General features: G+C 43.0%; 1 protein-coding gene across 16 annotated transcripts; it reads right to left on the reverse strand.

Moving 5' to 3' along the window:
• Positions 1–1415: 1415 nt before the first annotated feature.
• ERG (ETS transcription factor ERG) lies at positions 1416–190517 on the reverse strand. 16 transcript variants are annotated; one of them, XM_053309170.1, is made up of 12 exons: positions 164712–164740; positions 143228–143283; positions 128438–128524; positions 39232–39449; positions 23841–23992; positions 16871–17074; positions 15767–15847; positions 12732–12803; positions 7554–7622; positions 5352–5408; positions 3928–3975; positions 1416–3356 (listed from the first exon to the last, which is right to left on the reverse strand). In XM_053309170.1, exons 3-12 carry the CDS (start codon positions 128474–128476, stop codon positions 2836–2838), a joined length of 1461 nt encoding a protein of 486 aa, XP_053165145.1. In that variant the 5' UTR covers positions 128477–128524; positions 143228–143283; positions 164712–164740; the 3' UTR covers positions 1416–2835. The 16 variants fall into 16 exon arrangements, with proteins under 16 accessions (XP_053165145.1, XP_053165143.1, XP_053165144.1 ...); XM_053309168.1 differs by lacking the exons at positions 143228–143283; positions 164712–164740 and adding an exon at positions 190390–190517; XM_053309169.1 differs by lacking the exons at positions 143228–143283; positions 164712–164740 and adding an exon at positions 189206–189840.
• Between the last annotated feature and the right edge of the window lie 97841 nt (positions 190518–288358).

The following is a 288358-nucleotide window of genomic DNA, read 5'->3' on the forward strand; positions in this document are numbered from 1 at the left end:
AGCAGAATAATTGGATTTCTTCACTGCTAATTATTAACAATACTACATTATAATTTTATGGAAGGGAATTTTGGTAGTTCAGGAGCGACAAATATTTGCTCAATATTGTTGATATCCAAGGTCATAGCTCATTATTATAATGATTAATAGTATACTTTGGGCCCTTTTTCTGTGTTTTGCTTTTAAAATCTTTGTACTATACTCTCACTCAGATTCTTTCTAGCAACAGAAGGTTTAGACATGTACATTTAAAAAAAAGATAGAGGTCATAGTGTGGAGTAGAAATGTCAAAGCAGCTGTGTGCTATTGGTAAGAGGCATGGAAGATCGGCTAATGAGGCAAGGGAGCAGGAAGACTAGGAAGTAGCTGGCCGTGGGAAGTGGTACAGAATGATGATTTAAAACCATCTTAGTTGCAGGCATTTAGAGTGTAAATAGACAAATGCAGTGTGCATGGCTGCTTGTTTCAGAAATCTTGCTTTTGTCTTCTCAGGTAATGTCTAGTAAAACAAAATGCAAATGACATCATTGCATCAAGAGTTTTCCTGCCCTTCCAAATAGCACGGAATGACACATCACACATTTTGTTTTACTAGATGTGACCAAGAAAGGAGGAGAAGTGGGGCTGCTGCTTTGGAAGGAAGCAATGTGTTCTCTGTATCTTCTAGCTCCATCCTTAGAACTGAATGTTCAGTGCCTTCAAAGAATGCATCCATACTTACTAAAGCAAGAGATGTAAATGCTGTGCCTGTTCCCATACAAATTCCATCTGCCACAATTCCTTGCAGTAGTTGGTCCTACTTGCCTTCTAATTTCTCTCTTTATCTATATTGAATATTCAGCCCAATATCTGTTTAAAAATCAGGGGGATACAAAAGCAGCACACAATGTAGCTTGGAAGAGAGGAGACACAAGTGGTGCTTTATCCACAAATTGCTGTTTTGGCTGACAGAACAGATGAACTCTACCATGCAAACATCAGCTCCGCAATTTGGAACCAGTTACTAGCACTAGCTTTTCTTTAGAATGCTCACAGCACTCATTTAGTTCTGGACATAAACTTCTAGAATTAGAAGCATGTACAAATCTAAGCTCAGCAATAAGCAAAGACTAGAAGCTTAACATGAATAGTGTGGCATACTAACAAAATTATGCCCTTGTACAGCACCAGTCAAAACCGCAGAGTTGGTAGTCACTCTCATCTAGCCTGTTGAATTGTATTCAACTAAGCTATAGCTGAGTTTTGTGAGAAATGGAGCAAAAATCAATTTGTACTCTCTAGTATGTGCAAGATGTTTAGCTTTTGCAGCCCAAATTCACAAACCAACCTTTTGAAGACAATTAAAAGGAAAATTACACTCCTGGAACAAAATGTAGTTGGCATCAGGGCCAAAAAAGAGGAAAATGCAGACAGTGTCATTCTGAATTGCCATGCTAGGCCAAGCTTATTTTATTACATACATTCTGCTTTCTAAGTACTAGTTAAGTTCATAATGTAAACATGAAGCATACAGAGTTAAAATTCAAGGCCACAATATTTCTGATTGTCCCTTACTGCGTCTTTGGTTGGCCGAGATCAACTCGTAGTGTATAAATGCATAAGTTATATAATTATTATATAAAAAGAAAAAATAACGTTGACTTGTATATTTCATTCTGACAAACGCACAGCGTTCGCGACTCGGAAAAGAAAAACTGGCGCTGCCTAACAAAAATATCTATATGATTTCAGACTTTGGCAACTGGGGATTGTTTCTTACTTTCAACCGTCAGAAAACAAATTCCCCTAAGAAGAATGAGGTCCTAAATGTTCTTTTTAAATATCAGACAATTCCAGTTTAACATTTGTATAAAGAGATGCATACTCTGATACTACTGTTCCCCCCTTTTTGGACTTAAAAAAAATCAAGTCTTTTCTTTGATAATACTGGAAATGGCATAATACTCAACACAATAATTCTCAAGTCCAAACAAATAATTCTTCATAGTTCAAATACTGTCCAGTTTTCAGGTTCCCCCATCTCTAGAGGAAATGTCTTCTGCTTCATTCTTATCGCCTTTGTCCTCCTCCTACCCCTTTCCACTTCATGTATCAGACACAAGGTTACAGTAGTGCTCTTGCGCAGCTCCCATTCATTTCAATAGGGTTTGCACAGGAGAACTTCCTGAAGTGTTATGCCCTTAGTCTACAATCATACACTTGCCCTTCAGCACATTCTCAGTCCCAATGTTTGGCTCAGAGCTCTTTTAACACTGTCAAGGAATCCTAAAGCTTGCATTGTCTTCACAGTTTGAAATAGCTGATCCCTCCCTCTTAAAAATGGAATGCATTTAACTTCATCCCAGATACAATTGTTGTACTCAAAATCAGGTTCTGCTCTAGTCAAATATTACGACATTGTTCTGTATTTCTGTTTTTAAAATACAGGTAGTATTTTATGATTTTTATGTACTGTATCCTATATTGTAAGAGAATTATTCTTATATTGCTGGAGTAGAGTCCCAGTTTGCATTAGAATGATATCAAACAGGACATAAAAGCTTATAAACCTTTTCTGACCAACCTCCCCTTTTGTGGTATATCATTACAAACTTTTTCCTAGAACAACATTTCATTGTTTGAGCTGTAGGTTCGATGTCAACATACTCTACATAGTAGCATCTTTAAACATAATACTCTCTTGTAATCCTTATTAAAAAAATCATTTTTATATGACATCTTTTGTTCCCAGTCAACCTTATCATGTCTTTTAGGCACTTTTTGTTCATGTTCTCCAATAAAATCCATTATGATTCCTTGCATGGAGAAGTGTCCTTTTAAAATATGTTTCTTCATTTAGTAGTAAGTGCCAAGGTGAGAAGGCATATGGGTAGCTGGAAGCCTAGTGTTAGGGTAGATACTTCCAGTTGGTGAATTCCAATATGGAGTGGGTCCCGCAAAAAAGTTGGAGGAAGTGACAGGCAAAGCAGGAGCATGGGGAGTAACAAAGTTCATTTTCTGTGGGTGTGCATGATAGGAACTCATGTAGGGCAGGTCTGATGGATATTTATACATGGATGATTCTGGAGGATGTGGTTGCAAGGCTTGAGCAATTCCATGGAAATCAAACTTGTAGGCATAACGCTTACCATGGACTTTAGTCATAATATTTTTGTCATAGTAGTAACGGAGAGCACGACTCAGCTTGTCATAGTTCATATTGGGTTTGCTCTTCCTTTCCCCCCAGCGCCGGGCTACTTCATCAGGGTCGGTCATCTTGAACTCTCCATTGGTGCCCTCCCAAGTTATGCAATTGGAGTTAGAGCTATCTGAAAGGAGCTCCAGCAGGAACTGCCATAACTGTATCTGACCACTTCCTGTGGGCCAAGAGAAAAAGAACAGAAAAGAAACATGACCAGAGCAATAGCTAAAAACATTAGGTTTGCATTTTCAGCAATGCCAGAGTCTTACTAGGAAATGGACAGTTTGTCTAGCCCAATCAAACTGGACCACATCCATGAAAGGTCATACTGTAATATACTGTTTTCCCTATTTGCAAGGCCAAATTCTACTTAGTTTTAGTAAGAATTTGAATAATGTTTTTGGGATTTGAAGTTGATAGTAAGATTTAGTCTGATCGAATACTAGTTCTGTGAGTTCTTGACTTGTGTTTTCACACAGCAGCTCCCACACCATGTGTCAAACGTCTTTTGAAACTGATCAAAGTTTCAAAAATTACTGGTGAAATGGTAAGGTAGTGGTGATCACTTTCATAGATACCTCTGCTTCCTAGTTTGCTCCTGTTTGCTTTCGATTTATTAAATTAAAACATGATTCTGACAACCAACTGATTTCAGTAGAATACAAGAACATCCATGGTCTTATGTCTGCAATAAACGGTTCATCAGAATTACAATGTGATTAGACACAAATCCTATTTCTTCATACCTGGATTTGCAAGACGGCTGCTGGTTGGTCCCAGAATTTGGTAGGGGTCTGGACAAAGATAAAGAGGCACAAACCAAAATGATGTAAGAACATTACGGACATTTTAAAAATATAGATGAGACAATAATATATATTAAAAGAATCATATAAATCAGTTTTGGCATTCTACGTAATTGTACTCTTTGCATGATGGTACAGTGATTTGTTACCCTAAGTCAGTATTAATGCTAAGAAGACATGATTAGGAAGGCTTGGGTGGGGGTGGGGGGGGGGAGAAATGGGAAGAACTGCAGTTGCAGATGTAGAGATGCGGCAAGATTTAAGGATGGGATCCCTGGCAGGCAGTCTTTGCCACCCGACCACTTTTGCCATCATTGCACTTACCTGTTTTGCGGTGGTGTGGTCTGATGATGTCACTAAGATGGCACAGTTATTCTGGCTCAATGGGGCCAGGCTGCACAGATGCTAGTGAGAACAGGCCTGCCTTAAAAGGGGTGCCCATTGTCACTGGGATTGGGGCAGCTTGGCCTCAGACTCGCTGCAGCTGCATGGCTCGGTGGCATTGGAGAGCGGCTGGCAGAGTACCCAGTGTGTATGTGAGGGAGAGTGCAGGGCTGCAGGGGTGGTAGCTGATGGTTCCCAGAGATGTGGGCATGTGCCCCCCCCTGCTGTAGCTATGTGTCTGCCTCAATTGCTTTTTCCCTCAGGAGAGAAGTTCCCACTTATGCCAAAGGTCCAGGGGAGAGAGTTGGCTTAAACTGGATCAGGACCACTGAGGGAAAGTGTAAATGCCTCTGATACATGTCACAATCCTGATCCCCTTGCACTACTTAAGTTTGACAAAACAAGTCTGCAGGACCAAACCCTCTTTAATATAATGTATAATTTGGTCCTTAGCATGTTCCTCATTTGTATGACATTAAAGCAACAAAAAGGCTTTCCAAGCTAAATGTGCTGGACAACAAGTGCATTGAAACGTGGGTGGTTCTGAACCACCAGTGCTGCTGCTAGGATCTAAAAGCCCTAGCTGATGCTCTTGTGCAAGAGCGCTTTTGCACAAATATTGAAATAAAATTATCAATTTTTAAGCCAATCAAAAGCATATGAACGAGATCTGAGTAACTGAACAGAGACAAACTCTCATAATTCACTGGTTTTGTATATTATATGTGGTTATCTTATAATTTATGTATAATGGCCACCCACATCTGTCTTATTTTTAAGCATTTTGTCTGAAAAGCAGAGGTTTACAAACTATATAAACATGACAGTGCCCATGTAGAACAGAATCTAGGAATCACAGATATTTGTAGTTTACTCTGCTAATACCCAAATATACTCAAACTATCGACATAATAAGCAGTCCTAGTTGTTCTTAACATATTTAATATATGTAATGTTACATCAGTTAATTGTAGACACACCTAACTGAGGACGCTGGTCTTCTGTTTTAGGCACTGTTGAAGATGATGCTTGGGCAGCTAGAAAAATAAACAAAATGAACACATTTATTTTTTGTTGCAGTCATTCGAATGAACTGTGTTAGGGAGCGGCAGATTCACTCATCTAAGAAGTAGAAATACATTTAACCTTATTGTTGTGCTATCTGTAGTTTACAGAGTATTTAAATATATTTTTAGGTTTGATAATTATTTCAGAAAGGATTGTCTGGTTCTCATCATCGCAGGGAGGGCAGAAGTGGGAGGCAAAGCAGACAATCACCATCTCTGCTGAAGCCTTCCGCCATTCCACAGACAAAATCACTTCCCTCGTCCCTGCCTGCCTGGTCCTTCAAGGGCCCAAATGCCTTCCCAGTGGCCACCACCCTGCCCTCCTTCATGATATCACCAGCCCAATCCCATTTGCCCTGAAGGCATAATGGGTGGCTGCGGCAGCTCTGAGTTCTCTCGGATGCTCATGGGATCTTCAGGAACACTTTGGAACTGCTGGGCCTGCACAGAGAGGCAGAGGAGATGTCTGATTGAGGGGCCCTCACTCAGGGACCTTTCCTGTCTCTTAACCCCTTCCCTGCCTCCTGCTGTTCAACTGGATTGCAAGCTGGCTGACCTTAGGATCACTCCAGCAGGCAAGGGGGAAAGGAGCCGAGCAGAAACAGGCTGTCCAGAACTGCACAGGCAGATGAGCTGTGCAATCAGTAAGCCCTGTCTGAACCCCAGGATTGGATTAGTAAAATCCAAAGACCACAGGGCATCCTGGACAGCACATTGCCCAGTGTCTGGCATCCTACTGGGAGCAAGGATAGTGGGCAGGATGGGTAGGGGTGCTGCGTGGGAGGAGAGGTCATGGAGCGACCCTCCATGACCCAAGCTACTGGCCACTGTGTTCAGGACAGCTGCCAGAGGCAAGGAGAGGGCGTCTTCTCCAGGGACATAGCACTCTTTGGCTGGCACGGCAGGAAGGAGTATCCCCACCCATTAGCCTTTCCCTCCTCATCAACTTGACATCTGCTCCCAGCACCACATGAATTAATTGTTCTCAGCCTGATTTGCACCATCCCTGGTGCCTTTATTTAAGAAGGGGTTTTTGGCCCCCGATTTCACTTGTGGGCCAAAGGATAGAGCTCAGTGATCCATGGGAATCCCCTCTGACCAAGGGCATCCTCGGAGGAGGAGGGACCAGGAGTCACCTGTCCAACACATCCCAACCCTGCCCCTCCCCAGTCACTTTTTGAAAAATCACACACACATCCCACATGTCCCACTAAGTGGATAAGCAGCATCCCACAACTGGTAGAGCTGGTCACTGTTGCAAGGGCAGCCAGGTATCCCTTTTGGCATCTATCAGTGGAATGTGAGGCTGCTGGGCATATTGCTGCTGGGCACGGCAGCTGTGCTGTGGCTTGAAGGGGTGGGAGTGTGGGCGGTGGGATAGTTGTGGTTGGGTATTGCAGGTGAGTGTGACATGGCGTGTTACCAGGCAGAGTGTAGCTGAAGGTGTTGGGGTTTAGGAGCCATGGAAAAGGGCCAGGATGCTAGAGCGTCTGTGTATGGTGTCCACTCTAGGTGGAAATGTTTACAATGGATGTGCAGGTAAGGGTGTGTGGCATATAAGTAACCAGGATAGGTGGGAGGCAGTGTTCTCCCTAATTTTTTTCATCTCTGTGTGAAATGAGTTTTGTTCTGGGTGGCAGTAACAAGGCAGTGTGTGTGCATGTGCATTCAGAGTGGGGCATTCCTGATTCAACTTGAGCGGGATCTAAAATTAACTGAGTGGACATCAAAAAAATTGTGAGGACACACGTGTGTGCACGCCTTAAAGGGAACACTGGTGAGAGGAATGGCTTCGCACCATCTGTGGATCTTGATCTGGAGTGTCCCAAACTCCATCACCCTACTTCAGATCTTAGATGATGGATACTGATTTTCGCCCTGGGACAGAACCAAGATTCCTTGTGCAGTGTGGGTGCACATGATCACACAAATGTGGGTAACCAGCATTCAACCATGAATCCTGTGACTGTGAGAACCCACCCAGTGTGAAGTGGATTATTTGCACTTGGAATAGCGGGGATCTACAACTAGATGAATGTAGCTGTTCATCACAGTTACATATACTCTATACTCCACAAAGAAAATTCAAATAATTTATTTATAGATCTTTTTAACCTTTTGACTGGGGAGCTGGATGACTGTGGCTTGTCCATGCTGACCTCCTGGCTGGTTCATAAGGTATATCTGTGTAGAAAAGAAATCACCAGTTATATATAAAAGAATGTAGGAAAAAACTCCTAAAGGCAAAATTGTCTGATGTGCAATGATTTCTAAAATAAAAAGTGCTTCTGATGGCAATTCACACACCATGGCGCTTTCCAGATTGGACCCTACAACGGGGTCACATCGTATATCGGAAGTGTGCTTCCATACTTCCTGCGTCGTGACACCGCTGTCCCTATAGGGACAGCATGGTGCCATTCACATTTCCAATGCCTTGTTTTCAATTTAATCACTCTGATATAGAGCTAGAACATCATACATCTCGTGTAAAAAAGTTGCTAGTTTTTTCAGGTTGTTATTTTCCGCGAGAGTGCTCCCCCTGCTGTTTACATTTCAAATGCGACTTGGCTGAACGGAGGCATTTTGCTAGTCTGGAAAGCGCCCATGATAGCTACACTGTAGCAAATCTTAGTTATATGTCATTCTCGCAATAGTCCCTCCAATTGTCACTCTGCAAAATAATGGCTGATAACCTATCTAATGGTATGGAAGTGCGCCTCTGCAGCATTTAGTAATGTAGAGTTGCCCTGTACACTGGTAAAAAACAATTTTCACCAATCCCCCCTCTCCCCAGAAGGGAGGGATCTACAGCAGAAGGACCCATTTCCAAGCTGCAGGAAGTAGTTCTGGGAGCAGGAGGAATCGGTGAAAGTCTTCTCTGCTTGCAGCAGAACTCTGCATTACCAAACACCAAGGAGGAGCTTTGCATGCTGCACTTCTGTACCATTAGTGAGGATTGTCAGCCAATCTCTTCCTATAGCTCTATTTAAGTATGTCTACCTAAGCTTAAATCCTCTTATTCTCATTCCTAAAGTTTCCAAATTCTAAATACCTTGCTCACTATCATAGATGGAAACATATACCATATTACTGTTTTTCTCCTTTCCTACATTGCAAACTTGTATAGATCTGTATGTAAGAGTCAAATGTTTAGACACTTTGGCTATTCTACAGCCTCTTCTTATACAGCTGAAATGCCATTCAGTGTAATTTGACATTGTGGAAATCTTTTGATACAAGACATCCTGATTGATTCATTGATTGATTGCAGCTTATAACAGAAAGTTCTAGTGCTCAGCCTTGCCAGAAATTGTGCTAAAATCTCTTGCAGACTCTGGTCCTAATCAAGAATATGTCGCAGCTGATTTCATCTGAAGCAAGCTTCACCTGAAACAATGTCATTGTTTCAGGAGAAGTTAAAATTAACTTCACCCTCATAAAGCATGTTATACTCTTAAAAACAAAACAAAAAAATCAGAGTGGCAAGGCATTTTTATATGCCACTCACAAAACGTATGTGCTGTATACACTGTCTATACTGTGTTGTAGCCCCATGTCTCAATGGCAGTAATGCAATTGCAAGCCAACATCCAGACTGAATTACTCATGAATAACCCTACTGAAATTAATAGGGCAAGCTAGTCATAACTAATTTATCCTATTAATTTCAATGGGATTATTTATGAGTAATTTAGTCTGGATGTCAGCCCATGTATTCATACATGTACAATTTGCTATTTCGGTTGCAATTCTCCAAAGGTGTGCTTATGAGTAAGCAATGGGCATTGCTCAGTCCCAAATTCTATGCCCAGAGCTCCATGTAAAAGGGGGTTTGTCCATCTTTTTATTGCCAGGGAATGCTCCCTAAATGCATTGGTGCTTTTTGGCTAAGTATCTAGAGCCAAGACCTAAATATAGAGCCAGTGTGGTGTAGTGGTTAGAGTGCTGGACTAGAACCGGGGAGACCTGAGTTCAAATCCCCATTCAGCCATAAAACTAGCTGGGTGACTCTGGGCCAGTCACATCTCTCTCAGCCTAACCTACTTCACAGGGTTGTTGTGAAAGAGAAACTCAAGTATGTAGTACACTGCTCTGGGCTCCTTGGAGGAAGAGCGGGATAGAAATGTAATAATAATAATAATTTATGACATATTACCAGAATCTATAAATAAAACTATCTGTTTTAATTGGTTAATTGCTTTGCTATTATTACTGATTTTGTTGTAAACTGCTATGATTTTTTATAAATTAGTGGTACAAACATAATAACAAAACAATAAAAGACTTTATTTTGTAATGAAATAACATTTAGATCTACAACAGATTTGTTCCTAGTATGAAAATCAATCAAAAGAAATGTATCCTGCCTCCTGCCACTTATATACTTCTTTCTATCCAGCTGCTCATTAAACCTGCCAATCCTGTGTAAGCTCTTTGCTCCCGATATAATTCATGTATTATTTATTTTACTAATTTAGAATCCAGCTTCCATACAGGCCTCAAGGTCATTACAACAGAACAAAATATATCAAAATATATTTTCCTGTTTGTCATCATCAGATTGCTTCTTCCTACCATCCCACATCATAATATAAGCTACTTGCTCTCAGTTACAGAGAAATAATCCAGGGTTATATCTGGGTTGCATTGGGAATAAGCACAGATGTGCATGTGAATTGCATATACTGTATATTTTTTGCATATAATGTGAATTAGCCAGGGGGGCACTAGACCACTGGCAATGGATACAATCTGTCTTAACCTTTTGACATTGTTCGAGTGCGCAAAACCAACAGTGTTGCTAAATCCATATGCTCAGATTATTATTTATCCCCTTATAATAACAAACTAGGCCACACATCATGATATTTCAAGATACCACAGATATGAGCCTTATTATTTCTCTTATGATTAAGCAGTTTTTACAGTAAACTTGAAAAGCACAAGACAATATGGGATTGTTCTCACAATCAAAGTGCCACCGGAAGTTGGGCCGAGGAGGGAGAAGGCGGCACACCCATTCCCAAAACGTGATTCTATGTGGGGTGAAAATGTTGGGAGGAGGACTAGGAAGTGATTGTGTGTGAGGAGTCAGTTGTAATTGGTTGGAGTGGGCAGCCAACAATGGTGATCTTAGATTTGATCTCGGGTGGAGGAGGTTGGCTGCCTGTGCTGATCAACTATGATTGTGCCTCGCACATGATAACTTCCTATCCTCCACTTGACATTGTCACCACTCAGGTGATAAGAGTATTGGGAACACACGTGCCTCATCTTCCCTCCTCTGCCTGACTTCCAGCGGCACTTTCATCATGGGAACCAGCCTTCTATGTCCATAATCATGAAGGTGAGGCACATTTAATTTTTAATAGAAAATCAAGGCCAGACTACATATGTATTTTAACATCGCATGCTTAGAAATGGCTGTCTGTCTCTAAACAAAATGTAGCTGTGGGGGACATGATCAGGTCTGGGACTGTAGTGTACAAGTTTAACCCTTCCTTTCCCCTTTGCACAACCTCCCCACTGAAAACAGTCTTATAAAGTTACGATCTGCAGCTGATATTGGGTGAGGCTGAAAAAGTGCAAGGGGAAAGGATTAACTTCCCCTTCTTCAAGAACCATGGTCCCAGCCCAGACTGAAGCCTCTGTTGCTGCATTTTGTTTTTAAGGAGTCAACCAGTCCTATGCACGCTATATTTGGATATATTTATTGTAATGTGTAGTTTGGCCCTTCAACGTTCCAAATTTCAATAGGAGCCACAAGCAATACAATAATGGAACATGGTTCACTGCTGGGAATTTGTTGCTCACTCCTGAGATGCATCCATGGATGTTACTGCTGTGGGTATGTAGAAGCCCCTATCCTGAATATTAGAATCAGATTAATGTTCACTCCAGTGCCTAATCTTCTATTTTTTTCTAGTATGAACTGCTATTGTAATGAAAAGTTGAAATAGCTAAAATTTATGCAGAGGAAGACATTTGTACACATTTCATTCTTATAGTGTCATCAAAATCTAAAGATGCTGTGAGGCATATTTTCAGACAAGTTGTGTCTCAAATACTAATTGTGAGGTGGCAAAAGTATGTATGTTATGTCACATGTACGTACATATGTGTCTATAGGATCCCCAGAGGGGCAAGTCAATGTCAAAGAAGTTGGTGAGATTCATCTTCTAAAAAGACAATGACACAAAGAGCCATTCACATGATGATCACAATGTCAGGTAAATGAAAACAGGAGATCCTGGCAGTATGCGTACTGCTGCAGAGGATGTAACATGAACTTAAGGAGTTTTTGCTGATCCCAGATTCATGCAGCAAAAACCTGACGTTTAAACTGAGATCATTAATCTGAGATTTAAACTCAGTTTTCAGTGTTGGTTTTTGTGGCACCAATCTGGGATTGGTGAAAAAAAAATTGAGTTCACACAACATGCTCAATGGGAGTGTGCACACTGCTGGGTTCTCCAGTTTTCGTTTACTTGACATCACAACCATCATGTGAACTGGCTCTTAGAGACTGCTGTTGCTTGTTTTTATTCGAATGTACAGGCAGGCCAGATAACAGGTTGGGGGTTCCCACATTTGCCACCATGATAACAGAAGCTGGAAGTAGATTAGTCACTAGGTTCTCCCTCTTTCTGCCTTGGACACATGGCCTATGCTGCCACTCATCTGCCTAGAAAGTAGTGGCATCCCAAACCCTGGAGTGTGGGCTACCTCTGCTTGGATGCACCAGGCTCATGCCCTCTTGTCCTCACTCCTCCACTGTGCATATGAACCCTGCTCCTGATGATTCCCCTCCAGGCTTCCCTCTGCTGAGATGCTCCCTCCATGCTTCAGTCCTACAGGTGAGGTCTGCTGGGTAGCTCCTCCTTCAGCTGATGAGTGATATCTGGACCCTGTTCCTCCTGTGCTGGGCCATTTTATTAACCCTTCCTCTGCAAGGATGGGTGAGCCCACAATAGTATTTTTCCCACCTGACAAAACAAATATTTGTGAGAGTTTTACACAATGGCAGATATTTTCATAATCTGCCTTTGGGTAATGGATTCTGACAAAATCTCCTTTTCAGGTGGAAAATATTTGGTCAGAACCATTTGATCAACCCAGTCTCAGCAATATGTGAGAAGCATTGCTAACATAGTTTATGCAGGTTCTGTGTGCTGGAGGGTATGCTATATATGCAGTACTAATATTCTGTGCAAGAAGGCAGAGCAGGATGGGAACAAGATTAGGAAACTAATCTAGATAACAGAATATTAAAAACTGCACCCTGCATACCTGGCCGGGTGGTAATTCTTTGTGTTGCTTCAGGATAAACTGAAGTATTTGGGAAAATAAAAGCTGCACCTCCTGGAGATAAGAAGACGACAATAGAAATAAGGATATTTTTGCATTAGCTATGTTTATTGGCACAACAAAGCTTACGAATAAGTGTATTAGAGCTGGACTAAGATAGTCTGATCTCCCTTCAGATGTTCAATTCAAATCAAATTCAGTTCAAGGCTAATACATGGGCAGACAATCAAGCAAGGGAGAAGGAAATTACACCCATATCTTCCAGTTAGGAGAAGCTATACTAACATTTCAACAGATTTCATATTTGCTTTTAAAAATGTATTTTATAGATTTTAAATTTGGTTTGTTTTTATATTTTAGCTTAATATTCTTATTGTCATTTTATTGTATGTTTTTTAACTTTTTAAAGTCGCCTTGAGATTGTTTTTAATGAAAGTTGGTATATAAATCCAACAATCAATCAATCAATCAATCAATAAGTAAGTAAGTTCTGTAGCACTAACTGCTGCTCTGTGGTGACTTCCCAAGGGCTGGTTGTTCGGTGGGGTGGGGGAGAGTTTAGTGAGTCATATACTGTTCCAGGCCTCAGGTTATCTACCCCTTACCTAATGCATACTGCTCCTATTGCTGTAGGATTTGAAATCAGTCTTAAGTGTCTTCTTTTTATTGGATTGCATGAGCTTTTGATAACATGCACTTGGAAAAACAAATGTCCTCTCCAATTTGTGAAAAGAGAGAAAGCGGAATTGGAAACAAGGGACCCTTATTACTCTTCCATTCATTGAAAAATTTAAGTGTAACACAGTGAAAATTAACAGACCGTGAAGTCCATCTCCTTGAAGCAATAGAGCTAAAGTCATGACCTATGAAGTTCCTTTAGATTCAGGTCAGTGCTTGTTTTCTATATTACTTTTTAAAAACATGGGTATGTGAAGCTGAGTCTTTAGGATGCATAAAAATATAGTGGAAAGGATGACACATGGATGCTTCTGAAAGGATATTTGTATACGGTAAAAATATAAAAATTTTGATTTCACATTATTAAACATAAAAGAAGCACATTTAGATAAAATGAACTGCTGAACTTTCAGAGTGAAAATCTGAGTTCTGAAAAGGTGCGCCCAGATTTTTCTGTTTCTCATAGATCTGTTCTTTCTGGTCACTATAAGTCATTGAAAGTCAGGCATGATCATGAGATTAAAGATAGAGTGTTTTCATATATCTATGTTGTCTTTTGATACACAGTTAAAAAGGGAGGTAAAACAAGAACTTCATCTTAGTTTCCTTGTCTATAACTCAAATTGGATCAACATTATTTCTTAACACTGAGAACCAATGTAAACTTTCAATGATTGATCCTAGGAGCTGCTGAATAGTCTATCAGCTCATAGAAATGGAGGACTAGAGTCTGCCCTGGTTGTGGCTTTGTACCAGTAGCTAACCCCAACCCCAAGAGTGACAGATGATGCCTCTGTATGAGGCTTGGAAAAGGAGGAAGCATGAGGGCCTCATGATTCTTCTCTCCATGTTTCTGAGTCTTATGCAAGGAAGCGAGTTCACATATAACTCTCAAGGTAAGATGCATATTTTCCCTTGCAAGAGCAGAATATGTATCTTGCTAAGGAGAACACACATCTCCCATCCTTCTCCTAAGGCCTGGAAGCATGGGCAGAAGATGCATTAGTCATTCATGCTTCTTCCTTTCAGTGCTTGTGCTTCTCCTGTGCATGCACCCATAGTAGCAGCCTCTTAGGGCTCATTTTGAAGGAAGTAATGGTGCTTGTTCCTTGTTGCTACCACAATGTAAAACTATTATCTGAGAGCACTAGCATGGCATTGGACAGGGTGTGGGAAGAATTCCCTGTAGCCTTCTTCAGGATACAACAAGGTTTGTCCGATATGGAGGCAGAACTGATTAGTTGTTATTATTATTTATTTAAAATATTTATACCCTGCCCCTCCAGTGCACTACTGCTCGGGGTGGCTGACAACAATAAGATAGAAACAGAAAGAATAAAAGTAATAAAATTAACTATTTTTAAAAAATAAGTCAGATTAAAAACCACAATTATTAGGTTCAAATTAAAACTGAAAATTATAAAAAGCTGAAGAAGCCATATATAAAAGTTGCAATAGTTTTGGTGGCTCAAAGAAACTGCTGCTGCTATGGAAGATCCACAAGGTTAGAGAGCACTGACCAATTAGAAAAAAATTCAGGAAAACCCCTATATTTACATAAATGCTCTGTTTGGATAAAGGCTGAGCTTGAAAAAGGGCAGGGGAGATTTCCCATGAGACAGCCTTCTCAGAGGACCCATTTACCTCTCCAAGTGAGTCTCTCTTAGTGAGCTGATGAGATTTTTATGGAGTTTTATTGTATTTTAACTTTTGTAAACCACCTTGTTTCATAAATAGTTTTATAAAGGGCGGTATAAAAATTGAACAATAAATACAGTTACTTGAGGGATTTATTTTTGAAAAACAAATAAAAAATATGTACAGAGATGATTAGCATATGAGGGAAAACATCAGCAAGAACCCCTTTCCTTGACCTGTTCCTTTTATTTGTAAAGGGATATTTTTATTTTTAATACACATTCGAACATATGATTCCCCACCTGCAATCTAAAATGATGCAGCCCAGCAAAAGCTCTCCTCCTTTGTTTCATCTTATTCACAGGAAGGGCAAAAGAACGAGAGGCAGTGGTGGGGGTGTTCTGTGTCTGCAGGTATGTGGGGAAGGTGAATATGCTCTTCCACAGGGGCCAATATTTATATCAAGGGAACTGATACAGAGCACTGCCCATATGGATTTAATTGCAGCTTCTGCCCTAAATGGTCGTGTGTGTGTGTGTGTGTGAGAGAGAGAGAGAGATTCCCATGAATCTAACTAGAAAGAGTGTTACACCCTTAAGACCTAGCTTCTTTCTAAATCTACAGTTAGCATGCATCTACTAAATAGAAATCCTGCACTTTAGAAATATGGCCAATAGGAAGGGGAGCAGTGACAGCATTACCTGTATTTCTAGCATGCATTAACCGTGGAGAGTTTTGTAAGGCCTTATCAACATCATCTGAAGTCAAATGTGGAAGAGGAGCTACAAAACAAAAAGCAACACCAAAATTTTAAAAAAAGATATTCAGAATTATCTTAATAACCATTTTCTTTTATCCTGATAGGTTTATTTATAGGTGTGTCTAGCATCCATTCATTCTGCTCTTTGTGGGGCTGGTTTATTATACTGTTGGAAACAAGGAATTAATTTAATTCAGAATATTAGTATAAAATATCCTGGCGACTACTAAGTCTATGAAAAAGACATGTTGGTGTTGCACTGCCTGATTTTTAAAAATAGAATTAGTTATTTTATGTTTTATTATTCAACATTTTTCTATATGTATTCCATCTTTATCCTCTCTTTAAAAAGTGCCTTCAAGTTTCAGTTTATTTCTGTTTAAGGGACTCTTTTATTCACTATCCTGAATGTGTATAGTTACTGTTTCTATGGGGGTCCTCCTTTTTCCAGAGTCCTCCTTTGTGAAGTATAGAACACAATACTTGGGGCCAATATGGATTATATGACTATTGTGTGATGGGAACCTGCATGATTTTTTTTAAAAAATGTAAATAGCAGCCATGTAAAGCTTCAATCTGGATCAGGACCACGGTGGGCGAAAAGAGTTAAGGTGCCCCTCCTTCCCCAGTCCTAATCAAAACTGGGGCCCTGCATGGCTGCTCCTTGCATTAAAAAACAAACAAAAATGCCGGCTCAAAGTACTCAATAGGCATATTGTCCAGCTTGGTCCTGAATCATGCCTGGAGTCACTTTACAAAACAATACATCAACCATCTCATTTAGATGTATCTTGTCAGTAATGGAAAGATGGAAAAATCATGTGACCAGAAAAAACAGTACAACAAATTCTCATGCAGTTGGTGTTAATACTGATTATTTGCCTTTGTGGATAGAATAATTTTATAATGATAGTTTACATTTTCCTGATTACAAATCCACTCACATAATGCTGTCAGCATAACATTTGAAACAGAAATTTGAAATAAAAATTACAATGAAAAATGAGGTAGACACAACCTTTCCCTTTTTTAAAAGAGTACTTACTCTCTCTGAGGTAGTGTAAGTGTGAGAGGAGAATGTCTGCGTTATAGCTTGGTGTGAGCCTCTGGAAGTCATCTTTGGTCATCTTACACAATTCTTTCCCATCAATATTCTGAAACAGCAAGATGTCTACATCTGGAAGACCATATTCCTTGATAGCCCATTCCAGCCACTGGCGTACATGGTCTGTGCTCCATAACGTGGGGTCTGTTTTGAAAAGCAGAAAGGCGAATTAGTACTTAATGGAGAGTTAATACTTGAATTGGTTGAGCTTTTCCTTATGACAAATGTGCTACCATGACACTGAGTAATAATTAGGGATGTGCCCGAAACATTTCAGAGGCCATTATGAAGGCCTCCGAAACGTTTCGGCACTGGGGGCGTTTCGGCGCCAGCGGGGGTAGCGCTTTAAGGGCGGGGGAGGGTGTACTCACCCCTCCCGCCGCAATTGCCCTGCCGGAGCGTTGTTGTTTTTTAAGCCCCTCGGGGCGGCAGCGTTCCTCCCTGCTGCCCTGTCTTCCCCGTCGGCCGGAAGTGACGAGTGTGCATGCACCCATCGTGTGTGTGCGCACACGGCAGAAGGGCGCGTGCGCACGCAACAGGCGCATGCACACTTGCCACTTCCGGCTGACGGGGAAGACGGGGTGGCAGGGAGGAACGCTGCTGCCCCGAGGGGCTTAAAAAACAACAACGCGCCGGCGGGGGAATTGCAGCGGGAGGGGTGAGTACACCCTCCCCTGCCCTTAAAGCACTACCCCCGCCGGCACCGAAGGTTTCCATGCACATCCCTAGTAATAATTATTGTGCTTCAGGGAATTAATCTAAGAAGTGCTTTTTCTCATTAATAGAAACTGTAAGTGAGGGGGGAAATGAATGGGTGCCATCCATTCCCATTAAAAATCAATGAGAATTGTGCCAGTGAGTTTAACTGGATATGAATTGTACCAGAATGTGAAACAGAGTGGTGAGGACAGGCTATGATAAGTATTCAGAAACATGCCAGAGCACTCATTTTTCCTGTCGTGTACTTACATTAGAATTGGAAGTAATTATGTGACACATTGCTTGCTGTAGTTCTGTCTACTGTTTAAATGTTCACAAGGCTCTTATAGGGATGTGCGAACCAGTTCGATGGTTCCGGGGTTCAACGGTTCGGTTTGGGGGTTCAATGATTTGGGGTTGAACCGAACCCCCCCCCAGTTCCTTGCGGACCGGGACCAACACCCCCCAGGCAAGTTCGCGATTCCCCCCCTGTACCTCTAGCTCCTTTGGGGGGCTTCCTAAAGGCCACAGTGGAGTTCTCCACAAAGGTTCCCCCTCTGGCCTTGGTAATCACCACTGCGGCTTGTTTGGCCGCACTTTCTGGCTTGTTCCAGCCTCCGTATACTGGCGTGGTGGCCATTTTACCTGTGACCGCGCATGTGCAAATGGCCTCTGCAAGGCCCTGGGCCATGCCAGGCCTCACAGAGGCCATTTGCGCATGTGCAGCGGCAGGCAAAATGGCCACCGCACCGGTATACGGAGGTCTGGACGGGCCAGAAAGTGCAGATGGATGGGCCAGAAAGTGCGGCTGAACGAGGCCAGCGGGGGGGGGGGGGGGACTTTCACGGACACCCCCCCCCAGCCTTTAGGAAGCCCCCCAAAGGGGCTAGAGGTAAAGAATTTTTAGTAATTTATTTATAAAAAATATTCATGAACCCTCCCCAGACCGAACAGGTGGGGGGGGGGGTTTGAAGGGAGCGCCAGACTGAACTGGTCCGGTCAGGTTTGAGTGCAGCTCACAATCAAACCAAACTGGGCCAGCTGGTTCTGTGCACACCCCTAGGCTCTTACAGATCAGAAACAGGTGGCCCTCATGATTTGCAGGGGTTCTGTTCTGGCTTACCGCTGCAGATAACGAAACTGTGAATAATGAAACCTTAATACAATGGGAATTGGGGGGTTAGGTTCAGGAAAATGACCCCAAAATAACTGAAAAGGTAGGGTAAAGGCAGAAATAAGGATGGAGCATAGGACTGTGCTCCATCCTTATTTCTGCTTTTACCCTGTCATTTTTTTTTGCCACTTCAGATTTTCCGCTCTCCCACCCTCTAGCTCCTCCAGTAATGCACTCCCAGCTCCTCCAGTAATGCATAATCATTACGTTTTCTCAGCCCACAGTTGAAGTCCAGCACTTAGCAGCACAAGCCCCTGGCCTGTTGGGTTGGTAGGTTGGCCAAAGAGGCAGCACAAAATTAAATCCATTTCAAGTAAGCACACACAGAGGAGTGTGTGAGAATTAAGTAGTGAGAGAATAAATTTTCAATGGATAATTTAAATCAAATTTTAATTGTAAATTTAGATTGAATTTTTAATTGCAATTTAAATTAAATACAGTACTGTAATTATAAAAAATAATTTTTATTTGAATTTTTATTGTTTCCATCAAAATTAAAACCAAATCTATAAAAGTGATAATTAGCATCTTACGAGGTCAGCACAATGCTGCAAGAGGCTCCAGAAAATGGCTCCAAGAAGCTCCACAGGAATGCTCAGAAAGGCTCCGAAAGGATACCAAATGCTGCTAAATACTTCCCAAAATTGCTTTTGGGATGAGCATGACCATGTAAGGGGAGAACTGTGCTGCCCCAAACCACAGGTATGTGCAACCATGTATCGTGGATAACAAGGTCGGGTATATATTGGACGGCTGCAGATACACAAAACTGTGAGTGCCAAAACCGTGGATAATGAGGGCCATATGTGTACCAGTTCTGTGCATATAACATTCTCTGGAATACACACACAGGGTGCTTCAGCTCATGCTGGCCCATCACTAGTCTACTTTGTAGATGGCAAACATCTACGAGGCAATGGTAATCACCTTTGCAAGCAGTATGACAGACTTCCTGGAGTCAAATAAACGTGTGTATGGATGTTCATTAGCATCTGTGTAACAACCGTTGTTTGAGTCAACCCTTGCCAGATTACTTCCAAAACAATTAAAAGCCATTGCCTTGTGCTGTGGCATGTTGTGCATGCCCTGTTGGGTATAGCTAGTACAGCTAGATGTGTCCTTAGATATCAGTTCCCCTGACCTCTGCCTGTAAAGGGAAAAGCTTTGTTTTGTTTTGTTTTGATCTTTGTGTTTATGCTTTCCTATTGTGTGCCTTTAAAAAAAATTGAGGTAAAATAATATAAAAACTAGGTCCTGTCCAGCTTAGCTGTAAATTTTTAATTGTGCTTTTTTCTTTGCCACATCATCCTGCATGCTCTAATGGCTGTATATAAGCAAAAACATCTGGCAACCAGAAAACAGACGTTTACTCAGCCATTTCTTGTGCAGCTCTGCAAACAGCTGATTATGCCTGCAGACCTCTTGCATCCTGCAGAACATTTGCATCCATGTTCAAATACTTCTCTTAATAAAGGTGTGGATGTAAGGAAGCTATTTATGTTCAAAGAGCGGAAAAAGTATCAGTGGTCAGTTTTCTCCTCAAATCAATTGCTCCTCAAATTGCTAAACATTTTATCATTCAGTAAATCAGTCTGTTGCAGCTCAGAAAAGCACAGCAACTATCTGAATATGTGTGGAAGATTGTGCAACAAGCGTGTAGCTTGACAAATAACTGACAGAATTACAGCTTGCAATTTTAGCCACAGCTAGTGCTCTTGCAGATCCTTGCCACTACATAACTGTAGGAACATTAAGCAATACAGCAGAAGCAGAAATGTTTTATATAAATTATTTTTTGTGGTAATGTGAATTAAAGCAAATGCTTCCTTTCTGTTAAAAATCAACCTTCTACACATTACCACCAGTGGTAAGGAATATTGGCATTCTTATTTTTTTCATCAAGGGTCGTACGAAGCTGTCTCATACCAAGTCAGAGCACTGGTTCATCTAGCTCAGCTCCCTCTGACTAGCAACACATCTCCAGGGTTTCAGTGGAGATCTTTCCCAGTTCTATCTGGAGATGTAGGAATGGAGCCCTGAGCCAGAGGCGTAACTAGGGAAAACGGCGCCCAGGGCAAACACTGAAATTGCGCCCCACCCCACCCCCCAGAGCCTTTGGATGGATAAAAATAAATAATAAATACCAAAATTTTCTTTAGTCTCTCTCCTAGCAAGAGAGAGCCTGGCCCTGCAGGAGGCAGCCGCCTGCTGCCGTGTGTCCTCCGAGGCGAGGGGATGGCTGTGGGCGGCAGGGGAGCAAGCGGAGTCCGGACTCGAGTTGTCCCCATAGTGGCGGCCGCCACCAGAGCAACGCCGAGGCCTGCCGTGTGGCCTGGCGTCGCTAATCAACTGCGATGGGGCAGGAGCAGGGGTGAGCAAGCGGCAAGCAAGGTCCTTGACTTGCTACACCGCGGTGGCTGAGCTCACCTTCTACATTGAGAAGGTGCACTTGCTGGAGCAGCAGAACAAGGAACTGGAGGGCGAGATCGCGGTGCTGCTGTTCGGCCCGGCGTCGCTTCTGAACTGCAAGGCGCGCCGCGATCTCGCCCTCCAGCTCCTTGTTCTGCTGCTCCAGCGAGTGCACCTTCTCAATGTAGCCGGCGAAGCGGTCGTTCAGGCCCTGCAGCTGCTCCTTCTCGTTGGAGCGGCTCAGCTTGTCCCCTGTGCCGCCGCCGCCATTGAAGAGCGACGACTGGCTCAGCTCCAGGCTCTCCGAGGAGCTCAGCACCGTCGAGCTCAGCCGCCGCGGTGTAGCAAGTCAAGGACCTTGCTTGCAGATTGCTCACCCCCGCTCCTGCCCCATCGCAGTTGGTTAGCGACGCCGGGCCACACGGCAGGCCTTGGCGTTGCTCTGGTGGCAGCCACCGCTATGTGGACGGCTCGAGTCCGGACTCCGCTTGCTCCCCCGCTGCCCACAGCCATCCCCTCGCCTCGGAGGACACAAACTGCCATTAAATAAATTTTTATTTAAAAAATAATTTTTTTCGGCGGGGGGGTCATGGCACTTTTTGGTGCCCCCTACTGAAGTGGCGCCCAGGGCACGTGCCCTGCCTGCCCTACCATTAGTTACGCCCCTGCCCTGAGCTATAACTTGTCCCTAGTCACTGATATACAATTCCAGAAGTATGCATAAATCAGAGGAATTCAATTTCTTCTGCTAGCTAGTGAGGCTGTTCACATAACTGAAAACTAAATTCTAAATTTTCAGTTGTGTGGGAGCAAACTAGGTAGGAGGAAGGAGAAGTGATTGTGTGGAAGCAAGTTAGGAGAAAAAACTGGGTAGGATAGCTTTTCCTCCTGCCTTGGTCAAATGCTGGGTATGAAAGCTGGGTAGGACAGTGCTATCCTACCCTGCTTTTCCTCCAACCTTGATTCCACACAATCACTTCTCCCACCTCCTAATTGTTTGCACCCACACAACCAAAAATTTGGAGCACTCACAGCTCCCAAACCTGGCAGAACACTTGTCCTACCATTTTTGGTTAAGTAAATGACCCCAATATATGCACCCTGAATAGTAGTATCTTTTAAACAAATGTCTCAGACACACAATGCAAGCTTAAGAATGCCTATGCTTTCCCCCTACACATTCAGTACAGTTACACTCAATTTTATTTTATATATTTATTAATTTTTATACCACCTAACCTAAATGGCTCTTATTCCACAGGAATAAATGCCAGTTCAGTTGAATTTAACTTGGCTTTTGCCACTGTTTGTTCTGGAGTTCAGCATATTTCTCTATGATTTTCAGTGTCTTGTGGACTATGTGAAATACAATGTGGACACTGGAGCATAAGAACATAGGAGCTGCTTTTTGTTCAGTCCATCTAGCTTAGCATTGGTCCATCTAGCTCAGCATTGTCTACACTGACTGGCAGCAGCTCTCCAAGGTTCCAGGTAGGAGTCTTTCCCAAACTCTACCTGGAGATTCCAGGGTTTGAACCTGGGACCTTCTGCATGCAACACAGATGCTCTACCACAGAGCTACAGCCCCATCTCCCTGACCCCTATGGATTGGTGGTCCATGGATCACAGTTTAAGATCACTGAGTTAAACACTGGGCTAAATACTGCTTTATATATTTATATATTACTTCAAAGACACTAGGCCACCTGCATTTACATGTAAGATCTTCTATTTAAGACCACGAGTAGTATCAAGGGACCTGGTTTCCTCTTTAGCCTCTGACTGCAGAACAGTTAAAATTTGCTGTCCTGCAGATTGGGAAACAGATGATGAGGTCATTCACACAACTGGAAACTGAGTAGGATAAATATCCTATCTAAGTTTGGGAACTATGTGTGCTTTGAATTTTGTTTGTGTGGGAGAAAACAACTAGGTAGGAGGAAGGAGAAGTGATTGCGTGGTATCAAGGCTGGAGGAAAAGCTGGGTAGGACAACACTGTCCTACCCAGATTTCATACCCAGTATTTGACCAAGGTTGGAGGAAAAGCTGTCCAAGCCAGATTGTCCTCCAAGCCAGATTGTCCTCCTACTTTGATTCCACACAATCACTTTTCCTACCAAGTTGTTTGCTCTCATTGCTCCCATACAGCTCCCAAACCTGGGTAGGACACTGTCCTACCCAATTTTTGGTTGTGTGATTGACTTTGAGATGTATCTGGATAGGATGCTGATACTCTGAAGAGCTCCATGAAAGGATGATTCTCCTGTCCCAACTGGCAGTTCCTGCCTTCTCCACTTTGCCACAATGCTTCTGTAGTCTGACTGTTCTCACAAAATCCCACAAAACACTATAAATGGTTGCCTATGGGCTAGTTCATACAGTCATTTACATTACTTGATTACTGTTCATTTGATAACCCGCTGCTGAACATGTGAAAAAATTAATTTGGAAGGGAATTAGCATGATCCAACCAAAATTAACACCTTTAAGTCCCCATTATGTCAATGGAAGGAAGTGAATTGTGTGTACGAGGCTCCTATTGAAATCCAAATGAGCTTTGCTTATCTTGACTGGATAACGAGGGGGCAGAGCCTATTTTAAAGGGCTGTTTTTTAAAAAAACTTTACCTGCTGGAACAATTACTCTCCGTTCATTGGTGGTCATGTTTGGTGGTGGGATGTGCTTTTCTTCCATATAGCTTCCATAGTTCATGCCAACATTTTCTGTGTTGCTGGCCATCTTTCCTCCTTTAGTCACACTGCAGTTGTCAGGGGAATTCCTGAATAACAGAGAAACATAACTTAAAATACTTTTCAGTAAGCGAAGTTCATGAGAAAAAAAGATGCTGTAAGTAGTTTGGTTTTGCTTTTGTTTTTTGCATCATGGCTACTCAAAATCTAGTATCTTTCATACAATCCTGTTTCCCAGCTCAAATGTATACATCAGGTCCTCAGCTGATGCAAACTGACTTCATGAAAATCTGAAGCACACAATGAGCCGGGTCTCATGATCCGTGAGACCTGGTTCTGTAGGGTGAGCGGGGAGGGAGCCCTGGGCGGCCAGATCGGCCACCCACACAATTGCCAGCTCTGTAATGGAGCCGGCGGGGGCTGTGGAGCTCGGGGGCCACATGGCCCCCGCAAGCCCCAGTATGCCCTGCGTGAGTGCGCAGAGCATACTTGGGAGACCCCCGATGCTTTTAAGCCTCCCGGCCGGGGGTCTGCTCATGAGTAGGCGTGGCGCGAAGCCGCGCCTACTCACGATTCTATAAATCAGGTTTGCGGAGTGCTTGCTCTGCAAACCTGGTTTTTTTACCAGGGGTTCCAGAGTGGGTTACCCGCTCTGGAACCACTGGGCTCGTAGCTGAGCCCGGTGGTTCTCACGTATAGCAAAAATCAGGCTAGGCTCTCCTAGCCCAATTTTTGCTAATCGTGTGAATGGCCCCAATGGGTGATGATTTGTTTTTGTGTGTGTGTTTTAAAATAGAGCCCGGACTTGCAGATGAATACTTCACGCCTGATGGATACAAAGAGTTGCTGCTTTTAAGGTTAGGCAGGCCAAGGAGAAGGGGCTGGGTTTGAGCCAGGAGGGGGGTGCTGGAGTGCCTACTTCTAGTGCGCACTCCACCCCCGGCAGCAACAGCATCACCACTGCTTCCCAGACCAGCAGTGTGGTGTCCCTGGCAGTGCCAATGTAGCCAGCAGTTCCATCTAGGCATTTCACCAGTGGTTCAAATGGGGGTGCCTTGGCACCTTGCCAGGGGCACAGGAGTTGCTCACTGAGCCACGCAGAAGTGCTGAGCAGTCTGTTTTGCACCTGCAGGAGCCGGTGGCAGATCTGGAGCTTGAACTGATCCAGTTCTGGACAACGTTTGGCCAGGTCTGGTCTGATTAGGCAATGGTTGATGGATGGTTCCTCTCATGCCCACCAGTCAGCATCCAGAATGGGGGAGGGCGTCCTCCATGAGTGGGGACATGGTGATACCCTATTGCTTGTGCTAGGATGCTGGACTGGTGGAGCAGCTAGTCTTCCTGAAGGTCAGCAACCCCGTGCTGGGCTTTCCTGAGCTGGACATGGAGGGTGAGTGACTCATGGTCACCCCCACCTGAAGCAACACCACTGGCAGCTCACCCCACCCTGGCCAACCTCCAAACCAGATGTGTCACAGTCTGCCTGTTAGTGCTGCTGACACAGGCAGACACGCCTGCACCCCTTCACCTTGTCTAGGATCAGGCATCTTGATTCTTCAAGTATGTGATCCTTAATATGCCTTAAGGGAATATGCATTTCCCCATAGTATTAATGCATATTATGCCTTAGTTCTCACTGGGTGGTAAATCTGTGCTTGGGCTATGTCATTTTGAGACTGCAGAGTGGCACTCTCATGACAACACTCCCTCACACAATAATTTCCCTCCACATATAAAACCAGATTACAAGAGAGAAGGATCATAGCCTGACCTTCATCCTGAAATCAAGTTTTTTATGTGAAGCGATGTTTTTCTTTTTATACAGAGCATTTACTCATGTGAGCCCCTACATGCAGTCTGAAGAGTATAGCTCTGGCACGGTTTAGTACCTTAGTGAAGACAGGTCTATGTTTTATCTGGATTCTGTTTTATTACTGGCAGCCAGCCCATTAGTACATCCGGGCACTTATTCAAGAACCGCACTGTCATTCCTGGATTATGTGAAAAATGGAGCTGGGACTCATCAGTGTAATAAGGAGCCCACACACACACATCAAATGGATGAAGTATTTAAAGATGGCTCTCTTCTGCCTGGCAAAATCACACATTTAGACATGCAGAAACAGCAAAAGAATGGCTCAAAAGCAACCATTAATTTCCATCACGTATGAAAACAACAATGGCTAATTCACACATTATTTGTCATACATTAATTTGACAGAGGCTAATCACAGAATAGAACGTGCCAATTAATCAGGTCAGAATAACTATATACCAATGATAGTTTATTTTTTGAACCAGGTTCTGATGGGAAGCCATCAGATTCACTCTTGCACCATTATACTTCACATGATAGATGGTTCTTCTAGCTCAGATTAACAGCACAATAAAGGTATTGATATACATACAGATTAACCTCTGTATTGTTAAAAAAAAGTGTTTGTGAGTCAGCTCTTAACTGTGATGGATGCATACACTTATGACCATGATTACTTCTGAAGAGTACCACTTAGTTGCTGTTCGTTATACAAAGTAATACTGTGTGTGTGATGTAACTAAAGCTGTGTGCAGAAATGTCATATGCACAGCTCTGCAAACTTCTGTCATGCTTTGCCTGTTCTGCAGCCCTGCATCTTGATGCCCTTGTGGGGCACATTGCAAGCAGACTCCTTGGCTTCTGAAGACCTGAACAAGCTCCACCCTAAGGAATCACTCATTGGCCTTTTCCTGTAGCAGTATGTATAAAAGACTTCCTGGCTGAGTGAGGCAGGTCTTGCCTCTGTATCAAGGTTTCTTGTATTGTCTTGCTTCTTCTGCTGATACTCTGTTTGGTGTGATCCTTGGCTTCTTCCTGACCCTCTGGCTCTTGACTGCTACTCAGTTTTACCTCCAGCACATTTCTGGTTCTTTATTCCTGACTTGTCCTCCTGGCCCAGTACCTGCTACTCAATGGATAACCTGGCATCTTCCTGATTCGCTCAGTCCCAGTCCAGGGCTCGCATCACTGCTCACAGCTCAGCTCATGACATCTTGAAAAATCTGCTTGGTACTGTAAGTCAAGCCATGGAAATCTGCAGAGGTGCAGCAGCCTGACAACTTTTATATAGAATAGAGTTTTCAAAGTTTAACATTCCACAGGGAATCCCTTAAAGGCATTACAATGTTTTCCCTGCCAGGCACAGGCATATTATATTAATTTTTTACATTTTATATCCCGCTCTTCCTCCAAGGGGCCCAGAGTGGTGTACTACATACTTAAGTTTCTCCTCACAACAACCCTGTGAAGTAGGTTAGGCTGACATCCTTAATCTAGTGTCTATATATGTGCTGTTTATCATACAGACAAAAATTGATTAAAAACTCAGTAGCGTAAAGGCTTTTGAAATGAAATGAAAGCAGTTTTAATCAAACAAAAGAAATTGTGTGATCTTCCAGAGCTTTGCAGACAAAATATTACACCTGATATTGGAGGCTCGGGGTGCTCTGATGATCCATAGGATGCAACACATAATTTCACCCATAGTGCTGCCTCTTTCTCTGTTCTTTACTTGTCCCCAACCCAAAGCCTCTTGCATAGCTCTCTTGCGACTTCACTGAGCACTGGAACAACAGACTTGATAGATACTCAGGATTGCAGAGATGTAGCCCAGGGCAGATCATAGTCTTGAGGCCTTTCCCTGCACTGCCCCGCCAGTAGATCCCTCAGCCTTGTAGGGTTCTAAGGAAATTTACCCTCTTTGTTCCCCTACACCCCTGTAGATGCTTCTGTTCCACCACAGGAGAGGTTAGCAGTTCATAGTACCAAAGCAATGAGACAAGGTTTCCTTTGGATCAATACTGGTTTCCTGAAACTGGATCTTTCTGTGCTAAACAGCATTGAATATGCCTGACAGACTTTATGATGTTGAATTTCTCTCCAATCACATGCCCATAAATAAACTGACTTAAACACTACAACTTGTTGAAGCTATTTGTATTTACCAGCTTGCAAGTAAACTGTTGGCAAAGCTACATTACAGGCAACATATTGCAGTAATTTTTTAAATTTTTTTCAAATAAAGAAAATATACTGGTCCTTTCCATTCAAGAGGCCTTTAGTACTGTTGAGGTGCAACTCTTCCATACTTAGTTGGAAGTGGAATTAAAATGTGTGGCTTCATATGGCATTTAATATAGTGTTATTTCCCTTCTAACAATTCCACACTGCTGATCACTATGGGCAAGTACCTAAATAGGTTTACTCAGAAGTCAGTCCCATTCAGTTCTTAAAAGCATGCTTAGGAATGCAAGCTTTAGCTAGAAAAGACCTCCACATAAGGTTTAAAAGTTGATTCTCCTGATCACTGGCATTCTTGAAATTATCTCTTTAATTAGTACATTTCTACCATTTGCTCATTCACTTTTAAAATTGTATTTGTAATAATGCAATTTTGCTTTAGGTGAAAACATGAAAAATACATTTTTAAATATTTTATTAATTTTATTTGGTACCTTTTGTTTAACATAAGAAAATCAGGCCCAAGGCCTATCTAGTCCAGCATCCTGTTTCACATAGTGGCCCACCCAGTTGCCTCTGGGAAGTCCACAGACAAAAGCTGAAGGCATGCCCTCTTTCCTGCTGTTGCTCCTGTGCAACTGGTATTTAGAGGCATCTCAGCTCTTAGGCTGGAGGTGGCCTTTACCCCTCAGACTAGTAGTAGTCATTGATAGACTTGTCCTTCATGAATTTATCCAAGCCCCTTTTAAAGCCATTCAGGCTGGTGGCTGTCACCACATCTTGTAGCAGAGAATTCCATAGGTTATTTATTTATTTATTTATTTATATTTATCATATTTTGACACCACCCAAAACTTACATCTCTGGGCGGTTTACAACAAGATTAAAAAGTAAAACATTAGTTAAAAACAAAACAAAAAACCCACAAAAATTTAAAAGCAAGAAATGTAAAACACAATTTAAAATTTTTAAAACAATATTCTAAAAATAACATTCAAAACAATCAAAACAATATCAGTTAAAAGCCTGGATGAAGAAATGCGTCTTTAAGGACTTTTTAAAGGATGTCAGAGAGGGGGAGGCTCTTATTGCACTAAGGAGCACATTCAAAACCGTTGGGGCAGCAATGGAGAAGGCCCGTCCCTGAGTAGCCACCAGACGAGCCGGTGGCAAATGCAGACAGACCTCTCCTGATCATCTCAGTGGGCAGCGGGGTTCATTACGAAGAAGCCGTTCTCTTAAAAACCCAGGGCCCAAGCTGTTTAGGGCTTTATAGGTTATAACCAGCACCTTGTATTTTGCCCGGAAACATATTGGCAGCCAGTGTAACTCCTTCAATACGGGAGTAATATGGTCTCTCCTAGATGACCCAGAGACCAGCCTGGCTGCCGCATTCTGGACCAACTGTAGTTTCCGGACTACGTACAAGGGCAGCCCCACATAGAACGCATTGCAGTAATCCAGTCTGGAGGTTACCAGCAGATGTACCACTGTTTTGAGGTCATCTATCTCAAGAAATAGACACAGCTGGTGTATCAGCTGAAGCTGATAGAAGGCACTTCTGGCCACTGTCTCAACCTGGGACACCAAGTAGAGACTTGGATCCAGAAGCACTCCTAGACTGCGTACCTGTTCCTTCTGGGGAAGTGTGACCCCATCCAGAACAGGCAGATCAAACTCGTCTCTCCGAGTTCCGACCCCACACAATGAGTACCTCCATCTTATCTGGATTCAGTCTCAGTTTGTTATCTCTCATCCAGCCCATTACCGACTCCAGGCAGGCATTTAGGGAGGTTATGCCCTCTCCCGATGATGCTGACATTGAGAAACAGATTTGGGTGTCATCAGCATACTGATAGCACCCTGCACCAAATCTCCTGATGATCTCTCCCAGCAGTTTCATGTTAAACAACATTGGAGACAATACGGAGCCCTGAGGGACACCATACAAATGTTCAGATTTTGAAGAACAGCAGTCTCCAAGGGACACCATCTGGAACCTGCCTGAGAGGTAGGAGCGGAACCACCGCAAAGCAGTGCCTCCCACCCCCAACCCCCTAAGACGCTCCAGAAGGATACTATGGTCGATAGTATCGAAAGCTGCTGAGAGGTCCAAAAGGACCAACAGAGTCACACTTCCTCTGTCAATTGCCAGTTGGAGATCATCCATCAGGCTGACCAAGGCAGTCTCTACCCCATAGCCAGCCCGGAAGCCAGTTTGAAATGGGTCTAGATAATCCGTTTCTTCTAAGACTGTCTGGAGCTGGGAGGCCACCACCCTCACAATTACCTTGCCCAGCCACGGAAGGTTGGAGACAGGCCTGTAGTTACTCAGTTCCGAGGGATCCAAGGTAGGCTTCTTTAGAAGCGGTCTAATAATTGCCTCCTTGAGACTAGGAGGCATCCTACCTTCCCTCAGAGATGCATTTATGATCTCTACCAGGCCTTCTACAACAACCTCCCTGCTAGATCAAACAAGCCATGTCGGGCAAGGGTCAAGAGGACAGATGGTGGGCTGCACCGTTCCAATCAGCTTGTCCACATCCTCAGAAGTCACAAACTGGAACTGATCCAGCCTAACCACATAAGAGGAGTCACTGGATATCTCTGCATCAGATACTGAAGTAAGCGCAGAGACAAAATCCAAGTCAGCCCGAATACAAGAGATTTCCCCCACAAAGAATTCATTAAACACATCACAGCGGGTAACTGATGGTTCCAAATTCTGATTCAAGGGAGGAGGGGCACATACTAGCCCTCTCACAACCCTGAACAACTCTGCCAGACGTGAACTTGCGGATGCAATACGGGCAGAAAAGAATCGCTTCTTTGCTGCACGTATCGCCTAAGCATAGGTCTTCAAATGAGCTCTATGTTGCAATCTGTCAGATTAAAGCAGAGTCTTTCTCCACCTGCGCTCTAGTCGTCTACCTCGCCGCTTCAGCCCCCGTAGTTCTTCCGCATACCAAGGGGCCAGTTTTGAAGCGGGTTGGAGAGGACGCTTAGGAGCGATCATGTCTTACCGCTCCGGTGAGTTTGTTGTTCCAATTCTCCACCAGGACATCAACAGGATCGCCGGCAGAGCCAACACTGAATCCCTCCAAGGCTTCTTGAAATCCTATGGGATCCAATAACCTTCTTGGGCGGACTATCCTAATAGGTCCCTCGCCCCTGCGAAGGTAGGGTGTGACTGTGAGTCCAACCTTAACCAGATGGTGGTCCATCCATGACAAAGGGGAAATCACAGGATTCCCCACCCACGGAACACCACCCTGATCAGAGTGAAAGACCAAATCAAGCGTATGACCTGCAATGTGCGTCAGTCCCGAGACCACCTGAGATAGGCCCATAGTCGTCATGGCCGCTATGAACTCCTGAGCCGCCCCGGACAAATTGGTCCCGAAATGAACATTGAAGTCACCCAGCACCACAAGCATGGGCGACTCCAACATCAAGTCCGAGACCAAGTCTGTCAGCTCAGTTAGGGACTCTGTTGAACAGCGGGGCAATCGGTACACCAACAGAAGTCCCAGTCTATCCCTGGTCCCCAAACGTAAGTACACACATTTGATATGGTCTGATACTCTAACAGGGATCCTGGTAAGGGGGATATTATTCTTGTAGACCACAGCCACTCCACCTCCCTGCCCCTGGTCCCTCACCCACTCCTCAACAGAGTACCATGGAGGGAGAAGCCGGGACCACACTGGGCCCTCAACCTCCCCCAACCAGGTCTCTGTAATACATACCAGGTCGGCACCTTCATCCAGAATCAAATCATGGATGGTTTCTGATTTGTTCTGGACTGATCTGGCATTACAGAGGAGCAAGGTGAGGTTCCATGGGTGGTCGGCACTGCTCCCCAAGGTCAAAGAGCTGGCAGGACAGCCGGAAGGGGAAACAGTTATTAGATTTCTATGTTCCCTTCCCCTGTAACGACCTGCTGACCTGCCAGCGTTACTTCTTCTGTTCCCCACCACCACTGGAATGGCCGCCCCACAGCCAGTGGACCCACCCCCTGTCTCTCCATCTCCAGATAAGCCCAGACACATTATACAAGTTCCTCACCCAGGACAAATTAAAATAGAAGCCCCTTTATTAAATGCCTCCCACATACAAATACCTGGGCCAAGAGACCTGGCCCTGGCCCTCCCCTGAAGTGGTTGCCCCTTTGGTGGCGACCCCGCCACAGGCAGCATTCTTATATAGGGCCAGAGAGAGCCTCCTGGTCAGCTGACAGGCTGGAACTGCTGACACACTCCTGGCCCTGATCCTGCAAAGCAGCCAGAGGCCACAGTTCAACTGCCACAGTTCTACAGGTCAGGCAGGGGACCGGCAGGTGGACTCGCCTTCCCCTCTCCCTCTCCTGCAGGCAGATGTTCAAGGCGGCAGCAGCAGCAGCAACAGACAGCCCACACCAGTCTCTCACCCTAGGGAGTTGTCTGGGAAGCAGGTGGTCTCTCCCAAGGCTTCAGAGCTTCTGAGGCAGAAGGCAGCGTTCTTATATAGGGCCAGAGAGAGCCCCCTGGTCAGCTGACAGGCTGGAACTGCTTTACACACATTATGCATTGTGTAAAAAAGTTCTTCCTTTTTTCTGTCCTAAATTTCTTGGCAATTAGTTTCATGAGATGACTGCTGGTTCTAGTATTATGTGAAAGGAAGAAAATGTTCTCTTTCTCCACACCATGTATAATTTTATAGACCTCTATCATGTCTCCCCCAGTCGTCTTTTCTCTAAACTCAAAAGCCCCAGGTATTGTAACCTTGCCTCACAAGGAAGGTGCTCTAGGCCCCATATCATCCTGGCTGCCCTCTTCTGCACCTTCTCCAGTTCTATAATGTCCGTTTTGAGGTATGGTGTCCAGGTATGGTGCTATATAAAAGTGGTATATAAATATCCATAGAAGTAGTAACAGGAGTTGTAGTGCTTTTGCACAGAAATGGAAAAAGGGTTTTTGTGTGTGATAACCTCAGAACTCCAGCCTAAGGGTAAAGGGACTATGTCGCAGCATAAGGTAATGGCAGTGCAATGGAAAATAGCATTAAGTAATGCAAAAGGGCCGGGCATCACGAACCATGGCATCATTGCCACCCCTCCCATGAGGGGCATCAATTGTACTTTATTAGTCCACGACAGCCCTATTCAAACACCATGTTGTGTGTGCATACAGGTGTCTTTACACAAGTGCAAGTATTTTGTGTGAACTCATTTTTTTAAATGAACCTGGGTACAAGACCCCTCATTTGAAGGTTAAAAGTGGCAAGTGTACTACTGTCTATGTTGAACATAATGACAGAATATGGCTGGTGGTACTATAATTTGCCTTTAAAGTAACAGAATTTGCAACAAACCAAGTCTCCAAAAAGATAAGAGAACACAATGCAATAGTTTGGCAGTGCCATTGTCTGGATTCTCCATAAGGCAACTATAGGTAGAAACAGCTATATGCAGAATATTGATTTATTTTCAATTTTTTATTCACATCCTCATAACTTGCCATGAAATAAAGTAAAGTTTAAATAACTGTGTACTACCTTCTGGTAATGCTGGTCGGAACTAAATCAAGGCAACGTGGTCTGCTTCCTCTGTTTTTGTAAATGAAACTTATTTTGAATGATACAAAAAGGAAAGGACTGCTAGTGATATTCTTTAGATCATTTTGCAAATTTACATTATTCCCTTTCTTTGAAAATCCTTTGGAATGTAAAGGACATAAACCACTTGTTTCAGCAATAAAGTATATCATCAGTTTTAGACTGTTCTATTGCCATGGGCAATCGTGCATTAAAAGTACAATAAACACTTTTCACTGTGCTCTTTAAAAGATCAAGTGGTAGCAATCAGTGTTTGGCAGACTTCTTAAAGCTGTTAGTGTGGGTTTCTGAGCTAGATATAAACAGAGCAAGAGGAGAAAAGACTAGCTTTGCATTTCTCACTGGAATCTAGAAGCATTTGCTCTAGAAGTTTGCCATTATAATCAACTGAGAAGAATTGCTGACAACAGAGACCCCAAGGCTCTCAGTCCCAAAGGCCACAGGCTGATCTCTACATCTGCAGTGGGCTTTCTGCCCCAAGCAGGGTCTTGGACAAGTCACCCTTTGAGAATCAGGGGGATATGGGGAAAAACCAAGAAGCTGCAATTCAAGAAGCTGCTGGTAGGGTGGGTACCCAAATGAATATACTCTATTCTATTTGTAGAGGCCTTTTTGCATACATAATACAACTCTGGATTGCAGCCAAAGCACTTAAACCTACTTAATTTTAAGCAGGTATTATTGTACTAGCTTCACTGGAGTTTATTCAAAATTAAATGGCCAGGTCCCCCCAAACAAACATGAAAAAGCCATTTGGAACAGCTTGGGTCCCCACTTCCATGTTTAGTGCAGAGAAGTCTAGTCCTTTAAATGAACGTGTGCCATTCATAATGGAAGGCATGGTGAGTATATTTTGCCATTTGCCACCAGGTGCTATTTGTGCCAGAGTTTAAGCAGTAAAGTGTGTATGGGCTCTAATTTCAAGGGGTCTACATACCCACTGAAAATTCATCACATGTTCTAAGTGATTTGCTGAATAAAAACTGGCACCCACCATATAAAGGAGAAAGCATAAAGCACAAGCAAGTATTAGTTTGCGGAATACAGTATTAGCAAAGGGGCTGTCTACAGTGAAGTTTTATTTAAGGATAATCTGCTTTACTTCCAAAGAACCGGGAACAGAGGATAGTAACATTAAAAAAAACCAAACTACACACAAGAAAGTCTACTCTATAAAGAATGCAGACTAGCTATGATTCATTCAGACCTCTGTGCCTGAACTATAGTTTGGGATGTTTTACTTCACAATGACCTGTCATTTTGGTTCCCTCTGTAAATCTTCTGTATGATCGCCATTGCACATTGAGGTCATTTGGAGTGGTCTGTCTCCAGTTACCACCTGCATGTCTGGTGGCAACTTGGAGCCGGGCCTTCTCTGGAGCTGCTCCTGGTCTATGGAGTGTTTTCCAGGCAGATATCTATAGTCTGGGCTCATTGTTCGCCTTCAAGAGAGCCCTAAAGACTTACTTATTTGACCTGGCCTTCCAAGGTTTCTAAATTGTTTTAAAGTATTTTTAATTTGTTTTAAATGACTCTGAATTCTTTTAATTTGTTTTTATATTGTTTTAATTGCTGTTTGCTGTAGTATTTTATCTGTCGTGCCCCGCCCAGAGCCTTTGGATGTGGTGATAGAAGTGTAAGTAAGTAAGAAATTAATAATCACACCTGAAAAATACACAAGAACTGTCCTGACACATACACACAAACTACATAGCCTCTTAAAGCTTATAAAAAATATGAACAGAGGCTGACATGTTCTGCAGTAAAATGCAGGTGGCACGGACCTGCCCGAACCATTGCAGGGCTCTAACAAACACAGAAACATTGCTGTGCAAGAAGTCTGTTCCGGTACACCTCACCCTTACATAATTGCAGGCCAGATGGTACTTCCATTGGGAATAAAGCAAATAGCATCCGACCTGTGATTGCACAAGGGTAAGTAGTAGTACTAGAACATCCCTTACACAGCAATGTCACTGTGTATGAGAGAGCCCTTCAACAGCCTGAGCAGGTCTGTCCTACCTGTGTTTAGCTGCAGAACATGTCAGCCAGAGTGATTTATTGCAAAAGGAACAGAGCAACATTAAGAGATCTTAACAAGGATCAGTTTAGCAGATGCAGAAGGCCCAGCACTGCAAAACATGCGATGGGAGGAGGTGCAACTTCAGAATCTCAGCCTGCCTCAAAACGAAAGTTTTGTTCGCTTGGAAATAAGATATACATATAAAAGGTAAACTTGTATACTGTACATATTTTGATATAATCTGAACTCTAATGAAAACAATTGCCTCTTCTGCATAAAACAACATTTTAGCCACCAAAGCAGACAGAAGTAACTTTCTGCCACCAGGGTGAACTATTTTGTTGCTCAGGTTTACACAATAACTTGGCTGTGTGCCAGCTTTGCTTCCTTTCATATGCTTGTAGAAAACAGTATTCATCCTTTTCTGCCCAACAATGATGTTTCATCTAAGTTCCCATGAAAGAACAGAAAAAGAGCCCTGCTGGATCAGCCCAAAGGTCCATCTAGTCCAGCATCTTGTTTCTCACAGTGGCCCACTAGATACCTCTGGGAAGCCCAGAAGTCAGATGTGTAGGCAAAAGCCCTCTCTGGAAGTTGCTTCCTTGCAACTGGTATTCAGATATATTCTGCCTCTGAACCTGGAGGCAATACATAACTCTCAGGAATTCTGGCTATTGACAGACTTCTCCTCCATACAAATTGAGGAGTATGTTCTGTACATCCAGTGTGAGTTGGGGTACTAACTTAATATGTTGTCTAGGGAAGCAGAATGCCTAAAGATCAGCCAAACGCCGGGAATCCATTCTTCCTTGTATGCTGATCTTTGGTCAAAAATTGTATCGAGGATTTAGATAATAGTAAACATTTGAATGACAAGCAACTGCTATAGACCAGTAACAGCTAAAACAAAGAAGTGTAAGTTTATCAAGATGCATATGTATAAGGCTATGCATTTTCAATAATACAATAAAGTTTAGGGGAGACAATTCACTTATTGCCCTGGCCATTGGTTTCTTTGCATTCCACAGCTGTTTTGAGCCTTAAGGCTATCAGAGCAAATTAAGGCAGTCAGTGTCTGGCTTGCTAGAGGCCAAGCAAGCTATAAATACTACCAGTTCTGCTCTTTGCTTTTGCAATGCAGGGAAACAGCTGGTTTAAGTTTTACTACACATGATCCTTTCTCCATTAGAGCAGACATTCCAATATTTCTTGTGTGTGAGGTTAGAGTGAAGAAAGGGCTAAGGGGGTGAGAGATATAACTGCCAGTTATGAAATGATGTTGCTTATATTCTTAATTTACAATTAGATTAGTGCTTGGAGAATTCTGAAATCTGATACACACTGGTACAAAGAACAAAACCAAGAACAAAACCACCAGTTGGCCTACACCTTTCTAAATCTATCTTCTCTTGTTTTGCTTTTATTATGTTATATAGAAACTCTTTTATAATGGCAATGGATTACATCTCCCAGGCTGTAATTCATTCCAAGAACTTGTAAGCACATTGTGCTTGCGGTCCCATAAGAGTGCATTGGAAGCCACAGTCCTCCTGTGCCTGCTTTTGTGGGTAGGGATTATATGCTGTTGGAGGTTGCCAGAACAGAGCATGCTGGCCATACATAGAAATGAATTCTTCAGTGTGAATCATAATCCCACACTTCCTGTGGAGTTTCTTTAAACTTTTCTCACTAGCATTATCTGTGCTGGGCTAATGATGTGAGCCAAAACACCAGTTAAGCAAAGTTACCTCTGGGATTTTAAAGTAATTTTTGTTGAAGGAGCTTGCTCAGATAAAGATCTAATGATAGCTGGCTAAACAATCCCGCTTCCTTGGGTAAGTGGCAACACAAACACTGACATGAATAGGTCCAAATTGTACTTTGTGCCTAGTAGCTTTATCAAGTTTAGGGAAACTATTCAGTGCTTGGACCAACAGGTCTGCTTAAACTTTTAACCGCCTTCTGAATTTCCAGCTTCTGTCGTCACACTAGGACAAAAATGTTGACTGGATTGTATCTCACACAACTCCTACATGATTAGATGCCATCCCAGTCAAGACTCTGGACATCAACTTCTTCATAGATATGAAGAAGACATCATTTGAAATCACCTCAGACACAGAGGGAGAAGGACCAAGGAACACCTTATGCCTCCTGCTGTCCCTTCACCTCCCTCAACTTCAGATACTTAACGGGAGCACCACACTACTGCATGCGTATACAATCTGATTTCACATTTTTGTAGCAACAAGGATTCATCAATTCCTGAAGTAGCCTACTAAAGAACATAGCATTCCTTTCTACACATTTCATATGTGCATATATATAGTAGTGCGTTTTTCATATTCTCAGAGTTCGAGGGGCACTCAGGCAAAGGCATAATGAACTGCTCTATATTTCTCAAGTATTCTTGGTAATCTAGAGCATGCATTCATGGGTATAACTTCATGATAACTGCTTCACAAGATTCCAATAACAAACTCATCTTTAAACAACTGTACCACGGTTTCCCTCTTCATATTTATTAGAAGAGCTGGATATAGATCTGGAAATATTATCAACACAACGAACATTGTGCAGCTATGAGTGCCAAAATCCAATCCACAATCATGGTTATTTACAATGGTTGACATGATGGGTGGCATTCTGTTGAGGTGAAGGACTTGTCGGGGCTGCTGTGTAGCAATGAGGCTGCTATGGAAATACTTAAAATGCACTTCAAGGAAAACAGAAGGAGCACTGCACTGCTGTCCAGGGGCACTTTCCCCCCACAGCAGCCTCATTGCTACACTGTTGGGGCTGTTTCTGGTGTTATGCCACTTGTTATGTTTGCCAGTGATTCCAGTTGCACTTAGATAATGGCAATGTATGTAAACTGATGGGAACATGAGCTTTTAAAAGTATGTTTGTAACATATGTGATTATAAGAATGTGTTTTAAGCTGTGTAGATGTATATGCTTCTGCACAAAAGGGAAATCAGTGTATAGTGGCATTTTATCCACAGGCATTTTATCAACAGATAACTGGCATTTTATCCACAGCACCCTTTTGCTGAAAAAGGGAACAACAGTACACATATATTGTCTCATAGCCTGATTTTGAAATTGTTCTGCTAATGCAAGCCCTCTTCACAGCAAAGCATTTTCAAAATCAGGTTGCCTTGCCTGGGAAGTGTGCAACCTATGGCTCCACTGTACAAAACCAAATGGCTAGATATGTGTTGCTACGTTAATTATCATTTGAACTGTATAAGTGCACCTTCGTAAGAAGATACAAAAGCCTGCTGGAGCCATTACTGCCCTACATGCTTCCTGAGATTCCCTCTAGGGAGGAAATTGTTAGTCCCTTTGAGGTTTAATTTTCCGAAGTCAGAAGAGATGCCACATTTAAATAAACCACTGGACGTCCAGGTTTGGTTGTTAGCCATTCCCCTTGGTGAGGGAAGTAGTGGTGGCAGCGTGCAAGCTTTGGGCCTGCTCTCAATCCAGAAGAAGCCTCAGGGGGAAAGTCTTGTCAAAACAGGACCAAAGGGAGTTTAATGTCCAGTTCTTAAAATGTGGCTTTAGAAGAACATAAGAAAATCCTTGCTAGATCAGCAGAAAGGCCCATCCATTCCAGCACTCTGTATCATGTAGTGGTTAACCAAAATGCATCTGGGAAACCTACAAGTGGGGAAATAGGAAAACCACCACCTCCTTCTTTGCCACTTTACCTTGAGCCATTAACTTGATTTGGATTGCATTCCATCTTGATGGTGACTCTGGCTGGAGGTTGTGATAACCAGTCCTGCTGGGGGACACGTGGACTCATCTTGGATGTCTGCCCATATTCACTGGAGGAGGAGGCTGTCATCTCTGTCTTAGTAAGGTGGGGAGTTCCGTAGGCACACTCAAACAAAGACTGATCTTCACTCACAACTGATAATGCTTCCTAAAGGTCAGAGAGGAGAAAGTAACAAAATGACAATGAGGGGAAGTCATGTAAACTGTGAAGAGTGTAGGCTTTCCAGAAAGAACAAACTTTCAAAATGGAATAGACCCTGGTCTGTTTGGCAGCAGCAACATCAGCTACAGTTCTAGGTATACATGTGGTTCTTCCACATGTGTGTACCACCACTTTGTAGTACAATCTTGAACACGTATGTTATCTTAGTAGCATTTCGTAAACCATAATTAAGAAATTACTTTGCTGAATCATGGGAAGTGTGCTTTCCTTTCTGCCTAGAAATTAAGGTCATGTCCTTTCCTTCCTGGACAGTAGAGTGAGAGAGGAAGAGACTGAAGCTTTTATAACTGCTGCTTCAGGGATGCTACTGTTTTTATGAATGGAAGCAAAATGCAAGCCAGGCTAGCATCCGTTACTGACTGCAAAATGGGTGCTACAGCTGCCAATTTCCCCTCAGTCATGTCTTTCGGGCTTGTTGACTTGCCTACTGGTCTCCTCATAATACTCCTTTGAGAAATGTAAAAGTTCCTGCTCCATTGTTTGTCAGACTTGACTTTTGTAATGCGCTTTATATGGGGCTGCCTTTGTACGTATTCCGGAAACTACAGCTGCTTCAGAACGCAGCAGCCAGGTTTCTCTCTGGGTCATATCGGAGAGACCATGTTACTCCTTTACTGATGGAGTTACACTGGTACCAATAGGTTCCCAGACAATATACAAAGTGCTAGTTATAACTTACAAAGCCCTAAACGGCGTAGGCATTGGGTATCTAAGAGAGCGTCTTCTTCATTACAAGCCCCACCGCCCATTGAGGTCATCTGAGGAGGTCCATCTCTAGTCACCGCCAACTCGTTTGGTGGCTACACAGAGACGGGACTTCTCGGTCACTGCCCCAAGATTGTGGAATGTGCTCCCTGCTGAGACACGATCCTCCTCATCTCTGGCAATTTTCAAAAAACACCTGAAAACCCATCTTTTCACCCAAGCTTTCTCAGCTTCCTAAATTTGGAGGGTTTTAATATCTGTTTTTTTAAAAATTAAAAACCTGATTTCAGGGGTTTTAATCACTGTAATTGTTTAATTGTTGTTTTAGAATGTTTTAAAATTGTTAATTGTTATATTGTTTTTAATTTGTTTTAGCTCTTTACTGTTTTAGTGGTTTGTTTTAATTGTAAACCGCCCTGAGCCATTTTGGAAGGGCGGTATACAAATAAAATAAATAAATAAAATAAAATAAAATAAAATAATAAATAAAGAGTTTCTATATTCTGACCTTCACTAGTTTACTTACTACTAAACACATGTCAAGGTAGAAAAGAAGAAAGGCAAAGATTAGCCCATGTTATGACTCAGTTATGCTGGAATTAAGTTTATGGGCAGCCAGAGCCTGTTCTTATCCATGGAGTAAGTGGAGGTTTGGCATTTTTTGTAAGACACATTTATTTGTTTGTTTGCTTGTTTGTTTGACGCACCTTTATGCCATCTATATCCAAGTTTCAAGGCGGTTCACAAAGGATTAAAAGATTCGTTTTAAAGGCTGCAAATGTGGGCAGAAATGCCTGTGTATTGCTCGTCTGCAGCTACCCCTTTGATACATTTGCTTTAAATCATCTTGCAATTTGTTCTAAGTCTATGAATTGCAGCAGTTTTGGAAACATCTCATAGGACTGAGCCAAAACACCCACTTTTCTGTCTCTTAGTTACCTCCTGTCTGAAAGGGAATCAATTATCAATTTTGCTTCATTGTTCTAGGCTGCATGGGAATTCCACACATTAGGAGGTGTTCACTTAACACAAATCATATTTCCTCTGTAACAGGGATGTACAACTTTTGCCCTCCTGCAAATGTTTGACTACAGATCCCATCATCACTGTTGTGAATGTGTGCTCACAAGTTATTTTTATGTCTGCTCAGTTAATTTTATATCCTGCTCAGTTGAATCAGGAAGGACCCACTCTGAATGCACGTGCGCCCACTGTGCCTTGATACTGCCGCCCAGAACAAAACACACAGAGATGAAAAAAATTAGAGGGACCACTGCCCATCATTCCTGCCTATTGGTCACTATTACTGGGAATCATGGGAATTGTAGTCCAGTAACAGCTGGAAGGCCAGAGATGTGAAGCCCTGCTCTACATCTAGGCACATTTATTTATTTATTACATTTTCCTATCACCTCATCCAAAGGGTCCACATCCTACTGGCTTTCCATGTTTTATAAACCCTAACTTTCAATCTCTAATCCATAACAACAAAAACCCTACAAAATATCCTAATGGTGAAAACATCCTCCCAAACAAACAAAACAAAAACAAAACACCTGGTTGGGGATCCAAAAGGTGTATAAATTAAATACTTCTTGCAAATTGTTTGAAGAAGTTGGGTTCCATTGTTCCAGCTTTTGGAATGTGTATAAAGAAAAAAGTTTCAAACTCTTTGACTGAAGGTGTTAAAAAATGAGCAAATTAAACAGCTGCAGATGCTGGAGGTATACTTCTCCAGTACGAAAAATGTATCATTTCAGTTCTCTTTCTGTGACTCACTCACAAAATGAATTACTGCTTTTTGCTCTTTTTTGCTGCCTTCAAGGTACATTTTTTAAGCACAAAGTCATGCCATGGCTTCTGAAAGCCCTTTGCAGACGAGTAATGCCAAACTTCAGTCAAACTCAGTCAAATCCATTTCAGCAGGTACAAATGTGGGCAATCTGAATTATTTAAGTACTAATACTTACATAGTGTACATATTTACAAATTCCAATATTTACTTACATAGAAATCTGAATATTATTTTCCTTCCATGGCTCCTGATGCCTGAACTAAGATTATAGACTTATATAGTGAATTAATTGTCTCAGATCACTAGCAAGTGAGACAATCTAAAACAAAACATTGGAGTCTATTCTTCCAATGACTCCCTTCAAAATAGCAACAATAAAGTAATATGCAATACTTCCATGAGTGACACAAAGAATACCTCTGAATACATCATTTGTGAAAGTTGAAGATGGAGATTTTTAAATCAAAGGTATACTTTAGAGTAGACAATGGAGATTTTATATCTGAATTACAGATGTGGGGAATGGGAAAAAAATATTTAGGCACTACTTGTGAAATAGCCAGTATATGTACAGATGATACAGCTTAGAACACAAGCACCTATGTCAAGAGTTGCAGCACACATCTGGAATGTGTTCTACCTCTGTGAAACTGATCCATCAAATCAGACAAAGTGCCACGTACTATATTCATGATGGAGCAGATGAACAACAAATATTTTTGGCATGAAAATCAAGAAAGACAGATGTTGTCTTCACCTCCCCACATAAGGATGTTATTGCCTGTTTGGAAAATATAACTCACCTACTTAAAAGTGTCATTTACAAGTAATTGATTTTCTCAGTAAAGACACTGACAAGAGACACCTAACGGGAGCGGAAAGGAGTATTTGAAAGCCAATTTTCCATTAGCAAATATGACAGCTTGGGCATGTATCAAAATTAAGCTAAAACCTATAAAGACAACATAGGAAATACCAAAACATGCCCAGGAAATCGAGACACAGGCCTTTCCCAGAGTTCCAATGAAGACGAATTGCCAATAGTCAGGAACATCTTTGACTCTGTGGAGCTTGGGCAGAGAATGGAATTTAATCACCCCTCATTTTTACTTAGCTGGTATTGTTTTGCTTTCAGCTTTAGGTAAGAGTCTACTCCCCACCTCCATGATTCTTATGAACAGATCTGATCACATGAAATAGGACTACATTCTCTCTACAAGATTTTCCAATATTGGACAGTACTGGCCTGAAAGTACAGCCAGTTCTCTGCCTCCCATTTCTTTTCTTGTTCTTTTCTAAAGAAGCATAAACATCTGTTTACCAGAATTCTTTCAAGAAAGAATTCATTTGGCAAAACAGGTGGCAAGTGGACCGGAGCCCAACAGGATGTGATTTGAAACAACATGCTCCATTGACTGAAAAGCCATTCTTGCTATTTAGATCAGATTGGAAAATGTCCATCTGAAGACCAAAAAAGCGACACATACCCTAGTCAGCCAATATAGTCCTTGGGGTGGCAGACAGCAACCTGAGAAATCTACATGCCATCATTTCAGAACCAGTGTGCACTTTGCTTTGAACATGGAACTTCTCTTCCCACAAGATCACCCCTGTGCATTTCACTGCAGAGAGAGGCTCTGTGCATGAAAATCTGTGCACGGAGCAAACTGGCCCTTCATTAAAGTGATTGGGAAGTCCCTGGCAGGCATGAGAGCATATTGGTGTGAAATGGTTTTATGACCATTCATTACAATCTGTAACTACACACTTTACTTGGTTGTTATATTAGTTTGTTTTTAAAATTCCCTCTGGTATTTATTTATTAAAAATATTTGTATCTTGCCTTTCCAACAACACTCAAAGTGGTGTTTAACAATTAATTAATAAACATTAACATACAATAAACAGTAAAACCATGACCAATGCTAGACAGACACAGAATAAAAAGTTGCAAAACAGAGAGGCCACTTCTAAGCTATCATTGCAGGTGAAAAGTTGCTTTAAACAAATGAGTTTTTAAGTGGCCCCGAAACCAACAAAGGGCCAAAGGAGCGAGACCAATCTCCTGGGGCAAGGATTGTTATAACTGGGGGCTGCCGTTGAGAGGGGCCCTCTCCCTATGCTCACTAACTGTGTCTTCAAAAGAGGGGAGACGTAAATAATCAAAAGTAGCAAAAATATTCATATAGGGGAGGCAGTCCTTCATCTACTTTGCATCCAAACTGTTTGGGGCTTTAAAGTTAAGAATCTGTACCTGAACAGAGTCTGGAACCAAACTGGCAGCCAGTGCAAGTGGAGTAATACTGGTGATATATAGTGCAATAGAACAGTCCTACTAATTAGCCTGGCTATCCCATTCTGTGCTAAGTAAAGTTCCTAAACACTCTTCAAGGACAGCCCCATGTAAAATACATTATAATAGTCAAATCTTGAGGTGACCAAGCATGTGTTGACACAGCCAAGTTTGGTCTCTCAAGGTGTGGATGCAGCTGGCACATTAGTCTAAGCTGAGCAAAGGTACTCCTTGCCATGCCTGTCACCTGAGCATTCAGGGTCAAATCTGAATAAAAGAGCATCCCCAGGCTGCTTCTTAAAAACCATTACAGAGATGTGTGTGTGCACACACACATGCGCATGGGTCCCTCCCCTCCCATCTCTCTCTGTACCAAAATAGTATTTCACAATAAAATTTATCAGTTCTTCTTCCCCTCATCCTTTTCTTGTTTTGCATACATCCCTAAGAATGATCAGACTTGGATGCTGTTCTCACAAGCAGCCAAGACAGGGCTAAGGCAGTCAAGCCCGATCTTGCAGTGCTGCTCCCGGCAGCAGACAGGGCTATGAAGCCGGGCTGTTAAACAAGGTTAAGGGAGTGAGCACTGTTAACCCTGTATAACTGACCTTGTGTCCACACTGGCTGCTTTCAGCTGGCACTGAGACACTGAGGGGTACCCACCCATCACCGGGGTGGATTCCCACAATGCACCACACACTCACACGGTGCATTGTGGGGTTCCCAGGGGCTGGGGTGACATGTCCTTGCTCCTGCAACTCCACGCTGCCTGGGCAGCAGTGGATTGTCTGGGCGTGCAATCTATGTGCCCAGCAACACAGCTGGGACCTGGTCATCTGAGGGGAGGTAAGCTTCTGTAGCCTTCCTCCATGCACGCCCTCCTGTCCATGTCTCTGATTATGAAAAGGGGCCCTTGGTTGTAATTGTCTGAATATAGACAAACCACTGTCTATGTATACGTATACACTCAATGAGAACATACACATTATACTTTAATGTAAAAGGAATGCCTTTTTTTAAAAAAAGTGAGGTGGTAGCCTTTTTAACATTTGTGACATTATCTGAAACACAACTGAATATATTGCCATTATATGTATGGATTACACACAGACATCCTCTCTGTAATTTTTCATGTTTAACCAAATCCAAATTTAGACAAGCACTCATCTTTTTCCTTTTGCACTGGAATCTTAAATAGTCCATAGTCACACAAAAACTTCCTTTTACTAAAGGTTAGTGAGACTACAGGTACAATTCATTCAAACCTACTCCAATAAGAACCAATGGACAAAATACTCCAATAAGAACCAATGGACAGCTCAGGGGTGTGGTGTGGATTGTAGCCTGATCAATTCCACCAAGGGTGCAGGATCCACATATGAAACAATTTCCACAGGGCTAATTAGTCCTGTTTGCTCCTCCCTGATCAGTGTGTTCACAATGGATCAGGCCAGTACAAGGACTGAGAAGGCTATGTACATCTACCATGTCTCCATCCATCGCTCTCAGCCTGGTGCAAGAAATTTAAGCACTTTGTACCCTGTTAAGAGGGAAAGCTGGACTGGGATGCAGAAATCTCCTGATGTCCATAATGTTGTACACATACATGCTGAAGGGGGAGGAAAAAACAGGGTTCTATTGAGTTTAATGGTGATCACTCAGTGCACTGGTCCTATGCCTGCACTAGGATGGATTGTAACAGATCTCTGTTACAGTTAATTATCTTACTGGCCTGCTGTGACTCCCCAAATCAATAGAGAAATGAATATGGGGATGGGGTACCTCCCCCTGGATGTACCACTTAATATGATGATTCAACACCTGACTGTATAATTCCGCAGGTGTGGAATTACATGACTAAATGGTTCTCCCATTCCTTTCCACAGACTGGGTGCTTTTGATACTATGCGAGGGAGAAGACTTCTAACCTAGCTCCCTTCCTGGCAGGAAGGTTTGAGGATTTTTAACATGAGGGAACATTCATACATATGATTCTCCCATCTGCATTCTGATGTGGGATTGTCTCTGGAAAGCTGCACCATGTATCCCTCACTGCCACCCCCCCCAACTTGTATTATTGATGGACACTAGTTACAGCATTACTGTATTTCTATCAGAGTAGCAAAATGAAACACTAAGTTGCTCCCTTACCTCCCAGATTAGCGTAGTGTTTCCCAACCTTTTTATATCAAGGCACACTTATATGGGGGGGGGGGAAATTGGGGACATAGTGCTCCCCTCAACCAAGAAAATGTTTGGGTTTTTGAGGAGGCAAAGCTGCTGTATGTATGTACATACAATGCAACTTATATAAGGAGGAAGACATCCTTCCTAGTGCATTATGGGGCAAGTGAACTCCAAAAGCAGGGAGTTTAAACTCCCTGCTTTTGAAACTGACCAAATGTCAGAGCAAAGAGCAAGTCAGCATGGCACACGGCTTGGGAAACAACGACCTAGAGCACTGTAGTAATGTAGTAAGAATTCATGGCTAATCATAATTATTCCTTAAAAGGGCAGTTTTCTACAACTTGTAGAGACAATCTAAATACAGTCAGTCTATTTTCCATTCTTGAAAATAATAAGAGGAAAACAAGGAAAGACAGCTAAAGAAAACTAAAATTTAAAAAAGTGACTGTGGTCTGGCAGCTGAAGGTTTTTCTGCAGGTTACTGTGTTAAACAGTGCTGTGTGTTAAAACATACATTTGGGAGGTGAGCAAAGAGTTGCACGTTTATTGCTTCCCCAAACAAACCTGCTTCCTACAAACTATTCCCATATCTTTGCACCACAGCCAGCTTCCAAGAAAAACAGCAGGAAAACAAAGTGTGAACTCCGAGCAACCCACTTCCACAGAACAATGTACCATATCAAGAAGAAAGAACTGCAGTTTTGGTTTTGCTGAGGGACTTGAAGAAAAAAGGAAGGAGGAACTTTAAAAGTAAAATGGGAAGAGTTGTGTAACTGTGAATAAGCAGCAGGCATGTTGCCAAGGATTTCAAAGGCTCTGAGGTTTCAAAATTATTCAGATGTCCAACTGAAGTGAAGTGCACAAGGGGTTTTGAGCTTCCAAGAACACCTTCACACTAGAAACCAGGACATAACCTGGGTGAAAGCATCTCATGCTCAATAACATGAATGCTGTTAATTACATTTACAATTTATGTCCAGCCATATGTGCTACTGGATATGATTTAAGAAGAATTAAATTTCAGGATGACATCAAGAGAGACAGTAGAGAGATCAAGGCTATTATAAAAATTAGGCAAGAATTATTAATAAAAACTGTAATATCAAATTAAATTATCATGCCAATCACATTGTACCTGAATGGTTGCGTGGTTTCAAAATTGTCAGATCAGATATATCTTCATTAATGACTTTTATTTTATTTGTAACCTTTTTAAAATTTTAATATTTCTTATGATGTGAGAAACATATCTGGTCTGTCCTCTATGAATGGAAATGTGTGGGAGAAGAACTTCGGGTGGAGGGGGTCAGCAGCAGAAATGAATTCTGCATGCATAGCAATGCATGTAAGGGGAGAAGGAATGATACGGTAGAGAACTAGCTCCTCCTAAGCAGGAAGTTTAATAAATTAATATAAATATTTATAGAAATAAATTATCAGGTACTTAAAGATAGGCATTGCAGAGAAACAAGCTTCTGTGCTGAGTGCTATGAATTATATATTTTGAAGTGTGTGTGTGTGTGAATTAAAGTCATACTTCCCAATTATCTACAGAAACCAAATGTTGCATAACCAATACTGCTCCTGAAATTTGCTGGATGCACTACCTTTTACACCAGAATATGGTAGGGAAAGAGTTAAAAAAAGAACTGATTATGAATATAATCATATTTTAGCTGTTATTGTTCTCAACCAATTTTTAAGATTCAATAATCAGATCAATAGTTCTAAAATAACATCATACCCAAGAGAACCAGAAGATATTTCTCAGATTCAAATTCCTATTATTTAAATTTACCATGTATGGAAATTATTCAATAAAATGACTATTTAAAGTTGACATTCTACAAATTTCAAACTATCCTTTTACTTCCCCTTTGCAAGCACATGAATAAAAATTCTATTACTATTCTATTAATTTAATTCTATTAAGTTCTATTTAATTTCTTGAACTTTCCTATAAGACTAATCTATGCAAAATGACTTTACCTGGTCAATTATGGGCCTCACCAACTAGTCTGTATATAAAAAAGATGAAGTAGTATTTATATGTGTTTAATAAAAAGAACTGAGGAGTAAACAGCAAATCTCATTCTACCAGAATTTCATTTTAAAAAATGAAACCCATAGAATTGAAAATGCAAAGTTACTTATGAAAATAGTTTGTCTCATTGTTTTTAATTATTAGAGAGATGAGAAAATGATTATAAATTAGTTCCACTAAGAAAAGACCTTGAAAATATGTTTTAACCTGTGACTTGAAAAACATTAACCCACAGACTGAGCCAAGAAAAACGTTTGAAGCATCCATTCCCTCCTACCCAGAACATAGGTTTTATACAATAAATTGGATATGAGCCAGCTTTGCTTCCTTTCAGATGTTCATTGAAAATAATACTCCTGTGCCTGATAGCAATGTTTTGGTCTGAATCTCCAATTAAGAACATAAAAAGAGCCCTGATGGATCAGACCAGCAGTCCATTAGTCCAGCATCCTGTTGCCAACAGTGGGCAGATGCCGCTGTAAAGCCCATAACAGAACATGAAGATAACAGCCCTCCCTTGTAGCGTCTAGCCCAGCAACTAGTATTCAAAGGCATACTGCTTCTGAACATGGAGATTAAAAATAGATGTATCTCCTCCATGAATCTGTCTAATCTCCTTTTAAAGCCATTTCTTGTACACTGCCCAGAGCCTCTGGATGGGGTGGTTTATAAATGTAATAATAAATAAGTAAATTTAAGCTTTCCTTTTAATTTCAATGGAACTACTGCGAGTAATTTCCTCATCATGTCAGCTATAGTGTGGAATGAACTGAAATACTTAAAAGAACTGCAAGAGGTGACTGACTGGTAACCATTTTGGCACAAAGAACAGACCAACCTGCTCCATCTCAAGAGAGAAAACATTCACACCAGCAACTAACAGGCTTTGGGGCTTCTCTTTCCCTTGCCACTGTAACTGGAGGGATCTGTGTGGAAATATGACTTATCTAAGTGTTGAACCATGGCTAAAATGAAGTCTGGACAGCTTATCATGTCTATCTCCACCTCCCTACTCACTAGTGGGGAAATGAGTTCTAACTGAAATAAATAAATATATGACTATTAGGAACATAGGAAACTGCCATATACAGAGTCAGACCATTGGTCTATCTAGCTCAGTATTATCTTCACAGACAGGCAGCGGCTTCTCCAAGGTTGCAGGCAGGAATCTCTCTCAGCCCTATCTTGGAGAAGCCAGGGAGGGAACTTGAAACCTTCTGCTCTTCCCAGAGCGGCTTCATCCCCTGAGGGGAAGATCTTGCAGTGCTCACACATCAAGTCTCCCATTCATATGCAACCAGGGCAGACCCTGCTTAGCTATGGAGACAAGTCATGTTTGCTACCACAAGACCAGTTCTCCTCTCCTTAGTCTCACTATTCAGAGCTCAATCATATCTCTGGCATTTGTTTCTCTACTAAGTAATGTACACCCAAATGTGATCTGACTGCAATCTGACTGGCTTGTCCACAGATAGAAACAGCAATTCTCATAAGCACGGTGACTTGAAAAAGTGCTGCTGTGATTGCATAAATTGTTGAGTCGGGTCACATGCTACACCCTCAGCACAATAATGAGCCCATCTAGGCCATATTATGTGGATTTTCAACAAAATGAATTGCCTTGAAATCTCACTACTATGCACAGACAGTGGCTGGCATCTTAATAAAGTGCTTCTGGAACAAGCAAAGTTGGACTATTGCAGGAAGATTGCAGAGTTGCGCTAAAAAAGTCCCAAGGATCTGAACAATTGGGCAAAAGTTCCATTTAGAATATATGTGCCACAGTTGCACACTATTGCATGAAGGTAAGCATGCTTATTGAAGCGCAACACTAGTCTGGAACAAAGTCCAGACTGGTGCAAGTAGATAGTGCAACAGCTTTACATTAATGCAATGTCCTTCTGCAAGCCTTAGTTAATCAGGATGTCAACCAGAAAAATAGTATTTTTCTATACTATTCTTCTACAGTTATTTAAGATTTGTTTTTGCCACCTTTTGACCATATAGTTCGCAAGGTGGCTTTGCAACAATTACTGAACACAATATAAAACAATCAAAACGTCTTAGCACATGAGACTAATCACAGCTAATAGAATAATAGCCAAAGCAGAGTCAGTAAAATTTGTAAATTAAATACTGCCCAAAGCTTGGGTAAACAAAAGATTTTTAACTGGCATCTAAATGACACTAAAGTGGATGCCTGATACATGTCCTTAGAATGGGATTCTGAAAGTGCAGTACAATAACTGAAAAGGTCCTGTTCTGGCTGGCCATCTACTTAGCCTTTGAAGATGAAGGCACTCAATTCAGGACCTCAGCAGAGATCTTAGCAGCCAAGCAGGTTCATGTGGAAGCAGTTGTTCTTTCACATATAATTTAGAAATGCCTGACTGGGCTACAATTCACATGCTAGCTTACCATGATGTAAAAATTATGTGTTTGGCTGCCTGTGTGTGTGTGTGTGAGAGAGAGAGAGGGAGGGAGCGAGCGGGCGGAGAGAGCGAGCTGGCAGGTAAGGTAAATGCTTCAAGAGAAGCACCGGGATCGCTCCCAATCTTGCTGCTTCTCCTCGGAGTAGCCCTGCTTTTCTACCCAGGCAGAAAGTGAAGCAGGAGGACAAGCATGCACCTACTTCACTTTCAGGCCGTGTGGGTGCTCCGGCTGCCAGCAGCTGCTATCGGGCTGCCAGCAGCCATCTTTGCTGTAAAGCTGGGGTGAAGGAGCAGCCCGCTGCCCAAACTTTCCCAATGCACTGTGCTGCTTATGCAGTGCATTGTGGGATTCCTGGTGGCCTGACTTCCTTCTCCCCCGCTCCTGCTTGCCGTGTTGCTTATCTGGACATGCAGGCAGCAGAGCCCAGAAAAGGCTCAGATCATCTGGGGGAAGGCAGGTGGGATCCTGCCTTCCCCCCAGCCCTCTCCATTTTGGCTGTGTGAATGGCGTGTTTGTGTGTGTGTGTGTTTTGTGGGATAGGAAGGTGGATTAGGGCTTCACAATCAGCCCAGAGGTAAGATTCCTTTTCTTTTCTGGGGAAGGAATACAAGCAAGGAGTACCCAGCAGTATGGGTAACAGAGGCTTAATTTGAGAAGTTTTTTTTTTTTTAAATGTCCATTCCATCTGCCCTGGAGATGTGAAACAATCCTAAAAGAGAGGTCCTCTGAACTTGTGCAAAGTGCCTTTTATCCACAGCTACATAATCCCTGCAAACTGACCCCTAGTAACTGGGCAAAGAGACATCATTTGAAGCAATGGTTCTGTGATGTTTAGCAAGGGAATAGCAACTGTCTCTGTTCAATCCAGCATAGCATCCTTCCAGTGGCATTCCATTTTAAGACTGTAATCCTTTTTAGGATAGGATAGTATCTTATAATTCCTTTTGTATGTATAAACTGCTTTGTGGAATTATTTGATGAAAAGCAGCCCGCCCTTTCACATTTGTAACCAACTTGCAGGGCTTCCAGGTGAGAAGGCAACATTCCAGATGTGAACATTTCACAACATTTCACAACATTTCCAGGTGTGAACTTTCAACACCTTTGTAGAAATGAATCACTGTGACAATCTGACTGCATGCCCTGAAATGAGTCTGGGTATTTTTGACTTGTACTCAGTAAAAGCTGCAGTCTGTTCAGTGAATTGCTATGGGCTGGTATCCGTATTTCTCTTGTGCTCACAGTTGTCAGTTGAGGTGCCATGGACACAGCTTGGAGCTTTCTTCTTATTTTTCTTTTTCTCCTACAGTACCTTTGTCCTTGTGAGATCCGGAGCCTTTTAAAGTCCATGGAAAGACTTCTTGTAGGAGAAAAGATAGCTGCTGACTAGAGGCCAGCACAGGAAGTTCTGTGGAAACACAATAGCTAGCCTGTTGATTGGTTTTAATATTTGTTTTCTGTTTTGGAATTTACTGAAGTTGCATGGAAGGAACAGCACACCCAGGGTCTTTGCCAAGCTGTGTTATTCTGGTTGTACAGGCTTCTCAAAATAAATCTAGAGTTCCAGAGAAGGAGAAGAGTCTGCTGTTATCTCAGGTGCTATAGTAGATTAGACTGACCTCACTTTCTTTCTTTTTTTTGCATATACTTTTTATTCAATTTTCACAACATCAAAAGACAAACACAAATAGTACAAACACTCACAAACACACACAATAAGGACTTCCATCTCATCCTTGGAACAAGTGTTGTTAACAATAACCAAGATCTTGCCTATAGGTTAAACATTCTCTCCCCAGTAGTTCATGTAACGATATCTTTAATTGTTATCAACATGTCTGCATTGGCCCAAATCATATCTATTCTCATATGTGTTTTATATCTATCTAAAAAGAAAGTATACTCCCTCTCATCTAAGTTTTGATTCTCCATATGTCATGTCAACCATATTGAAGAAAAACTCTTGGTGATTTCCCATCATTTTTCCTCAAATCTGTTTTCTCTCTATCAGCCTGCGTTGAGACAATTTCATTAAAGTCTCCCGTTAATATAATCTATTGCCTATCTATCTCTTAGTTGTTTTTCAATTTTCTATAGAATTCTACTTTTGCCTCATTGGGGGCATATATGCCCACTACTATGTACTTTGGATCTTCAGCATTTATTTCTACCACCAATACTCTTCCATAATCATCTTTATATAACAATTTTGTCTCCAAAAGGTCTTTTGTATAAGAGACTACGCCCCCCTTTTTTCTTAATGTCTAGGGTTTCAAATTGCTAACCTAGTGCTTTATTTTGTAAATACTTTCTATCTCTCCATTCTTATATACACTTCCTGCAGGCAAATCAAATCCAGTTTTCTTTTTCTCAAATCGTGAAATATTTTTTGGTGTTTTGTTTTTATGTTTAAGCCATTTACATTTTTTTAAAAGAGTTTTAATTCCATACTGACTATTTGTTTATATTGCTAATTCCTCCCTTATTTAGCGCCTTATGTCTTTTGGACGTCGTCTGAGATCTGAAGATCATTCCTATACCTACGAAGAAATTGTTTTACTTTTAGATCTTCGGTTAGTCTATGTTTCTTATCTTTAAAAGTAAAGGTAAACCCTTGAGGGAACTCCCATCTAAAAGGGATTTTGTTTTGTTTTAAAATATGAGTCAAATCTTTGTAATCTTTTCGTTTCATAAGAAATCTCTTTGGGATTTCTTTCATTACCATTATAATTTGACCGTTAATTTTCCATTTATCTTGAAAATGGGCTTGTATAATACGATCTCGAGTAGATTTGGAATTGAGTTGGATTATGCAATCTCTGGACACTTTATGGGAGACTACAAAAGTGTTGTTTACTCTGTAGGCATCTTCAACCAGTCCTTCTATGTTAGATATATCCACCTGCAAGAGTTTAGCTAATTCATTTGTCAGAACATCTAGTAAATTTTGAGTAGTACTTTCTGGAATTCCCCTTATTCTAAGCATTCTTTCCCTCTGCACCATTTGCAACATTGCAAATTGGTCGGCTAACTCTTCCTTTTCCTTTTCCAATTCTTTTATCTCCTGGCTTACAGCTTCTACATTTTTAGAAGTTAACTTAGTATCCTCCATCGTTCTCTTGCTTATTTCTTAAGTTGTTACATTTGTTTAAATTGTCTGTGATCCCGTGTTTCATCTCTTGTACCTCCTTATTCAACTGCAACATATCTTGCTTTAAAACCTGTGAATCTGCTTTTATCTGTTGTATATCCTCTTTAAGAGTTTGCATATCATTAACCATAGACTGTACTACTTCATTATTTGTATCTAGTTTACTATTAATAGCTTGAAGCAACTCCCAAATTTCACCAGTGGACCTTTCCACTTGGGGAATCGTTCCCACTGAGAGTTTACTAGGCATATGGGTTTGGGTTCCAGTTGGAGTATTCTTGTTCTTAGACATTCTAATATACAAGACTACAGTAACAGATTGGATGTTTACAACAAGGTTAACTCTTTAGCCAATATACCCCTCCTGTAACTTCAAAGGGGGAGGAATAGTTTCCACTTTGAATCCAATTCACCCTTTAACTTTTTCGAGTTCTTCTTTACTCAAAGTGTATCTGTTTGTTCACTCTGTTATATAGTCACAGGTTTCCTCAAGTTCGTATTTGTAGACTCATACTAAAAAATCAGCTGTACCAAAAAGAAGGTAGAAGCTATACTTCACGCTCTTCAAAGCATCACAAGATGCCCGGATGTTCGCTGTAATCACCTCCGTGTTGTCCAGCGTCAAATCTTTACACTTAGAATAAAATTGTAGACTGACAATTTAATGTCTTTGGGAACTTTGACTAGCTTTGGCTAAATTAGCTCACTTCAAATTACTTCAACAGAATTGGTAGCCGTTTGAAAACATAAAGGTTAGAGTGGGCATTAAACATCCCTCTTTTCCAAAGATACTGCAGAGGTATAGCTCTTTTGCTCTGTAGATATACTTATAAAGTTTTAGTCACTCTCTATATAGAGTTATAGTATCTCGACCACACCTTGGCATCCGGAAGCAGCCAGGAAACATTGTTGGATAGGGCTCTCTCACAAGTTGTTATTTTCCTTGTTCTTTTAGATGAGATTCTTAATAAATTCCTTTGTTACCTCATTGGCATTTAGTAGAAATTGCAACGTTTCCGAGCTTGGTTTTCAGGCAGCCTGAACTCCACACTGCAGAACTCTCCTTGACTCTAGCCCTGTCGTTCGACTGGTGCGAAGAGACTGCAGCTTCCCCGCGCCCCTTCGCAACAGGAGCTGACTTCTCCGGGCTGGTGAGTCTTTTACACCTCCCACTTTAATCCGGTGGGGTGAGGGGTAGTTATAGAGTCCCCCCGCAGTTACTTTCTGCAGGTCTTCTCTCGGAGACTTGGAGACTCAAAGAGAAGCGTCTTGCTCGGTCAGCGTCGGAACCGGAAGTGGACTGACCTCACTTTCCAAGTTGTTTCTCACATGGGTAGATGATCCACTGACCACTTTTACAGATGCATAAAAATTCAGCCAGTTCAGTGAAATTGCGCCAGGCCAAGGCTTCCCATCACCATTGCTCAAATTACTACTACAAATATTTATATACTACTCTTCAACCAAAGTTCTCAAAGTAGTTCACATAGAAAAATAAATAATACATAAATAAGATGGCCCCCTGTCCCCAAAGGGCTCACAATCTAAAAAGTATCATACCCTAGACACCAGCAACAGCCACTGGAGGGATGCCATCCTGGGGATGGATATGGACAGTTGCTCTCCCTATGCTAAATATAAGAGTATTGCCATTTTAAAAAGTGTCTTTTTGCTCAGCAAGGGAAATTTTTTTAATTGGTATGATCAGAGTCTGATCTTTTGACTTCTTTAGGACTGAGAAATTCCTGAAGGTGTTGCTTAACCTTTGTTTAAGCCTGGATATATATATTAGTAAGCCTGGCAGAGGCGCTGGGTGCAAAGTGCCTCAACATCTCTATATATAATTCTCCTGGGTGTGCCCAGGAAAAATGCGTCCCGGCAGCCCAGTGATTGGCTGAGCTGCGGGGGCGCCTGATTGGCTGGCGCACCCAGGAGAACAGCGGCGGCCATGGCCGCTGGCGGGCCCGGCCTGGCAGCGATGGGGACAGGCCGAGGAGCCGAGCCTGGCTGGGTGAGGCGAGGAGGCGGCGGGGGAAGCCGGGCAAGGCGGCGGGCCCAGGCCCGGCCGGAGTAGGCGGCGGGCCTGGCCGGAAGGAAGTGGTGGGCCCGAGGGAAGCCGGAGCCCAGTGGAAGCCAGAGGAGGTGGCAGGCCCGGCTGGAGGCGGCGGCAGGGGAAGCCGGGCAAGGCGGCGGCGGGCCCGGCCGGAGCCGCGGGTGGCGGTGGTGGGCCCGGACAGAGCCCAACTAGAGGCACAGATGCTCTGTGCCCGGGCCCACTAGTAATTCAGTAATCCAGAATCTACTGTTCAGGGTGTGTGTGTGTGTGTGTGTGTGTGTGTGTGTGTGTGTGTGTGTGATAGAGAGAGGGAGGGAGAAAGAGTGTGTGTGTGTTTTACCAATCTCTTCTTCCCCCAGAAGTACTCTTTAAAACTCATAAATATGTCTCTGAGGGCCGTGTGACTATCAGTGACATATTTATAGATGTTAGAGTGTGCTTCTAGGGAAGGAGAGATTGTCATAAGCATCCCCCAGCCTGTGCAGCAGGATCCTGAATTATTAAATGCTGCAGAGGCACATTGCACACAACACTTCTGCATGGTTAGTGAGGATGTAAACTATTACGTTTTATTAGAAGTGTGAGAAGTCAGATTAGTATACTTCTATGTACAATTTCAAGGTCTGAAATGTAAAACAGGAGTCCAGAGTGCATTTCAACAGTAAAGTTTTGGAGTTGTGTTTTCAATTTGGGCAGATATTTTCTTTTTTCTGCACAGACTGATTGCACAAGTCAAAAGCAAGAATTATAAGAGGAAAACTATAAAGGTACTAGATTTTGGAGTATATCTGCTTCACTTTCAGGAACTGTACCAGTTTCCAAAAATCTATGACAATGCATATATCTATATGGAAGAAATTATGCCTGTACCACTGGAAGCTGCTGTGGAATTTGTATATCTTCTATCTGAGACTGTTTCTGCACTGCAAGCTGGCCTGCACTGTTTAATAGAGCTTCCATTCATCTGAAGAAAACAAGGTGCAGTAAATGGATTGCATCCTGACCATGCACAGAACCATGCCCTCATGCACAGGGTGATATCTGTTTCAGACACATGCACCCTTATGTTTTTAGATATTGGGGACATTAAGGCTATGTACATGACTGTGCAGGCGGGCAGGCAGTGGGGAAGGCAGAGTCAAACTCACCTTCCCCACAGACAATCAAAAGTGTTCTGCTGGGAGCATGGCTCATGCTCCCAAATGACCCACATTGCTCCAAGCAGCGTGGATCTCTGCAGGCTGGGATGAAGCATCCCGGCTTCCAGATATCCCATAATTAAATATTGAACATGGTGCATTGGGGGATACCCCCATGAGTTGGGCGCTCTAGGCACCCAACTGTGTGTGCTCAGGCTGCAAAGAGCCCGAGCATAAACACAACCCCAGCACTGTGTTTAAAGGCGTACTTACACCCTTAACCTCAGCTAAAGGCCGAAGTAAAAAGTAGGGTTGGGTGGGCTTAACCAGCACGTGGATCCCGGTGCTGCACATAAGCAGCCTAACCCAGGGTGGTCTGCCCTAGCCTGGGTTAGGCTGCTCGTGTGAATGGGTTCATTTCCATATGCAGTCATTGTTGCTTCTGACTTGTAAACAGCCTATGTAGAAAAGTGTGCCCCAAGTGAAAACAAAGCTCCAGCAGCATTTGCAAATGCAGAAGTCCTCATTAGTTCTTAACTTTGGCATCATTATGCCCCAAGAGCTGCTCCTGCACAAATCACATTCCTATTAATGGTGCTTGTATAGGAGCAGCACTTGTCGCATTGCACTCTTTAATCTCTTTCACAGTTTATGTCCCAATCAAATGTTAGCCGAATTTGTCAACTTTTTGATTTTAAAATGGTGTGATTCAATGGTTTTTATGAGCTAATCATTGAAACAAAATTTTGAAAATCCCACAAATTGCACATTAACATGACAAGAAAAATGTAGCCTTGATATTTAATCCATAATCCCTTTCAAACAGTGCTGACATCTGAAAGGAGATCTCAAAATGAACCTGCTTAAGTTGTGTTCATTAAGAAGGCTAATTCAGAGCATTGCAATTGTTTCAGTTGTTTATGAATCTCGACCTTCATAATGCAATGAAAATGTGCTGTCTCCTAAAGATGTTCTTTGCCGATATGACACACATTTTGTATTGTTTCATGGCACACCAGCATTAAATATCCCAGAGGTAATCCACCCTTCTTCTAACGGCTGATGACAGGTCGAATGCCTGAGCAAAATCAGTTGAAGGAAAGGGAAGTCTTGTCGGAAATGAGATTAATCTTGTAATGAGTGTTCAGCCCTGATAACCCATCTGTGCAGAGAACTGCTTTAACTGGAGTGCAATTAACCTTCACCTGACAAGTTTTGTCCAACTGTTATGAACAACATTACAGTCACCCCCCTGCTTCTGTGCAGACTACGCAGTCACACAGAGCACCAAGACTATTATGTGTACCAAGGTGCTAATAAGTACCAGAAAGAAATATTAAATGATAGTGGGCATGTTCTCTGAATTCCATCACTTACTTTATGTGAAAATAATGGGTTAATACAGGTCAGTATATTTTAGCGATAGAAAAGTCTACCCATTGAGTTAGTTGGTAGAGGGCTGTCAAGCTAGATCAGCTGATTTTTTAATGAGTTCCAGCACAATACATCCAAAGACCAAACGTTTACAGAGAATTTATGACCACTTTGATGCAGCTCACATCTGTATTTTTTGCAATCTAAATGTCTCTTCATTATTTGATTTCACAAAGGGGGTTGTTGGGGTGGTGGTGGTTGGATTTAGTTTGTTTCTTATCTTGCATTATTTCTTACCTGAAGACAAAAAATAATTTGTTTGTTTTTTAAAAAAAGGAAAAATAAGTTGAAATCATTTATTTTCCATATTTTTATCTTGTCCTTCCCCCAAGGAGCTTAGGGCAGCATGCATGGGCATTATCCTATTTCTTCTTCACAACAACCCTGAGAGTTGGGTTAGGTTGAGAGTGACTGGCCCAAGGACTAGGGACGTGCAAAAAACCGGTTTGCCTGGTTCAGTTCAAATCTGAACTGGACTTGAACAGGACATGTTCGATTTTGGCACCCCCGAATGAGGGACCCAGCTTGGTTCAAAATTTGGACTGGCTCAGTTCTGGTTCGGGGGTGCAATCAACGTGTTGTTGTTTTTTTAAAGAAGGTGGACTTTGGTGGCCTCGGGTGGTGCTGCTGTGGCCACAGGAGGGTCTCTGGTGCTTCCCCCTCCCCCAGTTTCCCACAGGCTGGATCAGCCCATTTCGGCCCTCTGTGATCACACGTGAGTGCATGGTGGCCATTTTTGAGGCTGCACTCATGCACACAGGGTATTTGCATGGCCAGGTCATGACCCAGCCAAGCATATGCCCCAAGCGTATACACAGTGGCCTCAAAAATGGCCACTATGCACTCACAGAGGACTGAAGGCCTATGGGAGACTGTGGGGAGGCTGGCAGTGGCAGGGGGATGGGGAACCACCAGAGACCCCCTGGAGATACAGCAGCACTCCCTGAGGCCACTGAAGCCCTCGGCGGCAGTAAGTATGCTTTTTAAAAAACCAAAATTTAACGTTGATAAGAACATAAGAACAGCCCTGCTCGATCAGGCCCAAGGCCCATCTAGTCCAGCATCCTGTTTTGCACAGTGGCCCACCAGATGCTGCTGGAAGCCGCAGGCAGGAGTTAAGGGCAAGCCCTCTCTCCTGCTGTTACTCCCCTGCAAATGGTAATGTTGATGACACCCCCAAAGCGGGTCTGAACCTGCCCAGGGGGTTCAGCGGGCCCAGTCCAGCTCAAGCTTAAGCCCTCGAACTGAGCTGGTTCAAGCTCAAGCTGGTTTGAGGTCAAGCCGGTTCGCACACCCCTACCAAGGCCACTCTGTTAATGTTAGAGCTGACCAGAAACTGAAGTCCAGGTTTCCTGCAATCACATTAATTCAGTATACCACACTGGTTCTTAGCAGTGTGCCTCCTCACCAGTTATACCAAATTATTTATGTCAAGGAGGAGTAGCCTGAAAACTAATAAAGAATGGCCTTCTAAAATCATACTTCGACAATAGTTTTATCCTTCTCAAGAACCAAGTTTAGACACAATTTAGCTGCATTTTTGTGCTATGGCATGAAGCAGACATGCTGCAGATTAGTGGCAAAGATTCCATTTTTAAAAAAATTTACATTTTATATCCCGCTCTTCCTCCAAGAAGTCCAGAGCGGTGTACTACATACTTAAGTTTCTCCTCACAACAACCCTGTGACGTAGGTTAGGCTGAGAGAGAAGTGACTGGCCCAGAGTCACCCAGCTAGTATCATGGCTGAATGGGGATTTGAACTCGGATCTCCCCAGTCCTAGTCCAGCGTCCTAGTCCAGCACTCTAACCACTACACCACGCTGACTCTGAATGGCTCCATTCAGTTTTACAAAACAAAGATTTCACCTTTTCTTCATAACTTAAAAAACAAAAAAATCACATTCCTAATTCCTGAGGTAATAAAATATAATTCAGCTTCTCTAATTGTTACCTGTGATTCTAGGCATTCTATATTAATCTGTATTAATCTATAATCTGTTTCTAGAAGATAGAACCAAACGAACGCCTTCTTGAACTCTCATAATCACGTTGCCACTGAACTACAGCACCAAAATGAGTTTCATAAACATATGACAACATATCAATTAGACACTAGTCATTGTACATTATTCTAGAAATGAATCCCTATGAATAAACAAATTCATAACTGTGGTGCACCAAACCTTAAAAAGTGGCAAATAAGAGAGCTTTTCATTTAAGAGTAAGAGGGTCGGGTGGGTTCTTCTTTTTTTTAATGAATTAGGTATTTGTGGACAGGAAGTTCCAATTGAAAGCACTTCCTGTATTGGTAGTCTCTGATCTGGTGAGTTATCAGAATAGGAAATGGAGGCAGGAAGTATCTGTCTACGGACTCATTATCATTACCATAAGTGCAGTGGCAGCATATTTACTATTTCCTGGAGTTATAAACACATTTGTAAAAATATCCACAGTTTTAAAGCTTTCAAAATCAAACTATACATCCCTGTCTTATTTACTAATAATCTTTGTCATGTCATTGTTTGCTTTCTGCGCAAGAATAAAAGACCAGGAAGAGATGTTTTCATTCAGCATTCCAGTAACTGTATTGTTCAGACAGAGAGGACTCAAAAGTCATTTTTGTTCACCTCCCTCCTTCCCTTCCTCAATGAAGGCTTTTCAATCCAGCGTGGTGTAGTGGTTAGAGTGCTGGACTAGGACCAGGGAGACCCGAGTTCAAATCCCCATTCAGCCATGATACTAGCTGGGTGACTCTGGGCCAGTCACTTCTCTCTCAGCCTAACCTACTTCACAGGGTTGTTGTGAAAGAGAAACTCAAGTATGTAGTACACCGCTCTGGGCTCCTTGGAGGAAGAGCGGGATATAAATGTAGTAATAATAATAATGATAATAATAATAAATGATAATGTTACCTTTCTGTGCCATTATAAGAACCGGCCTACACATGATGTTAAATCCATAAATATGAGCTGGGCATAATGCGGAGGAAGCAGATGGGAAGTGGTTCTTTTATTTTTTTTAAATAACCATGGGAGTCCCTGTTCCAGACTGCGAATGTGTAAATGGTAAGCAGGGGGTTAACACTTTCCCCTATATCATTCTCACCCTAGTATCAGCCCCAAAGTAGCAATCTGCCACTCAAGCAGTGACCTTCAGCAAATTGCTGCTTGGAGGGATTTTCAGGATGGAAACAGCACTGGTAGAAAGTGTCCACCTCCTCCTTGCCATGTACCACATTCTTGCACTGGCATAGGGGTCAACATGGTTAATTTTGGAAGATAAAAGGAGCACTTCCAATCCACTGCTGCATGAAAACCAGCTTGTAATTATGGGTTTAAAACCACATGTAGTTTAGCCCTAACAACGTGACCAGAAATTTTGTGATCCTCTATATTCTGAAATCTGGCTATGTGTTACACTCAGCACATGAAAAGGAGCCATGTGTAGTAGCCAGTCTTTACCTATTATTCTGCAGCTCTCCAAGAGACAGGCAGGAAAAACTGAGGGGGGTCAGTTAGGACTCACATGCCAGTTTTCTCTTTAGAATCTTGTTCATTCATGTAGAAGAGAACACAGGGGGGGACTGGGATCATGTCCACTGCCCCTGCCCTGAACCCCATATATTCATCCAAACCCATGAAAAAAGCCTATGAGCATGCAAGTGGTGCTTAAGAAAAACCACACCGGAGGCCTTGAACTTAAGGGGCCAATGCACACACATAGATACAGCCCAAGTATTCTCATGTCCTCGTGCTCAGGGTCCACTTTCTCTTTTTTAGTTCTCTAAAAAGCCTGGGATGGACAATGTTAAAATTACTCAGGGTACTCTAGAATACTGGCAAGAATGTGGGCATTCAGCAGAAAAACTGAAATAGAAATTTGTGCTGGTTTCTCTGCTTATGATGCCGTAATATTGTCCCCAAGATTCTAATACAATACTTACATTATGTCACCTTGTGATATTGCACTAGATATAGCAGTACCTATGCCACATCTTGAGCATTTATTTTCTGGTACAACTATTACTGAGCCTTCTATAACTGTCTTTTCTTTTGAGGGGCATTTTTCCTCTCCCAAATACATATGTTAGGCTATGTTTTCATCCACTCATGATCAAATTGCTGTTAAGCTACATAAGCGTAGTATTTAGTTAACTAGACCCAGATTCACAGCTGGTCTACATTACAGAAGTAGGAAGTTTTGGCCTCCATCCTACCCTATCTATGCCATTTTTCAGAAACAAATTTGACCCTTTAAAACGATTACATTTCCCTAAGGGGATAATTTTCAAATTCCATTTTTTGCATATGTTTACATTTTAAAATTGAGTCAAGATGCCCTTTTCATAAAACTAGGTTCATTGGTCATGTTTCTTTTAACATTGTTTCTTCAGGTGAATAGCTATTTATTTGAACAGCATCTATAGATTGTACAGAAGGATCTGGCAGAGAAGACAACTGCTCCTTTGAGATCTCCATTCACTTCAGTGAGAAAGAGCCTAATGTGGGCAAGTATTTTACAAATTTTACAGAGGAATTTTTTGTGAGGTCTTCATTAAAAAGCGAAGAGAACAATCTTTCAAATTTAGAAAACAAACAAACAATTCAGTTGAACACAGGATTGAAGCATCCTCTAAAAACTTTGGAATCTAGTGGTTTCAGAGAGAAATTTTGCTAGCTCACATTTAGTGCTTCCCAGAAATGAAGACCTATATTCCTACTGACTTGTTATGCTGAGAGTGAAGACTATGACTGCATAGAGATTATGTCTGAAAAGTCTTATGTTATTCATTCTGCTTTGTATGGTAAAGAGCATAAGGGATGTACCGCATTAGGGAAAGCGTGATATACATTTGACAATCATTAGAATGCAATTCTTCTTAATGCAGTGACTTATTACTTTATCTACTTTGATATTCCTATGTTCTAAGGCCAAAATTGGAACAACCCACACTACTACCAAGGTAGACAAACAACCAGGGGTGCAGGTAGGGGAGAGGGGGCCCATGTTCACCCCTCTCTCTGGTGGCCCCTTGGAGGGAGGGGGGCTGTCAGGAGCTGAGGGGCCCGGGTTCTTTGAACCCATTCACTTAACTATAGCTACACCCCAACAACACCTTGTCCTGCTATTAATTATTGAAATCACAAAGTGAAATGAACCGTGCAGATAGGCAAGCGGGAAGTCAATATTTACTTATGTGTAGAGTTAGATAAATGAACGCAATTTGAATGTAAAAGCTTTTGTAAAATCCAATAAAAATTTAAAATGGAAAAAAAAATCACAAAGTGAAACGAAGAAAAGGCAAGCTAGTCCAGGGAAATCCATACATCAGCGCTCTCTCCTTCCTCTGCACTTCAAGATCAGTCCTGGGAAAGACAAAGCTCACTGAACAAAAAACAGTAAACAGGTTGACTATGCTCAAGTACCTGTAGAACAAACACTTTCAGATGACTAAAGAAAGCAAGTCAAGCCTTGTGCTCTTGGCTCCTGAGCCAAATCTGTTTAATGATGCAATACTGTCTGAAGTTAGGCCAGGTCAATGACTATCTTCAGGATTAAGCACACAATGGGAAGGAGGCCCTCCCACCATCACACCACGCCAGGGATGAAAGTTCGTATCTTTTCCAGAGGGTACTTACAGGAGTACCCTCAAGGGTGACGAGGCAGGCTTCAACAGCTGAGTATCCTTCTCTCACTGATTATTAATGGTGCAATAAGTCACGCGGTTCGGTTGCATGAAATGGAGAGTGCAGGAGGAGGTGGATAACAAGGTCTGGTGAGGAAATAATTAGGAAATAGTGGTAATCAACCAAAGGAACATGGGGGAGGTGTAGCAGAATAAGATGAAGAGGGATCAGCAAAATGAAAGGCTTCTTGGGGCCCAAAATAAGACAGGTGACTATGAGGCTTTTGGTGCTTAGTGCTCACATCATCTACGATGGGAGCTGTGGTCCAATGACATATTCGAACTCAAGGTTGGGGACCCCTGAAAAAAGGGGAAGCTGAGAGTCTCCCCCCCTCCTAAGTGGATGTTATCTTTGCACTTAACTATTTTGCTACAAATTATTAATTATTATCATTAATATGAATGTAACATCACCCATGTACATGGTCCTTTACAGCGAAAAAGAGGGCATGTTCCAGCCCCGAGGAACTTACAATCTAGATTATGGCTGATGTTCTTTGCAGCAAAAGGCGAGTGTTAGGGACTGCTGCACACATGGGGGGCAGCCCTGATGGTGCTGCACCACAGGGCAATTGCATACAGACTTGAAGCAATGTCTGCACATTTGCACAACACTACTTACATGTTTTAAGTCATTTTTAAGTCAGCACTGTTCTAAGTCACTGCACAACTGCTCTGTTGCACAACACAGTCAGGGCTGCCTGCCATGTGCGCAGCAGCCCTAGTGGGCCCCTAACGCCAATGTTCCACTACCCAGAATCTCAGTCACTGACACAAGGGAGATAATGGAGGAAGGGAAGGGAAATGGAGACAGGGATTAAGAATATGCACTTGTTTCAATTACATGTACTCTATGAATTACAAACAAAAGAAAATAAAACCCTGTTTGGATTTGACAATATATCAAAACATCAAGAAAGAATCCCAATTATGCTAATGTTTTAAGTTAATAGTAGTGATAAAACTGTATGGTTGAAAACTATCCGTATGGTTGAAAACTGTGAATTACATATGTACTTCAGAAGTTACAGCTAGCTGGATAATATATCGCAAATATTCATTTTTCCCCCTTGAATCATCAGAGTTTTCTTATTTATTATTCAGACCAAGATCCCTTGTATGTTTGGAAAGTTTAATCATGTGAACTGCTTCCCAAAGCCTGTTGAAATCTCAAGGACTTATCTTGTCACAAACTGTTTCCCATTATTTCAATGTAAAAATAAAATCGGGCTCTAGACATTTCTAATCTTTTACTTTGTACTTGGAAATGTAATTTACCTGAAAACCAAATTTCTGGATCAAATTCATCACTGGATTAAATCAGAAATAACCTGGGACTATATATAGTATATATATAGTGTCGTAAATACTTCATTTCTTCCTGCTATATAATCTAAATAGGGATGTGTACGAAGTTTCTTCGGCACCGGCGGGGGTAGTCCTTTAAGGGCAGGGGAGGGTGCACTTACCCCTCCCACCGCATATCCCCCGCCCGCGCTCCGTCACTGTTAAGCCCCTCGGGGCGGCAGCGTTCCTCCCTGCTGCCCCGTTTCTGTCATCGGCCGGAAGTGGCCGGAAGAAGCAAGCGCGTGTGCGCCCGTTGCGGGCGTGCACGCGCCCGTCTGCCGTGCGGGTGCGCGTGCACAATGGGCGCACGCACGCTTGCTTCTTCCGGCCACTTCCGGCTGATGACAGAAACAGGGTGGCAGGGAGGAACACTGCTGCTCCGAGGGGCTTAACAGTGACGGAGTGCCGGTGGGGGATATGCAGCGGGAGGGGCGTGCACCCTCCCCCGCCCTTAAAGGACTACCCCCGCCGGTGCCAAAGCACCAAAACGGCCCCCGGAGCTAAAACGTTTCGGAGGCCTCCATAATGGCCTCCGAAACGTTTTGGGCACAAGCCTAAATCTAAAGTGCAGTGTTGAATGTTAATGTTTGTGGTCTGTGCTAGAAATAGTCATGGCCCTGATCCTTATTTTAAAAGAGCCCAGGATCATATATCTGCATAACATCAAAGAAATGCATCATCTAAACTAAATGACACTTTTATTCCACTTATTAGTAAAGCAATCTTTCACTGATTGCAAAGCAATCTTTCACTGATTCAGGTGCAATTAATATTTTACCAAAGGGTTAAATCCAGATAAAGTTACTGAGACTAACTGTGTTACCTAAACCCAATAAAACTTATAGGCTCTTCTTAAGCACAGCCTAACCCAGGCTAGCCTGGGTTAGGATATGTATAAGAACTGCCAGGATTGGACCTGATCCCAGCAGGGCAGCGGCGCCTAGCCCAGCTTATAGCCGAGGTTAAGGGAGTGAGCGCTCTCTTAACTGAAGTTTCCTATTCGTGCGTGAGCGTGGGCTTTTTCCAGTCCAGCTGCATGGGGGAATATCCCAACGCATCGCGCATGTCGTGCAGTGTATTGTGGGATATCTGGAGGCTGGGGCCTGTCGTCCCAGTCTCTGGGGCTGCGCACTGTGCAACACAGCACTGATTGTCTGGGAGCGTGGTCCACGCTCCCAGAAACCAGCGATCTGTCATCTGGGGGGGGGGGGGAGTGAATCTAGCAAGCCTTCCCCCACCCCACCCCCCACTCAGTCGTGTGAACAACCTCTTAAGCACACTTAACTATTTCTGAGTTAGGCCCATGAACTTTAGGGGATTGCCATTTACCTGTAAATTTATGTAAAAGCAACTTAATGGACTAAACAACAAGAGTGATAACCTCTAACTTGGTTTTCATGCAAATATGTCTATAATAACCCCAGTAAAAAATAAGGGAAGAGAAACAAAGAATTGCATGCCACTTGATTCTCATTTACTGTAATCACGTTTCTACACAATCTTTTCCAAACGCACTAAATTCAATACCATCTGATTTTCCTTAACTGAATTTAGTGCAGTCTGAGAAATATAGGGCAGGTTCCTTTATATATATATATATATATATATATATATATATATATATATATATATTCTATAAAAGAATGATGAAAGTTAGTAATTTTAAATGATAATAAATTATGTAAATTGTTGCGATCAGCACAGCAATATGTGATCAGTTATATAACTCCAACTAACATCAAAACCTCAAACATTCCCATTAAAAATATATAGACATTTTATCTCAGATGGCAGAGCATTCCAACCAACCACAAAAAAGGAAACTAGCAATTAAAAGATGACTGTGTATGTGTTCCGAGGTAGATTAGGTGGTTTAGGTTGAGCCAACTATCCACAAGGGTAATCAGTAAGCTATTTGCCATATATGCAGTATTAACTAAATAATCTTTTATTACTTGTTAACTGTAATATCATTAGCACATAAGGAAAGCCAAAAAGCAGAGTCTGCTTGGAAATAAAATTTCCAACTGTAGGCATTTGTCTATATTTTATATTTATCCCCCCACTTCTGGGTGATTGGCAAAATAAAATTGAGATAATTATTCTTATTCTAGGTGTTAGTAAGATTGCCATTTGAAAAGGAAACTAGAATTTTCTGCTAATTTTATACAGATTACTAGGAGTCTAGAATCACTGAACTACACACTCACCTCCTGCAATTTGTTTTGGAGGAATTTGTGTTGGAGGAACAAAAGGACCATTTCCATTAACATTCCCAGCTATTCAAACAAAACTTCCTTTGCTTGTAGGAGCAGTTTAATTAGGTTGCAAAAATTCCATATAATTATTATTCTTATTAACAACTTTGTTATTTTATTTCTTTCTGTTTGGGGGCATTTTGCACCCACTTCAAAATTTATGAGTAGCAGATTTTTTTAAAGATATGAAATACATATTTTATCTATCTATCTAGACTGCCCCTGCTGTCACCCCAGACTCCAGGCAGTATGGCTATATCTACTGGGTCCCTAAGGCTGCTGCATGCCAACCATTTATTTCAAATAGTCCAACTGGTCCTAAGAAAATGGATCAAACTCCAAGACTAAGTGGTTCAGCAATGAAATATGCAACAAAGTCTGGCCTTAAATATTTAACACATGATATATAAATGCAAGCATGCATATACAAATCAATGCCAATATTGATTCATAAGTTCATATTTTATTATTTCTAGTTCATGTTTATCCCAGCCCCCAGAGTGCTAGGTGCTGAAGTAGGACTATATATATCCTGAAACGTAATCATCAGTGCATTATACACCAGTATTTATCAGCCTAGCCATACTTTTTTGGAACATTAGATCAGACTAAAATGTAAAGTAAAAAGTAAAGTGTGCCGTTGAGTCGGTTTCGACTCCTGGTGACCACAGAGCCCTGTGGTTGTTTTTTGTAGAATACAGGAGGGGACTAAATTGTATCTGAATGCAAATTGACAGGGATTTTTAGCTTTCTCTCAGAGAAAGCTGCCATAATGCTATTTTTAAAAAATGTGCTATGCCTATATAAACCAAGAAGATAGCCTATAAAACTTCTTACAATGTGATTCACTTTGAACCAACAGATATATGTAATGCCTTACTCTTACAGTTCAGTTTGCATGCGAATAAAGCAAAAGCTCCTTGATTTAAGCAGCTTTAGCACTCCTTTGATTTTCTGATACAACCAAGCTGACTTGAAACATGTTTTTAAGGTGTAAATACATCACTGTGCATTAAGCAATTATTCATCAATAATGTGCATTAAGCAATTATTCAAATAATGTATGGTTATTGTACCACATGGAATAAGAACATATGTAATTTGGACAGAAAAATCTTCTTACTGGAATATGTTTTAGAAGTTCCCTATTTTCACACCAATTAACATTTTATATCATTATTATTATACAAAATGTTCTACTGTAAATAAAATGTTGATCTGAATAACGAACAGCTTTCCGAGCAACAAATGCCAAATTCCTACAGTTTTCTGGCAAAACCCCTGAACGTAGCTGTACTTTCTCAGAAGTATAAGCTAATATAATACTGATATATCACATTCTTACATTAATTGCTAATGTTTTCCTGGATCATAATATGTGCTTGGAAGGATAAATAAAAGGCTAAAAGACTAGTGTACATGCAGGTTTGCCAAGTGCAAACCTGCAAAACTGGTGGGTTTTTTTAAACTTAGAGCCGCTGAGGATTATCATCAACCTATTTTAATTATTTAAATAAATAGAGTGAACAACAGCACCAGTAGCTAGGTTTTTTTGTTTTTCCTTCTGCACAAGACAAGACACCTTGATCAAACTACATTGCAGCCTAAGTACAGCAAACTATTTTCAGACCAAAGCTTGATCTACAAGTTCCTAAACACCTTTACATTGACAACAAAGTCAACACAGATCAGATGATTCAGCTTTTGCAATGCGGGTTTAACATAGTCAATTCTGTGCCATCAAGACAAAGCAAATTCAGATTTTGAACTCTGTAGAGAGAGCAATAAAAACATCCCTGACTATAAAAGAGAAAGAAATCATCTTTCAAACCATACAAGTTAAGTTCTCTTCAGACAAAATTTTCCAATATTTGGGAATACAAAAAACTAATAAATAATATCAAATGATCTTACAAAATTAAGTAAAGCATTCATTATTTCATTAATGCGAAATCAGACTCCAGCTTAAACTGAGTTCTAGTTTTGTTGCTATGATTATATATAATCCTCCAGTCTGAAGGAAGTATAAAAGCAGTTAATGCTTATGAACCTATGTATAACCATTGTCATGTAGAATTCTTCATTAATATAAATCCTGTTCCATTTTCATCAGGCTTTAAATTACACATGGTGTCTTTCTTCAATTATTAATCAGATCTTATTGCCATATCTGTAACTACAAACTACTGAAAATGAATATTACACAGGCATAAACCATTTATTTTTAGCTGAACAACAAAATACAGTACTTCAAACCTCAGCAAAGTGTCACCTTGCATGGTTATTTTAAGTAGCAACTAAGAATAATGCTGAGAAACTGTTTAATAAAAATCTGTCAGTTTATGAACTCTCAAATTTAAACAAAAAAAGGAAAAACCCAAAACTTCAACTGAATAATCACCAAAATTAAACAATAAGCATCACTTAAAGTTCTTGAATATTAAATAAATTACCTACAAAAACAAAACAATAATAACTATGAGAGTAAATTGATAGCTGGTGTCTCTTTGTGTATACCTATATGTTTGTATACCAATAAAGGACATACTAAATAAAAAGTTCAAATTCTCAATAAATTACTTCCCACCCCTTATAGCAGTCCAGAGCCTAGCTCAGATAAATATCCAGATTTGTTTAAAATGATGCCAACAAGAAAATTCACAAGGTCTTCCCCTCAAAGGGCTTTGCAAGTATAATCCACAGCATCGAATTTTAAAAAACACCATTTTTTTTTTAGTTTCAAGTTTTTAAGCCTTGTGGACAGGAGTAGGAAAAAGGAAATTTACTAGGCAGTACAAAGGAAATCTTCTTGTCCTCTATTGTGGCCATGGGGGTGTTGCCCAATTCTACCTTATTGCTGCTAGAAAGGAAATGAAAGAATATTACTCCCCAAAAAGTCTAACAAAAAGGCATTCCCTTTCTTACCTTAATAGTGCTCGCCATAATGTGATCTATCTTATTGATAGCTAATAATTGTCAATAATAATTATTGCTTCACTCTGACCAGAAAGAAGTTTTGATGAAGTTATTTGGAGCGGATGAGATTGTGCTAACTCTGGGAAATGAAGTCAGCCAGTGGCAGGAAGAGGTTTCTATTGGTCCTGGCTACTGCAGTTTGAAGAAACAGGATATTTGGGAGCTAAGAGATAAGAGGCCCTAAAACAATGTTGTTTTTCTTGACGATATGCAGCTACAAGATTTTTTTTTTTAAATGTCAATTGGCTATGACAGTGTCAGCAGGTGTGATATGATATGCAGTAAATATGGTCTGCCGCACTGAAGCAGGATGCAGATGTCGCATGAACTGGGCCAAATTTGATATGGGGCTCCCTAGAGAATTACAGATTTAGGGCCAAAATTAAGCTTGGGGTAAACTGCTGCAACCTAACTGACATCAGTCACAGGCAGTGTGCCTAATGGAATCTTTCCATTAGATTGTTGCCTGGTACCTGCTCCCTATATCCTTCCAAATCTATTTTAATATGCCTATTTGTGATAAAGCAAGCATCAGTGTAGGACATCCGGAAGGTGTGTGTGTTTGGGGAGCTAGGCCTCAGGGAAAACTGTATGTGCCTTCAGAGGTCAATTTATGTTCTAAATAATAAAAGAACATAATATTGACAATGTGATATTGTTCTTAAAGAATGTTGAATTAACAGTAGAGTAGCGGCATGTACTGGATCTGCTATTGCCAAAGTGCCCACACATTGACCTCCTGGAGACAGAATGAAGGGCAATGCTGGCTCCAACCTTCTCACCTCACGCTATTTGCATGTGCTGGTCTGATTCAGTATACCTTTACATCATTTTGAATGCTGCTGCTGCTACTACTACTACTACTACTACTACACCACTTTTCAATATGCTGAGCTTTTATAGTGTAGGCTGCTCTTACATCCAACACTTGTAATAATAGAATATTTTCATTATGAAAACAAGTTTTCACATTGATATATTAATTGATGCAAAAGCTGTGCACTTTAGATAGTAGAAAGTCTTGCTTCACTTAACTGTTTGACTTCTTTTATTTATTTCCCATTAAGCTGGCTAAAACCAATTTCCTTACTGGTGGCCTTCAGGTTGAGGTTCTACATGCTGCTTTGAGATAGCAGGATTCTCATGGATTCTCATGATGGTTAATTGCTAAGAATATTACTACTGATTTAATCCCTTTGACATGACTATGTCTATTGAGGTTACGTTATATTTTGCATTATGCTTTTTCAGCAAAAAGTGGTTTGTATGGAAAATACTTTGAGGAGTAAAAACAAAAAGCAAATCTTAAGACAACACAGAAAGTAGGGATGTGCCCAAAATGGATCTTGTTATTCGTTTCGAGCTCAAAATGATTTATCAAAACAGCGGTCAAGCCGGATGCTTTGACGAAACCACCTCAAAACAATTTGAGTGTTTCGGCCTTGGGAACAATGGGGAACTCGAAACACCCCACTGTTCCCCATGGGTAGCTCCTAGGGACACCAAAATGGGTTGGGTGGTGGGGCACGATGGGTGCTACCTACCACCCAACCCACAAAAGAAATGGGCAATTAGGTAGTTTTAAACAAATTTTTAGCCTCCCCCCCAAACCCTATAGGATCCATAGGCAGCCATCATGCCCTACCACACAACCCACATTGGTGTCCCTAGATGCTCCCAATGGGGAACAATGGAGTGTTTTGAGTTCCCCATTGTTCCCTATGGCCAAAACAAGCTGCACTCACAGACTACACACACAACAAGTTTTGTATTGCAGCTTGCAACATTTTGCCTTTCTGCCTTACAAAACACTGCAGATTAGAAGCACACAGTAAAATGGAATCTCTCCCTCCCAACACAGATAACCACATGTTTTTTCAAACACAGTCCAAAAATGGCCACAAAGAATCACAGGCCCAGAATCCACTGCCAGCCACAGTGCATGCATTGCAGTGACATCATTGGCACAAGTTGCTCTCTCACATACAATTATGACTCCTTACTTCAGCATTGCAATAGCTGCCACAGCAGCACCTTTATCAGCAAGTATAGCTATAAGCTCAACTAGAGCTTATCCTTTAGGGAGGAGAGCTGGTCTTGTGGTAGCAAGCATGACTTGTTCCCTTAGCTAAGCAGGGTCTGCCCTGGTTGCATATGAATGGTAGACTTGATGTGTGAGCACTGTAAGATATTCCCCTTAGGGGATGGAGCCGCTCTGAGAAGAGCAGAAATTTCCAAATACCCTCCCTGGCATTTCCAAGACAGGGCTGAGAGAGATTCCTGCCTACTACAACCTTGGAGAAGCTGCTGCCAGGCTCAGTAGACAATACTGAGCTAGATGGACCAATGGTCTTACTCAGTGTATTAGCAGCTTCCTATATCCTATGTTCCTAGAACAATGTCTTCAGCTACATCTTGACTGAATACACCTTGCAAAAGCAGAATGTAAATTGCAGAGCAGAGCAGTGACTGAAGCACAAATTAATCACAAGGCCAGATATGCTGCTGCAATATCCACCAGGAGGTACAGCTTTGGGCTGCAAAAGAAAAGAAAAATCAGCACAGCACCTCAGTTATTAAAGCTACGGGAGGATGGCTAGTGGCAAGAAGATGAAGAAATCCACGGGGGGGGGATTCAAAGCAGCACCCAGTTAAAGCCACTGGGGCTGCTGGTACAATTAAAATAAAATTAGAAAAAGAGAGGAAAAGCAATTGTTGGCACTGCAAAAGGAAAGGAATAAAAAAGAGAGACAGCCAGATAAGCTAGCAGGCACTCTCTGTGTCTGTCTCTCTCTCCACTGGGTCAGGCAGACAGCCCAGACCACCAGACTCCCACCACTCTGCTCTCAGTGCTGCTGTAGTCTTTCATCCAGCAATCCAGTCTGATGTATTAGACTGGACCTCTTCAAGACAGGCACCATAAGGGCTCTCTCTGGCCCAGAGTCCCCTTAAATACATTTGAAACTGCCTCCTTTGGCCTCCCCCCTCTGTGCTCCCTTCCCTCAGCCAATGGGGGCACAGTTGCCCATGGCAATGCTTGATTTGAAGAGTAACAAGCCAACCAAGAAGCAAGGGGTTCTCAAGCCAATTAGGAGCCAGTTCCAGAAAACCAATCAACAAGGGGAAAACAGCCCTTCAAAATGAAACAACACTCAAAATGATTCAAGCTCGACATGGGATCATTTTGTTTCAAGTTTGAAACAGGCCCTTTATTTTAAAGGCTTTTCATTTAGATTTCAAAACACTCAAAACAGCCCATTTTGAGCTCAAACTGATTTGAACTTGAATAGTTTTGCACATCTCTAGCAGACAGTACTTGGGTTTAACCCTTGCTTTAAAAAAAACATAGTTTGTGCACATAGTTGACTTGCTCCCCAACCTAGTCAGAACTGGGACTAATATAGAAGAATTATTATCTTACATATATCTTGGACCATGCAGTATGTGTAACAAGATATAGAAATGTTTCATATCTTCTGAGAGTCGCAGCTGGTACAGGCGTTGTCGGGTGGGGGGAGGCAGCAAGAGGCACCTTTAAGTGTATATTAATAGGTGCTTACTTCTGCTACCGCTGCACCTGGATGCTGCTTCAAGCAGCAGCGTGCCATCCAGCACCCCCTGTGGCAGGGGATCACCTCCGCCATTCACCTGGTTGCTGGTGGGGGATCAGCTCTGCGGAGGCCAGGAGAGTGGCGGAGGTGAGTGCTGCTGCTCAAAGCTGCATTCAGGTGTGGTGGTAGTGGAGGTAAGCACCTATTAATTTACACTTAAAGGTGCCTCTCACTGCCCCCTCCCCGGCCGTGCCTGCACCAGCCACTACTGTCTCCTGAACTTCACCAAGTCAGGCAACTCTAAGAAGTGGAAATGTATAAGTATCACAGATTTGTGATAAAAGCCAAGAGAACTTCATGCACCTTTGAGTAAGACCTTAAAGGCCTTTAAGTGAGGCCTCTTAATGTCTTTAAGAGAGCCCTAAAAACTTTCTTGTTTGGCCTGGCCTTCCAATGTTTTAAAATTGTTTTTAGTATTTTAATTAGTTTTTAAAGGTTTTTAATTGTTTTAAAATTGTTTTTATATTGTTTTAAGAAGTGTGTTTTAAATGGTGTTTGTTTTTATATCTTTTTAAACTTGTGCACTGCCCAGAGCCTTTGGATGGGGCGATCTATAAATGTAATAAATAAATAAATAATATTAGACTGTAAGGGCTATACAGTACTTGCTGAAACCTGATTTTAATAATAAGAATATGTACAAAAGCCAAAAGGTAAGATACAAAATAATCACTAGGTTTTTGAGATCATACATCCTAATTTACTGAGGTCTTCATTTTGAAATGTTACCTTATAACTGGAAAAGAAGACATATCCTCTTTTATTATTTCAAAGTAAACTGACCCTTAACAACCCTTTGGAAAATTCATTGTCAGGCAGATTCTCTAGTGCCTCCCTCAACCCATCTGGATCTGCTGAGCCCCACTTTTGTGGCACATTTTTGTCATAAGGCATTTGATCTTTGGCTCTGTAATTTACAATTACAGCAAACAAACAACTCTCTCTTACATAAAGTCCCCATAAGTACCTTTCATATAATCAATGGTTTCTACAATCACTTTCTAGTCCTTGGCTGGAATTTTTTTGTTTTCTAGAAATCATTGGTTTTCTAGTCCTTGGCTGGAGTTTTTATTTATTTATTTATTTTTGCCTGCAAAAACAATATGGGATTGGCCTCTGAGGACTGTCATTTTTATTCATCCTATCTATGATGTAACCCAACAAAACAGCTGTGCATGCTTAAGGTCCACTGAAATCAGTAGGACTTAATTATGTACCACTGGGGGTTAGATTACAGCCGACATTAAGTCTAAGAAGACACTTCATGGTGAAATTGCTCAGACCTTTCTCAATGTGAATGCCACAGCTACAACAGTATCTTTTCTGGAGGTGTCATAATCAAGTGATTGACTGGATCAATTTTAACTGGTTTCTGCCACTGATGCTGACAGGACACCAATTTCTCCGGAGAGGATACCTGGCTTCCCTTTTAAAAGTCATTGAATAGAGATAGATAGTCCCTAGTTGCAATCCCAACCTGCCATTTCTGGACAGAGTTATAGAATAATTGGCTGTGTCCCAAATCCATTGGAACAAAATTATTTGACTCTTCTAATCCAGTTTCTGGTCCAGAAGATTTGAGATACCTTTGCCTTTCTGTAGCTTTCTATGTGATTTGTTTTATAAATTAAATATGCACTAGCTTTTCATTTGAAATAGTCTAAAAAGTATGCATTGTTTAAAATAGAGAAGGTGTTAGTGTTGAAAAATTAGAAAGGTACATGTAATTTATGCCTTCAAAGTTCCCTTTATAAATGACTTCAAACAATTAGGGGCAGATTGCCAGAGACAAAAAGTGCACTGCATACATCCAAATGATTTCCAGGGTGTGTGGAGACACCTAGAGACCATTTCATTCCCAGGAATCTTCTTTAAAGTCTGTTTTGGAAATGCAGTTTGAGTGCTGCGGATAAATAAAACCACACTTCTAATACTTTGCCAGATTACAAGTGATAGTTTATGAGCAAAGTTTTTTTCCTACTTCAGAAACATGGCAAAATAAAAGCAGTGCATAGATAAGAAGTTCCACTGGTCTTCTTACATACATCTTTCAAGCTAAATACATCCCTGGGCTTGGGGATAATTATATCCTTATCAAGCTTTCTCCAGACATTTCTATAAGACTTCCTCTTTTGTACTGACTAAGCAGGTCAAAAAACTTAATTCGTTCCCTATGTAAACAACTTATATAAATGAACTTATGACAGTACAGAGCACAAGCCTCCCAAGCAAATTTTAGACAGATCCTTGACAGTTGTCAACTACTACTTTAGTTCACATTTTAAAAGGCTGCCAGTCACCTGATGATACAGTTGATCATATATTTTATATTGTATGCCCAAATGAGGGTCACTTCATAAAATGTAATAAATAATAAAAATACACTACAGTAGCTCCATGGAGGCCACTGAGTAACACTTCCACAATGTCAGGTGCCACAGATGCAATATGATGATTATGAAGAAACATATATTTGTATATTATTATTTCTTGTTTACACAGTCAGACAGGTATTATTGACTGGTTTGTTTTATCCAGACATCAAGTCCTTTCCAAGGACCTGGGATGGCTGAATTTTATTGTCAATTGTTACAGATATAGTCGCAGAATATAGGCTGTTCCCAGTAAAGCTGCTTTTTGTAACTGGCTGGTGGTGATTTCTGTGGCCCCTATGGTGTTGAGGTGCTCTTCAAGGTCTTTTGGAACTGCACCCAGGGCACCAATTACCACTGGGATTATTTTGGTCTGTTTCTGCCACAGCCTTTTAATTTCAATTTGTAGATCTTTGTATTTTGTTATTTTTTCTATTTCTTTTTCTTCTGTTCTGCTATCCCTGGTATTGCTATGTTGATTATTTTAACTTGTTTTTCTTTCTTCTCAACTACAGTTATATCTAGTGTATTATGTGGCAGATGTTTGTCTGTTTGTAGTCGTAAGTCCCATAATATTTTTACATCTTAATTTTCTACCACTTTTTCAATTGTATGGTTCCACCAATTTTTGGCTACAGGTAGCTTGTATTTTTTGCAGATGTCCCAGTGTATCATCCCGGCTACCTTGTCATGCCTTTGTTTGTAGTCAGTCTGTGCGATCTTTTTACAACAGCTGATTAGGTAGTCCACTGTTTCATCTGCTTCTTTACAAAGGCGGCACTTGCTGTTTGTTGTGGATTTTTCTACTTTTGCTCTTATTGCATTTGTTCTTAGTGCCTGTTCTTGTGCAGCCAGTATTAAACCCTCTGTTTCTTTCTTCAAGTAACCATTCTTAAGCCATTGCCAGGTCTTGGTGATGTTTGATTTTCCACTTATATTGTGCAAATATTGACCATGCAGTGGCTTCTTTTTCCATTGTTCTGCTCGGGTCTTGACTTGTTTTTTCTTGTAGGCCTGCTTTCTTTCATTGGTGTTGAATAGTTTCACGTTATTGACCATTATTATTATTATTTTTACATTTATATCCCACTCTTCCTCCAAGGAGCCCAGAGCGGTGTACTACATACTTGAGTTTCTCTTTCACAGCAACCCTGTGAAGTAGGTTAGGCTGAGAGAGAAGTGACTGGCCCAGAGTCACCCAGCTAGTTTTATGGCTGAATGAGGATCTGAACACGGGTCTCCCCGGTCCTAGTCCAGCACTCTAACCACTACACCACACTGGCTCTCCTATATCACTTTTCAACAAACATGTTTGTAAAGCACAGTACATCGCAAAATAAATTAAAAGATGGCTTCTCTGTCGGAAACATAAACTTATAGTCAAACACAAACAGACAAAACCAGAAAATAGCCACTAGAAAAGACACCATGCTGGGATAATTTGGGAAAACTGCTATCTGCCTGCAAAACTACCCCTTTTAGAATGCCTCTTTGCCTAATTAGCAGATGTACACGAAGCAAATATATGAAGCAGTTCATCATATGCATCAATCCTATTAATGAAGTATCTCAATATCACACGAATCTCTGCCAGGAATGTATGCTGCTCGTATGGTAACTCTCCTTGCAAAAAGGCCAAGCCAAGTGGCTAACCACTTCACTACTACACAGAAGTATTTCTTACTGACTTTCAAACAGATGAGGTAATGGCTGAATGGTACTAGATATACAATGAAGCATTATAGTCTCAAACAGCTGGCAGTCCAAATATAAAAGGTAAGTAAAGAGAAAAGGAGGAAATAGAAACCACGATCTGAAGATGCTTGCGAATAAACATTGTATGGCAGTAGAAGAGCAGAGAGCACAGTACACAAAGTTTGTTTGTTTGTTTGTTTGTTTCTAGAGTTGTATCCTGCCCTTTGGTACAGAGTATTCCTAGAGCACCAGTTACCACATATTGGGGCTATACTCATGACTGCGTTTGCTGACAGGGTTCAACCTACCTTTCCCCAGATGATCATGTGCAGCCCCTGTGGCATGCAAGCCATGCATCCACACGACCAAAGCTGGTGGGAGCAGCTTGGGTAAAGAGAGGCCGGGTCTTGTTATCCCAGCCTCTGAGTATCCCGCAGTGCACCATGCACCGAGCACAGTGGACTGGGGGATTCCAGGGAATGGATGCTCTTGGCGCCCGCCTCTGTGTCAGCACAAGTTACAAGCAGCTTGTACTGACACACGATCCCAGGAGCCAGGAGCATTTGTACCCTTAACCTCAGCCAACAGCTGGGCTTCAGAGCTGGGTTTGCCGCTGCAGCACCACCAGGATCCCCGTGGATCCCAGCGGTTTGCCCAGGCTTGGCTGCCTAAGCCTGGGCTCGGCTTAGTGAGAACAGCTTCATTACATTAAACGAACTTTAACAGTAAAATGGAACTGTCTGTAAAGCAACACAATAAAACATCAGTAACAATGAATTAAAAACAATATATAAGGTGTCAGAATAAAACCAACTATGTTATCATTTTTAAAAGCCTGGGAAAATAAAAAGGGCTTTGCCAGACACTGAAAATGAGAGTAGGCATCAAGAAAGTATCTCTGGGGATAACATTACAACACCAGGGCACTGCAGCTGAAAATGCCATGTCACCTAAAAGCAGAGGCTGTTGGAGAAAGGCCTCTAAATCCTTTAAATCAATAGGATTCCAGGTAAAAAGGTATAAGACTGTGCTGCACATGCCTCAGTACTGACTTAAATCCTACTTCAGAGGGAGGACATCCTTTTCCAGTGCTTATTCCAAAGAGAAATCACTTTTCTGCCACCACTGTGTGCAGGGAGCTGTCCAGTGGACAGTGTGGGGCCTGTTGTGTTTGTGGCCCGCTAGATCCTTAGAGGATATCTCTGCAGCCCGCTGTGACTGGTTTGCAAAGCACTTCGCAGATAAAATTGCTCACAACTGCCATGACTTGGAATCCACATGGACAGTTCCAGAGGGTGTACCAGTGGCATCTCCTTGCCCTGTTTGGGATTCTTTTCAGCTTGTTTTGCCTGAAGATGTGGACAGGATCCTTGGGAGTGTGAGGTTCTCCACCTGTATGCACAACCTAGATGGTAAAGGCAGCTGGTGGGAGGCACTGGATGACTGTTCAGGAGTGCTTCACTGCTGGGGGAAATTTTGCTATCAGGCCCCTGCTTAAGAAGCTATCTCTTGACCCTGTAAACTGTGACAAAAATTGGCTGCTCTCCAATTTGTCATTCTTGGGAAAGGTGCTCAAGCTGGAGGGGTTCCTAGATGAAACAAACTGTCTTGACACTTTTCAAACTGGCTTTTGTCCTGTTTCTGAGACTGAAACTGCACTGGTTGCTCTGGTGGATAACTTATGTCATGAGTAGTGATGTGCGGTTCGGTCCGGATCCGGACCGGTTCGTCCCGAACCGGTCCGGATCCGGCGGTTCGGTCCCGGACCGAATCGGGCCCTTCTGGGACCGATCCGGACCGAATCCGAGTCGGTTCGGCTCCGAACCGGCTCGGGTTTCCCGAACCGGTTCGGGAGTTCAATTGAGTCTCTGGAGTCAGTGGAGTGTCCCTTTAAAGTTTGAAGTGTGTCCTCCATTTTGTGGCTCATTCCTGAAACTTTTGCTCCTAGCATCCATTTTGTGATGCTATTTTCAGGCATTGTATTGGCTGCGCTATTGATCCTTTGATTGGCCAGAATGAGTCCTTTGGTCTGGTAGGCTGCTTGGCTGTTGCACTGTTGAGAGCTGGCACCCTGTTGGCCGTGGGGGGAGTGCAAAGGTGGGGGCTCCCAAAGGAGGGAATTTCAAACCTATATAAACCCAAGCCTCTTCTCTGGAAACTTCTCTTGGCTGCAGTTGTGGGATCATCTCTGAGACCTTGCTTGCTCTTTTGCTGCTGGTGTCTGCTGTGAGTCCCTGCTGACTGTGTGTCACATTAGTGTGTGTCTGTCTCTCTGCTCTCTCTGTGTGTTGTTGTGTGCCACCTTGTCCATCTGCCCTCTGTCTGTCTCTGTCCAAACCTCTTTAATACTTTCCCCTCAACTTTTTCCAACTTTTCCTGTTGTGTTTTCTGTTCTCTTCACCCTTTCTCTCTCAACCCTTCTCCCAAAGTTTTGGCTTTCCCTCCTCCCCACCCCCACCCCCATCTTCTGCATTGCTTTCCTGTTTTTGTGCCTTGCCTGACTTTTGTTCCACTTTTTGAGTTTCATTCAATTATTGCTTCTGTGTAAATTTATATATTTGCTGATTTTGGTTTTTAATTAATAACTTCTGCTATTGTTATTGCTGGCTGCCTGTCTGAGTTGTGTTTCTGAGGATTTAGTTTATATTATTGCTGCAATTTGATTCCTTGTGTTCTGATTTTGATTGTTAATTTGTTCCCCTCTGGCCCTGCTCCTAGCTTCCCCCCCTCCCTCCCTCCCTCCCACCCAGATAAGATTGTTTCCCTCCTGTGCTGCTGCCTGTTGAGCCTTGCATTCTTTGGATTTCTTTGTGGAATTAGGTTCTGGTTTTGGTTTTGCTCCCTGTGTGTGTCCCACCCACTCCCCCAGTCCCTCCCCCTGGTAGTTGTTACCCCCCCCCCCCCGCCCTGAGACTTTCTGGCTGCCCTTTGGTTTCCTTTTTTTTACTTTGTGTATAGATTGTTTTGATTCAAATTTGATTGTTCCCCTGTGTGGTCCTGCTCCTAGCTTACCCCCTCCCTCCCCTCCAGAAACCCACTCCCCCCACTGCCTCCTCCTCCTCCTCCACTCCTGCCCTGCCTGCCCCCTCCCACCCAGACTGAGTGTTGTTCCCCATCCTCCCTGGTGCTGCTGCTGCTGCCTGTTGAGTCCTGTCTTAGTTACTTTGGTTTTTTGTGTGAAATCAATTAGCTTCTTTTGGTTCTGGTTTTGCTGTGTGTGTGTCCCATTCCTCCCTGCTGGTTGTTGTTGGTTCCTCTCCCCCCCCCCCCCAGACTTTCTGCCCATTGTTCCCAGGTGTGTTTTTTTTTTGGACTTTTTTTCATATTGTTTGGTTTGCTTTGATTGATTCATTGATTGTTCCCCTCTCTGTGTGGCCCTCTGCTCCCAGCTTCCCCCCTCCCTCCCCTCCAGAAACCCACTCCCCCCACTGCCACCTCCTCCTCCTCCACTCCTGCCCTGCCTGCCCCCTCCCACCCAGATTCATCCCCCTTGACGCATACTAATCCCCCCAAAACACACCCTGCCCTCTGGTCTCTCCCCCTCTTGCCCCCCGACTCCCTGCTACATACCCCAGACCCCCTGAAACACACTCCACCCCCCAAACACCCTCTGTTGGTCTCTCCCCCTCTTGCCCCCGACTCCCTGCTACATACCCCAGACCCCCTGAAACACACTCCACCCCCCAAACACCCTCTGTTGGTCTCTCCCCCTCTTGCCCCCCTGACTCCCTGCTACATACCCCAGACCCCCTGAAACACACTCCACCCCCCAAACACCCTCTGTTGGTCTCTCCCCCTCTTGCCCCCCTGACTCCCCGCTACATACCCCAGACCCCCTGAAACACACTCCACCTCCCAAACACCCTCTGGTCTCTCCCCCTCTTGCCCCCCGACTCCCCGCTACATACCCCAGACCCCCTGAAACACACTCCACCTCCCAAACACCCTCTGTTGGTCTCTCCCCCTCTTGCCCCCCGACTCCCCGCTACATACCCCAGACCCCCTGAAACACACTCCACCCCCCAAACACCCTCTGTTGGTCTCTCCCCCTCTTGGGACCGTCACCGCTGCTGCTGCTGTCCTCCTCCCACACCCGAATCCCCCTCCCTGCTGCTACATTACAGCTCCTCCTCTCTTCTTCCTCTCTCTCTCTCTTTCTCTCTCCTCATCCCTTCACTTCTTCTTCCTCCCACAGCTGCAGCCACACAGTATCCTACCTCCGACCTCACCTGGAGGTCCCCGCCATCGGTTATTTTTCTTTTGAAAGTTGTTTTATTTCATTTGTCTCTGCTTGGGGGTGAGTTGAGCAACAACACATAAATAGTGTGGTCTCCTCACTTCTGCCCCTCCATCGTTGAACTACCCCGGTTGCCTGTGCCTCGTGCGGCCGCCCTGTTGTGTCCCAGCCCAGGGGGTTGGCTGTTGGCGGCGCATCCGTGACCAGCAGTGAGCGGCAGGAGAAGGACCGGAAGAAGAGGGGTTAGTGCGTGTGCAATTGTGCACCTTTTGTTGCCCCCTTTCTCTCCCTAGCTGGCGGTTTTAAATAGGGACACCCCTATCTTGAAATGCATTTGGGTGTGGGGAGGAGGGAGAGGAGATGTACCGTTGTAACTTGTGTCTTCATGCCCAATAAAGAAATTGCTGCTGCTGTGTGTTGCGTTGCATTGCATGCGTCTTGCAGGTGGTTTTTGAACAGGTGCCTTCTTCCAGAGTGTTTCCTTGCCTCTGGGGCAGTCTGAGTGGGGTCAGGGGATCGGATGCTGCCACTACATGCTGGGCCAATGCCATGCCAGAGTGCTTCCTTGCCTCTGGGGCAGTCTGAGTGGGGTCAGGGGATCGGATGCTGCCACTACATGCTGGGCCACTGCCATGCCAGAGTGCTTCCTTGCCTCTGGGGCAGTCTGAGTGGGGTCCTGGGTTCTGATGCTGCCACTACATGCTGGGCCAATACACACATATGATGATGATGTTCAATCCATGATGCTGCCATCAAGTGTTTGCTGCTGCTTGCTTGCCATGGCATTGGGCGGGCAGAGTCAAAGAGTGGGTGGGTTCAACCTCTGTTTAGGTGTGACTGGGTTCTGGTTGTGGTTGTGTGCAATTTAGAGTCACTAAATAGGCTGCATTGAGTTTGATGCTCCCCCCCACAGGAGCATTACTTGAGAACCACCCCCCAGAACCCACACTTTGTGTTCCAGTTCACTAAATAAGGGTTTCCTCCTTTGATCTGCAGGTTCCCAAGCGTTGACTGCGTCCCTCCCCCACCCCCGGTAGGTGCTGTGCCCTCCCCCCATCCACTCTCCCCCCCAAAAAAGTTAAAAACTTGCCACCCACACCACAACTACTCCACCCAACTGCCCGTGCCACCCACACCAGGGGTCCACCCTTTAACCCCCTATTTTTAAAAAAAACCCTCCCAGACCCATCTCCCCAATTGGCTTGGTTGACTCCCGAGTCCCAAATTCTAAAAGGACACCCTCCCCCTCACTTCAATTGGCTTCCCCCCATCAAAAAGTCTTCCTTTCCCCCCAATTGGCTTCCTTTTTTAAAAACAAACTTCCCCCCCCCCGCCGTCTCCAAATCAGCTGCCTTTTTTTTGGCCCCTAAGCCCCTCCAAATTATTTTTTTGACCCTGTCTCTGGCCTTCCTCCTAAAGTCTCCCTCCTTCTGACCTAGCAGCATGTCTGAGCGCCGTGTGGCGGGCAGGGCTCGCTCAAGGCTGGCAGGCAGAGGTGGGAGAGGCCAGGTGCGGGGTGCGCCTGCGGCACGGGGAGGGAGAGGACGCGGGGAGCCTGAGGACACCCCAGTTCTCCCCATTGGAGAATTCTTTGCTCCGGCCCCATCTTTGGTGCGCAGGATTCAGTTCCCCACGCCTGCTGCCGCCAATCGCGGCAGAGGCAGAGGCACCGTTAGGGCTGTGGTGAGTCCCTCCTCGCTGGCGGCACCAGGTGCTGCTGAGCTACCGCCAGTTGTTGAGGTGGAGGAGACTGTGGAGTTGGAAGAGCAGGTAGAGGGCGGTGAGGACCGTGCGGCTGGCAGCGATGCAGCCAGGTTCTCCCTCCCTCTGGGGCCCCTTCCCCCTATCCTTTCGCCGCTCAGTGGGGCCCCCCCTCGTGAAGCCCGACACTCTGGTGGGGAGCGGTCTGGCGAGGTGGTGGAGGAGAGGCCTGCCTCTCCGATGCCAGTTCAGCCGGGCCCTTCCTCCGCTGTGGAGGGTGGAAGGGGCGGGTTGGGTGGCAGCAGTGGGCAGGCAGCGGCGGCCGCCCCCCCCAGGACTGCAGCCACCCTGCGAGAAACGGCCTAGGACGGCGCCCAGGGCGCAGGAGGCCAAGGGCAGTGGTGCATGGGTGCATTTTGAGGTCCCTCAAGATGACCCATTCCACGCCCGCTGTGTCCACTGCAGGATGCTTGTCAGCCGTGGAAGGGACCCTGCGCACCTGGGTACGACGCCTATGTGGAGACACATAGAGCGTCACCACCCAGGTCTCAGGGGACAGGCTGGCAGCGCTAGTGCGCCTTGTGCATCTGCCACTAGGGCGGGCAGCGGCAGTGTGCCAGCCAGCAGGCAGGCTACACTGCCCGTCCAGCGGTGGACACAGTCCTCGGGCAGCCAGCGTATTGTTCGCGTGGACCATCATCACCTCACCCGCCTCATAGGGGAGATGATTTCCACCGATGACCAGCCGTTTCAGGTGGTCGAGAACAACGGCTTCCGCCGGATTCTCCAATACCTGGCTCCCGAATACGTCATCCCCTCAAGGACCACGTTCAGCCGGAACGTGGTCCCCTCCCTGTACCGCCGGTGCAGGGAACTCGTGTCGGCCGAGCTGCGTGCAGCTCCGGCCGGGACAAGCGTGCATTTCACGACTGACCTTTGGACCAGTGTCAGTGGGATGCACGCTTCTTTCCTGGCCCTCACTGCCCACTGGTGGGGCCCGGAGAGTGAGGGGACCTCCGCGGGCGATGCTTCCGGGTCCGGCGCGGCTCCCGCTGCACTACGGCACAGGTGGGCCATCCTGCACGTGGAGACGATGGACACGAGGCACACCGCGGAGGAGGTGGCGGCCGTACTCGACCGCCAGATAGAGGAGTGGATTGGCGGGTGTCCACACCTCTCCCGCGGCTTCATTGTCACCGACAATGGAGCCAACGTTACCGCCGCTGTCGAGACAGTCATGGACTGTGTGAACATACGGTGTATGGCACACACGCTCCATCTGACCGTCAGGGACGCCCTTGGCCTTAAGGAGCTGAAGGCGTCCCAGGAGAAGGGGGCCCGCCCCATCCCAGTTGCTGTTGCTGCCACGGCCACGCTTGTGGATAAGTCTCGCAAGCTGGCCGCCCACTTCCACCGCAGCGAGAAGTCCAGGAGACTGCTTCGCCAGAAGCAGGATGACCTTGGCCTTCCTCGCCATCTCATCCCTACGGATGTGGAGACGCGGTGGAACTCCACCTTCCTCCTGTTCCAGTGCCTGTTGGAGCAGGAGAGAGCCCTTGTCGCCCTGGCGAGGGACGAGTCCTTGGATGTCTGCGACTTCTCGAACGCAGAGTGGAAGCAGATGTCCGAGGCGGTGTCGGCACTTGAGCCCTTCCAGCTTGCCACGAAGGGCTTGTGTGGCGACACCACTCCCTTGAGCCAGGCGCTGCCCACAGCTGTTGGTCTCGAGAAGCTGATGGGTGGACTCCATATCTCTCTGACCACGCCAGAGGGTCGTGCTCTGGCTGGGAGGCTGAGGTCTGGGGTTGACAAGCGGCTCGTTGAAGTGCTGGGAGACAGGGAGGAGTATGTCCTCGCTTGTCTCTGTCACCCAGCCCTCAAGGGCAATGCCGTGAGTGCCGACGACTTGCCCAGGTGGAAGGGCATCCTGGTCGAGAAGGTTAGGGAGGAGGAGGCCGCTAGGGCCCGCAGAGACCAGGGTGTTGGTGGTGGTGCGGGGGCAGCCCTCGCGGCCCAACCCACACCCAGCAGCAGCATGGGCGGCCAGCCGGCGTCAGCTTCCCCTTCCCCTCCCTCTTCCCAGTCCAGCAGCGCGGCATCCCAGGCGGCGCCATCGCAGCAGCCATTTGCTACCGACTCGAGATCCGCCCAGTGGTTTCAGCGGTTCTGCTATGGCGCCATGCCTGGTATGCGGGAGGCTCGACCTGCCAGGCCCCCCTCCAGTGCTGAGCAATGCGTTGCGCAGTACTTGGAGGAGCCTGTGGAGGGAGACGGCGTGGACTGCGCACAGTTCTGGGCGAGCCGCCGCCAAGTCTGGCCGGACCTGGCGGTGGTGGCTGTGCGCCTCCTCTCCTGCCCCCCAACCAGTGTCCAGAGCGAGCGGGTGTTTTCACGTGCCGGGGACATGGTGACACCCTCTCGCTCCCGCTTGGACCCTGGTCTGGTGGAGCAGCTGGTCTTCCTTAAGGTGAACCTCCCCCTGTTGGGCTACCCCAAGCTGGAGTTTGAGCCGGGCGAGTGATTACCGTGGGTTGCCCCATGGTTGGTCACCTGCCTGGCTCGACCTCTGTGCTTATCCCTACCCTCCCCCCTTCCACCTCTAGCTGAGCTGACGTGACAGATGCTGAGCCGTGCCAGCCAGTCGCAGCGTGTAGTGTGCCCACACAGAGATGCAGTTGTAGTAGTAGTTGTAGTGCTGCGACTGGCCAGATGTTTACAATGCCCACGCCCACCTAAAAAGAAACCCAATGCTGACCAGCACAGGCCCTTTATCTATCCACCTGTCAGCATTTGGGGACCTGGCGTGGGCACGGCACACCCCCCCCCCCAAGTAGCACAGCCCACAGAGTACTAGACTTAGCGGCAGCGGCGGGTATACGTTCTAAAATGCAGTGTAGATATGTAAATACTGTATGTAAATAAACATGTAAATAAATTTTTCTTTTAAAACCCCATGTTAAAATCAAGCCTCAAAATTATGCAAAAGAAAGAAAAAAAGGTGACAAAGGGATAACAAAATGATGAATGCCAAATGAATTGATTTTATTGAAAATGTTACCAGAAATCATGTGTGGGGGGCTTGGTTTACATGGAGAAAATGATTGGGTGATTTTTTCAAATGAAACGAATGAATTATTATCATCTTATGTTCATCTTGATTGTGGTCACTGTTGATGTTGGCTGATGGCAAAAACCCCCAAACCATCAGAATAGCAATGAACTGGCTGCCAACACAACATATTGATTGATAACTGTGCAGGGGGGGAATTGGGTCTGTGTGTGTGTGTGTGGTGCAGGCTCAGTCTGTCTCTTCCTGTTGTGTGTCTGTCTGTCTGTCTGTGTGAATGGATGCCTAGCACTGTCTCTGTGTGTGGATGCTTTCTGTGTGTAGTGTGGTGTGTGTCTGTCTACATGTTTTTTTTTCCTCCCCCCCCCAACTCCCTCCCCCCCATGCCTCCTTCCATCCTTCCCCTCTCATCCTCTCCCCTTCCTCTTCACCACCTTCCATCCTCCCTCCCTTCCAGCCCACCACCGCCTCACCTGCCCCTAACCCCGGTCTGGCAGATGATGAGAGTCTGGTCTCTCCCACCGAAGCACACACGTGAGCATGTGTGTGCACAAATATGTGGCTGACCAACTCTGAGCCAGACCCTCCCCCCTTCAATCCCCTCTACATCCCTCTCCCCCTCCCCTTTCCTCCCCCCTGCCTCCCTGCCTCCCCCCTCCTAGCTAGCAGCGCACACATACACACACAAAACACCTGTGGTGGCAAACACCACCAGCACACATGCACTCACACTGGTGCCACCACCTCTGCCTTGGGCCTCTGTGTCCTTGAGCAGATATGTGGTGGTGGACCAGAGAAGCATTTCTTTCCAGCAAGGCAAAAGGCATGCACTCACTGCACACGCACACACACACACACACACACACACACAGAGGTGAAAAGACGAGAAGAGGCAACTTCTAGAACCAGCAGCAGCAGGTGAGTGTCGTGTAATTGTGTTGCTTCCCAAGGCCACTGCCCATGCTCAATGCTCAGTCTGCTGAAACTAAAGAACTAGCTACAATCATCCTTCCTCACACGCAGCTCAGCTGCACAGCACACTGACTAACTAGACACTACAGCTGGTGGTAGAAAAAACAGAAGTCTAGATTCTAGAAGATGTCCTGGTGGATTTTAAACTTTCAAATCTGTGCTAGGATTGCCTTGCCTCCTCCTCCTCCTGCTGCCTGTAATTGTGCCCTCTCCCCTTGCAGTTGCGCCGTCGTGATGGGTTGGTGATGTGCGTGCGCCGTCTACATAGCTCTCTCCTCCTCATGTTGGCTGGGCTTGCCAGGCACTGGCTGGCAGCAGCTGTTGGCTGTGTGCTAGGCTCAGGCTGTGGCGCGCGTGACTGGACTGGGAATGTTATTGTAGCGGCAACACTGGTTGTGGTGGTAGCAGTAGTAGCTGTTGTTGTTGCTGGGCTGGTGGCTGCTGGCCTGTGCTGACTCTGCGCACTTGGTCTGGTCTGGTCATTTGGATGCAGATGTAGGGTGTGTGTGCATCATCCATGCGGAACATCAGAGCAGAGCAGAGCAGGTTGGCTGGCTTCTGTCTGTCGGGCCTAGTCAGTGGCAGGCACTGAGTGAGGCGGTGGTTTCTTTGGGCATCACGTCACCCATCATGCAGAGCGGCAGGTCTGCTGCTCTGCTGCTCCGCCTCCTGCTTCTTCTCTGTGTGTGCTGCTCTTGTGCTTAGTGTGCTGCTCCGCTGCTGCTGCTGTGCTGGCAGGCAGCACAGCAGTGGCCTTTTTGTTAGATCAGAGAGTGGGTGTTGTCTCTCTGAGTGTCCTCCTCTTACTTGCTTGGATAGGAGTGGTGGTAGTAGGTAGGCATTAAGATGGACTGACTAGGTGTTACGTGTTAGGGCGCCCAGAGAGAGGGGCCAAAAAGATGGGGTGGCAATTGTTGGGTTGCTCCTAGTATTATTGGTGAATTTCTGAAGAAAAATTTTTTTTCCATTGGCTAGAATGGGGGTTCGGGGCTGCCCCAGACCCACCTCTGTGGGGTGGCAGCACCGCCAAAGTGGGTCCGGGGCCATGGCAAAAATGCCCTCAGTCCCTCCCAGCAATCCCCGTAGAGATAGGAGTGATGGTTCTGTTGTTTTTCTGAGGTGTTCTGAGTGAGTGTGGATTCTGTGATAGCAAATGAGAGTGGATTCATGGTGTCTCATTGGAAATCTCATAAGCTATCATAGAATCTACACTCAGAATACCTCAGAAAAACAACAGAACCATCACTCCTATCTCTACGGGGATTGCTGGGAGGGACTGAGGGCATTTTTGCCATGGCCCCGGACCCACTTTGGGGGTGCTGCCACCCCACAGAGGTGGGTCTGGGGCAGCCCCGAACCCCCATTCTAGCCAATGAAAAAAAAATTTCTTCAGAAATTCACCAATAATACTAGGAGCCACCAATTGCCTTGGGATTTTTGGGGTGGAGGACACCCATGGGTGGCTACCACCCACCCCAGCTTTTTTGCCCCTAAGGGCTCCACATTGTGAGTTATGGGCAAAAATTTATTTTTTGAAAAAAATTTGTAAAAAATCAGAGGAAGGTCCAATCGACTTGAAATTTGGGTGGCAGGTAGAACACAATGTCCCCTTCAAAACCAGCCACTTTTTGTGATCCGAACCGGTTCGGATCCGAACCGGTTCAAAACCGGACCGGACCGGGGGGGTGGTCTGGCAAAACCAAAACCGAACCACCCCGGTCCGGTCCGGACCTGGTTCGGACCCGAACCGAACCGGGAGAACCGGTTTTATGCACATCCCTAGTCATGAGCTAAACAGGGAAAGTTTGTTGGATCTGATGGACCTCTCAATGGCTTTTGATACAATCGACCATGGTATCTTATTGGACCACCTAATAAGGATGAAGTTAGGAGGCATTGCTTTGCAGTGGTTGCAATCCTTACTCCAAGTCAGATTCTAGAAGGTAGAGCGGACTCCTGCCCATTGCCATGGCCATTGGCTTATGGCATTCCATTCCTCAAGGTTCCATTCTGTCCTCTAGAATTAGAAGTCTGTTTAATATCTATATGAAACCAATGGGAGAAATCATCCAGGGGTTTCGCTTAGGTGCCACTAATATGGGGAGGATATCCAACTTTATATTTTTTTTGCCATCTCCAGCTGGAGATGTAGTGGATGTGCTGAACAGAGGCCACAAAGGATTGGATCTGGGACAACAAGCTGAAATTAGATCTGGGCAAGACAAAAGCTCTTCTGGTCAGGAGACAAATTGAATGCTTGTCATGGTTGCTTCACAAACACAGTAATATGACAGACTGCCCATAAGTAGCATTCCCTCTAATAGAGAATTCCAGATGTTGTTGACTATAATTTCCAGCATCACCAGCTGCAATGGCCTTTGGTTGGGAATTGTGGGAGTTGTAGTCAACAACATCTGGGATTCCCTGTTAAAGGGAACACTGCCCCTAAGGATAAACTCTGAGATGTTGTAGTTCATATAATCAATGGTGGAGGAAGCCAGCTGGAGGCCCGTGTTCCTCCTGCTTCTGTGGCCCCCCTGCCACCCCCCTGCATCTGATGTCAGACACTCCTGCATCAGACGTGATGCTCCTGCATCAGACATGAGGCCATGGGTTCACTAACAAATGGGGACATGTTCCCCATTTAGGAGCAAATACCGGCCAGTGCTGCATTCGCAGTGTGGCTGGGAGCTGCTCTCCCTGTCTTTAAAAGGCTGCTCTCCCTGCGTTTCTTGATGTAAAAGGCCCTGAGCCATTTTGGAAGGACGGCATATAAATCAGCATAAGAACATAAGAACAGCCCTGCTGCATCAGGCCCAAGGCCCATCTAGTCCAGCATCCTGTTTCACACAATGGCCCACCAGATGCCGCTGGAAGCCTACAGGCAGGAGTTGAGGACATGTCCTCTCTCTTGCTGTTACTCCTCTGCAACTGGTCCTCAGAGGCATCCTGCCTTTGAGGCTGGAGGTGGCCTATAGCCCTCCGACTAGAAGCCATTGATAGACCTCTCCTCCATGAAGTTATCCAAACCCCTCTTAAAGCCATCCAGGTTGTTGGCTGTCACCACATCTTGTGGCAGAGAATTCTACAAGTTGATTATACATTGTATGAAAAAGTACTTCCGTTTGTTGGTCCTAAATTTCCTGGCAGTCAATTTCATGGGATGACCCCTGGTTCTTGTGTTATGTGAGAGGGAGAAGAATTTCTCTCTATCCATTTTCTCCACACCATGCATGATTTTATAGACCTCTATCATGTTTCCCCGCAGTCGCCTTTTTTCTAAACTAAATAGCCCCAGGTGTTGTAGCCTTGCCTCATAAAAAAGGTGCTCTAGGCCCCTGATCATCTTGGTTGCTCTCTTCTGCACCTTTTCCATTTCTACGATGTCCTTTTTTAGCTGTTGTGACCAGAATTGTACACTGTACTCCAGATGTACTGTGTATGCACCATAGTTTTGTTTAAGGGCATTATAATATTAGCAGTTTTGTTTTCAATCCCCTTCCTAATGATCGCTAGCATGGAATTGGCCTTTTTCACAGCTGCCGCACATTGAGTCGACACTTTCAACGAGCTGTCCACCACGACTCCAAGATCCCTCTCCTGGTCTGTCACCGACAGCTCAAATCACATCAGCATATACTTGAAATTAGGGTTTTTCATCCCAATGTGCATCACTTTACACTTGCCAACATTGAACCACATTTCCCAATTTGTCACCCACTCACTTAGTTTGGAGAGATCCTTTTGGAGCTCCACACAATACATTTTGGATTTCACTATTATTATTTATTATTATTATTATTATTTATTAAATTTCTATACTGCCCTTCCAAAAATGGCTCAGGGCAGTTTACATAGATAATTAATTAATTAATTAATTAATTAAGATGAAATAATTAAAAAGCCCTCCCTTGATCCCTCCAACCTGGACAACTATAGACTAGTCTCTAACCTGCCCTTCTTGGGCAAGGTGATGGAGCGTGTGGTGGCGTCCCAGCTGCAGAGGGTCTTGGATGATACGGATTATCTGGACCCTTTTCAATCTGGCTTCCACCCCGGGTATGGGACTGAGACTGCCTTGGTCGCTCTAGTGGATGACCTACGCCAGGAACTAGACAGGGGAAGTGCGTCCCTGTTGGTTCTGCTGGAACTCTCTGCAGCTTTCGATACCATCAACCATGGTATCCTTCTGGGCCGCCTCTCGAGTATGGGAATCGGAGGTAATGCGTTGCAGTGGTTCCAGTCCTTTCTTGGGGGGAGGGTCCAGAGGGTGGTGCTGGGGGACTACTGCTCGGCTCCATGGCCTCTGGCCTGTGGGGTCCCGCAGGGTTCGGTCTTGTCCCCCATGCTGTTTAACATCTACATCAAACCGCTGGGAGAGGTCATCCGGGGACTTGGACTGAGTTGTCAGCAATATGCGGATGACACTCAGCTCTATCTCTCCTTGTCATCTGATTCTAGGGAGGCGGTGGATGTCCTGAATCGGGGGCTGGAGGCCGTTATGGGTTGGATGTGGGCTAATAAACTGAAATTGAATCCGGACAAGAAGGAGGTACTGTTGGTCAGCAGGAGAGCCAATCAGGATGAGGAGATTTTACTGGTTCTGGATGGGGTTGCACTCTTCTTGAAGGAGCAAGTACGCAGCTTGGGGGTACTACTGGACCCAGCTCTGCTTTTGGAAGCTCAGGTGGAGGCGGTGGCCAGAAGTGCCTTTGCACGACTTTGGCTAGTGCGCCAGCTGCGTCCCTTTCTTGAGAAGGCAGATCTGGCCACAGTTACCCATGGCTTAGTCACGTCACGGCTGGATTACTGTAACACGCTCTACGTGGGGCTGCCTTTGAAGAATATCCGGAAACTGCAGCTAGTGCAAAACGCGGCAGCTAGGGTTTTGTCCAGAGCTGCCCGGTGGGAACACATCACACCCATCCTGAAAGAGCTGCACTGGCTGCCAGTTCGTTTCCGGGACCTATTCAAGGTGCTGGTTTTGACCTTTAAAGCCCTTAATGGTTAATGGGCCCAGGGTACTTGAGGGACCGCCTGCTCCCAAGGGTTGCTGCCCGCTTGACAAGGTCATCTGAGGGGGCTCTGCTCCGGGTGCCTACAATGAAGGAGGCTCGTCTGTCATGCACTCGGGACAGGGCCTTCTCTGTTGTTGCCCCCAGACTTTGGAAAGCTCTCCCAGTGGCCATTCGCTCCTCAGACTCCATCACAGTTTTTAGAAAGCTTCTTAAATCTTGGCTTTTTACCCAGGCTTTTACATGACCATTTCAATGCTGCTTCTATGTGTTTTTATTCTTGTGTCTATGTGTTTTTATGCTTGTATTTTATAGTTTTTAAATTAGATGTATTTTATATTTTTAGCTTAATATTTTAATTGTCACTTTTATTGTATGTTTTTAACTTTTGTAAACCGCCTTGGGGTTGTTTTTAATGAAAGGCGGTACAGAAATTCAACAATAAAATAAATAAATAAATAAATGACTCCCTGTCCACAAAGGGCTCACAATCTAAAAAGAAACATGAGCTAGACACCAGCAACAGCCACTGGAGGTACTGTGCTGGGTGTGGATAGGGCCAGTTACCCCCCCGCTAAATAAAGAGAATCACCACATTAACAGATGCATCTTTGCCAAGTTAGCAGGGGATGCTACCCCAAATAATTTGGTATCATCTGCAAATTTGGCCACCTCGCTGCTTACCTCTGCTTCTAGATCATTGATGAATAAATTAAAAGGCAACGGTCCCAGTACAGATCCCTGGGGGAACCCACTACTTACTTCACTCCACTGTGAAAACTCTCCATTTATCCCTGCCATCAGTTTCCTTTCCTTCAACCAGTTAGCAATCCACATATGTATTTGTCCCCTTATCCCATGACTACTAAGTTTTCTCAGGAGTCTTTGATGAGGAATAAATTAAAAAAAGGCAGGTAAAGCCTTCTTGGCACTGTTCCCTCTAAGGTGCGTGGCTGCGCGTGCCCTCCACACACACCCTCCATGCTAACTTCCGAGCCTCCATCCACACACACCCTCCATCCTTCCGAGCCTCTCAGTTGCCCTGTCCCTCCCTCCCTCCCAGAATGTGCTGCTTCCATTGCAGCTGCTGCTCTCCCCACGCTGCCGTCCCCCTGTGCACAGTACTGGTGGGGGGAGATTCGAAGGGGGGGCATTCCTTTAAGAGTGGAGAAGGTGCCCTTACCCCTCCTGCTGTGTTTCCCTCCACTGGTGCTCCATTTAAAAATTGTCCACTGGGTCCTTTCGGGTACTTGACACTTTTCAAATGGAGCGCTGGTGGGGGAAATAGAGTGGGAGGGGTAAGGGCACCCTCCGCATCCTTAAAGGTATGCACCCCACCTTTGAACCGGCTGAACCACCAGTCATTTGAACCAGTTCGGAGGCCCATAAAGGGTCTCCAAACTAGTTCCATACACATCCTTATTCGCAGTGTGGCCAGGAATGCTCTCCCTGCCTTTAAAGGCAGGGAGGGCAGCTCCCAGCCATGCTGCTAATGCAGCGCTGCCCGGTATTTGCTCTCAAATGGGGAACGCGGCCCCGTTTGTGAGCGAAGCTGCACCCTATGCATCTGACATCAGACGCAGGTGGTGTGGCTGGGGTGCCAGGCGTGGCCCCTGATTGGTGATGGCCCAGGTTCTTTGAACCCGTTTGTTCAATGATGGCTCTGTCCTTGTACATAATCCTTTCCTAATGTTACCCAGTCTGTGACAATAGTAGGTATTTCTATTGAGAAAAACCCATTTTTGTTTCTTAAAGTTGTCCAACTCCATCCTTACATCACTGTGGAAATACTAGAGAGGGCAAAGTAAGGGAGCATTTAGAAGAACAATTTGTTTAAATGGATGTAACGAGATTGTTAAGATATTGTAAAAATCAATAAAAAATTTAAAAGCAAAAAAAAAGAACAATATTTCAGTGAAGTACATCACAACAATGTGTAATTATGTGATTTAAACAATTTAAACAAAGACTAATCATAGAATAACTACTACTACTACTACTATTGCTACTACTACCCAGAGTTAAATGAAACTAAATTACTTTGATTAAAACCATTTTGGCACCACTAGCTTGGTGGAAGGAAACCAGTTTCAATCTATATCTTCAGCTTAATTGGGTTTATTGTAGGTGAGACGATCCATATTGTCAATTTTTCCTCCTGTTCTTGTAAGTAAAATGTTATAAACATATTCTACCCCCACCTTTAAATTATCACAGGTATATTTTCTCTGCCTTGCATGATTTTTTTTTTTTTTAAATCAGTTTTTGGGTCCAAACACACACACATTTCCCACAGACAAGCAATTTAGCTTTGGTTGAAAGCATCGGGCTTTATTGTTACTAATATGAATATCTATATACTTCTTTTCAACACCAGAAAAGTTCACAAAGCAGTTTGCATAGAAAAATAAATACAATGGTTCCCTTTCTTCAAAGGGCTCACAATCTAAAAAGAAACACAAGGCACATATCAGCAATAGCCATTGGAAAAACACTGTCCTGGATATGGATAGTTGTTCTCCTGCTAAATATAAGAGAATCACCACTTTAAAATGTGCCACTTTGCTCAGTTAACAGGGTCATGCTAACTGAGCAAAGTTAGCACACCACTTAGTTGAATAATGTGATTATTTGAATAAGCACACCTCTCAGTTATACTATGTAATATCACATTATTAGCTGTGAGATTACAAAGAAAATATTCTTGTTTCTTTACCTGGTTATCATCATAACTGGATTTTAATTTCCAAAATCTGAAAAATATTAGTGCAGATTTTTATAGAGTCTGCTTAAAAGTAAATTAACTCAGTGATTCTTAATACATCAAGTACATATGTTTCGCTTCATGGTCAATACATCATATAACGGTGGAAGGCAGATAGAGTAAAATGGAAATTGTCTTGATAACAATGGGTTAGTTGAATATTTGCAGAATGAAAATATGCATTTTAGTCACTAGATGGTGCTCAATGTTCTTCTAAAGTGAAAGATTTAGTTGATGTTATTAGGTAAAGTAAAGTGTAACTTTGAGTTGATGTCCACTCCTGGCGACCACAGAGCCCTGTGGTTTTTCTTTGGTAAAATACAGGAGGAGTTTACCATTGTCATCTCTTGCGCAGTATGAGATGATGCCTTTCAGCATCTTCCTATATCGCTACTGCTTATGAGGCTACTTGAAAAGTCAGAGAATATAATTTTCTCCTTATCTCATAGCAGCACTTGACTTCATTTTGTGTTCTCTGCCTTTTAAGTCTAGAATTCTTTAAAGTACTTCACATTCTAGTTTGACTTCTAGTATAACCACACAGGCTCAAGCTTTATAGGAAGGTAGGATAAGCATTCGATGAATACATGTGATAAACATTTTTCCCAATCAGGAAGTTAAAAAAAATCAGTTATTTTTAATGACATTTTGCCTTTTCCGCATTTTTGTCATTTACTACCCAATCCTATTTTTGCGTACACAGAAATAAGTCCCATTGAATTTAATGGAGTTCGTGGAGTTCGTTAATGGAGATCACAAGCTTAATCTGCAAATTTGGAGTGCAGGGACAACTACATTTATTTAGACATAAGCTAAATTCCTTATAGGAATACATCTTTAATACTGGGGCGGTATACAGTTTGTGCTTCTTAGTGACTGTAAACATGAAACAGATGTGAAATCTTATAGATCCTGGTGAACCAGAGAGGCTGGGACTAATCCAGATCATTCTTAATAATTCAAAGCTGTCACCCTTTGGCCACCAAGACATTTTTCCCCCTCACACATTCTGTGGCTCATATACAATACACACAGAGATCCAGTTTTTCCTACAAACATGCCTAGCAGTCCCCCTTTCAAGCAAAAATAGGAACAACATATTCTCTGTCCAAAGAACCTATTCTGATGCTGAAGAAAGTGACAAGAAAGAACTTCATCTTTGCTTTCTCTTAACAGGAAATCAGTCTTAAATTTCATAACATCTGCACCTAGTAATCTTGATGGAAAAGATTCCAAAGTAATCTTTGGAAAATAGGCAACTACGGGGAGACATGATATAGGTGTATAAAATTATGCATGGAGTAGAGCAGGGGCATAAGCAAGGTTGGAGTGGGCCCAGATCCAAAATTATTTTTAAAAAAGTTTTGTAAATTGTGGATGATGCAAGTCATTTAATGGTACTAGAGAAAGACATGCTGTTCTGGTAGCTCCAGGTCTTAGCACTCACATCAATTTCAGAGGAAGAATACAACTGAAGGAAGCTCAGACGGGTGCGCAGCTGGGAGAGTCAGTCATGTGACTTGCCTCTGGGGGCCCCCCAAGGCAGTGGGCCCCCAGACAACTGTCTCCCCTTGCCCTATTATAGTTATGCCCCTGGAGTAGAGAGAGTGGACAGAGATACATTTTTCTCTCTTTCTCACAAAAGTAGAACCAGGGGTCATCCCATGAAACTGATGGGCAAGAAATCTAGGACTGACAAAAGGAAGTATTTTTTCACACAGCGCATAATTAATCTATGGAATTTTCTGCCACGGGATGTAGTGATGGCCACTAGCTTGGATGGTTTTTAAAAGTGGCTTTGACAAATTCAGGGAGGACAGGTCTATCAATGGCTACTAGTTGGTGGCTATAGGCCATCTCCAGCCTCAGAGACCAGATGCCTCTGAATACCTGTTGCAGGGGAGCAACAGCAGGAGAGAGGGTGTGCCTTCATCTCTTGCCTGTGGGCCTCTCAGAGTCATCTGCTGGGCCACTGTGGGAAACAGGATGTGGACTAGATAGGCCTCGGACCTGATCCAGCAGGGCTGTCCTTATGAAGGAAAATGAAGTCAGAGCATAATCTGCTTATTTGATTCCAATAAAAGTAGACCATTTTGATCTGAGGCTTATTTTACAAGGTTCAGTTCATGTTATTTTTGGCAATCCACTCAACACTGGCTCACCAACTATTTGTACCTTTAATAAAGCAATTCAACAACTGTTTCACTAGATGGTACATAGCAATCCTGATGATTTAAGTTGAAATCTGGAGCACATGAAAAACATTCATGTGAATTAACCGTACATTTGTGCCATCTGACGGGTCATTTAATGCTCACACTTTTGCATTCCTAAGGACTCTCCCCCCCCCACTTATTTATTTTAGTATATATATTAGTATATATCTCAGGATCAGTTGATATGGTTCCTGCGACAAAAAGAATATAACCCAAGCAATATACTTACACATTATTCACTCCACTCAAACTTGATTGGAACACTGAGCTAGCTTTGAAAAATATATTATTTTGCAGTAACATGAAACAGCGTCTTCACACACCACATTCAGGCAGTACCTTAATTATTGCACACATTGGCTGCAACCCAGCAAAGGGCTTTTGCAGCTGGTTCTCACTGGCAGCTTTGGAAGATGAAGGACCATGAATGCAAGCTGTTCTCTAGTCCAACAGCCAGAGTGTGAAAGCCTTGGCAGAGCTTGTGGTGCTTGCTCACTGGACTGAAGATTAGAAGGGTGGGGTGGGGGAGGTTCATTTTTTCTCTAACATAAAGCTTTCCCTTCTTCTCCCAAAATCAGGTTTCCAAATGTCCTTTATTCATCTTTTGTTATCTGTTTTTGATTTGCCAAATCTCCAAGTGACTTTTACAAACTGTCTCAGTCTCCCTCATAAACAGATGTTAATATACCCTAATCCTAAATACACATACTGTATAGCTACAATGGCTTGCAGAGAAATTTGCACAAGACAGCTAGAGCAATTGTGTAAGATGTCTTCTATAGAACATGCCAGAGCATCATCAGTGCAATGGCATAGTTTATGATGTATTGACACGGAAATCAGTCTGTCCCACCTTATGCACTTATTTGGCTCCTTCATTTGCAGCAAGACTTAGGATCAGGACTATGAAACGAGGCTTAAGGAAAACAGCTCATAAATTACTCATGAACTTAAATGGCTCAATCCTTCATTTGATGATGTATGTTTAGGAGTTGGCACTATGATTGCTGCATCAGCCTAATGCCACAATTGGTGGTATTACGCCTAACACTTAAAGCCAAAATACGTATACACTGACATGGAAGAGGCTATTACATACCCCTTTAGTCATTAGTCATTTAGTCACTCCGTCATTACATTCTAGGGAGAACTTTTAACACATGAGGAGTTTTGAGCTCCTTTGCAGAAGCTGGGCTGTGCTGCATTTATTAGAACATAGTATCTTTCTGGCCATCTGATAATATTCCTTTAAAAAAAGAAAGAAAGAAAGGTCTAGGATGGGGGTGGTTGGATGGCCAGAAAATGCACTGTGTTCAAATAATTACAATACAGCTCAAATCACCTGTTATCTTCTTCCCATGGTGAAGAGGAGGGGCATGCACACATCTGGGATTCGTACTGAGCTGAGAATGTAATGGCTGAACAGATCTAGAGTTAAATGAAGCTGATTTCACACAATAAAAAGTTGTGAGCATCACAACTGTGTGTAAAGTGAGAAGTGGCATAACTGATGCAAGAACAGAAACCTTTACCTTCCACTTACAAAGGACCCCCATCCTCTGTAGCAAAACCTGCATGGAGGGAAGAGATATCTGGAAGCAAGGAAGAGGTAGCACATTCCACTTTCTAGCATAACAGTTTGAACAATGTTAGTCTAAGGCACGGCTACCGAACTTTGGTTCTTCAGCTGTTGTTGGACTATCATCCCCAGCCATAGTGGCCAATAGTCAGGGATGATGCAAGTTATGGTCCAACATCTGCAGGAGAGCTGAAGATGTGCAGCCTTGGTCTAAGGCAGGGGTGGGGAACCTTGGCCCTCCAGCTGTTGTTGAACTACAACACCCATCATCCCCAGCCTTATTGTGGCTGGGGATGGTGGGAGTTGTAGTTCAAAAACAGCTGGAGGGCCAAGGTTCCCCACACCTGGTCTAAGGTCTCCTGAGGGTGAGTGAGAGGTGGGAATGGGATGCATTAAAGTCCTCCCTCCCACCCAAACTGTTAGCCAAATGGTGCAGGCAAGCATACTGGGCTTTGGCTGGTCATTTTTTGTGGGGGCTAGTAAATATTTTTCTGCTAGCCCTGATTGGCAGGTAGGCTAGTATGGGCTTTTGTTTTGTTTTTGCTTCCCCTAGAGTGTTCCTTTTGAAAGGTCAAAGTGGTGTCCTTTAGTTTAATTTTATTCCAGTTTGGCTATTGCTCACTGATTATTCCTCCTTTGTCATAACTTTGGCAGAAGGACAAGATTGGATGTAAGAAATGTCAGGAGATGAGACTGGGAAGGTGGTTCAGGAGGTTCCTCTCAGCAATAGGAGGACACTCACAAGGCTTTTTTGAAAAATAAATGCTTAAAAAAAGATTGGGGCTGATGTTTAGCATTGTGAAAATTACTGAGATGAGCTTATATGGAGCTGGTCTGGGGAAGAGATCTGGTCTTGTGGTAGCAAGCATGAATTGTCCTCTTTGCTAAGAAGGGTCCAAGTGTCCATGTCCTTTGCTAAGCTCACACATGTAATCCATGAGACTACATGTGTGAGCACTGTAAAGTATTCTCCTTAGGGGATGGGGCCACTCTGGGAAGAGCAACTGCATGCTTGTATGCAGAATGTTCCAAGTTCCCTCTCTGGCATCTCCAAGATAAGGCTGGGAGAGACTCCTGTTTGTAACCTTGGAGAAGGTGCTGCCAGTATGGGTAGACAATATTGAGCTGTTTGGACGAATGGTATGACTCTTCCTAGGTTCCTAACCTACATTATACCTGCTTCTCCTTACAATGGGAATGAGTTCCCACTCAGCAGATATAGCTCAAGTTTCACCTCAGCAATACTTGGGAAGATCATGGCTAGCTTTCCTTGCCAATCTCCCTGAGAATCTCATGTTGGGTTTGGAGAGGCCTATCCCCTCCACAGTAATCCTCCACTCAGCTGATGAATGTATGCCATGTTCCTTCAATAAAGCTATGGCCTATTTAATCCCATTTGTTAATATCCTCCACTTACTTCTTCCCCTCAGCAAACTAATATGCGAGACACTCTCATTATCATCTACTCCTTTGTGTTGCAAATCATGAATATAAAAAGAATGAATTTTTCTAGTAGCCCACTTACATCAAGACTCTTTAGCTGCAGTGACATAAGCAGGGTGAACTGCTGCAGCTAAGTATTATTCTATCCTAGGAACTGCAGCAGAGCCCCTTAAAGCAGAGTGACTTTCAAAACTCATAAGAGCAGCACTGTTGTGCTAGTGCAGGAGCTCTGCCCGCCTTGCTGTCCCCCCAATGGGCAGATATTAGGCCACACCAGCACAGTGGTAGTAATAACAGCTGATATACCAAAGATGCAGAGTGAATTGCATGCCAGCATCAGCTGGTGCTTCTGCAGGAATTTTTATATCTTCTACTATGAGCATAGCAGCAGCTCAAGATGGATGGTTAGAATGATGTTTATGCAGGCTACATGAAAGCCAGCGTTTTATTAAGCAAACATATTTCCCCCAGTATTAGAAATGTAATCCAAATAGCTAGAGCAAAGTTTGCCGGCTCTCCCAAGTCTCTCCAGGAGGGGAAAAAATGGAATGCAGTATTTGACTTAAGCCCACATAATTGCATTAAAAATTGCTAAATGGTTTTAATAAATTGCCAAGAGGTTGGATGTTGTGGTTCCTGAATTTTCAAGAGTTACAGCAAGTGCAGTGATGTCGCTGAACTCCCTTTCTAGAGCTAGAAGACTGTGAACTAATCCTATGGGAGATACTGTGCTGAAGACATACACTTTCCACTGATCTCACTCAAATCAGTGGCTGCTGGAAGTGCTCAAAATTACTTGGTATGTGGCGCACTGAGAGCTACAGCTTGAGGCCTCAATAATAGAAAAATGAAGCTTCTGCTTTATAAAAGCCAAGCAGGCCTTATAAACAAGAACATTGTGCTGGAAAACACTCAGATCCAACACAAACTTGAATATTATCCAACACTACTTAGAACAGCAGATTCACATAACTTAGAGGAAAGCATACTTTCCCAAGCTGCTACCATAACAGGTCAAGTGCTCAGTAATGCAAGCATGGAAGACATGAAAACTCAACAGACGATAAAGTTGTAGAAAATGTTCATTAAATATGTGGATTTGATGACACTTAGCTTTAGTAGAACACACTGAAATGTAAGGCTATGTACTACTAAAACATTTATTACAACAGCTGGCTCTAATGTAAGAATGTTGATAGAGAAGTCAAATGTGACTTAAAACTTAGTGCAAACAGCTTCTGGTTCATCTGGCAAGCCAAGGGGGACTGATGGTAAAGGGGACTGGATGCCTAGAAAGTTTTCAGTGTTAGGGCAGACCTTGCCTGAGAAGAAAAACTCAAATTAAAAAGCCGAAGGGGCACATTCAACTGTAATGGAATGTCATTTCAGGCTTAGGACAGAAATGTGGGATAAGAGAGCCAATATCAGGGCAATGCAAGGACTGTGTTTTAAAACATAAGAATGGCCCTACTGGATCAGGCTCAAGGTCTATCTAGTCCAGCAACCTGTTTCACACAGTGAGCTTCAGATACATCTGAAAAGCCCAGAGGCAAGAGGACATGCCCTCTCTACTGCTGTTGCTCCCCTGCATCTGGAATTTAGAGGCAACTTGCTTCCAAGGCTAGAGGTGGCCTATAGCCATCAGACTAGTAGCCATTGATAGACCTGTCCTTCATGGATGTGTCTAAAAGCCCCTTTTAAAGCCATCCAAGCTAGTGGCCATCACCACATCCCATGGTAGATAATTCCATAGAGTAATTATAAGAACACAGAATTGAACTTTGTGGAAGTTCTGGGCAATCTCATATGAACACATGAAACTTTTATATTGAGTCAGAATTCTAGCTCAGCAACACCAGCACATTAGGGATGTGCATGTTTTGATGTAGAAACATTTTGACTCAAACTGGGGCATTTCAATTGTCTCAAGCTCAAAACAAAACACCCTTTAAATAAACGGCCTGTTTTGAGATCTGAACCAAACAATCCCATTTCAATTCAAAACATTTCTATGTTTCCATTTTAGAGGCCTGTTTTTCCCTTGCTGATTGGTTTTCTGGCACTTCTGATTGGCTTGCCATATGGGGGTTTTAAGAAAAGGTTAAAAATTTGTTTAAAACCACCTGCTTGCCCATTTCTTTTTTGGTTTGGGTGGTAGGTAGCACCCATCATGCCCTACCACCAAACCACTTTGTAGTCCTTAGGAGCTACCCATGGGGATCAATGCGGTGTTTTGAGTTTCCCCATTGTTCCCTATAGCCAAAACACTCCAAACATTTCGAGTTTTGTTTTGTCGAAACAACCGGGTTGACTGCTGTTTCGACAAAATGTTTGAGCTTGAAACAAAATGAAAATCTGTTTCGTGCACACACTGTATCGGTTAGAATTTCTATGAGTAGTTCAAAGTTCTCCTAAAAGGAGGCTTCTAAGGATTAAATCTGAGTAGGGCAGGTCACAAAAAATGACCTATCAAAGAAGATGCAAAGGAACTAATTTAAATACAGACATGGAAAGCAGGGCAAGTGAAAGCATGACATGGCTGAGCTGAGAGAAAGTGTGGGAAGCAAAGCAACATTTGCCTAACACCAAGAAGTGGTGTAAGTTCCATGGTTTAAAATGTATGTTGGAACTGTGTGTCTTCCATCACAATGTTCCATGGAACATGCAAAGAAACTTGGCAACCTCACTGCTCACCCTTTACTCTAGTTCATTTATAAGAACACAAGAACGTAAGAATGGCCCTGCTTGATCAGACCCAAGGCCCTTCTAGTCCAGCATCCTATTTCCCACAGCGGTGCAGCAGTTGCTCTGGGAAGCCCACAGGCAAGAGATGAAGGGGTGCCCTCTTTCCTGCTATTGCTCCCCCTACAACTGCTATTCAGAGGCATCTTGCCTTGGAGGCTGGAGGTGGCCTGTAGCCCTCAGACTAGTATACATTGATAGACTTGGCCTCCACAAATTTGTCAAAGCCCCTCTTAAAGCCATACAAGCTGGGGCATACACTACATCCTGTGTCAGAGAACTCCATGGGTTAATTATGCATTGTGTGAAAAAAGTGTTTCCTTTTGCTAGTCATCAATTTCCTGGCAATCAGTTTCATGGGATGACCCCTGATTCTCGTCTTATGAGAGAGGGAGAAAAATTTCTCTTTATCAACTTTCTCCACACCATGCATAATTGTATAGAACTCTATCATAGTCATCTTTTTTCTAAGCTAAGAAGCCCCAGGTGTTGTAGCCTTGCCTTGTAAGGAAGGTGCTCTAGGTCCTGAGGCTAGAGGTTGCCCTCTTGGTTGCCCTCTTCTGCACCTTTTCCAGTTCTATAATGTCCTTTTTGACATATGGTGACCAAAACTGTTCACAGTACTTCAAATGTAACCGCACCATGGATTTGTATGAATAAGTGAAATAGCACTAGTCCCATTAGAGATCCTTGGAGGACCCTACTGTGAGTTCTAATTATTTAATTCTTCCCCCTGCTCTGCTTCCTGTTCTTTAACCAGTTACTGATGGATAAGAGGACTTGTTATCTTATCCTATGACTGCTAAATTTACACAAGAACTTTTGACAAGGGACTCTGCCAAAATCTTTTTAAAAGTCTAAATAATAATATTCACCAGATCATCCCTTTCCACATATTTGTTTAATCTCTCAAAGAACTCAGGAATGTTAGTGAGGCAGGATTTTACTTTGAAGAAGCTATGCTGATGGTTCCTCAGTGGAACCTGTTCTCCTATGTGTTTAATAATTCTAGTTTTAATAATGGTTACCATTAATTTCACTGGCACAGACATAAAGCTTACAGGCATGTAATTTACTGGCTTTTTCCTGATCTCAAAAGGGCTAGCCTTCCTATGGAGTGACAAACAGTGGCAAGGAAAAAATGTACTTTAGGAGGCAAGTTGTGTTCTATCCAATCCCTGATGATCCAGAACCCTAACCCTGGACCAGAAGCAAGGGTGTGGCCATTTCACTGCAGTTCCTGATCAAAGAGCATTAGGCACTCAGGGATCTTGACTACTCACACTGAAAATGAACATTTATTTAGGTGCTGCAGAAGACACATTTTCCCTGCCAAAGTTCACAATCCATATCAAACAGGCAAGACAAAGTGAGGTAGATTGAGAAATAAGGGATTCAGTAGAAAGAATGGGGGAAAGAAAAAGTAGTGAAGTTGTAGCAGAAAGCAAAGCAAAGTGAGGCTGAGGTTGTTCAGGAAATGCTTCTGTGAAGAAGCGTATCCAGTCTTTGCTTATGACAATGCTTTAAAAAACATGGGTAGTACACACATAATACATAGTGTAACTAAAATACAAAATGTTCAATACAAAGAGACACAGTGTAGTTAACCTAGCTCTTTGCAGCACATAACCCCAAGAAAGGTCACCCTAAATGATCAAAAGTTATTTCCTGTGTGGAGAGATCCCAAATATATATGCCATCAAGATCTGGTGCACAAAAAATTTATTTGAAGAGAGCCTTCCAAACAGCGGTTTTGAAGATGCTTGCCAATAAGACATTGTGCCTCACAGCTATAATATCATAAAATCCATTCAATTTAAATTAATATATTTGGGCAGACAGCTATATTAGAATTCTTGTTGTTTTTCAGTTATAATGGTAGCCTGTGGTATGACTAGTCCTCTTCAAAAATCTGTGCAGTTATTGCCTTTCTTTTGCCTAGGGCGTATCATATGTTTTTGATTTCAATGAGCTGCATTGCACTACCTCATTAAAAGAAACACTTATGCAAAGCAAAAGAATGTGCATCATGACACAAGGTATGTTTGCCAGCTTTGAAGGCTGCATTGTTCCAAGTGGAATATCAAGCAGCTATACCTGCAGTTAGTATTTGTGGAGAATATCTGAAACACACTAGACTTCCGTAGATCAGTGGACATGCATTAAAGGACTGAAAACAATACAGATTACAAATAAATTAGAAATCCTGAAGCTGGAACTGAGGGTAAGGCTGGTTAATCCATAGGTTCAGTTAATCCAGTTTCATCATTCTATAAATATCTGCAGTTACACCTCTTCCCATTCTGCTGGAGAGCCTGCCCTCTACTCCCACTGCACATCAGAATACTTTCCTATATGTCTGGCTCAGTACAGTACTTCTTCACATTTCTATCTGATTGTTTCTCTCTTTCAGGCAAAGCAAGGTTCTCTCTATGCAAATTGGGGTAGACACAGTGGGGCTACATCACCTAGGGCGACATCATGTTACATCATCTAGGAGGTTTTAATTGATACATACCATTCTGCAAATCTGATCTCCTATGTGTTAGGATTGCTTTTTGACAAATCAGTTCTGAAAGAATACCAGTTTGAAAATGTGAATTTCTGATTCTTTAAAAAGAGCTCTTCTGACAGGAAGAAATTGTAATATTCGAAACTTCTGAGTTTTAGCAGGTCATCAGTGTTACAGATGAAACTTTCAGTCAAGAAATATCCTGAATCAATCAGCCAGGAAGAATTTCATTTATGTCAAAATTAGAAATGTTAAGCATGAACTTTAGAGCTATTCTTAAAAAATAAATAAAAATTAAGTCTATTATTCAGTTAAAAACAGGAGAATGATACTTGTTTCCAAGTAAGTCTAATCCAAAGCCTCCTGAGTGTAATAATTTTGTTGAATACTGTTATTTATTTATAATTTCCATTTACAATCCAACCTGCCCAGTTTATATAAATATTAACTGGTTTCTATTAAAAAGAAAAGAGGTTGATTTTTGTCTCCAAAAGGAACACAACTAATGTATTACCAGTGTGAGAGAAAGAAAGAAAAATGTATGACCATGTCAGGAGTACAGCAGTAAGAATATTGTACTCATGATGCCACACTGCAGTCAGGGCACAAGTTAAACCAAGTAACCACAAAACTTAAAAATTCTCAGAAGATGGTGACATGAGCTTCAATCTTGATCTCTACGGATGCAAAATCTATTTGCATTTGTGCACAACTGATGATTCTCATAAAGTTTTCTGTTGGAAAGAAGGACCGTGGTTAGCACCTGTCATCCAATGGGAGTTCCCAATGTGGATTGCATGCACAAGGTAACAAATAACTTTATCTCATTTACAGTTGTTGAGGTTATGGGCATGATGAAAAACTCTCTACCCACAAACTACCAAACTTCTGCCTATTGCTCAAAGCAGCACCCTTACTTAATATGTCCACACTATATATTTCATTTCCACCGCCTTTAAAAAAAATACTACTGCAAAGAACTAGTAACAGATCTAATCACCAATGCAGTTATTGGCATTTTCAGGATTATGAGATTTGCGCCAGTTAAAGTGTTGCAAAGTGTGACGGTATGAGGCAGCAGCTTGAAACCATGAGTACAGTGTTTCTCGGTGTGTTTTTCAATGCATCATGACAGGGTTTTAGCCTTTCATGTTGCCCACCAATGCAGTGGATTTTCTGGGCAGGGGGTGTCCATATCCCCCCTGAATCACATTCACTCCCCCCCTCCATTTTGGGCCAATGGGAGTTGTGGGGGTGGGTGGGGAACAGCTGATGTGACAGACTCTTCTAAAAAAAATTCTCAGTGACTTTGTGCAAAGCCGCCAGCAGGGGAGAGCGCAGCTGGGGCTGAATGCTGCCCCTTGCGCAAGAAATAGAGTGATATTATATATTAGTGGCTTTACATATCAACAGATCCTCGATCTGCTGAATAAGCCAGAAAATCCACGGCGCACAAAAAAAGGAAGAAATATGGAAGTATCCAAAAAATTAGTCTCATGAAAAAGAAAAGCAAATACAATCAAAATCAAAAGCCGAGAGCAGATGAGAATCAGGTTGCACCTTTGCACAAGATCCCGAGTGGAATCCCCCCCCCCCCGCCCATTTCACAGAAAGATTATTTCATGAACGGGATGGAAAGAGGCTGTAAAAATCAACAAATCATTGCACCGCAATTTGAACTGCCCACACCACACCACGCTGCAATGTATAAATGATGGGGCAAGCCTCCATAGATGATGGGGCAAGCCTCCTACAACAGAAAAATACAGCTACTTTCCTGCAATGCATATACAAAGTTACAGGGCTACAATGCATCAATAAAATCTGAAACAAGGCATCAGAAATATGAATGGAACCCTGCTGACAGCGCAGTGACCATGATTTCAAACACAGACAATACGGAGGGGCACTTAGCAGACACATTGCGAAACTGTTGCAGCATGTAATCTGGAAAATGCCATTGTGAACCTTTTCATTAGCAAGGGTAAGATTATTGTAGTTTGGCACCTTCTAATCAACTCTTTGCAGGTTTTCTAAAAACCCTTAAGAAATGTTAAGGATTAGATAATGAAGATATATGTACTTTGGCGGGGGGGTGGTGGTGTGTGTGTAGCCTGTTTATAAAACAATAGTAGAAATATAGATATATTTCATTTGACTTTCTCAAGCTGTTTACTGGACAAATTACATCATTATTACAACAGGCTTAATCATATTTACATCAGCTCAATTTTGGAGAGAATCTCTATAATAATTAAATGTTGCCAGGTTTGCTGCAAATTATCTTTATATGTCAAAATAGAATAATTAATTAAGGGAATGACACTAATATTGGCATTGTTTTGTAGTTTTAACACTTGCCAAGGTTAGTCTTTAATATTTTTTGGAAATGAGGCTAAACTGGCAGCACAATATGCAATACAGGTTGAGTATCCCTTATCCGGACATCCGAAACCCGGAATGCTCCGAAATCCAGAAACCACCATGGCATGCACCATAGCAAAACAAAAAACAAAACCTATTTAGTACCTTGGTGAGCTGGGCGATCTTCTTACACATTTTCATATGCATTTCCTAATCGCCTTCCTCTGATGAACTACAATGACTAGTAGCTTTAGAAGACCCATTGCAAATCCCAGCCTGATGGACCTTGTTTATGCCAGAAGCCATCAGGCAGCGAACTATAAACGTTTATTTAAAATAAAGAAGCCTTGACGACTGCTGTAATAATCGCTCTCACACACTCACAGCTCACTAGCAAAAGGAAAACACTTCCGTTCCCAAACTGAGCTGGCTGAAGGTGCAGCTACCTGCATTCTTCTCCTCGTGTGTGCCTGATCCACAAGCAGAACATGCGGGCGAGCAAAAGCAGACCACTTTTGCAACTGCAAGCCCTCCTCCTCCCGCCTGGGTCCCTGCCCCTTCTCAGCTTCTGCCACGAGGAGACGCCACTGACTGGATGCTACACATTCCCTTGGGGTGACGCTGAGCCCATCGCCCTGGCTAAAATTGCTGAGATCACTGAAGATGATTTAAAACATTTAAAAAGCAGAAGAAGAGAGGAGAGCCCTCCTCACTCGCTTGCGGATTCCCAATTTTGCTGCTTTTAAACATGCTGTAATTTGTCTGTAATTCTCTCTAGTTGCAGCTCTGTTTTTATTATGAAGCTTTTCAATATTTTTTCAAGTTCTTGCTTTGGCGCTAGAGGGAAAAGGGAAAGCCCCCCTCTCATTATTAAAATATTCCAAAATCCAGAAAAATCTGAAATCCAGAACACTTCTGGGCCCAAGCAGTCCGGATAAGGGATACTCAACCTGTAGTTACTTGAGAAAGCCTAGCTACTTCCTTATAAAAGTCTTTAAAACATGCTACCATAAAATAAAAACCAAAAAGGAAAGTAATTTTTAAAAGAGTGATTTAGAAAAGTTAAAGGTCATTCTTATGACCATAATGAGTGGGGAGGATGGGTGGGGGGAAGGCAGTGTTGAACCTACCTTCCCCCCCAGATGAGCCAGGAGCTCCTGTTTGGTGCACTGGTGCTCCTGGCAGTGTGGATTGCTGGAGGCTGGGAAAATGAGTTCCATCCTCCAGGAATCCCATCATACACCCTGCAACGAGCACGGCACATTAGCAGATTGCCCCATGAATCAGGTGCCCTGGTTTAAGGGCCAGGGTTTTAAGTCGGGCTAGCAGGGGTACAAGCGCTGGGATTGGAAGCAGTCCCAGCACTCCTCACGAGTAGCCCCACTCAGGCTGGGCTGCCTTAGCCTGGGTTGGGCTGCTCATGTGAATAGCCTCTTAATCTTCTGGATGCTTACTGTATAGTACCATGCTCAAGTAATTTTAGTACAAAACACTTATTCTGATTTTTATGAATTATTAAATTTATTGTTGCAATAGTTCTAAAATACACGTGTCACTAGATTTTTTTGTAAAATTCATTGAATAATGACTGAAGCAAATCCAAAGGAGCCTAACCAAAGTTCAGAACTAAATTTTATTATCAATGTAGCCTTCATTCCCACCTTTCATTTTGTGGTCAAGCACCACAATAATTCAAAATAGCAAGACTCACTGGTTGCAACCATCAACATTAGAAGGTACAATGAAACTGACAAATCATGTTGTGTGAATACCAACAGAGAACCCCTTTATGTGTCTGCTGTAGTTAGGTGTTTCTGAAACAACTGCATGAGGGTGTCTTTCCTGGTTTGTAAAACATTCTTCAACTGTCAGAGTATAAATACTCAGGTACAAATGTGCTAATGTATAGCTATCTTGTCCATGCAAGTATGCAGCCCTTTTTCTGAAAAGTTTTTGCCTCTTAACTATCGTAAACTATAACCACATGCTTAAAAAAAAAAAAAAGACAGAGGAAATGCTTTGCCTAGCCAAGTCAGTCACACTTTTGGCTACAGAACAATTTTCCTGCATTTCTGAAGCCAAAAGCACTAAAATCAACAGTTCTGCTGTTATATAGCCTGATCTACAACACAACTAAGCCATAGTTCTTGAATTTAAGCTGATTTAGTATCATTTACCAAATCAGCTTAAATCCAAGTACTTGGGTTGAGGATAGAGCTTGAAGCCAGACATTGCAAGACAGAATCTGTCTGTTTATACACATTAACATCCTACTACATAGCCAAAAAGGTACTCAGGATGGAAGTAATCTACTCTTGTGTTTCATTGGCCCTCACATATTTAGTCAATCACCTAGATTCAGAGTTCCATGTACACATCTGAGTGCACATGGATCTCTTGCAGGTCTTTGTTAATTTCAACGAAATGAAATGCACCAGTGGATTAAAAACCTCAGTTGAAATGCATAAAACACTCTAGGTAGGTAGGGAGCTCTATGAATCCTGTTCAGGCCTGGAGATCTCACTGCTTTGACCAAATGGCTGGTTTAAAAGTCTCTCAGAGACGAAGTAGGTAAGAACATCGAGCTGCCACCATGTCCATCTCTCAACCCATCCTGATAATGTACAGTACTATAACACAAATCTGCTCCCCACCCCTTTTGCCATGTTAACGCGATATTGGGAGCGGGGGATTGAGTTGTGGGCTTGGCTTGAGAGACAGGCATGCAGGCCGCCATTTTTGTCCCCGTCATGTGTTGCTGGCAAACCAATCAAGTTTTAGGAGCGCCTGCATAAGCAGCCGGGTCTGTGACTTTCCCCTTCAATTGTTCTGCGGGCAGGCACCCTCCCACCCATCCCTTAACTCAGTGAGGGATATTCCAGTTGCCTCTTGGGGCCAAGTAGGAATTTTTTGAGTCTCGGCTGATTGACTATGGTTGAGGCCTGTTTTCACCTACTTCTCACTGACTTTGTTGAGGTAGTCACTGGGTTTATTTGGTCACTTTGCAGATGAATTCACTTTGTGGTTCAGGTAGGTTAACTGCATTGGTCTTGGGCTGGAGGGCCATTATGATGAGTGGGAATATTGAGGAAGGCTTGGTGATCACGCAACTCTTGGACTGAATCCACTCCCACTCGAATGCATGCCAACGAACGCCACTCAGTGCCTCACAACCTGGGTTGAGGTGGACTGGCATGAATCCCCTCATTGGGGGTAACCTCGTGATTGAAAAGAGGTTTGGACTGGGCACCAAGCCAAATTAAAGCTCAGTCTTTTGCCCTCCTGTGGGCATACCTCTTATGAGATTGACTCACACAGGGGATACCAGCACTTTAGTTCAATTCCTCATTGCAAGTTTTGTAATTATTTAATAAAGTGGCCCTAGTTTCTTCCAATTACACGTGTCTTGGCATTATTTGGGTCTGGGTTCGCAATGCATGATGCAATGTTCAACCCTTGCTCCCCACCACCTCACATTCACACATAACTAGCTGTCAACAGCAGGGAAATGTTTAGTGGGATGATGCAACCCCACTGTGAAAAACGCAAATTCCACGCTAGGGATCATTAGGAAAGGGATTGAAAATAAAAATGCTAGTTTTAAAATGCCCATATACAAATGTATGGTGCGGCCACATTCGGAGTACTGCATTCAGTTCTGACCACCATATCTTAAGAAGGACATTGTAGAACTTGAAAAGGTTCAGAAGAGGGAAACCAAGATGATCAGGGGGCGGGAGCACCTTATGAGGCAAGGCTACACCATCTGGGGCTCTTTACCTTGGAAAAGAATCAACTAAGGGGAGACATGATCGAGGTGTATGAAATTATGCATGAAGTGGAGAGAATGGACAGAGAGAAATATTTCTCCCTCTCTCACAATGCTAGAAACAGGAGTCATCCCATGAAACTGAAGGCTGGTAAATTTAGGACCAACAAAAGGAAGTACTTCTTCACACAGTGCATAATTAACTTATGGAATTCTCTGCCACAGGATGTGGTGGTGGCCACTAGCTTGGATGGGTTTAAAAGGAGCTTAGACAAAATCATGGAGCTCAGGTCTATCAATGGCTACTAGTCTGGTGGCTATAGGCCACCTCCAGCTTCAGAGGCAATATGCTGCTAGATACCAGTTACAGGGGAGCAACGGCAGGAGAGGGGGCAAGCCCTCACCCCCTGACTATAGGTTTTTTGAAGGCATCTGGTGGGAACTGTGGGAAACAGGGCGCTGGACTAGATAGGCCTTGAGCCTGATCCAGCAGGGCTGTTCTTATGTTCTTAATGTCACACACTGCTCTTATACTACATATTACTAGGACAAGGAAAGAAACAGACACTGGGCAGGGGCAGCTCCACATTTCTTGAAGTGCATAATTTGTCTTTCAGCATTAGTCTTTCAAATGAAGTCACACCATTAAACCAACCTGATATTGGAGAAGAGAAAGTGATGTGTTTGAGAACCTGTAATTTTGATAGTTTTGATTCAGCACCTGTAAAATATGATGGTTAATCAGGGCTACAATTCAGAAGCTTCTGGATGCAAACTCTATCATAATTACTCAGTGATTGAGCTTTGGCGAAACCTCATTGACTGAAAATTGGTCATTGTATTTTAGCAAATTGCCTTTCTGAAAGTATCCTTAGAATCAGGCCCTGAAGATCACTAGCTGCAGACTCCAGTTACAGTTGAATATACCATATTTTAACAAGACATTGGTTACATTTAATTAATGAAGGACAGGATTCCTGTGAACATTCTTTGTTAACATATTCAGGGATTTGGGGGGGGGGGGTACAAACCACAATCTAAATTATTCCTGATGTAAACAAGAATGTTCAGCTTATATGCCATTAAAAATTAAATCTACAGCACATTTAACATTAAGGATCCTAGTTGCTCATATTATCATAAACTTAAAGAGAAGGGCAAGAATTTTGCATCTCCCATTAGGGAATGTATTTTTCAGCTAGATTTCCCCCCTAATTTTCAGCAGCTGAAACTGGCAAGGATTTACGTTAAAAACTCAACTAATATAAAACATAGGCAGAAAATGTTTCTTAGTTTTAATGCTACATAACTATAGATACAAGTACAAATATAGAGGTACAAATTTAAAATCATCTGTAATCCTATGGATTCCTTTAACCCTCCTCAGGATTTGGGGGTGGATTTCCACCTCCAGCATCGTAAAGGTGCATAAACAAGCAAATCACTGCACTCCAGTTATGCTCTTTTCATCATCATATTCATGCTTGGACTCTGGTACACAGTATATCCACGACCTCTCACCAGTTATGATATTTATGTTATTAATAAAAATGTGAAACAGGGTAGAAAACTACCCCAAAATGAATGGGCTTTCTATGGTGGGGTAGTTTCTATCCCATGCCCAGGTTAAGCCGTTTGTGAGGGGAGAGAACAGCCTGTTTCTCTTTGGAGATTTCAATTTTGTTTCCCCTGCTGATGACAGTGTCTCAAAACCAGCTTGAGGCACTGCTCCTGAGTTAGGGCAGATGAAACCAGCCCTTCTCATAATGTCAGACCTAGTGTTTAGAACAAGTATTGTTTGGAACAAGTAAAGCATTAGGAAGCATCTGATCTCACAGAAGCAGGTATTTTAGCCAACAACAGCAATCACAACATGTCAGCTTCAGTAAGCCTGGCATCAGTGGATCAACCATCCAGAGTACATATCTGGTCTTTTCCCATTTCTCCTAGTGAGAAACAGCCCAGAAGTGGTGGGGATTGGAGGTTGGTTCCAGGTGAAGAGAGCAAGATGATGTACTGTAGAGGTGGTATGTGTGCCACAGTCTGCTGACCCTTACTCACCTGCCAGTGAAGGTACCAAGGTGGATACATGACTAGCAGAAATGGTGGTCTACAACCAGTCTATCACTCACCCACTGCACAGTGGTGGGGTGGGGTCTGGGTCCTCCAGTGAGAGATCATACCAAGAGAAGTTTACCGTAGCCTTCTAAAAGAATATTCTCCTGCATTATTTAACATAGGAGAGAGCATTTCACATATTATTTGGCATAGGAATTATTCTACCCATTCTATTAAATGTATTGGAGAATATTCTTTTACAATTCTAATTTAAACCAGCAGATCAAGAGAAGTTTAGTCCAGGAGAAGGAGGCAGTGAAAATAAGAACATAACAGCCCTGGTGGTTCAGCTCTACCCTGCCTCTCCTTGACACCTCCCTGATTTCCTCCTGCAACTCCCAGTCACTGTCAGCATTTTGATCCAGTAGGTGATAGCACATTCCCAGTAGCACATTTCCTTTCAGGCTTTGTATTGTCACCCACAGGGTTTCTCAGTGTGTGGCAGCTGTGAAAAAGGCCAATTCTATGCTAGGAATCATTAGGAAGGGGACTGAAAATAAAAATGCTAATATTATAATGCCCTTAGACAAATATATGGTGCGGCCACATCTGGAGTACTGCATACAGTTTTGGTCTCCGTATCTTAAAAAGGACTTTGTAGAATTGGAAAAGGTGCAGAAGAGAGTAACCAAGATTATCAGGGAACTGAAGCACCTCCCTTATGAGGCTAGGATACAGCATCTGGGGCTCTTTACTTTGGAAAAGAGGCGACCAAGGGAAAACATTCATGTCCACTCTCTGTCCACTTCATGCATAATTTTATACACCTAATGTAGCCACATGCAGCGGCAACACACAAGCAAAAAAACGAGGTTAACGGAGCGTTCACTCCATTAACCTCATTTAAGAGAAGGGGGAATTAGACGGCCTAGCTGCCTTGGGAGCACTGGGTTCGCCTGCAAACCTGGTGGTTCCCACAATCACTGGGAAGTGGGCTAAGCTCCCTTAGCCCGCTTCCCAGTGAACGTGGGAATAGCCTCATCTCATGATGTTGCAAGGTTTAACCCAGAGAGTTGGCCTGTTCTGCAAACCCTGTTCTCCCCCTTCCCTGTAGGTGAGTGACATAAGAGGAGAAAGGCGTCCTTAGTGCTGCTGCAACTACTGTTACTAGTTATGGCACTATTAGTAGTAGTGACAATAACTATTGTTGTTTTGAGTGTTTTGCATCTCAGTGATACTCTTTCCCCTTATGATCCTAGTCCTTGTTCATTTAAAAGTTCATAAAGGTGAGAGGTAACATCTCTCCTGCAGTCGCTGCACTGGTTACCTATTCGCTTCTGAATTCAATTCAAAGTCCTGGTTCTTACCTTCAAAGCCTTGCAGGGCTTGGCACCTGTTTACCTACAGAATTGCTTCTCCCATCCAGTTACATTCCATCCTGATAGATCATTTGAGATCTAACTTTTGTCGGTCCCTGATTTTCCAGAGGTTCGGAGTCTTAGGACCTGCGAAAGGGCTTTTTCTGTTGCTGCCCCACTTCTTTGAGATTCATTTTTGAGATTCATCTCCCCCTCTTTACCAGTCTTTAAATCCTTACTGAAGACCTTTCTTTTCCACTGGGCATCTGCCCTGTAGTTTACTTTATTTCCTTTCCATTATCTATTCTAGTTTGCTATTTTTAATGTAATTTTGATTGTGATTTTTAATGTTACCTTATTTATATGCCATTGTACACCGCCCGGAGTCTTTGGAGTGGGCGGTATATTAAATGCTTCAAATAAATAAATAAATAAATTATATGAACCAAATTGCTAACAGGGTGCCGTGCTTGCTCTTGTGTGGAGATAACCAGGTGCCTTATTTAGTTATAGCTCCAAGCAGCACCCATTGTATGGGTTGAATAGAGCCTCTTGATAATGCCTTAGCCAAACATTTTGTATAAATGCTACAATGTATTGCAAGCTGGTCACGTTCATTGCAGAAAGCAAGAAACACATGTGCAGTCTTACCAAAAAGAAAGAAAGAAAGAAAGAAAGAAAGAAAGAAAGAAAGAAAGAAAGAAAGAAAGAAAGAAAGAAAGAAAAGGGACACAGACAGGCTGAAATGCAGACAGAGACAATGTGTCTGTCCTTAGGACCAGCAACATAGCAAACGCATTCTCTTCCACATGTGCATTAATTTGAGTGGATTGTGTTAGCCAGATGTTGGAAAGGATCCTGAACTGGGAACTAAGAAGCCAAAATCTTTCTAACAGTCTCAATTTTAGAATTGGAATTTGATTTTATCATACCATATTTTTAAGAAGCACTGCTCAGCAAAACAATTATGATTGCTTTTTATTTTCTTATTAAGTTTCACACTGCATTTCTATTTTCCTGTTATATAGAGCCATCCTAACTTGAACTCCTTTCTAGGAAGACAAAAGTAGTTATTCATGCTTTAGCTTTTATTCTTTACCTGTGTTTACAATGAAGTGCCTTGGGATGAGCAATGACACACATTTGTAAAACATTAATTTAAAAATCAAATCTGATGCATGGATAAATAAGCTTTTAAACTCATGCAAAAGGGATTAGAATTGGAAAGAGGCATGCCTTAAATCTGGACAGGATTTCCTATAGTAGCAATATTAAAAAAAAATAATGTTGATTTTTGATATTGTGGCTATACTAAAAAAGCACCTTTGACATGGTGGTCAAAAGAAGTCAACATATCTGTAATATGATGCCATTTAAAGAAGCTAAAGCTGTTCATCTTAAGTGTGCATGTAGGGATGTGCACAAACTGGTTCAGAGGCCCTTTTACAGACCTCCGAACCGGTTCAAAAGTCCAGCAGTTTGGTCGGTTCGAAGGTGAGGGGATAGCTTTAAGGACTGGGGAGAGTGCTCTTACCGCTCACACCATGGTCGCATTTTCCCTGCCAGCACTATGTTAAAAAATGGTCCCGCGGGGTAGCAGTGTACCTCCTTGCCTCCTCACATACATCTACTTGCTAAGTACCCACAAGCAAATTTAAAGTATCACATTCCATTAGGACTTTTGTAGTGTACTGTAGTTAAAAGAAGGAATATTTTGTGAGAAGATATATTTGAGTGGCACATGTTTATGTGGCAAGCACACACACTGACTGCTTGTGGACAACAGTGGTAACCTTCTGATCAAAGTGTTACTTCAAACATAAGTGGGGAAGGTCAGTGAGATTGCATGGTACAGTAATCCTTTTAGGCAATTGTGAAGCATATCTGCAGTAGTTCATCATATACAGTATGCTTGATCATACAGTCAGTGAAATCTCAGGAAATACTGGAAATGGGAGGTCATATTTTGTTGTGGCTATGGGGCTGCCTGGTAGGATGTGCAGTTGACCTGAATGAAGCCCCTGCTATGGCAAGACTTTATGTTGAACTATTTTACAATTAGGAATATGGCAAAAGTTGGCAAGAGTTGACTTAGCTCCAGGGTTTTATAGAACCCCAAGGTAGTTGCATAATTCTTAACTTTATAAATGTGTGGCTTATTTCAAGCTGATAGGGTTAAGTTGCTAAGATAAATATGATTGTTTGTTCCTGAATTAAATACTCAACTCATTCTTGCATTTAAAAAAGGATTTTTCATTTTGTAGTCCACCATATTCTAAGGGCTCAGAAAGGCTATCAAACATTGAGGCGGTTCCCACAATCAGTGGGAACTGCCAGGTGGGGTTAAGCAGAGAGAGAGGGCTTAGCCTGCTCTCCCTTCAGACGAGCACCTGCTAGCCCTTAGCGTCTGGATCGGCCGCCCACTTGACTGCTGGCTCTGTCACACCGTAGGAAATCAGTGAGGCGTAAAGAAGAGGCAGGGCCGTAATAATGGGTGACTTCAATTACCCACACATAGACTGGGTAAATTCACATCAGGTCAGGACAAAGAGGTCAGATTTCCAGATAAGCTGAATGACTGTGCCCTAGAACAGTTGGTCTTGGAACCAACCATAGAGAAGGCGACCTTGGACTTAATCCTGAATGGCACCCAGGATCTGGTGCATGATCATCAACCCTTTAAGGAACAGTGACCATAGTGTGATCAAACTCAGCATATATGCGGGGAGAGAATCAGCAAGGAAGTCTAACACAGACACTTTGAATTTCTGAAGAGGAAACTTCTCCAAAATGAGGAGTATGGTGAAAAGAAAGCTGGAAGAGAAAATCAGGAGACTCAATTCGCTCCAGTATGCATGGAGTGCACTTAAAACCACAATACTAGAAGCCTAGTTAGACTGTATACCAAAAAGGAGGAAAGGTACCACTAAGTCCAGGAGGATGCCAGCATGGCTAACAGGTACTGTCAAGGAAGCCATAAAAGGGAAAAAGACTTCCTTCTGAAATTGGAAGTCCTGTCCAAATGAAGAGAACAGAAAGGAACACAAACTCTGGCAAAAGAAATGCAAAGAGAGTTTGAGGAATATTTAGCTAAAAGCATCAAGAGCAATAACAAAAACTTCTTTAAATACATCAGAAGCAGGAGACCTGCCAATGAGGCAGTTGGACCATTAGACAATGAGGGAGTGCAAGGGATTATTAAGGAGGATATGGAGGTTGCAGAGAAGCTAAATGAGTTCTTTGTGTCCGTCTTCATGGCATAGGATACTGAGCATATACCTGTTCCTGAACCAGGTTTTTTTGGGATAGAGGCTAAAGAACTGAGTCAGATAGAAGTGACAAGAGATGATGTTCTAAACTGTCTGGAAAAACAGAAAACTAGCAAATCGCCAGGGCCGGATGGCATCCATCCAAGATTCCTCAAAGAACTCAAACGCAAAATTGCCAACCTCCTTGCTAAAATATATAACTTTCCCCTGCAATCAGGCTCTGTACTGGAGGACTGGAAAGTAGCCAATGTAACACTGATTTTCAAAAAGGGATCCAGGGGCGATCCAGGAAATTACAGGCTGGTTAGCTTAATGTCTGTTCCAGGCAAAATGATGGAAAGCATCCTCAAGGATAACAAACACATAGAAGAACAGGCCCTGCTGGGAGAGAACCAGCATGGCTTCTGCAAAGGTAAATCTTGTCTCACAAAATTTTTGGTGTTCTTTGAGAGTGTCAACAAGGGTGTGGATAAAGGTGATCCATTTGAAATAGTATACCTGGACTTCCAAAAAGCTTTCAACAAAGTTCTTCATCAAACACTCCTGAGAAAACTTAGCAGTGATGGGATACAGGGACAAGTACATGTGTGAATTGCTAACTGGTTGAAGGAAAGGAATTCTGTGCCTGAATCAATTATAATATCCATGTATATGGGTTTCTTTTGTTCGTTTTGGCTCTCCCCTCTTTATATTGTTTAATTGCTGGATACTCAATTGGTTTAGAGGTCTGAAATGTTACTGATGGTTAGACTGAGGCCCATGTTAACAATTCTTACTTTATAATTATATACACATATATAAAAATATATATAATTACTATTTGTATCTGGTGGGCCACAGTGTGAAACAGGATGCTGGATTAGATGGGCCTTGGGCCTGATCCAGTAGGGCTGTCCGTATGTTCTTAAGTAATGATCTTAATCTTAAGCAATTGTTAACACCGGCTTTACTGTTAATTCATTAAAAATGTCAGCAATTTAATAACTAATCAAGGAATATTTAATAGACATTTCTGTTCCTTTTTATCTAGCTTTTCATCTGCAGGTAGGTTCTGAAATATATGTTGTTAGGTCTATGTCAGTCATGTCTTCTTAGGGGGAATTATGTTTTATCCGATTATTAGGTGCAATGCTGGGCATGTTAACTATCTTACTGGGTGGGAAAATGTAAATATATATACACTTCCTCAAGTCTGTAAAGCTGAAAATGAGTGTTTCCTGCCCAAAATTCCATTTCAGTGATTACTAGTTGACACAACTAAGCAGAAACAAATTCAGAACATTAATTACAAAGACTATCTAGGAAGATCAATGCATAAAAGTGTAAACTTTAACTGTTCAGTTCAGAGTTAGCACAATGGATCTGAACTTAGCACAATAGATCTCATTTACACCAGTTATGAGGATGATTGGAATCACATGAAAAGGCACTGCATCACTGCACCTTTCCAACCAGCATATTAATAACAGTATAAAGATGTAGCTTAGTGGCACGGCACTCTTCCAGGGAAAGGCATAAAGAGATGCTCACTGGCCTAGGATATTTAATAGAAGTCATTACAATCTATAAATGGACTCATATCAAATTCAAAGAGAAGATTAAAGTAACATGTTGCCCTTTGAATACATCATTTGCACCGTATCCCATCTGGTTATTGGCAATGATTTTTGGATTTGCCCAGAAATCCTGATAGTTATAAAACAAAGGAACCTTTCTTTCCTCCTCCTCCTTCTCCTGGTGGTGGTGGTGTTTTTAACCAAGGGATTTTGGTTGTTGTTGTTTTTTAAACTGAGAGAGAAGATATAATAGTATCCAAGAATTTCCTTTTTGAAATTTCTCTAAAAGTTCCATCAATACTTAAGACCAAAATAAGTGTAAAAGATGCATGTAGGGAAAATAAATGAGATCTCTAATTTGCATGCAATCTTTTAAAAAATTGATCTATCTTTTCTCCATAATTAGGACCAAATCCGACCACCTCCCATGTTTCTGATGTTAGGAGTATTGAGGATCAACAATGTCAGTTCCACTCAAGATCTGAAAATTTCCATTTAGCTTACAAAAATAGATATATTCAGTGCTAAAATTATCATAGTCACCAGCACTCGATAAAATATTTACATATTGTAAATGTTTTATTCTGTTACTTCTGGAAGCAGAATTTAAAAACAAAAACCAAAAAAACACCCTGAAAAGAAAAGCATACCAAGCCATTCACGTATAAAGAAAAGCAGAAGTCCATGTAAAGTGAATGAATGAACAGCTTTAGTATGATCATTGATCAGTTATATATACAAACAGATGATACTACATTCAGATAAGAAGCAGATCATACAGAATACACCAACACAGAAGCGTCATGTAACAATCTCTAAAAAGAAGGTCTGGAGGTTAGCTGTTGACAGATGCACAAAATTTGGAAACCTTGTAGGTGGTAGAAGGTTTCTTATCTTCAAGGAGGAGTTTGGTGTAATCCAGCTGGGAAAGCATGATAGCAAGGGAGAAATAAGACTGCACTGGCTATTATTATAAAAAGGACAAAACAGCAGCACATGGTGGACAGATTTGACCTCACCTGAGCCACAGGAGTATAACCGACTGGCCAGAGGGGTTTTCAAAAACATTCCAGATAAAACTGAAGGTGGTAAGGCATCATATCTTGCTCTGAGGAAAACCCTGTGATGGCTCGGTAAAGAGAGGGACAATAGATAGCTAGCAGGTTCCTGGTTAAAGTCACCAAGGCACCCACTTATCGTCTCTGGGATGGAGCTTAAATCATTCTGATATTCGATGTCCAAGACCCTCTGTTTTAGGATCTCCTTGTCCTGACCATAATCTAATAATGATAAATGTTCAGCAGAGAGCCGAGTGATGACAATTTACCCATCAGTGCTCGTGTCCAAGTGGATTGAAACCTATTGGCCAATGTAAGAGGGATCAATCCCATAGGGGAGAAATGTATCCTAAGCCAATAATTGAGGGTTAAAATCCATGCTTTTGTTTCCAACCTCTGGAGGCCCGTTTCCAATCTGGAGCTGCACTGGAGATACATCGAGGGGCCCTGAATCTCAGGATAAACTTGGATTGGATTATCTCCAGCAGTCTATAGTTAGGGTTGGGACCCAGTTGTGCACCATACAAAAGTTTGGCCAATGATTTAGCAGCAAATAACTTTAACGCTGCAGGGATAACCTCTCCACCTTTGGAGCGAAAGAATCTTAACATTGCTGAAGCTGTGCCTGTTGGGCAACGTAGTCCATGGGCCTTCCATGATCCACTGGCATGAAAAACCAATTCCAGATATTTAAATCTACTGACCTGCTCGATACGAGAACGGTCCTTCTATATGCCAGTTAAATATTTTAGACCTCTTGGCAAAGACCATCACATGTAAAGCGGGATATCTTAATGTGCTGACTTCTAATTGATTGTGTTTTGGGGGGAGAAATGAGGTAATCATGAAGCTGAACAACTGCACACACCAAGTGGAACTTTTAATTCAGTCAGTGATAGATGTCTATAGTGGAATTTGATCCATAGTTTATGACATCCCTCCAAAAGGCTCTAAAAATACATCTTCAGAAGTTCATTATTAGTAATAAAGGAAAACATACCCCTGCTAATTCGTAAACAACCCCTGCTAACTTGGCAAAGAGGCACCTTTTAACGTGGTGATTCTCTTTATTTAGCAGGGGGAGAGTAACTGGCCCTACCCACCGCCAGCATAGTACTTCCAGTGACTGTTGCTGGTGTCTATCTTATGTTTCTTTTTAGATTGTGAGCCCTTTGGGTCAGGGATCCATCTTATTTATTTGTTATTTCTCTGTGTAAACCGCCTTGAGCCATTTTTGGAAGGGCGGTATAGAAATCGAATAAATAAATAATAATAATAAATAAATAAATACCCGCATATCACAAACTCTTTGAAACAACATAAAATTGTTTTACTGTGAGTTAAATCTCTATTAAACTGAGACTATTTAGTAATCTAATTAGCAGAGTCTCAAAGAGCCTCCTCTTTTAACAAATTAGTTGTTAATGTGTAATGGGTTTTTTATTACTGCAATTGTTTAATTGTTGTTTTTAAAATGTTTTTAAATTTTTAATTGTTTTATTTATTTTTTAATTTTTGTTTTAGCTCTTTACTGTTTTAGTGGTTTGTTTTGATTATAAACCACCCTGAGCCATTTTAGAAGGGTGGTACAAAAATCAAATAAACAAATAAATAAATATATTATTATTAATAAATTAGTTCAGGTGATCAACACAGCAGACATGCTATAATATCTACTCTTATGTGATTTTTGTTCTGAAGATCTGTAATGCATGTTGTTCTAAAGTCTGGAATCAATATTGGGAAGTCAATTCATTATTGACTTGTTGGTATCAAAAATATATCTTGCTTTATGTTATCAAGCTAGCTGAAGGCAGTGTGTAGCTTCTTAGAACTGATGCAGATGTTACTTTTGTGGGGGAGATACTTTCCGCATGTGAATGTATGTATTTCAATTAATGTGTGAATTAGGGAATTGGCAAATACCCCCGTGGCTACTTACATGATTAGAAAAATGGCATATTGCCATTTTTTTTCTGATCACTGCAGTAGTCAGCAATATCTTCCATGAGTCATTAATTCAGTAGACCACTCAAGCGAGCAATTATTTACAGAATTTAGGAATGTCTGTACTGACTCTCATTTACTCAAAACATATAATTCCCAAGAATGCTTCAACAGAGCTCCATCTCTCCTTATTTTGTTAGCCACTAAACACATAGTGACCCCTTGGTTCCCTGATAGCACAGGAAATCTCAGGACTGTTACATATTGCTGCCAATGCAGTGCATCCACCTAACAACCCAATCTAAACATATTTGCCTGGAAGTAAGTCTCACTGATTTCAGTAAAAATGTGCTTTCAAGTGGGCATAGATAACTGTAGTTAATTAACAGCATTATCAACCAACCAAATTCTCCTTTTGCCCCCCCAAAACAAGAGAAAGTTCAGACGGTAAAGGCTTAAATATATATGTTGGCTCTGCTTCCATCCAGGAGAAGAGGTTGTTTTTTTAAAAGGTATTTTTCACACCAAATCACTGAAACTAGAATTGATACAACTCTCCATGTGTGTCTTCTTTTACAAAAGAACCACATTACACTGATGTATCATTTGTACAATGTGTTACTATGGTTACCACTACTTGTTCCTTGTTTTTAATGAGCAACAGAACAAAAAAGTCAAATGAAAGCCAGTGTAAATGGCAATTAGTAGTGCCCTTGCAACAGAATAAGTCAAGTTCTGACCTTTCTGAAAATGTTTTAAATCTTCTATCTCATTCTAAATACTGTAAGAAAATTCCATTTTCTAAAATATTTACTTGGCTTTACTTTATATTTGACTTTATACTTTAAATCATACAGCAAATTTACTGGTTAGATCCAATTTTGTAAAAATATACATTTTGATTAAGTACAAACAATTAAAAAATGATTATCATTCAAAATGTTGCATTGGTAAAGTTCCACATAAGTGAAGAACATTTGGACTGGTTCAGTGTTTTTATAAACAAATACATACTAGTACATTAAAAACCATGTAGACTTTCACTATACAGTGAGGCCCACTTTACAGAAGAAGCCCTTGTGCTGCTAACCAGCAGGAGCTACAACAATCCTTCCCAACATGCAGCACTAGCTGCAAGATCAAAATCATTTACAATGAATAAAGGAAAATCCAACTCAATCCATTAGTGGGCCTCATACATATAATGGAATAGATACATTACACAGAAACATAGGAAGCTTCCGTATACCCAGTCAGACCATTGGTCTATCTAGCGCACACTGACTGGCCATGGCTCTGCAAGGTTTCAAAGGCAGGTGTCTTTCCCAGACCTATCTGGAGATGCCAGAGATTGAACCTGGGACCTTCTGCATGCAAAGCAGATATTCTACCACTGATATCCCCCAAGGGGAATATCTTACAGCAGACAGTGCTCACATGTGTAGTCACCCATCCAAATGGAAACCAAGGTTAATCTTGTATAGCAAAGGGAACAAGTCATGCTTGCTACCACCAGACACCTCCCCCACGCCACATCTATTACTTCACTAACTGGTACTTCTTACACAGACACTATGTAGAGCAGTGTTCTTCACTGCATAGCCTGTGGGCTGCTGGCAGCCCCTGACTTGTCTCTTTCCCTTCCTCGCCCCCTCCCCTCCACACCGATTGGGTGCACGCCAGCTGCCACTTCTTTTGAATGGCAGCAGCTCACAGGAGCAGCAGCAGTGGTGGTGGGGAAGACTGGAAGGTGCTTGACAGCATCTATGACAGCACCTGACAGCACACACATGCCTTCAAGGCTTGGGCGTGCACCACTGGGGGAGGGGGTGGCGTTGGGACAAGCACAGGTCCACAGCAGAAGGTTGGGGGGGGCCACACTGCAGAAGTTGCAGGGGCGCACCATTGGCCCCTGCCAAATAATTCAGTGAAGTCCTCTGATGTAGAGTAAAGCGACAGGACACTAAGAAATGTGGAGAAAAAACTCAGGGCGGTTTTAACCCCAAACTTGCTAAAGTTTTGTAAACCCTCATGCAACCTAATCCACAATCCAATTAAAGCAGAATATTTTGATCCAAATGATGTAAACCTGCCTTTTAGTGGTCAAACTGTAGATCCATCTAGCTCAGTATGGTCTACACTGATAGATACAGTGGCTCTCCAGGGTGTTCAGACACAGGTCTTTCCTACCTGGAAATATGAACATTGAACCTAGTATCTCATGTGCTCTATCCCTGGTCCCTCCTCTCAAGGTCATTTAGTTCATTTATCTTTGGTTGCACGAAGGGCTCAAGCCTGTTCCTGTGATTGCTGTGCTATGTCACACAAGTGTGCAGCCTCTTCTTCCATTGCATCGCAGTTGGTGTCTTGGAGCACTCACAAGCAAGTAGCAGGATGATCCTCAGGGAGGCTCTACACATTATGATTGTTGTGGGAAACAGTGATGTTTCCCACAATAAGTAAAAGAGGGTGGATGCCATAGACACATCTACCTACATTTTTAAACACCTATCTCAATGCATCTTGGAGCCCTGACTCGGCTAGCATTCCTATACCCAAAATACAGATGTCTACTAACTGAAATGGTACCTCTTACAGAGACATATGCATGCATGTCTGACACCTCCACAATAAATGTTTGCTGTGGGAAACACTGGTGCTTCCCAGAGCATAACATGTCCAATGCTATTTTGGCAAACTGTACACTCCTCAATACAACTGTACAACACTTCTGATGTTAAATTTGGCTCAATAATATGTAGATTCCAGAGGGACATAAACTCTCAAATTGCTGTGTAAATTTCAGATAGTTTTTTATGCCTGTATTTGTATGGCATTGGCTCATATACCCGAAACAGCTTCAGGAGAAGGAAAAAATTGAAAGGTCTGTTTCACTGCTCTTTGCCTCTCTTGATGTCTTTTAGTAACAACACTCCTCAGAGTATCAGAGTATTATTGTTGGGGGAAATGTTATGAAAATGTACTCAAATTAAAAACAAAGAATTTGTTATTTATAATGAAAACCCATGAAACATTTTTTTTAAAAGAGGCCAGAAACTGAACATTAGTAGATAAAAATCTTATACTGTGCATTGATGTATATTATTTCCCTCTAAATATTCAAACAGAATGTCATTTTACAGGTTTTATATTCACAATAATAGTTTTAGGATTTCAGGGATTACAGCCCAATTAGACAAGGAGATAATCAGATGCATTAGAAAATGCATCTCCATATGAGAAAATGGTAAACTGGTTAATCTGAAGCGTGATTGAGAAATGGAACAAATCTTATCTTATGATGAAGCTTAACAGCAAACTGGACCTATAAAAACGAGCCCATTTCAAAATGTTTACATTTGGCATGCTAGAAGAGCATCGTTAAGAATTCACAGTCTGTTAAGGAAGTTCTCCCTTTTTGAAAATATCCTGATCCAAGAGCACCCCAAGGGGTTTTTCAGGGGGAGGGGGCATTATTATATTGTTTTCACTGGTTATATGAATATCCCACCCACCACCTGGAACAGGAGAAGGGGAAATAGATCTGTAGAGCGAGCGAGCACAGAGTTTCCCCACCTTCCCATCCCCCTCTGTTTTCCGCAAAGCATTTCAAGGCTAGCTTAGATGGTTGACCTGAGAAAGTGATGTAGCTCTAAATGGTGCAAAGAACCATCTGACCATCCTTGATCTCTCCCTCTTTGTCTCCTCACACATATGCATGTACACACACACACACACACACACACACACACACACACGAAGTTGCAAATTCAGGCGCTCTCTATGATAGCCCCCATGGTTATGACCACTCCAATAGCCAGAGAAACTGAGAAATACTGGCACTCTGTCCCTGCACATCCCCCCTCCACTATACCCCTGCACACACGCGCGCATGCGCGCGCGCACACACACACACACACACACACACACTGCTGTTAGGGCTGTTCTGGCAGCTGAAGAAGGAAGAGGAACACTGCAGCACACACACACCCCACACACACTGGTCTCCTTCCACCACAGCTTGTCTTTGGATGGGGCTTTCAACTTGAGTATAACAAAATCATTAGCTATCAATAGACCTATAAGTAAATATGACATTTACCTTGATATGAGCTGCTGAATCCGGGACAGTTTGAATCATGTCCTTTAACAGCCAGTGTATGTACCAGAAGGTCAGACCCCAAGGCAACTGTAAACCCAAGCAAACAGAATCATTTAAGTACAAGAATTTTGTAAATACACTTTGCAGAGAAATAGGCATTTTTGTACCTCAGCTACTTAAAACACAGGATTCTAAGAATCCATATTCTTTCTTTCTTTCTTTCTTTCTTTCTTACATTTATATACCACCCCATACCAAATATGTCCCTGTAACAATATAAAACCATTAACATAATAAAACAATTTAAAATAAAACAAATTCTAAAACTGAAACTATAAAACTATAAACTAAAAGACTGACTAAACAGGTATGTTTTTAGGTCCTTCTTAAAAACATTCAGAGAAGGGGAAAGTCTAATTTCATTAGGAAGCACGTTTCAGAGGGCCAGGGCAACTCTAGAAAAGGCCTGGTTTCGAGTGGCCACCAACTGAGCCGGTGGCAACCACAACCGGATCTCCCCAGGTGATCTTAAAAGATGGTGGGGTTGAAGAAGAAGAAGGTGTTCTCTTAAATACCTCGGACCAAAGCTGTTTAGGGCTTTAGAGGTAATAACCAGCACTTTGTATTTTGCCTAGAAACATACTGGAAGCCTGTGTAGTTAGGAACATAGGAAACTGCCATATACTGAGTCAGACCATTGGTCTATCTAGCTCAGTATCGTCTTCACAGACTGGCAGCGGCTTCTCCAAGGTTGCAGGCAGGAATCTCTCTCAGCCCTATCTTGGAGAAGCCAAGGAGGGAACTTGAAACCTTCTGCTCTTCCCAGAGCGGCTTCATCCCCTGAGGGGAATATCTTGCAGTGCTCACACATCAAGTCTCCCATTCAGATGCAACCAGGGCAGACCCTGCTTAGCTATGGGGACAAGTCATGCTTGTTACCACAAGACCAGCTCTCTTCTAATTCTAGTTCTTCTAGTTCTTTTTAAATGGTGCAATATGATCTCTTTGGGCAACCCCAGAGACCAACCCGGCTGCTGCATTCTGTACTAAAAGCAGTTTCTGAACTGCTTACAAATGCAGCCCAAGACAGAGCGCACTGCAGTAGTCACGCCTGGATGTTACCAGCATATGCACCACTGTTTTAAAGTCGTTTATCTCCAGAAGTGTACATAGCTGTTGAATCAGCAGAAGCTAATAGAATGCACTCCTGGCCACTGCCTCAACCTGAGAAATCAGGGAGAAGTTTGGGACCAGAAGTACTCTCAGAATACATACCTGCTCTTTCCAGGGGAGTGCAACCCCATCCAGAACAGGCAGATCTAAACCATTTCCTATGTCTCGACCTCCCACAATGAGAACCTCCATCTTCCTTGGATTCAGCCTCAGTTTGTTCTCCCTCATCCAGCCCATTACCATCTCCAGGAAGGCATTTAGAGAAGTTAGGTCATTTGCTGATGAAGTTGACATGGAGAAATAGATTTGGGTGTCCTCACCTCAGCATACTGATAACATCCTGCACCAAATTCCCTGATGATCTCTCCTTGCAGTTTCATGTAGATGTTAAAAAGCATTGGAGACAGTATGGAGCCTTGCGGGACTCCATACTGGAATTTGTGTTTTGAAGAACAACAGTCTCGAAGTGACGTCATCTTCAACCTACCCAAGAGGTAAGAGCGGAACCACTGCAAAGCCGTGCCTCTCACTCCCAACCCCTTCAGGTGCACCAGAAGGATACCATGGTCGATGGTACTGAAAGCTGTTGAGAGATCCAAAAGGATCAACAGAGTCACACTCCCCCTGTCAATTCCTAATTGGAGATCATCCAACAGGCCAGCCAAGGCCGTCTCAACCCCATAGCCTGCCCAAAAGCCAATTTGAAAAATTTATGGTGTCAACTTCATTTGCATAATCCTGGTATAGGAACTACAATGGTGTCAATTACATGGCATATCAAAATTCCAAAACTTTGGGATTTTTTTCTTTTCTCAATTCTTCATCAACTTTAATTGAAACCAATAATTAACTGTCTGTGCTCCTACCTTGGCAACTGACTTAATTTTGACACATCTCTAGTGTAGCATGTGAAATAGGGGTGTACACGGAACCGCCGAACTGCGGTCCGGCAGTGGGGTGGGGGGTTGCTTTAAGAGCAAGGGGGAGAGCTTACTTACCCCTCCTGCCGCTTTCCCCCTCCGTCGCCTGTAGTTTCTCTAGTAATTGGGGCGGCAGGATACCACCCTGCCGCCCCTTCCCCTTGAAAAGGCTCTCAGACCCAGAAGTCTTCTGTGTGCATGCGCACATCGCCCGTAGTTTCTCTAGTATTTGGGGCGGCAGGATACCTCCCTGCCACCCCTTCCCCCATTTTGCTTGAAAAAGCAACCAGAAGTCTTCTGCGCGCGCATGTCACAGAGACATGAAGCGCGCACACAATGTGCGCGTGCAGAAGCCTTCTGGTTGCATTTTCAAGCGAAACAGGGGAAGGGGTGGCAGGGAGGTATCCTGACACCCCAATTACTAGAGAAACTACGGGCGACGTGCACGCACAGAAGACTTCTGGGTCTGGGAGCCTTTTCAAGGGGAAGGGGTGGCAGGGAGGTATCCTGCAGCCCCAGTTACTAGAAAACCTACGGGCATCAGAGGGGGAAAGTGGCGGAAGGGGTAAGTAAGCCTTCCTCCCGCTCTTAAAGCAACCCCCCACCTGAATCGCCCGAACCCCGAACCACCCAGGTCCAGACCGTTCCTGAGGCCTTTAGAATGGCCTCCGGACCGGTCCGGGCACATCACTAATGTGAAACAATGGTACTGAGACAGAAGAACATGGAGAAATATGTTTTCGATTATTCACCAACCCTATCTTGCCCAGCCCCCACATTTCAGTTTCATTTAGTGGTGGTAGTGGTGATGTATTTATAAAACACCTAGCATTATTCTAGGAACTATAAATATAAGAAACAATTATCTATTTCTCCAAAATAGTGCCAACTTGACACAGATCTTCAGATAATCAGTGGCAAGACACATTCATAAGAGTCCCCAGAAAAAGAAAAAGAAAATCACAGAAATGTGTTTTAGAGGCTCTGCCAACCCACAGTTCTTCCATGCATCTTCCAGGCACTTCCTGTGTGAAATAACATCATTGCATTCAGAATACCTCATCCCCAGGAAGAGGCAGCCAACAAACTGAAGCTAAGTCATGTGTTTCTTTTATTAGAGACAATGTTGGAGACTATCAGGAGAAGCCAATGGTGTAGGAAGTTCAGAAGGGATCCATCGTGTTCTGTGATTGAACCTTGCCCCCCACCCTTTGCAGCACCATGGGAGCTGCTGACTTTTTAGGCTTACTTTTTTCACACACACACAACACATACTCCACTGCTCACCCGCTACAAAGCCTCCCACTGCAAAGCTTACTAGCCCTGTAAAATTCACCACCACATTTCCTATGAGGTGCCTTGCCGCTTACTTTTCCACCTCCTCCTGCCACCCGCCATTCTCTCACCTCCATTTCCATCTGGCTTGTGTGGTGGTAAGCAACTAAAAGGGCTCTTTCCTCTCTCAAGCAAACAAGAAAGGAAAGAGGCCATCCAACCATGTAGTCCCATGCAAGCCAGTTAGGAAATGGAAGTGGGCAGGCAGCAGCAAGAGGAAGAGGAGGAGGAGGAAGAGCAGCAGCAGCAGCAGCTTCAGGTGGGGGGGGGGAGCAAGAGCAGTTGCAGGAATGATTTATTCTGATGCTTTTTAATAAATCATCCCACCGTTCTTCTGGGAGTGCCCCATGTTCTCAAAACATGTCTGCCCAATTACTGTTACACCCCTGGGGGAAGCAGCCAGTGTTAACTTCCAACATTTTGAGAGACAAATTGCAAATAATGATAAAATCTTTAACATACTGCAGTTAAAATAAAGCAGCCAGAGAATTTTCTTTTTCAAATTGTGGAAATAATGGTTCATATTCAGCACAGCATTAATAGGGTGGAACAAAGTAGCATGCCTGCAGAAATGCTGTGTCAGGGCTCAGCCAGCACGTTGCTAAGTAGCCAGACATGCACAGGGTGGGAGAGGTGTATCTTTTGGCTTCACAAATGTGTCCCTGAAGATCATGAAGCCCTTTCTATACACTCCTGTATTATTTTCTGGTTTTAATTTACATTTCACCTATCCAATTTACCTTCCGCTTTTTACTTCCACATTTACATCAGGAGTCATGTCTACACCAAGAAATTAAATAGGTACAGCTTAAACAATCATTTCCTGTACAATGTAGTCTTCAGAAATTATGACTTTTAATTCTTCATTCTCACCTTAAATAGAAGGTGTTACCGTGCCTCTGTAACAGGGGTAGGTGGCTGGGGGTGATGGGAGTTGTCGTTCAACAACAGCAGGAGTACCAAAGTTGCTGACCTGTACTCTATAATATGGCTTATTTTTATAGTTTGGTTATCTTAAAGAGATTTTGCATAATAGCTCATTTTTTATGAGCTGAAGATGGAACTGTGACTGCTAAGAAGTCTACTAAAATCAGGCTGGTTTTGCTGTTGAATGCCCAGGTAGTGGTTGTGGCCTGAAATGCTTTTGCCCAGTTTTAGCTGGTGCACCAGTTGCATCCAGGGCAGATGGACATGGACATGATGATCCATGCCCTTGTCACCTCTCTTTTAGACTATTGTAATGTGCTCCACACAACCCTTCAAAATTACAGCTGGTGCAGATTGCTGCAGCAAAGGTTTTGGCAGATGCCAGTTGCTTGGATCACATCGCTCTGCTACTGCACTGGCTACGCTAGTTACAAGTATACTGCTGGGTGTTAATGAAGATGTTCACTATTATATATGTAGACATTTTGGCTTTACACCTGTATCAGCCTTTAAAAGAGCCCTTAAAATGCATTTTTAAAGCCTGGCTTTTAGTAATCTTTGAATGTTTTACATTGTTTAAAATCATTGTTTTAACAGCTTGTTCTATTGTGTCCTTATTTTATTTATTGTTGTGAACTGCCTAGAGCTTTGGAGTCAGCAGGTATATAAATAAAATAAAATAAATAATTACGTTTAAAGCCCTAAATGACTTAAGGCCAAGACACCTGAAAGACCACCTACTCCCACATAGTTTTACCTGACTCATAAGATCACGTAAAGAGGCCTTCCTGCATGTCCCACCACCCTCTGAGTCATGATTATTGGTGATGCGTGAATGAGCCTCCTTGGTGGTGGTCCCAGCTCTGTAGAACTCCTTGCCCCTTGATCTCAGGCTTTCTCCCTCCCTATTTAAATTTAAGTGGAATTCAGAGAACTTTTGATTTCAGCAGGCCTTCCTTTATATTTTTATATTTTGGTTCTTCCACTGTTGCTTTGTTTTAATGCCTGAATTTTATGACTGCATGCATGGTGATTGGTTTTATTGCTGTATTGCTGCTATTTTTAAAAAATGTGCTTTAAGTTTCTGTAAATTGCCATGAATGAGCTTGATGTAAAAAGTAGGATATAATTTTTAAAATACATAATTTTAATCATGATCCTGATATAAAACACTGTGTCACAACCCCAGCTGCCTGCTCTGGATGAGACTTCAGATGAGGAGGAAGACACTGTATAGAATCCAGAACTACTACACACCTCAGAGGATCTAGAATCTTCAAGGTCATCTGAGGACCCTATGCCATAAGACCTCACCCAGACCACCTGTGGAAGGTCAGAGGGCACCATGTTACCATCAGATTTGGATTCTTAAGGTTCACTAAATGAAACAGAACAGCCACAACAGAGCTTGAGATTAAAGCAGCAGGCAAAGTCCTTTTAAGCCATCTGCAGCCTTGCCCGGGGAGCACAGTTACATGTCTCCAAGCCAGAGCTACAAGGATAAATCCTGCAGTCTGCTCCAAGTCCTTACTGGAGCCACAGCTCATGCAGAGCTCTCCTGGTTATGCATTCTTAAGCCTGTCCTCCGGGTCCTGGCCCCAACTGGTTGAACTCATCCTTCTTGACTTTGCTTCCATCTTCCCCTCATTATCTGCTGATCTTCTGTTTGATATCAGCCTGACTTTGCTTTTGCCTTGCCCCAGTACCTGCTGCCTTCTGGTGTAACTTCAGCCTGTCTGACTCTGTCCTTGCTCTCTACCATTCAGTTGATCTCAACCCACCTTTGCCTCATCTGTGTATTTGCTACCCTCTGTGGGGGATTTTAGAGTGACCACCAGAAACGGTTTCTAAAAACCAATCAAAAATCTGATTTTTAAAATTTAAATTGGATTTTTAAAAAAATTAAACAGATTTTTAAATTTTAAATTGGATTTTATTCTTTTTAAAATAATGTATGAAAAAAGAACCTAGGTCAAAGATATCATCATTAATGTTAATCATAATTTCTAATTATATTATATGAACATGTTAAGAGCAGTATATGGGGATGAGAGATAACAGACCTGATCAATCCTACTCTGCAGTTGTTTACATGAAGCACACACACAGACAAGCCATAGCTTCCCCCCTCTCTAAATGTGCAAAGACATTAGGCCCATTCACACAATCGTACAAGTGTACAGTGTACACAGGTACATATCTATACACAGTGTACACAGTCATTCACATTTTATGGGGAATGCAGGTACAGGTACAGCAGTACACTTCCTATCTTAAGGGCCTGTACCCAGGTTCACTTTTAAAATGAACAAGGTACAGTCATTCACACTAGCATGTGGACATGTGTACAAACATCTGTACACTCGTACACAGTATAATGCCCTAGTCAGGCCAAAGAAGGCCAAAGAATGAATGGAGGATTTGGGGGGATGGCATAGATCAGAGCAAGAAGGAGGAGTCTGGATATAAATGCAAGGGATGGGGGAGGGGAATAGAAAGTGAAACCAAAAGTAAAGAGAACTTATTCATGCAGTCCTGAGGAAAGGTTTTCTGAGTGTATCCTCCACGGTACAAAGGAACTGTCTATCATGGCAGCAGACATAAAAGAGACCCCATTTGCGAATATTTTTATGATGTTTCTGTACCTGTGGGTTAAGGCATGTGTGCAAAATGCAACTGTGTAATAAAGGAATCAAGGCCCAGTTGCCCAAATGAAAGAGCATTATGAAATATGTGCATCTATAATAGTATATATCTACCTTCTATAAATGAAACCTACATCTGTCCCTGAATATGTATTATGGTTATATTAGACAATAATGTACTTTTATTAGAAAAAGAAAAAAGATGATTAAATAGAATCTTCCTGCATAGTGATTTAAATCATTAAAATTGAGTCCTTAGGTGAAGTGATTTAAATCACAATTTAAATCGATTTGATTTAAATCAAATCAACCCTGCTACCAGATGCCAACTGTGCCACTTAGTCCCATCCACGCTCTTGTGTTTAGTGAGTGCTGTGACGGAACAGAACAGTCAGTTGCTATGAAGCACTCTGAACGTTTGGAAACTCTCATGCAATTCCCAGACTTTGGTCAGGCTTATGCAGCAGTATTTCCCAGTATGTTGTGTGTCCTGTGATTAATGTTATTAGAATGGCTTGCAGAGGAACATGATTTATATTGGTATAGTATTTGGATGGCTGTTAGATGGCTTTCTACTTGCTGTGATTAAGTTTCTGGAATTTGGTGGATTTTCTTTGTTACTTTGAGGCTCAGACCTGGTTCCAAAGAAATCAGGAAATCATCTCACCTTTTAAAACCCAAATTAATCACTAATGAAGCAAAACTTCTACTTATTAACGGTCTATTTGGTGAAGGGTTTTTGGGGTGTGGGGGTGTGTGAGTATATGAAATATCAGACATCCTGGTACAAAATAAGTGTCATCTTGCATATGTAATGCAATTGGCTAATCTACAAAATTAACCAAATTTATCTTTTAATTGAAAAATCACTTCTGAATTTAAACAACATTATAATTTTGTGGGATGTTGATTTGTAGCTCCTGAAATGTCATACATTAAAATATTAGAGCTGAATGTATTGGAAACTTGACTGAGGATGCCAGAAAACCGTCTAAAATAAGAGCTAAATACACATCTGTATGACTTTCATTTCACTTTTTTGGTCATGTGGAATATTTTACAGTCCTTGGGAAAAATATGAAAATATAACAAAGAAAACTTTTAAAAGATACTGCAAATACTTTATTTTTCAAATATATTTATAATAGTTAACTCTGATAATTACATATGAATTCCCAACAACATTGCAATGGTTAAATGATGACGAAGACGGATATTTATATACCACTTTTCAACAAAAGTTCCCAAAGTGGTTTACACAGAGAAAAACTGTCTTTACCTAGCAAAAGCTGCTAAACTTCCTGAAACACTGCCCAATGGACATTAATGCACTCTGCAGCCTGAAAGATATGGCTTATGGTGTACTTAAATAGTTGATATGTATATATGATTGTTCTAATGGCCTAATTTTGTAACAGGTTGCATGTCATGTGACATGTCGGCTCCATAGGATCAAATATTAGTCATGGGACCAAAATACATGGAACACGAGACTCACAAGTAAATCTGACTTCCAGTCCTCACAGCATGACTTTTTTTTTAAAATAAAGGAGATCAGGAGATTTAATCATGGATCTCCCATATCATATTTAGGTTAATCCTGGAGCACTTATATGTGATCCTGTGGGGTTGACATATCATCATAGCAGCTCACAGAAGCAGGTCATTAGAGGAATTATATAAGGCAGATTCACACAATCACTGGGAAGTTAGTAAGCAGGAAACCAGAGGTTCCCAGTGAGCATGTACTCCAGGCAGGCATGTTGTCCAAACTTGTCCCCCCAGCCCCGCCCAAAAGGAAGGGAGGATACAAGTTTGAATAGGAGATTAAACGGAGCTCTGTTTGAAAGTGTGTGTGTGTGCGCGCACACGTGTGTACATATGTGTGGGAGGTGTTTGGTAGTTTTAACCTGATTAATAAAATAATCTATTCATAACATTGTCTTAGGCCTCTCTGGCTGGCTAGGTCTCCTAGCTGAGGAAACTTTCCTCCCAGAATAGAATAATTGCATATTACTTGCTTAATTATCTATTAGTTTTGCAGTTCTATGATGCAGAAACTGTTGACTTACCATATATAGCTCAATAATGTTAGTAAAGGCCAAGTGAAGAATCTCAGTTCCTAAACTTAAGCTCCCTTCCACAGGACCATCATAAGCTTGAGTGCATGTGCAGGCAGAAAAGCTCCGGCTTTGGGCAAAGTGCTCTTTCAGAGCCCCTCCACTTGGGCAGGCCCCGGCAGGCTTACCAAATGGCAATGGCTGCTGCTGTACTATAGCTGTGACATTGATGGCAGCACTGGTCCTCTCAGCAGTGGCATGGCTGGATACACCATTTTAATTCCCACGCAGTGTCCCAGACCACGAGGTACTGTCATTCCAGAATGATACTACATTAGGGGGTGGGGCACTGTGAGGAAATAAACATAGCATCTCCAATTGTTACAGCACTGAGAGGACTGCTACTGGCATCATCACTGCTGCTGCCACCATCATCAACAACCAGTAAGCCCACTAGTAAGTAACTAATACGTTTATTGTTATAACCACTGGTTATAACATAACATGGCATAAGACAGAACTTAAAAGAGAAACAAGAAAGAACTCAGCATAACAGAGAATTACTTCAACAGTCTACTTAAACTAAAACCAATGCTACAATTTAGGACAGAGCATGGCAGCTATACATTTCTTTCTGAGTTTAAAAGAAAGTAAAGCAAAAGTGACAACTGACATTTGGAAACACATCGGCAAGAAGACAAGAAAAACATTCCTCATCTGAACCCTTAAATTTATCTATAATCTGTCCCAGCATTTTTCTCTGATCACATCATAGATGGGACAGTGTAAAACATAGTGGATAATGTTCCCCATTTGACCAGTGCCACGGGGGCAAAGGTGCTGTTCCACTGGAAGTTTGTGGAATCTCCTTTCAAGAGATGCCGTGGGCATAATTTGGAAGCATAACAAAGCATAACACCTTTCTCAGTGAAGCACAGGTAACATTAGCCAGATACTATGAGAATCTTCTATGTCTCTTATAATAGTGGCACCAAAGTGAGAACTTTGAAAACTGCACTGCAACATTTCTACTGATCTCAAATATTTTCTCTGCTCCAAGATCTATGGGTTTTTAAAATTGGCTTGACTCCCTGCCACTAGGAAGAAAATATTCTGGGGGGGGGGGATGCAGATTGCCAGCATTATGACATCATCATGTATTTCAGACATTAGCGTTGGGACAGAGGCAGCAGTGTTGCTATGGGAACCAGAGAACACTGAGGGACAGCTCAACTAAAAGATGTTTGGAGAGGGTATTGGAAGTGACAGTTTGCACTACAAACCAATGAAAAATCTGAGATGCCAGAAATTTGGAGGTTGTATGTGAAGGAAAAGGGGAGTTAGAAACTTCAGCAGAGCAGTGTGAAACCAATAATGAAAGGAACATCTCTAAAGCCATTTTCACAATTAGGGGAAGGACAGCACCCCTGAAGGGCTCATCATCTGTTACTATACCATGGGGAGACAAAACCTACCTATTCAAGAGAGGGAGAAAGGGACTGTCTAGGACTCTGCTGCAGTCAGGGAAAGGGAAAGAATGAACGCTTGTAATCCAATCAATATTGGGAGGGAGCAAACAGCAGAGGGATTCAGTCTTACCAGCACCACTACCACCCACTCGAACCAGATTCCTTTTTATTCATATACACTTATTGCACCATTGCTAGAAATTCCAGCAAATTGTTCTTTACTATGTCTAGCTAGGGAGGAAATGTATTGGGAGGATGGAGGAGAGGAGAACGAACATGGTCTTTGCTCTGTGTGAGTGGAATTAGTGGGCCAAATGTTTTGTGTACTGTACTTGTGAATACGAATATGACAAATATTTAGATACTGCTTTTTAACAAAAGTTCCCAAAGCAGTTTACATAGATATAAATAAAATACTGAGTATAAATAAATGAAAATGCTGAGTTAATAGACCTTTTGAAAGGTTAAAAAAAATACATTTGTTTCAGCAAATTTTGTTAAGTCCTATTTTATAGGGATTCTGTATGGTCAAATTTAGCTTCTCCATAAAATAAGATTATGATAATCCAAAAGCTGTATTGTTAATGGCAAGAGGCTTCAATGCCAGATGGGGAAATTGTATTTATTTGGAGATTCTAAAGACTGAATATTTCATCCAGAGTCTCTAAAGATAAATAGTTCATTACAAACTCCAAGTTTAGGCAACTACTTCAAAAATCAAGGCTGAAGTTCTTAAATGGACACTTTCCAGGAGATTTGGCTGGCTAGTTTACTTTTCATCACTCTTGGGAAAAGCCTGATAAACAATATGATGACCTAGGATTCTGTTGGAATAGAATCATGGACCCATTATATGATGAGAGAGTAAGAATTTGCAATTACTGGTTTATTTTTCTGTAAAAACAGTTCTGATTAAGATTTACAAACAACATGCAAGCAAACACCTCAGCCCTTAGGAAGATGTGTTGGAAGGACATTATACTCAAAGGGTTGGATTTTAACTTTCAGCAGAGCACTACTCAACCATCAGACGTGCCTTCCAGGAAATGAAACAGAGCTGCTCTCAAAGGACCCTTTACATGGGTCCACGTGCCTTTTTCTCTCTATGCCACTCAGGCAGCTTGCAGGGCAAAGAGCAAGCTGACCTAAGCCTTGCTATTTCTTGAATGACAGAAACAGAAACTGTAGTCAACCAACCCAGGAAGAATCACATGATCTGGAGAGCCAATAGGGTCCCTGCTGCTCCCCACAGAATTCCTCTGCGATCTGAGCTTCTTGTTTCAAGGAGAGAGTGCCAAAGACACTCTGCCTGCCTTGCTTTCTTGTCCGACTGCTCCACAATCTGGCCACCAGTCCATCCTTGCAGTTGCCCTCTGGCTTCTTGTCTATGTTGAAAACTGACCTCTCTGGCCTATTTGACCATACTGTTTACTTCAGACTGCGCTGTTCCCTGACACTCTCCTTCCATTCCAGGAAGGATCTTCTGGCAATGGAGCACCACGCCACTGAAAGCTAGGAACCAACTGTTTTCTAACAGTTAGCCACAAAGGAATTTGTAGATGGATTTCAGTCTTTTCTGACAAATAATCCTATTATCAGCCAGATCATTTCACTATGTTGACCTATTATCATCTTCTCTCCATGATATGCTGTTTTTCTGTGTACAGGAATATTTTTAGATGGGGAAGCACTTAAGAGGGGAAGTTCAGGAAAACATTTGCCACTTGAAGCGTGGCGGGGGCGGGGGGCAGGGACACATGAGATTGCTGCTTGCCTCAGGGAGCAGAATGGCTTGAACCACCCCTGATTCTGACCTGAAGTCTATGAAGAACTTCACAGATCTTCAGTGAAGCTCCCCAAAGCTCCACACAGCTGTAGGTAACTTGGGCCTAGTGCTCACAAACAGATGAGGTCGTAAACCTCTATCTGTACTGTAACTCCCCTTCAGACTATAGGTGCTGGATCTCAGGACTGAAGACTCTTCAATACAAAAAATGCCCTGCACACAGAATGCTAGATCCCAATGATAAGGTTTCTAGTCTAGTCTTGCCTATGTTAACACATAGTTGGGTCTTGATTGTGTGAGAAGGGTGGGAAGGGAATGAGGGAGGGAGGGCTGAGAAGTTGCAGTACTGCTTTCCTTAAAAGTAAGCCTGGTGCATTTTCCCCCCTCTTATGCCTCCTACCATGTTTGCCATTCCTCTGGAGAGTTTTCACACAGGGCTTCTGCCCCGAATCTCCTTCAGAAGAGAGTGTATGCATTCACACACCAGCCAAACTTACCTCGAAGTCTCTTCGAGATTTTTGGACCCACTCCACACACAAACCAGGCTTTGTGATGTGAATTCTAGCTTATCTCGACATACATCTGAGTTTTTAAAATGCTGGTTATAAGCTACTTTTTCTGAAAACACTGGAGCAAATGGGAGAGGCACTGATGTAGAATCATTAGCATGATAAGAGGCATGCTCTCTTCAGAAAGGCAGATCTATATCTGCAGGGAGCTCTCTCCCCATCCCTTCCATTGGCTAGAAGGAAAACACTGATGTCTGCATGTGGACTTGTTTCAAAAGAAAACCAGGAGCAGAGGGAGAGGCTGCTTCCGTCAATGCTGCAAGTGTACTTCGAAGTGGCTTCACTCAACGTTTACCCTGAATGAAGCCTGAAGCCAAGCACGAATAACTCCATGGGGAGTTAACAGAACACTGCCTTATATCAGCTACACCCTCCTCCGGAGCATTGGAGAAGGAAAGGGTATGTGTGCCAGAATAACTGCAGGTATTGAGGAAGAGCCTGAAAATGATCCTGGATATTTACAAGAAGGAGGGGGGAGGGGAGTGGACAGGAAGCTTCACTTTCTCCTGTATGTTGAGAGATTTCAAGTACTCTAAGGAGAAATAACTCTGCCCTCCACTTCATTCACCTCTGTTCCTACACTTTTGGTGGATATTCCAGCACTCTCTCTGTCTCCCAGCACTCCCTATGGCAACAGGGGCATGGGTTCTGTGTGTGAAGATGAAAAAGTTCTTTTGAAAGAATTTCACTTATTTTCTCTTATTTGTGCAGATGTATTTCTAAGTAACAGTTAAACATAAATCTTCTACTTATATGGAGTAATACTGGTGTGTGCCTCTTCATAGCTCTTCACTATAAACAATAGAATAATTTATACATTTTGCATTACTTTATGTGATGAAAAGTCTAGTGTTATGAAAAAGCTGTGAACAGGAGTAAGCACCTAACTTAACGTCAGCATTAGCATTGGATCAGGTCTCACAAGTGCTATATTTTTCCAGTGCAACAGCCATGATAATTCCCACTTCATTCCATCTTCTAATTACACTCAATCTCTTGATGCTGCATAAACAATAGAATACATTCTGAAATATCTGAAAAAAGAATGAAGTGAATTACAATATAACTGTGAAATGTGATGTCTTGAGGCCCTCCTTCAATGCTCTCTTATGGTAAATGACTGAGTATTGTTTATCAGTACTTTGTTCCCTTTCCATTATATGTGTGAATGAATGCAGCTATGCAAGAACTTTTTCCAACCTTGCCTTATTCCAAGAGGTTCACCAAGCGACGACATCTGTGTAGCAGATGCTCTGTAAATCCCTGTTGAGAATGTGGATGTGTGTGGGGAAGTCATATTTCCACACAGCAAGTTAGAAAAATCTGTTGCCTTATTTAAATTTGAACTCATCTTATGGCTGGAAATATTAAAGTCAGTTCTTCTGCAGTAGGAACCTTAGGCAACAACCTGTAAAAGGTTATTATCATACTCTTTTTTTCTTGAAAGACCACATTCTTATTCAAAAGCTATATAACGGATTATGCATCCACATGGAATGCAGTGCAGCTATTCCTGGAACTCCCAGATCTGCATTAAGAAACTTGGAATTCCCCAAACACATCTTTTTAACCCTGGCCACTTACAAATGTGGTTTAAAATGAATTTAAAGGAAGGAGAAAGGAAAGGAAACCTCTGAGTCACATCTGACAAATTTAACAGCAATGACCGTTTTCCGCATTTCAGGGCTTTACTGTCTATCTTAACACTGTGCTAAATTGTTTGATAATGATTAGTCCCTGATGCTTATCCTGTTACAGGATACATATATATATGAATGTGATACCAAGGGTAGAGTAAAGAATTCTGTGCATTCCTAGTGGGAAACCACAAAGCACAGAGGCAAATATATATATTTGAGAGAGAGAGAGAGAGAGAGAGGGCTGCTAGATCAAATCAAAGTTGTACCTGATGTGTGCTGTACTTCTGTTTCAGTTCAGTTGAATATTCTTTTTACAGCTGAACTATTTGAAATCAAAAGAATTTGCTTCCATGTACTTCTACCAAAATCAACAGAATTTGTTTCCACGTACTTATACTGCATGTTTATAATCACAGTCTTAAAAGGTAAAGTATTCCGTCAAGTTGGTGTCGACTCCTGGCAACCACAGAGCCCTGTGGTTGTCTTTGGTAGAATACAGGAGGGGTTTACCATTGCCATCTCCCACTCAGTATGAGATGATGCCTTTCAGCATCTTCCTACATCGCTGCTGCCCGATAGAGGTGTTTTCCATAATCTGGGAAACATACCATCAGGGATTCGAACCGGCAACCTCTGGCTTGATAGTCAAGTCATTTCCCTGCTACACCATTAGTCTTAGGGCCATCCTAAGGCTAAACATGACATTTCTTTAGTCTTTCTCCAAATAATTTGCCTTCTAGACACATCTTATTATTCTCACAGTACAGAATTCCCTGCAGCTAGTCATTGCCCATTATGAATCACAATGAACACGGAATGTTGTTCAAACCAAAGTCTGCTAATATTTCACCTAAACCAGGTTGCATGCCTGCTGCTGTATTTGAAGCTACCTAGAATCTGTACAAGGATCCAAATGGAATAACATGATGTTTTGCATGCTATATTATACTGATGACTGCAGCCTAATCTTTCCAGCACAACAGTCAGTCTGTGACAACTGTTACTTCTGGACTGAAGACTATATGGAGCAATGCTATCATTTACTTCTCTATTATTTTGCATCATGATTCAAACTGTTGACTATGATTGCACCCTCAAGAGTCTTCCATAGGGAGGAAACACAAAGATATATCTCTTTGGTGGTAACTCACGCAAGCCAACAAACCACTTTTAAACTATTGAGACCAGGGTACTTTTTGGACTGCATCCACCCATGTGAATCTGCCAGGGCCCTCAGATAGTCCAATCAAGCCCTTCTCTTAGCCACACCATTGACACAAATCTTATTGGTGGGGACCAGGGATAGGGCTTTTGCAGTAGTGTCCCCTCGTCTTTGCAATGCCCTTCCAGAAGTAGGGATGTGCACACAACTGGCTGAGGTTAAGTCTCCCTCTCTGCTTAGTTTTAAAAAGAACTTAAAACCTTTTCTCTTTAAAGAAGCTTTTAAAAACTGCTTGTAATAGTCATTTAATGCTGGCTGTTGTTCTAATTGTCATATGCTCTGTCTTTTATTTGTTTTAGTATGATTTATTGTATTGTACAGTATTGTCTTTTATTCTTTTATCATGGATTTTATCTTTTTATGCTTGTATTGTAAGCTGTGCTAAGCAGCAGTGTGCTGGAGGGGTGGGATATATCTATATCTATATATAATAAATAAGTGTGTCAAACTGGGAACATGGAATATTACAGCCTATGTCTTGATTGTTTCAACATTCAATCATTTAAAAATAACAATATCAATATTCTTCTCTGTGCAACACAATCCTATGCATATTTATGTGGCAGCAAATCTCACTGGCTAAAATCCAGAGCAGCCTTCTGGTAGCATGGAAGAAAGACATGCTGGTGCAAGGGAGAGAGCTTCCTCACTACCATTACAGTCTTGTAGCTTTGGGTGCAGGAGGGGAGAACACATTTTGATGATTTGCTCTGGCTCTGGGTTGCCCTTTGTCAACCTAAAATGTATCCCTGAGGACTGTGCAACCCTCAGGGACACATGCTCAGGGTACACAGGGCATTCCTGAAGCCAAAGCGAATAGTCAAAATTAATTCTCTCTTGCTCTGTGGCCCCATCACAGCTAGGAAAGCTCTCCCTTGCACTGGTACATCTTCCTTTCACGCTACCGGAAGGCAAATCTGGATATCAGCCATTGAGTACAATGGGACTTACTGCATGGTGTTCAGGATTATAGCCTAAGTCACTGCAATAGCAAATATTTCACAAATAAAAATTATACTTTATAACTCATACCTTAAGTGAATAACTTGTATAATATTTGTAGCAAACTGCATTAGAGATGCTGCAATTCTTGGAATCCTTTATATTTATAATACTTCATGCTTTTTATCCATGTTATTCTTCAGCACAAACTCCTTAATTTCTATTCATTTTTTCATGTTGGCACCTCAGTTTAAAATGTATGAACTTTAAAAGTGGGTTGGGGTGGGGTGGAAGAACAGCTGTATAAACATTAGATATTTTAAAAGGAAAGCTATTTTCAATAACTGTTCATTTTTATTACAAACATTTTGGTAAGGAGTTTATCACAAAGACTGTTTTTTCCACTGCCATTTTAAATCAGGCTTATTAATCAAAATGTTAATATGTATTGCAGAAAGAGAAAACATTTCTTATTTATTTCTTGTATTGTTTTATGCCTGTTTTTATATGTTTTTATACTCTTAGCATGTTGTTTTTATTGTGTTTTTATTGTATGTTTTTAACTTTTGTAAACCGCCTTGGGGCTATATTTTAACGAAAGGCGGTATAAAAATGCAAAAATAAAAATAAATAAATAAATAAATAAAACATGATATGCTCACACCTAAACCATGTCTGCTGGGAGAATAGTCCTTTGATTTCTGGGCTTCATGGTGTTGTTTTCATTTTATTTCAAGTACATCTTAATAATATCTATAAATAGCTTATACTGATTGTATGCATAATTTTGGGCTCTCCCCATTTCTGCTTGCCAGCATCTAAAGACTGCACTAGCTTTCATACATGAACTATGGAATATTCCCTATTTAAATATAAAAATGAAGGTCTTCAGGATAATTATTTTCATAACCATAAATGCATGTCCTAATGATCAATGGTGTGTGTGTGTGTGTGTGTAAGTGTGTGTAAGTGTGCTAGAGTGTCCATCTGTGAGCTGAATCATCCCAGGCACCACGTTTGTTGCACGGTGCCTTGTGGATATGCAGAGGCCAAGAAAACAAGTCCTGGCCTCTGTTGCTTCATGCCGCTCCCAGTAGCGCAAGTTGTGTGGGCTTGTGGCTTGCACACCAAAAGGATCCAGAGTGCTCGCCTGGTGGAAGGTGAATTCAATCAGCGTTTTCCCCACCTGCCTGCCACCCCACCCACCAGGTCATGTGAACAACCTCTATGTTGAATAACATAATTCCCTTTGGTCTTTGTTTGCCTCCTTCCAAAATTTTGTTTGCCCCTTTTAAATATTCAGTTTAGGTAAGGAGAGAGTTATAAACCAAAACTAAGCATAATAAGCACTTATCATTTATATATTGATATCTATTATATTAATTCTCCTGGGTGTGCCATGAAATGTGCGTCCCAGCTGATGTGCGTCCCAGCTGGGTGCTGGCACAATCAGGAGACCAGAGGCGGTGGCGGGCATGGCCAGAGAGGCAAGCGGCAGGCAGGCCCGGCCGTGGAGGAAAGCGGCAGCGGCAGCGGGCCCATCTGCAGAGGCGGCACTTGGCCTGGCGGCAGGCCCGTCCATGGAGGAGGCACTCGGCCCGGCAGCCTGGGCCCAGCCGCTGCTGCCCCTTTCCTCCACAGCCGGGGGAGGGAGGGCAAGAGAGAGTTGGGCGAGGGGGAGGGAGGGCAAGAGAGTGGGGCAGAAGGGAGGGGGGAATAGCCGGCCCCAAAGAGCACACAGATGCTCTGTGCGGGTCGGCTAGTAGGTTACTATTTTACCAATTTGTTCTATTTCTAATTAAAACTTGATCTTTGCCTTAAAAGGAGGCATGCCGGGCGTAGCTAGGGGAGAGGGGGCCGTGTTCATGCCTCTCTCTGGCAGCCCCCCAGAGTGAGGAAGATAATGAAGAAAATAGGAAGAGATGGATCTGGAGGGCCCTCAGGAGCTGGGGGCCCGTGTTCTTTGAACCCTTTCGCTCAATTATAGCTACGCCCCTGCATGCAACATTCACCCACTTTCCCTTCTTCTGTATTCTTCCTTGTCTCCCTATAATCTCAGGCTGATATCCTAATTTCTAATCAAGATTATTTTTAAAAATCAACATGTAAATTCCATCACAGCAGACTCACATCCCTGTATGTGTTCAGCCAAAATTGGCAAATGTTTCAAACAAAAATTATTCAGTCTCTTCCAAAGTTTTTTTCCAAATGCTGCTGACTTTTTTTTTTTGTAAGAATGCACTGTGGTCAGATTGCTAGTTCTCTAGATTGTGTCAGGAGTCTCAGTAATGTAGGTATTCTTATACATACCTTCTAAATGTCTGAGGTGGCAATCCTATGATGGAGCAAGCCTTACTGAACTCAGTGGCATTTACTTCTGACTAAATATGCTTAAGATTGTAATATCAGTATCTCAGTTTTCAATCTGATTTAAAGGAGGCTGCAGATGAGGTAGGGCTTGTGCTTTGAAGTAAAGTAAAGGTCAAGCTGCAAGCTCCTTATCTATCACGATAACATAGTCTAATGGAAATCCTAAAAGTTTCAGAAGAATTTCAGATTACATTTCTCTGGCACCGATCCAGCTCTAGTCACGCTTTGTTGTATAAGACTAATGGTCCTGGATGAACATGATTATCTCCATTTGCATCAGACCTATCCATTATATTCAGCAGAAACTGGATTAGCATCACAGTATGCATCTACACCTGATGTGCATCTATAGCAAGTGCTTCATGAGGATTTTCTCTCCTGGAGTACACTCTCACTATGCTTGGAAACTCTCTTTATATAAACTGACAAGTCAATTGCATCCTTCTAAAACCAGAGATTTTAATGTCTGGTGTAGTAATGTCATTGGCACTTTAAAAAGTAAATAGAAGTATGCATCACCTTAAGCGGCACAGCAGGGAAATGCTTGACTAACAAGCAGAAAGTTGCTAGTTTGAATCCCCGCTGGTACTATATTGAGCAGCAGCGATATAGGAAGATGCTGAAAGGCATCAGCTCATATTGGACAGGAGGAGGCAATGGTAAATCTCTCCTGTATTCTACCAAAGAAAACCACAGGACTCTGTGGGCGCCAGGAGTAGAAATCGACTTGACGCACACTTTACCTTTTTACCTATGCAGAGTTCAGAAGACCACTTAAAAGGGCAAAACAAGCAAACAAGGAGGGGGGGAAACACCCCGTGGGTCTTACTAACTGGTCCTATATATAGCAACACTCAACTTCCAGAATGCCCAGAACTGGGTGTTGGCAGCACCAGTGGAGCAATAGCCTTTGCTGTGCAAGACTTTTCCACAGACTCATGTGCCATCCTAATCAGTACCACTTCACAACAGTTCATCTAGACCCAGGAAATGGTCTGGTAAGATGAAAATTACCATGTAGGGTATGTGTGTATATACACAAACACATACAGATAAATTACCATGTATGGTAATGATGTCACACACCAATGTACACTAAACTAGACCTTGCCAATAATTTTCACCGAATAGGCTTGGGAGCAAAATGCAGCAAGAGCAAAATGCAGACACAAAGTAATGCACTTTCAAATCCAGTGATCCACTTAACACATACCTATCACTGGAATTTTATATGCTCCTCTCTGGCTCCATCATGATCTTAATTAAAATTGTTGTGAGTCGAGGCTAGCTATTCTTTTGTAAGTTAAGCACTGGATAATGGGTAAAGAAGCCCAAAGGATGTTTTGCTAATGACTCTAACAAAACCTAATCAGTGACACCATAGAGGGTCTGACAATAGTACCCACCTGAAGGGAAGGGATGAAGGTGACGTCACTCAGTCCCCCTGCTCCCCTCCCTGGCAGACTGAGTGAGGTCATTAACACAATCAAAAACTGTGTTTCTCCCAGGTTTGGGAGCTGTAAGTGCTCCCAATTTTCGGTTGTGTGAAACAAGGTAAGAGGAAAACCTGGGTTGAAGTGATTGTGTGGAAGCAAGGTAGGAGGAAAAGCTACCCAGGTTTCCCTGGGTAGTGTAAAAGAACAGCCAAACTTCTAGATTTGAGAAACATAAAAAAGGAATTTAAAGAAGACCTAGAATGGGGCAGTGAAGGTAAAAAACTGTATCATGCCAGGATGCAGAGTTTGGACACTGATGTAACTTGCTGATGACTGTTAAGAATGATCTGTTGTCTCAACTTCATTCAATGCTCTGCCAATAAACCAAATATTAAGCCAAGACACCATAAATCTGCAGTGATTTTCCTTCCATAGGAAATCAGAACCCAAAGCGCTGCAAATCCCTGGAACTTTTCACCACTCAGGGAAATGGAGCACCCAGAGGTAGTGATGTGCACGGTCCGGAGAAGTCCGGACCGGCACCGAAGGGGGGCCTTGTTTTTAGGGCGGGGAGGGCTTGCTTAGCCCTCCCGCCTCCTTGCCCCCGCCAGCGCCCGTATTTTCTAGTATAGGGGCGCTGGAAACCAGCCGCCCCCCCCCCCGCTGCGGCGGCGAAAGAACTCCCCATGCCAGCCCTCCCTCCCTCCCAGCTAGCTGCCCGCCCGCCCTCCCGCCCTCCCGCCCGCTGCTCACCCGCTCACCGGATAGTAAATGAGAGGAGCTCCGGCACAGAGCTCCTCTCGTTTGGAAGGCCTCCGGCAGAATGGTGTTTTGCGCACATGCGCGCGCCGCAAAGCACGCCGTTCGCCGGAGGCCCGGTCTACCCGCCGGGAAAGGGCCGGGTAGACCGGGCCTCCGATCGCTGGGTAGACCGGGCCTCCGATCGCCGGAGGCCCGGTCTACCCAGCGATCGGAGGCCCGGTCTACCCGGCCCTTTCCCGGCGGGTAGACCGGGCCTCCGGCGATCGGAGGCCCGGTCTACCCAGCGATCGGAGGCCCGGTCTACCCGGCCCTTTCCCGGCGGGTAGACCGGGCCTCTGGCGAATGGCGTGCTTTGTGGCGCGCGCATGCGCGCGCGCGCGCAAAACACCATTCTGCCGGAGGCCTTCCAAACGAGAGGAGCTCTGTGCCGGAGCTCCTCTCGTTTACTATCCGGTAAGCGGGTGAGCAGCGGGCGGGAGGGCGGGCGGGCAGCTAGCTGGGAGGGAGGGAGGGAGGGAGGGCTGGCATGGGGAGTTCTTTCGCCGCGGCGGCGGGGGGGGGGGAGCGGCTGGTTTCCAGCGCCCCTATACTAGAAAATACGGGCGCTGGTGGGGGCAAGGAGGCGGAAGGGCTAAGCAAGCCCTCCCGCCCTTAAAGGCATACCCCCCACCCGGACCCGAACCAGGCAGGGCCGGACCGGTCCGGCAGTTCGGCCATTCTTTGGAATGGCCGCCGGACCGGTTCGGGCACACCACTACCCAGAGGTAATGTAACAATATATAAAAGACATATCTCTTTAGGTCTCTAAAAGTAATTTTTCTAAGTTGGTACTACCAGTTAATTCTGAGCACTCACTAGCAAAGTACATTCATTGGTAATCCATGAGCACTTTCTCACGAACAGTAAGAAGTTTGCAGGGAGGAAGCCCTAAAGATCTTGCCTCCCCATGGACGATCATTCCGTCTTACCCGGGTGGGCGGATCGCCTGTCCAGATGAGCATCAGCTGCTGCCAGCGGCTCTAAGGGTCAGGGTGCTGGGCTGCATCGCCCTGCATTGCCCTGCCCCCCAGAGCTCCAACAATGCACGGCACAAGTGCATGGTGCATTATGGGGATCCCTCCTCCCCTCCCCGAGTCTCCTAGCCACGGCTGTTCACAGCCATGGCTGACAATCTTAAAAACAAGGTTAAGGGAGCACTTGCTCCCTTAACCTTGTTTAAAGGCTTAATAGGCGGGTTTGCCGCCGTGGTGCCGCCGAGATCAACCTGAGCCGGGCTGGGCTCCCTTAGCCCGGTTTTGCACACATGTGTGTATAGCCTCCACAAGTATTCAGTCTGTCGCTAACCTCAGAATAGCAGAGGGAGGGAGTTTTGTAGACTCCATTCCTCATCTCTGCACACCCCCTTCACCACTGTAGTCTCTCTTCACCTCCTTTTGTTCTTAGGGAGCTGTTCGATGAACATCCTTGGTCTGCTTTGCTTTTATTGATGCCCCACATCTTTGTCCCTCCCCGCTTTCTGTTTCCACCTTCATTTCAGCCCTGCCTTATCCTGTTAATTGTTTCTTTACCCGTCTCTCCCCAGGTGTCCTGTTGTCTTCCTCACACTTCGCTGTTAGTAATGTGCCTCCCCATCAGCTTCCCAGTTAGCTCTTGCAGCCTCCTCCCTCTTGTCCTGCCTGCTGGCCACGTTAGCCCACTTCTTGCCCACTTTGGGCTCTCCTTGTGCAGCCTCATGCCTGGCATTAGCTGGCAGGCCCTGCCTCTACCTGGGCTCCCTACATCCTTCTACCGTTGTGCCTGGCCTTTGCTCTGTGGTTCCAGACACAGCACACACCCAGAGGCAGCTGTCCGGGGCTTTCCTGACAATTTCTTTAGAATTGTCAGTGGAGTGGGGGTGGGGGTGCTTGGCCACTGGGCAGTGGTGCTGCGCCCAACTGACATTCAGCCATGATCAGCACAGTAGATTGGGTCTTAGATTGGAGTCTAAGATCCAATTCAGTAATCCAAAAACCTTCGGTTTAAGATGAGAGTTAAGATGCTTTATATTTTCACTCATACTCTAAAAATAATGGAGATTGCAAGTTAAGGTGCCCGTCTTAACTTCTGTGCCATATAAGCTGTTACTGGAGGAGGAGCAGGAGGAGGAGGAGGACGACGACGACTTTGTGTAATCTGGTATATGATGTGATGGCTTTAGAAGTCTCCATGCATCCATACTTTGCCTTGGTCTGTAAGCTGGACATTGGGCTGGGGAGGGATGCATCCAGGCAGACATTTAACAGGTACAGCTTTCCTGATCACTTTCTGATGAATTTCTGCCTACTGCATCTCTGATCAAGGCAATGTGTGGGTGCATTTCAAAAGCCACCATCATATACCAGAGTGTACAAAGTCTTTACAGTTTATATGGCACGGAATTTAAGATGCTCACCCTAATGTGCAATTTCCATTCTTTGTAGAGCACAAATGAAAATGTTAACTCTTAACTCTCATCTTAAACTGAAGGTTTGGGGATTACTGAATTTCCAGGGATTTTTAAAAGGGAAATCTGATTTGAAACTATGGAAAAGAGCTTTCCCAAACCACAAGGCAGAACTTCCTGATGTTGAACACCAAAATCTTTGTAAATCCTTCAACTAAGATAAAGTCGCATTTCTACCCCCATGGAAAAAACACAAATAAAATGAGTAGATTCAATAATAGTGACAGTGTGATCGCACCTCAGGATTATTCAGTAGGGATGTGCTTGAAATGCGATTTAGCATACGAATTGTGGGCATATCTTTTAAGAATGAGGGCTTTCACAGTCCCTTTCAAGCGGAGGAGAGCAGGTCTACACCTGCTCCTTCTCCAATCGCCACCATTGCCGTAGTCCCAGTGGTCTTCCCAGCTATGCCTGTGTACCAGCGGGGCATCTCCCAGCTGTCACTGCACAACGCCAGCATGCACATGGCCACCACCATATATAGCCATGGCCTCTGCCATGGCCTTTTACCATACATAGTGACTCATACTCTGCTTTATGAGCCCCCTAGAGCACAAAAGCCCCCCAGTTCTTGAAACCCCAATATAGGAGCCCTTGTATCTTCTTTTTCCCTCTACCTACACTCAGGACACACAGGCCTTGAGCAGCAGTTCTCCCTCCACCTTTCCAGGGTCTGTTCTCTAGCTCTAGTTCTCCTCTCTAAGGAGCTGATATGAGCTCTTCTGGCTTTTGCTCTTCTTCCTCTTTTTGTGGCATGTTTTGATGATACCTATTAGTGTCTGTCTCTTTTCCTTCTGTCTAGGAAGTAGTACATTTAAAAAGTTGTAAACAAGTGATGTAGCTTCTGAGCATAGACAGAGCAGATTCCTTTCCTTTAAGCCTCAGGCCTTCATTAATGCTTAATGGCTGATAGGGTAATGGCTTACTCAAAGCAGTCCCACTGAAACTGAAAGGACATTAGGACTTCCTTAACATATTCTTTTAATTTCAGTAGGATAACTCTGAGTAATGTTCCTCATTATGTCAGTCACTGGGGCGATTCACACGATTGTCCTGGGCATGGAGGGAAGGTTGCTTTCACCTCACCTCCCCCCCAGACGACCAAGCCGGTCCTCTTCGGCGCATCTCCTGCGCGCCCACATGGGCAGCCCTGCTCTGTACAGCTGTGAAGCACTGGAAAGCTGTAGGTGTGCCTAAAGTGTGTAATGGCTGCCTCCGGGCATCCATCAATGCAATGCACAGCATGTGCATTGCACTGGGGATTCCTCCCTCAGATGGGCACTCTATGTGCCTGTCTGCACGCAGCCCAAGAAGTCACACGATGTCTGGTAGCCAGGTTTAGCCAAGAGCACCCTTGACCTTGGCTATAAGACAGGTTCGTTAAGGGGGATAGGTGGGCAGGGAGTGGAGGGATCTGCGAGGATCCTGCCGCTTCTCACAACCAGCCTAACTCTCCCTGGGGCTGCCCAGGCAGGATTAGGCTGGTCATGAGTACAGCCTATCTCTTTCTTGCTGTATTCTCTACAAAGAAAGAGAGGATGGATTATTGAAATTTTTGTTTTAAATATACTAACAGATCTTATGCCCTATGGGATGCTTTGGCTTTGAGAACAATCTGTGTGCTGGGTGGAGTGCTGGTGGGTAAACCTCACAGGACTTTTACATTGTTTTTCACTCAGATTCTTAAAAGGCCTTTCCATTATTCTCCCCTCCCCTGACACCATTTTTTCAGGGACTGTTTAACTGTTCCCTCATGATATGGAAGAGAGTCGCACTGAGTTTAATGGAGTTTACTTCCTTCGAGATGTGCACATACAATTGCAGGTTCAGTTATCAAAATGCTGCTGGGAAAGGCATGTGCACTTCAGCCCAGCATCCAGAAAGCTTCAAAGAAGTTCATCAAGGAAATTCCAGAAACCATTCCCGCCCAGTGCCAACAAACTATTATTGTGGTGTAGACTGCCCTTGAACATGGAAGTTCTACGTGAGAGCCCAAATGCCTAATTGTTGGCTTCAGCCAGTAGCTTGGAGGGTCAAGGTGCTGGGATGCGTTGCTCCACCCCTGGAACACCCTTTATTTATTTATTTATTTATTTATTTATTTATTTTTAAATTTATATACCGCCTTTCGTTAAAAACAATCCCAAGGTGGTTTACAAAAATTAAAAAACATAATAAAAATGACAGTTAAAAGTATTAAGCTAAAAATATGACAACAAATCTGATTTAAAATATATAAAATACAAACATAAAAACTGTACACAGATAAAAACACACAGAAGCAGCAATAAAACAATCATGTAAAGGCCTGGATAAAAAGCCAAGATTTAACAAGCTTTCTAAAAACTGATGGAGTCCGAGGAGCGAATGACCACTGGGAGAGCATTCCAAAGTCTGAGGACAGCAAAAGAGAAGGCTCTGTCCCGTGTGCACGACAACCAAGCCTCCCTCATTGTCAGCACCCGGAGCAGAGCCCCCGCAGATGATCTCATCAAGTAGGCAGCAACCCTTGGGAGCAGGCAGTCCCTCAGGTATCCCGGGCCCAAACTGTTAAGGGCTCTAAAGGTCAAAACCAGCACCTTGAATTGGACCCAGAAACACACTGGTAACCAGTGCAGATCTTTCAAAATAGGTGTGATATGATCACACTGGGCAGCTTTTCAGCAAAACCATTCTCAAAGCCATTACACAGAAAAAGGAATAAGATGGTTCCCTTTCCCAAATAGGATCACAATCTACAGATAAGCACAAGCTAGGCAACAGCAACAGTCACAGAAGGGAAGTTATGCTGGGGTTGGTTAGAGGCAATTTTCTCCTCCGGATAAATATGAGAGAGCTTCTATTTTTTTAAAAAAAGGTGCCTCTTTGCTCAGCTCTTAAAATATTCACAGTTCTCAAAATATGGATCCAATCTGTCAGTTGTTCTTTCAACAGTCTGTAGAAGCCACTACCACCAGAGGTGGTAGCAATACATGGCTCACATGTCCTACGGTGTTAGAAGAACAGAACAGGACCTACGTGCTCACAAGAGGCTGCTTTGGAGCTCAGCCCAGAGCACTGCCAAACATGGAAGAAGAGAGCAATTTTAGCTGATCTCCCTTCCCTCTAAAAGTACTATTCAGCTGCCAGGAATATGTGCCTGAGAGTTGTGCAGCCATTGGGGACATATTCCTGGCAGTGAAATAGTACTTTTGGGGGGTGGGGAGATCAGTGAAAATTGCTTTTTCTCTGCTTCTCTGCACATGTTCAGCTGCTCAACAGTGCTCTGGGCTGTGCTCTGAAACAGCCTCTAGAGAGCATGCAGGTCCCGTTCCATCCTTTGCAGAAAATGGGAGCAAATGTTTCACACACACATTACATTCTCACAACCATGTGATCACAGTTAAAAGGTTAAGTATGACTGATGAGCTGCACATGATGATAGTAATTAACCACCATTTGTATAGAAGAAAAATTGAACTACCTTCTCCGTAGTGAACAATTCTGCACACTCATACATCAAAACAAATCAGCCAAATAAAAGAAACAGTGCAATCCAGTCCATGTTTACTATGACTAGGTGAAGCTGCAGCGACCTACTCAACTTTGGCCTAAAGCAAAGCACTGCCTGGTGGGCAATGGCTGCCGCCTCAGAAAAGACTACATTTCCCAGGAGCACCTGCACCATTTCGAGGATTCCAGGGAAAGCAAAGGGGGAAAGGTCATTTTAAATGCAATCCAGGAGTTGCCTGCTTCCTTGCCGGAAGAAGTGAAGATTAAATAAGTTGTTCTAGTAAGAACTAATCAGCCTACTTCCCTTTCACTATCTCTACATCTGTACTAAATTTGGTGCAAGCTGAGGTCCACAAGTTAGATCTCTTGTGCCTCAAATCTTCATTTGTCCACCATCTTGGATTGGGGTAGATGTCATCATTACACACTGCACCATTGAGATGTCCCTATGTGTCACTCACTACAGCTGTTCCAAATTTGGTTCAAATCAGTTAGACAGTCCTCAAGTTAGTGCACTTGCGCATCAAAAGTTTATGCAACAGTCATCTTGGATCAGGCTCGGTGACATCAACACAAACTACACCATTGGGGCATCACTATATGTCCATACTCTGTAGCAAATTTGGTTCAAATCAGTTAGAGTGTCCACATGTTAGTGCACCTGCACTTCAAAAGTTTGCATGTCAGCAATCTTGAATTGGGGTGGATGACATCATCACAATCTTCGCCATTGAGGTGTCCCTATGTGTTCCTACAGCTGTAGTAAATTTGATTCAAATCAGTCAAGTTGTTCACAAGAGACATAAGCTCAGGGCGGTATAAACATAAGTTAAATAAATAAAAATAAGTTAGCTCACTTGCACCTCAAAAGTTTATGGTTCCGCCATCTTGAATCAGGGTGGATTACAATCACAGACTATACAACTGAGGTGTCCCTGTGTGCCACTCACTACAACTGTACCTAATTTGGTTCAAATCAGTTAGACAGTCCACAAGTTAGCCCACTTGCGCCTCAAAAGTTCACACATCCATCATCTTGGATCGGGGTAGATGACATCATCACAAACTACACCATTGAGGTGTCTCTATGTGTCCCTACAGCTGCAGCAAATTTGGTTGAAATCAATTAAGTGGTTCACAAGTTAGACCACTTGTGCCTCAAAAGTTTACACATCCACCCTCTTGAATTAGTGTGGATGGCATCATTACAAACTGCACCATTGAGGTGTCCCTGTGTGACACTCACAGCAACTGTACCCAATTTGGTTTAAATTGGAAAGACAGTCCACAAATTAGCCTGCTTGTGCCTCAGTTGTTCACGTGGCCATCATCTTGAATTGGAGTAGATGGCATCATCACACACCATGCCATTAGGGCATCCCTATGTGTCCCTACAGCTGTAGCAAATTTGGTTCAAATCGGTTAGGCGGTTCACAAGTTAGCCCATTTGCGCCTCAAAAGTTTACGTGTCTGCCATCTTGGATAGGGGTAGATAACATAATCACAAACTATGCCACTGAGGTGTCCCTATGTGTCCCTATAACTGTACCCAATTTGGTTCATATTGGTCGAGGCGTTGGAAAGTTGATTGGTGACACACACGGATGGACACACAGACACACACAGAGAATGCCGGGTGATCGCATAAGCCTACTGCTATGGAGAGGAGCAAGGAGAGGCAGGGAGAACCTGCAGAGAGTTCCTCAAGGGTTCATATCAACAATAATGCTCCTCCCATTGCTGCTATTGTGACAGTTGAAGGGGTGGGCTCTGGTGGTAGGAAAACACCTGCCTTCCCCTACGGAAGAATAGTGACTACAGTGTGTATCTGTGTGTTCACAATTAACTTATGGAATCTGCTGCCACAGGTTCTGATGACAGTCATTAGCTTCAATTGGAAATTTAAAGGGGGAAAAGACACATTCAAGGATTTATCATGTAGCAATGATTAATAGTCACAATGGTGGCTATATCGAAACATTTGGGTTCAGTATACCTCTGAATACCAGTTGCAGGGGGGAGGGTAATAGCAGGGAAGGGCTGTTTCCTTCATTCCCTGTTTGTGAGCTTCCCATAAGCATCCAGTTGGCCACATGAGGAAGCAACATGCTAGAGCTGATGGATCTTTGGTCTGATCCAACATGGCACTTCTATTTTTTAAATATTATTCCAGTTGGGACTACTGAGTCACATGGCAAACCAAGTTTAGTAAATTTCTCCCACAAATACTTTCCCATTAAAACAAGAACAATAAATGCTTAGGCAAAGGACTTACTAAAGATTTTAGAGGCTCACAGGTAAAGTTTATCAGTGAAACCTATGAGCAAATTCCCAGCATTAATAGGTCTCCACATGTGGCAATGAAAGAAACTGGCAATTCTCTACAATGGTTCACTTAACAGGTTACACTCCTAGCCAACTGGTAGCAATCAGGCAAGACACTGTAGAGGGCAGGAAATCTAAAATTAGGTTTTACTACCTATAATGGAGGATTTATGGGATAACTTAATTGGCAGTCTTGGGACAGAAACCCAGGATGGGGTGGGGGGGGGGACAACAACATCTTTCTCAGTGTACCCTATGAACCTTTCCTGCAGTGCACTGAAAAGCGGAGGCATTTGAAAATCAGTTTAAAATGCAATATCCCTCATTTTAATACAGGATATGAAACAGGAGCAGAAGCATTGATATGCATTGGTTTCCCATTACATTAATTGTTTCTTGTTACAAACCATGCCTTTAACACATTGTATAGTAAATAGCTCTTGAGTAAACAGAAGGCTGTAATTCAGTCCAATGCTTTCCTGACATCATAAACCACAAAAGCACAGCTCAACTGTTTGTAGATGACAGTAACTTGGAGTTAGCCTTGTGTGCACTGGAGAGCGAGTAGCATTGTTTGTAACCTAACTTAAGCAATGTTTGTAACTTCTGCCAAGTTCCTTTAAAATGCTTTATAATACCATTTATAGATGATTTTATTCATATATATATATATATATATATATATATATATATATATAAATAAAACTAACAGAAGATATGTGATTTTTCTTCTTCTGGGACATGATTGATTGATTGATTAAGTGAGGTCAAGTCGGTGTCGACTCTTAGCAACCACATAGATAGATTCTCTCCAGGATGATCTGTCTTCAACTTGGCCTTTAAGGATTCTCAGTGGTGCATTCATTGTTTTCGTAATCGTGTCCATCCACCTTGCTGCTGGTCGTCCTCTTCTTCTCTTTCCTTCCACTTTTCCCAGCATTATGGACTTCTCAAGGGAGCTGGATCTTCACATAATGTGTCTGAAGTATGATAGTCTGGTCATTTGTGCCTCGAGTGAAAAGTCTGGATTGATTTGTTCTATGATCCATTTGTTTGTTTTCCTGGCTGTCCATTTATCTGCAAAAGTCTTCTCCAGCACCAAAGTTCTAAAGCGACAATGCTTTTTCTGTCTTGCTTCTTCAAGTCCAGCTTTCGCATCCATAGAGTGTCACGGGGGAAAACATTGTCCGAACGATTCTAATCTTTGTAGGTGCAGACACATCATGGCATCTAAATATCCTTTCCAAGGCCTTCATTGCTACCCTACCAAATGCTAGTCTGTGGCATACTTCTTGACTGCTGGATCCTTTACTGTTGATGGTCGATCTTAAAAGGCAGAAGCTATCCTCCACTTCAGTGTCTTCATTATCAGTTCTGAGGCTGGTTGCTGTATCCGTTGTCATTAGTTTAATCTTCTTTACATTTAATTGTAGTCCCATTTTTTTCACTGTGTTCCTTGACTGTCATTACTAGAGCTTGCAGATCATCCACATTCTCAGCTATTAGAGTGGTGTCATCAGCGTAGCACAAGTTATTGATGTTTCTTCCTCCAGCTTTAAAACCACACTCATCTTCTTCCAATCCAGCTTCTCTCAGTATATGTTCAGCATATAAACTGAATAGAGAAGGAGACAGTATACAGCCTTGTCTTACTCCTTTGCCAATCTGTAACCAGTCTGTTTCACCAAGTTCTGTTTGGGCTGTGGCATCCTGTTCTGTGTATAGGTTTCTCATGAGAATAAAGAGATCTTCTGAGACGCCCATTTTCCTAAGGATATTCCACAGCTTGATAATAATATCCAGGCCCTTTAGGACTTGGCTTCATAGTAGTGATGTGCACGGACTGCGGAGGTGCGGTCCGACGCCGGAGGGCTTGCTTTAAGGGCAGGGGGGTTGTATTTACCCCTCCCGCTGCTTTTCCCCATCCGGCGCTCCGGTTTTTGGCAAAATCTTAGGGGCGGCAGCATTGCAATAGCTTTCAATATTACCCCTGCTAACTGGGCAAAGAGGCACCTTTTACCATGGTGATTCTCTTTATTCAGCAGGGGGAGAGTAACTGGCCCTATCCACCCTCAACACAGTACCTCCAGTGACTGTTGCTGGTGTCTATCTTATGTTTCATTTTAGAATGTGAGCCCTTTGGGGATAGGGAGCCATCTTATTTACTTATTATTTCTCTGTGTAAACCGCCCTGAGCTATTTTTGGAAGGGTGGTATAGAAATCGAAATAATAATAATAATAATAATAATAATAATAATAATAATAATATATCAAGGACAGTGAAGAAGATGCACTTCAAATGGTCAATAATGAGAAACTATTCAACACCAATGAAACAAAGCAGGCCTACAAGAAAGAACAAGTCAAGAACCGAGCAGAAAAATGGAAAAATAAGCCATTGCATGGTTAATATTTGCACAATATAAGTGGAAAATCAGACATCACCAAGAACTGGCAATGGCTTAAGAATGGCAACCTGAAGAAAGAAACCGAGGGTTTAATACTGGCTGCACAAGAACAGGCACTAAGAACAAATGCAATAAGAGCAAAAGTCGAAAAATCCACAACAAACAGCAAGTGCCGCCTTTGTAAAGAAGCAGATGAAACCATGGACAACCTAATCAGCTGTTGTAAAAAGATCGCACAGACTGACTACAAACAGAGGCATGACAAGGTAGCAGGGATGATACACTGGAACGTCTGCAAAAAAAAAAAAGCTACCTGTAGCCAAAAATTGGTGGGACCATAAAATTGAAAAAGTTGAAGAAAATGAAGATGTAAAAATATTATGGGACTTTCAACTACAAACAGACAAACATCTGCCACACAATACACCAGATATAACTGTAGTCGAGAAGAAAGAAAAACAAGTTAAAATAATCGACATAGCAATACCAGGGGATAGCAGAATAGAAGAAAAAGAAATAGAAAAAGAAATCACCAAATACAAAGATCTACAAATTGAAGTTGAAAGGCTGTGGCAGAAGAAGACCAAAATAATCCCAGTGGTAATTGGCGCCCTGGGTGCAGTTCCAAAACAACTTGAAGAGCACCTCAACACCATAGTGGCCACAGAAATCACCATCAGCCAATTACAAAAAGCAGCTTTACTGGGAACAGCCTATATTCTGCAACGATATCTATAACAACAGAAACAACATTGACAATAAAATTCAGCCATCCCAGGTCCTTTCGAAGGACTCGATGTCTGGATAAAACAAACCAGTCAATAACACCTGTCTGACTGTGTAAATGAGAGATAATAATATGTTATCATGCTTTTATTGTCCTGACCATCAGGCCCACAGTGACCAAATTTGCAATGGTCTTTTAAAAGCTTTAAAGAGTTTTAAAACTCAAAAACTACCATAAAATGTTTGTCAATGTTGTCAGAGGAATGGAAATGAAAGTTGGCAGGAATATCCTCCAAAGATTACTCCATGGAGAGAGCACAACAATTTGTTCATTGTCATTGTAACCCTGACCCTAGCCCTGCCCTAACCCTTTCCTTTGTGCAAACGTGATTGCAATTTTCTCCAAATAGTTTGTGGGGTAGGGATAAAATAAAGGGTGATAACACAGAGAAAACTATTACGTGCAACAATGGTATCACCCATTTTCGATTTCTAGGGAGGAAGACATTGCCAAACATCCCTATGCACATTCATTCACTGAGATGATACCTGAGTTTAGCTCATGGACTATAGGCCATTTTCCAGATTACATGCTGCAGCGTACTTGCAACCTATCCACTAAGTGCCCCTCCATATTGCCTGTGCTTCCACATCGGTTTCACTGCATTGTCAGCAGGGTGCCGTTCATATTTCCCATGCCTTGATTCAAATTTTAATGATGCGTGTTTGCCCTACAATGCTGTAAATGCGCTGCAAGAAAGTAGCTGTATTTTTCTGTTGTAGGGAGCCTTTCCAGACATTTTATGCATTGTACCGTTTTGCAGTATGGACAGTTCTCTGCCCCCCCCCCCCCGACCCGTGCTTGCATCCTCCGCCCCGCTCACCATGAGGAGAGAAACAGGCAGGGAGAAATCTCGGTTTCCCCCTCCTTTCTTCCCCACAGATCCTAAACCACACACGTCCCTCCTCCTCCGCTTGCTTCCAACATAACTTGAGCTTATCAACACAGAAGGGGAGAGGAGAACAGCTGAGCAGATTTCTGAATCCAACCTTTTCTCGTGGATTTTTTTACTAAAGAGGAAGCCCTTTGAACTAAATCATTTACTACTGTGCAATCCCACTTGCTTAACAGCCTCCCCATTTCTTCTAGGGATGTGCACAAAACTGGTTTGCCCGGTTCGCTTCAAATTCGAACCAGGTTCGAACCAGAGGCATCTTTCCTCTGGGCCACCCCAACACCCCCCAAGTGCAGTTATGGGGCTGCTGAAACCTCCATTCTTCCCTATGGAGAAAAACCTTAAAGCCACTTGTGGGGTGCAGGGGTGGCACAGAGTGAGTAGTGGTCTAGTGCACAGAGGGTGACAACCACCCCCATGAGTTGCTAACCCACGGGGTACTGGGCTTTGTTGTTTCAGAGGTGTTCTGAGTGTAGATTCTTCGGTAGCATATAAGATTTTCAGTGACAAATAAATGAATCTACTCTCATTTGCTAACCTTAAAGACACATAAATTTCAAAAATCAGCTTTAACCCCCCCTCCCCCTCCCCATATGTGTGTGCATGCAGATTTGGGCAGTAATTGAAATACAAGTATTTAAAATATGTATTTCCAGTACTTTTAATTTTGTATCTAAAATACTTTTCAGAAATGTACTTTGTATCTAAAATACATATGCATATACTATGTGGCCAGAATTTATTGTTCCAACTGCCACATATCCCACAATGTACCATGCACGGTGCACTGGGTGATTCCCCCATCTCAGTGTTTCTTCGGGCTGCACACAGCTGGGTTAAGGGTGCACTTGCACCCTTAACCTTGACTAACAGCTGGGTTGACTATGGAGGTCAGTCTGCACAGGAGTGCCAGGATCCATGAGGATCCCAACACTTCACACAACCAGCCTAACCCAGGCTGTGCTGCCCTAGCCTGGGTTAGGCTGTTCCTGAGAACAGTCTCCCTATCACTGAGGGCACACAGGAAATACAGGAAATCAAGCAGCCATGCTTGCTTAGACTGGATTAAAAGCGTCTAAAGTTTTAAAAGACATCTTTTCCCTCACAGCAGTCTGTAAAGTTGGTCACAATGAGAGAGAGAGAGAGACAGACAGACAGACAGACAGGCAGAGAGCGCACCTCACAGGAGCAGATGACTCCATGTACAGGAGTCAGTTTCCCCACCCGCATTTTATCAGCACAGCAATCCTTTGAGGTAGGCTAGGCTGAGAAATATTGAGTGGCCAAGATCAACCAGTGATCTGACTGAGTGAGGACTTCATGACTGAGTGAGGGCTTCAACCTGGGTCTCCCAGTCCTCATCCAACTACCTAATCACTCACTACACCACACAGGCTTATGGGGCAGTTAGAATCTTGTTTATTTTCTGATTTGTAGGAGGGTATACATTTTGATTTGTAAACAAACTAGAAGCTTTCTTGAGCTTTCTTGCTGAATAACAGCTTGGGTTTAGGGGAATTCTTCTGAGTCTCCCCTGTAACAACCCCCCCCCAATTGCTCTTAAGTGCTTCAAGAATAGCATAGACAGAGAGGAAAGGGGGGGGGTATGGATTAATTGGGGTAAAAGGAATTCTTCTCCTCCCCATATGATTTTACCATTTGATTAAAGGTAAAGTGTGCCATCGAATCAGTGTCGACTCCTGGCAACCACAGAGCCCTGTGGTTGTCTTTGGTAGAATACAGGAGGGGTTTACCAATGCCATCCCCCACACAGTATGAGATGATGCCTTTCAGCATCTTCCTATATTGCTACTGCCTGATATAGGTGTTTCCAGCGGGGATTCAAACCGGCAACCTCTGGCTTGCTAGTCAAGTCATTTCCCCACTACTTGCCTTTTCATCACTAACATCATTACCCTGAATAAGTATTATTCATAATATGTATTATGGAACCATTTTGAACCATTGTTTAAAAAGTATTTTAGAATATAAGCTGAACCCACATAGAGCATCTGTGTGCTAGTGCACTCAGCTTTCCCACCTCCTCAGTCAGTCTTCCCCAGCCCAGACACTTGGCAGGGTGGCAGAAGTTGTTAGTGTAAAGGATGTAAATATAAAAGAACGGGCAAGCAGGTGGAGGAAAGCAGCTGCCAAGCAGTGAGCAAAGGGCGGGGGGGGGGTGGAACGGCCTCAGTGGCTTTACTGGCCCCATCACTTGGCCTTCCCCCCAGCTCGGCTTCCCCCCAGAAGACTTCACTTGGCCGTTCCACACACACACACACACACCCTTTGCTCACTGCTTGGCAGCTGCTTTCCCCATCTGCTTGCCCGTTCCTCCCCCACTCCCGCTCACTGTTTGCTTTCTCCCCCATTTGCCGCTCGCCCATTCCCCCCCACCCGCTCACCACTCAGCCTTTGCTCCCCACTCAGCCTTTGTTCCCCCCAGCTCACCTGTTGCTCTCCCCCACTCAGCCCTCTCTCCCACCTCCCTGCCCGCCTTAAGCCACCTCATGACGCAGAGGATGGGCAATGATGGGTCGCGGCTGCATTGGGGGCTGGGCTTGCCACACATGACCTTAGCATATTAAATATAGAGATTTTAACAGAATTGATTTTTTAACATACCAATAGGCAATCCCTTTTTTCCTTTATATATATTTTTTCTCCTGCAGACTTCCATTTGCCTGTTGCTTTTCTTCTCCTCCACACTCCTGATGCAAGAAAACTCACATCACAAACAATGACAATGCCTAACAGTGTAATATATTTGTCCTCTAATTTTAAAATGTTCAAAAATGTAAAGAAAATTGTCATAGCCCATCAAGGGTAGCCTGTGCACAAAAACACATGTCTGTGTGCAGCGGCCCTGCAGAAACATACAAGAGCATGTTGCACAAGGAGCTTTCCCAGACGGGTGGTTTCACTGCAGCAGGAAGTGCCTAAAGTTAAGCTTTAGCTTAACTGAGCACTACACCAAAGGCTACTTTGAGCACTACACCAAAGTGCTACTTTTTTAGGGTGCATATAATGTGCAGTATGCAAATCATCAAGAGCGAAGCGGAACAGTGCCACTGCAAAGCAGAATAGGTGTACGAACAACACCTTCTGTTGCTGTCCTGACGTTGCTGTAAATGATTCTGTGGTATGAACTCCCCTCAAACCTAAGTGTAGTGAAGCAGTGTTTAATCGCCGTTTGGAAAAGCTCCAGGAGTGGAAGGCCATATACACATGCCACAGTCCTTTGTCTACACTGGAGCTGTAAGTACCCCTAACAAACGGATGGCTGGTGCTGTCAGCTCTTTCTGCAATTATAGAAATCACTTATTGGGAGACATGGGGCTGATTGCAATGAATCTGTTGAACAGAAAGATCCTTGTGCACAATAGTGTACCCACAATCTACTGCAGCAAGCAAGGACCTCTTTAAAATGACTGTTAGTTATATTTTAATGTAGAACTCTATACTGTCTTTCTTGAAAAAGCCTCCATCTGAAAACATCTATGTTTCCATTTTCTGTAAGTACTATTCAAAGAGTAATAATTCACCCTGGCACAGCTTCATTTTCTCTAATCATTTACCCAAATGTGTTTTTTTCTCCTTGGATTGATTTTCATTTTGAATAAACAAGACACAACAGTAATTTATTTTTTTTGGCGGGGGGAGTTTCTATTTTTACAGAACGAGAAAATATCATATTAAATTTAACCCAGCTGCATAAAGCCATTAATAATCTGTGCTGTGTATGCAATATAAGCATAGATAACCTAAGAAAACACTTTAATTCCCATCTGCTCTCATGGGGGATGTTCATAAGATCAGCATATAGTGTTCTCCAGTAAAAGCCCAAGACATTGCAGAAGAGCCACTATTTCCACATAGTCTAGTACATTTGATGAAGTTATAGCATTTCCCTTTTATATGAGTCTCATCAAGGAGTTATGAACCGGAGCATAGTCTTTATTTCGGTCTTTGACCAGCATAACAGCAAAAAACAAAAAAAACAAGGGATCGCTATAAAATCACCTAAAAACGTAGTGTAGTGAGTAGAAGAAGCTAAAAGTTAAGATTATGAACATAAAACTATATGTAAAAATTAAGCATCACTGGTATCAGAATGATACTGAGTATAAAGGCGGCAAGACAGCAAAATCATGTGCCTAATACAGAACAGTGTTATATCTCATTCCTTATTGTATTCTATTCTATGTATGGCAACAGCATATCCAACAAGTGCATGCAACATACATACAGGTGCTAGAGTGCTTAGTTCTTATTAAACTCTAAACAAATTTTGCTAGCTATGAGTCAGAACTTGACCACATTATAGGATCTAAACTCACTCGGATCTGTCAAGAGGAAATTAAGATTAAAAGAATCAGTACAGCCTGGATGTGGACTAAGATATGGGGATCTAAGCTTATGCTGAATTTCACAATAGTACTGATAGTACAAGAGTACATGAGCTGTCATTTCAATCTCACCAGAGTCATAGGGCAAAAACACTCTCCCTATGGGATTTTTTGATATATTCCTTCCATCACAGCTATGCGCAAGGCATTGCATCGGGCCAGTGTCAGAGTTCTGTGGAAACTTGGGACAGTTAACTGGTTTAAATAGTTGGCAGGGATAAAACTCAAAATTTGATTGCCCAAAAAGACACCAACCGAAATGGAGCCCTGATCAATTTGCCGCTCCATATCATAAACTCTTTCCCTTATTTTGACTCTGGTGCTTTCATAACCCAAGGTTAGCAATGTGGTGGGGGGAAAGCCATAATGATATAGCTTTTCCTCCACCCCCTTTTCCCACCTTGAGTGATAGATGTCCTTTACCACAAGTTGAGTTAGTATGAACCCTATGCCCTTTGGGTGTATGGACTTAAAACAAAAGCAATTGGCAGTGATTTGTAGATTGGCCCAATACTTTCTGAAGCCCAGCACAGCCTTTAGCAACACATGGAAGCAAGATAGGAGGAAAACCTGGGAGTTATTCACACATGGCTTCATGCCCTGGGGTATCTGAAGAGTGAATCTGCTTCACAGCAGATTCGCCAAATGTTTAATTTGGGGAATTAAATTGACAGTTCACATAGATGTTGGCTCCTCCACGCACTTCCTGGCAGATCTTTTTTCTGTGCGTTCCCACCTACTTGCTCCAGGTTTTTCCTCCAACCAATCACAAATCATAACACAGAGGAAGAGGCGAGAGAGGTTTTTTCTGTTTAGTTTGACAGCTAAGAGCAGAAGATCGGCATGACGAGTTGCCAAACAGCTGCATCAAACAGCAGGATGCTTAACCCTTGCCTTTGTGAGTGACTGCCTTCATCACCTCATGTTTGCCCCCTACACACACACACACACACACACACACACACACACACACACACACACACACTTCATGGAAACAGTTTAGACAAAAAAGGGCTCAGGTTACATCCATTCTGCATATCTAGAGCCTATGTAAAACACAGGAAGACACATGCTGCAGTTTGTGCTTGTGTTTAACTCAGGAATTTCTCCCTCCCCCTCCCCTTCTGGACTCCCTCAACAGAGTATCACCAATCTGCAACAACACCTCCCCAGCACTTGCAACTGCAAATCATAGGAACATGGGAAACTGCCATATACTGAGTCAGACCATTGGTCTATCTAGCTCAGTATTGTCTTCACAGACTGGCAGAGGCTTCTCCAAGGTTGCAGGCAGGAATCTCTCTCACCCCTATCTTGGAGGAGCCAGGGAGGGAACTTGAAACCTTCTGCTCTTCCCAGAGAGGCTTCATCCCCTGAGGGGAATATCTTGCAGTGCTCACACATCAAGTCTCCCATTCAGATGCAACCAGGGCAGACCCTGCTTAGCTATGGGGACAAGTCATACTTGCTACCACAAGACCAGCTCTCCTCTCACTTAGAGCAGACCATACCCCAAACAGCTGTCAAACTCCTATTAATTGAGTTTTGAAAAATACCAATTTACTGGCATGATATGACACCACACATAACAGAGAAACTGCAGGGCATAACAGAAGCCCCAGGTTTCCCCCCGAAATCCTCTGAAACTAGAGGATTTTTTTTAAAAGCCGGACATACTTCGGGCTAAGCCAGAATGCACAGCCTCCATTCAGCGGGAAACAAAGTCCTGTCTATCCTGGTTTCTGACAGCCCAGAGGAGTAAATCAAAATCCAGAGTGTATTCAAAATAAAAGCCCTGTCTGTAAAGCCTCCTGGGTAGCTTTTCCTCCTACCTTGCTTCCACAAAAGCAACTTCTCCCTCCTCCTACCTAGTTGTTTGCACTCACACAACTGAAAATTAGGAGTACACAGCTCCCAAGCACAGGTAGAACACAGTTTTTGCTTCTGTGGATGACCTCATAGAGTGGCTCACATCCTGACTACCAAAGCACATGGTAAAGAGGGACTGCGGGGACGTGACTGGGGTTCACATGTAACTCCCACATTTCCTCTACATGCACACTGTTGCACTCTGGAAGAAAGGAAAGGCATTGCTGAGGGGACATGTTACCTTTCTGCCAGGGCTCTTCTAGAAAGCGGGCAGAGTGGGAACAGATGTTTCAACCGCTTGTACATCGCACACTGTAGAATCACTGCAGGGGTTGCGCACAAGACCCAGTCAAGTCCTCACAGTCCATCTATACACATGTGCTTTCATAATCTGAGCCAGTATGTTCTGCACTTAACCTGAGGCTCTAATTTTACAAGTTCTACTCCATTCTGCTGCTGGAAGTAGCTCCTCAGCTTCTATAGAGCTGGGACATTGTGTGCATTTATTAAATAATAGAATAGTGGAAGTAAACAAAGGAGGTCAGTTTCAAGCTCTCTGGCAATGGATAAAGCACTCATCCACGTAAGCATTCCATGTGGCCACTATCTCATCTGAATTCAGTTACTACTAGCCAGCCCCACACAGAGCATCTGTGTGCTCTTTGGGGCCGGCGGTTACCTCTTCCCCCCCCACCTTCTGCCCCAGTCTCCGCTTCCTGACCACGGCTGGCCCATGCCGGGCCCAGCCACCTCTCCTCCCCACCACCACTTCTACCCCCACACACACACTTTCTCCCCCTCCCTTCCTGGGCCCTGCCTCCGCGGCCAGGCCTGCTGCCGCCGCTTGCCTCCACACCGGGCCAGGCCTTCCACCTCTGGCCTCCACTGCCCGGGCCTGCTGCCACCGCAGCAACCAATCCTCCTGGGTGCACCTCGGCCAATCAGGTGCCTCTGCCACCCAGCCAATCAGCTGGGCACGGGGACGCACATTCCAAGGCACACCCAGGAGAATTAAATATATAGATACTGAGTGTGTTGGTAAAAATACATACAGTGTCAATATGCCAGCTATCTGTGGTCCAGGTGGTATGCCACCATTGCGTATGTATGGTCTGGCACATGCTATAAATTCATTTAAATGAGATGGTGGCCATGTGGAATATGTACATGAGTAGGTACTTTGCCTGTGTACAGCATCACAATCTCTCTCTCTCTCTCTCTCTCTCTCACACACACACACACACACACACACAGCCACGTCATCACCTTCCCCTGGTCAAAAGATAAGGTAAGGCTCAGTTAGGTGTTGCTGGGCTGTATCACTTCAGCATGTTTGAATATTCCCCTTCATTTAAAAACAAAAAACTAAAAATTTGCATTTCCAAAACCAGGGAGGAAGGGTACTAGGTTAGTCTTTTCCCTGACATACTAATTTTACTGCATGTCCTGGAAACTTTTTAAGTGAAGAAAGCATTCAAACATTGCACTCTCCCACTTGCAATTTGAAGTGGCAGAGTGCAGCAAGAGATAAATTGTGCACATCTTTTGATTATAAGTGTCAGCTCTCACTCAGATATCCCTTCCATAAAAGATAGATGATGACAACCTGTTTACCAGGGAAGTCTGCAGATTCAAGATATTTGCATCTAACAGTCACAGCATCATGCAACACAAAATATAGCTCATCATACTAGGCTAGAAGGCCAGCAGAGTTTATTCCAAATAATACAATTCAAGTGTGTAGGAGTACTTACCTAGGGAGAAGTGATTTGTACAAGCAACCAGAAACATATCTACTTGTCAAATAGATTTTACTATTCTAGATTTTACTATTTTACTATTTAAAATCTACATTACTAAACAGATTTTACTATTTACTAGGATTTTACCTCCTAGTAAATGACTCGCGGACGCAACCCACCCCTGCAGGGGTGACGGACCTATTAGGATGGTCCGTCCAAAAAGGCTGCTGGACCCAGCAGGTTTCCAAAAGGCCTTGGAGGGTTTCGATGTTGGTGCGGCCGGTGATTCTATCGAGGCCATGGTGGGAACATGGAACAGAGAACTCACCAGGGCAGTAGATATTATTGCTCCTAAGCGTCCCTCCAGGCCTGCTTCTAAGATGGCCCCCTGGTATACAGAAGAGTTGCGGGGGATGAAGCGGCTTGGTAGGCGACTGGAACGCAGGTGGAGGAGAACTCGGCTCGAATCTGACAGGATGCAGCATAGAACCCATTTGAAGACCTATGCAATGGCGGTGCGTGTGGCAAAAAAACAATTTTGGTCGGCGCGAATTGCGTCTGCGGGCTCACGTACGGCAGAATTATCCCGGGTGGTGAGGAGTATAATTTCTGCTCCTTCTGCCTCAAATCAGTTCCCGGAGACACTCTGCTGTGACGCCTTTAGTGGGTTCTTTGCAAATAAAATATCCTGTATTCGGGCCGACTTGGACTCCACTATTTCTGCAGGGTCCGGGAGGGAGGTATCTAGCAATCCCTCTTGCAGTGTTAGGATGGATCAGTTTCAATCTGTGACTCTTGATGACGTGGACAGACTGCTTGGAGCGGTGCGGCCTACCACTTGTTCTCTGGATCCTTGCCCGACCTGGCTGCTTCGATCTAGCGGAGAGATTGTTGGAGATGGCCTGGTTAATATCATAAATGCATCTCTGGGGGAGGGGAGGGTGCCTTCTTGTTTGAAGGAGGCAATAGTTAGACCTCTTCTTAAGAAGCCTACCCTGGATCCCTCAGTGATGGATAGTTATAGGCCAATCTCCAATCTCCCCTGGCTGGGCAAGGTAATCGAGAGGGTGGTGGCTAACCAGCTCCAGGCGGTTTTGGAGGAAACTGATTATCTGGACCCATTTCAAACTGGCTTTAGAACGGGCTATGGGGTTGAGTCAGCCTTGGTCGGCCTGATGGATGACCTTTACCGGGGAATCGACAGAGGGAGTGTGACTCTGTTGGTCCTCCTGGATCTTTCGGCGGCGTTCGATACCATCGACCATGGTATCCTTCTGGGTCGCCTGGGGGGGTTGGGAATAGGGGGCACCGCTTTGCGGTGGTTCCGTTCCTATCTCTCGGGCAGATCCCAGATGGTGGAGCTTGGTGACAGTCACTCCTCAAAGCAGGAGCTGTTATATGGAGTCCCTCAGGGCTCCATTCTGTCACCAATGCTTTTTAATATCTACATGAAACCGCTGGGTGAAGTCATCAGGGGATTTGGTGCTGGGTGTTATCAGTATGCTGATGACACCCAAATCTACTTCTCCTTTTCATCTTCAGGAAATGGCACTCAGTCTTTAAATGCCTGCCTACAGGCAGTAATGGGCTGGATGAGGGAGAACAAATTGAAGCTGAATCCAAGCAAGACGGAGGTGCTCATTGTGGGGGCTCAGAATCTGAGGAGTGAGTTAGATCTCCCTGTGCTGGATGGGGTTACACTCCCCCGAAGGGAGCAGGTGCGCAGCTTGGGAGTACTCCTGGATCCAGGCCTCACCCTGGTCTCTCAGGTGGAGGCCGTGGCCAGGGGTGCTTTCTATCAGCTTCGGCTGATTCGACAGCTGCGTCCATTCCTTGAGGAGGATGACCTCAAAACAGTGGTGCACCAGCTGGTAACCTCCCGGCTTGACTATTGCAATGCGCTCTACGTGGGGCTGCCTTTGTACGTTGTTCGGAAACTTCAGTTAGTTCAGAATGCGGCAGCCAGATTGGTCTCTGGGGTAACCCGGAGAGACCATATTACACCTATTTTGAAACAATTACACTGGCTGCCGATATGTTTCCGGGCAAGGTACAAAGTGCTGGTGATTACCTTTAAGGCTCTGAACGGCTTAGGTCCAAGTTACCTTGGAGAGCGCCTTCTTCTGCACGTTTCCCACCGCACATTAAGGTCATCTGGGGAGGTTCGTCTCCAGTTGCCACCGGCTCGTCTGGTGGCGACTCGGAGGCGGGCCTTCTCTGTGGCTGCTCCGGAGCTGTGGAATGCGCTCCCTGCGGAAATCCGTAATTCGAGTTCTCTGTTGGCCTTCAGGAGGGCCCTTAAAACATATTTGTTTGGCCTGGCCTTTCAGGGCTTTTAAAATGTATATATGTGTGTATGTGTATATGTGTATATATATATATATGTATATGTGTGTGTGTATATATATATATATGTATATATATGTGTATGTGTGTTTGTGTGTATGTATGTATATGTATGTATATATATATATTTTAATCTTTTAATTTTTTAATTTTTAACTTGATTTAGTGTTTTTAATGACTTAATAACCCCCCCCCCCGCCTTGTGCAGATGGGAGGGAGTTTGTCACAGCCTGTCCTGCGCGAAGCCCAGGAAGGGTTCCGTTTGACCTCTTTGATCAAGGGCCGGGCTTCGGCCAGGATTGACCGATCCCGGCCCCATCCTCCATTTTCCATTCTCTCTTCAGTTGGGGTCGGGCAACCACAGGAGAAGCGGCTTTCCCCTCCCTCCCTCCCCGGTGCAGAGCGGGTCTAGCGACTGGCCGCCTGACGGGGCCGAGTAGGAATTTTTTGCTCCCAACGCATTGGCCACTGTTGGGGGTTTTTTCGCCTACTCCGTTCTGTGTCCTGGGTGCGTATTTAGAGTTAGGTCAACCACAATGGCAGGAACAGTGCGGGCGGGGTGGCAATTTGAGGGTTAGAACATCGGTGAGCACCCTTGGATATGTAAAAGGGGTGTTTGGTTAATCGCTCCTTTGTAGCCTGTGCGGCACGGGGAGAATGATTGCCATGAACCCTGCTTCAGGACTTCTCTAACCTTTGGGCTGTGCGGTCCGGGGTGGACGAATGCCTAGAAGTATCCAGACCCTCTCTTACAGAAGGGGGGGTTGGCTTTGAAGGAATTGGGTGGGATGTACCTGCCCATTCCCGAGCCAGGGTGTCTCCCCCCCAGTAGGGTGCTGGGTAGGATTTCAGAGTTCTGACCTGCTTCTATTGGCCCGCACTGTTCTTTAAGGGTGATTAATCACCTGGTGTTCCAGTCTGCCATGCTGTGTGTAATAGTTAACAAAGTTGTGGCCCTTTTCCTCTATACTGAGTCTATGTTTTCTTGAGCTGGGGTCTGGGGATAATGTTTTATTTTTGTTTAAAATGTTTTAAATTGTTAGTTGTTTTATTGTTTTAATTTGTTTTAGCTTTTTACTGTTTTATAAGTTGTTTTAATTGTGAACCGCCCTGAGCCATTTCGGAAGGGCGGTATATAAATCAAATAAATAAATAAATAAATAAATAAATAAATAATAATCAAATAGATTTTACTAGTGTATATTAGAACAACCCTCACACTTTCCCTTACAGGTATATGGAAATGGACAGAATATTTCTACAACAGGCAGAAAACTGAAATTTGAAATACATGTAGTGCAAAACACACAAATAAAGCCTGGAAAAAGTAATAAAGTTTCTTTCACCACAGTGACCAGCAATCCAGCAAAGAGCAAACCAAGCCATACATAAAACAGTATGGAAGAGACGCAAGTTTTTGGAGATATACAAATATGTCTAAATTAATTAATTAATGAGTACAGGAGTTTCTCTCTCTCTCTCTCTCTCTCTCACACACACACACACACACACACACACACACACACACACACAGCTACTTGATCACCTTCCTCTGGTGATCCTTGGGAGATATTACTTCTCCAAATCAGTATAGTGGTAACGATGTGTGTTATATGCTAGAAGGTCCCTGGTTCTGATCCTATCTTAGCCATGAACTCACTTTGAAGTCTGGGGTAAGCCATTATTTCTGACCTACCATAAGGAGTTGTTGTAAAGATTATTGAGGTAATGTACATTAAGCACTATGAGCACTCTGAAATGCTACGTATTATTATACAATACTGTTTATATTATTGCACAAAAGATTTCTGATGTCATGCTGTAAGCATTTATTTGAAAAACTCTACAGTGTCTCTACTACAATTAGAACAATAGTGGGGAAAGTGTTTCATTAAAAAAAATTACCACCACTTTAATGAAGTGGCTTGTTGATATAAAATTATTTCTTGTTAAAGAAGAATCCCTTAGTAATGATCTGGATTAGTGCTGAATTCTAATCTGAAGATATTTGTAAGTCATTTAACTAACCTCAGAGATGGCTCCCATTTATGTTTAATGCTCTGTTAAAATATTGCTCCATATTCCAAAGAGCACTCAGAGAAAGAATATTAACATGGTCTTTCATCTTTTATCAGACTATTGAAAAAGCCTGATGGTCACAAATGGAACTGCAAGTGTGACTCTATCCTGGCTACATTTCCTTTGGTCCAGCAGTGATCTCTAGGCTGACAACACAAATGGAAGAACTAACTCTTACTCAACAGTGCAATGTCATTTTATGCCATTTAACTAAAATCAGGGTAAGAAGTCTTTTTTCTCCTCACATGTATATCCCACCCTTCCTTCAAGTAAATCAGAGTGGCAAACATGGATGGGATTACTCCACATTATCTCCGCAACAACCCTATGAGGTAGGTTAGGCCAAGAGAGAGAGAATGGTCCAGGGCTTCCCAATAAGCTTCATGGCCCATGTGGAGATTTGAAACATCCTCCCTAGTTCAAGTCCATTGAACTATTACACCACACTGTCTGTCTTTCAATAAAAAAAGCTGTGAAAAATTCAGCCTCCCCTAAAAGATACTGTAGCTATGGAACTTTCAAGCTATGTGGCCAATGATTATGCCATTTCCTCAAAGTCTGTAAGTCTTACATCACTGTGGTTTCCAATTAACATCGAGCTTAGACCCCCACTTTACACATTTTCAGTTTCATATCATGACTTTTGTATAGTCTCTCAAAAATGACTACAGGCTTTTTCAGTGTTAGGCATGAAAATGTAGCTGGAATTCAGTGAACAATTCCAAACCAGTCTACCATTAACTTCTACTGTGGATAATCCAAAACAGTGTAAAGAAAAGATTAATTCTGACCAAAAATTACTCAGATTGAAGTTCTTTTCAAAAAGGTCTCAAGGGTTCTTTTACACAAGTTGTGTCTACTTTGAAAATAAGATGCTCAAATCCTGCAAAATTCCCTTTCCCTCCACTTTACTAAGTTTTCCAAGAAAAGTGCCTGAGTAAGTATGCTATTTTAGTAAGTTTAAAAGGCCATTATGGTCAGAAAAACGACTGTGTAAAAATGGCACCTTTTTACTTCACCACTCTGTTCACTGCAAGTATTCTGAGTCATGTCTGCTTATTTTAATGCTCAAAATAGATTTTTATTACTTTTCATTCCTTTTTACTCCTGCAGAACCAAAACAGGAGAGAGAGAGAGAGAAAGTTAGATGGATTCAGTTCAGCCTCATGCATCATCAAGAGACTTGTTGCTGTTGCAAAATCTTTACTCCTGGTGATGCTGAAGGAGCCAAAAAGCACACAACTCAGCACTAGATTCCCAGTTTGCATTTGCAAGGCAGCTAACTAAATAAATCACCCTTTTATGAGGCAGAGCTGGACAAAGATTTTATTACAGGGAAATCACAGAGAGACACCTACTCCATGTCTCACACCTCAGCAAACAGGATGTGTTCTTTGCATTTCTGTTATCTTTTAGGTCTCGCCTTATTAATTTGTTTTCTTCTGCTGCTGCTGCTATACCTAAATCCATATTTATCTATATGTGTGTGTACTTATTTATTTTAACATATTCATATCCTGCCTTTCTATCCCAAAAGATTTGCAAGGCATCTTAACATAAATATAAAACAAAACATATAAAAGGATAATAAAGCAACAGAATCACAGCACCAGCAGTGATAAAACAGCAGAGCCTGAATAAGGACACAGAGACCACAAATAATTGCTATCCCAAACGCCCTCCAAAGTAACAGGATCAAAAATACATACGACAATCACATCCATCCCACCACATTTCTAAGGAAGCAAGCTTCTCCCTATAAAATTCATGCCATAATCAATTACTTTGTGCAACCCGATCCTATGCATGTTTACTCAGAAGTAAATCTCACTGTTGGCTGCTTTCAGTAGGCAGACTCCTGAGTAACTGTGCCAAAGATTGCAGTTTTAAAGTACCACAGGAATGTTTGTGTTTTGCTGCAACATGAGTATTTTTCTGGAATTTATATCTATAATAGTCCTTCACTATACTATTGGCTGCATCATAAAGCTATGCAGAAGACACATAAGCAAATGGCTCAGCATACTCTGAAGGCTCACAAAATGCACATGTTATATTCTTGCACAGAGCAAGAATATAAGTCTGATCCAACATTTAACCCATAGTGGTATTCAAAGTATAATATTCCACAAATATCTAAATGATGGAAATTAAAATGCAGATCCACTGGAATAAATATGACGTGCACTTGCATTATACAAAATGCATGAACAGCTTAAAACTAAAACTTCCATTTCTAGGCATTCGCTGCCGGACATACAGATTAACACAGCTGAACTGGTCCTGGGGGAAATTGACAGTTTTTGCCAATTACAGTGTGCTTCCCTCTGAAGTACATTGTAACTCCCAAAAACATGTCCTTGAAGACTGAGTGACCTTCAAGGATATATTTTTGGGAGTCACAGTCAAATTCAGAGGGAAAGAGAGACTACCTAAGAGCGTCCCTTCTTTATAGAGTGTGCAGAGTTGCTACATCAGCACTTCATTAGTCTGGATGTCAGCCACTGTTATTAGTAAAGTGAAATTGCCATGCAAAGAGTACACTGAAGAAAAATTACAATATAATTTTGAACCCAGTTTGGTAGTAACACAAATACATTTTAAGGTTATAAATTATTTCCTCTTTTCATATTTTTCTAATGAAATAAAAATACAAATAATAAAGCTGAAAAGACATTTCTCTTTCTGTACAGGAAGTGCTCATCATTAATTTAATAAGTGATGTAAAGGTTCCCTCAATTTTTCCAGCTTTGTTCACCAATGCTGTTGTCACTTGTAAAAAGTGAACACTGGACCTACTCAAACACACCATTGCCTGAAAGAATGAAATTCAATCCCTCATCTGTGGAATCACATCCATCACATGTGGAAAATTATCCCAGGAAACTCATGGGATTGATAGGAGGAATTGTAACAGAAGCAGCAGCAATATCATTTGCTTCCCTTCAGTACACAACCCTGGCATCCTGAGAGGATCTGCGGGAGGAAAGACCCCTTGCATCCTGAAGCACATGTTGTCAACCTGCAAAATGGCAGCCCAATCTTAAAATAATATTTTAAGCGTACACTTTAATTTTTTCAGAAGAACTTTCTTTTGAGTAAGTGTACATAATATCACAGCTTTTGGTGCTTAAGTACATAGTGAGAAAAATGGAGATATCTGAGAAAGGGAGAAATGAAGACAAAGTGACCCAATGACATGAAGCTACTGTTACACTTCTATGGTAAATGTTGTCCATGATGGCATTTAACTGATTGGCATGGCTGTTGTTAAGAAGGCATGAAGTTTTCAATGTCCTTCAATAAGACATATCTTTTAAAAAAAGAAAGTGTTACCAACAGACAAAATATTACTCAAACAGAACACAAGATACTGTAAATCAAAAGTGAAGAGCAGTAGCTTTTTCTATGATGGGCAGCATTTTACCAATACCTCTGGAATATATTTTCATTAACATTACAGTTCTATTCAAGATATTTAGCTAAGTATTTGTGGTAGATTATTTTTCCAGTTGGTTTAAGGTAAGGTAATTTAAGGCAAGCCTTTACAGACATTTACAATTTCCCATATAGTGTACAAGAGTAGCTTTGAGATTATCTTCACTTAGCTAAATATCTTACCTACATCATATGTAAATCCACTGCAGTCAATGATCTAGCTATGCACAATATGCCCACAGTCCAAAACAACATTTGTGGATGTGCAAACTCACATACACGATGTAGCGCAAAACCTGACTTCTTGCCTGATATGCCTTGCATTCAGATGCACATCACAATAAAGATACAGATCCAGATCCAGATCCAAATCTGTCTTGCATGTGTCAATCAACAAGAGAATCCACAGCTAGAAGATACTTGTGCATGCATATCTCCCTTGCTGGATCAGAACGAATGGGTGTTTTTAACCTTTATTTAAAGAGTATTGTTCCCCCTCTGCTTTATCTGCTTTTGAAGCTAAAATATAAGTGTTTGAACCAGTCATATGAAACCCTGAAAAATAAGCAAGAGTAATGGATCTGACTGTAGTATAAGAAACCAATCATTTTAAGAAGGCATGTTTTATTTTAAGCTCAGTTATTTCAGATTTTGGAACTGCCCTGGGAGTGCACTGCAATGAAGCACACTGCATTTCCAACTTTGAAAGTTTGGATAATGTTTATATTCCATAGAGAACTGTCCTCCTAATAAACACAACTTCAAATTAAAACATTGTATCGGGGTGGGGGCGTGTCTGACAAAATTGCCTTATAAATTGGCGTAACAAAAAACTGTAGTCAGTACAATAAATTACAAGTGAAATGCCAGATATTCAAGCTAGTTTCAGAAAAGGCCGAGGAACAAGAGACATATTGCTGATGCATACTGGATAATTGAGAAGGCCAAAGAATACCAAAAAGAAGTCAATATGTTCTTTATTTACTACATAAAAGTCTTTGATTGCATCAACCATGTCAAGTTGTGGAATATCCTGAGGAAAATGGGCATCCCAGAACATCTCATTGTTACCATGAAAAACCTATACACTGGACAGGATGCCAAAGTCCAGACAGAACATGGTGAAACAGACTGATTCCAGATTGGCAAAGGAGTAAGACAAGGCTGTATACTTTCTCCTTCTTTATTCAACTTATATGCTGAAGATATACTGGGAGAAGCTGGATTGAAAGAAGATGAGCATGGCTTTAATGTTGGAGGAAGAAACATCAATAACTTGCGCTATGCTGATGACACCGCTCTGAAAGCTGAGAATGCAGATTATCTGCAAGCTCTACTAACGAAAATCAAGGAGCACAGTGAAAAAATGGGACTATGACGAAATGTAAAGAAGACTAAACTAATGACACGGATACAGCAACCAGCCTCAGAACTGATAATGAAGACATTGAAGTGGTGGATAGCTTCTGCCTTTTAGGATTGACCATCAACAGTAATGGATCCAGCAGTCAAGAAATACACCACAGGCTAGCACTTAGTAGGGTTGCAATGAAGGCCTTGGGAAGGATATTAAGATGCCGTGATGTGTCTATACCCATGAAGATTAGAAGTGTCCAGACAATGGTTTTTCCTGTCACACTCTATGGATGTGAAAACTGGACTTTGAAGAAGCAAGATAGAACAAATACTGATGCTTTAGAACTTTGGTGCTGGAGAAGACTTTGGAGGATATTCCAGCCCACTTGGGCCCAGGCTATTCAGGACAAAATTGTGTCCTTGGGTCTGTCTATGGACTACCTGGTCCTGTTAAGTCACGACCAGGCTAGGCAGATCCTGAAACAAAGACTCTTGGACTTTGAAATCCAACAAGAATTCTCCCGAATCCCTGATTGTACTAAAAGGAGGCTGGGTTTGAGCAGTTCTAGTTGGGGCCCTGCTGCTTATTTGAATGCCTTGAGCATGACGTGTTACCAGAGCGCCTTTTTCAGAGCAAGACATGATATGTTACCTTCAGCAATCCTCTTCGGGAGGTTTCTGGGGATTCCTAGGGAAGATAGATTATGCCCATGTGGTATGGGGGAAGTTGAATCCATCCAACATGTTTTGTTGTGCTGTCCATTATATAGAAATTTAAGATGTTCCTTATTAACTCCTCTTCTGACACCCTTCCCAGGTTGCTCAGGAGATTTTTATGTTTCCTATCTTCTTGTGGACAGAACTTTAGATGTCACCTTTAAGGTGGCCAAATTCTGTTCTATTGCAGTATTGCTACGGCAGCGAGCTTGTCTTTGATTAATTTTAAATTTTTACTGATTATTTATTCATGGATATTTATCTATATATTTACATATTTCTTTTTTCCAATTGTATTTTTCTATGTTATGAGATGTTTTGTTTATGTTATGTTATGCTGACCTTGGGTCGCAAATAAAGAACTTGTACTTGTACTTGAGGATATCATGGACAGCCAGGAGAACAAACAAACGGACCATAGAACAAATCAATTCAGAATTTTCACTAGAGGCACAAATGACCAGGCTCAAACTATCTTACTTTGGACACATTATGCAAAAACCCAGCTCTCTTGATAAGTCCATAACAATGGGGAAAGTTGAAGGAAAGAGAAGAAGAGGATGACCAGCAGCAAGGTGGATGGACTCAATTATGACAGCAATGAATGCACCACTGAGAGACCTTAAAGGCCAAGTTGAAGACAGATCATCATGGAGAAAATCTATTTATGTGGTCACTAACAGTAGACACCGACTTGACAGCACTTTCAAGTACAATAACTGCACCAAGGAACACAATTCCATATGGGATCATGTTTTCCTTCACAGTGCAATTAGCATATTGGTGGGGAGTTCAACCTGGAAAAAGGCATGAGGGAAGAGGGCTAACTTTTCCTCCTGCAGCCTTTCCTCCTGCAGCGCTATGGTCCCAATCTGACCTCCCCTCCCATTCTGTTACTACAGATGCCAATTTAATAAACCACAGGAGATCCAATCACAGACATTTCACTATCTTGTGTAGTTGTGCCCTTAGTCCTGAACAAGTTGTTATAATGTGGAGGAATTGAATTTCAAAGACTGTGTATGTAAGAGCACTGGGCTTTTGTAGATCTATCCGCCCCCCTGCCCCCCAATTTAAGGAAATCCTGGCTGTTCCTCTGAAGAAGGCTAATTAGAGATTTGCATGAAATGCAATTCGGAAGAAGAATTGCAGCACATCCCTTTAACAGAGAGGGAATACACATCCCCTTTAATACGGAGGAGAGCAGGTCCATACCAGCTCCTCCTCCATTCACCGCCATTTCCTTAATTGTGATGCGCCCCCCACCACCAGCTATAATCGTGTGTTAGCGGCACTCTGTCCCAACTGCCCCTGCACGACACTGGCATGCACATGGCTTCCACACATGTGCCATTCAAATTGCCATTCAAATGGCTGCCATGCATGTGCGTAGGCCATGTGTGTGCTAGCATCACACATGGGCAACTGGGGGAGAGCACAACTGGTGCACAATGATAGCTGGGCGGGGCACCGTGATTAATGAAGTGGCGGCAAGCCATGAAGGAGCAGGTATGGACATGCTCTCCACTGTGTTGAAGGGGATGTGTAATCCCTCCGTGTTAAAGGGATGTGCTGCGATTCAGTGTCCAAATAACATTTTGTACATATCCCTACCTGCACATTCTGAACATAATTCTGAACATACAGATGGAGCCAATAAAGTCCATTTATGTGTCTGAACTGGGAAGCTGACACTTCAATATCCTCTTACTGAATTTTGGGCCTTCATGGTTTCCACTTCTAAGTAGGGATGTGTGAATCGATTTGGGTACAAAACGATTTGTACCCGAATCTACCTGTTTAGGGTGATTTGTGGACAAAACAAATTGCCTCTGTGCTAGCTGGCCAGGTTCGGGTCCAAAACAAATCGCCCAGATTTCAGACCTGAAAAATGTGTCGATTCAGACCTCCATTTTGTGGCAATTTCTCTTGCTGTCTCCATTTTGTTTCAGGAAATATTTTTGAAAATCCCATCCACCCAAGCTTCAGATTGGTGACTTACAGTGTGCAATGATTGGCTGGCGATTCCCTCCTAGTTCCAAACTGACTCGTTTCCATTCAAATCTTGTGTTGCCAGGGATGACTGACCCCTCATTTGCTAGGGGAAGGGTCCAAGAAGGGGCAAGGGTGAGGGAGTTCAAAAGAGGGATTTTCAAATGTACTTAAGGAGGCAGGCAGCAATCATTCTGCCTTTCTGCCTCATGGGAGAAAAGAGAGAGAGAGAGAGAGAGAGAGAGAGAGAGAGAGAGAGAGAGAGAGAGAGAGAGAGCATCAGAGGAGCTTTGCCTTGCCTTGCCTGCCACTTGGAGTGGATTCCCTGCTTTTGGTTCCTGCTATCCTGACTGAGGAAAAGAGAAGATTTTTTTCCACCCACTTCCTGCTGCTGAGAGAATCACTGCCTGCGCCTGCTATCTGTGCGAATTGATTTGGGTGCAAAACGATTTGTACCTGAATCTACTTGTTTTGGGAGATTTTTGTACAAAACAAATCACCCCTGTGGTATCTGGCCAGATTTGGACCCAAAACAAATGGAGGGTGATTCAATTTGGCTACAAATCACATCGAAAAAATTGATTCGTACACATCCCTACTCCTAAGGGGAAAATTTGCTACAGCTGGGGCCTGGATGCTGGGACTAAGCACATGTATACACACACACACATTCTCTGAGTGTACATGAGGAAAATCCCTACTCATTCATTCATTTTATTTATATACCACCCTTCCAAAAATGGCTCAGGGCAGTTTACAACTAAACTTATACTTAGAGAATAAAGCTGCTAAATTGGACACAGAAGTATCATCCCTTGCCAACCTTCACCAGATATAACCCCCCTCCACACCCCATCCATATTGCACTCTGAAGTTATAGCTGAATTCATTGTATGCTTTGGTTCAACTCATAAACATGAATTAGAACTATATTTTAACCATTTATTTATTTACAAAGGATGGATGGATCACAATATTCAAAATCCAGTTCCTATATACAGGCAATTCCCACTTCAATACTTACTAGAATACAGTTGTCTGAATAATATGAGCTAATTTGTAGAGTGGATAATGGGTGGTGGGGGTGGTAATGTAAATTGATAATCACCATCCATCCATTACTTTACTGATCTACCAGTAAAAACGTATTCTGGCAGGTAAGCAATATTTGAATCTGATAGTGCTGGTACACTTCAGAGCTAGCCTGATCATGCTATTGAGTCCACCTCTGGAAATGTAGGTTCTGCTCCATATTGACCATATTATGCCTTTTCTCTACGTTCAGTTTCACCCAGGATCCAATATTTCTGAAAGCAAATGTTGGCAACCCTAGTTGGTGAACAAAGAAACCTAATTTAGAGAATGTGGTTGGCAAAGATTATCTTCATGATTCTTTCAGATCTATTAAACCTAAGCCTTAATACCCATTTCTGATGGCCTAATAAATGGAAATACAGACTATCTTAAAGTGTTCAGAAGACCTAAAGATACGAGATTGATTGCTGGGTGCTTGACCTGAGGACTCCAACTCTGCACATTTTATCTAGAATATCTGCACACAGAAAGTGTACAATGTATTACTGTATGTATTAATGTATTAAATAACTAAAGAATTAATCATTTCCATACATGCTTTATGGTTTCTCTTGTAGCTATGTTAGTCACTGTGCTAAACTATAAGCTAGATAAAAAATTTACAAGTTGACATATTAAAATAATAATAAATTATCTATAAATTAAGAGGCTCTAATAAAAATGAATAATTGCACAATGCACACACTCCTTCTGTGTATGCATCATAGAAGTATTCATTTTTGGACAACACAAGTAGGAAGGCTGCTGTGGGAGCCCTTTTTGGGGAGTGTACTGGAGTTTGTCACTTTCCCCCACCCCTGACAGCAGTTCCTTGGGCTGTGTCAGAGGCCACTTCTGAAGTTCCTTAACTTTCAGGAGCAGTCTGTCAGGTGGCACTGGGGGAGGGAAAAGTTATTGGAAAAAGAAAAGTCAGAAGTCCTAGCAAGCATGCAGAGCTTGCTTTACGCACCTCTGGACCAGGGCCATAGGCTCAAGGTAAATGTTTCATGTTAGAATGAAGTTGTGCCAAGAAGTTGCATCTGATGCAAGTATAAATTTTTTTTAAAATGTATTTCCAGTAAGAAATCTCTACATTAAAAAAAAGAAAGAAACACTGACACAGAAAATGTGGTAGTAATGTAACTTTGAAAAGAAGTCCTTTAGGGCACAATCCCAAATAGGGGACATGCCTCTGAAATTAATGGGAGTTTTTGCTTTCATTCAAATATGATATGGGGCTCAAACCTTTGGTAAAGTCACTCATGTTTATTCTAGATCAAGAATCCTTTTAGTTCTCTAGTCAATGGAGAAAACTCCAGACCGAGGGGATATTTAATTTCCCCTCCCCCACCATATAAGTATACATTCATGGCAATTGGCTTTCTGCACATACTTGTATCCAGAGATGAAAACACCCTTTGGCTTTCATTCTTTAATTACTATTTCTTGTATTCAATCAAGTTTTCCAGATTACACACAATTTATAAATAGAAAAGGTTAAAATACAATTTACAACAAATACATCCACAACACTATATTTAGATATGCACTCTTTCATTTCCCGCCCCCCCCTGCCCCCATTGCTACTTTTCAACTTACATTTATATTTAGCCAAGTAATTTTAGGCTGCCAAATCAGTACCTACAATAGACTTACTATGCTACCAAGTAAGCATATTAAATGTTGCACTCCTATTCTGCATTTTTACAGAATGCCAAACTAAATGAGAAGTTATAGGGACCTTTAAAGAAGAACTTGCACTGAATTTTGATTACAACATTGAGCATGCTGACTTCATGAGGAATACAGACTCCAGCTACACTAGGGTGAGAGCAGCAATATAACTCTGTGTCCCAACTGATTCCCTCAGATAAGTATAGACCACATAATAAAGCATCACAATGAACTCCTAACTATGGACAAACAGCTTTGTACTATCTCTTTGAATTACAGATGTGAAATATTTTATAAACAACTGCCTAGTATAAAAATCCGTGGTGTAGGACCAGACAACTCAGTCAATGAGGTATATGCCACAGGCTCCAGGAGACGCTGGATAGGCCTCATATGTCCAACCCTGTAGATCAGGGATCCTCAACTTTCGGCCCCCAGATGTTAGTGGACTTCAACTCCCATAATCCCAAGCCCCAGTGGCCTTTGGTTGGGGATTATGGGAGTTGAAGTCCAATAACATCTGGGGGCCCAACGGTTGAGGATCCCTGTAGATATTTCATATATGTAATTCCCATAAGAAGACTGTCTCATAAGTTTTCAGACTGTTATATGACTGAGGTCTCAGTCCTTAACTTGCTTATTCTAGAACAGCTACAGAGATTCATAAAAGTGGAAAGTGTTGCTTTGGAGTCAATGTTTAGAAGCTCACAATGTGATGGAGTGAGATCTGTCACTTCTTTTGTGCAAATTGTAGAACTGTATATTCTTACATTAAAGTGCTTCTGAAAGAAGTTGTCAGTGAAAAAGTTACATTTAGGTATCCCTGAACTGAATGGCCTCATCTCATCTTCCAGAACTCCATCAACAGTACCATTAATTTCACATGCAAACAAAAAGATAACCAGACACAACCCCCTAAAAAAGTAAAAGACTTGTGAAGGTTGGGAAACTGACAGTATTTAAAAGTATAAAAGAGAATTATAGACACAAGAGAACAAGCTCATCTACTAACAGTTTTTAAATTTCTCATTTGAACCAGTTTACCTACAAATATATATTACATGAAAAATCAGGTGATATCAAAGTAAAATAAATCTCAAATTGCTCCTACAGATGGAAAATATTGTCCAACATCTCTTTTACTGCATTTCTGATTAACATATTTTAGCATGCAATTGGACCATCAACAAAACCAAACAACTAATTAACAAATTAAAATCAGTATCTCAGTAAAGGTAATATTTTAAGAATAAGGCAACAGTTTCCCTTGACTAAACAAAATAAGCAAATAATTTACTACTTAGAAAATAATCTGATGTGCTGTCTAAATCAAGGGCTACATACTGATCGCTTCTAACAATGACATAAGCACTTTCATAGGAAATCACTCTGATTAAAATCAAGCTAATAAAGTATATTGCAAACCTGCCATTACTGAATTAATGTATTATACTGATTAATCATCAATTAATGAATATTCTTAGCCTCTAAAGTAAAAATAACACATCTATCTGTGTTTTACATTTATAATCTGTCACTGCTGTACATTTAACCATTAAGCGGGTTAAATGAAACCATTGTTGAAAGCACATTTCAGCACAAATTGAGAAAAACAAAAATTCTGCTAGGAATATATAAGAAAAATACTAAGATCCATGATAATTAAATAACGATAGCAAAAATCAAAATCAATCAACATGAAAAAACATGGACCTCCTCATATAAAGAGCTAATTGCATATAGAACTAACGATAGATCATTTATACAATTCTTGCACCATGTAATTTGATCCAGTACTATAGAATTTGTTTAACTGTTGGGAACAGATTTGATAAAGTGGGGGTGGAAGCCATTCAAAGTTGTAATCTTATATATCTGTATCTATAGTGTGTGTATGTGTGTGTATTTTCCTGTTCAAGGAACTCTCCTTATATGATGATTTCCATATCATTTTTCTTTTGCTAATCATTAGTTGCTTGTTTCTACAAAATGGGGAAATGGCCACCTTTAGAAATTAACTCCAGTTTATAATAGCCTATCTGCTCTCTTTTAATCTTTCCTTCCTGGAATGGACAAAAGTGTCCAAAGACCAAAACGTCTTTATATTGTGAAGTACAAGATGGATGTTCTTTCCATGACAGAAATAAAAGCATTCATTTCATTATTCCATTCTGCCCTAGGTTAATAAGAGTACATTCACATACCTGGTAAAAAGTACTTAATGGAAATTTTTGGTTGGTTCTTTATCTGAACTCAAAGCACTCTTTGTCTGCTCCATTTGCTTCAAACAAACCATAGATGTGTGCTTATAGGGTTAAAACGAAGGAATGTGACAGTTCTCCATGTGCAGTCTATAGACCTAACTGTTCCACTTTCCCTGGTGGGGTTCCAAACTACACGGAAAACAATGCAGCACACAAACTTCTATTTTGACACTGAAGGTTTTGTTAACTACACAGAATGTTATTTAGACCAGAATGATTTTTATTATTATTTTAAAAGTAGCAATTACTGTACTATGTATGGTTTCCTAGTAAATACAATCATGAATAGAGGCCTTTGCTTACTTTATCATATACTGAGCATATCTGATAAAATTATTTATATTTACTTGACAAGCACCTGATCACAGAAATCAATTTCCTGTATCTGAGTGTGCCGCTTGCATATCTACCAAACCCAATCTGAGCCTTGTTAATTACATTACTTCAAACAGTGAAAGGCTGGGGAACAAAAGTAAGAACCCCTTTACCCTTGGACAAGGGTTGTACAGATTTAAAAGGCACCACTGTATCAATTAACTGAATGATGCATGGTTGGTAAATTGAGAAAAATGCTAAGGGGAAGATAAGGAGTAAGAGTGGATGAGGGAGAAGGTGGGTGTTAAAAGAAATAACAAATGAATTTAAATGATTGGATGCGTGAATTTAAGGTTAGTAAAAAGTATAACAATCTAAAAATGCAGCAGCTATTCTGAAAATAAAACATACAAAAATGTGAAAGAAGGAAAAACATTCCAAATAACACGAACTGTGATAAGTAAACATAAATGATCCACAAAATCATATCACATTTTTACTTTTTGCATTAAATGATCTTTTAAGAATTAGTTTTTAAAGGATATAGCCAAGTCAAGAAAAATGCATTGATGCAGAAAGGAAGAGGTGTGCAGAGGGAATTATGAGAAAAACCAGGTAGTAACTTCAAAAGCGAAGGGTGTTCTTTACCACGTCACATGTGGCAAAACAAATATACAAAATGTGTCTTTTTGCACAGCTGTCTTGAATATTGTCCAAACATGTGTATTGTGACTTTTCTTTCTTTCACAGTTATGTTCAGAAGTATCCCCCCACCCACCCGCAACATACAAAAAAGTTCTCTACAGGTAACTTCTAGGAAGTGTTATTACCAGGACAAAAAAGCAGAGGGTGATCCTGATTAAATGTAGTCTCACTTTACCAGTGCCTTAGAGAAAGCTAAAAGTTATTAAAGTGCACTAAGTAAGTCAACAACACTTCTTAGGATAAAGTGCAACAACACAAAATAAAAAAGTATTGCCTGGCTCTATATTTCTTGATCCGTGGGGCCACCAGCACTCCTCAAATTTCAAGCCATCAAAGTGTCTTTGCTGTCCTGATCTTTTCTTCTCCTGCCTCAACTTCTACCTCTTCCCTTCAAGACCAATATTTTAGGGCCAGCCTCCACACCCCACCCCAGCCCAGCCCAGCTTCCTTTATTCAGAAGCCTAGCTCTGAGAAGCTTTAGAGGCCAGAAGGACCTTAAACTGCACCCAGGCTAAGCAACAAGAGCTCAGCTAGGAATTAACATTGGAGAATATGAAGTAATCAAGGGTGCCTCTGTGACTGTGCAAAGTGCCTCTTCCCCCCACCTCCTCGCCCTCTCGCTGAATAAACGCAGTTCCTCGGGCACACCTTGCAAGGTCCAGGAAGGCATCCATCCTCCTGGCCTCTTCCTATCTCCCTCCCTCTCTTAAGCATTTCGCCGCTTCTGAAATCTCCCGCATAAAACTCTAAGCACTTGCACCTCGCGCCCAGCGCAAATGAAGTCGGGAGACGGAAGCGACGCTCAGCGCGGCTGTACAGAAATCCAAAGCCAGGCTGAGCGGCGAGCGTTAGGCGTTTGTCCTCCTCCGCTCAGGTCTTGCATCCCCTCAACTGCCCCACATCTGGGAGGGATATGGCTGCAGAGGGCAGCGGGTGGAGTCCCAGCCCAGCTGGAGAAGCGCGCCCAGAAGTCGCCCGCCAAGCACAGCGATCTCTCCGCGCGCTCGCCAGCCACACTTCTTCGCTTTGCTGCCCAGCAGCTGACGGAGCCAGACAAGCTGTGAGCAGGCGCGGCTTGCCGACCTGCCCATCTCCTCGAACTTAGCAGCAGGAGAGCCCTCATGGGAATGATGACTTACCTCCCTGAAGCGGAGGGCGCGCGGCAGTAGCGCCGCCAGCGTGTGGGACGGGAGCGAGAGGCCGGCGGCCGAGCGTCGGCAGTCCCGGTCCCCCGGCTGGACTGACGCACGTCAGGGCTCAGCTCAGCCCAGAGTGGCGGCCCCGGCCTCCAGGAGCCGCTTTCCGCCTCCAATCATGGCTCGGCAAACGCAACCCGTCGTCCCCACAAGTTCCCTCTAGCGCTGAGGTCCAAGGCGGCACGCCACACGCGCCACTGCGCCTGTATTGACTCAGCGTCTGCTGCGGGTGGGTGCAAGCCGGCTCCATTCAAATCCATGGGAGTTTGGCCATTCGCTTCAGTGGGAGGTGGCTTGCGCACCCAGAAGCTGATGGGCTCTCAGTCACCACCATTCCTGTGGCGAGAGGGGAAGGAAGGGGGCTCTCCAGCTCACACGTGCACGCCGAGCGGACTGAAGAAAGAGCAACCGTGGCAACAAGGAAGGTTTTTTAAGTTGTGTGCTTTAAAATGAGATAGTTCCAGGAGTACACTTTTTTAAAAAAAAACACAAAACGAAAACAAACACTGCCAGGCTCTTAAAACAACAAACCAGCCATTCAAGGATATATATATTTAAATCCCTATCCTTGGCTTGGAAGGCCTGACGTGACACGAAAATAATAAAAGGCTTTAAATGGAAAGGCCCTTCTAGGACTAACTTTTCAGTCGCTCACTGAGTTTGGAAGGGTCCGGAGAAGATCCCGAAGAACCTTCTGCATGTAATCATCGACCCATTCTGAGCTGTGGAGAGAAGAACTGTCTAAACAGGGCAAGCAGCGGCGTGGGGGGTGTTGATGCACATTATACATTTCACCAGGGAGTGAGTCCTGTTGAACACAATGGGGTTTACTTCTGAATAAACGCGCTTTAGTAGGATCGCGCTAACGGAGGCTTAACAGCACATCCCGATCCGAAATAAATGCACCAGGAGCGACCAGCGAGATGGTGAATCATGAATGGGTTCGGTTCACTCCTCACGTCACGCTTTCAAACAGCTAGGGAAACGCACCGCAATGGGCAGGGAAACTTCGACTGGTAAACAACATAGTCCGTCAATACCGTTTGAAAGGCTGGAGAAGCCTGTCAGATTTTAACTACCAACACTCCAAGAGACCTCTGCTATTGAGAAAGGGGGAGGATTCTTACCGAGGTGCCTCTTCTCTTATGGTCGTTGCCATTGTGTTTTCCTTTGCCGAGTAGTTTTGTTCAGCAAGCCCCCATCCATTTGTTGCTGCTCTCTCTCCCGGGCTGGAGTCCTGAAAACTACCTCCCCCCGCACCTCTCCTCTGAATCCCAGCTACGAATCACCACTGACAGTCAGGCAGACGCGAGGGCGAGCATGCAAAGAAGAAACTCGAGTACTCCTTTAATTAAAAAACGAGCGACTAAAAGTGTCTTGCTTTTTTAAAAAAAATCAGAGTTACATAATGTATTAATTGGTTGCTATTAACGCACTTTTATTGAGCATAGAACACAGAAGTCTGATTGTGAGTGAGGAGTGTTTTCAATGAAAGTGGAGTTATTTTAGCTGCAGACATGTTTACATTTCTGTGGTTTAGTCTATAACTTTCTCTTTTTCTTGCTTCAGAATTCTGCTCCATGAAGCAAAGCCCTTAGCTCCCAGACATTCCAAAAAGTCTGCCAAAATAACAGAAAAAAAAATAGAAGAGTTTTTTGTGATTTGTTAAAAAAAAAAAAAAAACCCGCTCACACAGAGACCCCCAAGTCTGGGTCAGGCGGAGGATTGTATACCCCTCCCAGATCTCTCCAGTTCAAAAGCCTTCAGGGCTCCATTTCCTGTTTTTAAAGGGGGGGGGGAGCAGGTCTACAACTAGCAATTTTAGACACTCCCTAGACCAGGACTAATCATTCTGTGGACCTTTAACTCTGGATATGCCAGTTGACAATATTGTCTTCTGACAACAGACTTGTCCTACAACTAAAAACACATGAATTAGTTACTTTCACAGTATTATAGTTTACTTGTCTGCACTAGCAGCTTTTGAGACACCTGTAATGGACAGAAGCAACTGCACAGTGTGTGTTGGCAACACCTGGAATATCATTGTAATTTGGTGCTGAAACTTCCAACTCTTGGAAAAGGAGCCCGTTTCTCAGCTTACCATGCTACAAACAATGTGGATAAATCTTTTATATTGAATATTAAGACACCTATAAACAAAGCTTGCCATGTCCTTGTTCTGTACCCAAACCTGTTTCCAAAAGCAGGATTTGTCATTTTTCTTCATTATATTTTTCACAATTGCATACATTCATTAGAGGAGTCCAAATATTCTCTGTAATGATATGCAATGTAAAATATAAAATATACTTACAATTGGCCAAGGCAATCTTCAAATATACAATTCTCTCCAAATAGCCTACTTTAAAACTAGGCCAGTTTCCCCTAGAATATTGCAAACTGTGTGCGGGTGCAGGATGGGCTTCTTATACAGGAGAACCAGAATTATGAATGTGTTACAAGTGATACAAACCAACACTGGTCCAAAGAGAAACAAGTGCATTATAGCCATATCCTAGAGGACTGATCTAATTGAAATAAAAGTATAAGACATCCTGTTCTGCAGTTTGCCATGTATGCTGTAAGATAGCCGCATGAAGATACTGGTTCAAAAGAAGGTGGAATTGACTTTATATTGCAGGTCTTATAGCTTTACTGCAAATGAATGATGGTTTGACTGAAAAATGTAGTTTTGGACACGACCTTTATGTGTAAAGGGGGAGGGATGAATTAAATATTTCCCACATCCTGCCCATTGCAATGCATATCTCCCCATCTCTGACAACTTTTAAAAAGTCTTTACAGACATTTTTTTCACCCAAGCTTTTTAACTGAACTGTGGTTTTAAATTGTTTTAAGGTTTTCATTTTTAATCTGCTTTATGTTGTTGTAAATCATCCAGAGACAGAATTTTGAGGCAGTCTATAAATTTGAAAGGTAGGTAGGTAGACAGACAGACAATCTTTATTCTCTTGCTTGAACTACTGTTTATTCTGCAGGCACATTTCTGTGGTGCACCTGCTCTTGGCCTGGATAGCAGGACTCTAGAAATATGACCCCTTATCTCACAATCAGAGGTGTAGCTATAATTGAGTGGATGGGTTCAAAGAACCTGGGCCCCCAGCTCCTGAGGGCCCCTGAGCTCCACCCCTCTCTATTTTCTTCATTATCTCTCTCACTCCGAGGGGCCACCAGGGAGAGGGATGATCACAGGCCACTTCTCCCCTAGCTACACCCCTGCACAGTAAGCGATGGTCCTATGGTCTCTTCCAACTCTGTTCAATATCCACTGTGCTATAGAGTCAGTGCCAGTGGTGTGACTTTACTGTGTTTTGACTGTCTTTTCTGGTTATAATTTACACATTATATTTTCTACCACTCCAGATTTGCTAGCAGTCCTGGGATCTCCAGATGTTATCTTCAAATGTTATCCAACTTGTGTAACTGTTTTCTCAATATTTTCCATATCAAATCTAGAATGCAAAGTCACCGCATCAGTATGACTCCAACAAAATGAACTAGGTTCAACCCTGACATCTTCAATTACAGGGATCTCAGGTCACAGGATTGAAAAAAGACTTCTGCCTGAGAAAACTGTTGCTGCAGAGTAAGTAGTATTTTGCCAGAAGACCATTGCACTGACTCTGCACCAGAAAACTTCATATCGGTACATATTATTTTTCTCCAGAAATGATGAGAAGTCCCCAGGGCAGTGCTACTAGATTTAATTTTCCTTGGATGAGAGACTAATCAAGAGGCCTGTGGCATTTTTTAACAGTTGCTTTTTTAAACAAATACATACATAGAGCATAAGTGAAGGTAAACAGAAGGTATGCCTACAAGGCAGCAGATCTGCTACATTGCATCTGATCTCCAGAAAGAGATTATGCATCTTCAAGGTGCCTTCATCCTATCATAATTCTTTCTTTGCCTCTGCCTCCTCCTCTTCCAGTGGTGCACACATCTTTCATAACCCCTCCTCTCCTTAGCTAAGGGGAGGCTAGTCCTGATGGCTTCTCCTATTGGCAAACTCATTCAAAACACGCAATAGAGATCTCCAGCTAACAGAGTAACCTCTCCTAGCAATTAACCTCCATGGAGAGCTAATTAGAGCTATTTGCCTAGCAAAAGAATAATCACCCAGAGGTGATAGATAGATAGATAGATAGATAGATAGATAGATAGATAGATAGATAGATAGATAGATAGATAGATAGTGTATATGTTAGCTGAGTAGAAAACAACTCTAACGAAATCCCCACATTTGGAACTGCACATATAATCCACTTGTAGCATGTGCTCTTGGTGTATGATTGAGAGAAATACTTCAATGACTCACACAGTAGGAGATAAGAAAATAGAGTTATACATTGTGGCCTCTTACATCTGCCAGACTTTCAAAATATTCCACCAGTTAGAAGTTCGGATAAATTTGATTATGGAATTCCACAGATGTGGCATTGAGAGGCAAAAAGTGAACCTTCATAAATGGAATTTTAGGACTCCCGTGGTTCAGTTGAAAGGTTCTACTATATTAATAGAAACTAGTTATGAGGAACATATGATTGACCTGATGAAGGAAAGAGTCTCAATGAATCTACAACGATAAACAATGCTGCTACCATCTCTATAACAATTAAGACTCTAGAAACAAACACTTTAAACAAACTGCTTTTTATTCTCCCATTCACACTCATATATTACATCCATCTTCACAGTAGGAAAAGTGACCCCAAGGTCCCAGGCAGAAGGTAAAATCTGTAGAACTTCTTTCCATTTGACCCCTTGCTCTCCTCTTCCTCTCCAAATAATGGTGATCATGATTTTGAGGAGAGCAAAAAAGGCATTCAGTTAGATATAAGAACAAACATCATTTCATCATGTCCTCCATGTTCTCCACCTTTCTGAAGCCACCTTGAATTAAACTCTCTTTTATAAAGGTCTTTTGGTTTATATATATTTTAACTTCACTCATTTGAGAGGACCACTAAGGGTAACATTATCAACCTGCTTAAAATTGTGGGATTCCTTTTCTTTATTCATTCAACAATAGCAGTGGTTTGTATATGTCTCTCTGTGTGTCAGGATTTTATCTCTGGAGTTATGATCACCAAGCTTCTTTTTTTCTTAAGGAAGGGAAAAGGTCTCTCCAGAAGATGTTTTATATTAATTTAAGTATTTGTTGCTGGATAATGTCAGGCTCTCTCTCAATGAAATGTCTTGCGTGGGCTGCCACACCTGCTAAATATAACCCCCTCTTTCTTTTGAAATTCTATAAAGAGGCCTTTAAAGGTTTACATCCTCCAATCTGGAAGTTTAATTGCTTCGTTTATAGTTTTTTTAAAAGGTCTTGTAAATTTCAGAATTTTGGATATTTCAAAGATGAAGGGGCTGTTCACTGAGGATATGAGGACTGAAATTTGAAACAATTCACTGTGTTAAATAGAGCATTGATTCTATTATGAAAGGGAGAGGGGAGGGCTCCTGCTTCTCATTCTGTAGGTTCTGTTCTTTGGATAAATGTTTCTTGGACGGATTTTATGACTTACTAGCAAGTTCAATATGAAAATAAGCAGGAGGGTTCATGATGGTAACTGCGCACTAGGGAGGAAGTGATAGATTCCGTTTTATATAAGGTAATGAAGGAGTGATTACCCACGCTAATATACTTTAATCTACAGAAAACATAAATCCAGCATGAAGAGGACACTCAAAAATCAGTTTTATTAACTGAAAGTAGGGCAATACAGGAAAATAGTTAATGGCTTTCTACTTACATTGGATCTTTGTCAAGAAAGGATATCCATAGCTGTTGATTAGATTGGCATATAGAAAAATAATATATGACATTCATAAGCAGCAAATGTCATATTTCCCTTTCTAGGAAAAAGCTGACTTGGAGACAGATTAACCACTTTGTACCAACAAAGTGTAATCTGAAAGTGTTGTAGATTAAGTGATTTAATTTAAAGTTGCTCATGTATCATTACATTCAGATTCTAACATTCTACAGAGTACCTCAAGCAGTTGACTGCTTGTCCCGAGGTTGGTTAGATCCACTGTGACATCAGGGCAGCTCTGCCCATGGTAGCCAGATGATTCTCTTGCCAACAGAAGCTCACTGTAGGGAGATCAGCCAATGATATACAAATGATGGGGCAGGCAGAACATTCAGATATCCAGAAGGAAATTGCAACAATTAAGATATTCAGGAGAAAGAGGCAACAATATCCAAAGAATACCATACCAACAGTACTTCGATAATATACCACATGGAGCATTACAGACTTTACATGGCCTAGCCAGGACAGTGTTTTAAAAACTATGATTCCCTTCACTTAAAAAACCCCACTTTCTTTTGTTCTTAATTGTAGAACGAAGTTGGACAATGCAACTATATGGTATACATGGTAGGAGAGAAGACAGGATGAAGAAAAAAATACCATGCATTCTCAGAATGTATGCATTTGACTAGTTATTTGGAATATTTGGGATTAGCAATATCTGATCTTTTAATGTGTGGTAGCTGTAGAACACAAGTATATATATTTAGACCCATTTCTGCCTCAGGATTTGGATATGATTCCTGTAGGCGGCAGCATTAGATCAAAAGGCTAGTCAAGTTCCTGTCATATATGAATGGCTTTTGTGAGAGACACTGATGCGCCATGTGTTTTGTTCCCAATACTGACCTTAGACTCGGGGTCGATTCACATGAACCTGGCAGTGAACCTGCTGAGGGTGTGTATGGGAAGCACTCAAGATGCTCCCCACTGCTCTTATCAAAGCAACTCTTTGGGATCCATCTGACCCCTGCATGCTTTGCAAGGAGCACCTCTCCTCGCACTCTTTGCCAAGCTTGCAAGAAGCACGAGGAGAGAAGAGGAAGCTGCTGGCCTCCCTGTCCCCTGTGCCACTGGCAAGGGTCAGTTTTGAAAGGGGGCTGACCTCCACATAGGGCATAGGGCAAGGCAGCATTTGGCATCTTGCCTCAGGCACTGCAGAACCTTGGGCCACCCCTGCCCCTTCCCACTCATCTAGTTCAATGACAATAACACTGTAGGCTGAATCTGTTTGCCATTCAGGTGGTGACAAGAATGGATGTTGCAGATTGTTTGTCTTTCATTTAGCAAAGTCAGGACAGTTATTGTCTTCATTTGGAGAGGCTTGCTATGACAAAGTCTAAGAATCCATGCATAACAATCCAGTGATCAGGGGTTCTCAAACTTGGGTCTCCAGATGTTGTTGGACTTTAACTCCCATCATTCCCAGTTATGGCCCAAGTTGGAGAACCCCTGATCTCTATCATTAATGCAAGCATTCAGAGCATGCTTAAAGTGCAATGGTTGCTATTAGTAACAGCCCACAGCCTAATAGTGGTGTGAAAATTCACCGCTAGCCTCTTCTACAACTCCTGCTACTACCACTAGTATATCCACTGCATATTTTTGAACACCCAGCAATATTCACCATGCAGCACATTACTTTGCTTTAATCCAATAATTCCAAAACCAGTGTATTGCGACAGAACTGCTAGTATACCATGAGACATTTAATTAATGAAATCCACAACCCGTATTTCCTGTGAACCCAAAGCACTTCTATGGGAAGTGTTAGAAATAACTGTTTAATGTCTGCTTTGTAGGCAAAATCCTTACTTGCGTTGGTATTCTCTCATGTTCAGCTCCCATTCAGCTCCCATTCAGCTTACAAATCTCCCAGTTTCTCCACCTCCTCCTCCTCCTCCCCCCCACCTCCATTTGTCTGGAGATTTACTTTGCAGCAGGCCAGAGAAGAGGACTTTTCTTGTTTTTAAAGGGAAAAAATCAAGAGTGCCTTCCTCCTCTTTGGTGCCTTCTGGTCCCTCCTCTTTGGTGCCTTCTGGTCCCTCCTGTTGCCTTCCTCCTCTCTGCCACCATGTTTCCTGCACAGCACCTGAACATTGTGTTGGTCTGGGGCATAGTGAGGAAGAAACATGGTCACTGACCCAAAAACAACATGACTGCCACCACTGCTGGTGGCCATGTTCTTTCTTCTACATAGTACACGTGTATCAACTTTAAAAATGGGGGTGTGGGTGTTTCCTACCATTTTGCAATGCTACAGAGTGAGCTCTCTTGCCTTATCTTGAAAATAACTGGGATGTGAATAGGCTTTGAGCTATTTGACTCGTTCAGGCTTATGCTGAAATGAATCTAAATTGGAATGAATGGACCGAATCCTGTTCAACTTCTCATTCATCATGAAATTAATGCACAGCCCTAGAACTTATTCAAAGAAAGCCACCCATTGATTCCCTGCATCATACACTGCTCTGACTTTGCCTCCTTTCAGTTGGGGGAATCCTCAGAATGGTGACTCTGACTCTGGGCCAAAATAGGTTAGGTGGGAGAGCCCTAATTAGCCGTCCTGATACCATCACATTTACCTAAAAGTGGCTTGGTGGGGAAATGGAGCTCACTGGAGCAACAGTGCAAAGGGGTTAATGTCCATGTGCCATTTTCCAGATCTAAACTGTCCTTCCTAAAGCTGGTGCTAGCTCTGCACTAGAAAACATTATTTTCCCCCAGTAGGGCTAATGGCAGCTTATTTATATTGAAGAAATTGTGTGGGGGAATTCAACTGCTCCTCCAACACTGCAGCTCCAATGAAATCTGGAACTCTCTGCAGCTGGTTTTAGGTAAAAGAATTATATGTTGAGAGTTCTGATCAAAGATCTCCCACATCTTGGCTGGCTTGGCCCTCAAAGAGAAACACAAAGGTAGATTCCACTGTTCACACTCTAAAAGTAAGATTTTCCAAGTGACTGAGTAAAATGTGTGTATGATTTAATAGAGAAAAAAGACTGTGTCCAATATCATATGTTTGGGAACATGAGTTTCAGAGCATCTAACAATTTAGATTGTTCACTTCTGAGTTAAGAGTTACTATAATGTATATCCAGGGTATGAAGTGAGGTTTGTGATAAAAACAATCCAGTGTAAATTATCATTGTTTCCTTTAAAACATTTGGTGAATGTGCCTGTTGCAGTTTAAGCCTTCAGTATACACAGCAGTTCCCGATAACACATGGTGACCACAAAGTGCTCCGTAAAATAGTATAATTCCTATCAACTTGCATCGTGCAGAAAAAGAAGATTATATGAAACACATTGTACATCTGTCACCGAGCTCTAGTGACAAATTTATGCAGGATGGGTCTGGGAAAACAAATTTAATTTAATTTTTTTTAAAAGATCACAAACATATTTACCATTTAAAGAGGAGAGTCATTGCACCATTATATGTAATAAACTGTTTGCAAGCCTTTAAGGTTGCCATTCTAAACATTAGTACTAGGAAGTCAGTAAGTACCACTGACATCAGTGAGGCTGTTTCTGAGTAAAAATATCTAGGATCGCTCCGTCATTGTTTTCTGATGTTAAAAGAACTGTGGCTGAAATTACATTTTAACATACTAAATATATTTTGTTGTACAGTATTTATATTACCTTCCTTCTTGAACAGACAAGATACCTGATACAAACCACACACACACACACCAAAAAAACCTCCAAGTACATAATACAAATTAACCAACTGGTGAACTGTTTCCCTAGACCAGGTTAGAATTTTCAGTATATTGTATAATCAGACCCTAAAATAATATCTGTGAAATTTGGTATCTTTAGATTTTGAAGTAATCATTGCAACTGGAGTGAGGTATTGGCCTCAATCCAGCTGCATACACACAGCGTCCTGCAATACATGTGAAGACGCAGCCAGATAAAAGGCAAATGAGTGGACTAAATTCAGCTACTTCTCCTCCTCCTGAGCAATAGATTGACACTATCATCTATTATCTGATAGAAGGTGGCTGCTGGATCAGCCAAGGAATCATGTGCACAGCACTGGTTTGTGTGCACCGTTCTTCATTCAGCTAGGAATACATGTGCAGAAGCCTGTTTCCCTAAGTGGATCAGGGCATTAGAGTTTAAAATGCAAGACATCTACTCTAATTCAGAATTCCCTCTGTTCCGGTGCACATGTGGAGTTCCTGCACTAGAGGTAGCTCCATAGACACAAAATAAATCATGTGAAACTGCCAACTTCCACTAGAACAAGCAGGAAAGCTCTTACGTGGGAGAACTCTGGGTGTGCACTGGAGCCCAAAGGTCTGGAATGAATTGCTAGTTCATAATAATGATATTTATTTTAGCACTGTGGAAAGATTAAGGGGAAACATAGGAACCATTTCCCAATATTTAAAAATTTGCCATATAAAAATATAAGGCATTTTTCCTTCATAGAACTGTAACGTCCTAAGCTGAGTGAGTATTAGATTTCACAACTCTTTCTGTTTTACCGCTCTTCGTTTAAAACGTGGCAAGGTGGTTCTGCTCTTTGTCCATTGAAAAAAATATTACCAAGCACTGCGATATTTTGATGCAGTCTCCCTTGCCATTGTTGTATTTGCTGCTTAAAATAACTCAGACAAATCTGAATACTATTCAAGCAAAAAGTTTTTTTTTAAGCATTTTTATACAAACCAAAAGTATTAACTGTTGGTTGTGTAGATTTCCAAATGTTTTAAACAATATAGAGAAGGCAAATGTACTTTCATGGTGGAAAAAAAGATCTATGTTTTGTGGAAGAGACTATTTCGGCAGTTGCCTCATTAAAATCAAATAAATTAGCATTTTCCCTATAAAAATGACTAGGATTCAGCAACTGTATGAAAAGCTGACAGGCTGGCTAATGTCACCTATCATATATTTGGATCGCATTCATTAAAAATATTTCCATTGAAAAATGACATTTTCAACCAAGGCAGAGAAAATGAAAGATTGACACATTCCTTTCACTTGCTAAAACCATCTAGGTTCCTTTTGTCATGAGCTGGACAATTGAGCATTCTCTCCAAGTTGGTTTGACAGGAACTGAAGGACATAATATGTTCTCCCCCACTCCAGAAATAGGACTTTTAATGGAGGAAAGTGAGGTAATACACTGTATATAATGTAGGCTTCAATCCTATGGACAAATATTGCAAAGCAAATTCCATTGAATTCAGTGGGACTTACTTCCAAGTAAACATATTTGGAATGGCAATGTTAAAGAATAGTAAGAAGGAAAACTATGAATTCAATACTTATTTCAATTACTTATGGAAATGCAATAGAACAGAAGCATAAGAAACCAGAAGCAGAACTGAAAGTGTATTATGAGATACAGGGTTGGAACAATAACTTGGGTGAATATTGAATTATTGCTAAGAATTATTGTTAGTATTATTTAGAATGGCCTGCATCCAAACAAGTGTTACATTAGTGTAATTCAGTTGTCCTAGTGTTAGCATATAGGACAATGACAAGATACAAAGAATGGAACCTTTGTTCCATATGACTTTTCGCACTACTGGAAGGTGTTGACATGTTGTACAACCTTTTATGTGTCTCAGAAAATGTCTTTCACTAGAGGTTATGCAACATCACAGAACACTACAAACTGCTCAGAAGTGTATATCTTCTCCCATTACACAGCACAACACTAGCCTGAATGAAGGACAAATATTTATATATCAATTTTAACAACATTTTTAACAAGTTATCAGAGCAATTTGCATAGTAAAAGAAATGAGAAAATAGTTCCCTGCTTTAAAGAGTCGTATAGTCTAAAAAGAAACACAAAGCAGCAACAGCCACTGGAGGGATGCTAGGCACACAGTTGCTTTCCCTCACGACTTAATATGAACCATTTTAAAAGGTGCATCCTTGCTCAGTTATCAGGGGGACACAAATGAATACACAAACTCCTGAGCTTTACATAATTTTTCAAGCATAACCCATTAGAAGGAAAGGTTTGTTGGCCTCTTTGGCAACAGTAGACAAACATCACTAGAACAATCTCAGTGCAGCTTTCATGCCTAATTTTAAAACATAACACGACTGTATCCAAGCAATAAACTGGGTTAAACTGTAACTGGAGACTTTTTCTTGCGCTCTGAAATCATATTGTTCAAAGACAGTAGCATAGGGAGAACATACCCCAGACTCCTCCTTTTCTATTTGTGCGATATAGACTCCTGCATGGATGAAGAGTATGAGTGTAAAATACTTATTCCAGAATGAAACCTAATGGGCTAGTAAGGATGAGAATTTATTGGCCCATGTTATTAGAAAGGCAATGTGCTAAGATCATGCCCATTGGCACATCTTCCGTGGATGTCCTGATGTCCTCCCAGCATGTTCCTTTATCATAGGGGATGCTATTTATCTACATGCACTTCAAATATTTGTTTAAACAAGTATCAAGAGAATGTTCGCACAGGTATTTGGAGTGCATATAGAGTGGCCATTTGGATGAACAGCTCCACTCCCCACCACATGATAAAGGGACATGCTGAGAGGGCATCGGGACATCTGTGGAAGATATCACAATGGGTACATTTTCGGTGTGTCCCTTTTCTAATTGCACATGCTGGCAATATAACACCCAAATTGGCCCACTGCTGTACATATTTGTGTATCTGAAGATTCTGCTTATGATTGTGTGTGAACAAATTGCAAATAGATTTCTAAATAATCGGAATGGCTGTGAATAGATAAATTTTTCTTAACCCATAGGGGTTTGAATCAATCCCAGATGAATTGGGGGTAAGCCTTAAAATTATCAGACATTTGATCTAGAGAAGCTGACGATTCTGATGTTTGACTCAGCATGGTCTAAATTCTCTTAAAATTCTTTAGTGAACAAAACCAGGATATGGATCTCATGAAAACACTTTTTGTGGTATTTTGGTACTTATGCCTCCAGGCTTGGTAAGAACTCAGAGGAATTCATGAAAGCTAATAATAATGATGAATCAAATAAATTCAATACATGTTTGTTACATCATGTTCACACTGTAGTCTCAGAAATCAAAGCCATTTTATCCAGCTATTTTGTCCAAGATTGAACTTATACTCCCCCCCCACCAAATTAACAGTCAGTTAATCATGTAGTGAATCAAAAACACCACAGTTCTACAGCTTCATTAAAAAATAATTAACATTTCACCTATATATGTAAAAATTAGAAGGCTGTACTTTGGCACGGAGACTACAAGGTTCTCTTGATGTGTTACCACAGAAAGTCAGTATTTTCAAAGCCAGTAAATGCAAGCTGCAGTTTTTGAAGCCTCTGTAATGATTGGTTGTGAGAGCCCTGGCTTTAGGGACTACCAACAGTTAGGCACAAATGAGCACATTTAAACCCTGGTGTCACTTTTTGTTTTAGAGAAGCAGTCTTGTGTGTGGGCCATTGGGAATGGAGAAGCAGTGGGGTTTGCTTAACCCTTCCCCCTCCTGCCATTCCCCTGCTTCAGATTCCATTCCCCAAGTGCTTCTTGCCCTTGCAATGTTACAAAAGCATATTTGACCAAACAAAAACCATTTGAAAGCTTGCAGAGAAAAGCTGTTTGGTGGTCCTGGTAGAAAATTTGGAGTTGAGAAATGATGGATGGGGAAAGGGCTAAATTCCCCTTCCTGACTGCCTCCTCCCAACACTTCTTATCTAAAGGCAAAAACTGTGGTAGATATAGTTAACCGCTAGGTTGATTGAAATGAGCTGAATGCAGCCCACCAACCTTCTGCTATGGCATGCCAACTGCTTAATATCTCCCTTGTTTTTGCTATCCCATGTAGGCAGCAAAATGTGGGTTAATTAATTCCCTGATAGGCTTCTATACCTAGCTGGTATGCCTGATGAGTAGCAAATTCTGCAGACCTGCTATACAGGATTGGAATGACAGAGTAATATACAAAGGAGCAATATTAAGTGTAATACACAAGTCAAATCTCTGTATGAATACCCAAGTATTATGTGGCCATGAAGGAACAGATATACCAAGAATATGTAATACCATAGAAGATGAAGAATAAATTAGATCAATACCACAGCAGATCAGGGCAAAAGTAGGTGTGAATGCATCATTAGTACATCTATCTACCCTCTGCCCTTGATTAAAATATCAGCTTATGGGGGACTCAATCAGGATGTGTACAAGAGGAGGTGACATTTAACCCTTTCTCCTCATGTCATGGTCCTGATGGAAATAGTCCACCTAAATTTGCTATGCTCTGGGTTGGAAGCTTCCATCCTGCAGCTTATAGTAGAATTGGGTGCTTTTGTTGGGACTGTGGTACAAAGGGTAAAAATTAAATGCCTCCTCTGTGTGCATCGTGATCCTAAATCTGATTGGCCCACTCCCATAGCTGCTATTTGAATCAAGAAGAAAAGACAGATGTACCAGTGATGTGGTTAGCATGGCATCTGGTTTGACCTGAAGATACACAATTCACATTTCACAGACAAAAAATTATTGGAAGCAGGAAGATGGGAAATTTCTCCACAACCTTGCAGAATAAAGGACCAGAAGAATTAATCTGGAAATCAGTTGTGATAAAACCAAAATGTTGCATGGAAAAGGGTTGCAGCAAGAAATAACATAGAACAGATGGATATGTCTGCATACCTGAGAAGTTAATTTGAAATAAAACAACAAAAAATGTGATGAAGAATAGAATTGACATAAAATCCAGGAAAAGAAGATCTCAAAAAAAGAAAGAAAGAAAGAAAGAAAGAAAGAAAGAAAGAAAGAAAGAAAGAAAGAAAGAAAGAAAATAGCTGTTTTTAAAAGTCAGTTTGAGCAGGGGATGTGTAATGGTGCAGTCCTATCCTACAGTTATGCTAGGTGAGCAGGAGAAGATTGTAGCTAAACTCCCTTATGCCTGAGTAACTGAAAGGTATGATGGATGGCATAGTGATATTAGGCCAGCATAGCAATGATCATAATTTCATGTCACTGTAAACCTATATCATGAAAGATCTGCATAAGGGAGAAAATGGGCAAAGATGAAGAGTAGAGGAGTGACTGGGTTCACTGAAAATCCATCTTTTCTTGATAGCTGTTCCTGCCCCCTTCACAGTGGTGAAAACTATGCACAGAGATTAAGTATTGAAACCAAAGATACACCACTGCAAAGTTGTTCTGAGGACCAAATGTTGTTCTGAGGACCACTCAGCCTTGAGCTCCTTGGAGGAAGACTGGGATATAAATGTATTAAAATAATAATAAATATTAGTGGTAGAGACATTTGAAATACTGGTTATCTGTGCAGCCTGAGAATGGCCTTACTCTCTCAGGCTATTCACATGCACATTCAAAACTAGGCTAAAGGAACCTAGCCCGGTATTTCATGTTCATGTGAACCACCAAGATCTGGCCAATCCCTGTGGCTCCACAGTGGCAAACCCGCCAATATAGCCACCCAGTAAAACAAGGTTAAGGGAGTAAGCACTCCCTTAATCCCATTTTTTTGCTTGTGTGTCAGCTGTGGCTGCTTGCAGCTGTGGCTGGCACACTAGGGGAGTGGAGGAGGGATTCCCATAATGCACTGCGTACTCACACTGTGCATTATCAGAGCTCCGGTCGTGGGGGAATGACGTGTGGCAGCACTTCCTGGCACCCCGTCCCTCGGAGCTACTTGGAAAGCCGCTGCTCATCTGGGCGGGCGATCTGCCCACCCAGGGAAGGGGAGACAATCATGTGCGGGGAAGGTAGGTTTAATTTGCCTTCCTCGCTGCCTGCCCACGAGCCTTTTTCACTGCTTGTGAGAAGAGGCTGTCTGTGTTATAGTAATGTTCAGGTGGGTTACTGAGGCCCACAAATTTTCCCTTCTAATGCCAACAGCAGCAGCTTGCATCATGGCCAGAGAATGAGGAGAAAAGGTTACAACCTTGCACCATGACCCTAGTCCAAATTCTCCCCAGTTGCTTTTTGACAAAGAAAAAAATAGGTGTGCTAATCATGAGACTCCCTTGTCACATGTAGTTTGGCCTATAGGAAGGGCACCAAATTAGAGGAAATGGTTCGGCAAATGGATTCAGAAAGTTTAGAATCCCCAGCAAGAGGCACTTGAGTCCTATGTTGAAAACTAGTATGGTTTAGGGTACCAGATTCAGACAGGGCTCAAATCCCCACTCAGCCATTAATCTTACTGGGTGACCTTGGACCAGTCAATATCTCTCAACCCCTGCTAACGTGGCAAAGAGGCAACTTTTAACGTGGTGATTCTCTTTATTTAGCAGGGGGAGAGTAACTGGCCCTATCCACCCCCAGCACAGTACTTCCAGTGACTGTTGTCTATCTTATGTTTCTTTTTAAATTGTGAGCCCTTTAGGGACAGGGTTCCATCTTATTTGTTTGTTATTTCTCTGTGTAAACCACTCTGAGCCATTTTTGAAAGAGAGGTATAGAAATTGAAGAATTGTTATTATTATTATTATTATTATTATTATGAATAATAACAACAACAACCGCCTAGCCTACCTCATAGAGTTGATGTGAGAATAAAATGGGAGAGGATTGTTTGCCCTTGGAGGTCCTTGTTTGCCCTTGGAGGATTAAAATGCAAACAAGGCCATTATTACAATAATATGTACAACATGGACACTTGCTGATTTTCAGGAGTAGGGAGTGGGGGTGTTTGGTTGCAAAAGATCACAATCTAACACTGCAACATCAAATAGAAATAAAAGAATTTTTTCCCTTCAAAAGAGGTAAAGAAAGTTGCACATTTCTGTTTTTCAAACTAAAAACCAAAACCAAATGAAAACATCATATGACTGTGGTTTTGGAAATGATTGCATCTTTTGCAAATTGTAACGAGGTTTAAGAACAAATATGCAGAAATGTACTTAGAGAGAGCTTGCATTTTATTGGGTTTTATTGCATGTTATTGTTTTTATGTCTGCAAGCCACCTTTTCTTAAATGGGTAGGGCAAGATATCAAATTTTAAATAAATAAACATTTTGCTTATGTTGCACACATGCACTTCTTGGATAAAATAAATGATTTCTTGAAGAACATAAATGATTTCTTTGCACTTTCTTCTCATACTGGCACGGTTGGAATAAGACAATCTGCAGAAAACATGAAAGTCAGTAACAGATATTCCGTTTAAAAGTGTTGTCACACTATCTAAAATTGCCCCAAAGATCTGTGAAATCATTTTAAAATCTTCTTTTCTTCCCTAGGGATAAGATTTACTGTTCAAGTATGTACTATGTATGCTTGGAAGTATAATAAAGTTGCAAGGTTCCCCATAGGGACCATTTTGTTGTTTAAATCAGCAGTGCTTTAGCCCTGATTATAAACATGCTCTGCACAAGATGCACCTGGTTTTAGAACGGCATCTATTGTTTCATTTTGCTTCAGTCCCCAAAGCAGCCTTATGAAGAGAACACATTTCAACAACAGTGTAAATAATATTGCAGTTTGGGCTCTGTCTCTTGGGCAGCTTTCATTTTTCTCTCCCTTTTCATCTGAACTGAACCACACCTCTCTAAAAATACTCCCTTTTAATGAAAGCCATATTTTAAAAACCATTGTTTGTGTGTGCATGACCTGCTGAAAAGCCTCGAGTCTTTAATGTCAGTTTCAGATGACACGTGTCTTTAAAAGTCTGGGATCTAGCTCTTGTTGGGGCCTGGGAGATCTGTCCCAAATAATCTTTATGAGAAAGAGGGACAAAAACTTCTGGTTTTGGCATTTTGTATTGGAGCCTGTTTTAAGCTCAGAGGAGAAGGGGGAGAAACCAGCAACGTAGAGTCTAGACAGAAGAGATTGGGTTGAAATCTGGAAGCTATTCAGTGAGGCTACAGCACATGGCAGCTTGACTGCAGAAAGGGATCACATTACACTGCCTAATTACACATGAAAAATGTACACATCACTCCTCTTAAATGCTTGGAAAAATAGATGTTCAGATGGCAATTGTGAACTGCAACTATACAGGCAGTTTGCACATAGCTGAAACATTTCAGAAATTGGCATTTCAAAAACCTGAGTACTTTCTCCCCCCACATTCCGCCTTTGTCCTTTACAATATATTTTCCTCCACTATGTTCATAAAGTAAATTATTATTTTAAGTATTCTAAATATAGCAGATGGTTACACTGAAAATGGGCTAGTTCAAAGCAGCTAGGGGGAATGAGGCTGGGGGAGCAGTGCTGGGGACATTTAACCCGTACCACCTCATTTTTCAGGTCTAAAATTCCCAGTTGCTATTTGCCCCATGGGGAGATATATAGGTATCTAAAGTTATTGTATGTTAACACTGATAGTTAGGAATTGGCCTGGCAAATGATGAACCACTAAGGATGCATTTCTACATATCTTTGTCACAGGGTCGAAACAATCAGGAGGCCATTTTCACTTTGCTGACCCCGGAGGTTGGAACAGAACACAGATGACACATAGGATGTCTATAGCCTTATAAAAAAAATTAAAATTAAAAATGCACAACTAGTTCCAGTAACCTAAGATGGCTTTAGGCATATGTTTCTCAGACAGCAGCCCTTTCCTTGTTAGATGACAGGCTCTATTTGAAAGGAACATAAATTTCAAGAGCAATATACAATATGGCAAGGTAGTATGCTATTAAAAGGAAAAGAAGCAAAAATCCCACTGGACACCTGCAACCTTCTGGGTACATTTTGTAGGAGCTATTTCGATCCTAGTCTAAGTTCCATGCCATGGAAATTGAAGCTGAATCCAAACAAGAAGGAGGTGCTCATTGTGGGGGACCAGAATTTGAGTGATGGGATAAATCTTCCTATTCTGGATGGGGTTACACTCCCCCTGAAGAAACAGGTACACAGTTTGGGGGTGCTCTCATATCCAGGCTTCACCCTGATATCTCCGGTGTTCAAAATGTGGCAGCCAGATTAGTCTCCAGGGTAACCCAGATATACCATATTATGCCAGTACATAAACAGCTGCATGGGCTGCTGACATGTTTCCAGGCAAAATACAAAGTGTTGGTTATTACTTTTAAAGCCCTGAATGGCTTAGGTCCAGGTTACCTTAGACTTAGAGAATGCCTTCTTCTGTATGATCCCCACTGCACGTTGAGGTCATCTGGAGAGATCCGTCTCCAGCTGCCGCTGGTGCATCTGGTGGAGACCCAGGACCGGGCTTTCTCTGTAGCTGCTCCTGGGTTATCAAATGCATGGTTTAGAAAAATTACTGGCCTTTAAGAGAGCCCTTAAACTGTAATTTTTTTGGTCTGGCCTTCCAGGGTTTTTAAATTGTTTGAATTGTTTTAACTGTTTTAAAGTGTGTTTGAATTGTTTAGATTTCATGTGGATTTTATGTGGTTTTAAGTTTGATTATATTTTATTTTGGTTTTGTAAACCGCCCAGAACTGTTGGATGGGGTGGAATAGAAATGAAATAATAGACAGACAGACAAAAAACAAACAAACAAACAAATAAAATGTAATTCTTTGACATCTTTTTAGGAGAGCAAGAACAATCTGAAGACCTAGTAACTGAAAACAAGCCATCAAAGTATTGCAATTACTGTTATTTATATAACAGCTTGAAATAATGCATTGCTTCATGATAAATTATTTTATATTTTGAAATTCTACCCATATCAACAAGATTAAATTCATGCCACAAAGAAAGTGTGGTAAATTAAAGATCTGCAGTTGTACAGACAACTTATAATGGGCATGATGTGTGTTTAATAGCTTTGGCTAAGACACTTGTTGAAAGGCAGAAGAGCTTTATCTGTAATTTTTTTAGAAGGATGAAGTTTTTTGGCCTTGTGTTGAACACAAAAGAGAAGAAGCCACATGTCTGTCTTCTACTGTTTACCTGTTAACATCTTCAGTGTTACTCTGCAACAGTATGAAATGATAAGTGACTAAAATTTCTAGAAATGAATGATTATCATTTTTCCCCTCATTTAAATTTTGGGTAAGACTCCAGGAAAGAAAGCTTTTTGCAAAATATTTTCAGAAGCTTATGTAGTACTTTGGGTATTAAGAAGACATTAAATCCAAATTTTATACTGGCATTTGTACAGATAACTTATGTTGGCATAAGACTGCATTGGCTTCAGTAGGACAACACCTGTACATATGGGCTGTGAAATGATACCATAAGATCTGGAGACAAACAGCTTGTAGATATATTTTATCTGTGATATTTTCTTCTACAAAGAGTTGAAGTTCTGAATCCATATCGGACCCAGTTGGCACATCCAGTAGCAATATGTATTCTAAAATTTAAACAAAGTTGCTTCCGAACTTTCTTTAAATATACTGTATACATATATAGCTAGCATTTTTAAACCAAACTAGTATTTTAGTTAAACTTCCAAGTCTGTTTAGCATAGGAGCATTACAAACTCAATTCCTCAGACTACCCAGCAACAATGGATGTTATGCACAAGCATCAAATTATTATTAGGCCATTTTGTATGGCCTAACCATCACCCTAACCCTTCTTCCAAGGAGTTCAGGGCCAAGTGCATGGTTCTTCCCCTTCCTTTATTCTCATGACGTGTGTGTGTGTGTGTGTGTGTGTGTGTGTGTGTGTGTGTGTGTGCAAAGTTACCCAGTGAGTTTCATCACTCTAAGCCGGTGTTGCTGCTCTTGATAACTACTCTTCATAATGGGAAATGTTGTCAAAAGGGGAGGTACAGCAGCAGAGAAGGCGGTCTGGCAGCAGGAGATATTGGCATCAGAGCAAGCCCATTACAAGCTAGGCACAAACTCTGGGAAGGATTTGGGCTCAGATCCTAATGGCTCATTGTCTTCCAAAATGGAGGTGTTTGTTTCCAACATGGGATCATCCAGTGAAAGAGATTGCTAGGAGATTCAGAACAGACCAGGGAAGTACTTCTTCACATAGCACATAATTTGTGAAAACTGCTTTGTTGAAAACATAAGTTATAAAGCTATGTTGTTGTTGTTGTTGTTAATGGAATTCATTTTTAAAAGATCAAGTAATGGCTGCTGGTTTAGGGCCAAACTATACATTGAGGCACTTCACACAAGCAGTGTGAAGCACTAAAATGGGGTCTGTGAGGAGACCAGGTTTGACCCGCTCTCCCTGCAGACGACCAGGCAGCTCTCCCTGGGCGGCCTGATTGGCCGCCCAGATGATTACCGGCTCCATCACAGAGTCAGTTGTGGTGGTAAGGTTTTGGGAAGTCTGGCCCCATGAGAGGGTGTGGGGCATTCTGGGGAGCCCCCGATGCTGGGAGGCTTGTTGTAGCCTCACCATCAGGGGAGGTACTCGAGAGTCACTGTGGTGTGGAGTTGCGCTGCAGCCACACACGATCAGGAAAAGGGAGTTAGCAGAGCATGCACTCCACTAACCTCATTTAAGGGGAGGCATTTAAGTGGTCTTGCCTCCTGGAGCTACATGGCTCCCGTTGCAGCACACAGCCAGCCAAAACTGGGCTGGGCTCCCTTAGCCCAGTTTTGGCTGGTCATGAGAATCACCTCATTATATTGAATATATAGATGGCCCCAAAGTGTTTAGTTTTCTTTCCTAAGAGAGGTCTGATCCAGATGGGGACTGCAGCATGGGGGACCTGAACCCTTATACCCCAGCATAGTTCAGATCTGGATTGAGCTTCTAATTGCCCCAGGAATGCAGTTGGTGCAAGGGATAGAACAAATGACAGCCATAGGTGACCACAGTGAGGGCAAAGGAGTAAGGCCTCCTTTACCCCATCCTGTGGTCCTGATCCTGATCCCCTCATAACTGCTATTTAGCAAAGAAAAAACAAATCATGTCAGGGCCAGTGATGTGTTTAACATAATGAGCCGGGTCTCACGATCAGTGAGACCGGGTTTTTGTGAGTGTGCGGGGAGAGCAGGCTAAGCCCGCTCTCCCTGCACACGAGCAGGGAAGGAGCCCTGGGTGGCCAGATTGGCTGCCCACACAATTGTCAGCTCTGTGATGGAGCCGGTGGGGGTGGGGGAGTGGGCGCCAATCGGCCCCTGGAAGCTCCAGCATGCCCTGAGCAAGCACACAGGGCATGCTGGTGAGAACCCCCATGGCTTTTCGCCTCTCCTCCGGGGGTCTACTCATGAGTACCCTGGGTTTGCGGAGCACTCTGCGAGCCCGGTGGTTTACATGATCAGCAAAAATCGGTCTAGGCTCTCCTAGCCTGATTTTTGTTGATCGTGAGAATAGCCCCAATATATAGGCCATGTTCAGACATAACGCCAAACCATAGGTAAACATGCCAACTGACTGTACATTTCGTTCCCAAACCTGAGTTTGAACCTTAGGTTTTAAGTGAGTTTTGCTGCTGAAACATGGAGTTAAATGGCAGCATCGTGTCATCCAAATTCTGCTGCTGCCAGAACATGGGAATTGTGCTCTAGTGCCTCCTGAAACCATAGAGAGAGTGGGTCAGAGCACCCCAGAAATGGGTCCATTCTATGCTGGCTACATTTCTCGTTGGCCACTTCTTGGAGCTGATGCCTCGCCCTGTGCTGTCTCCTTTCTCCTCCTGCCACTGCTTGGAAACAGAGATGCTGCATTGCCGGAGTTCCTTCATTTGAAGGAAAAGAAACACATTGGCAAATGCCTACTGTCCCCTGTGTCTTATGGGTCCACCTTGCCTATCCCGAATAAAAGGATAAGATAACATGATGGGGACAATAAAAATAAAAATAATAATAAAATAATAATAATCCCCCAGTGAGGCACTAACTTGGCGTGGTTGTGGGGCTTGCGTGCTCTGAGGAAGGTGAGAGCTATGCCAGAGGTCCAACCATACTGGACAGGTCTCACCAGAGGAGCCAGACAAAGAGTGCCTCTCCCATCAACAATATGGTGAGACGTAACTTTAATAAATCTATACCGGATTGGTCGTCATCTGGGTCAGCAAGGGCCGTGCCAGGTGCTGGAGTCCCTGGACATCTGGTGGCAAGTGCGCAACAGGACTCAGGATCTTCAGTTGAGCAACCAGGGCTGAAGACAGCAAAGTTACTGGAAGAAACGTCGCTTAACCGGAAAAAAATATACGAAAAATGCCAACAAGGAAATAATGATCTGTTATTACAAGTCTAGTCCAACTAGAAGAGGTTATTTTAAAAGAATGTACAAAATTTGGAAAAAGAAGCATCCAGATACAGAAATCACAGAACAAAGGCTAGCAGACCAGAGAAGATTCATAATAAGAAATAAAGTATTCACAGAAGTTGAGCTGGAAGAACTGCAAAGAGCAACACAGGCTCAAGATATGGAAGAAGAATTACCAACAACTGAAGCAGTTGCTCAGGCACAGGTGGAGGAAGTGTTGGAAATAGAGGATGCCACTGTTACTGATCTTTAAAAATCAAAACCAGGCAACCTCCCCTTTGCCTTCACCTAAAAAACCCGAATGCCGTTTAACAGAAAAGCAACAAGAACTAAAGCAAAAAATAACTGAGCACATGAACCAAACAACCCCCAGGGTTCGACTTCCAGCTCTAAAAACAGTTGCCAAAAAACAACTTGCTCAGGTATTAAAAGATGTCAATGCTGCACTTGCAGAAATAACAACCAATTATTTGCAAGAAACAAACCAACTAATGTACAGTGCAGCAACAATAACAACATAAGAGGATATAAGATCAGTGGACCTGTAAAAAAAGAAATTAGTACATCACCTAAATGGAAGATTAGATTAGAAAATAAAATCGCCAGGCTTAGATCAGATGCTAGTAAATTGAAAGATATGAAAGACAAGAAGCTGAAGAATGAAAACACCAAACAGTATCTGATCCAAAAATACCACCTAGATTCAAGGAAAATTAGAGAAGTCCTGGAAATAATAAAGCAGCAAATAACAGCAGTGTCAAAGATTAGCAGATACGAAGCCAGAATTACACAAGACAGGCAGAATCTCCAATTCCAGTCGAATCAGAGACGTTTCTACCAAAGCATAGAAGGAGAAACTGCAAGAAACATAGAAACACCAAATAAAGAAGACAATCCAATAGATTATAATAAAAAGCAGGCTGGATGAAAGAGGTCAAAAAATGTAACCAACAAATGCAAGATCTAATAATAACACCAGAATTAATAAGTGAAAGAGCAAAGAAAATTAAAAATTGGACTGCGCCAGGCGACGATGAACTGCATGGCTTTTGGCTTAAACACCTAACAAGCCTTCATAAACAACTATCAAAACAGTTCAATCACATTTTGCAAGGAGGTGATATTCAACAATGGCTAACAACTGGGAAAACTCATCTCATCATGAAAGACCAAGCAAAAGGTGCAGTTCCAAGTAATTATAGACCGATAACCTGTCTGCCAACCATGTTCAAATTATTAACTGGAATAATAGCAGATGAAGTGATGCAACACTTATTAATTAACAAACAGCTTCCAGTTGAACAGAAAGGAAATTGCCCGAACACCAGAGGCACAGAAGACCAGCTGCTGATTGACAAAATGATTTTAGAAAACTGCAAGAGAAGAAAAACCAATCTAAGTGTTGCATGGATTGACTACAAGAAAGCCTTTGACGCATTAACTCACACATGGATACTAAAATGTTTAGAAACGACTGGTGTCAGCAAAAACATTCAGATATTTATTTAAAAAGCAATGAGCATGTGGAGTACACAGTTAACAATCAATGGCGAGACACTTGGACAGGTTAGCATTAGAAGAGGCATTTTCCAAGGGGACTCAGTATCCCCTCTGTTGTTTGTAATCACCATGACTCCACTTTCACAAATAATAAACAAAACAGGCCTCGGATACCAGACATCTAAAACATCAAGTAAAATCAACCATCTGCTATACATGGATGATCTGAAGTTGTATGGAAAGTCCCAGTCAGAAATCGAATAACTGCTAAACACTGTCCGTATATTCAGTAGCGATATAGCAATGGAGTTTGGACTAGACAAGTGTGCTGCATTAATAATGAACAGAGGGGAAATAATAAAAACAGCAGGAATAGAACTGCCCAATGGAAGCAAGATCAAGAACCTGGAAGAGAAAGAACCTTACAAATACTTGGGCATTCTCCAGGCTGATAACATTGCACACACTGAAGTTAAAAGAAAAATTGGAAGTGAATACATCAGGAGAGTTAGAAATATCCTCAAGTCCAAACTCAATGGCGGGAACACCATACAAGCCATAAACACCTGGGCTATACCTGTTATCAGATACACTGCAGGAATCATAGACCGGACCCAGGCAGAGCTAGAGATGCTAGATCGTAAGACCAGGAAAATCATGACCATCAATCATGCTCTGCACCCCCGCAGTGATGTCGATAGGCTATACCTCCCTCTAGGCATGTGCACGGACCGGTTCGGAGGCCATTCTAAAGGCCTCCAGACCGGTCCGGACACGGGGTGGTTTTGGTTCAGGTGGGGGGTTCCAGAAGGAATGGGGGGGAGCTTTACTCACCCCCTCAAGAATTTTGACGTATTTATTCAAGTAAGCGGGCGGCATACCTCCCTGCCGCCCGCTTCATTCCCCCTTCTCCGGCGGCGCGCGGCTCGGCTTCCTCCTCGTGTTTCAATTGCAATTGGGCGGCAGGGTAGCTCCCAGTCCCTGTCGCCCGGCTCTTCAATCCCCCCGTCTCGGCTGGCGGCCGCCCCCTGAAAAGCCCCAAGGCCCCTGGCGACCCTTCCCTTCCCATACACAGGCGGTCGGCAGGAGAGCTCTCCTGCCGACCCCATCCCCTTCCCTGGCTCAGCTGCAAATGGCTTCTAGGAAGCCTTTTGCGCGCCTGCTCAAAAGGCTTCCTAGAAGCCATTTGCAGCCGAGCCGGGGAAGCGAGCGGATGGCAGGGAGTTCTCCCGCCGCCCGCTCACTGAAGTTAACGTTAACTTCAGCGAGCGGGTGGCGGGAGAACTCCTTGCCGTCCGCTCGCTTCCCCGGCTCGGCTGCAAATGGCTTCTAGGAAGCCATTTGCAGCCGAGCCGGGGAAGGGGACGGGGTCGGCAGGAGAGCTTATTATTATTATTATTATTATTATTATTATTATTATTATTATTATTATTAATTTGATTTCTATACCGCCCTTAAGTGAAGTCTTCAGCAATTCAGGACTGTGGTGATTTGTGCACAAACACATGAAGCCTCACTAATAGAAGAAATTGAACAACAAGATTGTTTTTCCCCAAAGAGCACATATGATGGGGGAGTGATACCATGGCACGTATTCAAAATAACAATGTGCTGGCCCACAGTTGGGTTCCCATCAAAGCTACATAAGGAACTCACCTGTGGAAACCCTGGTCAAGACAGCCTTCCTGTAGTCCAGTCAATTAAAGAGACAATGAGGCGGGTCTCACAATCACAGAGACCCGCCAGGGGACGGTGAACTGGGAGAGCGGGCTTAACCTGCTCTCCCTGTACACGAGCAGCAGTCTGCTCTGGGCAGCCAAAGCAGCGCCCACACAACTGCCGGCTCCGTTATGGAGCCAGCAGGTGCTGGGGGGGGGGGCAATTGGCCCCTGGAAGCTCCAGCATGGTTGAAAACTATGCTGGTTTTCGCCTCCCCTCCGGGGGTCTACTCGTGAGTAGCCATGGCATGGAGCTGCACCGCGGCAATTCATGATTACTAAAACCGGGCTTGCAGAGCACTCGCTCCGCAAACCCAGTTTACGCACCAGGCTACAGAAGCGGGTGACCCGCTTAGGAACTACTGGGCTCACAGCCAAGCCCAGTGGTTCTCACGGGCTGCAAAAATTGGGCTAGGCTCCCTTAGCCTGATTTTTGCAGACTGTGTGAATAGCCCCAATATGTCGCCCAACAAGTCTGGTGTCTGTCTCTGTCCATTGCACCTACGCATCAACAGTGGGACTTGTGTGTTTGGAGGTGGTGGGAGGCTAGCAAGTCACGTTTTCTGTGGCACTTCTTGTGTGCTGCAATTTGAAAGACAGGGGGGCTAGTCCCACAATCAGGCAAAATTGGGTTAGGGGAGCCTAGCACAATTTTGCCTGATTGTGGGAGCCATCGGGCTTGCAGGCAAGCCCGGTAGCTCCCAGGTCGTTGACCCCTAAAACCGGGTTTGCGGAGCAGCAAACCTCTCCTAAAACCGGGTTTGCAGAGTGAGTGCTCCGCAAACCTGGTGTTTTTTTAATCGTGAGTGGGCGCGGCGCTGCTCCACGACTACTCAAGAGGAGACCCCCAGAGGGGAGGTGAAAAGCCACCTCTGGGCTCCGGGGTCTCACCAGCATGCGCTGCGTACTCACGCAGGGCATGCTGGAGCTTCCAGGGGCTTATAGGCCCCTGCTCCCCCCAGCCCCTGCCGGCTTCGTCACGGAGCCGGCAATCGTGTGGGCAGCCGACCTCCCCACTGAGCTCCTGAAACCGGGTCTCACTGATCGTGAGACGCAGCTCAAAGCCTGACTTGCTCTGTGTTTAGTTTCTTGCATGCTTGGCACCAAAAAGGATTGTGAATTGGATTTCATGAGCAATATGCAGTGCACACCTTTGTGCATTGCCTGGCAATCTTTACTTAGAATTACCATAGAAAATGTTTTGACAGCTTCCATCTGGGGAAGGGGAAGAGGCACACATTCAAGGAACCCTTCCATTCACAAAACACCTGATCTAGCATGGCTGCTCAGCAAGGCATCATTTTAAAGGTGTTGCGTGCATTGTCTGGTCGGTCAGCAGGACATTGGTTGCCTTGCATGCCTGAACATTGTCTGTATGTTCAGGCATCCAAAGTTCCTGTGGACAGTACTGCTCCCTCCAACTGTATAGAGGGATGTCTATAAATCTGTATATCTATATCTATATCTATATCTATATCTATATCTATATCTATATCTATCGGTGTGTGTGTGTGTGTGTGTGTGTGTGTGTGTGTGTATCTAGATGTTGAGCCTTGGACCCCTAGTTTCAGGTCACCCCAGACTGGTGAGCTATTATGTGTTTCAGCAAAGGAAAATTGACCATGGGGCTATTCTCACGATCAGCAAAAATTGGACTAGGAGAGCCTAGCCTGATTTTTGCTGATCGTGTAAGCCACTGGGCTCGCAGGCTTACAAGCTGCTAGCCTGCTTTTGTAGCCCTCCCCTTAGCCCAGGTTTGTGGAGCGAGTGCTCTGCAAACCCGGGCTTCCCAATCGTGAGTAGCCGCGGTGCAGCTCCATGCCACAGCTACTCATGAGGCACCTCCAGAGGGGAGGTGAAAAGCCACCTCCTGACTCCGGGGGTCTCACCAGCATGCCCTGCATGCTCATGCAGGGCATGCTGGAGCTTCTGGGGGCCGATCGCTCCCCACTCTTCCTGGCCCCTGTCGGCTCCGTTACAGAACCGGCAATCGTGTGGGTGGCCGATGCGGCTGCCCAGGGCTCCCTCCCTGCTTGTGTGTAGGGAGAGTGGGTTTAGCCCGCTCTCCCCACACACTTACAAAAACTGGGTCTCACTGATTGTGAGACCCGGTTCCATGAACTGATAACCCTAAGTTTGAGTTAAAAGAAAGTCCTTGGTGTTTTCAGTGATCCTGTTCTATTTTTGTAACAGTTTGTAGGGGTCCAGCCCTTTCCCCTGGGGTGAAAGCATGCATCCTCGGCATACCTCATGAACAGAGCCATCCAACAGGACAAAGGAATTGGGCTTGAAAGCCCTGTGTGACAATAAGACATGTAATTAATGCTTATGCCCTTCTCCCAAGGACCACTCTCTCATGAGATTGCTTGGCCATGGAAACATGCATGCGGGCCGGAGGGCTATTGCTGCCCAGCCTGCTGCCATACAAGCTCCGGGGAAGGGTCCCTCAGGGACACCTTTCCCGGTCCCAGTTACTGCCATGAGCCGAGTATGAGCGCTCCTTCTGACAGTCTGGACTCCCCGTAACTTATATCCATCCTTTTTCTTTTTCTTTTGCTCTGCACGGTCACCTGGCTAGCCAGGGATCACTCTAATCTGCAGCTGCCCTGCTGTGGTTAATTTACATATGCCACAGTGCTGGTCCCAGCCTGGTCTGCTTCGCTCTGGTCATAGGAACCATCCCCAGTCTTTCCTAACACTGCCTACTCGAAACTGCTCAGACACATTTAGCGGACCAGACTCCTTTGAAGTCTGGAAGGGTTGAGTGGAGAGGGGAAGGTATGGAGTATGAGTTCTACACTTAACCAGAGATACCGGAAGCCCAACATTAGTAGGGGGCCTCTATAGTTGGAAGGCCTACCTCATGAGAGTGCAGTCCAATGGAGAGCTGAAGCACATTTATTTATTTATTTTTATTAGAAACATTTAATATACCGCTCACTCCGAAGACTCTGAGCGGTGTACAAAACCATACAGAGCAAGACAAAATTAAAATTACATTCTAAATTAAAGACTAAAGTAACTATCAAAAAGAAAAAACCAAATAGGTAAACTACAGGGTAAAAGCCTGGTGAAAAAGAAAAGTCTTCAAAAGAGATTTAAAAATCAATAAGGAAGGAATGAATCTGAAGGGAAAGGGAGTTCCAGAGAAGTGGGGCAGCAACCGAAAAGGCCCTTTCACGGGTCCTAGCGCCCCGAACCTCTTGGAAATCAGGGACTGACAAAAGGGCCATTTGAGAAGATCTGACTGGACGGGATGTAACTGGATAGGAGAGGCAGGTCTGTAGGTAAACAGGCGCCAAACCCCGCAAGGCTTTGAAGGTCAAACCCAGGATCTTACATTGAACTTGGTAGCGAATAGGCAACCCAGAGCAATGACTGCAGGAGAAGTGTTACCTTGTCATATTTTCCGGCACCCATAAGTAGGCGAGCGGCTGCATTCTGGACCCGTTGTAGCTTTTTGATCATCCTCAAAGGTAACCCTAGATAGAGAGAGTGACAATAATCATTACAATAGCAGAGCCACATGGTGCCTCTGTTTCTTCCCTGATGGGAGAAACAAAGAGCAGGGCCTCTTTGCCCTAACTGGGCAAAGAGGCACCTTTTACCATGGTGATTCTCTTTAATTAGCAGGGGGAGAGTAACTGGCCCTATCCACCCCCAGCACAGGACCTCCAGTGACTGTTGCTGGTGTCTATCTCATGTTTCTTTTTAGATTGTGAGCCCTTTGGGGACAGGGAGCCATCTTATCTATTTGTTATTTCTCTGTGTAAACCGCCTTGAGCCATTTTTGGAAGAGCGGTATAGAAATCAAATTAACAATAACAACAAACAAACAACAACAACAACAACAATGGACTGGCCTTCTCATGAGAGGGCTAATCCCCAGCCAGCAAGCTGGCATGGGGGAAAGCATGTGTTGAGGCTTCCTGAACTGCTAGGCCTGGGTCTGCAAATCTAAGCATCCTTTGACACAGTGGACCAAACCCCAGGATCCTTTGCTTGCCCTCATATAAACATTCCCTCCTAGGAAGTCAGTAAGATCCCCTCCTGGAGTAACAGATAACTAGCCTTGGTTTGGCATCTAGAGTACTCCCCTGGAATTTGTTGGCATATTCCTAGGTCTGGTTCCCCCACCTCTATGTACATTCACACCACAGAATCAAAAGCTACATCGCTGCCCCACTTCTATGGAACTCCCTTCCCCTTCAGATTCATTTAGCCCCTTCCTTACTTATTTTTAAATCTCTATTGAAAACTTTTCTTTTTCGCCAGGCTTTTGCCCTGTAGTTTAAATATTTGGGTTTTTTTTCTTTTTTGTTAGTTACTTTAGTTTTTAATTTAGAATGTAATTTTAATGTTGTCTTGCTTTGCATGTTTTTGTACACTGCCCAGAGTCTTCGGAGTGGGCGGTATATTAAATGTTTCAAACAAACAAACAAACAAACAGTGCAAACCATTAGCCCTCTGCCCTCTCACCCCAATTTCTTGGTTGCTGTTCTTCCTTTCTCCCCTGAGACCCCATCGCCATCTGCAAGTGCCCTTAGCCATCCCCCAGTATCAGTAATTGTGCTTGTGGAAGACTGTATAGCCTCTTGCAAAGGCAGTGGTGTAAGTGGTGTGAGGAAAGGGTTAAGAGATCACACTGAGCATGCCCCACCAACGATCATGGCTAACGCTTACCACTTTACTGACATCCTGAAGCCTTGCCCACAGAGCTTGCTGGGATTCAGCCTCGGCAGACCAGGAAGAGGGAGGAGTCCCTCTGCCCAGAAGCAAGAGGTTCTAAAACTGTGGTTGAACAATCGTCTGCAGAATGATTCCTAGCTTCACAGATTAACCACAGGTTCATCTACCCAGGGTTTCACACTATGTCCGAATGGCCCATAGTGTGGTTCTTCATTGATTTTAAAAGGGGATTGGACAAATTCATGGAAGAGAGGCCTAATTGCCTTTTAATCGATGTCATGTTTAGTTTTCCCTAAAAGAGACCCATGATCTCTTTTGCATCTGGTTACTCTCTTGAACAAAACAACTCTACATTGGTTTTTGATTTTAAGGTTTTAAATGTAACTTTTATTGAATTTTATTTTATTTTAATTTTTGTAAACCACCTTGAGATGCATTATGAAAGGCAATATAAAAACGGAACAATAGTAAATAAATAAATAAATAATCATAATGATGAAAGTCATATTCACATGTTATATGCGTGTCATATGAGTGTGCCTTTGCAAATAAGAGTGAAACTAATGTTTATTTCCCCTCTCCAACAGCTTGTATTTACATTTTTGGAAGAATATTAATACATTGCTTTTCAGCAACAACAACAACCTCTGTTAATTCTACTATCTGTTCACTCACAGTCTGGGTTTCAGGTACATAAGAAGCTGCTTTCTACTGAGGTGTAAGGTCCATCTAGCTCAGCACTATGTATACTTACTGGCAGCAGATCTCCAGGATTTCAGACAGCAGCATTTTCCAGACTTACTTGGAGATGTCAGGGACTGAACTTAGAACCTTCTTCATGCAAAAAAGATGTTCTGTCACTGAACTCCAGTCCCATCCCCAGGAACGCATTTGCTTTCTGACATTACACCTTCCAGCTCGGTATTGAGATCACTACCAGGCCAGGGACATGGCAATATCCTACTCCAAAGTGGAGTCTGTAGGAGAGCTACTACTTGGGTCTTTTGTTCTTTGCTCTCCACTCCACCCCCCCAAACAAAAAATACTCATCTCTTAATTGTGTGCCCCTTTGTCCTCTCCTTAGGGAAATAGGGGAAAGCTTAAGTGGATGGTCACATAAAGCAGCCCCCAAATAAAGGCTCATTCAGGGCTCTGTATCTTTTAATCTTGCCCAGCATAAACCTTCCAGATAGGGTTGGTTCAAAACTTCAAAACAGATAAATTTATAAGCCTAAAACTTGCATATCCTACAAGCAAAAGCTCAGGGGAAGGACTGCGAATGTGAGCCATATGATGGAGAAAATATTATCCCAGCAATGTGGATGCATCTATTAATGAGTTCCTTATGATACACCTTAAATCATTTTCAGTTGTTTCCTCTTCAGCCCATGCTCTCAAAGGCCAGTGGCAGAGGAGATGGAGCCATCACAGGAAATATACCACTTCCTGTAATAATATCTCTGCCCATGGCAAAGTTATTTTTAACAAATCTTATTTAATTTTACTGTCTTGTCTTGTGGGCATATGTACGACAGAACTAGTACAAATATGGCAAGGCAAAAATAAGTATGCTATTTTGAGCTCTCCTTTACTGTTGAGGACTGAGCTCTAGTGCAAATATATATATGGCCTCCTGAAACCAGTTCTTACAGTCATCTGCTCTTTGGCTGGGGGAAAAAAAGAACTGTTTTAATTCCACAGCATTGCTTTATAATAACAAATATTTATAGTCATCTCATTCACTTAAAATGTTGTGCTAGGGCTCTGTTGTGACAATTAAAGTTAGATGATAGGTTCATTTCAGATCCCGAGAGAGCGCCTTTATCTTTAAGAGCTGTGCGGGAATAAAACTTCCCTGAGATGAGGCTCACAGCTGGGGGTGGGGTGGGGCTAGGGTAGGCCTGCCCACCCCGCCAATATTTCTATGTATTTGTTTTTGTATTTTTGTTTGATGGTTGTTGCAAGCCCCCTTGAAGACATTTGACAAGGAAAGGTGAAGAAGAAGAAGAAGAAGAAGAAGAACAACAACAACAGCTTCTGAGTATGAGCAAAGTCAGTTCCTGTCACTCATCTTGGATTAGGAGGCAAGATTTCCAGGTCATAGTGTCGAGCTTTTGTGCTGGTATGACCCTGGGAGCACTTCTTTTTAGAATGTAAGCAATGCTAGTGATCCTGTTTCATTAAAGAGGGAAAGGTTAAAAACTAACAATGGCTGCAGTAGCACCTCTGTCTGAACTCTATAGCTCCTCCTTCACTATTTTAAGGAGAAAATCAACACATGGTAGTCACCTTTTTTCCTGGCCCTGGTCTTGTATTCCCCTTATTTATGATGTGTTATCCCATCCATCCTCCAGGAGCCCAGGAGGGGTACATGGCTCTCTCTCCCTGTACCACCAGATTTTATCCTTACAGCAATCCTGTGAGGTAGGTTAGACTGAGAGGAAGTGCCTGGCCCAAAGTTTATTACCTGGAGCAGGCTCAAGCATTGAGCCAAAGCATTGTGCTGGGGGCGGGGACGTTCAAAAACACCGGGCTGCCATGCTCAGGGGCCGCACCTGGTGCCCCAGCCACGGCCCTGCACATGACGTCGGACACGCAGGGGCTATGGCAGCATATAGAAACGGAGCCATGTGGCTCCATTTGCAGATGCAACCACACTCCCTGCACGTCTGACATTAGACGCAGCATCTGACGTCAGATGTGCAGGAGAGTGGCTTGGATGGTGAGGGGCTGCCGGCATTCTCCCTGCACCACTGGGCCAAAGCCAACCAGATGAAGTTCACTGGAGATAAATGTTAGAGATGTGCAAGAACTGGTTCGGTGCTCCTTTCTGGAGTGCCAAACTGGTTTGAAAGTCCAGCATTTCAGCTGGTTCAGAGGCAGGGGTCCTTTAATAGCACTTACATAGCAATAGCACTTACATTTATATACCGCTCTATAGCCAAAGCTCTCTAAGCGGTTTACAATGATTTAGCATATTGCCCCCAACATTCTGGGTACTCATTTTACCGACCTCAGAAGGATGGAAGGCTGAGTCAACCTTGAGCCCCTGGTCAGGATCGAACTTGTAACCTTCTGGTTACAGGGCGGCAGTTTTACCACTGTGCCACCAGGGGCTCTTTAAGGGGCAGGGAGGATGCCTTTGTCTGCCCCACCACTTTCCCCCCACCAGTGCTCTCCCCAAAACCACTTACCTCCCTGCAGCCCTGGTCAGCATCATACCAAAAGTGGCCAACGGGTGTGCGTGCACACGCCATCTATGCGCACACTTGCCAGCCACTTCCAGTATGATGCTGACTTGGGTTGCAGGGAGGTACGCAGCAGTCTCACACCAGCGGTTTTGGGGAGAGTGCTGGTGGGGGGAAGCAGCAGGGCGGGTAAGGGCACCCTCCCTGCCACTTAAAGGACCCCTCCTCCTTTGAACAGGCTCAAACGCTGGACTTTCAAACCGGTTTGGCTCTCCAGTAAAGGAGTGCCAAACCAGTTTGTGCACATCTCTAATAAATGTAAGGTCCTGCACTTGGGTAAGAAAATCCAAATCCAAAAATATAGGATGAGCTAGACCTGGCTTGATAGCAGTGTATGTAAAAAAGGATATAGATGTTTCAGGGGAACACAAGTTGAACATGAGTCAGAATTGTGATGCAACAGCTAAAAAAGTAAATGCAATTTTGGACTGCACTAACAGAGGCATAAGGCAGCTTCACACGACTGCCTGTACGAACTTACAAAGTAGGTATGACAAGAACCAGGGGTGCTGGGGACTACATATTCCTGATGGGCGTGATGTCTGAACCTGCTTACCTCCAGAACTTGATCCCGGGTTGCTCGCTTCCACAGATTTTAATAACTTCTTGCACCCACTTGAAACCAGATGCTGAAGCTGGCTTGACAAGGTCAATAAAATCTAAAGTGGAAGTGGGTGACTGAGATCAGGAACTGGAAGTGGGAAGAGTATTCATATGTCATGTCCATCAGGAACATGCACTCTCCAGCAGGTCCATTTCCTCTTGTACCTACTTTGCAAGTACTTACAGGCAGTTATGAGTGTTGTGATTTGTGATTCTTTAGCAAAGCACCAAGAGGAAGGTGCTCACCCCAGTTACAAAGTGTTGCAGAGCCTTATTGTTGCAGTTAGTCAAGAACAAGCATGGAGATTGTAGTGCAGTATAAAATAATTAGGATTTATTAGGTTAAGCATATTTATTTATTTATTTGATTTATATACCCTATAAATAAAGTACATTTATTTATTTGTTTGTTTGATATACATTTGATATAGGAAAGACCAATCTTAACTTTGAGTTACATGGTGAATAATAGGGGAGAGAGAGAGATGCTCCCATCGAAGCATCTCCAAGGAGAAATGAAGTAGAACTGACTCACTACAGGAAATACCTGAAGAGTCAAGATGGGGGCCATAGAGCAGAGGCAAAGCAGGGACAGGTAAGGGGACTCTCACTAACTACCTCTACTCCCAATGCCCCTAGTGATCATTAGGATAGTTGATGCGAAAGGTCGATGCACTGGAACTCCATCTCTAACACCCCTTCTCATTGCCTGTCGCACCAGCTCACAATTCCCATCTTCTCCCAAAGCACCTGGAATCTGTCTCTAGGTAGTGGTTTAGTCAATCCATCTACTACCATCTCTTCTGTTGGGAAGTACTCCAACTGGATTACTCCCTTTTCTTTCATGTCCCTAACATAGTGGTACTTTATGAGAATGTGCTTAGTTCAACACTCCATCTTCTCTGTTTGGGAGATCTGGATGCAACTCTGGTTATCCTCAAGCATGGCTGTGGGCTTTGGTTCCTCAATCCAAAGTCCAATAGTAGTTGGTGTATCCACACCACTTCTTGGCATGCTTCAGCTGCAGAAACATATTGTGCTTCTGTGGATGAGAGCGCAACTGAACCACAAGTGACTGCTTGTGGCTAGTCCAACTTATGGCTCCACCTCCATACAAGAATAGGAATCCACTTGTGGACTTGTGATCTGTTCAGTCCTCGCCCCAATCTGCATCCATGTACCCTACAAGCCTGGAATTGCTGTTTGCTGGAATCTCTAATGCATAGTCTGTGGTGCCCTTCAAATATCTTCCCATTCTTTTGACTGCAATCCAGTCATTGTGGGTTGGCGCACTCACTTTTCTGCTTGGGATTCCTACTGCTGAAGCAATATCTGGCCTTGTTACTGTGGCTATATACAGGAGCTCTCCAATTGCCAGTATAGATTGTTGTCTGGTAAAGGCTCATTGTCTCTATCTTGTTTCCAGAAATTTGTATCCATTGGCGTACTGACTTGATTGGCATTCATCAGTCCCAGGTATTCTAGAAGATCCATTATCTTCTGCTTTTGGTTGAGAAGGAATGTCCCATCCTTTTCTCTTTCTACTTGGATGCCAAGACAATAGGAGATGCTTCCATGCTCCTTCACTTCTATTTCCTTGTTCAAGTGCTGCGCAATCTCATGGCTGTCTCGTTCTTCATATGGACAGATCAGGTCATCTACATAAGTCAAAACATAAGTCCATTTATTGTCTCTGAATCTTGAGTATAGGCAAGGATCAGCCTTTCCTTGCGTGAATCCCTCTTGAAGTAGAAGTTGATTCAACTTTTCATTCCATGATCCGCCACTTTCAAGCCATAGATGCTCTTTTGTAGTTTACACACAAGCCCCTTCTTTCCAGGTACCTCAAAACCTGGTGGCTGTTTCATATATATATCTTCTTCAATTTCCCCATGAAGGAAAGCGGTCTTTACATCCAAGTGGTCAACGTGCATCTTTCTGGCTGTTGCCACACTGAGCAGTGCCCTATTTGAAGGATGCTTGACAACTGGCACAAATGTCTCACCATAGATTCGGGAGTATCCTTTGGCTGACAATCTGACTTTGTAGTGCTGCACATCTCCTTCTGCATCCTGTTTGACCTTGAAAACCCACTTGCATCCTACACTCTTTCTTCCAGTGGGTAGTTCCACAAATCTCCAAGTCTGATTTTTGTGCAGGGAATTAATTTCTTCTAGTGCTGCCTTTCACAATTTTTCAGCTTCATCAGTCAGCATCTTTTCTACATCACACCATGTGGTGGGTTCTTGTATCTCTCTTCCTTTGGTCATGAATAAGAGCCTCTTGGGTGGAATCCCTTTGTTGGGCCTCTGTGAGTGCCTTAGCTCTGGCTCAGGATGTATAGTCCCCTCTGAGTCTGTATTATCTTCTGAACCTCCTCCTGATTCCAGCACATGTTCCTTGGGTTCAGTGGGGTTCCAGACACATGGGTCCTCTTTCGTCTGAATCTCCATTGCAAGTTACAGCATGTTACCTCTAGCTGGCTCTTGTCTTTCATCAAAATACACTACATTACAAATTCTGTCCTTTCCACTTATAGGATAAAGGATTCTGTATCCCATTCCACTAGGCACATATCCAACCAACACTCCCAGTTTGCATCTACAATTGAGTTTGGTTCATTTGGCCTTTGGAACATATGCATAAGCCTTTGATCCAAACAATTTGATATGGTTTAGAGAGGGTTTGTGCCCATACCATAATTCAAATGGTGACTTGTCTATTGCCTTGGCTGGCAACCTGTTTTGCATGTAGTTTGCAGTTATCACAGCTTCTCCCCACAATTTATTTGCTAAGCCAGCAGCATGAAACATGCACCTCGTCATCTCTAGCAGAGAGCGATTTTTCCTCTCTGCCACACCATCCAATTCCAGTGAATATGTGGCAATGACTTCCCGCAAAATTCCAGTTTGCTTCAGGAATGCGTCTGTCATAAACCCACCACAGTCAATGAGCTGTCTGTAATTTACAATGTAGTAGCAGGCAAAGAGATGTCTCTAGTAACACACTTCCTCCAGGCAGGCACAAGGTTTCATCCAGCATCTATAAAGAAACACGAGAACAAATCACTACCGAATTTCAAGCTGACCCCATATTCCCCACAACCAAGGTTGCTCACAGGACCCCAAAGTTCCCAAGGGTCCAAGGAGTCACAAAGGGAGGTATCAAGGCTGTTGATGAGTTGTCCTCAGCAGCCCAACCCGAGTGAAGCTGCAGAATTTATAGCAGGTTGCCAGATGGAATCAATCAGCACTCCACCTAGTCAGCCACCCTTAATCAATCTTGTGCATGCAGCAAGCGACTGCATCTTAACTCCCTGACTTGGTCATGCCACTTCTCGTGCCTGCATGTCATGGGTGATAACACCGACAGCAAGAGTTCCTCCTGGGATTCGTTACTCTGTTCTGCCTCCTGCACCAAGCCCTCCTCCTGGCCCATCATGATTGCCTCCTCCCTCTGATCACAGAGCTGGCCCATGTGATCCTCAGGTAAATTCTCTGCCTCCCACTCCTCTTCCGGGTCCTCAAATGAAGGCTTGACAGCTTCCATCCCTTTTGACACATATTCACCTCCGTTATCTGTCCATAGCCTTTGAGGCCTGCTTCCAAATTTATTACTGACAACTGCAGCATACTCTAAATTTTTCAAACACTTCATTTTCCTCCCTCAGTAGATATACATGAGTAAATCTTGAAAAATCATCGATAAATGTTAGTATGTAGCTATTGCCCCCCATACTGTGCTCCATCAGACAAGAAATGTCAGAATAAATTAACTCCAGAATTTCTTGTGATTCTAAATGTGTCCTTTCAGAGAAGCTGCGTCTCACTACTTTATTGAGTAAGCAACACTGACATCTTGTGGCAGTTTTGTTGTGTGGCATTTCATTGAAATCCTTAATTAATCCATTCCTTTTAAGATCATTAATCATACTCATTTGTCTATGCCCAAGCTTTTCATGCCACCAAGTGATGCAGTTATTGTGATTGCATGAAGTTGCGAGATTTGCCCACTCTGTTACACAGTCCAGTTGAAAAAGACCAACTTTACACATATAGTCTGTCATTATTATATCATCATCTCTGGTAACATAGCAAACTTTGCCCTCAAAAGTCACTTTACAGCCTTTATTTATTTATTTTAATGAGATTATAGCTTTTTGGCAGAGGTTGCAAAATCATTCCAATCATTATCTGGTCATTTAAATCACATATACACTTCCTCAATAACCTTCAAACATCTATCATTTTGCTGATATGAGCTGAGAGGTCTTCTCCTTCTTGCAGCTGCATTTTGCAAATCTTTTGAATTAAGAGTACAAATGAATTTGGAGATATTCTACCAGATTGATTTTTGAGTTTTCCCCATGCCTCAGCAGCAATAGTAGTATCATGAAAATGCATCAATAAATCATCACTTACATGCAGGAGAATTAATCCAAATGCTCTCTCATTGCGTGCATCTCATTGCGTGCATCCCATTTTGCCTGGGCATCTGTGCCTTCTTCTGGTCTCCTTTGCGTAAGAATTCCATTGAGCCTCTTGGCTATCAGGAGCCCTTTGATCTTCATGACTCATTGGTCATAGTTGGTTCCATTCAGCTTGAGTAAATGCTGCCTATCTCTGGGTCCATCTCGTCTCCCTCAGCTGCACTTTAAAGGGAGGTTTCTGCTGAAGGCTCTTGGCTGCTTGGCCCATAACCCTGCTGTAATTTGTGACTGTTTAGCAAAGCACCAAGAGGTGCTTTAGGACCCTCACTAGCTACCTCTATTCCCAATGCCCCTAGTAGTCATTAGGATAGTTGGTGCAAAAGGTTGATGCACTGGAACTCCATCTCCAACAGTGAAAAGCCAGCGAGAAGTAAGCATTCCACTCTGTTCTGCACCGGCCAAAACTCAGTTAAAATACCATGTCCATTTTGCGCACTGCATTTAAAAGAAGAACATTGACATAGCAGAATAGATTCAGGGGAGGGCAAGAAAGATGGGGTCTGGAAACGAACTCCCATGAAGAACAATTAAAGATAGAGATGTGCAGACTTGCATGGTTCAAGCGGGGCTTGACTTTGAACCGGTCCAGGTCAGGCAGTCTGAATTTGAACCCCAAAAGAGGGTGCTGATCTGAGCTCAAACCAAACTGGTTCCATGGTCTACTGGTAAAGGGGAATCCAGTGAGGATTCCCCTTTACCAGTAAAGGGATGGGGTGGGGTGGGGCTTCTCTAAGCCTAGAGGGGGTGGGAGGGGAGTCATTTAGTACTTACAAGTACTATTGGTGGTGACTGGGGGGGGCAGCAGTGGCAGTGGCAGTGCATGCACAGAGGCCACTTGCATGACTACAAATGGTAACATAAGTGGCCTCTGCACATATGCAGAAGTCACTAAAATGGCTTCCATGCATATACGGAGGCTGAACCGGGCTGGAGAAGGCCTGAATCAGGCCATCACCAGCCATGGCTACTCTGGGGGAGGTCGGTGGGGATGGGGGAGCTACCCCCACCCCTCTCTCATGGCTGCTGCTGCCACTGATAGTACTTGTAAGTACTGACTTCCCTCCCACCCCCTTTAGGCTTAGGGAAGCCACCCTACCCCTTTACTGGTAAAGGGGAATCCTCACTGTATTCCCCTTTACCAGTAGACCACTGAATTGGTCTGTGAACTGGTCTGAACCGGTCCGGTGGTCAAAACGGTCCAGGTACAGTTCAACCAAAACTAAAACAAAAAATTAACTGGGCCAATTTATTTCGAATCGAATTTGGATTTGAACCATACGAGCAAAACCGGGTTTATGCACTTCCCTAATTAAAGAAGCTGGATGTGTTTAGCATGAAGAAGAAAAGACTAAGAGGAGATGTGAAGGGCTGTCAGACAGAAGAAGGAGCTAACTTGTTCTCTCTTGCTCTTGAGGGCAGGACTAAAATCAATGGATTAAGATTACAAGAAAGCAGATTTAGGTTGGTTGTTGGGAGGAATTCCCTATCTGAATGAGCTGTGGGACAGCAGAAAAGTCTTCCTTGTTTGGTAGTGGTATCTAAAGCAGTGGTTTTCAAAGTACAGGTCACCACATAGTACTTGGCCATGAGGCACTGGGTCCCTTACTAATTAATTTTTTTAATGACCCATCACATTAACTAAGTGAAACTCAGCCTGATCATTTTTATACAGTTTTTAAAACATATTATAAGTAACGTCTTTGTCTAACCAATCAGTTTATGTTTAGGTAAAATAATGTGTGTGGCCCGACTGCAATTGTATTAAAACTCTTATGAGAATAAGTTATTCTTTTGGGTTGTGGGGATAAGTGATTGCCTTCAACTGAGTAATGAGGGAAGAAGTTTGAAAACTCTTGCTCTAGAGATTTTCAAATAGATTGTATGGCAATCTGTCAGGGATGGCTCTGACCCCCTGCTAAGTGATCAAAGGCTTTTAATGTGGTGATTCTCTTATATTTAGCAGGGGAAGAGCAAATGCCTATTCAGCCCTAGCACAGCATCCCTCCAATGCCTGTTGCTAGTGTCTATTTTATGTGTCTGTTTAGATTGTGTGCTCTTTTGGGACTGGAAGATAAATAAAGATTTTATCTGTCTGTCTGTCTGTCTGTCTATCCAATGTGAACCACTCTGAAAACTTGGTTGAAAAGTGGTATATAAATATCAGGAAGAGGATGGGGATGAGGATGTTGTAGCAGTTTCCTGTACCGAGCAGGGCATTGGACTAGAAAACCTCCAAGGTCCCTTCTAACCCTAAAATGCTATGATCCTATGGAATAGGAACATAGGAAACTGTCATATACTGAGTCAGACCATTGGTCTATCTAGCTCAGCATTGTCTTCACAGACAGGCAGCAGCTTCTCCAAGGTTGCAGGCAGGAATCTCTCTCAGCCCTATCTTGGAGGAGCCAGGAAGGGAACTTGAAACCTTCTGCTCTTCCCAGAGCGGCTTCATCCCCTGAGGGGAATATCTTGCAGTGCTCACACATCAAGTCTCCCATTCAGATGCAACCAGGGCAGACCCTGCTTAGCTACGGGGACAAGTCATGCTTGCTACCACAAGACCAGTTCTCCTCTCCATAAGATTCATGAGATCCATGAGATTTATGGGTGTATGAGGATTTGACCCCTGGTCTCTCCCATCCTTAATCCAGTCCTCTGACCAACTAACACAGACTTAGTTCTGTGTTAGATCAACTAACACAGACTCAGCAAAACTAAGGCACTCAGAAATCAAGAAAATTCACCACTTCTTTAACTAACTCTCTGTGTAAACCGCCCTGAGCCATTTTTGAAATTGTATTAATAATAATAATAATAATAATAATAATAATAATAATAATAAATACAAGCAGACAAACATCTGCTACACAATACACCAGATATAATTGTAGTCAAGAAGAAAGAAAAACAAGTTAAAATAATCGACATAGCAATACCAGGGGATAGCAGAATAGAAGAAAAAGAAGCAGAAAAAAAATCACAAAATACAAAGATCTACAAATTGAAATTGAAAGGCTGTGGCAGAAGAAGACCACAATAATCCCAGTGGTAATTGGCGCCCTGGGTGCAGTTCCAAAAGACCTCGAGGAGCACCTCAACACCACAGGGGCCACAGAAATCACCATCAGCCAATTACAAAAAGCAGCTTTACTGGGAACAGCCTATATTTTGCGACAATATCTATAACAACCAACAGTATTGATGATAAAATTCAGCCATCCCAGGACCTTGGGAAGGACTCGATGTCTAGATAAAACAAACCAGTCAATAAGACCTGTCTGACTGTGTAAACAAGAAATAATAATTTAAACTAATTAATTTCTGTGTGTCAGACTTCTGCACATGGTGCAGAAGCACGGCCAAGGAAAAAGGGAGAACTGGGAACAGAATGGTAGTGCAGTCTAGAAAGCTTCTCCACTATGAGGGAAAGCAATGAGCCAGGGAACTGGTGATTATGGCAGAGTGGCACGGTGTTCCAAGACTCTTAGTATACTGCCAAAAGAAGTCATTGCCTCATCAGCAGTGGGTTTAGTTAACCACAGATGGCCATTTGGTAGCCATGGGCCACCACAGCCATCCCACAGCCTGAATTGCTGGACCCTCCCACCCCACTCCACTCCAACTGGAATGGACTGGTCTGTACTCCTGATGAGTACTGCTCCTTGAAAAACTTCACTCAGTAAGCAATGATGTAAGCTTCTGGCCTTCTTGGCTGTTCCTTCCAGCACTAAATGAAGAAAGGATGTCTTCATAACCTCTGTGATTCTGCAGGCACTTCTGGTGCATTATCTAATTTCATATGGGGAGTCTGCAGAGTCAGAAGCAGCACTCCGTGTGGTGAATAGCAGCACATGAGGTGCCACTGCTGAGCCAGCAGGTGTTTTGTGTGAGGCATCTGACAACCCAGAAGCCTTAATGGTATTTTAGAACATATAAGAATAGCCCTGCTGGATCAGGCCCAAGGCCCAACCAGTCCAGCATCCTGTTTCCCACAGTGGCCCACCAGATGCCTCTGAGAACCCCACAGGCAAGAGGTGAGGGCATGCCCTCTCTCTTGCTGTTGCTCCCCTGCAACTGGTATCTTGCTTCTGGGGCTGGAGGTGTCCTATAGCCAGCAGACTAGTAGCCATTTATAGACCCGTCCTCCATGAATGATGCAGGCCTCTTGGACAAGCTGCAGGCCAGCTTGGCAGGGGAGCTGGGGTAAACTGCTCTCCGGTAGGGGTGCACATTCCTTTTGTAATGACTGAAAAAAATGAACTGAATATGGTCCACTCAGTTCATATTTATTCACTGCCAGAGGCGTATCTAGGGAAAATAGTGCCTAGGGCAAGCACTGAAATTCCACCCCATGTCCAAACATCTGACACCCATCTTTCAGATAAATTTACCATAATATCAGCTGAAAAATACAAGTCAAGCTCATTAATCTTTTCATATTTCAAAAACTATTTAGCAGTGGACATAGCCAGACCAAAAAATGCTGGAAAACTACAAATTTCAGTATGCTGGGGCTCATGAAATACCCAAATAATATGTGGAGGTGTACTTGGAAAACTAAACAAAAGTGTAAAGTATGCAGAGTAAACTGTGTCACTGCTTGGAATATATTCTAGTATTTCAGAAAGACAGTTAAAATGAGAGAAAGAGAGCAAGAAACTCCCAGTGGGTTTTAATACTAAGGATTTCACACTGATCCAAAAACTCACCATTAATATTATTAAGACATCACATTTAACTCACTTATCACAAGAAGCAAAATAAGAGCAAATGAATACAATCCTAGCTCATAAGCTTCAGCTCAGTATTCACAAGCCCTGATTCTCTGTACATAGTGCAAATCTGAATAAGTGCACAGTAACATATTAAAATTATTATTATTTAAGATGTAGCCCCTTTGAGGGGCTTCCTAAAGGCTGGGGGGTGTCTGCAAAGGCTCCCCTCCCCCTCTGGCCTCTAGGGCCTCACAGGGGCCATTTGAGCATGTGCAGAGGCAGTTTTGTTTTCAGTGGCCACTTAAAATTATTTTTTAGTTTTAAAAAATGGCGCCTCCTTCAAGTGGCACCCAGGGCACGTGCCCTGCCTGCCCTACCCTAGATACGACCCTGTTCACTGCAAATTGAATGAATGCCAGAGAACACCAAATGAACCAACCATCCTTTTTTCCTTTCTTTTCATAACTTGGGGAGGACTTGGGAAAGCTTGCTTGTAGTGTGGCAGAGCTTCAAGGTATAGCTCTTTGTTTAAACTATATAACATGTTCAAAAAGAGCATTCCCCCTCAAAATGCCTTGGATTTTGTATAATTCTGGGGCATTCTCAGGCTAGGGGGAGGAAACGGGGGCTACAAGTGCGGGGCATGTTTTTAAGGTTGCTGCCATTGTTCCCCAGAATGCTCTAGAAAGATGCAACATCTGTGACATTATGGTGGAAAAGTTCCCTTTAAACTTTAAGCAACAGCAGAAGGAGGAAGAGGAGGAACCACTACTTTGCTGTGTTACAGAAACTGTCCTCCAGTTGCAAAAGCAAATGAACTAATGAACATGAATGGAATAGCAATGGAATGAATAAATAACAAAATGAACAAGGTTGTTAATAACAAAAGAGAGCAGAATTAAGAATTGTTTCTTTCCTCAGAAGACTACCACTTTGCTTAGCACTAAAAGAGAAGTGACATCTGCAGTATTGCTAAGCTCCTAGGATGTTCACTTATTTAATGCTGGCAGGCTTGGTTCTGAAGCCAGGCATAAGGGGTGAAACAATGGCATGGCCAACCTGGATACCATCCTCCAGTTCAAGAAGTTGCATGGACTGAAGTTTTCATTCCCTAAAAGATGCAGACCCCAAAAATTGAGCAGCAGCTTGAGATGAATAGGTTTAAAAGTCAAACAAAAGGAAACAGCTCTGCTTATAACAGAGAAAATGCTATTAAGCAGTGTGATTAACAATATAATTATTTGATAAAGAAAAGAGATGTAGAAGTAGACTGACATAGGTTTTTAAAATGAATGTGAGCATCTGATTGATGATGGCCAACATCCCGACTAATGCTGCGAAGGTGCTGAGTGCAAAGCACCTCCATAGCATTTAGCAATCCATCGTCCTGCTGCATTGGTGGTTGCATGCAGAGGGACAACTTTCACCAAATTCTCCTTCCTCCAGAAGTGCTCCTAAATATGTTCCTGAGGGCTGCATGAACAAAAACCTGGAGTGCTGCCTCTGGACCTCTCACTGCTCAGAGAAGTGTATTGTGTGGACCATGGTTGCTACAGGTGGTATTATTGTCTCCTTGAATTGAAGATGAGGTGATGAGTGAGCCAAGATAGGACAGGTAATACCCTTTCCTGCAGTAGAAATCAAAGCATTGCAAAAGAAATTAAAGCAACCATAAAGGAGAGTCTGGGAGGATCTGAATTAGGCAGGGCTGGCTCCAGGTTTCAAGGGGCTCTTAGAAAACTGCCCCCATGGACTCCTTCCTATCTGGGCCCCACAATATCCCCCCTTCCCCTTCCCCACCACTGCTGCCGCCATCACCACCACCACCCAAAGGTGAACACAGAAGTGGTTTCAGTGATCAGGAGTGGGCTTTTTGGAGGGTCCTGGTTCTTTGGCAGCTACCCAACTATGTGATCTCTGATACTGGCTCTGGAGTCCAGAGATGAGAATTCAGCATCTACAAGAGTTCATAATTGACCCAAAAGCCCAGCAGCAGAGGTCCCAGCTGGACTGTCTGAGGAAGGGCTACAAGATGGGTGAGCATTTGATGAGCCTGGAATCTCAAATATTGCAGTCATTGTAGCTGAGAATCAAGAGGTATTGCCTATCTAGGTTTTCCAGAAGTAATGAGAATGAAAACTTGGAGAAACAGTCCCAGCAGCAATTCAAAAGCTGCCAGTAAAAGACACTGCAGGAGATAAAGCAAGAGAAAATGCAGCCCACACCTGAGGTGAGTAGCTTGGAGGAGGACCAGCTGCAGTCTGGAGCTGTGAGGGATGAAAACCACCTTATTGATTTTTTTTTATCCCCAAGTGCACTCCTTGAAGTACTTAGTGGGTTGGATCAGGCTCGTACAGCTGGTGTGCACCAGAGGCAGGCCTCTATAGTGGGAATATTCCAGAAGCTCATAAGTTCCTAAGGCAAAACAGATCAGGAAATGTATCTGTCCCATTATGAGCTTATTTCCATTATAAGTGGTTGGAATGATGGAGAGGAAGAAGAGTTAATGGCAGGCAGGACAAATGAATCAGTCCTTTCAGCTGCAGTTTGGACTAGGATATAAGCAGAGTGAGCCAGGGACCTGTGCAGGAGTAGTAAGAAGAGAAGAAAGGAAGGACCACTGGTAGAAACTATGGCAAATTTGAAGAGGTTTGGGGCCTGGTACCCAAATATGTATGCAAGGTAAGAGATTGGATTTGGAGACATTATAGTTAGAGATGTGCATGAACCAGTTCAGTGTTCTATTCCTAGAATGCTAAACCAGTTTGGAAACCCCGCATTCAAACCAGTTTGAACACGGGAGGGGGGTGCATAAGGCTTAGGGAGGGTGCCCTTACCTCTCCTGCTGCACTTTCCCCTCCAGTGCTGCTTCAAAAACCACTGCTGCAAAGTGGCTGTATACCCTCTTGCTGCCCCGGTCAGTGTAAAACCGGAAGTGGCAGGTGCAGGACACTGACTAGGGTGGCAAGAGGGTATACAGCTGCCCCACGCCAGTGGTTTTTGAAACAGTGCCAGAGGGGGAAGCACGGCAGGGGAGGTAAGGGCACCCTCCCCATGCCTTAAAGTGACCCCCCCTCCTCCCAGCTGTGCACAGAACCAGTTCTGTGCATACCCTATTTATAGGCTTTTAATGAGTGCTCCAGGGCTGCCCCTGGACAATTCACCGTTCAGGGAAGTTGGGAGCACATAACAATTTTATCAAAGGGGAAGTTATACTAAATTACTGTAACCTTGGGATTGAAATACATAGGCCCTGGACTTCTTTTGGATATTGTGGAAGAAGCATGGTCTGCTCTGTGCTGTCAAAAGGCTGAGGGGCCCCACTTGGTTGGTAAGTAAGTGAAGTATTAAGACATTTTCAGAGCTCATAATGGGACGTGAGGGAGTCCCATTGCCCCCATGACAGATGTAAACCGGCCTCTGTGTCTGTGTGTGTTTCAGCCCAGCTAACTTGGCTTCAGTGCTAGTCAGGAGGCATTTGAAATACGCATCCATTAACATGAGTAATGAGCTTTCCCTCCATTTTGAAAGGTGGAAACTCTGTTTGAAGGATGCAGCCACAACTGAGACTTTGAAAACCAACCCCATTGTCTTTTTAAAAAAATGCTTCTTTTCTTATTCAAAAATAATTTCAAAGCAGAGATTTTCAAACTGCATTCAATTTTTAAAAGATTCAGACACATTTCTTTGGATTTTTTCCCCATGGTGTAGCTTTTAAATATATTTTGCCAATATACTTGCATAAAGGCCCTATTATGGGGTTTAGAAAAGGCCTTTCAACAGCAGGCTGCCAACTCAAAAGACTCGCCCAGTATTACTCCAAACAAGGCATATATAAAAATGAAACATCCCAGGGGGTTCATGAAACACCAGTTCACACTTTTATAAAATGTGCTTCTAAACTACACGACAAATCTGGCAGATCATAGTGTTACAAATCTGGTGGAGTTGGGTTTGAATTAATTTGTCTCAGAAGGCAGAATTGTAATGGGGCTTTCCTGCCTTGATTTTTTTTTTTTAAATAGCTATTATGGACATACACTCTGTTAAAGTTTTCTTGCTATCATCAGGATCAACTCATAAGAAAAACAAAAGCTCCAACAAATATTCACAACCTTTCAAACTCAACATATTGAATAGATGCACATGAAGCAAATTTGAATTGAAGCATTTTTCAGCTCAGCTAAGAATTCAAGGTTATGCACAAAGCTGAAGCTCATTTTGTGCTTTAGATTGCAATCTTGTACAACTAGGGTGCTTAAATCCCCTTGAAGTCAACATCTTTAGGACCAACTTAAGGTCTGAGACAAGAAATCAGAAAAATGTTGAGACACCAAGGTTGCAATCCAAGACAGCTATATGTGTGGGCAAGGGGAATACTAGCGCATACCTGGAGGTGTCTTGAAAGTTTTTATTGTGTTTGATCACCTGGTTGAAAAGGCAAGCTGACAGACTCTAGTAAAAAGCTATAGCCTTGTGATTTTAGTAAACGTTGAAAGATCATGGAAAGATCATGGAGAATCTTCATGGAGGAGAGCTCTATCAATGGCTACTAGTCAGAGGGCTGTGGGCCACCTCCAGCCTCAAGGGCAGGGTGCCTCTGAGTACCAGTTGCAGGGGAGTAATGGCAGGAGAGAGGGCACGCCCTCAACTCCTGCCTGTGGCTTCCAGTGGCATCTGGTGGGCCACTGTACGAAACAGGATGCTGGACTAGATGGGCCTTGGGCCTGATCCAGCAGGGCTGTTCTTATGTTCTTATGTTCTTATGATCTTTTAAAAAGAGTGATGATCCTGAAGAGACTCTGGACCAGTTTGACTGAGATGAGATTCTTAAGAACATTTGGCATTGGTTTAAATGTATTTTATGTATAACTGAATATCTGAATTTCTCCCTTGATTTTTGAAATACCTTGAGGCTCTCCACACGAGTAGTGGGCTTGACCCACTCTCTCCGCAGACAATCATGCAGCTAACCCTTAGCGGCTGGATCGGCTGCCCACATGATTACTGGCTCCATCATGGAGCCGGTTGGGGCAGCAGGGATTGGCCCCCCGAAGTCCCAGAATGTCCTGCACAAGTGCGTGGGGCATTCTGGGGAGCCCCCTGACACCAGGAGGCTTGTTGTTGCCTCCTTGTTGGGGGTCTCCTCATGAGTTGCTGCGGTGTGGAGCCACGCTGCGAGGACACACAATCAGGTCAATGGGGTTAGCGGAGCATGCACTCCACTAATCTAGTTTAGCGGGGGGCGGGGGGGGGACTTGCTGCCAGGAGCCATATGGCTCCCGTTGCAGCACACAACCTGCAGAAACCAGGCTGGGCTCCCTTAGCCCAGTTTCTGTGGGTTGTGAGAATAGCCTCCTTATCTTGTCTGTGGAATGCCACAATGTGTTGCAATCGTTTCTAGACTTTATTCAGACTGCTATGTGTAGAATCCGGAGGAAAGAGTTGACGTATGCAAGGATAAGACAGTGGAGTTGAATCAGGAATATGAACGATTTACTGAGAGAGAGATTATTTACAGAGAGCAGACTGCTTTTCAGCGCTCCTGATGCTGGGTGTTCGTTAGCCCTGCCTCTGCTCCACGACTGGAATAAAAGCACCATTCAAAAGCTAGCCTGGATCAATGAATTGATTAACCAAAAACCCCACACTATGCATGTGCAGTTTGCTGTATTTTCAGATCAAATGTTCTTTTTCCTTACAGCGTGGAAAAAGTGCACAAATTGAAGCCACAGAAAAAATAATCTTGATATGATCACTCAATATACTTTTTTGTGCTGTTTTAATCAATTTCCATGTTATGCACTGATGATGTGTCATGAATGGAAAATAGTGGCAATCTGCAAATTAACCGATCCTGAAATTTATTGTAGAGGTTCTCCAGGTTAGACCAGAATGTGAGAGAGCCAATTTACAGAACAATAATAAGGAAGATCTGCTCATCTCTACTGTAACCTGTCTTGAGCAAATGTGCAGAAAGATGGAATTCACACTGATAAATAAATAGCTGGGATGTACAAGCACGACTAATTCTCTTGTACTGGTGCAGGCCCAGCGTTAGAACATCATCTGCCAAATGTGATAGACCCTTATGTGGTATCCTGTGTATTGTCACAAAGAGCATTGCTACTTGGGACAGAGTTGGGCGATTGACATTCTCAGCAATTTTATTTGGACATATGCTCCATCTTAATACATGGCATTTACTATGGGGTTTTGCAAGATTTATTCGTATCCCACATGCTTTTCAATATCTACATGAAACTGCTGCAAGAAATTGTCCAGAAATTAAGGTGGTGTGTTATGAATATACTGCTGATGCAGCTCTGTTTCTCCTTTTCAATTAAGCCAGGGGATGAGTCAGAAGTGTTGAGATAATTGATTTGTGATTTTGCAGTTCCCTATCCTGTGTTAGGCAGGGGTTAATGGTCAAGCCAGAACTTCCCCTAAGATAGACATTCTGATGTTGGTGTGGGCTCTGGAAAGTACATAGGCCTTTGACAGCCCCCAGGGAAGCATGGCAGTAAAAGGGGTTAGGACCTTGGATAGCTGTGAGCAGAAAAACAAGAAAGCTGGGAATTAGGTGTGAGAGAAGTTGCTCCAGAAAAGGTTTGGAGCTGATTGCTGGTTTATATGGCTCCTGCTCAGGTAGAGTGGATTGTCTCCACCTCTTCCCTGGGGAAGGCTTTGTAATTTAATGGGACCTTGCCCAATTTTGTAAGTGCCAACTCCAGCGGAGATTGGGAAACTCTACTTGGACTGGTAGATCTTTGAGGGACTCCTCAGAGAATGAAGGCATGACCATGTCCTTGGGTAATGGTGAGCGTGCCGGCTCTGGGTTTCCCCTGTCCCTAGTGGGTGGGTTCCAGTGGTGTGGGGGCCAAGAGTCTGGGTTGTAGTTCCCACCTAATCCCATATCTTGAACTTTGTGTTTCTTCCCATAATTGGGGGGAATCCTGCATCCAGGGTCATGGCATTCCTAGATGATAAATGGATTATCTAGATCCATTTCAATCAGGCTTCAGGGCTAGCTTTGGAACATGAACTGCTTTGGTCACCCACTGGGATGACCTATGCAGAGAGAGAGACAGGGGGAGTGCAACCCTGTTAATTCTCTTGGATCTCTTAGTAGCTTTCTATACCATTGACCATGGTATCTTTTTTGATAGGCTGGCTGAGTTGGTTGTGGGAGGCACTGCTTCAAGGTGGTACCTTGAGGCCTGTTTCCAAAAGGTGATGCTGGGGGATTACTGCTCAGCCTCCTGGCAGTTATGCTTCAGGGCTCCACAGAGTATCATTCTTTCCCCTATGCTGTTTAATATCTACATGAAACCTCTGGGAGAGATCATCCACAGATTTGGCCTGAGATGTCATCAGTTTTTTTTAAAAAAATATATCCTGCTCTTCCTCCAAGGAGCTCAGAGCGGTGTACTACATACTTGTTTCTCCTCACAACAACCCTGGGAAGTAGGTTAGGCTGAGAGAGAAGTGACTGGCACAAAGTCACCCAGCAAGTACAGTATTTGGCTGAAGGGGATTTGAACTCGGGTCTCCCTGGTCCTAGTCCAGCACTCTAATCACTACACCATGCTGGCTGGTATAAGAATATAAGGTAGTGATATAAGAATGATACACAGCTGTATCTCTCTTTTCCATCAAGCACACGTGAGGCAGTGACTGTCCTGAATCAGTGCCTGGATGCAGAAATGGACTGGATGAGGGTGAAAAAGTTGAGACTCAGTCCAGACAAGACAGAAGTAATCTGTTGGTCGGTGGTTCCTCTGCCCGGGTGAATGATGTTCAGCCTATTCTAGATGGGGTTACACTCCCCTTGAAGGACCAGGTTCACAGTCTGGGGGTGTTCATCAATCCGGCACTGTTGCTAGTGGCCTCTGTGGCTTGGAGTGCCTTTTATCAGTTTTAGCTGATACGCCAGCTGCAAGCTTACAAGATAGATATAGCTTGGCCACAGTTACTCATGCTTTGGTAACCTCTTGCTTAGATTACTGCAATGCATTGCACATGGACTGCCCTTGAAAATAGTCCAGAAACTAGCCTCCGTTCGCCTGATTTTCTTCCATCATGTTAATAGCCTCAAGGTGAGGATGGTGGCTACTAGGGAGAGGGTCTTTTCAGTGGTTGCACCCTGTTTATGGAATAGCCTTCCCAGGGAGGTTTGCCTGGCTTCATCACTTTGTTCTTTTAGACACCAGTTAAAGACCTTTTCGTTCACTCAGACCTTTTAAATTATGATTTTTAAATTTGATTTTTAAAACTAAATTTTAAAAAAGTTTTCAAATTGTTTTATATTGTATTTTGTAATTTGTTTTGGTGTGTTGTGATTTTATGTTATGTGTTTTTACTTGATGTTTTAATGCTGTGTTGTGAGCTGCCTAACAAAAAAGGGATTATTTCTTGTTTACACAGTCAAGACAGGTGTTATTGACTGCTTTGTTTTATCCAGACACGAGTCCTTCCCAAGCACCTGGGATGCCAGAATTTTTTTATCAATATTGCGAGGACCCCCAAATCATGAACAGGCTCCTTTGGGGGCAGCACCACCCCATCTAAAACAAGGTTCACATCCAGCTGTTGGCCAGTACGAGGGCTGAGTAAAAGTAGTTCAGTCTTAGTGGGATTCTGTCTGAGCTTATTTTGATTCATACAAACCTTAACAGCTTCCAGGCATCAAGTAAGCACAGAAACAGCATCCCCAGAATGGTCTGGGATGACAATATACAGCTGAGTATCATCAGCGTATTGATGAAATCTCACCCCATACTGGGAAATGACCTGACCCAGTGGCTTCATATAGATGTTAAAGAAGACAGGGGCAAGAACTGAACCCAAGGGAATGCTATAAAGGAGTGGTCATGGGACAGAACATCTGTCCTCAATGCATACCAACAGGACACGCCCGCTAAGGTAAGAACGGAACCACTGTAAGACATTGCCCCCGATAGCCAACCCACGCAGGCAATCGAGAAAGATAGCATGATCGATATTGTCAAAAGCTGCTGAGAGATCTAAAAGGACCAAGAGAAGGAGAAGGTTCCGAAGAAGGTCATCTACCAGAGCAACCAGTGCTATCTCTGTGCTATGCCAAGGCCTGAAACCCAACGGATAAGAATTAAGATAGCTAGTTTCTTCCAAGACCCTCTCAAGCTGGGCACATACAACCCTCTCTAACACCTTGGCTAAAAAAGGGAGGTTGGAGATTGGTCTATAGTTGTCAAGGACATCAGGGTCCAGGAGGGGTTTTGACCTTCAAAGCCTTGCGGGGTTTGGCACCTATCTACCAACAGACCCACCTCTCCCATCCAGTTACATCCCATCCAGTCAGATCATCTCAGATGGCCCTTTTGTCGGTCCCTGATTTCTGAGAGATTCGGGGCGCTAGGACCCGTGAAAGGGCCTTTTTGGTTGCTGCCCCACTTCTCTGGAATTCCCTTCACCTTCAGATTCATTTAGCCCCTTCATCACTCATTTTTAAATCTGTATTGAAGACTTTTCTTTTTCGCCAGGCTTTTGCCCTGTAGTTTACCTATTTGGCTTTTTTCTTTTTTGTTAGTTACTTTAGTTTTTGATTTAGAATGTAATTTTAATGTTGTCTTGCTTTGCAAGTTTTTGTACACTGCCCAGAGTCTTCGGAGTGAGGAGTATATTAAATGTTTCTAATTAAATAAATAAATAAATAAATAAGATAGTCACCAGCAACAGTCACTGGAGGTTCTGTGCTGGGGGTGGATAGGGCCAGTTAAATAAAGAGAACCACCACATTAAAAGGTGCCTTTTGCCAAGTTAGCAGTGGTTATGTTTCTCCATATGTATTCCCACCCACCCCTGCCCCATGATTTGGAGTCCTGACTGAACAGATTTCTAATTGTGTGGATGGTTGATGTATAAAGCAAATTTACATAAAATGAGAATGTATGCATGTAGAAATCTGAAGGTCAAATTGAGGCCAGGACAGGACCAGGTTATTATTTCTGGTTTACACAGTCAGACAGGTGTTATTGACTGGTTTGTTTTATCCAGACATCGAGTCCTTCCCAAGGACCTGGGATGGCTGAATTTTATTATCAATATTGTTCTTGTTGTTATGATAGATATTGTCGCAGAATATAGGCTGTTCCCAGTAAAGTTGCTTTTTGTAATTGGCTGATGGTGATTTCTGTGGCCTCTATGGTGTTGAGGTGCTCTTCAAGTTGTTTAGGAATTGCACCTAGGATGCCAATTACCACTGGGATTATTGTGGTCTTTTTCTGCCACAGCCTTTCAATTTCAATTTATAGATCTTTGTATTTGGTGATTTTTTCTATTTCTTTTTTTTCTATTCTGCTATCCCCTGGTATTGCTATGTTGATTATTTTGACTTGTTTTTCTTTCTTCCCGACTACAGTTATATCTGGTGTATTGTGTGGCAGATGTTTGTCTGTTTGTAGTTGGAAGTCCCATGATAATTTTGCATCTTCATTTTCTACCACTTTTTCAATTTTATGGTGCCACCAATGTTTGGCTACAGGTAGCTTGTATTTTTTGCAGATGTTCCAGTGTATCATCCCTGCTACCTTGTCATGCCTTTGTTTGTAGTCAGTCTGTGTGATCTTTTTACAACAGCTGATTAAGTGCTCCACTATTTCATCTGCTTCTTTACAAAGGTGGCACTTGCTGTTTGTTGTGGACTTTTCGACTTTTGCTCTTATTGCATTTGTTCTTAGTGCCTGTTCTTGTGCAGCCAGTATTAAACCCTCTGTTTCTTTCTTCAAGTTACCATTCTTAAGCCATTGCCAGGTCTTGGTGATGTCTGATTTTCCACTTACAGGTGAAACTCGGAAAATTAGAATATCGTGCAAAAGTCCATTAATTTCAGTAATGCAAATTAAAAGGTGAAACTGATATATGAGACAGACGCATTACATGCAAAGCAAGATAAGTCAAGCCTTAATTTGTTATAATTGTGATGATCATGGTGTACAGGTCATGAAAACCCCAAATCCACAATCCCAGAAAATTAGAATATTACATGGAACCAAGAAGACAAGGATTGAAGAATAGAACAATATCGGACCTCTGAAAAGTATAAGCATGCATATGTATTCAGTACTTGGTTTGGGCCCCTTTTGCAGCAATTACTGCCTCAATGCGGCGTGGCATGGATGCTATCAGCCTGTGGCACTGATGAGGTATTATGGAAGACCAGGATGCTTCATTAGGAGCCTTCAGCTCTTCTGCATTGTTTGGTCTCATGTCTCTCATCCTTCTCTTGGCAATGCCCCATAGATTCTCTATGGGGTCAGGTCAGGTGAGTTTGCTGGCCAGTCAAGCACAGTACACTGTATACACCCCTGCGGAGGTGGGAAGTGGTTGTAAGTCCAACCTTAACCAGATGGTGGTCCATCCATGACAATGGGGAAATCACTGGAGTCCCCACCCACGGAACACCACACTGATCGGAGTAAAAGACCAAATCAAGCGTGTGACCTGCAGTGTGCGACGGTCAAGAAACCGCTTGGGATATGCCCATAGTTGTCATGGCCACTATGAACTCCTGAGCTGCCCCGGACAAATTGGTCCCAAAATGAACATTGAAGTCTCCCAGCACCAAAAGTCTGTGAGACTCCAACGCAAGTTCCGCAACCAAGTCCGTGAGCTCAGTAAGGACTCTGTTGGGCAGCAGGGCGATCGGTACACCAACAGAAGTCCCAATCTATCCCTGGTCCCCAAACTCAAGTACACACATTCGATATGGTCCGATACCTTAACAGGGACCCTGGTAAGGGAGATGTTATCCTTATAGACCACAGCCACTCCACCTCCCCGCCCACATCCCCTTACCTGTTCCTCTACAGAATATCCTGGAGGGAGAAGCTGGGCCCAAACTGGGCCACTGGCCTCCCGAAACCAAGCCTCAGTAATACACACCAGGTCGGCCTCTTCATCCATAATCAAATCACGGATGAGTTCAGATTTATTTTGGACTGACCTGGCATTGCAGAGAAGCAGGATAAGGTTATGTGGGTTATTGACAGTGCTCCCCGAGGGCAGAGAGCTGGCAGGACAGCCGGAAGGGGGGGGGGACAGCAAATAAATTTCTGACCACCCTTCCCCTGGAACGGCCTGCTAACCTGACAACGTTACTCCTTCTATTCCCCACCACCACTGGGATAGCTGCCCCACATTCAATAGCGCCCCCTATCTCTCCATCTCCAGATGAAGCCAAACACATTGTAGCAGTTTCGGGCCAGTTCTAAAAACAGCTAAAAAGAAGCTCTACTGATGAGTAACTCCTCGCCAATCTAATAATCAAACAGAGGATGTGGCCCTTGCCCTCATTCTCCCCCGAGGTGGCTCCCCCGAAGTGGCTCCCCCAAAGGGGCGCCACTGGCAACGTGCCTATATAGTCCTGGGCAGCCGCAGCGTCAACAGGTGGAACGCAGGAACTCAGAGTGCCCAGTCATCTCTGGCCCTAGTCCTGCAAGGACTCACCACCACAAACAGTCTTGGCTGGAGCAGATGGCAAACAAAGCGGGGAGCAGAAGAGGAGGCAGTCAGGCAAGGACCCCAGCCTCTCACTCTGGGGTCTGCCAAGGCCAGATGGAGTCTTCCTCTTCCTTCCACCAGCAGGCTTCTCAGATGGCAGGTGAAGGTTGAGGGGCTGGACTCAAATGGCATAATCACACCTCCCCTCTACATAGAGGGCAAAGGTACAGATTATTCATGAGAAAGGGCTGCTCTCTTACACTACATTATTTTCTTTTCTTTATGAATTTATTTATTTATTTATTTACTTATTACACTTGTATACCGCCCCAAACTCGTGTCTCTGGGTGGTTAGACCACAATAGGTTTCTTTAACCATTGAAGGAATTTTATGAATAGGACAGTCATTGTTTAGGCACTAGAACACTCTTGTTTGGAAGAGCAGGCTTCAGACGTGCTACCTTAGACCACTCTTTCAGTATCAATGTGTCTACTGAGGAAACCCTGTTCATTGACAGAAAATCCTAAGATACATTTTAGGGTAACTTTTCACTTTACATGGGGCAATTGCCAGGCATATTAGAGTTCACCAGGTCGATAATGAAGCTCTTCCCATGATCAAGCGGGAAGGGCTCCCCTTTTTTGTAGGCAGGAAGCCTGAAAGTGCTTACCTCCCCGCAGACGATCCTCCTTCGGGCTCACAGTTTGAAAACTACTGGGTTAGTGAGGCTTCATGAACTGGGTTCCTGTTGATAGTAAATATGACAAACATCAGAGCCAGGCTGTTAGAGTAGGCCTACTGCCAAAGGTGTAAAAGAAGATTTAGTCAGGACATGTGTTTTCCAGAGAGCCGCAGTGCATGCATGCAGTTAATCTATGATAGAAACACTTATGAAAGCATATAGCTTTTAGTCAAAGTTCAAGCAGCACATACAGTATGACACTTTCTCAGCATAAGGCTTATCCCCTCGATGGCAGGAGAAACGTGTTAACATCCATTTTCAAGAGAAGATCCATCAGGGTCCCTTGTTGTGTGGGCTAGTAAAGACGAAGCACATTGGACACATTCTTGGCCACTGCCATGAGCCAAAAAAGGGGGCCAAGACTTCTCCTCCTGTGTGTGTGTTGTACTGTATTTCTGGATCTGAACAGCTTTCAGCTGCACAGGATGCTTTCTGGCTGCTCTGAAAGATGAAAAAAAGATGTAGGAATCAAATCACTGGAAAGGGTGGATTTTAAAGAGGATTAAAATGACAGCCAAGAATATGAAGGGTGGTGGAAAACCCAGGAGGCCCCACAGCTCCTGTCTAGCTCACGCCTGCCAAGTCACACAGATCTGTAGTGTGACACATGTCTTCCATTTTGGATCACATGGCCACACAAATAACTCACTTGTTCATAGGGCTTTTTGCAGGTTCTGTCTTTCTTTGCTTAAAATGCCAGCACCACACACTGTGTACAACTGTATGGTTCCTTTCTTTTCCTTTCCCCTAAAGTGTTTATTGGTTTTAAGAATAAAAACAACATACAGAATGTACCACAGAAGTTACACTGATGTAATTTTTGCAGGTAAATAATTCCTCCAGAGTTCTACTTTTAAATGTTCTTTCTCTGCCTTCCTATGTATGCTTTCTCATGGAAGTGCAGGAGAAGTGGCAGATCCAGAGGAGCTTAGGGAAGGGAAAGACAAGATTCTTGGACAATACCAAAGTTCATAAAAATTGTAGGTAGCTGTGAGGTCATTCACACAATCAAAAAACTGTGTTCTACCCGGGTTTGGGACCTGTGTGTGTTCCCAATTTTTAGTTGTGTGGAAGCAAAGTAAGAGGAAAACCTGGGTAGAAATGATTGTGTGGGACAGGAAAAGCTACCCATGTTTTCTCCTACCTTGCTTCCACACAATCACTTCTACCCAGGTTTTCCTTTTACCTTGGTTCCACACAACCAAAAATGGAGAGCACACACAGCTCCCAAACCTGGGTAGGACACAGTTTGATTGTGTGAATGACCTCTGAGTCTGTCAATTATCCAAAAAATATTTTAAAAAATAAATCTAATAATACTTTTATTAGTACTAGGGATGTGCATAAACTGGTTCATGCACTCCCAGGAGGTGGTGGTGGGGGGTTTCATTTAAAGGACAGGGAGGGTGCCCTTACCTGCCTCGCTGCTTTCCCTCCACTGGCACTCTCCCCAAAAGTGTTGGTGTAGGGCTGCAGCATACCTCTTTGCAGCCCTGGTGAACACCATACCGGAAATGGTCAACATGCATGTGCATGCGCGCCGTGTGCACATGCACTGGCCATTTCTGGTATGACATTCACCGATGCTGCAAGCAGGTATGCTGCAGTCCCGCACCAACAGTTTTGGGGAGAGCACCGGCGGGTGGAAAGCGGCAACTATGGGAAACACCTATATTGGGCAGCAGCAATATAGGAAGATGCTGAAAGGTATAGTCTCATACTGCACAGGAGATAGCAATGGTAAACCCCTCATCTATTCTACCAAAAACAATCACATGGCATAAAGGGCATACTTTACCTTCAGTAGTAGTAGTAGTAGTAGTAGTAGTAGTAGTAGAAGTAGTAAGAGACAGAATTTTACCTCTGTCACTGGGGTGACCTTAAAGGGTCATTATCACTTGGCTTCAGTTCTGCAACCATGCAATGAGAATAAAATTGGTGCATTTCTCTGGGTTGGCAAGAGTCTGAAAACAATAAAGACCGTAAAGAACTTGGAAAGTGAAAAGTGCTATTTATGTACTAAGTACTACTAGTAAAGTAGAAGAATGTGGTAGAATAAAAAAGAGATCCTCTTTTCATTTAGTAGACAAGCATACTTGTCTACTTTAGTATACAAGTATGCAAGTTTTCAGGTTAAACAGAATTCTTCCTCAGGCAATATGGAAAGGTTGCTATATCAGCTATGCTTCAACCTCTGTTTGTCAACTGTACATATTTACAGTGGAAATAAAATGTGATGAGTAGGTCCCTATCAATCTGAAATTACTTGCGGGGAGAAACTTACAATGTTCTTATATTGCCAAAAGCTAGATACCTCGTGATTATGTGGTGAAAAAAAAGTCATGTGAATCCACTCTTAATTATCTCAGTGATCAGTGAAATAATTAAAAAAGTTTCTATGAATGTGGTGTCCTCTTCAGTGCAGACACAATAAAATCCTTCATGTTTGTAAGTGGCTAAGGCAATGTGGGTGCTACTGGAAATAATAATAATCATGCTCATGTATTCAACTTTGAAATTCACTTTCCATGAATTTGTGCCAATGAAACTCAATAACGCAAAATGTTCAAAGAAAAGAAACATGAAAAGGGACACAGGCACAGCCAAAATGAATCTATTTAGTGACTAAAATGAATATTCAAGGAAAATCTGTACAATGTTCCTTCAGCTCAAAAGCTAACTAGTCACAAAGCCAAACCTCAAAGGGCATCAATGTTTTGTTAGCTGACTCTTTCACCCTAACACAAATGTAGCAAACAGCATGAGTATAAGAACAAAATTCTCTTCCCCAAAAGATTTATTGCAGCCATGTATTCCAAAAGAGAGGCAGTGTAAAGACACGAGCCTTCAAAGATAATATGCTTTCAACTTTCAGAAAGAGTGACTGACATTCAGAGCAATAGAACACTTGTGAGAGGACATTAAGCTAGTGCAAAACTATTGTGTTATCGAGTTGCGCTAAATCTGGAGCTTCCACTGCAGGCTAGTGTTGCACTACCATAAGCATACTTGTGCATGTGCATGTTTGGTTATGTGCATAAGCATACATAGTTGTGCATGTACAACAGTTGCACAACTTCAGCAAGCCTCTTTTAATGAGAATTTCTGCACGAGCGCTATAGGATCTCTGCTCTGAAAGATGAAAAAATATAATATAACATAATAACACTCTTGTGCACATCTCTTTTTTCAGCACAACTGAGCTATCCTTCTGTGCTACTGCAAATTTGCTTGTTCCACAAGTGCTTTCTTGCTCTGGATGTCAGCCATCCTTTTTTAGCAATCTGTACAACTTTGAGGTGATTCTCACAATCGCCAGGGGCTGGTTGAGAGGGTGCGCGGGGTGGGGGAGAAGGCTGCTGTTAACCAACCTTCCCCCAAGATGACCAAACTGCCCATCATCAGCACACCTCCTGAGCACCCACACAGGGAGCCTTGCTCCATGCAGCTCCGTGAGGCACCGAGCAGGGCGGAGGGATCCAGGGCTGGAACTTCTTGTTTTGACCTCTGGATATCCCACAATGTAATGTGTGGCATGCATGTTGCATTGGGGATTCCCCAGGGTAAGGGTTCACGCGCACTCTTAGTCTTGCTAACAGCCGGGTTCCTTAAGAGAGTTAGGCGGGCGGGGAGTGGAGGGATCCGCTGGTTCTCACGACCAGCCTAACTTTGGCTGGGCTGCCACAGTCTAAGTTAAGCTGGTTGTGAGAACAGCCTCTTGGTGTCCTTTTTGGTTGGAGTTACCAGACTGAAGCTTCCTTTTAGCCACTATAGCACACACCTGGAAGCTGGGGGGGAGGGCAAAGTCACCACTGCATTAATGGTGGGAAGCTGACTTTACAGATCATTTTGTAAAGAACTGTCTTCCTGTAGAGCAACAGGAGCAACTTCCTCCTAACATTTATAAGAACATAAGAACAGCCTTGACCTATCTAGTCCAGCATCCTGTTTACCACAGTGACCCACCAGATGCCTCTGGGAACCCCACAGGCAAGAAGTGAGGGCATGCCCTCTCTCTTGCTGCTGCTCCCCTGCAATTGGTATTCAGAGGCATCTTGCCTCTGAGGTTGGAGGTGGTAAATAGCCACCAGACTAGTAGCCACTGACAGACCTGTCCTCCATGAATTTGTCTAAGCCACCTTTAAAGCCATCCAAGCTAGTGGCAATCACCACATCCCATGGCAGATAATTCCATAGATTAACTATGCACTGTGTGAAAAAGTACTTTCTATTGTTGGTCCTAAATTTCCTGGCCTTCCGTTTCATGGGATGACCCCCGATTCTAGTGTTGTCAGAAAGGGAGAAAAAAATCCTCTCTGTCCAATCTCTCTACTCCATGCATAATTGTATACATTCTTATCATGTCTTCTCAAAGTCCCCTCTTTTCCAAACAAAAAAGCCCTAGATCTTGTAGCCTTGCCTAATAAGGAAGGTGCTCCAGGCCCTTGTGTTGGAGATGGAGTTCCAGTGCATCGACCTTTTGCACCAACTTTCAATAAAGGCACTAGGGGCATTGGAAGTAGAGGTAGTTAGTGAGGGTCTCCTTGCCTGTCCCTGCTTGCCTCTACTCTATGGCCCCTGCCTTGATTCCTCAGGTACTTCCTGTAGTGAGTCAGTCCTCTTCCTTTCTTCCTAGAGAGAAGATGGAAAAATCTCTCTCCCTCCCCACCTATTCATTATGTAGCTGATAGATAGGATAGGTCTTTCCTGTCTCAAATGTACTTCACCAATAAATCAATTTATTTTAGACTCTACAGTGATCTCCATGTGTGTTACTTAAATAGCTGCAACAACTAAACTGTGCATTCTGTAACTGGAGAATGAACTAGCACTCCTTGGTGCTTTGCTAAATAATCACATACGCCAATACATTGATCATCTTGGTTGCCCTCTGATGGCACAAGCCTCAGAATCCTGACTTCAGAATCCTGATAACCATACAAACGTAATGAGGGACACTGGAACATTGTTTCAGAGGAGCCAGCATTGGTGTAAGGTAAAGGTAAAGTGTGTCGTCAAGTCGGTGTTGACTCTTGGCAAATACAGAGCCCTGTAGTTGTCTTTGGTAGAATACAGGAGGGGTTTACCATTGCCATCTCCCTCACAGTATGCGGTGATGCCTTTCAGCACCTTCCTATATCGCTGCTGCCTGATATAGGTGTTTCCCATAGTCTGGGAAACATACCAGTGGGGATTCAAACCGGCAACCTCTGGCTTGCTAGTCAAGTTATTTCCTGCTGTGCCATTAGGTGGAACATTGGTGTGGGGGAAGCTTATTCTTTCCCTTAAAAAAAAAAAAAGCTCTTGTATTGGAGTAGGGGAAGACATAATACAGTCTAAAGAAACATTTCTCTTAAAAGATTTCTAAAAGACAAGAAAATGTTAAAGAGGTAGGAAGTTGCTGGTGGGAATAGATAGCTTTGCACTATTCTTCTTTTGAAAAGACTAGATAGATACTCATGTGTCAATGTGTCAATGTCTAACCTTTCATGTGCTAACTATTTATCTTTCAAAACAGTTCTGAAATTACTCCTGATGCATGGGGAGGGTGCTGTCCAATAGGTGCCCACTGCAATCCTGCCAAAGCCCTTTTGGGGTGTAATAACATGGATGCACCTAGGCAGAGGCACATGGTGGATGGTACCACCCCAATCCACACATGTTTTCTCTTTTCCAGGGTACAGCTTTTAGAAAGCATGTTAAATCTTGGCTTTTTACCCAGGTTTTTATATGATTGTCTCTGCTGCTGCTCTTTGTATTTTGTATTGTTTTTATATTTGTGTCTTAAAATTTTAAATACGGGTTGTCTCATATTTTTAGCTTAATATTTTAACTGTATCATCTTTATAATCTTGTTTTTAAATTTTGCTGTAAACCACCTTGAGATCGTTTTAATGAAAGGTGATATATAAATTTAACAATCAATCAATCAATCAATCAATCAATGTATGTTATGAAAACTTGCAAAACTTACTTGGCCACCAGCAGAAATTGAATGTATATACCTCAGGCCATGACAGCTAAATGACACTACTTCCAACAGTCTGTCTCTGAAAAGCGATGCTTTTCTAAAAACATAGATAGAAATCCTGCAATCATTCCACTCAACCATATAAATGTTGTAGGAAGTTCCAAGACATTTGTTCTGTGGAGACTGGATGTTCTATGTGAGCACATCCAAACCCAGAAAATTAGCACCATAACTTGAGGGTGAATCTTGGCAAGCTACACATGATAAAGAGATACAAGACTGCTTCCCAAGATAGCAGCCCACTGGTGAGTTCTCATTTCTGCTTTGTAACATGTAGTACAACTTATTTGGGGCTAGTTTAGACACTATATCTGCTGACCCGCTTAAACTCATGGGGGAAGAAGATGGGCATGCACATCTCTCCCTCCATCTGCTGTGCTATTTCACTACAGTCTAATTGTGTGGCAGGCAATTCATCTGAACTACCTCATTATCCATCGATGGAAGGGTATTTCAGAAGAATTGCCTCCCAGTACAATTAGGTGGCAGCGAGACATTGCACTGGATGAGAGGAAGATGTGTATGCCCTTGCTACTTCCCTGTGCATTGGGATCCCAGCACTGCCCCCACGCCAAGCCCGGGTTTTTAACCCTGCGTTCACCTATGGTTCACTCAACTTCAGCTGGCGATCATCTGGGCAACTGCAGCTGGGTTAAAGCCAGGCCTTCCTCAGGCCCACCGCCATTTCCAGCAGAGAGCCAGGGGGGAGAGCGGCTTTGCTTGTGTTCTGGGCTGGGGCACCCTGGGATGCAGAAGGGGGGAAGTCCTGCTGCTTCCAGCATCTCCCTCCGCCGCACTGTCGCTTGTGTGGGCGCACGGTGCAGCGGAGTGAAAGATGGTGGCTGCTCATCTGCCAGGGAAAGCAGGCGAGCGCCTATCTTCCCTGCAGGCCACCCTCCCTCCCCAGTGAGGTCATGTGAATGACCTCAAAAACTATGTTCTACCTGGGTTTGGGAGCTGTGTCACTTCTACCTTACTTCCACACAACCGAAAATTGGGAGCACACACAGCTCCCAAACTTGGGTAGAACACAGTTTTTGATTGTGTGAATGACCACATGGTATTGTTGTTATTTGTTGTTGTTGTTGTGTTTGTTTGTTTGTTTGTTGTTGTTATCCTTCATAAACCAATTCACTTAGCAAAATGAACAATGAACATAGCAAAATGAACCAAAAAATGTTTCCCTGTTGCAAAACGATCTTATTGATGACACAAGAAACATTTTTCTTTTCCAAGCATCAGAGGCCATCTTTCTGGTCCTTAAAAATATTAATTCCATTTTTTAAAAACCCCTGACTGACATTTAACAATGCAAAGCTTTTTGTAAAACGATCAAAAGGTCACTGTGTATTTTCTTCTCAAGGAAAATGGCACAGGCCATATTTATACAAATTCATGTTTGCACAGACAAGTGGAATACTGGAAAAGAAATTTCCACTTTGTTTGCAGCAAGCGAAAGCAAAACATTGTCTTTTACATGAAGCAAATATGTCAACCCTCTGACCTCATGAGGGAGATATCTCCTCTTAAGCAGCTTCTCTTCTCAGCCTGTATTGCTTTTCCAGACCCAGAGGTTACTGAAATGACTGGATGAAAGGCAAAATGGCCCATAACTCTAGAACAGTTGAAATGGAGTTTAAACCTATTCCTCATTTCTTTCATGTGCTGTGTTGAAATATGAGTACAAAGGGAGGCCAGCAGAGTTAAATATTCTGTCATGAGGTAATTCAACTTCGAATGAGAGAATACAATGATACCAGTGTGCTTTCGATTTCCACAAAGCCTCATATAACAGTGAGCTCAACAGGCCCTTACAATGAGCAGCTGAAAAGGGAACAGGCAGGAGTCCTACAAATCCAAAATGTTCAGATTAAATTGCCCATCTAAATAGCAAATCGTTGCTAATATTCTTTGAGTGCCTTCCACATGAAACATATGTAAATATTTTCCATTCATGCGCAACCACACCACCATGTGATTTGTTCCTACACTTCTGGAAGCCACCATCAGGAATGCTTGACATGGAGGCATGGAGGAAAAATCATGTGGTGGTGACCAGTTCACATGGCCAGCAGATATACATGAATGATTCCCTGCATGGAGCACAGGTAGTATCAAGTGGCAGCCGTATTGCATAAGACGAGCCTTATCCTGTTGGGATTTTGCCATAGACATTGTCTCAGTTCTTTGTATGGGACAAGCTTCTCAGTGTGAATGTCTCTTATGTACTGGCTTGGAGATGGAGTCACGGCTGGTTTGTCTGCTTCTTACTTGTTGCCTTGAATTCAAACTAAGAGGTTCTCCCTCTCTCTGCATAAGAAACTGTTGCAGGGACGTAAGAAGGTTGGAGTGGGCCCAGAGACAAAATTTTAAAATGGGCCCCTCGCTGATACACACACACACACACACACACACACACACACACACACACACACACACTTCACAATATATAGTCATGTGAATTGCCTCTGGGGGGCCCTTCAAGGCGTGGGGGCCCCCAGCAGCCGCCTCCCCTTGCCTAATAGTAGTTACGCCCCTGAACTGTTGGTCTGTTTATTGTTTTTCTAGCCTATATTTAATTAGTAATTAATATCAAACTCTAGTTTCTCAGTTAAAGTTGGCTTATTGTTTAATTACTTATAGAGGATAAGTAATTACTCTGCAACAGTATCAAGTGGAAGTTGTATTCTATAAAAAGAGCCTTACTGGGTTAAGCTAAGACCCATCTAGCCCCACATCCTGTTGCCCACAAGTGGGAGACCATGGCATGCCTCTTCTCTCACCATGGTTCTGCTACAACTGGCATTCAGAGGCATTTGGCCTTTGAACCTGAAGATATTATTATTATTTATTATTTATTACATTTATAAACTGCCCCATCCAGAGGCTCTGGGCAGTGTACAACAACATTTTTATATCATATAGACATATTTGGTGACTTTGCCCTATTGAAATAAAATAAAATAAAATAAAATCCCAGGAAAAATGTTTTTCTTTTATTAAGGCTATTGTCAATTATAATATTCTCCTGAACAATACGTTATCCTTTGGGGATATCTCCGTGGCTATGTTAAAAGTGCACATATTGTTTTTGTATACAACATGGTAAGAAAAGTAAGGATTTTGGCTGCCCAATTGAAACCACAATGTCTATGCTCTATTTATCTGTGGCTGTGATGGGCACGTAATGCTGTGGTGCTGAAAAAGATTACTGCATACAGGTGGACCTCGCTATACACGGATATAGCACCTGCAGTTTCATGTATCTGCGGCCAGGTAATTGACACCTGACCTCAGCATACGGCGGGGTGGGGGGATACTGGCAGAAAAGGGGTTAATTCCATGTATCCATAGGTCAGGGTTGGCTGGAAATGACCTCAGAGGTCATTTCTGGCCCCCATTTTGTGAAGAGCCTTTTTGTGGCTCATTTTTACAAACAAAAACAAAAAAGCCGGTGATTTTTCATGGAATTTCAGGGACTTGGGGGTGGGGCAGGCGTTCTTGGAGTCCTGAAGGCCCACGTAGCATGGCAGGGCACTTTATTTAGCCCATTTTTGCATTTCTGGGCACTTTTTTGCATTTTTAAAAAGTCTGGGAACCTAACCCCCGCGATCCCATATACTCAATGTCTCATTATCCGTGTTTTGTTACTTGCAGTAATATGTGGGAACGGAATCCCCCACAGGTAATGATTTAAAGCTGTACAAACACTGGGGGAGTGGGGGTGGAGGCTACATTTTAAAATTAGATTTGGTCAACCCATGAGCTCTTTTTCTTTGGTACTTAAAGCCATTTATGTCAATATAAATTATCCACCATGACATTTGAGCAATGCCATGAGGTCTTGCTTTACTTTTAATTGTGACTAGTGCCTCACAGATCTTCTTGATATCCCTTCTCAAGGAACGTTCTCTCCAGGGGCAGTTCTTCCATGATGCAAGGTGAAGTGGTCACCTCAGGGGCAAGCATGAGGAGCATCACAGGGCACATGAAGTGCCAGCCCCCTACTACTATGAGCCCTCCCTGATGGGCCTTCCTGCTGCCACTGCCCTTCCTCACCCCACTAGGGGCATTATGTTCATTTTCCTCTCCTCACCCTCTTCTTTCCCCCTCTTCTTTCCCCCTCAGTTGATGCAAGCTAGGAATGCCCGCTAACTGGATGGGTGTCATAGTTTAAGCATGTTCATGTGCATTGGCAGCATGGCCTGAGAATGCTGAGCATCCACCCATGGAGGGGTCATATTGCCCTTCACCTCAGGCATTAAAATGTTTTGGACTGCCCCCACTTCTTGCTCTCCTTTTCTAAAAAAACAAAAACAAAAAACTGGTAGAGATTCATATATGTTGCCCCCCCCCCCCCCGGTTCTTTTATTCTTCGGTGATGAATTGATACTATTGTCCTTTAAGAATAAAAGAGATGAAGAATGTGATATTATGATTAACTCATATGTTTCCACATTCTTTTGCAACGATCCCCCATTCTATCTTACAAAACCCACACCTAACAGTGTGATTTAGAAGTCTGCTATTTTATTATATTTATCCCATCAGTAGCCCAAAACAGAGTGAGCTAAATACAAATATTGCTCTTGCACTTTCAAAGAAATTGTAGCCGCCATGTGTTTTTCTAGAAACATGTTCCTTTTCCCCTGTCTCTAGCGGGGCAGGGGAAGACTAGTAGACACTGACAGACTCCTCCTCTATGGATTTATCTAATTTCCTCTTACAGGCATCTAAGGTAGTGATGATCACTACATCTTGTAGCAGCGTATTTCATAGATAAATTAAGCACAGTGTAACAAAGTACTTTCTTTGTCCATCCTAAATCTCCCACCAATCTTGAGAAGTAGTCACTCTCTGTGCAACAGGAAAATAAAGGACAGTCCATCCAACATTTCTGGTGAGATATGAGATGGATTGGGGGAATGCATTTCCTGTTACTTAGAAGTAGAGTCCAGACTTGTTACTCAGTGATAGAGCCCAGACCTTACGTGCAGAAGGTTCTGGGTTCAGCCCTTGGCATCTCCAGGGACAGCATGGAAAGTTCCCTGTCTGAAACTCAGGAGATCCGCTGCCAGTCCCTATAGCCAATCCCAAGCTCGTCAGGTCAGTGGCAGTCTGACTTGGACCACTTCATATGTTCATGTGCCTCATCTATGCATTTAGACAGGCTCTACATGGTCCAAGAATTCAGTTCTTCATTAGCCCTCTTCAGATGTTGTTTCTCAAATGCCATTCTCAAGTACAGTGTGTACAACGTGGCCAGAATTCCTGCCCTGGCCTCATCACTCACCCCGGCACCCAGCCACTCACAGAAAGCGTGGTGTTCATCTGAAGAAGTGAATGTTGCATCCATTATGGCAAGTGCTTCTGTGATCCTGATCATGGAAGCGCCTGCCATCATAGATATTCTGACGAATGCTGCTCTATCCGTGAACGGCCGGCTGCGGGAGTGAGTGATGAGGCAGTACTTATGGCCCTCTTGTACAGCATTTGAGAAATAACATCTGAAGTAGTCTATTGTGTGCCAACGCAGCACGGGCCGATTTTTGCTCCAAATGGGGCAGCACGGTTCGCCCAATGGTGGCTCGGCCGCTTTCTGGACTGAAAGGAGTGGGGGGTGGGGGCTCATTCTGTGTTGATTTATGCAAATCAGCCCTGAATGAACAGCATGATACATTCAATTACATTTACCCAAACCATCCCATGCAAATCAAATATTAAGGGCGGGGTGGTGGCGGGGAGGTAAGCAGTGTGTTTCCATATATAACAACAGGTCTAAAAAAGAAAACACTTCCTTTCTCTCTCCCATCCTGCTCCATGCTGGTGTTTGCATTGCCATCTGGTAGTATCAGTTAGATGTGAATTCAAGATACCTCTTTTCTGCATCATATGCATGAGAGAAGATGGGTGGGAAATGGGAATTAGTGTAGCCTGGTGAAGGGAGGTGGGAATTAGTGTGGTGTGGAAGAGGCTAAGAACCTCCCCCTGCCCTTTGCTAGGTTTCAGTGCACACAAGAGCCTCTTATTCTGATATCACACAGGAGAATGTGAACCAGTGATATGTACCAGTGATGTCCTCTGTGAGGGTAAATTTGGGGCTTGTGCACCTCAGTGTGCAGCTATGGAGATATTTTCCCCATGTTCAATATTTGTTTGTTTTTAAATAAGCTTTTTGCTTATTCTAAGAGGGGAAAGTATAAGCAATAACCTTCTCAGTTGCTCAGTGAGATGGAGTCCCACTTACTAATGAGTGAAAAAGTACTGGATGATTGTGGAATACTTGACAGGTTATTTTAAATCTTTCATTAAAATTTAATTTTTCTTCCTACAAGTTAATAAATTATATTGAACAACTTGGATTTAGTTTCTTGCTGTTTCTCATTGAGGGCAAGGCAGGGTCTAAGGCAGGCCTCACCAGCCTGGTCTCTCCTGATGTTATTGAACTACAACTCCCATCATCCCTAGCTACAACACTGTAGCTGGGGGTGATGGGAGTTGTAGTTCAACAACAACTGGGGAGCAAAGGTTGCCTACCCCTGGTCTAAGGGCACATGATATAGTCACTTTTATTAGGCTTAGCAGATTTCAGGCTGGTCTGATGGGCAGCTGCCCAGAAGTCCAGTGAGGTCCATGATGGAAGAAAGATGAGATATCAAGGGGCCAAATAAGATGATGATAACCCCTCTCAAGCCTACTTCCATCAAATGTCTGGTTATAGGCCTGGTGCATCATGTTGAGGTGGGTGAGGAAATCTACACAACTTATTGTACACAGGGCAGTGATTTGTGGTCACGATGTACAATTCACAAAAACAATTTGCTGTGTCATATATCCATTCCATGCACCATTCCATGCACCAGTCACTATTAACTGAAACCAAATCTTTAAAAGTATATATAGATATTCATTCTGTAACAATCCCTTAATGAAGAAAGATAAAGAGCATCCTCTTAATTTTTTTATTTTACTAGAGTACCATGCTTTTTTTTTTTACAATTCCTGTTTCAGCCAGGAGGTGGCACTAAAAGCAAATACTGTACCTTATTTGCTTTGCTCCAGAAAGCTACTGGTGTTCAATGCTGCACAATTTTACAACCTTTTCTGCATTTTAATGAGAATGCTTCCTAGATTGTTTAATGTGCACAACCTGGGGATGTTTTCTGGACCAAACATAGTGATGAACAGCATTTCAAAATAAACAGGAGGGTATCTTTAGCAAGATCTACAAATTCAGAGGAATGCACCTATTTATTTTAGCTGATGTAGAACTCTTGGTACATTGAAAGAATTGACTGTGCTGCCAAGATAAAAGCAGTTCCATATTACCATATGTCAAAGAGCTATAAATAGAACTATCTCTAGAGACTTCTGGAACAAATAAGGATGTCAGGTTGGTTTCATACATAATAGGGCCGTGATTGTTGGGCTCTTTGCACAAGTGACACATAGGGTTGCTGTTGCTGCTGCTGTTGTTGTTGCTGCTGCTGCTGTTGTTGTTGCATTCCCTACATTCATAATTCAAGTGTAAAATCTACATTGGCTGAATCATTTATTTAGTTTCCAAATGGTTTTATTTCTCTTTCTAGTCCACATTAACAACATTCACATTTCCACTTACTTGAATTTGAAAACTGCACGCTTGGTACCAGACCATGTGATGGTACCAGACCATGTGCTTATTTGCCTCACAATGCACATGTGGTGCAAGGGGTGTTTGCAGGAGGAAATCGGCAGGCAGTAGGGGGTGCTTAAGTCTTCTCCCATTCACCCATGTCCCCTTTTAATTCTTCCCCTGGCAAGTGTTTTCCTCCCCCACCAGTCAGTCCCAAGACTAAAAATAAGGTCACCTGGTGATGGGGCATGGGGAGAAGTATTGTGGGGAAGAATCAGTGGCCAGGGAAAGGTTAAACAGGCCTACCAATTCCCCTGCAAAAGTTCCCAATCTCCCACATTATCATCAACCAAGGAATATATATTTGCATGTGCAGCTTTCAGGGACAATTTTTGCATGACAAAGTTCCTCATCAAAGACTCCTGAGGAAACTTAGCATTCATGGGATAAGGGGACAAGTACATGTGTGGATTTCTAACTGGTTGAAAGAAAGGAAACAGAGGGTAGGTATAAATGGAGAGTTTTCACAATGGAGAGAAGCAAGAAGTGGGGTCCCCCAGGGATCTGTACGGGGACCGGTGCTTTTTAATTTATTCATAAATGATCTAGAAGTTGGGGTAAGCATCAATGGCCAAATTTGCAGATGATACCAAACTCTTTCAGGTAGTGAAATCCAAAATGGAATTGTGAGGAGCTCCAAAAAGATCTCTCCAAACTGGGGGAGTGGGCAACAAAATGGCAAATGCAGTTCAGTGTTGGCAAGTGTAAAGTGATGAAAATTGAGATGAAAAAACTCAACTTCAAGTATACGCTGATGGGATCTGAGCTGTTGGTAACTGACCAGGAAAGGGATCTCGGGGTTGTGGTGGACAGCTCATTGAAAGTGTCGACTCAATGTGCGTCAGCTGGAGAAAAGGCCAATTCCATGCTAGGGATCATTAGGAAGGGGATTGAAAATAAAACTGATAATATTAGAATGTATAATATTAAAATGCCCTTATACAAAACTATGGTGTGGCAACACCTGGAGTACTGCGTACAATTTTGGTCACCCATCAAAATTTGGTCACTACATCTTAAAAAGGACATTGTAGAACTGGAAAAGGTGCAGAAGAGGGCAACCAAGATGATCAGGGGCCTAGAGCACCTTTCTTATGAGGCAAGGCTACAACACCTGGGGCTAGTTAGTTTAGAAGAAAGATGACTGTGGGGAGACATGATAGAGGTCTATAAAATCATGCATGGTGTGGAGAAAGTGGATAGAGAGAAATTCTTCTCCCTCTCCCATAACACTAGAACCAGGGGTCATCCCATGAAATTGATTGCCAGGAAATCTAGGACCAACAAACAGAAGTACTTTTTCACACAACGCGTGATCCACTTGTGGAACTCTCTGCCACAGAATGTGGTGACAGCCAACAACCTGGATGGCTTTAAGAGGGGTTTGGATAATTTCATAGAGGAGAGGTCTATCATTGATTACTAGTCGGAGGGCTGTAGGCCACCTCCAGCCTCAAAGGCAGGATGCCTCTGAGTACCAGTTGCAGGGGAGTAACAGCAGGAACAAGGGCATGCCCTCAACTCCTGCCTGTAGGCTTCCAGTGGCATTTCATGGGCCACTGTGCAAAACAGGATGCTGGGTTAGATGGGCCTTGGGCCTGATCCAGCAGGGCTCTTCTTACGTTCTTATGTTCTTATTTTTGAGAACTTTTGAGCAGAGGAATTTGATGATAGGTCAAAGACAAAGTTGTGAACACTGAGGCCTCTTACAGAGTAAGCAGCATTTCATTGCTACTGGGTAATGGATGACAATCCAACAATGCAACAATAAATAAAATCCATTACCATGTTGGAGTTCACATCTTTTAAATCTATGCACATTTGAAGTGCACCTTTTTTTTTCTTCACAAGAACAATGGGAGAGACCCATTCTGATGAATCAACAGGCTCCATGCTGTGGTCTTAAGAGCTCCTCTCTAAGTATTTGGCACAATGCTATGGGTACACCCCTCACTTTGTGTTGTACAGGTATTGCATCTGAATTTTATGTTTGAAATGTATGGCAGTGCAAAAACATCTGAGAAATCAGCAAAAGTGTTCGAAAAATCAGCAATCATATTAGCATATGGATGCTCCACCATCTGCAATATGGGTTCCATGCTATTTGAGTCTAACACTATCTATAGATATTTCTGATGTTTCCAGCCCAATATTGAGACTTCTTTTTGTGACACATACATAGACTTTCCCTTCTGCAATATGTCCTTTGTATTCCAGGACAGCAGGGAAGTATCCATTTAGCACAATAGGGGAACCTCCATATCCCTGTGGGTGGCTATCTGAAGGCTACGTACAGATCGGATATAGTGAGGAGTTTCTTGTAAAGCAGATGAGGAATGATAGTGTAACAGAGAGCCAGAATTAACCAGCACCTGCATTTCATGGCCATTACATTTCACTTGACAAAGTGGAGAAACAGGCTCTGATACTTTCACACTTAAAACACTGTGAGAAAGTGGTTCCGCTGCCTAATCTTTATCATATAGTGAATCAGTAATTGAGTGGACTGCAGACTTGCAAACCTTATAAAAGTGTCCCCCTTTTTGCACCCAGGCTCAGACTGGCCCACAGGGCAACAGGGCATATTCCCGGTGCGCCCTACCTGCGCAGCGCCCCTGCACCCCAACTCCCACCATTAATTACCTATTATGCTCAAAACCCGGCGCCCTCCCCACATACATTCCACCGCCCTCTCAGTGCCCCCAGTCCGGCCCTGTTTGCACCTGTTTCAAATGACCTTCGGTGTAGGACAGTGAGCAAAACTCGCTTTGTGGGCAGAGTTTCCAAATTGGTAGCATTGGTGGCACCTCCTTTCTTGTGCTGCCACTTTCTGGGGCAGTGCCATATGAGAAGACTGGGTTCTGAAAGATTTAGCCTGAACAGCCTGGATTTTAGGAGGTGGGGTTTGGGGTACCAAAGATAGTGATTTGGCTCAATGATGAGCATTTTCCACCCTCCTAGTGATCTCTATAACTTTATCCAAGGTAAATTTCCACTCCAATAGCAGTTTTTCATGCAGTTTGGAGCAATTTGTTTTCATAACCATCTTATCCCTGAGCATTTCATCAGTAAAGTTAGCAAACTAACATGTTATACGTAAGGCACACAATACTGTGACAATTGATCAGTGCTGTGATCAATAGATTCACCAGGCAGTTGGTATCTTGAATAGAACTTGTAATGTTCAGCAATCACATGCAAAGTAGGATTGAAATGATCATCTAAGGCTTAAAGAGCAGCTTCATAAAAACTGGCATCCCCTTCCAAGTTGACAAGAAAGGGCAAATGATTATATATATGGCCATCAGGGCCCAGGATTACTCCAGCAATATAGCCTTCTGCTTTGCTGGAGTAAAGTCAGGGGTCTGTATGCAGAAATAGACCCTCCATTGTTTCCAGGGAAGAGTAGGTTCTCCTGAGATAGACAAGGAAAAGATGGTGGTGGGATCTGAGCCATGCTGCTGTGGGCATCCAGTGAATAACAGAGTCCAGGACTAAAAAGGAAAAAGTATCTTCAGGGGTTGCACTTTCGGGAAGCTGGAGAAACAATCAGTAGCAGTGATAGTAGAAAGCAGTTCAGGAATCTAGGACCAGTAATGCAAGGAAATGAGGTTGCAGCAACCTTCACAAGCTTTGCAAGTTCACATGCTTAGCTGGTTCGAAATCTCATCGCCAAATGTTTTATAGCTGCTTCCGTCATACACACAAGGAAATCTTAAGCAGAATCAACTAAAGGTCTATTTGGCAACAACTCAGTTTTCTCCTTCTCTTTTCCCATTCCCTCCCTTTTCCTTTCAACTCCTCCCCCACACTCTCTACGGGATCCCTCATGGGACAAATGTCCAAACAAACAAAACTGCAAAAGGTGACAGAAAAGAATCCAACATATAGCTTGATAAACCTTAACAAATCAGGAGAGGGGGAAAACCACTCTGTTCTTTTCCAGATCTTGCCTGCATGAACAATAAGACTCTGGTGTATTTTGCAACCTTCCTAAAAATCAAGTACCTTGAAAGTCAGGTCCAGTTCACACACACAGTCTTCACAGAGGGACTCCATTTCTATTGTGTGTGCCCGCATAATTCAAATAACGGAAAATAAGAGGAGAGCCATATATGCCAAGCAGCTTGCCATGTAGATGTTAGAGAGCTCAGAAGGGAGACTTCTTTGTCTGCCCCAGCTACAGTGGAAGTGCACAGGAAAGGGAGCACTGCTGATTAATGTTGTCTGGAGACATGGAGTTAAAGTTCCAAATAAAGTCATTTATTTAGGAAATCCATCAGGGAGGAGATTGATAAGACCTACATGCTTGGTTGCTAGCTTCCTGTAGGAAGTGGTGGAAGGGGAGAAGACAGAAATCTCTCTCTCTCTCAGGTGAGAGAATGAAACCTGAGACTATCAGTCTAACAAAGGGGAATCAGAGTAGAGAAAGCATGGTCAGAGGGGGGGATGCCCTTACTGGCTATCTCTACCCCGAATGCCCCTAGTGGTCAATAGGATTGCTGGTGCTAAGAATCGATGTCATCGGGAGCTCTCCAGCAATAGAGCTGCCTCCACACAGCTGTGTTTCCAAGCAGCCTCTACATCAGATGCTATACATTTTGGGCCTCAGGTGCAATCGATAGCAACACGAGAAAAATATGGTGGTTGTCCTAGTGAGATTATAAGCATATGAATATATGAAGCTGCCATACCAAATCAGACCATTGGTCCATCTTGCACAGTATTGTCTGCACTGGCTGACAACAAAACTCCAGGTTTTCATACAGATCCCTGCTGCCCAGTTTCCCCCTGTCTAAAGATGCCAGAGATTGATCCTGAGACCTTCCACATGCAGGTATGTGCAGGGTTTTTTTAGTTGTGTTTTTTTTAAAACTTGTGTCTTCAGCTGCAGAGAAGAGTAAAGTCAAGTTTTATCTGGCTTCATGGGGTTTTTTTCCCATACCAACATATCCATTTTAGATCCCAGTTATCAAAAATCTGTGGCCAGAGGTTTAATCAGCAATTGTGTTATTCTACCCTCAGGAGGGGGCGGGCGGGGATTCTTGAGAATGTCTTAATATGACATTCTTGTGGTCATGGGAAGAAACCAACTCCGATATTAAAAAATAAAATAAACCTCAAGTGAATAAGAAATAGCATCTGCTCTTTGGAATAATTGAAATGAGAAATCCTCTTAGTGCAGTTATTGAATTCTGCAATTATAAAAGGTATCATGTTCCTGGAAAATAAGCCCCACCATTTCGAAAATGTTCAGCACAGGATCTACTCCTTCTGTAATTAATCATTTCTATAGCCACTACTGTCAAATGCAGATTTTGCTTGTTTGTACTCATGTGTATAGAACCATAAGATTAGTTCTCCCCCTCACAAACCATTAATTTCTTTCAGTAGCAGAACATTCAGCAGAACATATATTACTGTTATCACTTTGCAATTATTCCCATTTGTAATGCACAAGAGAGGCACCTCCTACACAACTGAAACGTTGCCATAAACCTTTAAAACAAAACAACTCTTGGGGACAATATGAGGGAAGAAGGGAAACAGAAGTGAGTGAGCAGAAGTACCTGGCTAAAGTCCATCATCTCTGATGTTTTCCTACATTCAAAGGGGCTGAAGCCTCCTTCAGGCATCACAATTTCCTACAATCTTCATGAAAATGCATTTGTATTCTAATGTATGAAGTGCAGTGGGAGTGTGTATCCTGCCATGAGGATTAGGCCAATTAGGCTGCCCACAGCACAATATTGGCTGTTCCAATATGTCTACTTGTGGCAGTAAAAACATTAACACTTTGTATATTGTGCAATACAAGCTATTTCTTAGGTACAGGAAATCAGTCATGGCATACCCCTGCTAACTGGGCAAAGAGGCACCTTTTACCTTGGTGATTCTCTTTATTTGGCAGGGGGAGAGTAACTGGCCCTATCCACCCCCAGCACAGTACTTCCAGTGACTGTTGCTGGTGTGTGTCTTATGTTTCTTTTTAGAATGTGAGCCCTTTGGGGACAGGGAGCCATCTTATTTGTTATTTCTCTTTGTAAACCGCTCAGCCATTTTTGGAAGGGCGGTATAGAAATCGAATTATTAATTATTATTATTATTATTATACGATGAAGAGCTAATTCCATGAGTATGTTGTATAATGGGTTGGGTGGAGACTTACAGGATTAGGCGCAATGACATTGTGATGGCTTCACCATGTGTCCTGCTTACAAAGAAACAGTTACTATGTCTAGTCTGTTCAGTCAATTTCCAGAAGCTTTGCAGTGATGTGGTGAACGTGGACTGATTTTCAAGCTAGAGATTCTGCATTGCACAAGGCAAACTGTTACACTGTCAAATAACTCTTGTTTTTGCTATACCTCCCAGTGTCAAGCAAGCCTGCATCTGCTTCATTACAATTTCAACCCATTGGTTTTATCCCAATTACACAGCCATTTCAGTAGCATCAAAGTATGCACATGGAAGTATTATTATTATTTCCACATTCTCAGATGTACGGATTTGGTCACGTAGACAGTCATTTTGCCTCATCACTGCTCTCTTTTCCTGATCCAGCACATTTTAGTCTCTTGTAAATAGCCCCTTTTAGATCTAATTATGGTATCACTATGGTTTCACAAACAGCAGGTGATGTGACTCCTCTAAGCTGTATCACTTCAAGGTGCAGTGTGAATGAGTGCTTCTCCACACCAAAAAAGTCCCCACCTATAGTGAAAGTGAAAGTATGTTTATTGCAGTAACAGACAAGATTAACAAACAATAACAATTAATAGCATTAATAAGAAATTTCAAGAATTTCAAAAGGTGGAATTCCCCACCTATAGAAAACTAGCATGTCAATGTGAAAGCTAGGCTAAAATCCTCTGCTTCCTGACATCTAATTTTCTGTGTGCAGGGACCTTGTGTATGTGGGTGGTGCAGCACTGAGTCGTATCAGTTCCCACTGGAATTAGTACTGTCCAAGCACAGGTTTACTACTTGATAAACTGTTTGTGAGGATTAGGCATTCACACTTGGTGGAGGGTTGTGTATGTCTCTGAAGGTGTGTTTCAGGCATGACAGACCTGCTGTGAATCAGAAGGTTTTATTCCTTTGTGCTGTACTCCAGCATTGTAAATTAAGTGCATTACCCCTTAAAACCAATCCAGCCTCCAAATTGGTCCCTGCTCTTCTGTTTTGACTGATTGATTGATTAAGTGCTGTTAAGTTTGTGTCGACTCTTAGTGTCCACATAGATAGATTCTCTCCAGGACTCTTCTCTTACCCTAGGAGAAATCTGCAGCAGACTGTGTTAAGAGTTCTTCCAAGGCACTGTATGGAATCCTTTTAATAAATTATCTTTTAACTAATGTGGATAATGACATTATCTCTGGCGTGGCCAGGTTTTGTTATATTATTTGTAAAATGTGTACTGTTTTATTGTAAATGTTTGCTGGTCAATGACCGAATAAACTTATCTCTCTCTAAAGCCAATTAAGTTACCAATGCATGTGTGATGACTGGATTCCATAATGAAGGTTCAACAGACAATACATCTTTAGGTTGTTTAATACGTACAATTATTTATTTAAAATATTTATACCACACTCCTCCAGTATACTACTGCTTGGGACAGTAGTAGGAGAGGAGAGCTGGTCTTGTGGTAGCAAGCATGACTTGTCCTCGTAGCTAAGCAGGGTCAGCCCTGGTTGCATATGAATGGGAGACTTGATGTGTGAGCACTGCAAGATCTTCCCCTCAGGGGATGAAGCCGCTCTGGGAAGAGCAGAAGGTTTCAAGTTCCCTCCCTGGCTTCTCCAAGATAGGGCTGAGAGAGATTCCTGCCTGCAACCTTGGAGAAGCCGCTGCCAGTCTGTGAAGACAATACTGAGTTAGATAGACCAATGGTCTGACTCAGTATATGGCAGTTTGTTCCTATGACAGCTTATTTATTGTTATAAAATTAACAATAAATTGTTAAAAAGTTATTGAAATTGTTTAAATTGTTAAAAAAATATCTCTTCCATTCCACAACAATAGCTCATAGTAAAGTGTAGAATGAAGGACAGACAGAAATCTCCTGGTAGAAAGAATATGAAAACTATTTTTTCCCATTCATGAATATTCCCAGATTATCTTTATTCATCCACAAAGCATCAGCACAACATTCTTCAGCTTCAAATCAGTCATGCTGAAACTAGAACAAAAGATCGTGTTATCTGGAAGGCATCAGAACCACCTAGTAAAAGTCGATTACTAAAAAGCAGATTTGGACTCCATGAAACACCTCAAGCTCCAATCTACAACTTACACTTCCCAAAGAGCCATAAGAGTACTCTTATGCAAACGTGCTGCAGATTCCGCTTCAGAGTTCATAGAATTATAGAATGTTATTACTGGAAGGCACCTTGGAAGTCTTTCAGTTCAGCCCCCTACTCAGTACAGGAAATTGCTATGGCTTTTGTTTGAAACCTCTAGCGATGGACAGCCCTGCATTGCACAAGGCAAACTGTTACACTGTCAAATAACTCTGATTTTTGCTATACCTCCCAGTGTCAAGCAAGCCTGCATCTGCTTCATTATAATTTCAACCCATTGGTTCTATCCCTGGTCTCAGGAGCAACATGGAGCAAGTCCACTTCATCTAGAATCAGTGGAACTCTAGCTAGTGCATATAGTTCATGTGCATATATATAAAATCAGATGTGACTTGAGCTGATTTCCAGGGTAATAGCCCCTTTCTGCTGGGGTGTGACTTGCTACTCAGCAAACAATGAAGTAAAAAGCTGCTCTGCCACCAAGTACACAGATAATTCAGAAACTGTTTTTAAAAGCAGCTTATTTAGTAAAAGTCACAATATCAGAATTATTAAAATGTGCTTTTTTTCAGAGACAAGTTCCCAGATAATCATAAGCAATGCCCAGATAAGCCACCTTCCTGGAACTGGATTGTGCAAGAGAAAAGAATCACCCAAAGAACTGAAGAAGTCTATTTGCTTTTGGGAACAGCCAAAAGGCGGATATTAAGTTAGACGTCAGTATATTTATTGCCCTGTAAAATATGTTCTGTTAAGCTTCCCTTTGCCCTTCCCTGTCTTTAGATGGCACACTATAATGCCTTTTACAATACAATAAAAAAACCAAACTACAATCATTTTCTTTCATGCTGTGCCACCAAAGTGTTTGCTCATTTTGTTTTAATCACAAGAACCAGTGTTTGTCCATGGGGTAGAAACAGTTCACGGTGTGTTCCAAATTGTTACTGTGTTAATATTTAACATCAGGCTTGGAGTAATAAATTGCAGCTTAGCTGGGCATCACCAATAATATTGTGTTGATTGAAATAGTTCCATATAATGGAGGCAGAAATGACTTTTGTTTTAAGAAAGGAAGAAAGGATCTAGAAGAATAGCTTCAGCTTTAACAGCGATGGAAGATGCAACTCAATGATAACATGGTTTTCATTCTATTTTACATTTAACTACTATCACAATAACTCTCTTTGTCTGATTCATTCTAATTTGTCATCAGCTCAGTCCCACCCCCTCATGACTCCCATATAAGAGCTCTCAGTTTTAAATTTCTTGACTACCAGGCCTATGAATACCACAAAATCTTTGAAGGTTTGTGGTTTGAAGAGAAACTGTATTTTCCAGCTGCTGTGAATCTGCACACAAACACCATATGAGCTATGTTATGTTCATTACAGGTTTCATGTAATGCTGGCCCAGTTTATGTTAGGTTGGTGATCCTGTTCATATGGTAGAGATATGCATGATGTGGATATTAATATGTGAAACTGGCACTTGAGATGAAGGACTGATTCATTCGAAAGCCTCGTTTATACAAAAAGGAAGGAAATATTGCACAGATTGGCTTGCATACATGTACACGTGCTATGAGCTTAGATGTGCACACTTGCTCCTCCACCAAGCAAAGGATCATCAGTGTGGTAAGTGTATGTATTGAGTTAGAAGGTACCTCTTTACTTCAATAATTCACCATTGATCATGAAACCCAATGCTAAACTTATTTTTGCATCCATATTTCTTGTTTTATGACACAGGCACTGATTAGCTGCAGGCACTAATTTGTAGTCCAGAGAACATAAGTGGCAGTCTGTTTTAGCACGCCTGTTCCATGTTCACTGTGCTTTCTTGGGCATACAGGCAGTCCTCAGCTTAAGACACTCTGATCATGTATGGCATTCATCAATTGCCACCCTTGTTTCAGCTTCACAACTGTGTTTCAACTTTACAACAGCCGCCACATCAAAAGCAACTCCACTAAGTGGCAGTTGGTGTGTGGGACAGAGGAGGAGGAAGTGACAATGGCAGCTGAGGCTCACGTTGTCACAGAGTGTAGCAGTCCCAATGGCAGCTGCTACAGCCTCTGAGGCTGTGGCGGGATTGGTTGAGTCGCCCATCCAAAATGCTCTCCCTGTCACTGCTTCCACTCCCCCTCCTCTGGGCTCAGCTGCTGTGCTGTGACGCAGCCACATCCTGCTTTCTTCCCACCCTCCCTTTTCCCCCATCTAACCATTGCCCAGGAGAAGGATAAGACAAAGGTGAACAGCTCTGTTACCTCTCTTCCTTCCACATAAGGATGAGAAAGAGCTGGGCAGGGAGTGGGTGACAAGGGTGAGCAACTTCTGATTATCCACCATCAGCTCTGCTGCACATCTGTGACTGACATACATACTGTACCACCAGCTTTCACAATAGCAGGAAAAAACAGTGCATCTGGCCTTGTTTCACAAACCCAGTCCCCATTTATTGTTTTCTATGGGAAAATAGAATTCCCCTGACCATATGCTGAAAAAACATATGATAGAACAGACGATAGATACAGAGCCTAGCCTGCTTTCAAGAGGCCGTGAGAACCGTGCTGTGGTTAGCCCTCTTAATTCCCCTCCCCTTAAATGAGGTTAGCATAGCAAGCGCTTCACTAAACCCGTTTTGGTGCTTGTGAGTCACCATGGCACGGCTCTGCACCGTGGCAACCCACAAGGAGACCCCCGACTGGGATGCTTCAACAAGTCTCCTGGACTCGGGAGTCTTCCCAGAATGCCCTTTGCACTCGTGGGACATCCTGGGACTTCTGGGGTCCTAGTGGCCCCTAATCCCTGCCACCCCAACCAGCTCTGTGACAAAGCCAGTAGATGTGTGGGCAGCCGATCCAGCTGACCAGAGATGTCTTCCTGCCTGTGTGCAGGGAGAGCGAGCTAAGCCCACTCTACCAGTTGTGGGCTAAGCCTGCTCTGCCAGCAAACCACCTCTAGGCACTTCACTTTGATCATGTGGAGCACCTTACTGGCTGACATCCAGATTGATACAGCTCTTGTGTTGCTAACACTGCACTGGTGCTGGGGGAAGGAGCAATTTTGTTGGTCTCCCCTTCCCTCTGAAGCCCACTACATCTGCTGAAAATCACTGCACAACTCACGGGAATGTATTTTTGGCAGGCACTGGGGCTTCAGAGCGAAGGGGAGGTCAACAACCCTGCCCACTAACACGAGCACAATGTCTGGAGGACAAGCACTGTGTTAGTCAGGATGTCAGCCATTGTATATCTCTTTTGGACTCCAGTGAACAAAACACATGGATCTCATCATATTGTGACTATGCGTGGCATAAATAATTAAGCATAGAAAAAGACCCCCGTCTAAGCTTACACTGTGTGCTACTGCAGCTCTGGGCTGTGAAAGTATCTACCTGGCAGGTGGGATGAATGGTGGGAGAGAGAAGGTGATTTTTGCCACCACTGTTTCTTCTGCAAGTTAACCAGAGCATTCCTAGGGGCAAAGCATTCCATACACAGATCCTTTTTGCCCATGATAAAGTGACCACAAACTACAAGGGTGGTTCCCTCTCCTTCCTTCCTTCCTTCCATCCTTCCTTCCTTCCTTTCTTTCTTTCTTGGCAACCTAATATTTATAAATGATGCATCACAGCAGGGGAGCCTCATGCATGGAAGCCAAGCCAGTGCCTTAATTGCAGGGGCTGCAGTCCCTTCCTTGGCAGCTGTAAAAAAAAAAAAAGTGATTCCCAGCAGCTCAGGAAGCAAAGCTGCCAATGGCAGGGAAAGGTGCTGCTGGTGGTGACTCCACTCCGTTATCATTAGATAATTCCAATGAAAGGTTAGTTTCAAAGAGGTAAGTGGCTGTGTAACTTGAAACGAAATGTGCCAACTCAAGGCTGGATTAAGGGCAACTAATGACCTAAGCACAGCCCAACATTGGTGTCCGCGCTCGGCCCCCTCCATTGCTTAACTGACAAGACATTAAAACTCAAGCAAATTATTTACTTATACCTTAATATTTGTTTAAATTCTAGATTTTTTAAGGTAAAACAAAACAGTTCCACTGCCTATAATTTCTTATAAACAGCCGCAACAGAAGGAATGATTGAGAAAAATATTTCATCTTCAAGGTCAGACGTCATAACATACAACCATCTTTTAAGTGATGTTTTATCAATATTTTGTACTGCTCTTTACAGTAATCTTTCGCAAATCAATGACTTTTTACTTCAGATACATAGCTTAGTGGTTCCTGAAAACTTTAGTCACTCACCGATCCAAAGAAAACAATTTTTTTAACAATGCAGAGTAAAGTCGAACACGGCAGATAAAAACAATTATAAAAAATCGACTAAAGTTGAGTATGGCAGTGAAATGCAAGGTGGCAAAAGAAATGCAAGGTGACAATAAGGGAGGTGAAAAGAGAGTTTGAGGAACATTTACCTAAAAGTATCAAGGGGAGTAATAAAAACTTCTTTAAATACATCAGAAGCAGGAAACCTGCCAGGGAGGCTGTTGGACCATTAGACAATGAGGAAGTGAAAGGGATTATTAAGGAGGATATGGAGAAGCTAAATGAGTTATTTGTGTCCATCTTCACGGCAGCAGATACAGAGCATACAGGTGAAACTTGGAAAATTAGAATATCGTGCAAAAGTCCATTAATTTCAGTAATGCAAATTAAAAGGTGAAACTGATATATGAGACAGATGCATTACATGCAAAGCGAGATAAGTCAAGCCTTAATTTGTTATAAATATGATGATCATGGCGTACAGCTCATGAAAACCCCAAATCCACAATCTCAGAAAATTAGAATATTACATGGAACCAAGAAGACAAGGATTGAAGAATAGAACAATATCGGACCTCTGAAAAGTATAAGCATGCATATGTATTCAGTACTTGGTTTGGGCCCCTTTTGCAGCAATTACTGCCTCAATGCGGCGTGGCATGGATGCTATTAGCCTGTGGCACTGATGAGGTATTATAAAAGACCAGGATGCTTCATTAGTGGCCTTCAGCAATTCTGCATTGTTTGGTCTCATGTCTCTCATCCTTCTCTTGGCAATGCCCCATAGATTCTCTATGGGGTCAGGTCAGGCGAGTTTGCTGGCCAATCAAGCACAGTACACTGTATACTTTTCAGAGGTCCGATATTGTTCTGTTCTTCAATCCTTGTCTTATTGGTTCCATGTAATATTCTAATTTTCTGAGATTGTGGATTTGGGGTTTTCATGAGCTGTATGCCATGATCATCACAATTATAACAAATTAAGGCTTGACTTCTCTCACTTTGCATGTAATGCGTCTGTCTCATATATCAGTTTCACCTTTTAATTTGCATTACTGAAATTAATGGACTTTTGCACGATATTCTAATTTTCCAAGTTTCACCTGTATATCTGTTTCTGAACCAGAATTTTCAGGGATGGAGGCTAAAGAACTGAGATAGAAGTGACAAGAGATGATGTTCTAAAATGTATGGAAAAACTGAAAACTAACAAATCGCCAGAGCCAGATGGCATCCATCCAAGAGTCCTCAAAGAACTCAAATGTGAAATTGCCACCCTCCTTGCCAAAATATATAACTTATCCCTGCAATCAGGCTCTGTACCAGAGGATTGGAAAGTAGCCAATGTAACACCAATTTTCAAAAAGGGATCCAAGGGCAATCTGGGAAATCACAGACTGGTTAGCTTAACATCCGTTCCAGGCAAATTGATGGAAAGCATCCTCAAGGATAAAATTGTAAAACATATAGAAGAACAGGCCCTGTTGGGGGAGAACCAGCATAGCTTCTGCAAAGGTAAATCTTGCCTCACCAACCTTTTGGAGTTCTTTGAGAGTGTCAACAAGTGTGTGGATCAAGGTGATCCAGTTGACATAGTATACCTGGACTTCAAAAAAGCTTTCGATAAAGTTCCTAATCAAAGTCTCCTGAAGAAACTTAGCAGTCATGGGATAAGGGGACAAGTACATGTGTGGATTGCTAACTGGCTGAAAGTCAGGAAACAGAGGGTAGGTAGGTATAAATGGAGAGTTTTCACAATGGAGGGAAGTATTGGTTATTGGCTATTTTTAAAAAACATTTGAAAACCCATTTTTTAACCCAAGCCTTCTCAGGTTTTTAATTAAAAAGTACTGTTAATTTTATGGTTTTTAAATTACTGTGTTGTTTTAACTTTTATATGTGTTTTGATTGTTGTTAACTGCCCAGAGACGTAAGTTTGGGCGGGGTATAAATTAAATAAATAAATAAATAAATAAATAAATAAATAAATAAATAAATAAATAAGAAAGAAGTGGGGTCCCCCAGGGATCTGTACTGGGACCGGTGCTTATTAATTTATTTATAAATGGTCTAGAAGTTGGGGTAAGCAGTGAGGGAGCCAAATCTGCAGATGATACCAAACTCTTTTGGGTAGTAAAATCCAAAATGGATTGTGAGGAGCTCCAAAAGGATTTCTCCAAACTGGGGGAGTGGACGACCAAATGGCAAATGTGGTTCAGTGTTGGAAAGTGTAAAGTGATGCACATTGGGACTAAACCCCCAACTTCAAGTACACACTGATGGGATCTGAGCTGTCGGTGACGGACCAGGAGAGGGATCTTGGGGTCATGGTGGACAGCTTGTTGAAAGTGTCAACTCAATGTGCTGCAGCTGTGAAAAAGGCCAATTCCATGCTAGGGATCATTAGAAAGGGGATTGAAAATAAAACGGCTAACATTATAATGCCCTTATACAAAATGATGGTGCGGCCACACCTGGAGTCCTGCATACAGTTCTGGACACCACATCTAAAAAAGGTCATTGCAGAACTGGAAATGGTGCAGAAGAGGGAAACCAAGATAATCAGGGGCCTAGAGCACCTTTCTTATGAGGCAAAGCTACAACACCTGGGCCTATTTAGTTTAGAAAAAAGTCGACTGCGGGGAGACATGATAGAGGTCTATAATATTATGCATGGAGTGGACAAAGTAGATAGAGAGAAATTCTTCTCCCTCTCACATAACACTAGAACCAAGGGTCATCCCAGGAAATTGATTGCCAGGAAATCTAGAACCAGCAAACGGAAGTACTTTTTCACACAACACATAATCCACTTGTGGAATTCTCTGCCACAAGATGTGGTGACAGCCAACAACTTGAATGGCTTTAAGAGGGGTTTGTATAACTTCATGGAGGAGAGGGCTATCAACGGCTACTAGTCGGAGGGCCACCTCCAGCCTCAAAGGCAGGATGCCTCTGAATACCAGTTGCAGGGGAGTAACAGCAGGAGAGAGGGCATGCCCTCAACTCCTGCCTGTGGCTCCCAGTGGCCTCTGGTGGGCCATTGTGCGAAACAAGATGCTGAACTAGATGGTCCTTGGGCCTGATCCAGCAGGGCTGTTCTTATGTTCATATGTTCAGTGAAAGAGTTAAAGGCATGATAGGCAGGGGGGAAACTCTGTGGTGCCCCCCTTCCCTAGATGCCTTAAGCACGTGCTTGTTTTGCCTTATGGTTAATCCAGGGCTGTGCCAGCTACTGAAGATTAAAAATCAAGGAACACTCAGTGATAAAATCCATTAAGGTAGGCAGAGCTTTAAATTCAGAGGCAGTATTTTTTTTTAATTCCTTACTCGTGCAATTGTAAACCCCTCCTGTATTCTACCAAAGAAAACCACATGGTTCTGTGGGTGCCAGGAGTTGACACCAACTCAAGGGCACAACTTTACTAGCAAAATACCCATCTTTTGAGTGGGCCGGGAGGGGGCATCCAGTGTAAAGCTAACCAATATTGCATCACCCATAGATTCCTTGTCATTGTGGGCTAGATGGGTGGTGGTTCTGCCCTCACTGCAATACTGGTTGGGATTCAGTTTAATGCTGTACTACTACAATGAACAAAGATGCACACCTGCAGGGAGATCCTACAGTTGAGTGGAGGCTCATAGTTGCACAATCTCTTATACCCTTGGCCTGCCTGCACAAGTGATATGCTCGTGCAACAAGGATAGCAGATAGCTTTGCATCACTCCCTCCAACAGATATGGACTGAGGAAGAGGTTTCACAGCAGAAAGTGCACCACAGGTTGCACATGTGCACTCTCTTGCACCGCTGCAACACTAATGTGCAACACGACCTCCCAACTGAGTGGAACTAGTGAGTGCAATATCCTTGCACTGCTGCAGCATGTTTGCAAACTAGTACAGCATTGGTCTGGATATCAGCCAGCATCCCCAGTTGAAGCACATCATTGCTCCCCATAGAGATATATGAATGACATTAAAATCTTGAACCAAAACTGTGAACCACAATCAGGAAAATTATTTGGTAGTTCTACAAGTACAAAATCTATACCCAGGACCATATAATTTTGTGATGTTTTAAGGAATGTTGTGTCTTCTGCTTGGGTAACTAAACCCTCAACAGACAAAATTCCCACAGGTAAAATCCAGTGCTGGATGCATTCTCAGAATTAGAAGAACTTGAAGAGTCTTTATTCAAAAGTGTAATAACTTACAAAAATGGGTATGAGGATTATAAAGATCCTGTTACAGAGAAATGGTTTATTCTCTCTCTATAGAAGAAGCCTAATATAGGAAGTCTAGAGAAACGAGGCTGTACTCTATTTTTAAGCACCCCCAATGTATGCAGACCTTCACTATAGGAATATGCAAGTACATAATTATATTATTTGCTTGTGAAGACTAGTACAATTAAAACCAGGAGTAAGGAGACTCAAAAGATTAATCCCTCTACATCAAGGCTGTTCTAATTTGGTGAACAGGAAGTACAATTAAGGGAAATAACATATTAAAAACACCTACACAAATATCAAAACATCTCCTGAGTGCATTACAATTTGTCTCAATATAAGAAAGGGGGAGACTTCATTTCCTTAATAAAATCAAATTAGAAAACTGAACTCACTCATACCCCAGAGAAAAATTTACACCTCAAAACATATTGAGCAGACTGTAATCGGAAGCTGAAAAGAAATCACTGCATTATTTACATGTTTATATAATGCTCTGAGCTTATGATTTTAGATAGCAATTCACAGACTAGAAAGGGATTTTGGAGGGAAATAGAGGCTGCTTTGCATTATAATTATACATTTGCATTTACTGTAGGAAAATAAAGTGACGTTTTTTGCATGTGTGAAACAAACCAACTATTTCAGTCCCCAAAATACTGGTGCGGCATATTAAACCAAAATGGTGAACTACCAATCAGGAGAAATCTTCAATAGTTCTGGTGGTACAAAATCTATACCCCAGGCCATGATGACAGCTACTGGGAAGCAGCAATTCCTAGACATTCTGGGGACTGCTTGAATCAGCTGGTGGCCCGATGCAATCACTGCCAGAAGCACACAGTACAGCAAGGGGACACACAAACGGGCCAGGATCACACAGAGCTGTGGCTGGTATAAACCTGTAAGTAGGGGATGTGCAATTAAATGTGCCCTTTGAGTTGCTGTGATTGTGCAAATCACCAGCCTGATGTATGAAAGTTTTGTTAGAGTGTTGGGCTAGGACTGGGGAGACCTGAGTACAAATCTCTGTTCGGCAATGAAACTCACTGGGTGACTCTGGGCCAGCCACTTATTTCTCAGCCTGACATACCTCACAGGGTTGTTGTGAGAATAAATAACCATAATCATAAATATAATAACCAGGGCTCAGAGGAAGAGTGAGATATGAATGTATTTTAAAAATCTAATTCAGTAGAAGACTTGAGGCTTACAGAATCTACTCCCTGCCCCCCACTAAAATCCTGAGGCCCACCAACTGGAGCCAACAAGAAGACAGTGGCTGTGGGGTGGTGCCAGGTAAAAAACAGTGACTCAGGAGGCAGAACCAACTCCCTGCTACCTGCTGCACCATATGAGCCATATTTTAGGATGGCCTGCATATCCAAGTACAAATCTGCGAGTTTTTGCAGGTTAATGATTCTAACACACAACTACAAAATTGAGCAGAGTTGCACCAAAACCCAGTCATAGGTAACCCATTAATAATCACACTTTAGAAGTGAGAAACACTGAGGCTGATAGAGAAGCAATTAGCATGCCAATGTTTGTTATTTACTTGCAATTTTAAGGAACAGCAGCATAAAGTCCCATTTTGCAGCCTGAGAACACTGAGGGTCCAAGACATAAAATTTGCCCATAAATCAGGCAAGTATGCATGCATAGAACCACAGCCTTTTTGTTGCTTCTGCTGTTTAGTCTGTTTTAGTTTTCATTTATTTATTATTTGCCTGCCCCTTTTCTATCAAAATACTAACCAAAACAGCTTACAATAGCAAAATAATATAAACAGAAACATAACAATAAAACTAATATATCCAACAAATACAATATAATTTTTTTTTAAAAAGTTAACATAAAAGACAGCATTGCTAGAAACTTTGGCAGAAAACATCAGATAAACAGCAGATCACATACTGAAAGCTAGCTTGATTATAAAAAGCTAGTTGTCTTATAATCGAATATAATTTTATAATCCATTGGAAGATGAGCAAAGAGGTAGCCTGGTGAATCATCACCAGGAGCTAGTTCTGCAATTTTGGGGCCACCATTTAAAAGGATTTAAGCTATTGGGAATCAGAAACCCTTGATCTATCAAATCATGCAGAGATCTGCCAAGATATCCCTGTCTACATTCTGCTTACATCCTGCCCAATCTAGTTCAACCAACTGCACTGAGACAAAATTTTACAAACACACACACACACACACACACACACACACACACACACACACTCCCCTAATCCAGGGATGGCCAACCTGAGGGTTTCCAGCTGTTGCTGAATTATAACTCCCATCATCCTCAGCTGGAATAAATTCAGTGGTAGCACCAGAAAAATATCTGAAGTGGGCACAGAAGGGGCAAAGTGCATTTATGGGTGGATGGGCTGCATCCCACATATTAGATTTCTGAAACAGAAATGGTGGTGGGAGGCAATCCACTTTTGGGGGGGTGCTTGCCCCCCTACTCCAGGTCTGGAGCCACTGGCACCATTGAATAAATTATGGTGAAGGATGATGGGGTGGACCAACTGAGCTTCCATCATCATCAGCTTAATTTATTGCAGCTGGGGATGATGAGCATTGTAGTGCAGCAACAGCTGCAGACCCTCAGGTTGGCCATCCCTGCACTACTCTGTAGAATATAACCAGTGAAAGTTCATGAACAACTGTGATCTGAGATTCACTGGTCTGTTTATTCTACACTCCTCATCTATTCACACGCATTCTCCCCAACAATATTAACATATTTGGAGGTACAAACATTTCTTTGTAATGTTTGTAACATTACAGAAAGAAGAATCTATCATGATATCTGTGAGAAATGCTACATCTGTCCTCACCCTACAGCTCTTCAGATGAGCTGGGCAGGCTTGGGTTGTTTAAAGCCATAAATTGATCCTAGTGAACAGCTGACTGGCAAGACTTGTCACCATCTTTTTAACATGATGTAAATCACTATGCCAACATCATAGACCTCTTCAGATATTATGGAGGGCAGTCACATTCATGCTTAAAATGGGGAAGTGGGGAAGAAGTCCCACTGCCCTGCTGTCACTCATCCTTCTTGCCCAATGTGTTGGAGATCCAGCTGCAGATGGCATTGGCCTTTGTTTTGCACCAATAACCGTAATAGCCACTAGGGGCATTGGGAGTAGAAACAGTCAGCGTTTCCTTCTCTTTCCTGCTTTATCTCTGCTTCTATGGCCCCTCCTTGATAGAATGTACTCAGGAACTTCTTGGGAGTAACTTCCTCCTTCTTCTTCCCAACTCTTTCTCTCTGCCCACCGTGTAGCTAGCTAGCAGCTAGGATATAGGTCTTTCCCATCATAATGTGCTTGTAAATAAAGTAGTGGCCAGCGGGGTGTAGGGGTTAGAGTGCTGGACTAGGACCGGAGAGACCTGAGTTCAAATCCCCATTCAACCATGATACTTGCTGGGTGACTCTGGGGTGACACTTCTGGGTGACACTTCACTCTCAGCCTAACATACTTCACAGGGTTGTTGTGACAAGAAACTTAAGTATGTAGTACACTGCTCTGGGCTCCTTGGAGGAAGAGCGGGAAATAAATAAATAAATAAGTTTGACCTCAAATCAATCTCCATGCTTATCATTTACAAGCTGTTCACATGAGACCCTCTTAGTATCTGCTGTAATAGGAGTGAGCTAGCTCCTGAAATACTCTGAGATAGATAGATAGATAGATAGATCTTGCAATTAAATCCTAATAGGTCTGGGTGCCCCAGGCTCTAATCTATATATTTCTTTCTCCTGGGCGTACCTGCCCTAATCCCATGTGTGGCAGCTCTCACAAGAGTTTGTGAGCAGCTGCCGATTAGTGACGGGATGGGGGAGAAAAAAGGGATGCGGCCACGGGCGGGCCAGCCTGGCTGCTGGGAATTGGCGGGCGGGAGGAAGTGGTGGTGGTGGGCCGGCTTTCTGGCCAGCCAACCAGACAGAAATTGCGGGTGGGCAAAGAAATGGGCTGCTCCCGCCAGTGGGTGGCAGGCAGGCCAGCAGGAGCAGGCAGCAGCAGGAGCGGGTGGTGGTGGTCTGGCCCAGACACTGGGAACAACAGGCGGCGGTGGCAGGCTGGACCGGCTGCCGGGAGCAGGTGGTGGCGGCGGGCTGGCCTGGCCTGGCCTCCGGGAATTGATGGGTGGGAAGGCAGGAGGAGGTAGGCCGGCTTTCCAGCCGGCCTGCCAGCCAGAAACCCCATAGGTGGGGAGGGGAGAAGCAGGGAGGGGGGAGAAGTGGACCGATGGAAGTGCAGATGCTCTGCGCCTGGCCCAGCTAGTTTTAGATCTCTATATATAATTCTCCTGGGTGTGCCTTGGAATGTGTGTCCCTGTGCTCAGCTGATTGGCTGGGCAGTGGATGCGCCTGATTGGCTGAGGCACACTCAGGAGGATTGGTCACCGCGGTGGTGGAGGCAAGGCCAAAGAGGCAAGGCCCAGGAGGGGGGGGAAGAAAGTGGGGGAGGGCAGAAGTGGTGGTGGGGAGGAGAGGCAGCTGGGCCAGGAAGCGGAAACTGGGGCAGAAGGTGAGGGGGTAGATGCTCTGTGCGAGGTTGGCTAGTACCGGTATTATATTATTTTATGTTCTAACACAATGGACACACATAGGGCACTGTTTGAAGACGATGGTGCCATAAGCATGTTCAACATTGATTCTGTGAGCTGCAACCCAGATTGATCCAGATGGTAGCTCATGGAATCATTACTGAACATCCTTATGGTGCTGCCCACTTCAGACAAACAGTGCCCTAAGGGTGTAAGTGACAGTCGGGGGGGACGGGACCTTTCTCCCTGCTTTCCCCTTGTAAGAATGAATGTGGCTGCCCTCTATAGCATCTGGAGAGGGCTCTGGTGGTGGCATAGTGATTTACATCATGTTAAAAAGGGAGTGACAGGTCCTACCAATCAGCTGTTCAGTGTGATCCATTCATGGCTTTAAAACTGGTTCACTCCCTGGCACATCTGCTTATGAGGAAAGACAGGAGAAGTCCTCTGGCTGTGAAAGGCAGGGATGTGAAACATCTCTCTGCCTGAGACCCTGAAGAACTTCTGATAATGAAGGAGACAACACGGACTCGATGGAGCAATGGTCTGGCTCACGTGTAAGGCAGCTTGATGCGTTCACATTCAGTCTCAGTTTGCAACATAATAAATAGTTCCACATAGTTTTGTAGCTACTCAGAGGATCTACACATCCAGTAAAAGAAGCAACTGCATTCATCTCTCCCTCTCATGACATACCTGCATACCAATCAATTTCATGGTTCTCTTCTGTAGTAAATGCATGCTTTGAGAGAAGTCTTTTCTGAGGGCTGGTTTTAAATGATAAAACTTGTATGGGATTGTTACCCATAAGAACCTACCTCCAAGCAGGGGTGCAGCTATAACGGAATGGGGGTTGGGGTGGAAAATGTCCCTGGACCCATAAGGGAGGGACTGAGAAACAGCCCACTCTTTGTTCTTCCCTCCTGCCTCCCTGGCTTACTGGCAAGCAGCTCGCTCCTGATCAGAATGTGGGCAGTGTGTGATATTATTTGCTTAGGAGTGAGAGAAGGGGCAGAGGCGGCGGCGGTGTGTGTGTGTGCAATGGCAACCCAGGTTCAGCCACCGCTGATGTCAGACGCAGGGATCGGCCCACGCTGCATTGGCAGCATAGGCCAGAGCAACTCGCTCTGCCTTTTAAAGGCATGGAGAGCCACTCCAGCTGCACAGGCCAATCTAACTCCTGAACGGGTTGTGTGGCCTTGTTTTGGAGTGAAATTGGCCTGTGCTGCATTGGCATTGTGCTGCATTGTGCTGCCAACACAGCATGGGCCGATCTTACTCCCAAACTCTTTAAAAGGCAGGGAGAGTCACTCCGGCCATGCTGCCAATGCAGTGTGGACCGATTTTGCTCCCAAACGGGGCCATGTGGCCCCATTTGGGAGTGAAATCAAACACACCCCAGCATCTGGGGTTGCGAGGTGTGGCCCCTGAGGGGCGGTGGCCCGGGTTCTTTGAACCTGTTCACCAAATGGTGGCTCCTCCCTGAGAAGGGACATGAATGTTTTGTTTTCCATCATGTCCATATTGTTCTTCTGCAGCAGAGACATGGGCGGGGAGAGGAGGAGGCAGGGGGCCCATCTTTACTTATTTTCCCAGAGCCCACTTCAGCCTTGCTATGTCCCTGCCTCCAAGATATAAGAGCATAAGAAGAGCGGTTCTGGATCAGTACAAGGGTCCATAAAGGCCACAGTAGCACTATTCAGACATTATAACATGGAGGCTATACTTGCATACAGACTCTGAAAATGCATCACTCCGTGCATCACTTACTCACACACACCCTTGTGGGTTGATCATGTTTACAGCTTTCTTCTGCAGCAACAAATGTTGTAAGCATGATGGTGGGTGTTTCTGTGATGAGTGCTCATCATTACTCTTACCATGTATTGTTTGCCATTTCAGACTAAGGTTGTAATTGTGACTGAACCACCTGGGCTGTGTGTGATTGATGCACTGGGCAGGACTTCCAGCATATTTTTGGAGGCTGTATGTGAGTACAGCCTCCTTATTATAATCTGAATAGGGCTATAGCAGCCAGCCAGACATTTCTGGAAAGTCCACTAGCTGGGCTTGTTCTCTCACATTTGACTGTGTTTAACGAGTGTGAAACAGCAGAATCCAAGATAACGAATCCAAATCTCCTGATTATCCAATTTCGCTGAAAGAACACCATGTCAGTGCTACGAGTGGTTTATAACAGAAAGTGAAAATGTAATAACTTATATAAAGCAGTTCAACTGAAAACATTTCACTGTAAAACCAGCAGTTCACAACTGGGGGCAGGGAGAGGGAAGCATCATATGAAACGTCATGTGAAGGCCAGGCAGAACAAATCCATCTTCACTAGATGTTTAAAGGCTTCTTTGAAGAGGGAGTTCCACAGTCTAGACACTGCCATTGAAAAAGACTCATTTCTGGCAGCAGAGAGTCTCAATGCAGATGATCATGGCTCCTAGAGAAGCATATCTCCGGCTGATTCAAAGTTACTGGTATGTGCGTGTGTGAAAACAGGGGTGCACTGCAGATTTCCCCAGGCTCGGACTGGCCCACAGGGCAACAGGGCATATTCCCGGTGTGCCCCACCCACAGGGCGCCCCTGTGCCCTTTCACACTCAGCAGCAATGAATACTGCCACCCTTAAGTACCCATTTGGCTCAAAACCCGACGCCCTCCCCACATACATTCCACCTCCCTCTCAGTGCCCTCGGTCCGGCCCTGGATTCTCCCTAAGCATTTGAGTTCCCCCCTCATTTTACTGAGCTCCCCCACAAAGAGTTACCCTTTTACCTCCCTCACAGAGTGTGTTCCCCCCCTCCTCCCACTGTTAAACAGTGTTTTCCTCCACATAAATAAAAAGCACTTTTCCGTCTCTCCAGAAATCCACCCCAAATGTGTCTTTCCTCTCCCCTCAAAAGATTTAAGTGAGGAGTTGCTCCAAGTTTTCCCTGTCTGCACCCCTGGGAAAAAGTGTTCTGTAAGCTACCCAAGACCCAAGCCCCACAGAAAACTCATTCCCACAACTGGGCAGACGGGGTGGCAGGTGTGGAGGCTTGGTCAACTTACCTTCCCCCCAGATGACCAAGTGGAGCTGTTGGGAGTGCAAAATGTGCTCCCAAATGAGCAGTGCTGTGTCCCTGCAGTGGTGAGCTCTGGAGGCCAGGACAATGCGTTTCAGCCCCCAGAGATCCCACAATGCACCACATAGCAATAGCAATAGCAATAGCAATAGCACTTACATTTATATACCGCTCTATAGCTGGAAGCTCTTTAAGTGGTTTACAATGATTTAGCATATTGCCCCCCAACATTCTGGGTACTCATTTTACCGACCTCGGAAGGATGGAAGTCTGAGTCAACCTTGAGCCCCTGGTCAGGATCGAACTTGTAACCTTCTGGTTAATAGGCAGCAGTTTTACCACTGCACCACCAGGGGACCCACATGAGTCTGCAGTGCATTGTGGGGATCCCCCCAGCTATGGCTGGGTGCCCATCAGTGCTTCAGCACTGGCTGAAAACAACTGGTGCTGAAACACAAACTGTGAAACATGGTTAAGGGAGTGGTTGCTCTCTTAACCTCATTTACAAGGCATGCTCAGTATACGGGTTTGCCGCTGAAGCAGAGGCACTCTCTTACCCCTGGACTTTGGGGCCGAATTCCAGGGCCTCCACACCCTCTGGGCACCCCCAAATCCTTTTTAGTCTGTCTTGGGTGGTGTGGTCAGTTTAAAATGTGTCAACAATACTGGGTGGGTGGAGCCTCCAAAAGTCTTTAGGTCCAGGCTCCAAAATTTTATTTAGGTGCACCTCTACGCTGAGGTGCCGCTGAGGTGGTTCTTATGGGCAGCCAAGCCCAGGCAATTTAGCAATTTAGCCTGGAAACAAATTTACAAGCAGTGGAGCCCACAAAAGATCCATGTCATGTATTCTTAATGTGTGACATTTTGGCAACTGCCAAAAATTGTGTTGTTACATTTTGGATCAGTTGGACTGCCTTCAAGGGCAGCTCCACAAGTAGTACATTAATACAGTGCTCAAACTGAAAGGATACCATAGCAATCATGACTGGGTTTTCTGAAAAGAAACAGATTTGATTTCACTGAGAATTAGACTGAAGATTGGAAGACCTAAATTGTTTATTGGTGTGATTATGCATGTTATTATAGATTTAACATCATTGTTCAAAATGTGAAGCTTTGTTGACTGTTGGGAAGGGCTGTTGAATACTTAGGATGCTGGCCCAGTTTATAACTCACTCACTGGGCTACTATGCTAATTCCTGTAGTGGAGAAGCAGCACGTCCTTCTCCCCACACCACACCCTCACCATTATACACACAATAAAGTAAGGTGTGCCATTGAGTCAGTGTCGATTCCTGGTGACCACAGAGACCTGTGGTTGTCTTTGGTAGAATCCAGGAGGGGTTTACCATTGCCATCTCAGTATGAGATGATGCCTTTCAGCATCTTTCTATGTAGCTGCGGCCTAGTTTAGGTGTTTCCCATAGTCTGGGTAACATACCAGTGGGAATTCGAACTGGCCACTTCTGGCTTGCTAGTCATTTCCAGTTGTGCCATTAAGTGGCCTTCTATATACACAATGCCAGGTGCGATAGACAGAAGCCTATAGGTGTGATGGTCTGGTTTGTGTTATTTCCCCCCCTGCAAAATGGGGGTTGGCTCTTAAGTGCATAAGGCCATTGCATGTTCAAACTGACATTCTCATGGAGTACTCACTGACTTTTGTGTGACATTATGTGTGTGGCAGAGGTTAGGGACATACACTATTCCACCAAGTGAAGAGTAATGACAATTATGCCCGTATAATGCCAGAATCTGTAGCACTGCCAATGTAGCAGTGCCAATGCATTCATTCAAGTAAGGTGCTGCTGGCAGGGGTGGTCCATGAGATTCTTCTGCCTAAGGTGAAGGATAATATGAAGTTCACCCACCATCTGGGTGGGCGCTTAGCATTCGGAAGCAGCAGCAGCTCTTGTGACTACTTTCAGACTATGTCACCAATCCAGGCAGTGGTAGCAGTCAGTAGCATAGAGACAACACAGTTGTCCTGTGTTTGAGCCGCCTCCCCAACCGAGCGGCAGCAGTGCCTGTCCTCCATGGTGCCCCCACGAAGCCCCGTAGTGGTGCCCTTCCTCTTTCCCTCTTGTGTGAAGGCACCCCTTCTCTCCCCGCCATGTGTACAGCAGCAGTGGTGGCTGAGCAGAAGGCTGCTTCCTCAGGGAGGTTGCTGCCACCACTGCGACCAACTCACATGGTGGGGAGAAAAGGGGCTGCGGGGAACCGCCACCCTGCCACGAGCTCAGCAAACGCAATGGCAGCTGCACATGGGTTCTTGGAACCCATGTGTACAATTACAGCTCCACCTATGGTGGTAATGGCATTTCTAGCTCAAGCTGAGAGGAGGAATGAAGAGGTTTGCCCCAGCAGGGTGAAAAGGGGGGAAATGAGGGAAAGGCAGAGGTAGCGGGTGGCAGGCTGGCACCCATGATGGCGGAAGCCTGGTATTTGGTGCCTCTTGTACCTGTCCTGTACCTCTCCCTTAACCTGCATCTAAAGTGACTATCTGTCTGACTCAAGAAAGGTCCATTCCTGACTGCTGCCACAAAGCAAGCTGTCACCAGGACCCATAAGTATCTGCAGAACTTGACTGGGTACTGCACAAGGCTACCACACAGTATGGAAACAGGCACTGTAAACCGCCCTGAGCCATTTTTGGAAGGGCGGTATATAAATCAAATAAATAAATAAATAAATAATTGGGACAAACTCAGTGCTTCAACTCAGATTTCTCTAAAGGGATTTTAATGACCACCAGAATAGCTGTGTGGGAGAGGACAGTGAAGCTGCTGTGCTCAGTTCCACATACCCCTGAAGAGCATGATGCATCTGTCTGTAAAGTAGAAAAGAATGTCTGAATGTAGAAGGGGAATTAAGAAGACCAAGAGGTTAAAGAAAATCTATCTATCTATCTATCTATCTATCTATCTATCTATCTATCTATCTATCTATCTATCTATCTGCCCTTTAATGACACCCAGTTGCCTGAAGTGGTCATCTTTATTTGCTGGCCCTGGAAATGTCCATTTCCCAGACAGGAAGGATTGTAAGCCCCCCTATGTAAAGACTGTCATTTATGTGTTAGGTGCAGCTAATGGTGCAGCGGGGAAATGACTTTACTACCAAGCCAGAAGTTGCCGGTTTGAATCCCTGCTGGTATGTTTCCTATATCGGGCAGCAGAGATACAGGAAGATGCTGAAAGGCATCATCTCATACTGCGCGGGAGATGGCAATGGTAAACCCCTCCTGTATTCTACCAAAGAAAACCACAGGGCTCTGTGGGCGCCAGGAGTCGACACTAACTCGATGGCACACTTTACCTTTACATGTCTGGCCCTGCATTAAGTGTTCAGTAGAAGTAATGGTAGCAGTAGGAACAGTTTCTTTTGCTATGTACTTTAAGAACTTCTTGTTGAAAAGCAGTATATAAATATTCTAAATAATAACCGCCATTGTCACTGTAGCATAGTTAATATAGGTGGGTATACACTCACAGCACCCCCTGAGGACCGCAGTGCCTACTTTCTATATCCATGATCATGCGGTGGAAGTACAGAATGTAAAACTGGTTTAAATGTATAGGACATTTGACAGACATGTTCTTAGCAAAGCCAGTTTGTCTAGCACTACCCACTCTGGTCTTCAACGTGGGGGCAAGCATATATAAAAAGAGAGGACAATCTTATGTATATGTTCATTAGGTTTTCTTTTGTGCCTTTTTTTTTTTTTTTTTTTTTGGTACAGGCTCTGTCAGCCTGAGAAATCTAATAGCACTCACTATCTAAAAGAAAATGTACAATTAATTCTTTTCTCTAGTCATTTTCTG

Source organism: Hemicordylus capensis, chromosome 3 (genome assembly GCF_027244095.1).
Source record: "Hemicordylus capensis ecotype Gifberg chromosome 3, rHemCap1.1.pri, whole genome shotgun sequence".
NCBI lineage: Eukaryota > Metazoa > Chordata > Lepidosauria > Squamata > Cordylidae > Hemicordylus > Hemicordylus capensis.

Bases quoted from the DNA above. Each gene is read 5' to 3' on its own strand.
- ERG (XM_053309166.1), bottom strand. The intron at 17,075-23,840 runs GTAAAGTTTTTT...TTTTCAAAACAG, and splicing joins GAGAGTAATTGTTCCAGCAG to ACCCCACGTTATGGAGCACA. The intron at 3,976-5,351 runs GTGTGTCTACAA...ATCTTTGTCCAG, and splicing joins AGACCAGCGTCCTCAGTTAG to ACCCCTACCAAATTCTGGGA.